Source organism: Myzus persicae, unplaced genomic scaffold, assembly GCF_001856785.1.
Source record: "Myzus persicae strain clone G006 unplaced genomic scaffold, MPER_G0061.0, whole genome shotgun sequence".
Classification (NCBI taxonomy): domain Eukaryota; kingdom Metazoa; phylum Arthropoda; class Insecta; order Hemiptera; family Aphididae; genus Myzus; species Myzus persicae.
Window position 1 is genome coordinate 483,258 of NW_019104366.1, and position 252,735 is coordinate 735,992.

General features: G+C 27.8%; 15 protein-coding genes and 1 pseudogene across 26 annotated transcripts in view; 9 read left to right on the plus strand and 7 right to left on the minus strand.

The window, feature by feature from the left end:
- The window catches only part of LOC111041532 (ras-related protein Rab-5C), an 8,703-nt gene extending 6,243 nt beyond the window's left edge, over positions 1–2,460 (minus strand). Inside the window, exon 1 of one of the 3 annotated variants that reach the window (XM_022325815.1) lies at positions 1,437–2,460. The gene's annotated coding sequence lies outside the window, so the exon portion shown is untranslated. Of the gene's footprint in view, positions 1–888; positions 1,070–1,167; positions 1,298–1,436 lie in introns of those variants that run through there. The other 2 variants (XM_022325818.1, XM_022325816.1) reach the window with 2 other exon arrangements.
- A 12,091-nt stretch (positions 2,461–14,551) lies between these two features.
- On the plus strand, positions 14,552–23,659 carry LOC111041557. Of its 2 annotated transcripts, XM_022325858.1 has the most exons (17): positions 14,554–15,064; positions 16,030–16,199; positions 17,288–17,336; positions 18,652–18,740; positions 18,946–19,022; positions 19,727–19,795; positions 20,092–20,193; positions 20,255–20,509; positions 20,618–20,701; positions 21,149–21,226; positions 21,290–21,427; positions 21,737–21,828; positions 22,141–22,205; positions 22,513–22,556; positions 22,665–23,092; positions 23,155–23,327; positions 23,392–23,659. In XM_022325858.1, exons 1-17 carry the CDS (start codon positions 14,907–14,909, stop codon positions 23,487–23,489), a joined length of 2,169 nt encoding a protein of 722 aa, XP_022181550.1. In that variant the 5' UTR covers positions 14,554–14,906; the 3' UTR covers positions 23,490–23,659. The 2 variants fall into 2 exon arrangements, with proteins under 2 accessions (XP_022181551.1, XP_022181550.1); XM_022325859.1 differs by lacking the exon at positions 23,392–23,659 and having other exon boundaries at positions 14,552–15,064; positions 23,141–23,315.
- A 1,712-nt stretch (positions 23,660–25,371) lies between these two features.
- On the plus strand, positions 25,372–31,461 carry LOC111041544 (protein tumorous imaginal discs, mitochondrial-like). 2 transcript variants are annotated; one of them, XM_022325838.1, is made up of 9 exons: positions 25,372–25,574; positions 25,648–25,870; positions 25,951–26,171; positions 27,154–27,399; positions 27,467–27,635; positions 27,698–27,829; positions 28,518–28,711; positions 28,800–29,013; positions 31,248–31,461. In XM_022325838.1, exons 2-9 carry the CDS (start codon positions 25,723–25,725, stop codon positions 31,331–31,333), a joined length of 1,410 nt encoding a protein of 469 aa, XP_022181530.1. In that variant the 5' UTR covers positions 25,372–25,574; positions 25,648–25,722; the 3' UTR covers positions 31,334–31,461. The 2 variants fall into 2 exon arrangements, with proteins under 2 accessions (XP_022181530.1, XP_022181531.1); XM_022325839.1 differs by adding an exon at positions 30,967–31,095 and having other exon boundaries at positions 25,374–25,870.
- Positions 31,462–36,006: 4,545 nt separating this feature from the next.
- LOC111041550 (zinc finger protein 717) lies at positions 36,007–40,126 on the plus strand. Its single transcript, XM_022325848.1, has 4 exons — positions 36,007–36,328; positions 37,282–37,979; positions 38,049–38,295; positions 39,486–40,126. Exons 2-4 carry the CDS (start codon positions 37,366–37,368, stop codon positions 40,086–40,088), a joined length of 1,464 nt encoding a protein of 487 aa, XP_022181540.1. The 5' UTR covers positions 36,007–36,328; positions 37,282–37,365; the 3' UTR covers positions 40,089–40,126.
- Positions 40,127–45,574: 5,448 nt separating this feature from the next.
- On the minus strand, positions 45,575–49,785 carry LOC111041558 (protein phosphatase 1L). Its single transcript, XM_022325861.1, has 4 exons — positions 49,276–49,785; positions 46,959–47,388; positions 46,369–46,499; positions 45,575–46,271 (listed from the first exon to the last, which is right to left on the minus strand). The coding sequence occupies exons 1-4, from the start codon at positions 49,729–49,731 to the stop codon at positions 45,867–45,869; spliced, it is 1,422 nt and encodes a 473-aa protein (XP_022181553.1). The 5' UTR covers positions 49,732–49,785; the 3' UTR covers positions 45,575–45,866.
- A 2,088-nt stretch (positions 49,786–51,873) lies between these two features.
- LOC111041559 lies at positions 51,874–57,072 on the plus strand (annotated as a pseudogene).
- An 8,612-nt stretch (positions 57,073–65,684) lies between these two features.
- On the plus strand, positions 65,685–86,706 carry LOC111041531 (dihydropyrimidinase). Of its 2 annotated transcripts, XM_022325813.1 has the most exons (14): positions 65,685–65,979; positions 69,414–69,469; positions 72,875–72,969; positions 77,720–77,793; positions 80,479–80,589; positions 80,652–80,779; positions 81,291–81,470; positions 81,530–81,643; positions 83,517–83,767; positions 83,856–84,081; positions 84,523–84,633; positions 84,714–84,857; positions 86,336–86,519; positions 86,598–86,706. In XM_022325813.1, exons 2-14 carry the CDS (start codon positions 69,422–69,424, stop codon positions 86,675–86,677), a joined length of 1,746 nt encoding a protein of 581 aa, XP_022181505.1. In that variant the 5' UTR covers positions 65,685–65,979; positions 69,414–69,421; the 3' UTR covers positions 86,678–86,706. The 2 variants fall into 2 exon arrangements, with proteins under 2 accessions (XP_022181505.1, XP_022181506.1); XM_022325814.1 differs by lacking the exons at positions 65,685–65,979; positions 69,414–69,469; positions 72,875–72,969; positions 77,720–77,793 and adding an exon at positions 79,275–79,396.
- Positions 86,707–89,507: 2,801 nt separating this feature from the next.
- LOC111041530 (calcium load-activated calcium channel) lies at positions 89,508–93,252 on the minus strand. The gene is made up of 5 exons (XM_022325812.1): positions 92,944–93,252; positions 90,228–90,305; positions 89,979–90,153; positions 89,768–89,912; positions 89,508–89,684 (listed from the first exon to the last, which is right to left on the minus strand). Exons 1-5 carry the CDS (start codon positions 93,002–93,004, stop codon positions 89,592–89,594), a joined length of 552 nt encoding a protein of 183 aa, XP_022181504.1. The 5' UTR covers positions 93,005–93,252; the 3' UTR covers positions 89,508–89,591.
- Positions 93,253–93,919: 667 nt separating this feature from the next.
- Positions 93,920–98,412, plus strand: LOC111041529 (mitochondrial import inner membrane translocase subunit TIM44). The gene is made up of 6 exons (XM_022325811.1): positions 93,920–94,194; positions 94,747–94,919; positions 94,978–95,111; positions 95,176–95,315; positions 95,378–95,484; positions 97,476–98,412. The coding sequence occupies exons 1-6, from the start codon at positions 94,150–94,152 to the stop codon at positions 98,101–98,103; spliced, it is 1,227 nt and encodes a 408-aa protein (XP_022181503.1). The 5' UTR covers positions 93,920–94,149; the 3' UTR covers positions 98,104–98,412.
- Positions 98,413–115,243: 16,831 nt separating this feature from the next.
- LOC111041556 (glycogen [starch] synthase) lies at positions 115,244–131,214 on the plus strand. Its single transcript, XM_022325857.1, is given in 13 exon segments — positions 115,244–115,419; positions 119,735–119,878; positions 121,345–121,529; positions 123,762–123,953; positions 124,307–124,504; positions 124,662–124,924; positions 125,603–125,723; positions 125,799–125,965; positions 126,055–126,247; positions 127,079–127,253; positions 128,727–128,938; positions 130,171–130,386; positions 131,135–131,214. Coding segments are annotated over 12 exon segments (2,094 nt in total). The 5' UTR covers positions 115,244–115,419; positions 119,735–119,739; the 3' UTR covers positions 131,168–131,214.
- Positions 131,215–131,486: 272 nt separating this feature from the next.
- On the minus strand, positions 131,487–143,026 carry LOC111041555 (low-density lipoprotein receptor-related protein 6-like). The gene is made up of 23 exons (XM_022325856.1): positions 142,687–143,026; positions 140,942–141,027; positions 140,693–140,812; positions 139,972–140,162; positions 139,722–139,899; positions 139,544–139,656; positions 139,080–139,318; positions 138,836–138,999; positions 138,592–138,765; positions 138,292–138,525; positions 137,713–138,022; positions 137,486–137,630; positions 136,242–136,372; positions 135,949–136,102; positions 135,629–135,890; positions 135,270–135,549; positions 134,908–135,059; positions 134,576–134,832; positions 134,322–134,510; positions 133,289–133,487; positions 132,670–132,988; positions 132,262–132,589; positions 131,487–132,188 (listed from the first exon to the last, which is right to left on the minus strand). Exons 1-23 carry the CDS (start codon positions 143,024–143,026, stop codon positions 131,753–131,755), a joined length of 5,001 nt encoding a protein of 1,666 aa, XP_022181548.1. The 3' UTR covers positions 131,487–131,752.
- Positions 143,027–151,856: 8,830 nt separating this feature from the next.
- LOC111041554 lies at positions 151,857–158,534 on the minus strand. 2 transcript variants are annotated; one of them, XM_022325855.1, is made up of 7 exons: positions 158,253–158,534; positions 157,802–158,120; positions 155,993–156,075; positions 154,915–155,904; positions 154,394–154,619; positions 153,286–153,511; positions 151,857–152,277 (listed from the first exon to the last, which is right to left on the minus strand). In XM_022325855.1, the coding sequence occupies exons 2-6, from the start codon at positions 157,913–157,915 to the stop codon at positions 153,320–153,322; spliced, it is 1,605 nt and encodes a 534-aa protein (XP_022181547.1). In that variant the 5' UTR covers positions 157,916–158,120; positions 158,253–158,534; the 3' UTR covers positions 151,857–152,277; positions 153,286–153,319. The 2 variants fall into 2 exon arrangements, with proteins under 2 accessions (XP_022181547.1, XP_022181546.1); XM_022325854.1 differs by having other exon boundaries at positions 157,802–158,534.
- A 7,226-nt stretch (positions 158,535–165,760) lies between these two features.
- LOC111041548 lies at positions 165,761–167,165 on the plus strand. Its single transcript, XM_022325846.1, has one exon. It carries the CDS (start codon positions 166,188–166,190, stop codon positions 167,160–167,162), a length of 975 nt encoding a protein of 324 aa, XP_022181538.1. The 5' UTR covers positions 165,761–166,187; the 3' UTR covers positions 167,163–167,165.
- A 4,306-nt stretch (positions 167,166–171,471) lies between these two features.
- Positions 171,472–180,727, minus strand: LOC111041537 (dolichyldiphosphatase 1-like). Of its 5 annotated transcripts, XM_022325829.1 has the most exons (8): positions 180,194–180,727; positions 179,942–180,069; positions 179,800–179,876; positions 176,466–176,566; positions 176,210–176,394; positions 175,472–175,570; positions 174,689–174,817; positions 171,472–171,699 (listed from the first exon to the last, which is right to left on the minus strand). In XM_022325829.1, exons 3-8 carry the CDS (start codon positions 179,849–179,851, stop codon positions 171,564–171,566), a joined length of 702 nt encoding a protein of 233 aa, XP_022181521.1. In that variant the 5' UTR covers positions 179,852–179,876; positions 179,942–180,069; positions 180,194–180,727; the 3' UTR covers positions 171,472–171,563. The 5 variants fall into 5 exon arrangements, 4 of the variants coding, with proteins under 4 accessions (XP_022181521.1, XP_022181520.1, XP_022181519.1 ...); XM_022325828.1 differs by lacking the exons at positions 179,800–179,876; positions 179,942–180,069; positions 180,194–180,727 and adding exons at positions 177,657–177,745; positions 177,811–178,230; XR_002605341.1 differs by lacking the exons at positions 179,800–179,876; positions 179,942–180,069; positions 180,194–180,727 and adding exons at positions 174,097–174,571; positions 177,657–178,231 and having other exon boundaries at positions 171,586–171,699.
- A 2,846-nt stretch (positions 180,728–183,573) lies between these two features.
- On the plus strand, positions 183,574–207,581 carry LOC111041545 (sodium/hydrogen exchanger 9B1). 2 transcript variants are annotated; one of them, XM_022325840.1, is made up of 13 exons: positions 183,574–183,689; positions 187,609–187,725; positions 187,851–188,003; positions 188,084–188,394; positions 190,927–191,005; positions 199,483–199,857; positions 200,862–201,044; positions 201,199–201,374; positions 201,838–201,944; positions 204,155–204,319; positions 206,036–206,179; positions 206,416–206,517; positions 206,834–207,581. In XM_022325840.1, exons 4-13 carry the CDS (start codon positions 188,115–188,117, stop codon positions 207,167–207,169), a joined length of 1,947 nt encoding a protein of 648 aa, XP_022181532.1. In that variant the 5' UTR covers positions 183,574–183,689; positions 187,609–187,725; positions 187,851–188,003; positions 188,084–188,114; the 3' UTR covers positions 207,170–207,581. The 2 variants fall into 2 exon arrangements, with proteins under 2 accessions (XP_022181532.1, XP_022181533.1); XM_022325841.1 differs by lacking the exons at positions 183,574–183,689; positions 187,609–187,725; positions 187,851–188,003; positions 188,084–188,394; positions 190,927–191,005 and adding an exon at positions 193,751–194,055.
- Positions 207,582–223,150: 15,569 nt separating this feature from the next.
- LOC111041539 (G-protein coupled receptor Mth2-like) lies at positions 223,151–242,476 on the minus strand. The gene is made up of 6 exons (XM_022325832.1): positions 241,813–242,476; positions 233,319–233,857; positions 227,767–227,845; positions 226,117–226,295; positions 224,217–224,391; positions 223,151–223,484 (listed from the first exon to the last, which is right to left on the minus strand). Exons 1-6 carry the CDS (start codon positions 242,430–242,432, stop codon positions 223,199–223,201), a joined length of 1,878 nt encoding a protein of 625 aa, XP_022181524.1. The 5' UTR covers positions 242,433–242,476; the 3' UTR covers positions 223,151–223,198.
- Between the last annotated feature and the right edge of the window lie 10,259 nt (positions 242,477–252,735).

Here is a 252,735-nt window from a genome sequence, read left to right on the forward strand (position 1 = left end):
GACTCCAAATTGATAAACAATATAGTTAATTAGAAATATTGTTTTTATTTTTTTGATATCACTTATACAAAAAAAAAAAATTGTATTGCTTTAAAATCGATTATTTGTGTGTTTTTCAAACATGAATAACTTTTTTTTTAGTTCCAATATTGAAAAAAATAATATATTTCACAGCTTAAATTTTCCTTTTTATGGGGGGTAATTTGTGCAACTTAGTATTAACTGCACCCTTCTCGATTCTTTTCTAAGCAAAATAGTGTTTTCTATATATTACATTTTTTAAGATTGAGACAACACATGCGTGTATAGTGTCTTCTTTCTACAATAATTAAGTTTTCTAATAAACAGTTATAATACAATAAATAATTTAAAGCTATACAGTCATATTTTTAGAATTACCTATCTACATTTAAAACTCAAATTCTCAGAGTAACAAATATTTTGAAACCTACGTTTAGGCACTTCAATAAATATTCTAACAATATTCTCAGAAATACATATTAACACCTAAAAATTTAATTTATACATTTAATGTAACCTTTCCTTATGAGACCATAATCTTTTTAGAACTCAATTTTTCCGCTAAATTTTAGGTATGTTTGAAAATATTTTCAGCGTAGTGCCCATTTCCGCCAAGCAAAATCTTGGATATGCCACTGGATTATGACTATTGAAAGTAATTTCATTAGAATATTTTATTTTATTTTAATAATACTTCTGATATAGATACTATGTATTATAAAATTGACTATGACCAACCAGATAATTGCTTGATTACTCATGTCATAATAATAGGTGGATTATTTATTTGAGCAAAACAGGACAAATGTTTGAAATATATTTAGGTTAGATAGGTAGATAATAAGTAATTTAATTAAATAAACTTGCTTGTATGACCCTCAGATACTACAGTATGATATATTTTATTGACCAACTGATAACAATATTGAAACACCACAGCGTAGTATAGACAGATGAACCGACCTTGTTTCATGTTAGTTCCACTGTTGTAACAATTACACTTTTAATTATTAATTATTATACTAACACCTCCCCGGAGAGACATGCTGTACAAAAGTAGAAAAATGTTATGTGTTAAAATAAGAAAAAATTGTAATTACAGCTGATAAGATAGGTAAAAAAAAAAACCATTTCTGGTTGGACTACCTGAAAAAAAAGTCGATTCTATACTGAAAAAATCCAACAAAGACATAAGCGTCTACAGTGTACTACGAAATTATGATTTTAACATATGCCAAAATGCGCTTTGCCTTCCATACCTACTTTATCAAATTCGCGAATGAGATCATATGAATCGATCGACCAAATCGTTTGAGATAGTAGCCAGAATTGGGTCAGTAGGTGGTAAAATAGTATCATATATAGGCATTCATATAATACATCGGTGATATTTAAGTAGGCAATGTCTTACTTACGTGATTTTGGGTTTTTCTACAAGCTGTCTCTCCGCCGGAGTCCGTCGTGAATGTAATACTGTATTAATATTATGTAATTATTATTAAGTGAGTTACGGAATTAATGTAGGAACGATAAAGTTGTGAAAAATAAATAAACTAAAAATATAAATATTTAAAGAAAAAATTTTAACGAAAATTTTATTGAAATAATTACAAAAAAAATTAATAAATTATATTTATATATATATATATGTCGTATATTAAACTCTCACTGACTACTTCCTTTCTAATCACAGTACGAATATTTTATTATATTTATCGTTATCGTGTGTGTGTGTGTGTGTGTATGTGATACGCAAAAAGCGGAACACTGGTATACAGTGTTTAACTTTGGGAAAATTCTTCGAATGTTTTACGTCGTCGATTGATTATCACATAATTAACGGCGGCGGCGGCGGCGGCGGCAGCGGTGACGCACCACAACTGATTCGGACGGGAGACGGAATGAATGTCGTAAACGGTGTACCGTAACAACAATAATGTATAATATCACTGTATAGTTGGTAGTTTTGCACCGTGTGTTGTTGTCTCCCCACCAGACGGTTCCGTAGTTTCGTGCCTACCACGGAGTCGCGTATTATTATTATTATTATTATTATTATTTTTTATTTTTTTCCTTGTCACCAGTTGGATTTGATAAAGAAGAAAAAACTTTTAAAAGTCGCGTGTCATCGATGTCGATGATACGGCGCCGCGTCGCGTATTATATTAATATTATAGACGGACGGCGCGCGCGGTGGTGGTGGTGGCGGCGGCGGCGGCGGCGGATGACGAGCGGGAGAAAGGGACAGCCTTGACGGTAGCTATAATATGGCGCTGCGGAGTGCGGACAACGAAATAAAAAAATATGTTAAACATACACGTCGCCGTGTGTCATGTATATTACAATTATTTCAATAAAAACGAAACATTGCCGTTTTCGATAATACGCCGTAATGGGCGTCCAATTCCGCACTGCGAACTGTAGTAGAACGTTTCATTACATTCGTACGTTGCGGCAGAACGGGGCGTTTTCGCTTGGCGGTGGGCTGGTGGCCAGCCCGTCCAGCCGCGGACGTGGAGGTCGTTTCGCGCAGTCGCGATGTCGTCGGCGCGTCGGCGTCGCGCGCTTATGATAAGGCGTCGACGCCGCCGTGATTGATAGTAAATAATAATAATAATAATAATAATAATACGAAAACGGAGCTGAATGGCATTGTATCTACGCGTTTTACTCGTGCACAATACACGTATGTCATGACTACGATATCATATTATAGGCATGACTGCATTAATGACGTTTCAATTTCGGTGGGGAGGGGGGGGGGGGTTCGACTACTCGAGTTCAGTCCAATAGAATCTCTAGGTCAGAGGTCTAAAAAAATTCTCATCGCTCGGATTAGCGTCACCGTAATGCTACATTTACAATTTTATTTTAGCATAGGATATGAACAAAACCTGTATGGCTGTATAGCTTGTTCATATTGTAATCATATATTTATACTGTAAAGCTGTAAAATATCTAGAATAAAATATTAATATTATTGAAGTTAAACTTCTTTTGGCGCTGTAACTTAAATCGGAAACATGGGCTCAGAAAGCCCAAAAAGCGTTACGGGCGTGGCTTATTCGACACTTAGTTACTGTGGTTATAAATAATAATCCATTTATCTTATCCTTGTATAATAATAAAATAATAAATTAATTTCAATTCAAAATTTTATTTTTTATTTTTCCAATGCAAACTTATTATTTGACCATGATGGGCGATGACCTTTTTTCATACCTTCTGTAAAGAAGTTTGACTTCATCCGTTATTGCACTCACTTTTTTATAATATTTACCCTATTATGTACCATATTATATTTACTCACACATACACAAATATATATATATTCATCAATGTATTAGGTAGGAAGTAGGAACTCAGCCACAGTAAGGTACTCAAACAATTGTAATAATTTTATTCTTCTTTCAATTTCTGAATTATAAATATGAATTATTAATGCGTATAATATTATATAATATTCATTGTACGACTTATGTGTATGAATGGAATAAAAAACGTGTAAAACGCTTAAGATGCTAACATTACTGTTTCTATAGTACTATCGAAAGGTAAATATAATATATTTTAATACCTACATAAATAATGGACATTGATCTTTGGAAGTTGGAACTCAGTAGGCATTTATTAAATTAAGTATGTAGTGAGTAGTGACTTATAAAATAAATTATAGGTAGGTATATCATAGGTAACACTGCATTATGTACTAGCGTAGTGCAATTCAAAATTAAATATAGGTAATCATTAAATAGTAGTATAGTATAATAATAATTTCATTAATTAATTTAGATGATTAGAATCTTATACACCTTTAAACTAGGGAGATTCTTCCGCATCGTTCACTAGAAAACATTTAATATTTTATAGTAATAATATAATATCGACTATAAATTATGTTAAAAAGTATTAATAATACTATAATCGTACTAAAAATAATTATAAAAAACGATTTTAAATAGCGCCCATCATTCAGATTTGGGGATCCACCCATGGTTTTTAACAAAAGTGCATACTGTTATTTAATTTTGTATTATAATGTTCAATCTCATACAAAATATCAACTAAATAACGTTTTAAAATTAGTTTTTATAGTATCAATAATTGATAAGTATTTTTTTTTACATTTTTAAATGTGCCTTCCTTAGGTTATTACTACCTACAAATGTTGTTGAAAATATAAAAACTATATACTGACTACTGACAAGTACCAGATGCATGCATTCTGACAGTGATGTAGAGTGTATTGACGTATTACTCTAAACTCGAAAGCGTTGAGAATAGCACACGAACGAATTTATAAAGCTGGCAAAAATATTATGTGTAACTTCTCCTCACTAGTATCTGTTCGTACACGGACAAATATATTCCAACAGAGAAAAAAAAAACAGTAAAAACTGATATTTATAAAAAAAAAAGTAGGTCGAAGGGCAGTTATGCAAATTGCAATATTGAAGTGCAAGCGTTTCACCTTGATTCCGTGGTTCTTAAAAAACAAAATAACTGTCAACATAATAGAATAATGGCTACCTAAAAAGTGTTAGTGAAGTAGGTGAAAAATTGAAGGGAGAAGTTTGAAAAGTATATTAATACCTATATAATATTTATATTTTATGTACCTAATTATATATCTATCTATACTAATATATAAAATGATAGCGTGTGTTTGTATGTTCGGTGTAAACTCCAAAACTACTTATTGGATAGTCTTGCAGTTTTTTTTAAATTAATGAAGACATCGCAGAGAAGGTTTTAGGCATACATTTAGTCCGATAAAGTTAGTAAATAATTAGTTATTATTAATTAAAATAAACGTGCAAATTGTATACCTATACCTATTTTAGTAGGAAATAGTCGCTGGCAGAAAATAAATAACAATCAAACTCGACAACCACAGATGCTTCTAAGCTGGTCGGTATCGACTTGGAATAATAAACAATTATTATAAGTATTTAGTTTAGCAAAAAAAAAAAACAATTTTATCTGAATATCTATTATTAGTATTCATAATCAATGGTGTTACATTAGTTTTAGTTATTGGTAAAAAATAACTAATAACTAATCGAATTTTCACAAATTGCTTGCTAAGATGATTGAGTTGCACTTATAGCCGCTCATCGGAGTAGCCACAGTCAAAATAAAAATAAAAAATATTATTCATATAGAGTATTTACCTAGCGTGGGGTACGATAATAATAGTATAAAATAATATGATATAATATCCTATACCAATGTAATAATATAATATAAATATAAAATAATATAATGTAACATAATATCCTACCAATGTTTTTCTCACGGTCGCCCCTGTCAAATTTAATTTGTATATTTTTGCCCCCGATCCAAAAAAAGTTGATAACGCCGTTTACAAAGAAATTGTTTAAGTCTTTGAATTATCAAAATACTGGCATAATTTATATCTTTTGTTCCATCCATAGTTAACCTACAAAATGTATATAGTAAACGAACTCTAATTTTAGCGCTTCGTACATTTAATCTATTGTTAAAAAAAAATTTCCAATAAGCATCAATTTTTCTATTGACACAAGCGATATAACTTTTTTTCAACATTTTGAAGAATCCTCGGTGGCGACGCTAAATTTATACGGCTACATTACTGCGGAGACGTGACTAACAATGGTCTAAAGTAAAAATAATTATTTAACATCCAGAAAATAAATAACAAATTAATATCTGTGAAATCTTGCAATAGCGAAGCATTGCCGGGTCAGCTAGTATTATATACATAGCTAGGTATAACATAATTGATTTGTTGTTGTATTATTGTGTTAAACAACATAATATAAAAAAATGGATCATAATCTGACACAACATTTTAATTATTATAATTAGGTACTATAATACCTACGATGTACGAGTATACAAAGTGACTATATATCAAATCAATAACTAACTAGGTAACATGTTTTTTATATGTATAATATTATAATTTGAATAGTACCTACCTATTTATAACCACTACAGTTTATAGAAAAAATAGTTTTTGCTACTATTATTATGATATATTTATATTTTTTATCGCTATCTTTTATAACTACCAATTTTTTTTCGCAACACATTTGTTGAGAACCACTGATTTAAATAAATGAACCTCGACGGAGTTAGTAATTAGTATCTATTTATATAGTAATGAGTGGAAACTGGAAAGTGCAATTTAGTAGTGTAAGACAACCTATGTGTCTTGTGGATATATACAGTGTGTTTATTTTTAAAGGTAACACTAAATAATTCTGTCCAGTGACATCAGATTGATATGCGGTTTTCGGGAGGAGATAGGGAATACATAAAATAAATACACATTTCTTGATTATTTTTACATTTTTAGATCTTTCAGTGTGCGCATGCGCAATACAATTTGCACTTTTTTAAACATCAACAAGTGTTTTGAATACCTTATTCAGATAGACCTTTTTATCATAGGCCATAGGCCATAGCTCCAAAATCAAAATTGACTAAATGATAACGAGTTAAAGTTTCGATTAAAATTATTGAATTTTTCAACGATCGTACAAGAAATTTATAAATTATTATGAAATTTCAAGTATTTTTTTTTGTATCCGTATAGGCTTGTAGACATTATTAAATCATTTAAATTTAATTTTGAGGAATTAATTAACATAAATTAAATTAAATGTTTAATTTACTAAGAAAAGATTAAACAAACTGACATGAATTATATCTCATAACTTCTTTCATTAAAGTTTCAATTTCAATTATTAATTTTATCATTTATTGTTATTTTCCGTGATACAAGGGGCTTATTACTTGTAATCTCTATGATTATTTTATTTGTAGCCATTCATAAAATAAACCAAATTTACTACATTACTTGAAATTTCATAATAATTAATAAAATTCTAGTATGATTGTTGAAAAATTCAATAATTTTAATCAAACGTTAACTCGTTGTCATTTAGTCAATTTTGATTTTAGAGTTATGGTAAAAAGGACCAAATCGACTAAAAAAAATTTGGTCTATCTGAATTAGGTATTTAAACACTTGTAGCCGTTTAAAAAAATGCAAGTTACATGTATTATACTCATAAATTATACAGTATATCTTTTAACCTTTAAAGGTTTAAAAATCTTTAGCTGGTTGTAGAGATTAAGAAGTCCTTCTTGAGCTCAGTGAATTGTGAAGTTAGCAATTTGAAAATTTTAGGTAGAAAAACGTATAAGAATTCTTCGATTATATTTTGAAATGTTAGTTATGAAGAGAAAAATGTATATGAATTTCTAACAGAAAAATAATTTGTGAATATTATTTGTAATATTGGTGATGTTGATAAATGTTGTTAAAATTCTATTTTCAGACAATCATGAGTACAAATTATTTTGTATTTACTATTTACACTCAACTTTCAAATTCTGATGAATGTATTGGTTTTAAAATAATGTGTGTTTTTTGTGTCTGTCAACCACTTATTGTTTGGGACAGTAAAAATGCTTTGATTTTCTTCAGCGGCATATTTTCTGATAGGAAAGTGAATTTAGTTTGAAGATCCAAATATAAAAAATTTCCAATGGTTTTCAAAAGGGTCAGAAAACACAAAAAAAAAAATAAGAAAAACTGAGATTTTTACTCAAAACTAGTTTTTAACTAAATAGATTTTATTTTTATTGTAAATAAACAAGATATTGCTAAATTCATAAAAATCACGAAAATTGGCGAATTATTTTGAGTTAGAAATGCATTAATATTTTTTCTATTTATATGTTGAATCTAAGATTTGATATTTTTATTCAAAATTATCATTAAGTTTTCCTATCATTAACAAAAAATGCAAGTTTACAGGAAAGTAACATTAATTTTTTACCAGGGCTTGAAGTTAGATATCTTATAACAAATTCCCATTCGATGATTTTCTTATTCTGTTTTGCAAAAACTATTGACCGTAGGTACTTTCATCTAATTAATGTTTATTTTATAATTTTGTATGCATAATATTTATGCAAAACATTTCGATTCACATTTAGTTATAAATAGGTATTTGAAGTTTTCAATTTTTTTAGTATTACTTTTTAATACAAGGTTCCTTAGAAATCTTAATAATAGCAATAGATTAATGTTAAATATGTATATTTTTGTTTAGTAATTATAAGCTTCGATTTTTGAAAAAATGTATCAAAATCTCTTACATTTTCTAATCATTTTGTACTTAAAAAATTATAAAATGTTCAATTTGTATAACTGTAATTTAAAAATATTATTCGTGAGCACTTGAAAGTCTCAAAAAGTACATTATTAATTTTATACAGTAGGTATACGTATTACATATACATTACACAATGATATTATCAAATTTTTTTGGCTACAATTTTTTTTGAACCTGTAGTCTGCAAGCCTAAATAGTTGTAAAATAAATTACTTTAATCACAATAATATCATAAAATTTACTTCGTAATTTTAATAGGCTGACAGACCGTCTTCGCTCAGAATCGTTTTTCGTATACAATGGTTGTTGAATTCAAATTTAATAAATGCAGTGACTCTCTATAAGACACCGAATGTACAGTATAGAGTGTTAGCCACTTACTAGCTTTTTTTTATTTAACTTATGAGAAACATTGTATTAAATGTTCAAGTTTTTTGATCAGTTGAACAGTTATTTATCGACAATAATTGAAATAAAACTAAATTAAATCTCTCTTAGTTATAACAAGTTTAATAAGAGTTAAAATACTTTGACAATTTTAGGTAATTGATTGTGATAGTCCCATCACCACATACCGTATACAATTTGGCCAAATGTAAACTCCTACACGAATAAAATAAGTTCATATCCTACCCTCCCACATTTTATTAGAATACACGATTTTGGAATTAAAAAGATCAAGAAGCTAAAAATGATAACTTGAAAATAATAAATAAAAAAATATATTTTTATGATAAAATACAAACACTGGAATAGAACGTGTTTATACACTGCTGTGTATTAGGACAGCACTATGATTATTCTCAAAAATATGTGAAACTTTAACAATAAATTGCTTTCTTTCTGCCAAAAAGGTGGAATGCTTGTCGCATGCACGTCCATATCGACACTTGCAGTTAATGTTAGATCAGCGATATTATGGTACCTATCGAATATTATCGATATTCAATATAGCATGAAAATCTCGTCCGTATCGGCAATTTCTCAACGAATTGACGTTAATTATTATTGCCGATTTCGTATTCCGCTCGTAAGTGTCTCGTCGTTAAGTGTATTGTTTGAGCTTAGTCTGTTAGCCTTTTGAATGTATCACCGTGTTGTGCCGTAAAGTTAGAGTCACTCATATAGTCGTACATTACAGACGGTGACACAATTTTTTTTAACCAACAACTAAAATGTAATTCATGTACCTACACTCAGAATAGTAAAAAGCTATTAATAGTTGATAAATACAATTTTGTTTACACTATACTGCAAAAAATGGCCAAAAAACTTGGTGTTATATTAATATAAGTGTAAAAGGAAAATTCCACGCAGTAAATAATACTGAGGACGAACCTTTTATAAAATTATTATTTTATTAACGTTTGTGGGATTTAACACTATCGTTTGTAAGAGTTAACATTATCGTTTGCATGTGGGAGTTAACACTATGTCTGTGTAGGAGATTACCTACATTTGTAGGAGTTTACCGTTCCCCTAAAATGTATCACTCCATCATCGGTTTTGTACTACATGTATTATGTATATACTACTATGAGATATTTTTTTACATACCGTTACACAACTTCTAAATAAAAGTAAATAATAATAATAAATTATATACAATTTATAGTTGAATAATTTACATTTTTATTAATATTTCATAATTACACGTAAAAGAATAAGACAGTTTTATATTCTTAAATGTCACACACATTTGTTTAAATGATACATTTTTGTTGTAAAAATTGAATGCCTGTATTAAAGACTGTGGGAAATCACTCAATAAAATTAACTGTTGACAATATTTTATGATAAATTATTGACGTTTGTACGATAGGTTCCTAACCGATAGTTGCTTAACCTATAATAGATATATGTATCATCTTCAAATTATCCATACTTATACGCAGGCTACTCAATATATCGACAAGTCGACAACATAGGTACCTACTAATAAACTAGCATGTTTAAAATGAAAGGAAATACATATTAAATTGTACACAGCTCGATGGTGGGGTGATAACAAAAATGTACCATATGGAAAATGATTAAACAAACATTTTGTGAAAATTTATAGTAGGTACCTATCTACGGATTTTCGTTTTGGAATTACAAAAAAAAAACAAATTCAACTTTTTCGACGACTGGTTTTGAGTAAAACTGACTATTTTTTTGTAATTATTTTTGATCGCCAAAGGCCAAAGTACAAACTAGATTCACTTTCTTACCAGAAAAGATGCTGAAGTAGAAAATTGAAATATTTTTACTTCCCTAAAAAGTAAAAAAGATGATGGACACAAAAAAAACAAACATTGTAAAATATATATATATTCCATAAATTATTTATATACATTGAAAAATCACTTCAGGAATACACCTATAGGCAATATCCAGAACATTAAAAGTATGCGAACTTCTTTTTCGTGTTATAGTTTACCTACCTATTAATTTTTATTATTAATATTAATTAATTTATGAAAATGACCTATATTATGATTTATGATAAATATATTTTTGGTACCCAAGTTTTTGTTGCGATAACATTTCATAAATTATTATCTAAATAAGGCTGACCTATTTGTTATTGTTGTTGTAATTGTAGAAATAAATAGGCATACCTACTTTAAAGGTATTTAAAAATATTGCGCAATTATAATCAGAAATTAAAACAAATAGATTTCACTAAGGAACGATTAACTTTCATAATATAGTTGGTACCTAATATATCTAAATATTAATATTAGAAATTACCTAATAATAGTAATAATATTACAATTAATATTTTAAATTATGACATTAAAATTAATAATATATCACCCTATATTATAGTAGGTATAACGTTAAGGACTACGAGGGACAACTGAGACCTGAGAGGCCTAATAGAGTTTATTAAATAGATATATATATAATATCATCATTATATTATAACTATAGTCTCTATAGACTATATAGGGCTTAAAAGTTGTTGCATTAGTATGTTTTTTGTGAACTATATTAAATTGTTTGTAAAGTATAACTAGTATAAGCTAAAAACCAGTTTCAAGGCACCACGAAAAAATTTACCGGAAACTGGAAAGTAATGTTCAATGCAATTTTAATAGGTCATATTTAACTAAATGCAATTTTATTCTTAATGAACCTTGAAACAGCACAAACTAATAACATAGTCAAGTAAAATGTATCATAAATCATACAAAATTATGTGTAATAATGGAAAATTATAATTGTTAATTATTATTGCTTATATTTTATAAAACTTCATTGACATAATTTGGGATGGGATCTACCATCTACCCCAGTCAAGTATTTATATATATTATATCTTCCCGCACAGAATCTAAAATGTAGGCAAGTATACTTACCTACCTACCTATAGAGATCGCTGCAACAGATGTGTTAAATTTGAATTCAATTAAATAAAGTCGGCTGCATACCTACCGACTACTTGCATCCCAAAAAATTTAAAAGGGTATATATTTTAAGTTAGCAAATTCAACAGGAGCGTAACCTGCCTCTATGTCTGATCAGATAAGCACAAAGTATTTTGCACAGTGCTATATATTTCTCAATGTGTACATGTTATATCTATCATGTTTGTTAATAGGTGTCAACGATTTAAAATGAAAAGTGCTTAGCTGAAAAACATAGGCAGCAAAAGATTTTTTTATAATTCATTTTTAAGCTTAGAACATTTTTATTTCAATCTTTTATTATTATTTACTTAATAATATCTACCTATTTTTATCTACAAAATCTGATAAAAAATTTGTATAATTTGATTTATGTAATGTAATCTAATCAAATGTATATAGTGGAATCATATTAAGTAATTAATCTACTCTGTTACATTATAATAGTCTGTACTCTGTAATACTTCACTTATGCTATTGAAAACTGAGACTTAATTATTATAGGGTGTCTTAAAAATTACTCTTGAACTGTTGTACTCAAATAGGCTAACTCTGACCGCTTTATTTCAAGATGGTGAATGGTTATGCCCTTTCAGAACCTTTTTTTGGCAGTACACAATTCACCTACTACCTATCTACTGATAATAACAATTACTACTAAGTAACGTGTTACTCTATGGTATGCACCGATAAAGTCATTGTATACGAACACGGAACAACGATTCTGAGTTATAAGAGCCTAGGTATATAGCCTATTACTAAAGTACATTTTATGATATTATTGTTATTAAAGTAATGTCTATTTTAATAATAACCAACATAAGCAATCATAGACCTAAAGACCTTATACTTAGTAGTTAGTATAAGGTCTATGCTAGCAATACAGTAGATAAAAGGCTGAATTAATTATTTCTAAAATAATTGCATTTGAGAATGTCATTGTGTGTTGCTGTATAGAAAATAACATAATAATTAATAATATAATTTAAAAGTTTTATGTACCCACGAATTTTTTTGTTAAATTGCAGCAAAATAACTAAAATCGATATTCTTTGTTGAATACAAGTGTCATGAAAAAAATTAAGGAAAAACAATGATTTAATAATTTATTCAATTATGAAAGTGGACAAGTATGTGTAATATATAGTAACACTGATAACTTCAACGGCGTTTTCGGAAATTTGTCGACATCAACTACAATGTCATACCTTACTTGAATTTTGATTATTATTACTTATTATTGCTACCTATAGTTGTCTCAACTCTCCATCGTCATTACTAGGTAAAGCAAGTTTTGTATTTATATTAAAATACCTATTAACATTATTTTATCAATAATAATTGTTAAATAAAACTATTAACTAATAATAATTGACATTTTCTCATGCCTATAAATAGCTCAAAAAAATTACGAGTATCATCTACGAGTTATTCGATTTTGAGTTACGCTAAAAAAACAAAATCAATTTTGCCTTAAACTGATTGGGTTTTTCCTAGGCTTTTAAAAACTACAGGAAATTTTAAATTTTTATCCCAAAACTTCCAACTATTGAATCACATTCCCGTCAGAAACGATACCTAGATACCTAGGCACTGGACTTCTGGACTAGTGAATAGTGACTTCTATAATAAAAAATCTAAGCATTATTTCAACTTCCTTGTTTATTGTGTACACAGCCTTATTTTAAGTTTGCATGATTAAAATGATTAAATGTATGTGACTATGAAAAATACTTTTTTAAACTTCTGTAAAAAAATTTGAGAAATCTTGTATTAAATGTTTAAACCTAAGGAATAACTTTAGTTTCTAGGAACGTATATATTGATTTTATAATGATGAGTGTTTTCATATTTTCATTTTTATGCCTGTTATTTCATTTTAGAGCAGTAAAAAAAACCTCGATTTTCAAATTTAAGGGCGGTTTACAATAGAAAATTGGATCTAGTTATTACTAGGTATGAAGGTTCAAAATAAAAAATTTCTTATACTAAAATTACAGAGGAAAACAACATTTTTGGTTAACCTATAGTTTTTGAAAATATAGATTTAATTTTGTTGTTGTAATTCAAAAATGAATAACTGTAGTCTGTAGAGACTTGGATTTTGATTGGATACCTATTCGGCTATTCATCATATACCTACATATTATACTAGCATTTACTAGAAATGAACTAATGATACCTATGAACTGATTTAGTTTACTCCAGCCAAGAAACTAAGAAAGTATTCTCCCACCACTCAGGTTTAGTTGATGCCCGTCTCTTATTCAATTTTGTTTAATATCTAGATACAGTATTTTAGAATATCGATGTTCTATTCATCATACTGTATTTAGGTATACTTAATAATATGCCTAAAAATTTAAAATTACCTATTACAATAGACAAAATTCATATAAATATTACAGTACTTATAAATACTTTAATAGGCAAGTATGAAGTAGGCGGTAGTTGAATCGATGATGAAATATTGAAATCCAACAAAATAATTAAATTAATTTTATGTATTTGTTTACCTAATAGACAATAGTCCACAGTTCCACTATAATAATCAGATTCATTATGAGTATATTATTCTAAATATAATTATAATAATAAATTTAATGAAAAATATTATTCAATTCAGCAGTAATTCGTGCAGTAATTCGTGCAGTAATTCTATCTCTATAAGTTACCTTAAATAATGTTGCCTTAAATGTTATTACCTAATTATTCGAAATTATCGAAGTAACATTAAAATTTAAGAACATAAGAATTTAGAGTTTGCTTATATTCTGACACCGACATACCACGTACAAAAAACAACTTTATATTTTGCAACTTATAAGTTACAAAATAATTATTAACATTTATCTTTATTATAGAAAATATTTAGAATATTAGGTAGGTCGTAGGTATCAATAGTCGATCATTATTAGATCGAGACTTAATCAAAATTAAAATCGTAAAGGCTAATATTATCGGAGACCTAAGATCAATGATTGCATTCAACACTTCCAAATAAAAATTGTGTGCGACTACACCGCGCGCTTGCGATTCTTTTGTTCCCGGTTCACGATTGACGAGTCTCGCCGTCAGTCGCCGACGCCATCGATCACTACTGAGAACCTCCAAAATCGGGATTTCCGTATTTTTATTTGCAAATTGCGGGTAATCGGTACTCTTCGCAGTTAGTTGTTGTTCTGCGAGCCGTGGTTTTGAGTTATCTAGTCGATAGTTGATTAGACAATTTTTTATCGACTTTTAAATATCGTTCTGTTTTGGGTTTCGTAATTTTTGTGCTATTCAGCACCTGTTCGACGTCTTATAGATCATGGATTTTTATAATAAACACTTCCACCGGCTGATCCGTAGTGTGGATCCCCACGGCATGTTGAATGTGCCACTTAACGTGTTTACTAATGAAAAATGTCTCGATAGATATTTCAAGACGAATAGTGATTTTCGGAAATTAGATGTCCCCTGGATGTGGTAAGAACTAAGAATATTATACACTATTTACCATTATGATTGACGATTGTACATTTGTATCGATCTGACTGTTTTCCTTATTCCCAAACATAATTTTTTTTTTAGTAAAATATATTCTTGCCTATAGTAGTGAGATACCTATTATTTAACCACTGTTATTGTTATATCTTTTAACTTTGACTTTTTTTATATAAATACATATTATTTTTGAATACATTTAAATCCAAGCTCTAGTCAATACATTATTAATGAAGTCCTTACTCGGGGTGGTTTCCTTCTCGAATAAAAATCAACTACCTATAAATGTATCCAGTACTTACAAATTAGTAAAGATTATGAATATAATCAATTTAGATGGTTAACATTTATGATTTAAAAATTCCAATGTACATATAATCAGTTAGTTTGTTTTATTTTCTGGTCATTAAATTAGTCTTAATTTAGTCTTCCAGTTATGTCAATTTTAATCCTTTTTCTACATATATTCAGTAGCGTATGCAGAATTTTAGTTTGGTTAGTGTTTTATTACCTAAGATTAATCAATGAGAGGGTTCAATTCATCCTCATTTACTTTATTTTTCACCAAACAATTTTTATATAATTGGTTAGAATAAATTATAGAGTTATTGTGGATTCATACCTCGTTGTGTCGTGTAGTGTCCATATATTTTATACATAGGTAACAAAATGTTGGTCACACGTTACCTACAAGATGAATGTATTCAACTCTACACCTATATATTATAAGTGTATCTCGTAAAGCCAGTTATTAAGTGTAAACAGTTTCAATTTTTTTCTTCAGTGTAGCATTAAATATGATCAATATTTTTATTTGCTTTCAACAATAAAGAATAATATAATGTCAAACTGTCAAAACTAACTGTAAATAAAAAAAAAGCTTTATAAAATGCCCCATTTAAATAAATGTTAATAATTTATGTGCCTATGTATATTTTTTGTTTCAGTGATCAATTAATTATACTTTTACTTAACTTTGATGATATAGTTGATATTGCGTCTTCCTTAAAATTTTTGCAAAATGATTTTCAACGCATTAAATATCCATTTGTTTTGATAAGTCAGGCCTTTATTGGCTTAATTGTAATACATACAAGTGCTACAAAAGCTTATTACAGTAAGTTTATATTTATAACTATACAGAGTGGTTCTTCTATTTAAACACTCATTTACTTGAAAAGATCAATGTTTTTAGAAGTATATTTCTTACATTATTTGAAGTAAGTAAAAAGCTACATTTTTGAAAAAATATATTTTTTCAGAATATTTTACTATGAATTTCAAAGAAATTGTTAATTACTCATTAGTTATTTATACTTAAAATATGTTAGTAGAGTGGATTGGAAGGGTGGTATAGGGTACGCCTCAAATTATTGGTCCATTACTCCGCTTATCTAAATTTTAAATTCCTATAACCAAATAAATACTTTAAAATTATTTATTTGTATTAAAATTCTCAGAAAAATGTTCTGCTTAGAAATATAAAATTAAAAATATATCGTATTATTAAACAAAAAAATTAGAAATTTAATCATAATGTTGAAAACAATATAAAATATTGTTTTGTAATGACTTTAATTATGTTTAAAAAATATTTCAGTGTTTACTTTTAAGAGAATATTAAACCCACATGTACTGTCTCTCTTACTAACTCATAACATGGATAATTTAATGTTCAGAATAATAAGTATTTCTCAGTTATTATAAATATTAGTGTAAATTATAAAATATAAAGGTATGAATATTATCTAGAGCTTTTGGTAAGTTTTTTTTTGTATTAAAACTTATGATAATTTAGAAATTTATAGAATGTTCATTTAAATTAACCCCCTACTATAAAATGTTTTTTTACAATATTTAAGTGCAGTAAACATACATAATGGAATCACTTGGCTAATTTTTTTATTTTTGTAAATAATTTTCCCTTATAGGAAATTAAAACATACAGTATATAGTTTATACTTGACTGTTTTAAAGAGCATTTTCTCTATCTGGACTCAAAAAACTTAGCTTTAAAACAGATAACATATTGTATTATGTCATATTTATAAATCTATATAAATTACTAGTAGATGTAGAAAAAATTATCATCTTCAGATAGGAATTGCTAACATCTTATTGAATTTCCCTATATATAATATAATAACTATATAAATATTGATATAAATATTTAAATGGATTATGATTTAAAAAAAAATTGTTTAGGTTATTGTACCAATTCAACAAATGCCTTATATAAGAACAAAATAGCTGTGTAAGTATTTATGTAATTATACTAATTAATTATGATACTAGTCAAAGTATTTAATCTGGTGTTTAATAAAATTCCTATGTATTTTATAGAATAGTTGGTGTCATTTACCTAATATGTTCTGGAAAAGAATACAATTTACATAATGTCTAATAATTTCACAGAATGTTAGTAAAATTTTAATGTATATAATACATTAGATACATGCCTATTTAGAGATAAAGTAAGTTGAGGTTATTTTCAGTGAGTGATGATGATAGTATACTGTCGAATACAAAGCACTGGGGGATACCAGTTACAATGTAAACCGTTATCCAGCAATTTGAATTGATTTTAAATTCTTATATTAAGAGGATGTTAGTGCAATATTTGTTTTCTCTCTCAAACCCACACACAACAAGATAACACTCTTTCACTTAAAATTATTTTTTTATGATTTTTGAGTAATCTTAGTGTAAAGTCATCGATTAGAATAATAATAGAGGATAATGTTATTGAGGGTTTGGCATATCGGTTTTATATTTTATTTTAATTTGACTTTTAAAGTAAAAACAAAATGTAGATAAATTGATATGTCATGCTTTCAAAAATATTATTCTCTATCATTATTGTCATGGGTTATTTTCCTCTAAGATTTATCAAAAACTCAAAAAAAAAAAAAATGATTCTGCATAAATTTGTTATGTCTATGTTTTCGGTGGGCCAGAGAGAGAAAACAAACAGTGTGCTGAAATCCTTTTAATTTATATAATTATTTTTGTTTAACTTAAATGTATATTCTAATTGTGCTATTGCCTAACATGATTATAATAACAATATAATTAATACTTAAGTGTAATAGTATAAGACAATATAAGTAATTTATACCATCACAATTCTACAGGTTACAACTTAAATAAATGATACTTATTAGACCAGAATATTTTGACCTAACCTAATCTACCTGCATAGGGCTTGTTCAAAAAGGTACATTTATAATTATTAGATGAAATAAATAAAATTTAGCTGATTAAAAACGACTTATAAAATTGTCTTTTTTATGTATATATTATTACCTATTGAAAATATTTTATTCCTCTACTGTTAGGTAGTTGTAAGCACTATGGTCTACAATCATGACTCAAGCATTCTATTAAAATATGTCCAGGCATTTCACAAATTGACTACCTACTTTCAGTAACTTAAACGAATAAAATATAATAATGCTATGTATCAGCTGTATTTCAGAATGACTAGGAATTTTAAAAGCTACCTGATTAAATACTTCTTAAATTTATAAGTGTAACTTATCTAACTATATAAATTTATTTTAACTTAGAGACAAAATGTCTAAAAAGAAAAAAAAGGGGAAAAAAATGGAATCTGATGCTGCTTCTAATGAATTGCATAACAAAGAAAATACTCAAAGTAACATTTTTTTTATTATTACTTATTCAAATAAATAGTTAACACTAAACATTATGCCATTGGGGGATTAATATTTCTTAATGAATTTAAACTGTTTGGAATTTGAGTTTTTTAAAACATTTACATACTTACCTACCAATGATTTATGTTTATTTTTATTTAATTCAAGTTAGTACCTTCATTTAATTAAAATTGTTTATTTTAGGCCAGAAAGTTCAATCATTAAATCAACACCAAGTATCTAGCTTAGAAACAAACCTCAATGAGATCGGTGTTTTTTTTGTAAGTGGCATGTTATTAAATCATCAAATTTAGTTTTGTTGCTTATTTTAGATTCTAATAGTAAAGCTATTGGTTTACCATAATATCCTAGTACCTATTTGGATGTAAAACAATAAGGACAGACAGTAGGATAACCACAAAATGTTAACATATTAAGAACAAAAAAGTGCAGGTACTTCATACACCTAACAACTTTACAAAAATGGTATTTGTATTTATGTAACAATTTAATTGTCAATTAAAAATCATATTAATTTTAAAATAATTAAACTATTCGAAAATTATAAAAAGAAAACTAATAGCCTACCTACATATTTAAGTGTTTTATTTTTATAAGTAATATATTGTAAGATTACTAGAGTTAAGGTTAATAGGTTATTTATATTTAATTTTCATTAATTAAGCTGATTTTAAAAATACATAATACAATATCAATAGTATATAAGTACTATAAAAAGGATCCAAAGTCATTTGGACGAAAATCAAAATTATTATTATCTACAATATTACTTATGTATGAAGCATAAAAAAAAAAATTAGACACTTGTAGTAACTTTTGTTTGTAAAAAGTAAACATATTCAACAAATACTAGGTTGTTATAATAAACAATACATTGTTAATTTGTTTCATGTTAAATATAATTTTGGATAAAAATTACTTACTTAATTTTGTGTTTTAATCTTTAAAATCTTAATTTCTATAGAATAATCCAAGACATGCTTTAAATGCTACAGAAATGAAACTACTTGAGACAGATGTTCCAAACCAAACAGTAAGTATATTTTAATAATTTATGAAGCAGGACATTAATACCCCAAAAATAATTATAGTTAAGAAATTAAAATTAAATGTTTAATACAGTTTGTATTATATTCAATGCATTTTTTAAATATTTGATTGAGGATTTTTGTGTACTTATAATTTTGAATTATCTATTTTAAATTTGAAAATAATAGTAAATTACTTTCTCTATCATATGCTAAGATAAGTTAAAGAGTGAGATAAGTAACTATATATTCTTTTTTGAGTACAATTCTCAATAATTAAATGTTTATTATTTTTATATAGGCTCTTAATGTGCCAATATTACATAATCAAAATATACCAAGTTTGAACATAGAAGAAAATATTGGTGATGTTTATAAAATTCCGGAGTTAGAGCAACTACAAGTTGTGAATTCAACATTTTGGTATTGTTGATTTTTTATTACAAGTATATTATATTTTCTAGTTATTCATTCAACCAATTGAAGAGTATCCAGTTATTAATCAAGATATTCTCTTGGAGAACCCTCTCTTATCTAAAAATGATTTTGAACAACAATTAATGGATTTCGATGTACAGCCTAAAAATGTAGAACCACAACAAATAATAGAACAACCACAGTATACAATGAATTTTCAAGATCAACAAATTAGAGTTGAGTCATTAATGGAGCTACCCCAGCATTCAACAAATCTCCAAGAACAACAAAATCAGTTTAAGGTACCATTGAACTATAGTGTGATTGTCAATTTATAAGTGTTAACATTGCCTTAAAATTGTATCAAAATAGATAATAGAAATCAGACTAAAAAAAAACATATTTTTTAGATACCTACTGAACATTGTTCTCCTGAAAGGTTAACAAATCAATCACTAAAAAGAAAAAAACCTAGTGTTGTTCCAAAAAAAAAAGTAAGTCACTTTTAGTTTACTGTGGGCTCTATATAGTTAATTCCTATACCCATCTTAAATTATTATACCATTTATTTTTCCAGTTGGTAGGTACCTACATGTATTTTATTTTAATGCATTTTATTAATAAATTAGATGCATATTGATCCAGTTTAAATTTACTGTCTCCTGTATCTGACATTAAATAACTTCTTGTTTATTTAAACTTCAGTAAATATAATTAATTTTTCATACCAAAATATGAATGTAATTAAAATTGGTCTATATTATAATAATATATTTATTTTATGTAGATTAACAATTTACTGCTGAGAATATTTTCAATAATGTACAAATAACCAACTGTCTATTCACAAATTCTAATAAAACATTCAATATACGCTTTAATTATAGGTTGTAATAATAAATATTATTAATATTTTTTTGATCATAACTTGCTCCATACAGCTTAAGAAACGACTCATTGAACAAAACAGTAAAGTACTTAGAAACCGGTTGAAGAAACTTCAAGGAGAGATGTTAGATGTAATATTTTTAACTATGTATATAAATCAGTTATTTTAATTCAACTATTATTTGTTTTATTAGAGACCACTTGAATATATGATGTTGAAATGTACTAATCAATCTATTGACCATTTACCTATAAGACATGCTATGTACCGTAATAAACTTATTATACCATTTGCTGCGCTTACATTAAATATGGAACTAGAAGAAGACAAAGTATTGCATATTTTTAATATATTTGAAAAATAATTTTAAGTTCTGTTTTTAAATCTCATAATATATCTATGTTTAGTATAAATTATTTTTTAATTGTTCCCAATAGTCTGTATTTGTATTTTATATTTATCATTCATGACTAATAATAGAAAGGGGGGAAGTAGGTAACCATTCTGCTGTACAGTAGGAGTCAAGTTTACCTCGTCATTGAGTAGGTCAATGTAATGAATAACATTGGATACAAAACAAATAATTCTGATCGGAGATGGTATACTTAATTAATTCTATTATCATTATTTTTTTTATTAGGATCTAGATGCTGTTTTTAATAATGAAATTACTATGGATAGTTACAAATCTAACAATGAACAATTTTATCACTGCAATACTCCAAACATTTGGTATGTCATACTTTATTTCTCCAAATTTAATATTTGAAATACTTAGGTGCATAATTAGGATGATATTTATTTCTGAATACTTATCTTTCTAAAACAAAATCTTGGAAAATATAACATTTCCAAAATATTGCCAACTATGAATATCTTTTCCATTATTTTATTCTATTCAATTTGTAAAATATAACAGCTATTAACTTTCATCATCTCAACAATATATTTAATAGGTAGTTATGGAATTGTTGTGTTTTTTATTTTTGTAATCAAATGCTTGAAATAATCTTATTTATATTAATATAATTTGTGTTTTTACAGTATTTATAACCATTGCAAAAACAATTCATTGCCTCATTTTACTCTGCTTCCTTTAGTTGAAGAATGTAAGTAACAACTATTATTCATAAATATTTTGCATACAATGTGCCGTTGTTATTAAAAAAATATTATTTATTATTCAAACAACTTACACAAAATAATGTTTTTCTGTTATGGTTGACAATGACTACAAGAACCTACTTTTATATGATATATTATTTATGTTTAGTGCAACATTTTTATATCTTGTAAATTTTGTTTTTTTATTTTTTATTCAGTTTAATGAACAATGAATAAATATAACTATTATTTAATAGAATTTTACAATAATTAAATATTTTTAAAATAATTTTCAAACAAACTGTGTTCTAGGTTTAACCAATAATAGTTTAGTGTGGCGAGACACTATTAATGAGGTAAACATCATTTTTTCTATTAACATGAATACAATTAAATTAAAGTTACATAAATGTCATTAGAATAATAAATTCAACAATTTTCAAGTCATAAGTATATTATTTCAGATAAATAATAATTTGGAAGATAGTTTAAGAGAAATTTCACCTATCTCAAAAATTGATCAGACTAAGTGGAAGAAATTTAAAGACAATATAAATTATAGAGGAAATCAAAGTTTAGTAGCCCATAAAACATTAGTTGGCCCTGAACTATCTCATATAGATATACCACCACATCTTGTGGAATTTCCATGTCTTAGTGAAGTTGATAAACTTTTAAATGGTAAAACAATAATTGAACAACACAACTCGACTGAGGGGCCTTCATATAATATGGCAAATATTTGTCCTATGCCTTATTTGTCTATAATAAAAGAATCTGAATTACTTCAATTGCCCAAAGAGTCTCTAAATGATCATGTTGAAATAAACATTGACCGAGAAAATGTTATGTTGAATCAATTAGAACCAAATATTTTGCAGGATATTGAAAAGTAAATATTTTGGTTAACATTAATTTATATTTTAAAACAAAATTATAGTATTCCAATTGCAGGATTACTGAGCAAGTTGAAGAAAGTCATCGACTATCTATTGACATTAAGGAAATAATATCTAATATTTTAAAACAATCTGCTAAAAATATTTCAAATTTTATGTTTACTGATATTTGCCCTATTCACATAACTAATAGAAGATATGCTATTACAGTTTTTGTAGAGCTACTGGGTTAGTATTTGAACAAATCAAAATGTATTTATTTCATATTAATTTTTTGCATATATTTCCTTAGGACTGCATAAAAATGGAATCCTCAAATTAAGTCAACCTTATAACGCAACTAATCCTTCATCTATTTCAATTGAAATAATTAATTACAATTTTTTTTGAACTCCCTTTTTCAATTTTGTTTTTATGATGTTTTATACTGATGTATGTACTATGATTTGCCTATACTTTTAATATTATATAATACCTAATATTTAATAATTTTTTTTTATGAAAATCAAAATATGGCTAATTTATAAATGTTAAAATGTAAACTATTAGTTTTAGTTCCAGTATTGTGATCTCTTATTTATATTTGATAGTTCTTATTATTACTATAAGTAATTTTTTTGTTTGTTTTTAAATAAACTTTTCATTTTATCATTAAGCTATTATATTTTTAATGGTAAAATAAGTTCTATGTTTCTTAAAGAAAACTATACAATATCCATTATTAAAATACTTATTTTAGAATTATTAACAAAATAAATTAAATTGCAAGTCTAAACACATTTTTTTTAAATTTCCACTAACAACATCTTACGAGGAACCTTGTATTACATTTTCAAGTTTTTTGACTGAGTGAAAAATATTTTATTGACATTATTATAAAAAAAAATAATAATAATCAAAAATGTCACATACCTATAAATAGATAAAAAAGAATCAACAATTGTATGGTGTATAAAGAGTTTAACACGATTCAAAATATTTTGAAAAATGTGTGTACCTAGGGTTTTTTTTAAGAGTCAAACAAAAAACTAAAACTAATATTAAGTAAAAATTAACTTTTTTCTTTTATTTTTTGTTCGTTTTTTCTTGCTGCTTTTGAAAACTAATGGACATTTTTTACTTTTGACCCATCAAAGGATTAACTAGATTTAAAAGATGCTGTCGAAGAAAATCAAAGCATTTTTACTACCCAACAGGGGATGCTAGACACAAAAAAAGCACACACACACATCATTGTAAAGTCAATACATTCATCGCTCCGCTCAGAATCTAAAAATTAAACTGTACCTATTATAATAAGCATTTGTTTTGAATTATATTTTATAAGTCCTGTATTTAATTTCTTTTCTATTATTAATTACTATAAATTTTATGATATAAGTACAATTACCAAAGAATACACTGTGAGATGGATTATAATTAATCTAAATTCTTAATTAGAAAAATTAACTTGGTAAAGTTAAATACATTTTTTTATTTGAAATTAATTTTTATTAATTTACTGAACGTCTGTATATTATCATGTACTATTGTACTAGTCTATAGCGTTTAATATATTATCTAATATAGCCAATGTAGGTCATGTACTTTGTAGTTAGAATTTAAAAGTTCATAACTTTACCAAATTATGACAAATACCGTTAACAAGTCATTGATTTTTTTTTTGCAAGTTTTATGCAATGATATGGCCGATAATGAATTAATTAGTAGAAAAATCTGAGACTCCTAAATAAAAATTCCAACTATCGAGGCCTGTTCTACCTGGACCCTGACCCCATTAATCCGGGCTTGAGACCGTGTATATTACAATGGCTATGGTCCTAAGATAACATTTGTAAAATTTATATTCATTTTTAGTTTACTATATATAAATGTATGGTATCTACAATAAATTATATTTTGGTAATGCAACTGTGCAATTACCGATGACACTATGCTAGTAGGCAGTTGTAGCTTTAGATCTATTATAGTGACAACCACGAAGGCTAGAGATATCACGGTGACAACTCAACAACAGCCTATAAGTCTACAACAGTGAATACAACTTAAACTGACTTGAGTACTGAAGTACTGAGTTCATGAATTAGTTGTCAAGTACTTGACAGTTGACTTCACTACTTCAGTACATAAAATAATGAAAGCACGATATAAGATAGTACTATCTATGCACTATAGTGATAAAATTCCTTATCGCTTGCTAAGACCGTGCTAAAAAATAATACCGTGCAAGTACATTATTATTTAGTTCATTCCTAACTTCATTCTATTAAATACTTCGAAGACCGCAAATAATAGACAACTTTCGATTTATCGTAATATGGTGCCCTTATATCGATCTGCGATGTAACCAGATCTTACTATATTTCATCGTAAGAGATTTTATCACAATATCACTATCGATATTATTGTTTAGTCGATATATTGTTACCTTCCCTACTTTCCAGGCCGGCATCATTATCTTACTCACTATCACGCGTATGTACTTTCGTAGTTCGTACATTTTCAATATTGTGCATTTATAAATATAATTTTGCCTTATATTTTTAAGCAATCTGTGATTTTATTAATGCATCTCGATTATATTGCTGGATAACGAAAACAGGACGATTACAATTTTATCATAATGAACAGTATGAAATTAAAACTATTGATTTCTTACAAACATTACTCTCCGTCACTGTTGTGTAATTTCCAAAAACTAAACCATCATCATATATTTTCATCGTCTCTAAGTTATTCTACATTAAATAATAAACATTTATTTGAGCACTGTAAGTATAAATTAATTGTTTAATTTTATATGAATATTACAGACATCATATTTAATATTTATAACTATCTTATGTTTTAGTTGTCGAACCACTGAATTCTTATAATTATAAAAGTATACATACCACAAGCTATTTAAGTAATAAGAAGGATTTTTATAACATATTAGGAGTACCAAAAAATGCCTCTCAAAAAGAAATTAAGAAAGCTTATTACCAACTTGCTAAAAAATTCCATCCAGACACCAACAAGGGAGATCCTAGTGCTAGTAAAAAATTTCAAGAAGTTTCTGAAGCCTATGAAGTAAGCATAATATATTTATTATTAAGTGTTACGTGTTTGATATTTATTCCAGTTACTAAGTTAAAAATAATAGGAGTTTTGTGTTAACTTTGACATTTTAAACATTTTAAACAGTATACCACTATGTATACATACGTTTGTATCATTCTTAGTTTTAATCATCTATAATATTATTTTACAGATAATATTCTGTAAAATCTACAAACTCTCATTTTCCAGACTAAATAATAAATTAATTTTTATTACACCTTTAAATATACTTTATTAAATAACACTTAAGTTCTAATGTTTTTAAGAAAAATAGCTAAGTGTTTCTACACATATATTTGACTTATGCATTTTAAAATGCTATGAATACTAACTTAAAAAAACTAATGGAAGATTTGCTATATAATATAGTTATTTTTAAATTTGTTTATAGATCATTTTACCCTAATATTAATCATAACAAAATTAAATGTATTATTCAGAATGTACAATTTGCTAGGTTATGTGTTTGACAACACATGGGAAATTAGCATCCTCTTCTTAATTTATTCTAATTTCTTTCTTGTCGAGATAATGAATTTTTTTTTGGTAGATTATAACTCATTATTTTTTAAGCAAATGAATTTTTTTTATCCTGTTGTACAAAATCTGTATATTGAAATATACTAAATATATTTTAATATCAATTTTAATTCATATTTGTATTTATACATTTTATCATGTCATTTTAAAGGTATTTGAAACTAATTTACAATAATTACTTGAACTAGTTTACAATTAATAATAGAAATGAGTTAATAAAAAATTGTAAAATTATCAGTAATCCTCTAATATTAGGATTTGTGCTATACAATGTAAATTATACAATTTATTAATGTTGTCACTTGAATATCTGTTGAATGATAAGGATTCCTATTAATTAAAATAATAGTATAAAATGTTGCTCTATTCCCATTTATTATTATAGTTTTCAATAGTTTTATATTATTTACAGGTGTTAGGAGATGAAAAAAAAAGAAGTACATATGACACATGGGGATCTACTGGTAATCCAAACCACATGGGTGGGCCTGGAGGAGGTGCAGGAAGTGATAATTTCCAAAATTCTTGGGGTTACCAATCTAATGTAGATGCTGAAGAATTATTTCGAAAAATATTCAATCAAAGTGGGTTTGGAAATAATAACTCGTTTGATGAAGATTTTGCTGATTCAAAATTTGGATTTGGAGCTGCGGAAGAAGTAATGCTTATATTTAAGTTAAAAAATGGTTTTGAACTAATTATTCTCTAAAATTAATTTTTCTTAGATTGTTGTTAAAATTACATTTGAACAAGCTGCTCGAGGCGTGAACAAAGATTTAAATTTAAATGTGGTTGATATTTGTCCCAAGTGCCGCGGTTCTCGTTGTGAACTAGGCTATAAAGCTACAACTTGTACTCATTGTAATGGAACTGGAATGGAAACTGTCTCTAGAGGTGCAGAATTTACGATATATAATTTTTTTTTAAATTCACTGTATAAAACACAAATGTTTTAGGCCCCTTTCTAATGAAGTCAACATGTAGACAGTGTCAAGGAACTAGAGTTATTATAAAAAATCCATGTATAGAATGTCACGGGAAAGGAAGCACTGTACAACGTAAAAAAGTGACAGTACCAGTTCCAGCAGGTACATGTTATATTGAAATTTGTTGAACAGTTTAATTGTACTGATATTAAATTTAATGATCTATTATTATAATACTCATAAATCATCTTGAATATTTTGTTAAAATGATATGGTATATTCAATGGTATTAGCAATTATTTATATTACTATACTTGTTTTCACAAGAGAATGATACCGGCTACCAACCAAAACTGTTCCTAACGAAACCTGAGCATGCCCCACCACAATGCCTAGCATATTTCAGTGGTAATGTGGAGGGAATTTTACAGGCCATCAATCATTTGATATGTGCAAGACGCCAAGACAGTACCTTTCTCTTGTGGAAAAGAGTATTCAATTTATTATTTATTTGTTGTATCTTAAATACTTTTTATAAAATTCAAAATTGTTTGATTTTTGATTTTATCTTTTAAAATAATTCAAGTTTGAATATCTTAAAGCCTTTTAGTTTTTATTTTACTTATTAGTTTGATTTATTTATTTAATGGATGCATTTTAAATATTTATGAATTACATGAATAAAATGTACCCAAACATTAAATGTTACTACCATTTATTAAAACTATAAGTAGCTATGTAATTTCTAGAAAATATTTACAAATATATTTGTAATAAACTTGCATATATTTTTGTATTGAACTATAGTTTTTATATAAATTGTGTTTGTTTGTTTTACTATTTTCAATAGGAATTGAAGATGGCCAATCTATTAGAATTTTGGTCAACAGAAATGAAGTATTTGTTACTTTCAAAGTGGAAAAATCTGATTATTTTAAAAGAGATGGTTCTGATATTCATACAGATGCTAAAATTTCAATATCTCAAGCAATATTAGGAGGATCTATTAGAGTTAGAGGCATTTACGAAGACCACACAGTGCAGGTAATAAATTATTTACTAATCCTAAAATACAATATGTATGCAATATTTATATAATTTAATATGTCTTTGTTTTAATTTATCTTAAAAGATTTCTCCCTATACAACAACAGACACCAAAATTAGATTAATCAAACAAGGAATGAAAAGAGTTAACTCCAATCTACTTGGAGACCATTATGTTACTATTAAAGTAGATATTCCTAAGTCATTGACAAAGAAGCAGCTAGCATTAATTAAAGCTTATGCAGAGCTTGAAGAAAAGACACCTGGAACAATAAAAGACTTAAATCATAAAAAAGATGGTACGTAACGCATTTGTATTTTTTTTTATTCATAAATATGTTGAGTTTATAAATAAATAATAAGTATACAGGGTGTAACAAAAAAAAACTGATAAATTAAATTATTTTTGTTTTGATCAATAATTTAAAATGTTTTATCTATAATATGTATACATTTATAGCTACATTTATAAGTATTTTTAACAAAATTCCAAAATACCAAATTGTTAAACTTGTTTTTTAGAAAAAATTTGATGGTATAAAGATGTATTTAAGCTAAGTAGTTTATTTTTACAATTAGTACTCAAATATGCAAATGTTGAAGTAGGCATGTATTTTATATATTTTTATTTTTCATAATATTTAAACTTGATACCTCCTACTATTGATCGAACAACACTTATATTCAATACCAGAAATGTATAAAACTATATTATTATTAATATTATCATTTATGATTTCTGTTTAAAATAATCCAATTGAAATACATTTATTTCAAAACGCAATCATCAATGATGATTTTAAGAAAAGTTAAGTATTTAATATTTGATCATCACTGTTGCCACACACTATCGTTCATAATATATATATGTATTTATGGTTATCAGTAACTCGAGATAAGTTTTCTGTTTGATAATTGCTTTTTTTTTCTGATAGATTCTTACAGGATCTCTCCTAAATTCTTTTAATAGCTATAATTTGCCAACAAAAGATGAAAAACAAAAAAATTCAATAATCAACATGCATAAATAAAAGTTTAATCATTTCTGAGTGTTTAATTAAAGGTTATTATACAAAAATCAAAAATTGATTCTAGTAAACTTAAAAAAAAAAAATAATTATCAACATTTTAATGTTAATAAATAATTTAAGATTTACTTCTCACATCTGAAATATCCCAACAAGAATAAATTTAAAAAAGTTATTACTTTTTTAATTAATTAGTATCTAACTCCACAAAAATGTTTACCTCAACATTTGTGAATAACAAACAACTTGACTTAAATAAATGTTTTTTTTCTAAAGGTCAGATTAACAAATTAGCTTAATTGAATTATTCCAAAAAAAAGTAAATTAAATTTTATATGTTTTATTTCAGTGTTCAAAAAAATTGTACATTGTAATTATTTAATTTGACAGTTTTTTTCTGTTATACTTTGTTATAAATATTATTTTTATTATTTTATCATACAAACTAGGTTTGGTGCACCTTTCGGCAGGTGTCCAGCAAGTAAGTGGGTAAATGAAGTTTGATTAAAATGGAGATGTTGAAAGTTATTTTTAAATTGCAATAATACTACTTTTGAAATTGAGTAACAAAAGTGCTTTCTAGCTATGACTATAGACTATACAGAAATGTTAATTTAGGATTTACAGTTTTTAGTAAATGGGCCATTGTTCCTAAAATTAACATGTAGTTTTTAATAATAATAATCTCACATATTATCAATATAGTTATGTTGTTCTCTTAGTTTTCATAGTCTGGGAATTTATTTATTTGAGGTAGTGGGTTTTTAACCATCTATTTTAAATTAATCAAGAATACTCCTGTCTGGTCATCAAAAATGAATTAGTATTACCTTTCTCTATTTTTGGTTCAATTTAAATCAACTCTTATTTATTAAAGTTATTATTTTTATATTGTAAATAATTTTTTTAGGGATGTTTCAATACATATTTCTAGTTTCTATTTAATTCGTTTTTGAATATGATGGAAACAAATTAAACTTTTAAAGTATATTTTGCTGAATTTTGTGTACACGTTAAAAAGTATAAACTATGTTCTAAAATTTATTTATAACGTTTTATAAAAAAAAATGTATACCTAAAACTTATAAGTTATAACTGCATTTCTACTGCTTCTAATATAATAGGATATTTTCATTAAATTTTAAGTTAAACATTTAGTTTATTTAAATTTGTTCACCTTAAAAAAAATTACGAATATTATTCAAAAATAGTTGCTTTTTTTAGGCCCATCAGCTGGTGAAACACAATCAACCCAAACAGCTGATGATGGGATTTTGACAAAAATAAAAAAAGCATTATTGGGATAATTTTCATTTTTTGGAACAAAATCCACTTAACCAATCAAAGTTCAAAGTAATTACTCTTTTTGTACATAATTACTTGTATTTTGAAAAATTGATAAAAAAACTTATATGAAATCCCAGTCTATGATAAAGAAGAGATTAATCTACTTATGAGTGTTTTTTTTTTGTGATGGTTAATAATAACATTTTATTTTTTTACAGGTAGTAAATCATTTGATCAAGAATCATCAGGAAACGAAATGTTAGATAACTTAAGATGTGTATTAGGGAAACAAAATGAAAATTAAAGCTTAAAGCTTATTTATTATTTGTGTTACACAAGAAATTACTCTATGTCATTGTGTCAAGTATAATATAGTTGTTGCATTAATGATCATGTGTAGTTTTATTTGTTCATTTACAAAAACATAAAAATGATGAATACTTGTTTATTTTATTTTTTGTCATTCTATGAAACTATACTACAATATTTTATATTTGGTTGCTTTAGCTGAATTGACTAGTTAAGTTTTCCAATTAAATGAGACATTATTTATGAACTTAAAAATCTGATAATTTAAACTTTTAACAGTCATTTTATTTCATAATTAATTCTTGTAACTTTTTTTTCGGATGTAAATATATGATAAATAAGTGTAACTATTGTTGTATTTATTATTAAATCAAATATTTAAGTTTGTATTTGTTCAAACTTAGTAGTTTAAAATATAATTCTATACATGTATTTGTTTGTTAAAATATTTGTAAGCATTGTGTGTTGTATCCTGTTACTGGATAGTATCTATTGATCATATTGATATAGGGTAACACAGAAAAATTGTCAAATATAGACCTATTTACTATAATATGATAACTACTTATTGGTTATTGGATATTGGTAGACAGCTGTTTGATATCAAAATTATATAAGCTAGATGCGAGTATTATAGTATTATGATTGGACTGGCCTATCGTGTAAACGTGCGAATGCAGGATAGGTCCTCGATTGTATAGGCCTTCCGCCTTTCTCTAAATGATAAAATTTAGGTACTTATATTTAAATGCATATTGTGCATAACTATGAATTTGCCAAGTCCGTGGCGTCCTATAATAATATTATAAGAATATAACCTCATTAACCCAACAAATTTTTGTTAACATTTATAGCAAATAAATTTGTTTACCTACATAGACATTGGTGGGTGGTACATATGTAATATGTTATATTTTATACATTTTAATTAATTATAGGTGCATTTAAAAACATGAGTAAAATTTTAAAACAACGTGATAATGGAAAAGAAAAATTATTTTTAAGAATATAAGCTGTTGATTTAAAGTCTAAAAATTACACAATTTTATATCTTTTATTCATGGCTTGTGCTCTTACATAACCTGTTATTATATTAAAACGCAAACAGTGACAATTGATGAAATCAATTGAAAACAATAATCCTAAGACTATGGAAAACAAGGACTAGGATCGTGTATTGTTTCAACAAATAAAGTGTGAACAAACCAGAAATAAGTACTTGGGAAAAAAATCCAAACTATCTTATATAGGAAAGTACTGACAAACATGAAATAATTGATATTTTTTAAAATGACAAAAATCTTGTATTTTAAATTAAGTGTACTAAAAGTTATATCAATCAATGAATTAAATTTATTATTTTATAAAAATGTTTATAATATTATACTATTTTGAAATCGGTAACAAATTGATGCGGAAACATTGCATGAAAATTAGCACTTAGCAAGTAATAACGTCCCCAATTGTTATTCAATAAGTTATGGCCAATAAGGACTATTCGCAATAATGTCCTACCCAGATAAATAGCCTGTTATGTTAACTTAGGTCTACACCAGGGGTGTCCAACCTTTTATGAAGACAGGGCCACATCATATGTATAGAAGTTGTTGTGTCCTTATGGGCCACATACTTTTATATGATAATACATTCAGATTTTATGATTAAATTATATTCCATAATACATTTTTTTTTATAATTTTAAAATTCCGAATAATAACCAGAAATTATTTTACAATTATTAATATTTAATTATAATTACACGAAAAAATATACTTATTTCTGATATAATGGACTGTTTCTTACTGTGTTTTTCATTTTTGAAAACAATTGTTCGCAAATGAAGGTACTGCCCAAAAGCAGGGACAGGAATAAGGCATGGCCAGGAGGACTGAATATGTTTTTTTGGGTAGATATAATTTATACATATCTAATAAAGATGACTGATTACATTTTTCTCTGAGTTGCATATTTAATTGTGACTTAATGCATTCCATTTGAAGTTTAGTTTCCACAGCAGTAATATCAACCGAAAATGGTGTTGTGAAAATAGCAAAGAGTTGACTATTCTTACGAAAATCTTGGAAAAAGGTTTTCAAATTCATTAATTAAAATTAAAATCAAAGAAACTTATTTCTCCCTATTCTTGGGATTGTATTAGGCCAACACAGGGGAAGACATACATTTATTTACCTTAACTTGACTTGGCAATAATTTAATATTCAGTTCAAAGACAGTTATTATTTAAAAAATATTACTAATAACCATTAAGCGAGCATAACTGAATATGTCTGTACTAGTGTACTAGATTACACATGCTTAGCAATAATTCTATATAGGTATTTTATTTTAGATTCTAAGCAAAGTGATGAATGTATTGATTTTATAATGATGTGTGTTTTTATATTTATTTAATTATCTTATTTTATTTTTTTTGTGTCCGTCGACACGGTTTCATGCAGTAAAAATGCTTCGTTTTTCTTCAACAGAAACTTTTCTGGTAGGAAAGTGAATTTAGTTGGTGCATTCGGTAGGTCAACATTTAATGTGCCTTATAGTTTTCAAAAGCTACAGGAAAAACAAAAAATTAAGGAAAAACAGGAATTTTTACTCAAAACCAGTTTTCGAAAAAATCGATTTTGACGTTTAGTGTAATAGTCGTAAAAGTCCAACAAAAATGACCTTAGATACATGAAATTTTCACTGAATATTTGTGTAAGCTTTTTTTATACACCATACAATTTTCGATTATTATTTGTTTTTTTCTTAAACTCAAGTCAATAAAAAACGTTCAATCTGTCAAAAAACTTGAAAATGTAATACAAGGTTCCTTGTAAATTGTTGTTAATGGAAATTTAAAGAAAAGTTGACGGTAAATCCACAATAATATGAGCGTTTGAAGTTGAAATTTTTACAACATGAAGTGATTTTCTTATTTTGTTGTAATTCAAAAACGAATTACCTACTGTAGACACTTGAAATGTGGACCAATTGTTATTTCATCAAGTTATATACTTGATAATATTTTGTTTTGTTTTAAGCTGTTGACGGACATTTTCAATTTTAATTTTTTTTCTATAAATGTCAATAAAATTTTAATGGTTGGGTCCAAAAGCATGAAAATTTAATACAAGACTCTTGATAACTTGTTACAATAGCAGTTGAAAACTATTAAAAATACATATCCATGTTTTTTTTTATAAGCATTTGAAGTTCAAATTTTGACAATATAATATATCAAATTGAAAATTGAAAATGATTTTGTAGTTAAAAAATTATAAATTTTTCAATTTTTATAGCTAAGGATTAAAAATTTAAAACAAGGTCTTACTTAAGCAGTTTTTTCCGCAACTAAGAAATTCAAAAAATATATGAATACAGTTATTTTTTACAGATATTTCAAGTTCAAATTTGGACAAAATTGTATATTAACACAACAAATACCTAACATATCATTTTGTTGTAATTCGACTCCCAAACAGCCCAATTTTACATAGGTATATATAATATTTTTCCAGCATCACTGATAATTAAAGAACTGGTATTAATTCAACTTACCGTCTACCATATTAATCAAAATAAATCGTAATAAACTAATAACAATATAAAATATCCTAAACTGACCTACCGTCTCCGTTCAGAATCGTTTTTTGTATACAATTATTTGATATCATTGAATTCAAATTTAATACTATCTCTATTACAGCGACCTCTTAGACACCTAATGTACAGCAGAGCGACATCCACTTACCCGCTGTTTATTTGTTGATAAATGACACGGGAAATTAATTGATGTTTAATATTTTGAAGTTTTATATTCTTAAAATACATTTTTTCTCGTAATATTATTAATATTAATAGAGTATATTATAGGTACAATTAATCATTAGTTTTTAAATTGAAGTGAGGGTCGCGGGTTGGATACCCCCGGTCTACACTCACCTAACCACTCCCCCCTCCGGTACCACGAAGAGGTCTCTCATCACTAGGCTAGCTATTTTAAGGCCCATTGGGGTGGGGTTGAGGGGGTATGAGGTCCATAAGATCTCGAGTTCGGTAACTGGAGCCGGTAGGCGTAGGAAGTAGTTGCTTGTCATACTTGGATTAAATACTCTCGATTAGGTAAACTTAATAAACAGTTTGAAAAAATACAAAAAAAATTGTCCAAAACTAGGTGCGATATCCGTGTAATAAGGTTGTATTGTTATAAATAATACCTCCACTAAGCAACAATTATTCAACTGGGTATGGATAATCGCGTATGTGTGTATCTTATATAAACAAAAATGCTATTAACTTTAACTAGCTATAACTTCAAAACTAAGTCCTAGTGCCAAATTCTCACTGCACCAATGTTTTCAGTATACCTAGTACATAAGTCACACAAATAAAATTGTAAAAAATAGGGTTTCCAGACTACCCAGTAAACTAGAAAAGTTTCATTTATTTAATTTGCATTATCATGATTATATATTTACCTATTTCTAAAATAATAAAATATAATATTTATTACTGACTTTTTTCCTTATCATCAATTTGTTTTAAATCATAAAAAATATCTACTGCAATCTAGTGGTAGACTTAGCATCGGCCTACAAAAAAACACCTGATAGATGCACCTTGCTAGTATTTTGATTATCATTTATCAGTAATTAGTTTTTAGGTATACAAAAAGTGAATATAATTATTTTTTTACCATTATTATTTTTTTTTTTCAATTTTAATGTCATAAAATAAATGTAGGCAATTACTTTTGTTTACAAATAGTTTGTATTAAATTCATTATGCGTTATAAGTCAATAGTTTTTATTCTGTTTCTGTATAACCATCACTGGACGCATTAGAATGTGCGTTCTCATTCCATTTTTTTTTTTGTTTTTGCTTAATTTATATATTTGTTGTACAATCATTACTTCTGTAATTTAAAATATAAATGTTATAGTTTTTATTCACTCCTTTTTATTGTGATCTGGATACTCTATGTGATTATTTGGTATGTCCTGTTTTATTTTACATAAAATTGACCTAGTTTCTAGGTATTTACAAGTATTCTGATATTACATTCTTGCCCAATATAATCAGTACACTAACCTACATAACTCTTACCTAACTTGCATAGTTAACATGACCTTAATGTAATCATTTTCTATATTCAAATTTTATTTTATTTTTTGAATTCAAGTCTTCTAACAAGTGTTGTGAAATTAATTTTAATAAACTTATCATATATTATAAAATATTATATATATAAAAAGCTATACATAATAATACACATAAATATTTGTATGATATGATATGTAGGTATATATTATTAACAATTTTATTCATAATAAGTAATACATTTAATTTTATCTAGGTATTCTTACTTTATTTAAGATTGGTAAAATATTTAATATTATTTTTGAATAAAACATTTATGATATTATTTAGTTTTAAATAATGAAAAAAAAAATTTTCCTTTTACTAAATTGTTTCGTGATTTCATTATGATAATATCACATAATATATAAGAACTAGATATTGTATACAGGTCTACAGATTAGTGTTTGATATGCTTGGACTGTAAATGTTTTTAATAAAATTAAAAAAAAATTATTTTTACAGTAGTGCCTTAGAGTTGAATTGTTATTAACTTTTAAGAATTTGTTTATCATAGAATATGTTTTCTTATGCCTTTTATTTTCATACATTAATATTGTTGTCAAATGTTCTGTCCTCGTATTAATTGTCCTCCTTTCAACTTTTGTTTTGCAAAGAATAAGTTTTCTTTAAAAAATAATATTATTTCAGTCAGCTTCCCATACAGCATGTATCTGGTATTCTGGTGAATAATAAATAGGTAGGGACATAAATAAAGTGAAACAGTGACTTAAATGACTAAAAGTTAAGAGTTTTGTAGTATTGAATTTAATTTTGTATTACTGATTATAATTTGTTTTGTTTTAGAACCAAATAAAACATTAATACTTATGGTAGACGTAATTGGTCTATTTGCAATTCAATCGTTAAGACAAAGATCCCTTACATACCATGTCTGAAGTAGTTTCATATACACCTGTGAAAAAGGAATTTGATGTATCATCTGGAAACAATAACGATAATTCAAATAATAATTTTGAAGAGAATGGGGACATTGAAAACGATCAATCAAATTCTAATTATGACACAGTCTCAGATTGTGGAACTTCTGTTCATCGATGTGATAGATGTGATAACTATGAAACATTAAATGAAACGAGTCTAATATCACACTTGGCATTATGTCAAGGAACAGAAAGTAACAATGAGAATGATCCACAAACAAATCGTAAATTGTTTGAATGTGATATATGCAACATGAAATTTTCAAATGGCGCTAATATGAGAAGACATAAAATGAGACAAACAGGAGTTAAACCTTATGAATGTAAGATTTGTCAAAAGCGTTTTTTTAGAAAAGATCATTTAGCTGAACATTTTACAACACATACAAAATCATTACCATTTCATTGTCCAATTTGCAATAGAGGATTTCAACGTCAAATTGCAATGAGAGCACATTTCCAAAATGAACATGTTGGTCAACATGATATGGTTAAATCATGCCCATTATGTAATTTTAGAGCTAGTTCAATGAAAAGTTTAAGAGTCCATTTTTTTAACCGGTGAAAATATTTACTAAATCTGATTATAGAAATATACTTGTCATTTTTCTAATATTTTTGTATTTACAGACATGGAATTGACCTAGATAACCCGGGAGTTAATGTGATAAATTCTACTTTAACAAACCACATACCCATTGAATATAATAGTGGAAATGTGAGTACTAGTGGAGCTTGTAGTGACAGTGGTGATTCAATTGGAGGAAGTCGTTCAGAAAGTAATGCAACACCACCAATGCATTTTCTTACACCCCATGTTGAAATATCAATGACAGAACCCAATCCTACAGAGTGCTCATCTTTTTCCTCTTCCCAAGTATGTATAACAGATAATTATGTCACTAATTAATAAACATTTTGGCTATAAAATTCAAATATATGATACAACTAGATAAAATAGTTATGAATTTACCTAATTTGCCTTATAATATTAATTTTATTATTTTACTTGGAATTTATTTTGCTTTTTTACATTAACTAAAATACTAAATACTCAAATTTAAAGAATTAACTAACTAAAAATATTAGAATATTTACAAGTTGGGTTATATACTATATGATATCATTGATATCTAATAAAAACACATTTAATACAATGTCAAAGCAATAACTTGTATGAAATAATTCATAAATAATTCTAAATTACATAACCATCTTAGATCATTAGTTAATTAAACATTTTACAATTTACATTTACCAAGTATTATTATGACCATGCTAATCTTTGCTTTTATGATAAAGTATTAATTCTTGCAGTTGCTGGTTACTAATGTATAGAACAGAGGACTTGTAGCATTTGCATACCTATTTGTTTTGTAGAATCACAATAATAGCACAGTAGGAAACAAATGCGTTTCATGTTGAACCAAGCTAGATTTTAGATTTTATTTTGCATATAATTGTATGTTTATTTTTTTGGTTTTAGGGCATATTACTTCCATTCTATACCTTTAGATGCATATTTTAAATAATTTATAATTTTATCAATATTTTTACTGTCAACATTTTATTTCATCTAAATATTTAATGTACAGCCAAAATAATGTTTAAATTTAAAATTATTTAAAATTTTGATCATATTAATATGGTTATTGACTGTTTCTAAGCGTATGTTTTTCCTAGAAACACATCTCGAGGATTGCCGATTAGATTTATTTTCCGGTCATTCATTTTATTTATTGACAGATATTGTTCACATGCGTATTTTTAAGCATATTTTGTGTATTTTAGTACATATTTGGTGAATTTTTAGAACTACAAGACCATCCAATTCAGTACACCACTTGTAACATACTATACAGCAGAGTATAATACCCACTTACCTGTTTTTTTTTTATATGATATTATTTTGTTTCTTGTAAACAATTTATACAACTCAAAATAATAGGTGATAAATAGATACTGCATTATTGGATGCACATATTTATTTTTATTTCTTAGTTTATACATTTTTTAATTCTGTTAATTGTTAGGATTGTATTTTAACTTTTATTTTGTTGTTTTTAGGTTAATGACAATAATATGAAAACAGAACCTATTCAAAATTTAAATAACGATGATGCTTCACAAGATAATGAATGTCCCAATTCTCCACAGTCAACAGATTCAAACTCTAACATGTCTACATTACCAACATTAGCAGGAAATAATCGACAAGAAGGTGAAGTAAGTACAATCACACCATCTGTTTCTCTCATTCCAATAAAACAAGAACAAGGAGATGAACATTTAAGAAAAAATAGTTCAAATAATGCCCAAAATGGAGAAACTGAGTCTGGACGTTTTCAGCCAACATCAAGTTTATCATCATTAATTAAAGTATCACCTCTAAAATCATTGTTGCGTGATGAATTTAAACGTAACATAAATATGAATACCCCTGAATTATCTCAGCCTCATAACACAGATCCTGGAATTTGGAGGTATATAGCATTTCAAAAATCATTACAATGTTCCTTTTGCGGTATTACATTTCCAGACCAAACTCTTTACTTTCTGCACAAGGGGTGTCATTCTGAAACAAACCCATGGAAATGCAATATTTGTGGAGAACAGTGTGGTAATGTTTATGAATTTAATTCTCATTTATTAAGTAAAACCCATCAATAATTTTTACATATTATTTTATTTCCAAAGAAAATGTATTCATATCATCTATAATGTAATGTAGTTTTAGTACTTTAATAAATAATGAATCTAATCAGTGTGACAATTGATGATTTAAAATAAAATACTTCTAAAAATATGCAGCAATATTAAATACGTATAACATTCATAATATTTTTGTTTGATTGGTTTTGCCGACTTAGTATTTAAAAACAATAATTTTATGCCATAAGAGTAAAAATACAATTCTGTAAATTCAATTTTAATTTACCTGCCTATTTGTTATACAAACTAAAACAAATTTTAATTCTGTATTATATATATACGACTGATAGTCTTGACCCAACTTAAAAATTGAATGGTATCTACTTATATTTGATTAACAATTTAATACAGTATTATTTACATACCTATTAAATCAAACCAAATAAAATATAACAATGTATTGAGATATTAAAATGGTTCAAGATAAAAAAAACCTATTGTTTATAGTTTCTTAATTTAATGGAGTTAATTATTTTAAAACAATTATATTTATTTAATTTCCCCCCAAGCACAATTTTTTGAATTTTATTTTATTTGTTTAAATTAAGTATTAAAAATATTAACCAAGTAATTGCTAATACAAATAAAATATTTTGATTTTATGAATGTGTTTGTATTTGAGTATTTTATTTTTGGGTACATAAGAACATAAAAAAATTTATTTACCCCTTTTTAATAATGAATACATTATTTATTCATTTTGTTAAAATACTATAACGGTAGAATATATTTACTGAAAATATTCAAATTTATTGGTATGTAAAGATTAAATAATAAGTTAACTAAATAATTAACTGCAAGTACAAAACAATAATTATTTTATTTTACAAAGTTGAAGAATTTCCGTCCAAAGAGGCAATACACTAACTGTATTCTAAAAATAAAATTACTAAAACGGTATTTACATAATACGTTTTTAGGAAAACAAATTAAAATATACTTTGAGAAAAACAGTCAAATAATATACCCTATTATTCGTAATATTACTGTGTACTGATTTTTGTATTGATGAAATTGTTTGAATTAATCTGAAAAACGAATTGGAATAAATATTTATTTTGTAATGGCTTCTAGTTAGGTCATTGGTTATAGATTGTGGTATACACTATACAAAATTTAAACATTTATTAATTTATTTTACATTTTGTTGTTAGCCAACAACATTTTCTACCTACACATCCTCTAACTCTAATATAAATTATTAAACTTATTATAATTTTTAAATTGCTGTACCGTTTTATTATTTAAAATTCAAAGTACCCATAATTCATTCATTATCTTTTGTATCAGTAAGACCACAAGTTATAAGAAGGTAAAAACAAGAAAAAAGATGATAGCATTAAAATACTAATTTATTCACCTCAGCTATTGGGCATAGGTACTATTTTTTTACCAACACAACGCCACTGACTTCTTACAAATTTCAATAATTTGATCGTTTCAGAAAAATCTGTATTATTCATAAGTATACATTCCAGATATCTATGGAAAAGGGAGATAATTCATTTTTAGTTGGATATATATTATTAAGTTTAGTGCTGTAATAGTAAAATATACCACTTGACTGGCTGCATGTAATTAATTAAAATAAACTTGAACTTCCTTAAGAAAAACCAACATTTCAATTGGGGATACTTGTTCTGTTCTATAAAATGATTTGCCAATGTTTAGTTCTATATTTTTTTGTGATATTATATCGTTAATTTTTCAATTAAAATTACTTGCAGGATGTAAGGTTCAAAATACTAACAATTGAAAAATGTATTGTACATCTTAAATTATAAGATTAGTTTAGAGAGTTGTTTGGGCCAATTACCAGTTGCTCGTGACATACTAATTGTTATTCGTTTAGTTCACATCTGATATTGAATTTCACGGAATTGAAGAAATTAATTCTGTTATGATCAAATCTATAACAGAGACCTTTTTATTTACGGATTTCATCCTGTGCTGTAGATGCTGTTATTTATGCTGCTACTCACTATGATTTACAATTCTCATTTTCAATACATACTCATGTCGTTAATATTATCATTATTATGTACAAACTATTATAGTACATTACAACAATGCATGTTGATAAGGATGTGGGTATTTTTTAACACAAAATTTTTCAATGCATCCAATGATCCACTGTATGTCAGATAAGTACTAAAGTAATAAATATCCTACCACAACTGAAGGCCTGAATTGAGACCAATGGTGCCCCTATTTAAAAAATCTCTTTGTGAAATTTTTCTTTAATATTTAATTAATGACTTGTGTTTCTAAATTTATTGTCAGGGCCGTTACAAAGGGCGGTTTGGATGTGTCCCCCCCCCCCAAACGTAGACTATGTATATGTCAATTGGCACTTTGATACTTAAAGTATTTGAGTTGGCACTCGGAAAATTATAATTTTTTTTTACAGTTTTTAAATAATTTTGTAAGTACTACCAAGTACAAATATGTCCAACACAAAAACTATAATAATATTTAAGAGTCAATGTACGTATTATATAACATTATAACAGTACACACATTTGCCTATACATTCATATAATCATTGAATTATTTTTAATAATACCATTATGGTAACTGATGAGAAACTTTTATGCACTGACGACTGTAATTTCTATTTACAGAAGTAATTTGAACATTTTATGTTGACTCGTCTCACCTAGACATCGACTAAGTGATAAGATTCTAAAATTATTTCATTTATAATATATAGTCAGTGTTGACAGTATTTTCTATTTAATTAATATTTTTATTGAATATTTGGTTATTTTGTAATTTGAGTCATTATTCATTCCGATCATTCCATAATACTATAATCAATAGGCAACAGTGTTATAAATTTTGTTATTGAAAATATTTTATCTAATATACTAGTCAAAATGTGATGAAAAAATATGTAAAAAAATATTAAAATAGAGAACATACTGAAATATTTAGTATTTTGAAATATGGTGTAAAATATGTCTACAGTTTACAATGCATGTAAGTAGGAGATATGATACGAGAAATTTTTTTTTAGTTGGCACATTAATGCATCCCCCCTCCCCTTATTATTTTGTTTGGGACGGCCCTGTTTATTGTACAATATTTTTACATTTTTTAATCAATATACATAATCTCACCATTATTAAACTTGAATAAATCATAAAATAATATTTGTAACTCTTTGAACATAGTTTTTGAACAAAAAGTAAAGCAATAAAATTAACTAAAATTACATGATATTTATTTTATTTTAAATTCGTATATATAAATTCAAAGCCATGCTATGGTTTAAATGAAGTTAGCAATTTCATTTAAATAACAGTACCACAATTACATAGTTTTAGATATGGGTGCAAAATAATCTATTAGTATAAAATGTACCACAAAATCTTGTACATAAACAAAAAAAAAACTTAAAAGAATTTGTATTTTGTATCAAAAATAATATTATTAAAAAAATAAATATAGTTGCTGGTGCCTCTAAATCTGCGTAACTAGACTTTCATAGTTTCACAATTCAATGTTGTGACTTCTTTTATTATTTTGCATATAACAATATTGTGATTGAACTCAAAGATACTATGTTTCATAAGTCGCATTGTAAATACACATTTTTACTTATAATATTTTAATAATATCTTTATTTTATCTATAATAATAAAGCATAATATTTCCTATGTACACAATTATTTATACCCTTACCTACTCTTTATGAATTTTACCTTAATTGATTTATAGTTATTTATTTGAAATATATACTGTGTTTTGTTTTTTGCAAAGAATCAATATATATAGTATTAAGCACCCACCTTTTGTTAATATTGAGTTATTGTGAACAATTCTGATTGTTATTACAATTTTTGTAAATATATTTACGAAAATGTCCATTTTCTTATTTAGACAAGAAGTTATAGAGTTATTGGTTTTATATTAATTTATTGTTCTTTATTGTTGCACCATTTTATTTTCATCCCATATCTTATGTTATTTTATTGTATTAAATGCCATTATTTTTTAGTCTAAATAGCGGAATACAGGGTTTTTGATATCTAAAATAATTAGTCTTTATTTTAATATTGTCATTATTGTGAACAATTCTGATTACAAAAATTTCAATTTTCATAATTGGATAAAACGTTTTTAAATTATGTATACTAATTTGAAAGATGTATTTATCATTAAGCATACAACCTAATTGGGTTTTAAGATAGACAAATAAACTGTTGAGTATTGCATTTTGTGATAATGAAAAAAAATCTCAAGTGTAACAATTATTTTTTTTTGTTAATGAAAATGTAACATATTATGGTATTATTTTACTGTTTATTAATATTAAATACTTTTAATTATTTTGTTTTTTTTAAATTTAAATTTAAATCATTAATTATGTTTTTATGAAATACTAAACCTGTATTATGTGATTTTCAAATTGTGACTGTAAATTCATATTCCGTCCAATCAGTATGAAATGTTAAATTTGACTAGTTATAATTATTTATACATTCTTAACTGTTATCATGTTAAATATTGTTAGTTAATAATGTTAATAATAAATAAATGGCAAGTGTTTTTAATATATTATGTATAGTCAATGTTTATTAGTATAGATTTTCGATCTAACTTATTTTTTACCTATTCCAAGAAACCGAGGATGAAATAGATATATATCTAAGAAATGTATATCTTGATGCTAGTTTTTAAAAGAGTTTGGTGATAATAAACCCAAAACTATTGACAGGTGGACAATCAAGCATTTTTGATACTTCATGCACACAACATAACAAGTCAACTGACTAGAATTATGATTTAAATCTTATCATATTTGTGGAATGTCTATTTCCTGTACATATCCTTTAATTCAATACGTATTTTTTGAAAACTCATCAGGTATGTGTTGACTAGAACAATTTGAAATGTTTATTCAATTTTATACTGTACATCATTCAAGAGTATCAAGAGTAGTTTTTTTTTATAGATTGTCACAAACATTAATAAACTGAAAATATAACTCAAATACCTGAGTTCTGTACAGACCTACAGTATACACTATACAAGTCAATTGCATTATAGGTACTAACTAATATAATAAAAAAATTCAATTATTGTACTAAATTTCGGATTTATATTTTCTTATCAAATATGTAAAAAAAAATTTGTTTGAACTCTGTTGAACGAATCATCCACATTTTTTAACTCTCATAAGACAGCATAAGCTCAATAATGACATGTAAAAACATAAAAATCCGGACTTTAGTAATAATATTTTAGATTAGGAAGTATTTTCTATCGTTTTTGCAAGGTTACCAATTCTGGCAATTGTGTGACACTTCTTATTTTTTTTTCATACATAATTATCATTTTGTTACTAAATTACTAATTTATAACCTTGTAAACTATTTAATTAAAATTATGTTCTCAAATATCTGTCATTAATAAATCGATTTAGCTTTTAATACACATTCAGGTCAGAAACGTATTTTATTGTGCTCTAAAGCCTTAGAACTAATAATTTTCCATCGTTATTCATTGAAATACAACATTTATTTATTAAATTATAAAAAAAAAACAGTGAACATAACCACAAACATAACGATTATATTGAAAAAACCAAAGATTAACTTTTAAATAAATGTCACTAAAATAGGTGGGTACTGGGTACTTAATTTTAATACAGGTTAAGTATTAGCTTTAGAGGTAAAAAAAATTACAAAATGTTCCTATTGTGTTAAATATGCCTATAATGTTTAACAATTAATATTTACTACCACCATGATCAACTACTTGTGATTCTTTACTCCATATAGGTGGAAATTTAATGACTAGTACAGTAATGTTGTCTAGAGATCCTCTATTAAATGATTGAATGGTTAAGTATTGGGCTCCGTAAAATGAATCATCTATATGTTTTTTAATACACTCGATAGCTTCTTCGTTTGTAAATGTATCCCATAAGCCATCTGATGCTAGTATTATAAACTGTGGATCATGATGCGATAAATCAAATGTCAAAACGTCTGGATTGGCAATAACAAATTGTTTCTCTTTTAATGGATAGTCTCCAAGTGCTCTAGAAGTAGCTAATACACCAGCAACCCTCCAAACACCATTAAATGATATGAAACCTCCAGCTTCAGCAATACGTTTCTTTTCTCGCATCTAATGAACGCAAAATGAATAAATATTTTTTTTTTTCATCTCACACACATCATATTATTTCAATTTAAATAAATGTATGAATTATAAAAATAATTACCTGTTGAGGTTTATGATCAAATGATAATGGTATAGCATTCCCTTTCTTATCGCACATAACACCTCTTGAATCTCCAACATTTGCAACAAATAATGTAGTGCCTTCAACTAAAACAATGAGTGCTGTGCTACCTAAAATAGATTGTTTTTAATATTAAATATAATATTAAAACTATTATTAGTGAAAATATTTATATGTGTTACATTTATAACAAAAATGGGACATTCACATTGTTACCTAGCCTAACCCATACCGTATGGTAATAAAAACGTTAGAAATATTATAGAATTGACTTAATTTTTATGAAGTGACCAGTAGTTTATAAACCATTTTTTAAAAAAATTGAAAGAAAGGATAGTTTGAATGCAAGTATATTTTTTTTGTAATAAAAATAAAAAAAAGGTTTTTTTAAATATTGTATGTTCTCAAATTTAATAGATAACTTTATTAAAGTAGTGCAAAAATGTGTAACTTGTTTAGATTTACATGGGTTCAAAAGCTTATGAATAAAGTTTTTTTAAGACACTAAGGTACCTACCAGTTTATAGAAATTTTAAGATTATACAAATATAATTAAAACAAAATATTACCGGCAATATCATAAGTTAATTTTGCTGCTTCAATTAATAGTTTGTCAGCAGCTAAAACTTCATCAATCAATATTTTTGAAAAATTAATATTTCCATCTTTTTGTAAATATGAAGAAGGATTTATCAACTCATCATCAATATTTTTCAATGTAGTTATGTCTTTTTTTAAATTTAGAGGATCTTGTTTAAGTTTATTGTGATTAATAACGCTATCATCTGCAGAACTTGTTGGTTTCATTTTTGTAGGTGTATGTTCTTCAACTTTAGCAAGTTTTGTTTTCATTTTTGGAGTTAAATTATCAGGTGTATTTGAATTAAATATTTTCAGTTCTTCAGTTGTATCAGTTTTTTCATCGAGCAATTTTTTTACTTCAATAATTTTATTTGTAAGATTCTTCATTAAATGTGTAGTTGCATATTCTGCAGCAAACTGAAAATATTTTTTAAATGGTCATTTTACAAGAATTCTATTCATTCTACATGAACTATTATTAACCTTCTATCAGTCACGCAGGGTAAATAATCTCCAGCTTTAATTATAGACATCATTGCAAATTTTCCAAGATAATATACCTTTCTAAAACTTTGTATAGCTGTTAATTACATGTTAATCTAAATGTATGAATAATCAGAACTTCTTTTGTTGAAATAGTAAGCCTGAACTGTCAGCCAAAGGCTTAGAAAATATTCACACCATGCAATCAAGTATTGTTATAACTACCCTTATTGACACAATTGACCTTAGCATACTGTTCATGCCTACTGATTGAATATAACAAGTTCTGATTGACTTATAAATATAGATAAACATGTAATCAACAGCTGTGAAAAATATAAAAATATTAAGTGAATACGAAATTTGAGAAATTTGTAATGACATCTATATTTAGGGTAATTTGGTGATATATTTAGGCTCAGTGATTATTCACCCTGCACAGCCATTATAACTTATACAGATAAGGATAACTATGATATACAGTGGAACCTTGATCATCCAGACTAACGGTGAGGAGGGGGTCACAAGGATAAATGAAAAGTACGATTAATCGAAACTATGTATGCACATACCTTAGATATACATGGTTATATTGTTATTGTCAAAAATGTGTAAAAATGTCATTAAGAGGACATTATACCCGTGTGTGTTATCTCCGTCTTACAAATGAGTAACAGCAAATTTTACGCTCAACAGACCACGTTTATTTTCGTTTGCTTAAAATGTAGAGTGAATTGACTTCTTATAAAAATTAAAGGTGAGATTATTATGTGGGGTAACTCTTGGGCTTTTTATTTTAATTTAATTTTAAAGCAAGTTATGATTTTGTCTTTAAATTGTAAATTGTTTGAACATCTTAAAATACTCATAACGTCCTTTTAATATGTTTGTCAATAATTTATGTGTAATATAAAATGTTCACCTGTCCCTAATTAAACTATTTATAATATGACTTACAGTCTACACAATATTAATTTTATTATTATTACTTATTTTTAAATTTTTGGAAGAATTAGCACAGTTAATCAAGGTTCCACTAAATATATATTTTTGATTTAAACCCTAAAATACAGTTTTGTATGAAAAACATTTTAACGCACTTAAAAAATTATAAATGAATTAAGTTGAGTAAAAAAATATACACTGAAAATGTTATATCCCGCACGAAAATGTGTATAAAGAATAAGTGACCATTAAAAGGTACACTTTTTATATATTAAATTATATTTTATAATATTTTTATAAATTCTTAAATTCAGATTTTTTTATCTTAATGCATTTCTTCCTCTTTAAACTGTTATATATAATATAAATATAAATTTAATGATTGTAAAACTTTGAAACCAAATAAATAATAAAGTTGAAATTCTAATACTTCTTATACTTAGCTTTAAATGTATATTAATTACAAAATAAAAATTGTTTTAGGTAATAAAAATTACTTTCAAAACAGATAAAAATCGTCTAATTTATTTATAATATGCCAGTACAAATATTTAACACATATGGCTACACCTTAAATTTAAATAATTAGTGCAATCTAGAAGATGATTCAGTTTATTATATTTATAGCTCTTATATTCCTTGTATTTAATAAGGAATGTAAATTCAGTGAATGACATTGTATTTTTGTTATAATAAACTTAATTTATAAATTTTATGGGAATGATATATATAAATAACAGACACATTAAAATGTTACTTTAAATTGATTGTAATTAAAATTAATAATAATAGCTTAATAAACGTAAGGAATTTCTTGTAAGTAACATAATTTTTTTTTAGAACAAGGTAATGTAAAATTATATTGTTATTACTTACTTCACCGCCATGTCCATCAAAAATAGCAAATAATGATATACCAGTGTTCATAATATTAGTTTTAATAACATATCTATCTTCCATTTGTGACCTTCGACCTTTGATAGCATAAAGAGCAACATTTTTACCATCAAATTTCCAATTCCTACTAAGAGCATCTTTTTCATCAACAATTAATTGTTGAAAATCATTAAAACCAATGAATGACAGACTTCGATTTATTTTTTTTAAAAATCCATTTGTGCTTTGAAATAAATTACCAGAGAAAAACAATAAACAGAGTATTAATGCCAAAAAAAATATTACTTCTGGTTTGGTAAAATAAAATTGCATATATTTCCACATGTTGTAAAAAGAATTAACTTTGTTCTTAGCTGATGTCAGTTTTGATGATAGTAACTTCATGTGTGTCAAATAAACTTGGTATATTATTTTGTCTTCAACACTATCATCCATTACAACTTACAAGATAATTTTTGACCATGAATAAATTATGTTATTTCAAAAATCCTGGAAAAATATTTTCAATCAGAAATTACTTTTATAGGAATGTAAAACAATATTACTTACAATGTATTATACAAGTTATAACTTATTAAAACTTCCAAAGTTGTTATAGCTTTTCTACACTTATTTATATATTTTATACTCAACTATAACACTTTTTTTTAAAGATTTGTGCAAAGAAACAAAGCGCCAATTTACTATAACTTTTAGTCTACAACATAACTTTTTGATGATACTATGTTTTACGGCACATGTCACATTGAGTTATTTTTTTCCCCTACTATTAATACCAGCTAATTTAAATTTAAAAAATATATATTTGATATAATTTTATACAATTGGTTAATTTTTTTTTGTTTATTTCTCTTATTTTAGATTGTTTTTATTTATAATATTTATATTCACATTTTATTGATTGTAACGTTTATTACTTCCTAGCCATAGTTATCACCAAATTTGTTATTTTATGAACATTTGAATACCTATTGTTTTTAATAAAATGTTATGACTGTTAAAACAAATTTTGTTTTTTATAATATAAAAGTGAATTAGTGAATCATTTGTATACAAATGGTAATGGTCTAAATACTTGAAAGGATAATCTTAAGGAATATTTTAAACTAAATATTTCAACATTTTCTTTCACAGTAAATTGACTACTTTTATGAAATTTTCAAGTTTTTATAGTTTCAAATAAACGAATAATGTAGACGTATATTAAATAATGACATAATATTAGTAGCTAAGTACATGCAGGGGCGTCATTTTAGTTTTTTTTCTGGGAGTGCAAACTTTTAGATAGTCCAATTTTGACATTTCACCAGGCCATAAAAAAAAATCTATTAATTTATATAAATGTAGGTAACCTATGTAAATATTCTTTCCTTCCCGTTTATAATTCTAATTGAAACTCATAATGACTAACATAACTTTTAAATAGCTAGTAATTTAAAGAATTAAAAGCTTATAAGCGACAAAAGCAACCAGCTAAAGCCATTTTACTGTTATTTGAAAAAAAAAAGCAAATAAGGTATAATCAATAAACCGGATAAACCAAAAATATATAAAAATTTGAAAAACATATAAATTTTATTTATATTACTTATAACTGAAATCATAATGTATAAGTTAATTATGATGGTGTATTTGGAGTATTAATGCCTGGCCAATTGTTAACATTTTTTAAGTCAGTGGTGCCATTGCACACCCTGCTCCCCTCTCCCCCAAATGACGCCACTGAGTACATGTGATAAACATTTACAAACATCCGATTTTCTCTGATTGACCTTTATTTATTTATTGCAATACATCATAGATATTAATAACATAAAACAATGAGTAAATAAAATAATAAATATGTTTAATCAAACTAAGGTTCCTTTTTAGTAAATATTATGTATTTCTACATTTCTATACTTATTTCATTGATGACAACAAAGAATAAAATAAAAGCAAATTTGGATGGAGAATATATTTTATCGAGGGCTTTTACACATTTGTTGTATACTTGGTAATTAATGTCGTTGACTATTGTGATTTGTGAAAAATGTATTACATTCTTCCTACATAAATGTATTAATGTTAGAATGTGTTTATAATAGTTATAATTTTAATGTCCTTTGTTTTTATTTTTCATACAGTGGCCAATTGGCACTTAAGATAAAAACAATTCCAAGTAGATTATGAATGACTGTCATGAAATGTGTATAATTTGTTGAAATAACAATTTAATATTAACAGTAACAAGAACGAATTAAGATATTATTTTCTCGCCTAGATTTCATTTCATTGATATGTTTCAGCATAATAATAAATAATTTGGTTATCCAGAAATAACAATATTTCTTCCTAAATACGCAAAAAAAAAATAATACTTACAAGTGTAGATACAAATACTAACAATAATGTTATTAATATTATTATCTCTTTTTAATCTGCCGTTGTTTAATAGTTAATTTAAATATTTAAATAGTACGTCAAGTGTTTTTTAATGATATGTAAACAAATTATTATTTATTATACTTCAATAATAAATAGCTAAACGAATAATAATTATAATCAGTAATCACCATTATAATAATGATAATAGGCGAGTGTGGTACTGTGGTGTTATCGTGGATGACGGAAGATCACAGTACCCGTTGTTCCCAACAATATCGTTTGGATCATGTATCCGAGCATATTCTAACTATCGACATTCAACATGGACACCAGAGACTCCATCCGTATAAATATCAGATATCCATAAACATTATAATCGGGAGCGGAGCTATAGGAGTTAAGGACAAATTTAATTTTATTAAAAAAATAATTATCCAACTATAAAAAATATCTGTGGTGGCTGTGTCGGGTGAAGGGAGGGAGTACGGCTTGATACGGTGATGGACCCGCGGCGGCCGTTTATCAGATATTCAGCCCGCTGCCGGGTCGCTACGAGCATGGACCTTTTACTCATTGACCGCCGACCGGCCCAATTGCCCAAACACCAAATACATAATAATCTATTGATAGTCTCGTGTTGACATGTAGCAGTGATGCAGCCCTTTTGGTACATTATATATATTTTTGTAGAGCATCGGAGTAACTCGGTAACCAAAAAGCGCAACCCATCTTGATATGGTAGAAACATCATGATTAATTATGCGAGTGGGTGACTCGTATCTCGCGGCCTGTAGAGAATATACTAGGATAACAAGCACCGCGGTTAATAGTTATTTATTAACCGCGAACTAGCACAACCAATCCTATATTATCTATTCTATAGCACTGATAATATGGACCCTCTCTAGTATCAGTCAATAATTCATTATTGCTGTCGCCGCGCTCCCTCTTCCCCATTGTCACATTACATTCGGTCTCGGTCGGCGTCGTGGTGTGCGCGCTGGACAGCGTTCTCAGAACGGCGTACTTGCCGTTCGAGCCAACTGGCTGGACCATGATAGAAATCATTTCTATCATGGGCCGGACGGCAGGACGTGCCGATGAACGACCCGGTGCGTGTATATGCGATAACAGCAGTGGGTCTTTGTAATCTCCGGCGCCCCGCAGACCGCTGCAGCCTGCAGTCGGTACTCAGTGCCCCGGTGTGTTGTCTCCTTGACGGCCACTGGCTGGTTTCGCGTCGGCCGTAGAGTGCGCACGTTTCAGATCTCCGTCGCCATACTTCGTTGATAGTTAAAACCAAATACCACATATGTAGTGTTTGTTTACATGCCGTCGTCCGTCGAACTCCAGATGATACTCACTAGGCATCGACTGGTCGATCATCAGTCTCGTCAGAGAATGCGCTTTTGAAGTTTAGAAATCAAAGCCGCCTACGTCCATTATCTTTTATTCCAAAGAAGCCAGTTTCTGTGAGCCACCGTCACGGCTTTAAGGTAATGCACCAACGCGAGCGCACCATTCTTGTAAACAACTGTTACAACTGAGAGTACCGTCTTGAACATGGCAGTGGCCTGTTGTTTACGCGTTTCTTTGTTGGATCGTTCTTGTGGTTTTTCTAACAGCGTTTCTCGGGCCACCCGTAACGAGTATCGTTAATAATACTGGAATGTATTTGCTTGGTTGGTCCAAACCCCTCGACGTGCGATTTTCTTTGTGATCTGATTTCTGAATTTCTTACTAATATTAAAGAAATAGTTATTCGATTTTTCTATCACGTCTATTATTTTAAAAGGTACCTAGGCTTATATATAATTTTAATAGCTGTATTTACAGGTATTAGGGGTCAATTTTAGTCCCCATTTTTCTTCGAGTACTTGTGATTCTTGTGGCCAATTACTGCTATAATCCAAAATCCAAATGCCCTTATATTTTAAACCAATTTCAAAACGGTTTCCTACATTTTGGTCTCAGGAGAGAAAGGTACCATGTCTCTACGAAGTCCGGTCATTATTGCTCAACCCCCCCCCCCCATACCTTCCATCACTTTGTCATCACCACTACCTGGTACACATGAGCAGCCGCTAGCACCGCGATTAGTGAGTAAACACATGCCTGTTTATATATGTGTATGCATGTACTCGAAGCTCGGTCTGCATGCTGAAAATTGTATCTTTCTCTCGTGAGACAGACTATAGGTACTCAACTTTTCCAATTTGTGCATTTCTGTTGGTTTTTACTCTTTTTGTTTTATCAATACAGTACAATAAATAATATTTATATTGAGTAATTTTGATATAAATGGTTCATGACACTAGGCAGGCACTCAGCAGTGCCACCTGACCTGGTACTTTTTAGGCATTATCATGTATTTATTCTTTTGAATCTTCTACCGAGAAGTGAGATATAGAATAGTTGTTGTTTAATTAATCGGTTAATGTAAGAGTTTAAGTCAGTATTAAATCTAAAGTAATATAATTTTGTTAGGTAATTGATAAAAGTTAGACATTTCTAAGTCTTGGTGAAGTTTTTTTTTCTGAAATTCGAGTTAGTAGTAACTCTTATACTCTTATGATGAAGCCGTCAATACAATGAATTTGTATTCATCATTAAAATAGATTTCAGTTCCAATATTTTATGTCGTTGTGTATTATATTATTTAAGGAATAATAATGAGTCAAACAAAATCAAATATCATGGTCTTTAGGCCAACGTGGGCCGAGTTTCAAAATTTTAGCAGTTATATTGAATACATGGAGTCTCGGGGAGCGCATAAAGCAGGAATTGCAAAAGTATGTAATCTTACAAATGTATTATACATAGTTGCACTGTTTATTTTTGTAAATTTTCAAATTTTATGTTTTAATAACATTTTTCTTTAGGTTATTCCACCTCCAGAATGGATTCCAAGGAAAACTAGTTATTATAGTGAAGATATTATGAATATGATTATTCCTGCTCCCATCTGCCAAGTAATTAATTTAAATACTTAGCTTTTTTCAAATTTAAACTGTTTTTTATACAATTCTGTTATTTCAACTACCACTATATCTACTCAATTACAATTTATATTTACTTGTAAAAGAAATGTCTTATAAGTTTTCTATCAAATATCTCAAAATATCAACTATGGTGTATTGTTGTCTACTATTATTTTTTCTTTTTAAAATCATAGTCCCATCAATTCCAACTATTTTTTGATTATTAATTTTTTATTCAGCTAACAAACAACTATTATTGGTATTGTATTTTCTGCATCAGTTGGTAATCAAAATAACATGTGAATTGAGACTGGAGGTCTTCAAGGTATCGAAAAATCAATTTTCTTAATTATATTATTTTAGGATGTACGAGGTAAACAAGGAATATATCAACAATTTAACATAGAAAAGAAACCCATGACAGTTGCGGAATATAAAACAATTGCTGAGTCTCGAGAATATATTACACCATCTCATTTTGATTATTCTGATCTCGAAAGAAAATATTGGAAAAATATAATTTACAAATGTCCAATATATGGTGCAGATGTATCAGGATCCATTACAGATAAGGATGTAAAAGTAAGTGTTCCATACATAGGAATTTTTTTTTAATGTATATCAACTATCTAATGTTGAAAACTACATATTTTTTTTAAATTTAGGTATGGAATATTAACAAACTGGGTACAATTTTGGACTTTGTGAACCTGGATTATGGAATAAGAATTGATGGAGTTAATACTGCTTATCTCTATTTTGGTATGTGGAAAACATCATTTACTTGGCACACAGAAGACATGGATTTATATAGTATAAACTACATTCATGAAGGAAGTCCAAAATCATGGTAGCTTTTTTTTTTATTTTATTATATGTGATTTTGTTGCATACGTTAATTATTTTTAGGTATGCAATACCACCAGAACATGGGCGACGCTTTGAAAGATTAGCTAGTGGTTTTTTCCCTGGAGATTTTTCAATTTGCAAAATCATTTTTCAGACATTAAATTTCTCTTATATCTCCTCAAATATTATCTAAATATTCTATTCCATACAACAAAGTAAAATATTGTTAATATGAGATTTTGTTAAAATATTCTATTTATTTCTACGTATTTGTTTTAGAAAACACAAAAGCAAGGAGAATTTATAATTACTTTTCCATTTGGATACCACGCTGGTTTTAATCATGGGTTTAATATGGCTGAGTCCACAAACTTTGCCTCGCCACGATGAGTAGAATATGGTAAAAGGGCGTCACTGTGTCGTTGTCGGACGGACAATGTGAAAATCAATATGGCAACCTTTATAAAGCGAATACAACCAGACAAATATGGTCTGTGGATCAAAGGAATTGATGTTGGTTGCCATCCAGAAGATCCTACTCGTATGTTAGCAGCACCTCTACGTTTTTAACGCTACTAATTTTATTATGTAGCTTAAAATTCTCTTAGGCTAATTAGTTTTGGATTTTAGTATTTAAGTGTAAATAACTAATTGATTAATATTAAGAGCATTAAACCTAAAAAGCCTTATTTAAATATGATAGTGCAAATTAAAATAAACCTGAATCAAAATCATGTTTTTATTATTATTAAATTTTATTTTCCCTTAACCAAAGGATCATGTAGTACATTCTCAATAATATATTCAGTATAATATAAATGTAAAAGATGCCTTATGTCTTATGCATTATTAACATTTAAATTAAAATCAAATTATTTTATAATTTTTTTATTCTGCACTTTTGTTAATGCACCCATATTATTTGAGTGATTTGAAATTAGTGACCATAATATTCATGGACTTATGCTTAAGGAAGTGCACCAATTAAATAAACCAAACGAGCGATACAATTCCTGAATGAATTATCTTACAGTTTTAAAAATTCCGTCATATTAATTCTTGGCTACATTTATACACTTAAAATACTGCTTACTCCAGTACCCTTAGAATTTGACATTAACTTAAAAATTAGTGATCTTAAAAAGTGAAGTTAAAAATATCAATAAACTAAATGGTTATTATTATAATCATGTACCTACTTCAGGTTAAAATGCTTTTTAATCCAAATGTATAACATATCTGATTTATTAATTAAAGAAGTGAATCACTTTATGTCAATTAATAATGTATGATTTAAACTTAAATTAGAATTGTCCTATCAAACTTATTTTTACCTTAATTTATACTCATAAAAATGTATATGTATTATCTTATATATAAAATTATATATTGGTATACTTTCAGAATTGTATATGTCCTCGGATTGATGAATATGTAATGCATAATGTTATATTTCATGTCTAGGCTGTGATTCTAATTACTAATTTATTACAATTATTTTTAATGCTCAAAATTAGGTCTTTTTTATAAATACAAAATTAGGTGTTTGATCTCTAAATAAAGAACAAGACTGTATTAATTGTTTTAGTTTTATATCAGTATTTTTAAGTGCCTTGTGATTATAGACCTTATACTAATAAACAGAGCATTACAGTTGTTCTCGCTGTCACTATGGTATGAACAAATGACAACCAAGCATACAATGTAGTTACACCAAATTTCACCATTCACCTAAATGCTCTGTATATTAGTGTAAGTTCAGTTTTTTCTATTTCTGTATTTAAATTTATATACACTTAACATTAAAGATTAATCTCATTTGATAAATAAATGTTGGAGGCATGAGTGATTTTATATGTTCTTGGTGTGCCTTGTTATTTATTGTCTTTAATTTTTGTAAACGTCATTAGAAATTTATTAAATTCGTTCTTCAACTAGTTGAGTTAATGTAAATATATTTATTTGTAATCAATATATTATTATTTTTTTTAAATATTTAACATAGTGAGAGGTAAAGATATAAAATACTATTAATATTCAATAATTTATTTTTGTGTGATTTAATTTTTTTATTTTAGCTTGTAGTTGATTGTGTTATATTCAATTCAGTACTCAGTATCAAAAATTTAAGATTTTGAGTATCAAATTTGATTATGTATAATATTTATTAATTATTTTATATGTTATATGGGGTGATTTGAATAATCCAATTTTAATATTTGTATTTACTTTAACATATAGATAGATAAAAATGTTAATGATAAGTAAGCAACAGGAACGCTGCTTGTATTTTTGTTATTTTACTATAGTTGAATTTTACTACACAAATTATTGTTCTTAGGTTTAAATTTGATTGACCTATTAAAAATATGTTTGCATAATTAAATAAAATTATGTTGAAATGAAATGAAATTATGAATTGTAATTGTATTATATATGTATGTTATTTTCATTGTAATTTCATTAAATGGATATCAGCATACTCTGTTGTATCTCTTTGGCCCACCCATTGTGTAGGAAATTTTGCATTTGGCAAAACCAATCTTATGCTAGTTTTATTATTTAAGTGTATAACAAACATAAGTGTAAAAATATTTTATAGATACTCTAATTTTAAAATAAGTTATTTCTGTGTTAAATATGATTTTAACCTGTTAAAAGATAAAAATAAAACAAAAACAAAAACATAAGAGTTTCCCTAGATGATATTCTTACCGTCAACTTTAAAGTTTGGTAGAAGACTAATTCAATTTAATATTCAAGTGAACAACATTTTTAATTGGTTCTTCAACAAAATCCAAATTGTCCGTGTTGGACTGAGAGAGGAAACAAAAAGTGTGCTTTTCTCTTAAATTACTATATACCCCCAACCAAATCTTTTTTGCTAATAACTATTTTAGTTACACGTGTCATACATTGTAAATTTTTTATTTCACAAGCTTTCCCTAGTAAAATATATTAAGCTTAAGTGTATACCAGCAATGTTCAAAAATGTGTGTTTAAACAGAAGTGACACTGAATTTGTACTAAAAACATACTATAGTGGTTTATTTGGTTTTGTTTTCCAACTATTATTGAACTATTTTATATGTAATTTATAGATATATTATTTTATTAATTTGTGTGAACATTTAATAAAATACTTCTTTATGCACATAGTAAATATACAGAATTATAAATTTTCAAATGACTATCGATTTATACACAACAAATTGTAGATTTTTGAGCTTTCTCTATAAAAGTTTTCTATTTGGCACACTATGTATTACAAAACTGTTAGGATTGCGATATAATCGACTATTGTTCTAAAATAATGCTATCATACTTTATGAATATTATTTTAAGATAGTAACCTCTTAGATAAAAATATAAATAATAAATAAAGCTATTCAGCATTGTTATTTAGATTATTGTATAAGGTCCCATCCAACTCTAGCCACAGGAAATTAAATATTCGTAACTCTTAAATCATAATGACAAGTTTTTTACTAGAGGTATTCGTATTCCTCACCTATTTAATATTTGTTAAATTATTAATTTAAATGTATATTACAAGTATAGTTAACAATCATGTAAAGTAAAATAGGTATATACACTACATTACAATAAAGTCAATATTATTTTCTTAATTTTGTAAATCAGGAAGAATGTAGCAACTTTTTTTTTAAATCTGCAGTCCGTATACTAATTTAAAAAAGTAGCTTAACTCTCTTTTAAAGAGAGTTAATATTTCTTCCTTATTGTCTTATTGATTGTGTGTTCTCTTAACTTAACTTAAGTTAATTATTTTCATTACCTAGCCCACCATTGTATTTATGTATATGTTACGGGCAATGTAAACCACAAATTTATTTTTAACAAACTAATATTATTTTTTTTATTATTATTACCTATTTATAGTATTGATTTTTTTTTTCAAACAATCATTATTAATTTTATTCTTGTATCATAATACAATAAACTATGAATTTTTTGAAACACTGTGTATAAACTTATTTTTGTTACTTATCGTGCTGCCTATTTACAAACCAAATGTAGAAAAGCAGACAGACTATGTAATTCCAAGTGCTTCTAAATCTTATTTAAATAAATAGGTAATATTAAAATTATAATTTATTATAAAAATAAAATGATGATACTTATTAATTTTTTTTTTTTTTGATATTCCATCAAAATATTCGTAATATTATGGTACATGAATAAAATTAATAATGATTGTTTAAAAAAAAAATCTATTCTATAAATAGTTAATGATTATAATTTATTAAGTCAAATAATTAGTCAATTTTCAATTTTAAGTTACCTTATTACGTTTGTTTTTATTTTGGCCATATCTGATTTTAAATTAAAAAAGCGAATTCTATTATCCTAAAGAGCATAGTCTAGAAGCTTATAAGTTTCTTATAAGCTTATAAATTCAACCAATTTTTCGAAATTCCTTTTTCAGGAAGTATGTTTAATTTAGTACCGCTTTTAGTAGTTTTTATAGTTATTTAAAGTTTAAACAAGAATATATTTCATTTTTTGCGATGTATTAACATGGGCATGAGCTTCCTAGAATAATTGCATCCGTTGGAGATAGTCCGACGCGGCCTAACAGCGATTCTCAGAAACACACTACTGATCATTTACTACTCACACATAAGACATAAACATAGGCCATTGAAATGTACATGTCATATGAACCGCCTAAATATTACTCCTTAAATAATACGCTTGTCTCTCACGATCATAATAAATAACAATAATTTACATTTGAACATAATTCCTATTCATCATCACATTTGAAAATGATTAATTATCTATAACAGTTATGTTGGTTGTATCCATCTGAAATTGATAATGAAGTAGATGTGTGAATTGAATAATAGGTACCTATAATTGACTAGTAAATGTTATACATTGTTATTTGACATTTGTTATCCTAGTTTATCAGTAAGCTCTTTTTTATTAACTTTAACAAATAAACATAAATATAATTCTTGTGAATATATTCCATGCTTTACATACAGCTATCACCATTCCCCGATTAAGGACATATTTCGACTAGTGTTTTTTTACGAATGGCGTTTTATATTTGACACACGCTCGTCAAACGCGTGTTATTAGCATTTCGTTTACGACTATTAATTTTGAAACAACAACATGAACTCTGAGAAGGAATATGCATTACCTCTTGTTTAAATAAAAATAAAAAAACATTGATCTTGGGTACACGCATACTTCAAGCATGGCTTCAAACCGGGTAGTTTTATACTACACTCTACAATGACTTGATACCGAATGAAAACAATTGTTGTTAATTTACGTATGTTTTGACAATCCTTCTACGAATTATTGAATGTAATGATGAATAAGTAATCACAAATGATATAAGTAGTTAGGACTTAGGACCGAGGATACTATGTGACGATGTATTCCAGCGATTGAGAGACTATAGTCTATAGCTATTACATTATGATGAGCTCGTTCATACATGATAATATATTTTTAATTTTTAATTAATAAAACAAACATAAGTACAATTTTCTTTATACATTTTAATATCTAAAAAACAAAGTCAAACGTAATATTATTAATGTTACACCCGTAAAATAACATGATTATCCAAATATATTATAAGAAAAGTAATTAATTTTTAATATTTTACTTTTAAGAAAAATATTTAAAAATTTATGTTTATTTGTCAACTGAAAAAATATGCTGTAAAAAAAATATAAAAAAATATTGATTTATGAGTATAAATTAATAATAGAGGATTTAGAAATTTCATTAGTGTTTGATGGAGATGAAACATTAGTAGGTATTTAGTGATAGAGATGTCGGTGAATTATAATTTCTAATATTATTAATAGACTCCAGAAAAGTTGTTGGTGTGTTTTATTGACTTAAAGATAACAAGGAATGATTTGATTAGTGTAAATAACCAGTAGGAAAGTTAAAAAAATATATTTTCATTTACACTGATTGAATAAATGAATGATAAAATATGTAGGTACCCATAATATTAAAGTAATATTACAGTTATCAACATTGCATATTTATAACATAGGTACCTATCTTATATTATAATTTTGTAATTATATTTAAATTTCTTCTTTTGCTGTCTTATTCTTATCAAATTAAATTAATAATCTTTTTACATCAATATCTCACTCAATTTTTAAGATTCTGAGAGGAGCGATGAATGTATTGATTTTACAATGGTGTGTTTTTTGTCTGTACTTTTATGAAGTCTAAATTTCAAACATTGACAAAACATGTAAAAATCACGAAAATTTGCAAAATGTTCTTTTAATATCTAAGATTTGAAAATTGAATTTAAGATTTCTCATGAGTTTTCTATAGGTATAGAATCAAAGTCTACAGGAAAGTCAAATTCAATTTTTATGTGAGTTTTAAGTTCAAATTTTTACTACATATTCTTCTCTATTTTTCGTGGAACAATTTTCTTATTTTATTGTAATTCAAAAACGAATAACCGTAGATACTTGAAAATTGCATAAAATGTTGGTTTAATCGTTTTCTATACTTGAAAACAGTTTCAAAATATTTATTATTGTTTTGAGCTGTTGACTACATTTTCAGTTTTCAATTTTATTGGCTTTTTTTACTGTAAATGTCAATAAAATTTTATTCATTGAGTCAAAAAGCTTGAAAATTGAATACCTACAAGATTTTCGATGTATATCATTACAATAGCCGTTAAAAGATATTTAAAATTCATAAGTAGGCCCTTTTTTTTTTACAGGCATTTAAAGTTCAAATTTCGATAATTTTTATCAAATTTAAAATTAATTTGTAGTTAAAAATTTATAAATGTATAAATTCAACTTTTATAATTAAGGATTGAAAATTTGAAACGAGGTTCCACGTAACTACGTAAGTAAATTATTCTGTACATAGGCGCAAATAGTGTATGCGATTTGGGGGGGCTGAAACTCAGATTTATATTGAACACTTTATCGACATTTATATTACAAAAAAATTTTCCTCGCTACGCTCATATTAAATGTACCAATCAACATAATCAATTTACAATACTTAAATATATATGTATTTTAATCACAACAAATTATTAAAAAGTAAATTACATTAGATTGATTCTTCTTCCTGTTTTAGAAAATTTGTTTAAAATAACATCAACATTTACAACAATAATATCTTTTTTTATATTAAGTATACCTAATTCATTGAATCGGTTTTGAGACACAGTATACCTTAAATACGTATATTGATCCTTCGCATTGCCGAAAATGATCTCTCACAAGTGGATGAACTGACTGGTAATGTGATTGCTACTTGAACGAGTTTAAATAGATTTGGAAAAACTTGTTGTGTTCCTTATAATATTCATATTCTGTTTTTCCATTTACAATATTTTTAAATACAGTTATTTCACTCTTTAAATCTTCAGTATTTATTTTTAAAACATCCTAAATAAAGTAATAGTCAATAATTATAAATACTAAATTCGAAATATTTTGAACCTTATAATGGTCAATTAAAAATGAGCTTCCTTCAAAATCCATTTTCATTAAATTGTCAATAGATGTAGCAATCTGAAAACTTTCAACTGAAAATCTTTTTTTCATATTAATAATAATTGCATCCTGGATAGGGAAAAAATACATTTATTTTCCAATATGATCTTTAAACATTAACCACTAACCAGTAACCCGAGTAATCACGGTATAAAATATATTTTACTAATTTTAAATAAAATAAAATACTTCAATATTTGCATTATTCTTCAATGTGTATGAGCTAAAATATATATAAAATTTGTTTCATATAATCATATACCATAATTTGGTATATGTATGACATAAGTATTTTTTTTTTTTTTGGAGGGGGGGGTCAATACAAAGTTTAAGGGAGCTTAAGCCCTTCACTATTTGCACCTATGATTCTGTAACCAAAAAAGTTTATAATAGTTGTTTTATATTCAAATTTGGAAGGAGTTAAATGTTAAACAACCAAGTATCCATTCAAAATCGGTTTTCGTACACAATGACATAAATTGATCCAAGTTTAACACTTCCATTACAGTGATCTATATACTCAATCTCAATGACGAGGGACACTCAAAATCTACTATAAGTAGGACAACAGACAGATTTCCAAGGTTTTTAATAATTACGATAAATGAATACGTCTAACCGTCTCAGAAGAGTATTAAGAACTTAAAAAATGTCTTCTTTATATTAATTAAGACTATCACTGAAAAAAATATGATAAAATAATTAACAGTAATGTTCAGTTAGGTGAGAAATTGTAGGCATAACGATAACCAGAATATTGCAAAAATTATAACAGAAATACAATTTGTACACCTTCTATTGTTTGTTTGTAGAGATAACAGATCGAAACAACAATGTTAACTAAATTGCATTTTTGACTGTTGTATTAATTATTGAGTGTGTATAGGTACTAAGGCACTTACTACAAAAGGGTTCTGTATTGGTAACAAAATAACTTGTAGTTGTAGACCACCTAGAATATCTATTGTCAATTGTCATAGTAACTAATATCGAACAAATTTTACTAATTTATTGTTCTCTGACACCTATAACTTATAAGGCTATAACATATAATCCTGCACACCTACAAATTAATTTGTAATCCTTAATTTTTAAATATGAATTTTGTTAGCAAATCTTAATTAAGTTTTGTATTTGAAACGAACTAATTTGTGGCCATGACAATAAATAATAATTAATTTTTTACAAAAATACATTTTTTACTATAACTTAAGACATTGTTGTCTCTGAGCCAATCGGTAAGCTTAGTTGTCACTACTGAATTTCAGTTCTCCTAACAGATCATTTTTTCATAGTAATAGATTGCTATAGTATATTAGTATATATATATATTTTTTAAGTAGGTAAGTACACATTTTTTAAATAATTTCTTTTTATGGTACAGTGTTTACTCCTGGGAGTCACTCAGCGGTGATTCTTTTAAGCTCGATATCTATAATATTAAGCTACATAATCATTTTTAATTTTAAAAATTATACAATTATGCCACCAAGGGTAGGTATTAAATTATTAATAGGCTCTAAGTGGCTAAGTACTTGTGCCTTATTTGTTATTCACAATATCAAGACATTCATATTGGAAAAGTTACAAATGTAAATAGTATCTATAATTTTAAAATGATAAATTGTATTGAGTGGCCGAGTACCGCAGTGTAGTCACAGACCACTGTGTCTAAAAAATAAAATCGTTAAATATATTGGTAATTTATAAATTAGCAACAGTCAATAATTAAAATGTCAAGGTCCAATTAACAAGACACTCCGTTGTTCAAGTACCACTGTTCGACTGCTCACTAGAAATCACCGCAAAATACAGGTGTTTCTGGGCGGTGGCGTGAATAACGACGGAGGGTAAGTACTCCGCCACAAAACCCTCCCCTCCAAAATAAAAATCTTTACACTTCTCTTTCAGAGGTCAAACGATCCTAGAGGACGGTTTTTATAAATAATAACATAACGCACTCGGCCTATACGAATTATTTACAGTTCACATAACTGCAATGAGTATTTTTTTACGCGACGTCGGTGTACCGTACACTCGTCAATAATAAGTAGGTCAGTAGTAGGTATAATAGGTAGACCATAGACATATCATATTTTATTATAGCAGGTTATTGACTGTTTTGTAATATGAACACACATGATACAATATCACAATGACATGATAGGTACATCGGTAGCAGTAGGTAACTCAATATATTTTAGTATTTTACTCTTTTGCAGTGCACACTATTTGCGTATATTATTCTTTACATTGCCAAATACGAAAGGGGGACGATTTTATTTTCCGAACCCACGAAGCAACAGCCGCGTTTCGAGCGGCATCTGCCCGCTTGCGACTTGCCGTCCAGATGCGCCGCTGCGCCGTCGCGTTAAAATCGATGATCGTAACAAGTAGGACGCGCGGCGTGCACACACACACACACACACACACACACAACACACAGACGCACATACGACTACGCACGCACGCACACGCCGCATCACAACCACACACACACACACGCGAACACACACACACACACACACAAGCGCAAGCACTTCCGTGGAGCGCATGTTCCGCTGATATCCGCCGCGGCTTATCAGCGGCGGCGTACGGTTGTATTATAGTACTATAGTAGGTATACCGAACGGCGAACACCAAAACCGAAGTAGTAATTGATCGTGTACGTCTCCGGTGAGTCGTGTCTCGTTGTCGTCGCGCCGCACAAGCTACATTTATGTTATTTTAGCATAAATACGTAATAATATTTTTAAGTCGGTTAATTTTTCATATTATCTGTTGCTGTTATTATTATTATTATTTATAATAACTAATAATATATTATATAACACTGCCTACCGATCTGTCGTTTTTAGAACATACCTACATCCACATTTGCTCGACTTTCATATTAATCAATTTACATATCAATAGTACGTCCACGTATAATTTTATCTCTGGTGAGTTATTTTTAAATTACCGATAGTTGTTATTTCAATCTTATAGGTAGACGGTTTCCTAGAACTGACGCATAATAAATAAATAATACTAATAAAGTCGTTTAAATTTGTTACTCGACGTAGGCGTGTCTGTTATTGTTTAGGGGCGGTAGGGTAGTCGTCCGACATCCTACTCCCTATAAATTGTCGAGTTCAAGTACAATGTTGATCAACATTTACTATTGTATTCAATTGAATTTCGGTTTCTTTCAAGTTGGTAAGACGCCGTCGACGATATATCGACGTTAAACGACATTTTAAATACCAAAGCAAATGCAAATAAAGTTAACGTACTTAATTAGGGTTGTATCATTATGTGCTCACTATAAATAATTGTTAGGTACTTATTTATTTTCTGTCCTCTTGCCAATAACTTTATTTGAACATGCCACATGGTGTGGATGTACAGTGTACTGCTTGAGATAACCTATTGATTCTTGATTATTGTTGTCTATTATTTCTATTACAGATTGCCGGAGAATAAATAAAAGAGTATAATTATAATTTTAATATTATAAATTTAATAAATAATTATAATATAGGTTATAGGTGTCAGTAAATGCCTGTACAATAACTTGTATGTACTTCATGGTTTTATAGAAATTACTAACTATTTTGTATTTACTTATGGATTCATGATATATTTTTATATAATAATTTACTAATAAAATAATATAAAATATTGAGGTATACAAGGTACCCATCAAAAAAAGGTAAAAGCTATTGTCTAATATGATTCACATTCCTATGAGTAAAAATATGATAATTTAGATTTTTTTTATTTATTAGCTTTTAATATTTAAATTATTACCTACAGCTCAACCATTACAATAATATCTACATTTAAAGAAAAAAATAAATTAATAAATTAACAAAGAAAATAAGAAGCATATAATAAAAATTGTGGCTAAACCTTAAGTACAATTGAATAATTTGTTGCATTGTAATTAAATTAAGAATCCAGCATTCTCAAAAACATTTTTATACATTAATAATATTGGATTTTGAAAAGGCATTTAAAATAATTTGTGTGCCTACTGAAATAATAATTTTTCTATGCAAGTTATTGAAATAATTATAAATGGGGACTAGTGAGTGATGGGCAATTGGCGAGAATGTGACTGAAGTCATAGATAACTTCCTTGACATGCCGTGTATACAAAGGACGGTCATTTAAAAAGGGAAAAGACACGCGCGGGAAGCAAATTGTGTCCTAATCTTAGCATGGAAAATCAGATGATGTGAGACCTGGCTAGGGGCTGTTATGGATGAGATGATATTATTGGAGTTAAAAACCTATACCTAGTCGCAAAACATAATTTAGACTATAGGATATAATTTATTGAAAATTATCTATTAACACTACTGTCTAATAATATACCACGGACTTAACAATAATTTGTTGTATGTTGACAAAAATACTTTAAGCATGCAGTATATTATAGTTTGTTTGCTATTCCCGAAGTGTACAACATTCATTTTCTATATGAATTTCTGGTCATTGCTATAAAATGAACAAGAATTAGTACCAATACATTAAGAGAGAGGAGTTTTGCCACTTGTTAGAGCATATTAAAATAATAATGAAGCCATACTATTTTAAACCTTATGCACAATGTAGAAAGATTATAGAAATCAATAAAGTGGCACAAAAAAGTCCTCGGAGGTACCGGACAACACCACCTTTATTCATATTTACATAATTTATGTGGAGCCAAATCCCATTAATGAACCAATTTGAGTCTATTTTTAGAAATACTAATACAAAATTGTTTTCTTTAAAAACAATAAGTAGGTACTACTTTTGTATTATTTCATTTTATTTTTCTTATATTTTATATGCATTTGAATAATGTAATGTAAAAATAGTGGTAGTCCAAACTCTTGTCCAAACATTATATATGCACGTACCTATACGGTAGTCCGGTGAATTCTAAATCACTGCAGGTTGTCCGGATGATACATAAGTTATTCTGTATTTAGCTACTGCCAAATATCAATATTTAAGTAGGGTTGTAAGTATTTTAATATATGATAGAAGGAACAAGTAGGTATTGATTACTTAACTATAAGGTTCCATCATGATTTAAAAATACCTTCTCAACTCAAAGTTAAAAAATTTAAATATGCTTCATCAAAATACAACAAATATTAAAACTTAGTTCCCTCCAAATTTTGATTTAATCATTGTTTTCAGTTCTAAAAATTACATTTGTTTGCAGAAAAATAATTGAAAAAAGAGTTGCCCGATAAAGTAGTTTAATAGGTACCATTATTTTTTTTTAACATAATTTATGAATTGCTTTTGTTACATAATATGTTGATGAATTTAGAAGGTAGGTTTCAAATTAGTAGCTCAGTACAATAGGTAGTTGTACCTATAGCCTAACCTATGTACTACTACAATAGGTATCTAGTCAAAAGCTTGAATATTAGTTACTTTTGACAGTGTAGCTACATTCAATGTACCTAATGTCTCATTTGGCCTTGGCTGTTTTATGCAAACATAGTATATTTTATTAGTTTATTGATTTTTATTGCTATTATAATACTTATTTATTCATAAAAAGTAAGTGTTTCAAAAATGTTTTTGAATAAGATTAAGACTATACAGTAATAAAAATAAAATAATAATTTATGCAAAATATAGTGATAACATACTTTTTTATTATACCTAATTTATAAATTATTAGTTATAAAACTGGAAAACTAGTTACGCTGTATAGCAGGTTTTAGGTTAACCTGATGTAGGTCACTGGATGTTTTGAAATATTTTTGTTTGTTTCCCTAATTATTAATAAAAAGTACTAGTATTTTCTGCTTTTGACTTCTCAGAGTACCAACTAGGTCCCATTTGCTAAAAAAAACCACCATCATATAATTTGAAGGTTGAAGAACATAAATCTCCATCCTGACATTGTAATACCAAATATTCTTCGGAGCGTTCTGTAAAATCTAAAATATTAGTAAAATAAAATTTTCTTTATTATGCAGTTCATGAATTTTGAAATTATTAATTGATAAATGTTGGATGATCAATATTAAATAGTTAAATATTTAATATATACCTAAAATAAAGGATGTGACTAGTATATCATATGTATACATAAAACTATGTAATATTAATTATACTTAGTTTTCTCTAATTGGTATTGCTTATATTTTTATTTTCATATGAAACAACAAACATAATTTTCCCAAAGTTGATGGGAATATAATTAATTTGTTATGAATTAACATAATAACTAAATTAAGACATCTAATAAAATATCTTCTGCTTTATTAGCAGTTGTAAATAATCGCTCTGATATGTATACAAAGTATTCTCAGCACTTCCTGTGCGTGTGAAACTGGAATGGTAAAATATTATTATTCACATATTTAAATTTTTTCAGATTAAAATATGGCCAACCAATCGAATCCTGTGAAAAAAGTTCCTATTCATTTACAGGTAATAAAAATATGTTACTTTTAATTTTAAGTACATAGTGGATATGAATATGTCTATGTGGTACCTGCTTAAGTTTTAATATTTATTAGCATTTATTAATTAATTAACTTTATAAGTAAAAATGTATATTTTTAATAGCTACATAGTAATTTCTCACTGTACCATCTAATTTTATGTGAGATGAATTAACACTTCATTGTGCTTAAGATATAATAAAAGTACCTACTTCATTGTAGGTATAAATTATATATTATTATATTATTCAATCTGCAGGACATACCCTTTAATATAATAACCCCTATAATAACTATAATATACTAGGTAAACAATTTAATTATGAATTTTAATAATGGAAAATCATTTTTAAAAATTATACATTTTAATCATATTAATAATTTAATCCAAGCATTTTTATAATATTACTTAATAATATAAAAATTCCTATATTATTTTACTTACAAACTTAAATTTACAAAAATGTTTCAACTTAGAGATTTACCAATTTACCATTTTGGTATTCAAATAATTATTTTTCAAAAATGTTTATAATTAAATAATTATTGATAAGTATTAAATTCGACTTTCATACTAAACAAACTAAAAGTTGAATGTTAAAATATTTGTTTTTTTGCAAAAAAAAAGGTTCCGTCAATTTACGTTAATTTTTTTATATTGTTTGGGGTAAGCAAAATTTAATGAATTGCGTTTTTTTGTGTTTGTCGACTAAAGGAACTTTAAAGAAGAATTTATGTTCAACTATGAGAGTGTTTCTGGTAGCTATTTGAATTTATGGAGAGTGTGGGCTAAAAGTATTCCTAATATTTAAAAAAAAAATCATGAACAATTATGGAAAAATCTGGAATGTGAACAAGATACTAGTTTTTGACAAATTTAATTTTATTTTTTCTTGTGTTATTTAAAAATGTATTGTATTCAAAATCATTTGCTTCTTATTAAACTATTTATAAACATTTAAAATTGTCGACATTTTTAGTTTCTTTCTTCAAATGTTGAAAACAATTGTAGCTTGGTAATAATGTTTGAAAATTAATTAAAAAGTTCCTCATAAGTTGTTCTTACTAAAATTAAAAATATTAGCTCTTAATGTTAACATTTTGATAAAGTTAAATATTTAAACAAAAAATAAAATTTGGGCTTTATAATTAAAACTAAGAAAATATTTATAAAAAGAATCTTGTTGGCAGTCTATGATGAGGATTATGTTGCAGCTAAGTTAAGGACCTGGATGATTCTCTATAATCTCACTGCTGGAGAATAATCAAATTCATATATTAAAATTACGCTATTAACCCTTCCATCAGATGTTTTGGGGTCGCTCATGGTCATGGATTCTTGAATTTGAACAAATACAACGTATACAACGCAATTTTATGTAATATATATGTAATGTAGGCTTATAATTATCGTATAATTATTATATATTAGGTATGTGTCTTTCGCTTACCTATTACCTGGCTCACAGCAACCTGCCTATTTACCTATAAAATAATCGGTGCTGTAGTAGTACCTATTAGACGACACACAGTAATTACTCCAAATAAAAAGCTGTGCAGTAACTAGTTAAAAAGTTAAAAGTTAAGTTAGGTATACGTTACTTTTTTTGATAACTTTTAACTTGACTTAAGTTAAAAAATTGAATATTAGGTAATAACTTAGCTATAAATAAGTTATTTCATAAATAAATAATTATAATTAGATATTTTGTTAAATAACATTTTCACGTAGTATAATTTTAACATATTAAGATGGGTTCTATGAATAGTGAATCCCCGCATGGCTTTATGAGTCTCGTATGGTAAGTCTAAAACTCTAAAATTTTGAGGAACCCCCACGGCCCACCTTGACGGATACCACGGTGATATCTGCCGATGACTGTACTAAATAGCAAATACGTTACGAATATAGTGACCACTATTGCTTCTTTGAAATATAATTAGAAAATGTAGGTATTTATATTTTCTCCGAAATTACAATATCTTTTAATTTTTAATGTTGTTAATTGATAAATGATAATAATAAAATCGTCACAACAACGGACCTTATTTGTTACGAACCCGCATACAGTATGTTTCCTACAAACTACACTCTACAATGATATATTGATATACAACAAAATCTCCTTTTAATAGTTAATGGATACCCTATAAGATGGAAATCACCTTATAACGGAAAATAACGACAGGTCGACAGCAGTGTATATTTAAGTCTCCCTATAACGGAAAAATTTGTTAGTACCGAGCGATTCAAAATAATAAAACACACTGCATTACCTTGCGCTTCAGTAGGATAAAATCCCATCCAGGGCAGGATAAAAATTAATTTTAATCTAATATTAGAGTAACTACACGGACATGCAGTTAAAGTTCCCAGGCGAGCGCCCTTGCTGATAACTGCTTGTTAAAATAGAAGTTCAGTTGTCGTCCGCTGGATAGAGAGTAGTTGTTGCTGAGATGGCTGATGTACATGAATTGTCTAAAAGGACGACATGGTTATGCTGACCACAGAGTGGTTGTCAAAGGTTTTTTTTCAAGCATTAGTTTTCCCTTCGGAAGGGGAAGAAAGAGGTTTTTCGTTCATCATTTTTTTCTGGCATATGTGAAAGCCACTCGTCTTACGTTTTAACGTTACAAATACGCCATGATTATATGATGCGGATCGTCCCCATCGTCAGTGATAATCCCATAAAGCAGGCTTGAGTTAAAAACTTATACAAAATGTTAGGAATAAATACTCGAATAGTCGGATACGTATGAAAAATAGTATTCCAAATAAAGCATTTCAATTTTAAAATATTTTTTAATTTTAAATAATATACCAATGCTAATTTTTTTCACGAAAAATTGTAATTAGCACCTACATTTAATATATGCACCAACATATATAATTTAATATACTCTAAATTTCTAAATATAACATAATTTAAGTTGATACTTGATTTAAAATGTGTATAATATTTTAAAAATCTCCAGAAAATAAAGGAAAATAATTACTATAAATAAAAAGTATGTTTTTTGGAATAAAATATTTAAAAAAAAATATTCTAAATAGTTATTAAAAATACTTTTTGGAACACTTTGTTTAGCAATACCTTATTCGGAATACTAAACTAGACTGCCGTAAAAAATGTATTAGATTTGTACGTTTTCTGCGCACGATAATCTGGCTGTTATTTATTAGTCTGTTGCATTTAATTAATTAAGTTTGCTTGTTATTATATGTATATTATCATAACAATTGTAATTACTGAACGTAAGTTTTGTATGTTTTGCGTTTGTAAGAGTGTAAAAAGTAGGCAAACATGTGGGTACAACATCCTCTTAATTTAAGTTTTTGGTTATTAGGTACCTATAATATTTATGTAATAAATATTCAATTTTGTTTTAGAGCTCGCAAAACCGTATTTTGATCAAAAATGGCAAAATTGTTAATGCAGACAAAATGGTTGACAGCGATGTTTATATTGAAGATGGCGTCATTAAGTATGATAATTTTTACACTTTAATCAAAATAAAAAAGATGGTAAGTGGGTGACTCTGCTGTACAGTATGTTACAAATGGGACACTGTAATGGATCATTGTATACGAAAAACGATTCTGAGCGGAAACAGTTTTTCGGCCTAGGATATTTTATATTATATTTATACTATTATTATTAATAAGGGCTTAATTAATGCAAATTGCATACTATCATATTTTTTATAGAATAATATACCTTAGAAGTTTTAAGGACTCATGAATAATATTTTTGAATTTCAACAATATAACTAAAGTCGTTTATTCTTTGATATATAAGATGTAATTTAGTCCAAATACCTAAAATAATTATTAAAAAAAAACTGTGATTATAAATTTTAGACTTTTTATTTACAGAATTAACTTCTTACATGAAACCTTGTTTTGTTTACAATCCTTACCTATAAAAGTTGAACGTTTGTACAAAAATTTGTACATTTTCAATTTGATTCATTTTGATAACATTTTTACTATAAATGCCGTAAATATGTATTTTTAATATTTTTCCACTACTGTTGTAACAATATATCAGACACCTTGTGATACATTTTCAAGCTTTTTGATCCAACAAATACAATTGTAATGATTTTTATAGAAAAAAGACTAAACAAAATTGAAAATTGAATGAAAATATCCGTGAACAGCTGAAAACTTATCAAAATATTTTGAAAATTTCATCAATCATATGAATTAATAATATAAACATATGATGTAAATTTAAAGTATCTTAAATTATTCGAATTATAAGAAAATAAGAAAATCGATGCATGATAAATCAAATGATGAATATCTAATGTTCTAAAAATTTCAACTTCAAACACTCATAAAAATTTAATTTAATTTTCCAGTTGACACCTTTTTTTGATAAAGATAGACCAACTTATGAGGAATCTTGTATTTATTTTTCAAATCTTAGATTTTAAAAGAAAAATGTTTAAGAATTCCTTACTCAAAATAATTTAAACAATTTCGTAATTTTTACGTATTTTATCAAAATTCAAAATTCAGATGCTCATAAATAATTATTGTAGATTTACCCTCAACTTTTTTTTTAAATTTTCTTTAACTACGACTTAAAAGAAACCTTGTGTTATATTTTTTGGACAATTTTTTATTGTTATTAATTTTTAAAAAACTAGGAAAAATGGAAAATTTCATAGGCCTATAAATAATTCAACTTGATAGTCAAAATATTTTGAAAATTGTGTGGTGTATAGAAAATGTTAATATAAACATTCAGTGAAAGTGTAATGTATCTAGGATATTTTTTCTATGAATTACACCAAAAAACAAAATCAATTTTGAATAAAAACTCCCGTTTCCCAAAAAAAATTGTGTTTTTCCCAGTGCTTTTAAAAATTACCGAAAATGTTATATTGATCTCCCGAATGCTCCAACTATATTTACTTTCCCACCGGAAAAGACACTGAAATTGAAAATCGAAGCATTATATCGACTGCTTAACGAGAACACAGACACATAATAAAAAAATAAAAATAAAACATTCGCATTGTAAAATCAAAACATTCATCTCCCTTCTCTGCAGAATCTAAAAGTTTATTGGAAAGTCACGTACTTTTTTTTACAAGAGTTTGAAGTTCAAATTTTTATGTCATTGGATATTAACCAGTATATTATCGATTTCTCATCGAACGATTTTCTTATTTTCTTGTAGATCAAAAATAAATAACTGCTGATGCATGAAATGGATATTCAACAAATTAATGTTTATTCTATAATTTTCTATATGTCATGATGCAATTTCCAAAATATTTTGGCTCTTATTAAGCTGTTATTTAATATTTATAGGCATGAGAAATTTTCGATTTTTTTCGTTTTTTTTCAACTATTGTCAATAAATAATTTTTCTTGAATTGACTTGAAAATGTAATACAAGGTTCATCATAAGCTGTTATCATATCATACTGTAACCAAAAATCTATAACACATAAACACAGTTTTTTTTATAGATTTAGACTAAACTAGCTATTTAAACTGAGAAATAACAATTTTAGTTTTTTGCCGTAATTTTAAAATATTATTCGTGGGTACTTGAAAGTTTGAAAGTATATTATTATATTTAACTCAATAACACTTTCATAGCAGTGTTCAGAAAAAATTGATTCAACATACAGTAGTAACTATTATTAATAGTAAAATAAATTATTTTAATAGCAATAATATCATAAAATTATAATACATATAATGAGTAGGGAATGTATACGCTGATTGACTTCTTTCGCTCAGAATCGTTTTTCTTTTATTCGAAGATTTTATATCATTTAATTCAAATTGAACACTTATTACATTACAGTAATAGTGATCCACAGTCCACACAACGTTAGTACTAATGTACAGCAGAGCCACCTGTTTGCTCATCTTTTTTAATCCGTATATTTTTTCATAGTTTAAATATAAATGTTCAATGCATATTATTGTAGATAGTAGATTTAAACTTGTTATAAACACAAAACATTCAGGTTTTAGGGTAAATTCATCAGAATTAGTGAACCTGAAATCTATATTAAAGGGCTAAGATAGTAAAATGCTAAAGATGGTTATTTACCTACTACGGCTTTACATTTTAATTTCATAAAATCATCGAATTTGTCGTCGATGAAAAAAAATTTTAAAATTTATTAAAAATGGTTTAAATATATATTTTTGAAGTAAAACTTATAGGTAATATAAGAATACAAATTTAGCTTATGAAAGTAAAAAGTTACTTTATTCAATCTATTTTAAAATTATAAGATGTTATTTGATTTATTTCACAAATAGTATAGGTATATTGCTTGTGAATTGTTAGTAAATGAATTGTACTTACCTTTATTTTATTATATGTCTTAGCATATTATTCGTACTAAATAAAATGCAAATTTTACTTTTGTACTCGTATATTGCGTACAAATCCTAGCCCCAGTAATAATAACTACTCTTATTCGATAGAACCCTTCCACTGTAATTACGGTGTTACTCCATTGGCCTATCTAATGTTCAAAGGATATCCGCTATTTTTTAAATTGGATACAATCTATTTTACTAGTATTCCAAATAATAGTATATGTATAAAATTATACAGTTAAATTCATTGCATTTTTTTTTAGATTTTGACGTTACCCTTTGGATCAGTAAAATTTATTAAATCTTTAATTTTGATAGAAAATTGAATCTAATAGAACATTGAGAGGGGAAGGATTAAAGTAAAATATTTGCTGTAATCATTAAAATAATCCAGAAAAACTAAAAAAAAAAATAATCGAAAAACGAGTATTTACGCAAAATCAGTTTTCGACAAAATAGGTCTAACTATTTTTAACTAACAAAATTAATTTATATTTTATTGTAATTTAAAAATGTATAGCTGTAGGACATTTGTATCAAATGTATGTAAAGGAATATTGAGGGAGGGAAGGAGAAAAGTAAAATATTCGTTGTACATGTACTTTTTAAAATAATCAGATAATCTAGAACAACTAAAAAATAATAATCGATAAACGAGAATCAATTTTCTACAAAATAGACTTGGTTTATATTTTATTGTTATTTAAAAATGTGGAAATGTAAAAACTGCCGCTCATTTGCACGAAATATTGAAATATTATTATAACTGTTTATGTATGATAAAATTTTCTAAAAATTTTAGATGTCGTAAGCTATTTATACATTATACCTATACGTTGATAAAATTTAGTAAATATCACGACAGTTTAATACATTTACTAAATAAGTTATTCATGCTATACAAACATTTTAATTTATCGATAATGTACGGTCACCTTTTTTATATACGTATATGTATGTATAGAATTTCAAATTTTGACAACATTTAACAAAATCACAAACATTTTAAAATTATTTTGCTATTTAAAATTTATAAAAACTAATTATTTAATACCGGAGGTTTGAAAGTTGAACACAAGATGTCAAGATTCTTCATATATTGTTAACAATAGAATTAAAAAAAATAACGATTTTTCGCTTCATGCGTTTGTGCAGGTATTGGATTAATTAAAAGGATTAACATGACCTAAAAATCTTAATCAATTTGATTGATTTTAAACTAATTTAATGAATGGACAGTCGCTAGCTTATTATAATTATTTATAATATTATGTAATATTTAACGTTTACCGATAATTAAAAAAAAAATACGCGTAAATTTGGCTAATAAAAACGTTTAATGACGTAACGATTTTAAGAAAAATTTTTAAAAAAACATCCAGACCAGTATAGATAGTATATACCACTATAGATGTGTTGAATCTGATTGACTAATCTAAAAAAAAATATTTTACGTTTTCATGAAAGCGTGTATGCATATCGCGGCCGTCTTGTATAAGCGAATATAATATGTAGATGGATTGTACTGACTACTGACACAAAAATCGCACCAGTGCACACGAAATAAAAATAGTACGGTTAAAAAACACTACGATGTAAATGTTTACGATTGGATATTTTATGACTGGAATGATTAAAGATAAACTATATGTTTATATACATGAAATATATACAGTGTCAAGGAACTAAAAAATATAACCATTATATGTAAATACGTCCTTAAAATCGTAAAAAAGTCAGATAAATTTAATTTCATTAAAATTTCTTCGTGAAACATTTTTTAAAATCCTACAATAATCGTGCTTTACTTAAATCTAATGTTTGTTCATTTTCAGTTGTGAGTACTAATATTTTTTTTTATTATTATATTAGAATGGTTGGTTGCAATCTTATTATACCAGGAGGTACAAGAGTTATTGATGCAACATCAATGTTGGTTATGCCAGGTAATATTTTAAAGAAATTATTTAAACGTAATTCATATTATCTTGCTGTAAATAGCCTCTATATATCAATATATGTATATAACCTATTAGTATATGATTTACCATTGCTTTTGGACTTTGGTGTTAAAGTTTTAAAATGCGATCTTATAAATGTCAAAAAATATTGAGAGCTTTAAATTAGGTACTCAGTTTGGAAATGTGTTTGTTAATTGAACAAAAATATTATTAAGTACAGAACTATTAACATCTGTATATTATCTTAATAAAGGTAAATAATGTTATTAAATATCAATATGTTATACTAGTATACTTAAGTAACTAGTAGACTATATAACAAGTATGGTGTAGATATTATATATTAACTATTAACATTATCCATGAATATTGTTAGTATTACTATAATAGATAATGTTTTAGTCCTTACATAATATTATTAAAGTCATCTCATTATTATTAATGGTCTTTGCCCGTGGACTAAATATTTAGAGATTCATGGGTAGATAATTTTTTGACTATAAATTATTACACCTATTAAAGAATATTCATGATATAAATAAAACTAGTTACCTTATTATGGTTTTGCACTGTTTTTCATGACAATACTTGACAAACAAATTTCAAGATTTCTTGCAAATATATAGTACAATTATTGAAGTTCATATTATGAATAATTTTTAGTTGTTGATACATCAATGGACCCCTAAAATAAAAATCAATTGCATTGTATTATTCAAAAAAAAAAAAAAATTATAACTATAGGTACAGTTTTAAATAAAAATAAAAGTATAGTTAGGTACAATCTGAACATTCTATAAACTTTAAAAAAAATGGGTTTGATCGGTTTGGTATCCCTGAAATAATCTTGAATCTTTCAAAACTAAATATACGCTTGGTGCTATTTAAATAACTTCTTATATTATATTATTAAATTTCAGATTCTAAATGGAATATAGGTATTTGATTAACAATGATAATTGCTTAAATTGTTTTGTACCTTTCATCATATAACAAAAATCGACTGTTTTATGTATGGAAAATAAACTGCTAATAGTAAATAGTAGTATAAATTAATTATAAAATATCCTCAGAACTAAAGGCTTAATTGGAATTAGTTTATGCTCAGAACCGCTTTTCGCGTACAATGATTTAATTTAGAACTAAAATTTGACTCATTCACAGGCTCCTACTCAATAACAAGGTACACAGAATGCAATCAAAATTTACCATCTAGTATAGTAGATTTCCCATTTATACATTTTTATTAGTGTAATTAGTAATTACTAATTTTTAATTAAAAATAACATAATTATAATAATAGTAAAAACTATATCATCTAGTTAGTTTTTCAATAATACTGGTGGGACATGCTTTGCACGTTTAAAGATAATATTTATAAGATGTTAATTCTGCTTTTAGCTTCAAATTAAAGTTTTTACATTACCAATGACAAAGAATTATCTTATTACAGCAATGTTTATATACTGTGTAAATTATTTTGACGTCATCATCATCTCTCGGAGCGCCAAGCACAACTTCTCTGCTGGGTAAAATACAATATCGAGACCTGCATTAATTGTTTGAAATGATATCCAGACAAGTTGAGGTATAAGATTAGTTCAAAATGAACATGAATACATTAACAGACCTAATAAATGGCGGGATGAAACATATATTATACTAAAATCATATTTTAAATACATATGTAATGTATAAAAGTATTAAGCTGATATTATTTATACAAAATAATTGTTATACATAGTCATATGGAATATAAATTTAATATTTAATATTTCTTTAAAAGCCATTTCATTTAATAAATATAATTTTACATATTATCTTGTAAGTTATTTGTCAGTTACTTATTAATAATTGGATCATTTTCTATACAATCTCACTGTGTAATATTTGAAATGTCAAAACTATTTACACATATTTTAAACCAACAAAATATTTAAAAACATTCTTTAATATATTTTTAAAAATTGTTTTAAGTTTTATTACTTAGATTATAGCTTAACTCTCAAAAGATTATTAGTAACAAACATTTCATTTTTTGGGCAGTTTATCTTTAATAAAAATGGTTATATAAAATTACATTCATAGAAACATCTACTATTACAATTTTTACATATTTTAAAGAAATAAAAGTCAACAAAAATATCAAACTTTTGAACATTATATTTAGTTTTTTCTCCAATCAAATATTTATGTCCAGGTTTTAAATAATATTTTTCAATTGAATAAAATAATAATGGTGCCATTATAATATAAAAACAATAGACCACTTAATAATTAATGATTATTTTTGATATTGCTATTGGTTTTCAAAATACATTGGAAAATCATGTAATATAATGTATTAAAAACATATATATACATATACATATTTGCTGCGTTTTAATTTGAATGCAATGTTGTAGTCTCATTTACTTTTGCCACAATACACTGATGTATATTAGGAAATGTAAGTAGTGTCACAATCATAGTTTGTATTTAATTGGTAGCTATGATTAGGTATGGAAATTACTTTATTGTAGTCCAAAAATTCTAACAGTATATATTATGCATTTATAATACATTTTAAGTAAGTACAATGTATTTAGGTTGTTATTTTATGTCGGTCAGTATTTTAATAGTTATTGATATTTGCAAAACAAAAAATGTATATCAAGTGCAAAATTACAGGTGGTATAGACCCTCACACACATTTGGAATTAGAATTTATGGGAGCAGTGTCTGTTGATGATTTTTATCAAGGAACTAAAGCTGCAATAGCTGGTGGAACAACAATGATAAGTATGATTTATTTTAATTAATGTAAATTTAAGTAATTTAAATAACCATAATGTTTGTTATAGTTGATTTTGCGTTGCCTAGTAAGGGCGAGTCTTTATTAGATGCTTATCATAAGTGGAGAACACGTGCAACAAATAAAGTCTGTTGTGACTATGCTTTACATATTGGTGTTACTTCATGGTCAGATGAGGTTTGTTATTAACCAGAATTCTGAAAATAAAATGACAAGTTAACATTTTTTAGTTTATTTTTTTATTTATTTTTTTATTGAACTTAAGCCCGGCGACTAAGGCCATTAGCTGTTGTAGGGGTTATGAACTGTGTTAGGGGTAAGGTTGGTACGGTAAGTTTTGGAAATGTAGGGGTTAGGGAACATGTGTGTGTTTGTTTTGCCAGAATTTCTAGTGGGCACCCGTAGGTTTCTAGTATGCCCGGGTGGGGTTTGGCGGCCACTCTCTCCAGACACTGTGACTACCCGGAGAGAATTGCCGCCCGTGAGTGAGGTTCGAACCGGCGACGGTGCGCGTTGCAACTGACGCTTTATCCACTTTGTCCCCCACTTAGTTTATTTGTTCTATTATGTATTGTCAATTGTTATGTACTCAATGGTACAATGCAAAATGCTTAACTTGTAATTAATTTTATTAGGTATATATAACTATGCCTATATTTTATTATTAAATGTGAATTATAATATTCAGGTGAAAAGAGACATGGAAGAACTTTGTAAATTGCATGGAGTGAACTCTTTTAAGATGTTTATGGCATATAAAGGAGTTTTTATGGTGACTGATTCCGAATTATACAATAGTTTTGAGGCATGTAAAGAGCTCGGTGCAATTCCAATGGTACATGCTGAAAATGGGGATATAGTGTTTGAAGTAAGCAGTATATTCAACTATAAATCTTCTAATAAATTCTAAACTTATTTCTGTTTAAGAACACAAAACGGTTGTTAAAGTCTGGTATTAATGGGCCTGATGGACATGGATTATCTCGACCTGAAGAAGTCGAAGCTGAAGCCGTTAATAGAGCTTGTATATTATCAAATCAGGTATTATTTTTCTCAGATAAAAAATAATTGTGTAAAGTCTAGATAGGTCCCCAACTAATTTTTTTCTTTCATACCTCCTAAGCTTAATATTTTGTTAGATTGTACTCCTCATTTTTATTTTTTATTTTTTTCCACATAAGTGCTCTTAACATGTAGAAATAAAAAATAACAATAATATAACATATTATTGTAATACAAAAAAAAAAATTTATACTAAGCAACCACTCATAAAAAATTTAAAAACAATGAAAATATTGTGTTATATAATATAAATATAAAAATTATAAATTAACACACAATAATCACAATTTGAAATCAATCAATAACTGATAAGATACCAATATTAAATTCAGTTTTGCGTGGGTATACAAATGTGTGACAATAAATATTGATATTACCATGTCGCATGACCAATACACACCATCATCGAGATCTACCAGATTATATTATTATACACATAGTATTCTATACACCATATTTTTAGAACTAGTTGTTAGAATAGATAAGTAAGTTTCATTTGTGTGACACTATTTTTAATTTTTAATAATATATATCGCATGTTATATAAAATAAATTAAACATTTTTCTGCCATTACCTGCCCAATTTTTTTCCGTGTACCTTTTGAAATAATCTTGCACATCCCGAGTTGGGAATCGCAAGTGTAAATAATGAGTAACTGCAAACATGGACTCTTCCCTTGTCCCCTTGTGACCTCCTTAATACCTAGCCTGTTATAGTGTTTAAGTTAACTAATATTTCTAGAGTTAGGCTAACCTTCTAAATATACTAAATTGTAAAAAGTTCACCAATCAATGGCATATGAATTAATTCAAATGGGTATTTATTTTTGAATTAGTTTGGTATAGACTACTACAGTATTCCATCTATTTCTTTCAATCTTCGACTCTAAGTAATAATAAAATAAACCCAAAAATATTTTTAACTTTAAATGACATACATTTTTAAATAATAGTTATGAACTGCTACAAACTGTTAGATTCTTAGCGAGACCAAAAGAAAAAAAAATTAAATTTATATTTATTCAAATTGACAAGTAATGAATAATGAAATTATAGTGATACCCCGATTAACCGTATCACAATTATCCATGCTCACTTTTCCAAAAATTTTAAAATATGTATGGACTGTAGATATATGTGTAGTTATAATCGTAAAATGTTTAACTTCCATGACGTTATAGGTTTAAGAAAAATAAGAAGTGAAGTAAGGAAAATTATTTCAAACCAAAAAAAACAAATACTGATAACTTCATATTTTAAGCCCTGATAACTTGTTTTATATAATATTATGGATGTATAACATTATTGTATATATTTCTAATTATAATTAAATTATCATTTTTATAAAAAGTCTCAATTAACTGTGGTTTGCATTTATCTGTGTGACCCCCTCCCTACCATTACCCCGGATAATTGAGGTTCCACTGTATGTTTGAAAACTGTAAAAATTAATCAAGTTAAATAATATTGATATATATTTAGATATCACCAGGTATCTAGACACAGCAAAAAAAATCACTAAGGTTAATGTAGAGCATGTGTTACACTTGTACCTCATGCTCTAATATTAAAACATCCTATTTATAATTTATATTTATATATTATGCTTAATTATTTGTTATTTTGTTCCATTTTTATCCACATATGTTTAAAAACTCTTATATTCTAATTTTACTTTAGTTAAATTTAATTACAAACATCTATTTGAAAAAAAAAATGAAATCAATTTTTTTTTTAAATGACTGTTAGCAGACACATCATGTATATATCATACATCATATATATTTCTGTATATTCTAGTTAATTTATGAATGTGCTTTGATATTTTAATAAAATACTTATATGATCTTAGGTAGGATCACCGTTGTATGTTGTACATGTGATGAGTAAGTCGGCTGCTGAAGTTTTAGCAAAACATCGCGCCGAACAAATCAAACAAAATGGGAATACTAAAATTTATGGTGAGACATTAGCTGCTGCAGTTGGAACACATTGGGATGAAAATAAATTAACATGTTGGCATGATGCTGCGGCTCATGTCTTAAGTCCGCCATTAAGAGCTGACCCTGACACTCCAAATTTTTTACTTAACATGTTAGCCAGGTAATTTGACCTTATTACAAATATTTAATCATACTAACTAATTTTTTTTGCCATTGATACTTTATGTTAAAATATTTTAATATTTTAGTGATAAATTACAAACAACTGGAAGTGATAATGCAACATTTAACAAAGATCAAAAATCCTTGGGTAAAGGTGATTTTACTAAAATACCTAATGGCGTTAATGGAGTTGAGGATCGTATGTCTGTTATTTGGGAAAAAGGTGTGGTATCAGAACTTTTTGACCCGTGTCGTTTTGTTGCAATTACCAGTACAAATGCTGCAAAAATTTTTAATATTTATCCAAGAAAAGTAAGTTTTATTATTATGGCATAATATATATTTACTTATGAATATAAATCGTCGTTGAAATAAATCAATTTTACATTATTATTGTTATTTAATTAATTTTGATAAAATATTACTAGTTCATTTAGGCTTAATTTATTATTCTAAATATATTAAAATATTTGATTGTGAAGTTATTTTATTATAAGTTTCACAATATGTCAATTCACTCTTATTTTTAAAATAACGGAGCTGAATGTGATCTGCTGAGCTTAAATTTGCACTTGTAAGAAACAGACAACAAATATCTGTGTAGCTGCATCTCAAATAGTTTTGAATTGTTTGGCTTATCAGTTGAATATTATTTTACATTATGGCCAAATTATATAATTAGCACTGACAATAATTTTTTTTGTGATTATAATATAGTAATAATATAAATCTTTTTTATTTGATAATTGTTAGGGTTGTATAGATGTTGGGTCAGATGCTGACATAGTTGTATGGAATCCCAAAGGAAAGCGCATTATTTCTGCAAAAACTCATCACCAAGCTGTTGATTATAATATTTTTGAAGTAAATATATTGTCATTTGTCACTACTATAAACTTATACCAATTTAAAAAACATACATTTTACTAACTTTTTTCATTTAGGGAATGGAATGTCATGGAATTCCCGAGTATGTATTAGTTGGTGGTCGTGTTTGTGTTGATGAAGGACAATTAAAAGTTGTCCAAGGTCATGGAAAATTTGTCCCCACCCCTACGCATTCAGAATTTGTGTACAACAATGAAAAGGTATATACTTTTTAAAATATATATTTAACCAATATTAGTAATTTTAATTAATGAACCCAAATAGTCAAATAATAAAAAAACATTAAATAAATCAGGATTTTTTTACAGTTTTATAATTTGTAACTCTCAGCTATAATTTAATTTATTTGTTTAAGAATGAATCGTTAAATTGTATAATATTAGTATATTATTGTGTAGTAGAATCTTGGTATCTGATAGATATCAGACCAGAGAACAAAGTCACTGGATTATTGAATGTTCATTTAAAATAGCATTTTTCCCTATTGCAAGACCTGCAACATTTTAATTTAACACATATAATACAAAATAATAACTAACCGATACACAATACACATGTCAACATAACTGAATAAACATTAAATATCTAATCTGTTCGTGCAGACTTTCTCGTCTAAACAGTTGGTTTTATCGTTTATGATAATAATTTTATGATTATTGTAGAGAAAAAAAATAGCTGGATTATCGCAAGGCTAGATTATCACAAGTCTACTGTCTCATTTATATTATAATAGTTTTACCTTTGAAGTTTTATGAGAATACTTTATCATTATAAAACTTTTTTATTTTTATATACAGAGTGATTTACCAACCATGCTGATCCCTATTTTTCCTTTAGTAATGAATTTATTCAAATTCTGATTTTTGAAATTTTTTAATATACTCAAAGACCATATTTTTAATTGTTTTGATTTTTTTTGTTCTACTTAATGAGTGTCCTGTGGAGATGCAAACTTCTGTTTTTAAAATGAGAACCCCCTTCTTTACTGTAAATTAAGTAGTGGATAATTTTTTTGAAAATATTTGAAGTACCACCTTCAAAATTTGTACTAGTAAATTCATTACTCTGGACGTTTTATCCTTAGAAAGTTAAAACTCAAACTTAAATAACTTAAAAACTACTTGTACAAATTTTGATTTTGATACTTCAACAATTTCAGAAAAGTTATCTACTGTGTAATTTATTGTTGAATAGGGGTGTTCTCATTTGAAGAACAAAAGTTTGTATCTTCACAGGACAATCCTTAAGTTGTACACAAAATTTCAAAAATTTGAAAATTTGGTCTTAAGAGGCTAGTATTTGGTAGCAAAATTTGTTCGTAAAACATGCTTTTGTACTTCCCATTTTCCTCAGATCTTGTTTGTCGTAGAAACATGATATTTTCACCTAAATAAACTTCAGAAGTTCTTCTAGATAACTACTTGCATTTTCTGGTTATATTTGCATTTGAAATTTTCAAAAATTCTTCAATATTTAAAAAAATCTATATATTTAAAAATTATAAAAATCATTTTGAATAACTGCATCATTGAAGAAACTAGGGGGTAAGCACGCTTGATGAATCACCTGGTATGCAGCAGTGCTTAATTTTTAATGACAAAGATATTTTAATTTATATTATTGTTTTAAATATGCACTCTTATTTTAACACTCATCTATTTTTCTTTTGAATATTAAGGTAACTGAACAAGAAATTATTGATGAAAGGAAAGAAATCAAGTCTTTGAAATTGCAAATTTCTCCACCATCGAGTGTTACAAGTGATGTGTCAATCTGTACAAAATCTCCCATGATTCATACAGGGAAAGGAATGCGTATGGAAGGACAGCGAGATCTCCAGAGCTCTACGTTTTCAATCAGTTGTAAGTAAAATTATCGATAAAAAATGAATTCATCTTAAATAAGTATTAAGTGAATAATGAGAAAAATGTTGATTTCAGCCGAGTTTAATGATCCTGTTAAGAAGTCGAGTATTCGTGTAAGAAATCCTCCAGGTGGTCAGTCTTTGGGTTTTTGGTAATAAACTTATGCTATTAAATTATATTCTACTCCTAGTCCAGCATTTAGAAAATCGAACATTATGTTGTCTTTAAGATTAATCCTTAGATTTTATTGATACTGCTTAAATTGCAACTCACAAATAATATATTATTCTGTACATTATTTGAAAATAAGTCATGTTTATTTTATCACAATTTTTAGTTTAATTGTACATTTTTATTTCTAAAAACCTATTAATAAACGGCATAGAATTTTTTTTAACTATTGATGTGCAATTAATTATAATCTATAACAATTAATATAAGTTAAAATTGATTGTTACTTTAGCTATGAATTTAAAGTTATTAATAATATGTTGTGTTTTGCTTGTTATCAGTATATGCATTTTATATGACTTACATACATTTATTATTAATTATACTCAATTGACTTATAATTAACATTTGTTTTTACTTTTTATTATATTATCTTCAAGTTACAATTGTAGTATTATGTATGACGAAATTAAATATATTTTTAAAAAATTCATAAAAAATTTAATTAAATAATTTTGATTTACAATTGTCGAGTTTATGTAGTAAGAATAATTTTAGGAAGTTGTTATACATTATGCAAGGCGTGCCTGCTAAGGAGAGCATGAGTATGACATTTGCCAAAAAAGTTAAATAAAAGTGAATACAAACAACATTGTTTAATATTGGCAAACTACTGAACAGAAATTGATAATTATTAATTAGTACTGAGAAGTGAGCAGTTATTCTTGAACGTATGAGTAGTAACTACCCAATAAAAAAAAGTTATTCATGTATAACGTATTATATGTCAAGCTAGGTTAGGACTGTTATTCTAGGTCTGAATAATAAAAATAATAAAATTCAAAAAATAAATTGTTTCTACCAAAGAAAGAAAAATCTAAAAAACGAATGGCTGTGTATGAATGATCACAGTATTAAAGTTAAATGTTTTTGGCAGGCCAGTTTTTCTCTACCCTGTTATAATCTATCAAAGTTATTTATTTATATTTATCATATTATACATTACATTATTAGGTTACCAATTTCAGCTATTTGTAATTAATTACATTCGTTACGTTGCATATTATATATTTCCAAAATTGATACCTAGAAAAGTTCCTTAGTGTTCCTATTGTTTATAATTTATATTAGCATCATGGATAGATTTTGGATATTTGGATTTAAATAACAAGTATTTTAGAAAAATATCAAATTATTTAGGTTTATTGTAAATAGACTATTAATTATTATGTTTGGTCTTTGAAGTTCTAGTATTATATTATATATTATAGCTGTGGACATACCTATTCTCACTAAACATTAACATCAAGTCACAGAATATATTATATTACTTATATATATATATTTACAGACAAGTTTAGACATTATCGAGAGAACAAAAATATTACAATGTTAGACCATGATACTTATCCCATATACGTTTACATACTTATAAGTTTGGAACAGATTTATATACAAATGCATTTACGTATTGGAATAAGCTATTTTACATTTGACGAGAATTGTCCCCTATTTAGAACATTCTTATTAAATTTTAGGTGGTCCCCAGAAAAATTTGAATATTATTTGCAATATTATTTTATTAACTTTCCAACAATCGCGTGTCGTATAATCACTATGTAACAGATTATAATTGTATTACGTTGCTGTGTAGATTCTGTATAGGCAGATAAGGTATTTATGTAAAAAAAAATTTAAAGCTTAAAGTGGTGACTATAATTGAGAATATGTTATAAGTGACCCGCAAGGTATAAAGGCGACCACTGAAATAAAGTATTGATGATAGGTCTATCGATTTACAGCATTTATAACAATAAATGTAAGACCGGCCATCAAATATAAAGATAAGGCAACTTTTGATCATCCAGTGCAATAAGGTAAGAAATGAATTAAATTTATCTTCACTTTTTATTAAGACTGCTTGAGAATATTATTGATGAATAAGATGGTTTCAATTAAATTTTAAGTACACATTTTATGGCATATTACAGTATTTTTAAAAGCAGTTTTGAGGATTTTTTCGCATATGAATCCATTTTCTACTCATTAGTCATTATAAATTAATAGATATTACTTATTACTATATTTTCATTTATTCAATTGAAGTATTAAAGTTTATAAGTATATACAGCAATACATTTTAGTACATACATTTATTTAAAAATTTAAGACCCTTTAAAATGACTAATTTATTGCCCATAAATAAGATGTAACTGATTTTTAACTAAGTTAATTTACTTTTATTTTTTAATTAACTTGTAACTTTTACAAGTTTATGAAATAGAAAAACAACATTTAACTAAAATTTAAAACAACTTTCATGTTTCTATTAACTTAATTTACAAAAAATAGTTACTATTCCAGTCAGTGCGATTATGAGTTACCATAATGTTCAATTAGTTCTAATATTATACATAACAGAGTTAAATGAATAATTCAGAAGTTAAAATTTGTTATATTTTGAGTTAGCAAGACAGAAATTATAGTAATAATATTGACAAAATCACTAATTCATTGTAGTATGTTACAAACAAGGTAGGAAATCCAACACTGGTTAACTTTGAAACAAAATATTAAGTTGCACAAATATTTTATTTTGTTATAAATTTCATTATTTTCACCACAAACAAAGGATTCTAGCCACTCAATGGTCAATAGAATATTACCATATAATAGTGAATAGAGTATGGTAAGTAATGCATATTTTAATTTTTGACATTTAAACATCCAATATGAAATTTCCCATAATTTAGGGTTGCATTTAACTAATAATAATATCATGAAATATCTTACAAAAACTTATAAAAGTATAAATATAATTTCATTTTTTTTTGTATTACAAAAAAAAACATAAATTGGTCTTTTATATTATTACTAATTTGTTATTTCCAATTGAAATTATTTGAACTGTTGAGGTTGAGGTCCAAATAAGCCACCACTTTGTTTATTAGCCATTCTTGATGGAGCAAATCCTAATAGTTTTTGAATATTCTATTAAACAAAAAAAAATAACCATCAATTAATTTTTTATACAGTAATTTGTATTACGCGGTTAAAAGTATTTTGAATCTTACTTGACGTATTGACATGGTACACAATATATACAAGAAAATAAATGAACATTCTGTGTAATTATCACCAGGTAGATTTCTATGTGATAAGCCCTGAACCCAGGGAATTGGTGTAAAAGGTAATCTTGCTACAACACGTCCATCAAAGCTACGTATATGAAATATAATTTAAATATTTAAAATATAATTTGGGAAATGTACAAATAAAACTCACATGCTGTTGAACATGCTTAATAATGCAGTAAATGCAAAACCAATGGCAAACATGGACTTCATTTTTACCATTGACAAATCACGATTGTTAATTTTAAGTTTTTCTTCAACACGTTCAATTTTTTTCTTTTGTTGTTTGTCTACAGAGTCTCCATGAGCTTCCTTACGTTTTTCAACTGAAATAATAATGATAATTTATTAATAAATTATAAATAGATATGTAATGTTTTGCAAATGTTTAAAAACTTACGCTTTTTACTAGATTTTTCAATTTCCACTTTCAATTTTTGATATTTTTCGGTTCGATATACTAATAACCATGTTAACCCTGCAAAATATTTATTTTTTACAATTTTTAATATTTTTGAGTATAAAATATTAATGCAATGAATTACAATTTGCAATCATCATATTCAGTAAAAAAATTAGACTATTACACTTCAGTTCAGATTTATAAAAACACAAATAATAACATTATCCAGAAAATTAAATTTATATACTTATATATATGTATATATATATATATATATGTAATATATTGTAAGAACATGATAGTATATGATACAAACGATGATTTGCTTAACATTCCAGTTGCGTATTGTAATGATTATTCCACTAAATAGTGAGTATGTTAAAGGAGGCTGCAGTCTGTACAAATAATCATTTAAAACGGGCCAAAAAGCTAGGCAAAACTGTGGCCCTTGGATTTGATGGACTTAAATTTTGAAAATATTCAACACTTCTAAAGCATGACAGAGGCAATTTATCATTATTACAAATTTGAATAGCATAATAAAATTAAAATTCTTGTTTTAGAATTGTTAATAAAATCCTTTCCGTCATTCCCTAACCAACATAATGATTAACTAATATCCATTTTCAAGATTAAAATCTATGTCCCTCAATTTAATCTAGCATTTTGGTCTAGCAGCCATTTTTTAAAATTGAAAATAAGTTATTTAATTTAGTACCATTGTCAGTGCGTACACAAGTTAATTGACATCAATTAAAAGTAACAACCGACCTACCTAGAGGTATTATGCGACCCTACTGTTATATCTTATAATTCAAGGTAATTTCTAGGAAATATTAACCGAGAACGATTACAGAATAGTCACACACAATTATGTGAGTTTACTTTGCATATACTTACAAGTTACTTCAATATTATCATGTAAAATTGGCTATATTAATTTCTTTAAAACACAGCCGGCCAATTGCATTCCCCATAATTTATTATATTGTAACATTAATTTGAATTTTATGATTTTCAGATATTATTAACTACAAAGACTTGTTGGTTGTAATTACGGTACTTGTTTGTTATCGCCCCGCCAGTACAACGTTAAAAATTTATCTCCCCGCCACTATTGTTTGCTATCGCCCCGCCATATAGTTATTTATGCGTAGTAAAAATAATGCTGGACGTATTCTGCCACAGCAATGGATTTTGGGTGGGATATGTCAGGAAACCAAAGCGTGTTTTATAGTGAGTGTACCTGATCGATCGGAGAAAACATTGCTACCTATAATACAAAAATATATAAGACCAGGCTCAATAATTATGTCGGATTGTTGGAAAGTTTACAATAATTTGCAGCAAGCAGGATTCAAACATAATACTGTTAACCACACGTATAATTTTGTTGATCCGGACACAGGGGCACACCCAAAACATTGAGAGGTAGTGGGGATCTGCTAAAGGGGGAAATAAAAAGCGTCGTGGAACTAATAGAAATTTTCTGGAATCATATTTGGCAGAATTTAGTGGAGAACACGTCTTGGAAAATATGATGCATTTGAAACAATATCAAAAGATATTTCTGAGTTCTGGCCTCCTTTGTAAATTTAAAGTTTTTTTTTTAAATTTATAATTATAGTACATTTTTATATTAATTTTTTTATTGTTTATTTTATTATACTATAATATATTTTATTTATGGAGGGGCGATAGCAAACAAGAGTGGCGGGGAGATAAATTTTTAACGTTGTACTGGCGGGGCAATAACAAATAAGTACCGTAATTACCATTTTAATTTCATTTACACCAGTCATATTATTGTGTACCAAATATTTATAACTAATGTTAAAATACCATTTGATTTTCAAGTTACTAATAGAAATTCAACGAGTGCCTAAAATATTAAATTTTCAATATAAAAAAGGAATGAATTAACCTAATTGTATTCAAGTATACTTGATTACCTGAGTTAATTTCAAAATTAAAATATTTGATAAAATGTACTAATATTAATATTACATGCCAATAAAAAGGCAAGGAAAATGAATTTTTTGAAATGTGTACATATTAGGCTATTTTTTTCCCACCTGAGTTTCTATAGTTGACTATTAATGTGTTTATTGTTATTTTTTATTTGATAATTATTAGATTGCTAAACAAAAATCTGTTTATCAGTGTATTTAAAAATGTTTTGATTTCTAAATAAAATGTATGCACAAGTTGAAAAAGAGATCCTTTCCTTTATTAATTGTAGACCAACTCTCTGTAAGCAAGAATTTTTGTTTGATTTTACACTACATAAGCAAAATAACCAAAATAAGCACATGATAAGAAAACACTAATGATAGCATAACACTTGATGAGTTGTTTTCATCTAGATCATTATTTAGAATGCTCTACATCTACGGTTCATTTGGTGGAATTAACTTTCTTAATCCCCTACCACTGGAAAAATTTGAGTGTGGGACACCATGCATATTTGTTGTTTCAGTATATTTGATATCAACACATAGAACATACACAGTGACCATTAATTTTAAAGTCTGTCTATCTAGAGACACATTCTAAACCACACCTACCCTATATCAAAAAAAATTAAAAATTGCACAAAAGCCCATTCATGTAAAATCATATTTATCTAAAACGCAAATGCAATCAGTTTAATTTTAAAACAAAACACAAACACTATAATCAATATACCCACAGTTGATAAAGCTAAATTTACCTTCTCCTAATAGAGCCGTACAAATTGAAATAAATACGATGAGAAATGTATCGGACCACATTGTTCAGCGTTCTAATGCATTGAGTGTTGAATAGGTGGTAGGTATTTTCGAGTTAAATGTTGTTATATTGATGGCGTTTAGACGATAACCAATACGGAAATCATCAAAACACGGTTCGAAGTATTTTTACTACAGAGTACAAAACGGTCGAAGCCGTTTCTGAATGATTCTCTCAATAAGAATAATTCCACAAACTCGAATTTCTGTTGTCGTTATCATCGTGATTTAGTGATAACTTGTTATCACGGCAGTCGTGTCGCCGCGTTGTAAGACATTGATTAAACACGTCTTCAGTCTGTCGTCAATTGGAACAACCGTTCATGCCATGAAATGTTCTGTCAGCCGATCGGAATCCCATGTTTTGAGTTCGTCAAAATTGAGAATTGTAGTTTTGCAAAATGTAATAGGAATGCCGTACTGGGTCCTTACGTTCGGTACGATTGTAATTCGCATTTACGACATTATCAAAATTTTAATTGTTATTACCATAGAGTATATAGACTATAAACTAGTTACAAATTTATAATTTGTATTTGACTTTTTTATAATCAACGTCCAAAGTCATGGAACAAACGGTTCGTATTGCCGAAGTGTGAGTGTGTGACTATCCGACAATCGGGCAAACGCGGTTACCGTCTGATTTTGGCCGCCCGGTACGACCGGTGACCGTGAGGGTTGCAGCAGTTTAGTAGGCGACAGTTGTAGTTGTAGCGGACGTTTCGATCGTTCGCACAATTGGAAGGTGGATCAAATTGTTGCAACCTATTTTTGATTCCGTTTACACAATTTTTCAATTTTTGAAAATTTCCTATACATTTTTTGCAATAAAACTCAAAAATTATTGAAATCGATTAAGTTAAAATTATTTTTACACGCTTTACGCGGGCGACATATTCGATGTTTTCTCGAATACGCGACGAAACCTTACATAGACAGTGTCGCGCCCCATTCGTAATCGTCTGGAAATCATGTTTTAATGTTCCTTATCATTTTTGTTTCATTATCACCTCGCTCCGATTCACTTCACCGTCGTCCATCCGGTCCGGCGATCCATGTTTCTTAAATTATTAAACATTTTTTTTCTTCTCAAATGTGTGACTTTTAAAAGTTTATATTAATAAATACAAACACCAAAAACACCAACCATGTATTCTGTTTGGCGACAGTATCAATATGTCTATAGAAATACAGTAAGTACATTAGATATATAGTATATTTGTATAGTTAGATAAAGAAATACAAATATCGGAAAATAAATCAATGTAAATGAGGTATTCTCTGAAAATTATTATATTTTATTGTATATATTTCCTAATATTATAACTAAACAAAATTCACTTTCACATATGTAAATATTAACATGTCATTGATTTGATAGTGTATGATACAAAGTGTAGGTATTGATTTAAACTCATGGGTCAATACATTAACCAAAATTTTGTCTTAAAAATAATCTTCATGGTCTAAGTTATGCCTCTGAGTATTGTACTTGCTTAATTTATTCGATATCTCATATAATATTTTATGTTAATATATATTTTAGATGTTTCTTTAGATATTCTTAAGGGGTTTAATGTTATTTATTTCATAATCTAGTTTCATATTAGTTGTTAAATTTAATATTCCTTTTTGTGTTCTTTTTTGGCGTGAAAAACTAATTATACCTAATTTTATTTTTACCAATAACTTAATTAAATTGTTTTTTGTGTTATATGTATATTTCATTAAACTTGGTATTCCAGCATTGCCTGAAGTATTATTCAACTTCACCTCCTCAGAAACCAAATTTTGTCATGCAACTGATCTATAATATTAGAGATGAGATTTCTAAAAGCAAAGAGATGAAAAAAAATTTGGAACAATTTCGTGCTGAAAAAAAGAAATTGGAAGAATCTGATAACTTAATTAAAGCTAGGTAATATGATTATAACTGTTCTGTTAATATCTTGGTGATTAATTTATAAACATTTTAGACAGAAATTAAACACAATAGAATCAGAAACATTCAAAGTGACTCAACAAGCTAAAAATGTTGTTAATGTTGTTATGACTTCAGTTAAGAAAAAAGTAAATGAAGCTAGTGAATCTGATTTGGCAAAAAAAGCAGGTAAAATTTTCACTGATTTAATATAGTAAAATGTATTTAAACGTCTGAATTATTGTGAATTAAGGACTATTAAGTGGAAGTATAAGCAAAACAGTACTGGAAAGTGGAACAAAAATTGGTCAGTCTGGTCCTGTCAAGACTTTTTCTAGTACTGCTGAAGCTATTTCAGCACAAATAGAAAGTGATACTTCATTAAATTCACATGTAAGTGTTTATATTTTTAATATTTAGTATTTATGTAACAATATTGATTTCCCAACTTTTAGGTTTATAAAGCACCAAAAACTTTAAGAAAACGGTCAGACTTGGGTCACCAGGGAACAGTTGTTCCTAATGAAACAGAGACTGGTATTACTGTTCATAAAGACTCAATGTAAATACATTTTATTTAAGTATTCTAGTTATATGGTTATTATTTAATTTATTTAGTTATATTATAATATATCTGAGATAGGGCTGCCATTACTATTTGTATGTTATTAGATAATTCCTAAGTTACAAGTTCTTATAGTTGTAGAATTTTAACCAATATTTATCTTATAATATTTTATATTTCCTGTCAATAATACTATGAAAAGCAAAAAGGTAGATAGCATTTAAGATTTAATGAACTCAGGCTTTCAAATTAACTTGGACTGTATACCAGTGGTGGTTTTGACAAATATTTTTACATGAGGCAACCAAATATTTAATGTACCATGATTCTTCTGTGATGTATAATATGTTTAGGTATTTTTTTAAATTTAATACCATTTAATGGTATGGGTTATGCAGTTATGCTATGGATAATAGATGAAAGATTAGCCTGTACCCAGTTATTAACAATTAATTAATTAAATCCCTATCAATATGTCCTACATAAATTCTATAAGCTATAACATTGTTGAGTAGTTGATTTTAATAACCTCAGGCTTTGTTCTGCGCATTCTCTATTCACACTATTTTACAAGCTTACGTGTGTGCGTAACTACCACCTCAGTCAACCCTAGCGCAATAGCGGTGGCAGCGTCGAGTGAATTATTAAATGGAAATGGCTATAGCTAATAAGTTACATTACAGCGACGCACAGCCATTCCCTTGTTTGTGCAAGTTCAGAGTTCTATACAATGTTTAATATACAAAATGTTGACATTTATTTATTTAACTTAAATTCTTAAGCAAAATGCGTTACTCAAATTCAGTAGAATTAAATTCAGTTGATTTGCAATATTATAGAAATTTAAATGATAAAATAATGCTTATAAGCACATTTTTATTGGTAAAAAACCTATTAAAATTATTTAAAATAACAGTACTAAAATTTCAAACTTGTTTTTCAATAAAGTGTGACAAATAACCTTGCCTTTTACTATTAAGTATAATTTACGATTGATTTTCAAACACTATTACCTTTAATTATGTAATTATATTCATATTAACTTTTAATACTATCCACATACGTACATCTATACTTGTGCAGTTGTCGGTCTCATTAGTTTTCTTGTATAGTTTTACCAAAAATAATATTTTAGGTGCTGCACTAAATTTAAATTATACTAATACTAATACCCAATCTAAATTAAAACTCAATAGCATAATATTTTGCTTCATAGAAATGAACAGTGTATAATCATTTGATTATTTGATTTAAAATAATAGTATGATACAAAAAATTACATAATTACACATAACACATTATAATTTTTAATAATATTTTACTCTAAAACATAATTGCAACTGCTAGGCCCCTAAAAGCTTAAAGCTCTATGAAATTTCTTGCGCTGCTTACCGTTAACACCTTCCCGGAATTTTAAGATGGCCAACTTAAGGGTAATTTTTCTATAATCTAATTATTTTTTGTTCCGTATTCATTTATTTTTTGATGAAAATTGATGAAGTCTATATTGTATTAGTTGTGAAATCATAAAAGTTATTTGTATATAAATATATTTATTTATTTTATGTAAGAATATATTAAATAAATGTAACTACCAACTTCACCCTTACTTTTATATTATGAAGCCTTAAAGTCAACAAAAAAAATTCTTGTTAATGATAAATGTATTAAATAGAATAACATTGATATGTGTTGTATAAATATATAATACTCACCTGTATATTCATTTGGCTCACAAAAAAATGTTGTATGGAAATGTCGTTGAATTTAAGTATTAAATGAAATGCTTGAGCAAATCATATTATTAATTGTATAAAAATCTATTGAATAAAACTAATAACCTAAATAGTTGGCTGTCCCTATGTTTATTTATAGATATACTATTTTAGATGCGTTACGATAAAAATTTATACTAAATTAAAATTTAGAATACATTTAAAGCTTTAAAGTTTAATATTGCTGATATTGAAATATTGTTTTGATTATAGGATATATGAAAGTTGGAAAAAATTCAAATCTGAAAATGTATTTATGCAAAAATTATCAGACCTAAAAGAACGGTTTGATGACAGTGATCATGTTTTAGCAAGAGCTACACGTTCAGTAACTGACACTTTATCATCAGTATTTCATAATGCTGAAATGTCAGATGTAGTAACAGAATTGTGTCGTGTTGAACCTGATTTCAGTTTAGTAAACTTTATCCGTCAGTGTGAAACTGATATCATACCAAATGTGCTAGAAGCTATAGCACGGGAAGATCTAATCATTTTGAAAGACTGGTGTTTTGAAGCGCCTTATAGAGTACTATCACATCCTGTTACTGAGCATCGACAAAAAGGTCATCAAACATACTGCAAAGTACTAGATGTACATAATGTAGATGTTGTTACTGGAAAATTAATGGAACACGGACCTGTATTAATAATATCATTTAGTGCCCAACAAATCATGTATATTAAAGATGTGAATGGGTTAATCATTGAAGGAGATCCTCATACTGTTATCAGAGTGATGTATACTTGGGCAATGTGTAGAGATGTTAATGAAGTAAATCCAAGAGCTGCATGGAAATTATTAGACATAGCAGCAAATTCCAGTGCACAGTTGTTGTAAACTGTAATTATAAGTTTAAGATTATTTGTGACAAAATATTTTATTTCTCAAATATTCTTACTGTTTAAGTAAATTTCTGTTTAATATTTGATCAATTATTGTTCAAAGTTAACAAAGAACTGTATTATATTAAGGTCATACCTTAATGTGTTGTTACTTATTTAGTAAAATTCTAGTTGGTTTTTATTATTTCAACGTGAATTTGAAAGAAATCCTTTTTTCCATACAATTTGTCTTTCAACAGCTATTTATAAAGAAGTAATCCAGGAAAATTGTATGTACTTAATGTCTTTATTGGAAGATCAAAAAGTAAAAGAGATCTACAAATCAAACATCAATCACCAATCAGACACCCTATACAGTCTTTAAATCTATTAAGTATTATACACTAGCTATTAATTTGACTCTATGCCATGTAGTACTTTTTCCAAATTTAACTAGAACAAGCTTTTTTGAAGTCTGACCAATGGATTGTGAATTTAATGGTGCATTATAATTTATTTTATTTATAACAACAAATAAAATTATTATTTGATAGGTACCCTACTTCTATAACAACTAAAAATGTACAACTTAACTGTTTTGTAATTTTCCTCCAGTTAATAATTATAATGTTTTGTAACAATAAAACCACTTAAATATGTATCAAATACTTTAAATTATACAAAATAAATTCTTAATTCTGTATATGACTTGAAATATCCCATTAAATGATTAAATTTTCAAATGTTCTTATATATTTTAGATTGTTTATTTTAAAAATATGAATAAATAGATATGCTTCATTAAAAATGATTTCTTAGATGAATTTATGAAAAATAAAACTTTATTTATTAAAATAATAAAATATCATATTCAATTTTGGTATGATTGGATAAAATGCTTAGTAAATCACATTTTCCAATGCAATAAAAAATAACATTTATATGCATGTATACGCATTACTTTCATAAATATGTAATAATATTATGTAGTATTTAGGTCTGTTGGAATGTTAATGTACTTATATCTGTAATCTAATTTGTATGTATATTGAATGTATTGTAAAATATGCCGTCAATAATGTTTGATAGTAAGTATAATAGTACTTACCTACTCGCAATTAGGGGGGCTTAGCCTCATCCATTGTTTTTTAATCATATTTTAGTTCAAAATATCAATTATTATGGTCTATGCTACACTACTGCAGCTGCTGATACAACACTAGCCCCCCAGAAAAATGTCCCTATTTGAGCCTATGAACACCTACCTAATTCCTAAAATCATTAAGCCCAGAGACTCCTAGTTGGAATTCATAACACCACAGACAAAGTAACGAACGGCTTTGTATGGCGAAGGGACGAGTGTGTTGTGGGTAAGACATCCAAACGTGCTCCATATACATTTAATAGAGGTAAAATTGTAGTCGTCAAAAATGTGTAAAATGCTTTTTCTCAACATTCCGTCGGCTAAGCAGTCATTAAATCGTTACAGACGAATGGCGCACGTATGGAAAGCGAATGCATCGTAAACATAATTTAACTTTATACCTAGTTCTGTGTATGTATATATAAAAATGTATTAACGTTGTACCCCTTTGCTTGCAGTTTGCAGTAATCGCGTAAAAATATACTTAGTAGGTACTTACATTAGGTATATTATGTTAACTGATGGTAGATAACGACGGAGAGCATTATAGAGCTGCAGTACGTTGCCCTCGCTGACTGCGGTTATCACGATTTCGTCTATGAGCTGGCGGGATGGGCGGAAAGTAAGTTTCCACAAGCTCGCGATAATACGTACTATTATAGCACAATAATTATTATTATATTTTAATAGCCACTCGCACAATTTCATCGTCCAGAGAATATTATTCTGTGTGCATGCCTCGTTATCGAGTGTTATTTTTGTACTGAGTGATAAAATTATATAAATAATATGAACTTACATTATGCATTTAAGAGTCAACAGGTACAATTTAATGTTATAATATTACATTGAATGGTTGTGAATAGTATGATTGTATTGATGTATATAGCCGTATAGTTATTTAATTATATTATTAATAAAAAAAAAAAATATATTAAATAATTTATGATTAGGTACCTATTATTATTGCTGTAAAATCAATACAATCACCACTCCGATCAGAACTAAAATAAATAAATAATACTAATGATAGGAAAAATGTATTAAAAGGTTAAAAAAAGGTCCTTTAAAAATTAATATTTTAGAATGTTGAACAAAATTCAGTTTTAAAAGTTATAAAATATTTGTTATAATTAGATTATTGGAAAGGATTACATTTTATAATCTACCTAAGTCTTCCCTGATTTACAATATTGATGGACTTCGTGTTAAATCAATCAGTTTTATTTTGGAAATTTGCGTTTTAAATTATCCGCGTAGATATTTATTTGATTAAAATTTGTTTTTTATTGTACCAACACTACCAACCTATGTCAATTTAAAAACGATTGATGAAATTAAAATCTTTTATTTCCCTTTATACTTTCTTTAGTAATTCATGATTAGCAAATCAGCTCGGTATGAAAATCAGTAACGACCTATACATAGCTCAACTTCGAGTTACTTACACTTACAACTTCAAATTAGCGAATTCAACGGTCCAAACTCCAAACTATCTGCTCCCGTTTGTGGCGGGATAAATGAGTTTTAGTTTTGATTCTGCATGTTATTTAAATTAAAACAAATTATATTTTTTTATGCGTTTTTTGATGTTCTTAATTTTTTTGGTAATTTTAACTTTTAAACATTGCCCTATATCTATTTGTGATCTGCAATATTATATTAGATCGGTGCAACATTGTTCATTTATTAATAAGTAATACACTAATACCATCATTCATCATTGATTATAAATGTAGACTACCCAGCACCTAGCTATTCTGCTCTAGTATTTATAATCTGTGGTAATACGTTGGTATAGTCCCTACACAAAACAATTTTGTCAATCTACTTAACTATTTTGATTATTTTTTTAGTATAATTTTTGTAATTTGTTAAGGCATAAAATAACTACTTACATAACTGATCCATCGACAAAAAACCAAAATCCAAATATTTTTACAAATTCGATATTTTTCCTATGTATTAATATGTATAAGTGCCCCGCCCGTGTTAAGGGGTAATGCCGCCCCAGCCCTCACATATTTTGCAGTCTCATATAAGCTTATAACCTATATAGTTTTATATAAAGTTAAATTAATTTTTGTCGAAAAAATTGCATTTGAAAATGTTATTGTCTGTATAAAATATAAAAATATACTTCTTGTAAAATTTTCAAGTACCCACGAATAATATTTTTAAATTACAACAAAATAATAAGTACATTTTTAATTTGAGAAATTTTGTCAAAATTTGAACTCTAAATGCTTCTAAAAGAAATCTTGCCAATGAATTTTTTATAATTTAAACTGATATTGTATAAAAATGTGTGAGGAGCCTTGTATTAATTTTTCAAGCTTTTGCATCCAACAAATAAAATTTTATTGATATTTAAATTTTAAAATACTAAAACATTGAAAAATTTGAAAATGTCCGTGGCATAAATAAGACTTATGAAGCTTGTCTAATGTAAAAACAGGGTATTTGACGCTTAGCAAGGAACGAATCGTTTTCAAACTTTAAAGGCAGTGTAGTGGAATAACGACGGAGACTAACAATGATTTTTGAAGCATTGACTTGACTTTTATTTTACAACTTTTACACCATTTTGATAGTAGGTATAGCTTATTAGATCTCATTATAATTAAAAACATATTTCATATAGGTACTTAATACTTAAATATTTTTACATTTATACATTTTATATCACTGATGGAAAGATTAATTTATAACGAAAAATCCCTAAAAACGTTATGAAGAATTTATATGTATACTGCCTTTAAGATATTTAAAACATATTCTAAAGACTGATATTACTATGTTACGTTTTATTTTAATAAAATAGAAAAGTAATACTTATAAGTTGATATAAGAAGAATTTATACAAGTAAGATTTTATTCTTATACTCAATTTTCAAACTTCATTACCTTGTAAGTTATAAACAAAAATTGTATCATAGGTACTGCATAAATAAAAAAAATAATTAAAAGCCTATAAATGTTCTTTTAAATGCTAAAAATTAGTATAAATATTTTTAAAACTTAATTGCTTGTAGTACTGAGTATAACAATATAAAAAATAAACATTGACGATATTTGGAGGGGGCAGAGCGTGATTGGCATCACCAATTTTTTAAAATTAATATCCTCATAATTTATACTATTTGTGGACCACCTAAAAAATGAAGGGGTTTTAGCACACATAAATTTCATTAAAACGCTACTGACAATACAAGTGGAATATTTCAATTTTCTATAATTAATATTTTTTTCACACATTAAAGGTAGGTACAATAAAATAATAAAACTGAAAAAAAATTTTTAATTCACATTTAATTCAGTTAATTTATTTTAACTTTAAACTCTCGTGAAATATTAATAAGGCTTTATGTTAAAATTGTATTTTAATTACAGTTAGAAGTGAGAACCAATTTTGAGAAGTATAGTATTACATTTTCAGTTTTATGTTTAAAAAAAAAATTAATAATCGTACAAATTTTCATATTGTTGTGATTCTACTGAATTTGAACTTAAAATGGTTTAAAAAAAATTGTGACTGGCCTGATTATTTGAACTCGTAGCATATTCAAATGTGAGTTGTGTTTAAAAGCAATCAATCTTCATCCTAAAATTTCACCTCAACATTTCGGCTGGTGTTGGGCGGGAGGAGGAGGAGGAAGAGGATATACACTAACCCTAGGCATAGTTTATGAAGAAAAAAAATGGAGGCCCCACAGGAAAACTGCAACCGAGGCCTTTTACAAGTCAGGCCCCTACTCTGGTANTTTAAAAAAAATTGTGACTGGCCTGATTATTTGAACTCGTAGCATATTCAAATGTGAGTTGTGTTTAAAAGCAATCAATCTTCATCCTAAAATTTGACTCATTCACAATCTATGAAAATAATTACTTAATTTAATAAAATTTAAAAAGGGGCGAGGTAATATAAGTGGGCGACGCTCTGCTGCTCCTAAACTACTACTCCTAACCCAGTATAGGTTACACGTGGGTCACTGTAGTGGATAGTGTTAAATTTGATTTCAGTGATATAAATTAAATATTATCTATGTACACGGAAAATGATTCTGAGCGTTTCTAAATTTAAACTTAAAACAACTATACAAAAAAGTGTGCTTTTATTTTTTTTTAGATTTTTTGGTTGCAGAATGAACTACTTACGTGGAACCTTGTTTTAAATTTTCAATTCTTAACTATAAAAGTTGAGCGTTATATTTAACTTCTATATGATTGGTATTGAATTAAATTTTCGAGCCTTTTAACGAAACGAGTAATAACACTTTATTGACGTTTATAGAAAAAAAAACAGAAAATGTCCACAAACAGCTTAAAACGGGTCAAAATAATTTGAAAATGTTTTCAAATATAGAAAATTATAAAATAAACATATGATGGAAATTTAAAGTATCCACTGTTAATCGATTTTGAATTACAACAAAATAAGAAAATCACTCCACGAAAAATCAAGTGAACATCCAATGTTGTGAAAATCCAAACTACAGACTCTTAGAAAAATTAGCTCAACTTTTTTTTTTAATTTCCACTTATAACGACTTATGAGGAATCTCATGTTTTTTTTTGTTCTTCCCGGCACTTTTGAAAACTTCTGGGAATTTTAAATTTTGACCTCGAACGCACTAACTATAAAAGATATTGAAATTTAAAATCGAATCATTATTTCAACTACTTATTGTGTACATAGACGCAAAAATAAAAAAAACACATCATTGTAAAATCAATAATTCATTGCTCCGCTCAGAATCTAAAATTGTAGTTCTAGTTTAAAATAAAACAAAATTTGGGTAACATTGTCTTTCTCATATTTGCAGACTTTAGGACTTTTGTTAAACCTTAGAAACCTTAGGACTGGCAGTGACAACTCATCATTTTTAACTTAGTTATTGTTTAATCTAATACAATGGCACAATACTAAACAAAATAAATAAAAATTATGGTCAATATATGTGTATTTTATATAATATGATATAAATATATTACAATATAGGTTACAGTATCCACCTACACGTAGGTATAAACAATGCTACATAATATATTATATACTTATTTACTTATAATGCGGATGCACAGTTTCAAAAATGCGTTATTCTCAACTTCTCATATTTATATTTTTCAAAAAAGTGCTACATACCAATGCATAAATACTTATGTCTTTACTCTCTAACACGTGCTCGAATTAGGGGAGGGACGTGGGGGTACTGAGTACCTTTACTATTTTTTTAGAATATTAGCACACCTCTACTATTTTTTTTCGTTACGACGAGGCATAAAAAGCGACGGGGACGCTAATGTTGTATAAGTAAACAGAGTACCCCTTCTTAAATTTTCTGAATTCTATCACTGTCTCCAACAGTATCTAAAATATTTTTTATGTTTTTACGATTTATATATTTTTTTTAAATTACGAGTAGGTTCTATAAGAATAAGATGTATCTATTTAATTAAACAGTGACTTAGAGGGCAAAGTGGTTATGCTGTGTATTTATTATTTACTAGTTATAAAGTTGTGTATTTTTTATAGCCTTATAAGTACGTTTATGTTACAATATGTATATGTTACGTTTATGTTTAAATCTTCGATAAGAACTGATCCGAACTCTCAAGCATACCAACTAACTAAGCATATTTTATTATATAAGAGGCAAGTACTGCAGCAGCCAGCAATTTGGAGTGTCGTCGTCATTGACGTTTAGCAAAGGTCCATTTTCATTGAGTAGTGTCGGCCTGATCAGGGCCTCGGGGCAGCTAAAGCGGCCTGGCCCTGATCATTTTTATGTTGTTGTTAGTTTATAAGCCCCCACGAAGCGAGGTCAAAAAGTGTTACATGCACGGTCACGAGATTTTTTATTTCAATCGTATTTGAGTTTTCACTCATTACAAACGCGTTTAATCAACTTTGAATTCTTACACAATATACCATTAGTCGGCTTACAAAATATAACTCGTTAACATTTCGGCTGGTGTTGGGCGGGAGGAGGAGGAGGAAGAGGATATACACTAACCCTAGGCATAGTTTATGAAGAAAAAAAATGGAGGCCCCACAGGAAAACTGCAACCGAGGCCTTTTACAAGTCAGGCCCCTACTCTGGTAGTGGGTATTGAGTAGTAAGTAATAAGTATTAATAATAATAACATAATTATGTAATATATAGTATATGGTTATTGCCTTATTCATTTTATTTTCGTTTTTATCTCGAGTCAAGTACCGGTACTCGGGTCGCGCTGTTATCGCGACGTCTGCGCGTGTGCCATACTGCCATGTGCGATGTGCGGCGACGACGACGACAACGACCGGTTTCTGACGTCCCGTCCGTCCGCCGGGGGAGAAGGAAACGAGGAAAAAATAGAAACCATCGCCTGTGACCGTAATGCGATATAAGGCCTCCCGGGCGGCAGTGGCGGTGGTTATTGCCCGATTAAAAGTGTAACAATAATAATATAACGACGACCGTGCTATAATATTTTACGTTTCAAACCGACGCATTATGATATTATACGAGTTACGACGATTTCGGGTCGTCACTCGTCTCTAGTCCATGTCGTCGCCGCCACCGCCGCCGCCGACCGAGTACCACGCTCTTATTACAATATTAATATTATTTCTATTTACATAATTGTATTATATTATTGTTGAACTCACGCCCGTCAGTGTGAAAAACGGTGAACGAAATAGTATTATTTTTAAACCGTCGCCGTCACTCGTGATTATTTTCTTAAAATTTTTCTCGCCGTCTCGTTCGCTCGCCGTCCGTCGTTTACCGTGCACTACGATTATTCAACAACTCAACATATTGCATAACTTTTAACTATAATAAAAACTATACATACACACCGTTTCACAGTACGGTTCCGTTTCGTTTTTTTGATTTTTGTTTTCGATTCCCAGTCGCGTTTACACACAAGCTTATGTTTGTTTGTTTTTACGCGTCAACTTTACTACCAGCTACGCGGCGGCGTCCGCCTGTAACATTATTGTTACTGGACCATAGCATCATTTAACACGCACACTTCTGCGGCTTTTTGCTGCGAAATCGGTAAGTGTCTCAGTGGTTGGAGTTGTTTTTGTAACGCCCGGCAATATAATATATTAATTATTATAATAAAACCAGCCACCGCTCTCACATAAGATTATTTTGAATAACCATTAAAATATATAGGTCAGCGACGTAACCATGCAGGGTCCCGGGTCTGGAACTCTGAACAGTCTGAACTACAGAGCCCTCCTCTTGAGCTGTATTTAGCGAATTGACCCAAAAATAATATGGTTTGTTTGGGCGAGTGTTCATACAAATACTGTTTGAACGAATAAGTAAAAATATGTTTATAAAAGTAAATTAATTTATGTATATTGTATAGTATAGTTATGTACATTGTACGTACACTGTCAATTTAAAAAATAAAATCGTATAGGTATAAATATATAAGTAGTTAATAAGGAATTAAAATTTTAAAAATATATAATTGGTGTTATAGTCGTATAGTAGTATTGTAATTTTAGATTCCGAGCGGAGCGATGAATGTATTAATTTTACAATGTGTGTTTTTATATGCATTATTTTTTTTTGGGTCTGTAATCACGGTTTCTTGCAGTAAAAGTGCTTCGATTTTCTTCAACAGCAACTTTTCTGGTAGGAAAGTGAATCTTGTTGGTGCGTTTAGGAGATCAAAATTCAAAATTCCTAATAGTTTTCAAAAGCAACAGCAAAAACAAACAAATAATTAAGGAAAAACTGGAATTTTTACGCAAAACCATTTACCGAAAAAATCGATTTTGGTTTTTATAGTGTAACTCTAACAAAAATGACCGCAGATACATGAAATGTTCACTTATTTGTGTGACCATTTTCTATACAGCATAACTTTTGGTTAGTATTGAATTATTTATGGGTATATGACATTTTCGATAATTCTTCGTTTTTTTTTAAACTCAAGTCGATAAAAATTTTTTGCTCGGTGAAATTAGTTAGAAATTCATAAAAAAATTTTTTTTATATCTAAGATGTAAACATTTAAAACAATATTCCTTACAAGTTTGTCTACCTTTATCAAAAAAAAAATTTCTACCGGAAAATCAAATTAAATTTTTATGAGCATTTGAAGTTGAAATTTTTATAACATTGGATATTCACTTGATTTTTCTTGCAGCGATTTTCTTTATTTGTTATAATTCAAAAGCAAATTTCTGAAGACACTTGAAATTTACAAAATATGTTTATTCCATCAATTTGTATACTCTATCCAATTTTCAAAATATTTTGTATCGTTTTAAGCTGTTCATGGACATTTTTAGTTTTCATTTTTTTTCTATAAATAACAATAACATTTTATTGGTTTTGTCAAAAAGCATGAAAATTTAATACAAAAATTTTGATACCTTGTTACAATAGTAGTTGAAAAATATAAAAAATAAATGGTCATTATTTTTTTTTATAAGTATTTAAAGTTCAAATTTCGACAATAATTATCAAATTGGAAATTGGAAATGATTTTGTAGTTTTAAAAATGTATAACATTTTCAATTTTTATAGCTAAGGATTGAAAATTTAAAACAAGGTTCCACTTAAGTAGTTTTTTCCATAACTAAGAAATCCAAAAAATATATGAATACAGTTATTTTTTACAGACATTTTAAGTTCAAATTTGGACGAAATTGCATATTAACATAAAGAATAACGTTTATCATTTTGTTGTAATTTGGTTCCAAAACAGCTCAATTTTACATAGGAATATTTAATATTTTTCCAGCATCATCGATAATTTAAGAATAATATTAATTCAACTTACTTGCTATCATATTAGTAATAAGTAATAACGATATAAAATATCCAAAACTGTCATACCGTCTCTGCTCAGAATCGTTTTTTGTATATAATGATTTGATATCATTGAATTCAAATTTAATACCATCCATTACGCCGACCTCTTAGACACCTAATGTACAGCAGAGTGACATCCACTTATCCGCTTTTTAAATTTGTAATGTGCAGCCAAAAAATTAATAAAATAAAATCACATATTAAGTATTAACATTACGCGAAGATGCCATACCCGCATGCTTTACATGTTTTTTTATACCTACTTCAATTTTAAAGCGAGTTATGAGCATTTTAAAATAGTAAATTGTTTGTACATCTTAAAACTCACATAATTTGCTTTAAAATTAAAGTATAAAAAAATCCTATGTCATTTAACTAGATAATATTCTTACTACTAAATTTGATTATAGGTCAATTCACTCCAAGATTAAACATAACTAAGTTTAATTAATTATTCAGAACATACAATGTGCTATGTTATGTATTTGTAAGACTGAGACAAAGCATGAGGTTATGGCGTCCTCAGATCCTCTTAATATATTATATTATATAATCAATAATTAATAATGAAGTATCTGGAGTCTATTGACTATTACTCTAATTTTTAAAAAAAAGATACTGGTACAGTTATATAGTCTATAGGTAGAAACGTCGTCCACATCAAAGTCCATTTATCACTCACATAGGTAAAAATAATTTCAGTCTCGCAAACGGTATAAATGATGGTCGCCCAAACCAACTACACATTTTTTGGTCAAAATGATTACACTCGCCCAAAACGACCACCGACGATATTAAATTTAAATTTTTTAGTAGGTACTATAGTACCTCCTACTTCCTGCTATCACCATTTATATTATCTAATGATAGATACATGTTTTATTCGGTACCTACTTATGTAAATTAAAATAATAATATAATTTAGGCACAAAAAACAAATAATATTATGTTGAGCTCACCCACCCCTACCCGGCTACCCACACTCAAAATTTCTGTTTAAGGCTATCAATAGGTAAAAATTAATAATTATAATCCTTGGACCTCGATCCACATTACCGTTTATCGAGTGTGTGCTCGCACGCGCGTGTGTGTTTACGGTATACCTACCTATATATATATATATATATATATATAGCCATATAGGTATAAGTAGAATATTATATTATACCTACCTATACGGTTTACAAACACTACACGCAGAGAATAAGCATAATATACGCGACATGCGTTCCTAACTCCTATTTACGAGCATCTATCGACGCACTGTCTTATCTAATCTCGTATTATTGTTTTCTGATTAAATGACTTTGGTAATTTGGTACGTACAGCCGTATAGGTATTAGCAGTATCAGCTCGTATATCGGCATTCATACGTAATAGTGTTTTCAGACTGGTCGAGCACGCGCTTTCGATATTTATTTAGATTTGTTTTTTTTTCTTAACAGAAATGCGTCCAATAAAGGACATTTTTACATCTTAAAACTATAACGTGATACTTGCTAGTTTTATGAATTTTTATTTAACTTTTTTCAAGAAATATAATATATAAACCTATTAGTTCTTATATTATATACCTCCGCATTTTTTTAGAAAATTGGTAAGTGTTTTTTTTCTTAAAATAATATAATGTTGCTATCTAATTGTAGCATCCTTTATAGTGGTGTATTTATTACCTATTATTAAACCATTAATGCATATACCATATGTATTATGTGTACCTACATCCTACAGATATAGGTATAATAGGGTATTATGGTTGTAATTTTATGACTTAAAATACCTTAAAATCAACCAGGTGCAGCTAGATTAAAATAATGATTTTTTTGTTTGTAATGATGTATAATAATGTCTATTGTGGAATATTGCTCACAAATCATGTTACTAACACGTTAGCCGTCATGTGTAGTGTAGGCGACCATTTAAATCCCGCCACACAAGATGTATTGACATATTATAATAATATTATTTAAATTCAAGTAATCTATGTGCTACCTATTTTTAGTTCGAATGAATACAATTTTTTTTTTTTGGTTTTCCTGTGTTACATAACTATTTTTGTAAAACTTCCAATAAATACATCATTTGTCATTCCTTTGAAAATAGTATGCTTACAGTTCAATAATGTATTTATTAAATTAATATATTATACCTATGCATCAATATGTTTTAAGTTTATTAAAATCTTAAAACGTAATTGAACATATTAATGTATAAAATGGGTTCAATTTAGTCAAAATAATAAGATTCAAATGAAGTTTGATTATTTGATACGTTAAATAGATGTTTTTCTATACTTAATATTTTAAGCAAAACAACTGCCAACATTTTTGTATTAAATTCAAAATAGACGGTGATCAGGCAATGTCTGCCTTCCACGTGGCCTAGTAAAACCCGTGGCAACTAACGTTTTAATATTATGTTAGGTATCGGTATAGGTATTCATTGATTCACGAATCATGTTCATGTCATTCATTTACATCAGCTATTTAGTACTTTTTAAGGACATTAAATTCCGAGCCCTACTTACGTTTCATTCATTATTGAAAACGAAGACGCATCTACAGGGAAACATATTAGAATATTGGCCCCTGGGTGATGTACATTGGAACAACTAAGAATAATTATCACTTATTTATGTATTGTTTAAAACTATTCATAGCAGTTATTGACTGAATCATATTAAGTTAAACTAAAAATTTAGTCTAAAGTCATATGAGTGTATAATGTTAATTCTGTTTGATCTATTTCACATAGATCTACTTAAAGTATTACTAATACGTATTAATCATTAAGTTAATACGTACCTAAATTTAATTTTTGTAGTCAAATTATAATTGATAGCCAATAGGTAATAAAAAGAAATTGTTTTCATTAATATCCATTTTTCCTTTATATCTATATAACTGTTAAAATGTATTTTACAAAATTAAACAAATGATTAAAAGAACGCCTTAACTGGTTAGTGGTTATTCTTAACTTGAAATAATGACTTTTGTTGTTTGTACCTATTTGCATTAAATAAATAATATATATGTTAATACACTGATTAATAGGCAATATGTGCCTAACTGATGTTTAGCTTTAATATTACGTAGTTATTAACTTTCAATGTTAATTTAGAGCTTAATAATATTATATTGCTTTGCTGAGTTTATTAATTAATAAAATTCTTTACAAATATCAATAAGTTATAAACTTATGTTTATTTTGGTACCTATGCCGATGGACGTATTAGTGTTACGTTGATTTTTTTGTATTCTGAGCAAAGCAATGAATTGATTTCACAATGTGGTTTTTTGTGTTGAGTATACACCATAATGAGTCAAAACTCGAAAATTATAAGCATTAGCTTTGGTTTTCAGCTTAAAGGGTGGTTTCTGATAGAAAATATATCTAGATAGTACTTTTGAGAAGTCATATCTCATAATTAAAAATTTCTCAATGCTTTGTAAAAGCGTCGGAAAAAACAAAACAATTAAGAAAAACTAGACATTTTAGGCAAAACTAGTTATAGACCAAATCGATTAAATTTTTTTTGGCGTAACTCTTATACCTAAAAATTGAAAGTTGAAAACAAGATTTCTAATAAGTAGTCTATACTGTTACTAAGAAATCTGAAAAATATATAAATACAGTATTTTTACACATTTTAATTTAAAATTTTGACGAAAATGTATACTTTATCGAAGAATATCAATTTTAGTTATATTGTTGTAGTTTAAAAATATTATTCATGGGTACTTTAAATTTGAAAGTATATATCATCATATTTTATACACATATAATGACATTTTGAAATTCAACGTTTTCGGCGATAAATTACTTCAATAACAAAAATGTTTAGTAATAGGGTTAATTCATGGTAACCTTCACAATGATAATTTCAAAACAAAATGCAAGCTACCCATCTTCCCATGGGCTCAGCTGGGGTTAAAATTCTGGGAGAGCTACAGATCACCTAACAAAACTGTTAATTTAAAATAACCCATAGGGGGTTTATATCTAAATCAGTAAGGAATATTTTTTGGGGGCTAAATCGTAGTCAGGGGACAACGCCTCTCTAGGCCCCTGTAGGTGCGTCACTGAACCCTACGCACTACTACTAATGGAAAATATATAAAATATACAATATCTTTGAAAATATACTTTGTATTAGCTCAAACTGTTTTTCGTATGCAATGACTTCAATTATCATTAAATTTAAATCTAATATATCCATAATAGTGACCTACTCAATGACGAGTTACACTCTTCATACAATACAGCAGATCGAGTGACTATATCTACCGGTTTTATATGTTTTTCAAACTAAGTAATAAAGGAATTAATATTTTATATACAAAGTTATAGTCTTACGCTCAGGTTTTATTAAAAACTTAGCTAAAAATTGCATGCTTAAGCTGACCTATTAAGGAATTTTATTTTATTAAAAATAAAGATGTTATAAAAATGAGGATACTATTATAGATACAATTAATTTTTAAACGACTATAATCTAGAAGTAAGAAGGTATTGCCTACATATATCTCCTTAGAATCTAAGCAATTTTCTTAAATGTTTATTTAAAAACAAAAAAATAAACATAAAAATAGGAACATGACGTATTGTGCGTATACATAATAATATTATACAACTTGTATAAAGGGTTTATTATCATTCAGTGACGTAGCCAGGATTTTTTTTTTGGGGGGGGGGCTGCAGCCCCCTCAGCCTCCCCTCTGGCTACGCCACTGTTATCAATAAATACGTATTCTTAATTTATCTATCATATTCAAGGGATAGAATAGAAAGTTAAGTAAAGTATTTTCAACACAATTATAGCCAAAAAACTGATAAGTGTGCAAAAATAAAAATACTCGTACACCACTAAATGTGATCATCTAGATTCTTCGTAAACCCAATTTTTTTGGTATGACTATAGGAAATAAGAATATTTATTTACGTGTTCAATTTGAATGATTATAAATAATTTATACTTATATTTTAATTGGTAATAAATAATTATCGTGAAATATTTTATATTAATTCTTAAGTTATTTTTGTTAAAATCAAGTATTCATAAATTTAACCAACATTTTTGCTGATGTTTAAATAACATCTTAGGGGTATTGTCAGTGTTTTCTAACTATAGTCCATAATATTAACTATAGCTATAAACAAATTACGTCTTATAGGTCATGGTCTATATTATATCTATAAATTTATAGATAAACTTATATCATCATATAACACATTATGACAGTGAATATTATAAATTTTGTGAATGTTAATTCTTAACGATAACATAGTCGGTACTTAGTCCCCGTATTATATATCCATATGAAAGAAACTACATTTAAAATAAACACAATTTGTTTACGTTACATGCTGTCTTGGTTCCTGACATCCTTTTCGGTTGTATGATATAGCATTATTTGCTTTCAGGAGAACCGATTTTGTATTCAAAACCAATTATAAGTATTACCATTACCACAATTTTGAAATACATCAAAATATCATAAAAGACTGAGTTTAAAATAAAAATAAACCGGATATATATTTTTGTAAGCCGACAATTAAGTTATACCCTTAAGTTGTATCAATCATATTAAATTCCATCAAGTGGCGTTTTAATTGATTTGAAGTACCTATATAATTATATATTTATTGGATATTATTATTATTGTATAAGTCTCTTGTTTCTATAAATAAAAAATTAAAAAAAATTCATGTGATTTAGATTATCAGTTTATATTTTTATCGTTTGAACATTGGTCTATTGTACTCTGCAGTTACCTACGTCATAATGTTGTAGATTTGTACCTCACACACGAAACATTGAAACACTTTTATGCAATTTTGTTTTACCAGTTTGAATATTTGTGCGTCAAAGTAATTCATAGTTTAAAATTAAAATACGCATTGTTATTTGATTAAAATATATCGTAACACAATTTCTACTTAAATATTGGTACATGCAAGTTTATTTAGTTGATATTTCATACTTACTATAGATATTTTATTAATTTGTTGTACATTTTATAAGTTTTTATCATTCTAATACAATTTTAAAATAAAATATATAATTTATCAAAACAAACCAGACAAGTTTTTAAAGTCAATAATCATATGCATATATTAAAGCTTAAATTATTAATCTTGAATAAACATCTGTTTATTTATGGATATTTTTGAATAGATAAACATGCCAAAATTATTCTTTATATAACTTTAGATTTGACATAAAAGATTAGAACAGTTCATAGGTTATAACTTCGAACTAAAAATTGTATTATATATATATATATATATATATATGTTATATATGTATTTAGTAACTTTTGGTTGAAGCTATTAAAAATGAATAAAATATGTACATATATTATGTTATATACTTAGCTAACATAAATAATAATTTTAATATAATTTTTGTCGTAGAAAAATAATATTTACACAACATATCAGTGTTTGTGTATTTCCCGAAATAAAATATTTTTGTTAGATGACTTAGGTACGCCACTGTTAGAATTAGGTACCCAACAAATTAGATAAAAAGTACCATATTCTATTTACTATCAGTAGTTGTTCTCTATACCTACATTTATTTAACATAACGTACTTATGGGCCATGGACTATGAGTATGAATGTATAATCCAAGATTGATCTAAGTAGTGAGAACCGATCCTAATTTCCTACTAACCAAATTCCTATTTTAGGCAGTGGTGTAAACACGAGCCTTTGGGTTTTTGCCCCCCGGTGTTTTAAATATAAAAACGTGAACATTTTTTCATTAAGTATTTATGTATATAAATATTTCAATAAGTTATAAGATAATTAATTTAAGTAGGTGTCGTAGAAGAATTCATACCAAAAATTGTAATTAGTAATTTATACCTATACTAAATGGCAATATTCACCATACGGAACATTGTATCGGTCCATTTAGTATATCGCTGTGAGTTTGTGACGTGTGCTTGTTTAACTATACAAAGTTCAAGACTGTATCTCTATTTAAAAAAAATCTCCATAAATATACATAAATAGCAATACAGATGTAATGTTTACGCCGTTAAACGTTACAGCGTGTCCGATAGTTCATGTTTTTAGTGGTCATTGGTTATTACATTTTATCAGCATATTGTATAGGCCTGGTTTGTTTCTAGTTCTCAGCTGTAGACGGCACTTTAGTTATTTTATGTTAGTGATTACTGATTATTGATTAGTGCACGGTGTTCGTGTTTCCTTGTACAGTTGTTAGTTGTAGCTTACTACAGTCTTTCCGTGCTGCGTTTTTTTAGCGTGTATAACGTAAAAAAATATATTGAACATAATTTATTGAATTTAATACATATATCATTTATTGATGAAAACACATTAGTAAGTACCTACCAACTTAGTATGGATTTATTATCAAAAATAAAATACATTGTTTATGATATTATAATTAAATTACATTAAACACACATTTTAAGTTTGAATCAAAATTGGAATGCCCATATTTAGTTTACGTTAAAATAGATAAATATACACGTACAATTTAATTTAATTATTAGTCGGATTAGCCACGAGTTTAAAATTTAGGTTTAAGTTATTTTTACCACAACTTTTAACTTAGTAGAAACACCCAAGTATTTTTTTGTCACTATCTTAAAAGTGCGTAACTCAGAAAATTTAAGTTCAGCAGTTTACGTTTATAGATTTGTGTGTTTTTATATTAGTTTGGTATGAATTATTGACTTATTATACAACGTTAAGGTAGGAACATAATCTGTGTTTGCACTTAGATTTCTTACGATATTTTAATTGTTAAGCAAGTTATAGGACATTTTATACAGCAATATTTTATGTACCCACAACTTCTTTAATAATTTGAATATCGAAAAAAACCGATCACAGAAAATGTTACTTTTAAGTTTGAAAACAAGACGATTTCATTTTTATATTAAAGCTAATTGTCAAGAGAAGAATGTGAATTTGCTCTTAAGTAAATATAAGGTACGTACCCACCTACTGACTAATAAATCTAGCTAAGTTGCTTATACCTATATGGCTAAATGTAATGAGTTAATTTATATTTAAATGTAACGTTAAACAATTGTTTTCCAATATGACAAAGTTAATTAAAAACAATTTTTTTTTTTATTAATTTATTATCTTGTACCTACAGTATAATATTTCTATATTAGGTATGGAAATTGAAAAAAATAAATTTTCATAATTTGTGATAAAATGTTGAATACCTACTTACATATTTTATATTGTGAAACACCTAATTATTTTTATATAGGTACAATACTTTTTATATAACACTGATCAATTAAATGCATACTCTCATTATTTCGATAAGTTTTTACTTTTTAAAAATATTATTTGTACTTACATAATTTGATGTCATAGCAAAACCATTATATTGTTTAAACTAATTTTTATCGTCATAATTTTTTTAAAAACTTTTTTAAGTATCGTTTTTTTAATTCATATCCCCGAGGAGAATATTTTTTGTCTACTTCGATACAAATTGAATTTCGATCGAATAGTTATAAGAATTTAAAGTTCATAAGAGCGAAGTCTAGTGGATCAACATTTATGGATGGATACCGCTATGCCACATATAGGTACTAGTCTCATATAGATATGTGTATACGTTTGATACTTCTAACTAGTTGACTACTTGTTCAAAATTATGTAAAATTGAAAATTATTGTATTTATTTAAATACCTACTCGGCTACTCCAAAAAATGGGAATATAAGATTTAAAATCAAGAAAGTAATAACGATTAAAATTTGTAAAAATATACTAAATTTCTTCAAAAATGAATTTCAGTTAAATTCTATAAAAACAATATTAATTTCAAAAAAATTTGTAGCACATAATTGAATCACCTTGCGTATGAAAACAAAATTATATATGTTTTAATATTATATTATTATGTAATTGGACTATCTTTAAATCAACTGTGATGGGTTTAAACAATTATTAACTTTTATCTAATAACCATGACTGTGAATTAAATGGTTCTTCATCAATTTATAATTAATAATTTATGACTATTTAAATTGATTTAATGTGAGTCACAACAATACTCTAAATATATTACATATTCGGGTTAGATCATATAATATTACGTATAGAATTAAAAAAGGTTTTTGTTTTTTGTATAAAATAATAAGTTCAATAAATATAATATTATTATCCTCATTCCCATATTATGTACTGTATTGTTTTAAATACCTACCTAAAGGCTAAAACATTTTAAATAAGTCATATTATTTAAATTTTTTTTCAATTTTAAGTAAATAATTAACTATGTATGATTTGTTTTCAAATCATATAATTTACTATGTTACTGACAATGCGATCTGATGCAGATCGTCATCATGTAAATAAATACATTTTAAATGATACAAATTTCAAAGATTTTGCTTGTCATTAAGTGACCGAAACCTGAATAGTCAGATGATAGTCATGTAACCTGAAGCTGCATTCAGTAGGTATGTAACTTTTATGGTTTTTTTAATAAAACTGATAAAAGTTAAAATAGTTAAAATAATTTATTTCAATTATTTGATTGAATCATAATATAAATTTCCATTTTATATATAATTTCTTATTTTTAAATTTTCATTTCACTTAAAGCAACAATTATTAAAACAATAGTCAAAAAATTAGTTGTTTAACCTGATTTGTTTATTTCTAATATGCTGCAGATCACGACATTTGCCACATCGCTTTTTGACGTCAGTTTTCTTCAATTGATAAAAAAAATGCGTATATTTCATGTATAGTTGAATTTCCGGTCTATGTGCAACAACACATTTGCGTTTAACAGAATCAATATTGTGTTGTTACTTGTTAATTTTAATATTAGAGTGAATTCGTTTATTATCAAACTTAAAGGTTAGGTGGCATTTATTTATATTTTAATTTTAAATCGAGTCATGAAAATTTTGAAATAGTGATATGTTACATAATTATACATTTGTAACTCACTTTAAGATTAAACTATGAGTCTATAAGGTTCCCAGGATAAAGTTCTTACCTTTAAGTTTGATAGTTGGTCAATTCACTATAAAATTAAGAGGATGTCTGCTCAATATTTGTTTTTATCTCTCAGACTCATAAACCAAAGAAAAAACGCTTTCACCTAAAATCGTTTTTATGATTATTGGGTACCTAACCTTAGAGTAAATTCGTCCATTACAAAATTTAGAAAGGAGGTTATTTTTGAGGATATGCATATCGGTATTATATTATAATATTATTTGACTCAGTATTCGACTTTCAAAATAAATAAAAAAATATGTTATTTTAAATTATGTTTATATTGTTTTGAGACTATATATAGACAAATCGTTATGTCATTCCCTCAAAAATATAATTCTCTATCGATTTTGTGATGAGCGATTTTATTTTATAATTATTCAAAAACATAAAAAAATTATTCTGCTTAAATGTGTTTTGTCTATATGGGCATATGACCGAAGGCCAGAGAGTGAAAACAAATAGTGCGCTAACACCTTCATAAAGATATTTTACAACACAAAATTGGTTCTGTTGAACGCAAATTTACTGTGTTGTACGTTTGGAGACAGGGAAAACTCACCAGGATCATGTGTGGCCCTATAATAATACTCATTTGATTCCCAAAAACATGAACTATTGTTCATAATACAAATAGTCTTCAAATGTCATCACTGGAAACTAACATGCGTTTATTTATTTTTACTTTTATAATATAATATGTATTGAGATTTTTGGTAGGTAGGTGTACGAGTTTGATACAACTTTTAAAAAGCCTTCCAAAAATTCTAAATATTATTAGTGAGACATGACTACGTGAGTATCCGTATTTAAATTTCTTGGTGTACATTAATTTTTATCAGGTGTTGTGGTAAAATGTAATTAATTTAAAATGTTTTATATCATTCAGTATGTCATTCAGTTATGAAACTTAAACGTTACCTAATTTGTGCCATTGAAAAGGTTAATTTTGAAAGTATTTAAAATGTCTTGTCCCCGGACTTTAGACTGTTTTAACTGTTGATTTTTAACCCGTGGATTGATATAAATGTATTTATGTACCTGCAATGTATATTCTTGATAATACATTTTGTTATAAATAATTACATTATGTAATATTATCAGAAAATTATCTATCGTGTATCTGAATTCTAAGATTAAACATGTAGGCTTTTAATATTGTGTAATAACTATTATTATAAATATTAATTCAGTTTGAAATGCATTAAATTAATTAACTTTTATTAATTCGTGAAATTTAACATTAATTAGGTAATACTCCAAACACGTTTTATAGTTATATGAGTGTAAAATAGGTAGGTATCAGGTGTATTGTTTTTAGGGAAGACAATTTCATATAATTATATGAAGTTTGCATTATATTTATTGTACCTATTATAAATTATTTATAATATATCATTAATTTATTAGTTTGGTAATTCTATTTTTTTTTTACTTAAAATTGGAAATTTTTAATTTTGGAAGTCCTGGTTTACTGGCAACATAAATGTTTATGCATGGTTGTTTGCCAAATTCAGTATGTTGCCAAAGGCTTGTCCTTGAACTAGGTTTTACTGACAGTACTTACTCACAATAAACGATATTGAAAATCATTTTCATCATTACAAGCGTTTAAACTTATTTTTCGTGTTCAAAACAATTTTTTCCAGGTACCATGACTAAGGACCAAGCAAGTAAACGTTTTTATCGCGTGGACAGTAATTATGATTTTACTGCATTTATGGATCGCGGCCAAACAGCTGCTTATGAAAACCGATGGGTTTTTGAAACAGCTTGGGAAGTCTGCAATAAAGGTTTGTTTAAAATATATCAGTAACGTTACACGTCTATGCATAATAATTATAATGTACAATTTTAATACATATATTTTCAGTAAATAATTTAATTTATTCATAATAAGCAATCTAAAGCTTGCAAATAATAATAATAAGAAGAACTATTAATTATTGTAATGATATAGGTACCTACTCGTATTACATATTCGCCTATACTATTTTATTTAAATGGGTATCTTTTGCTGCCTACGTTATTTTACTGTTAATTGAATTAAATTTTACTTTTGCAATTACTCATGAGTGGGTTGATAAGTTGGTAATAGGGTGATAAGTGATAACCATATACATAATAACAACAATAACATAATATATATACATGATCAATACAATTATTATTTATTTGAAAAATTACCCTATCGAAATTTTAGTAGTACACTGTTTACATAATAAATAACGAAAACAACTAAAATAAAAATTATTTCACAGAATGTAGAATGTTTAAATGTACTATATTTCAGATGGTTTTAAGACATTTTTGTTCGGTAAACTTAAATATTAAGTTATAAAAAAAAAAACCTACAAACATAGTTTCTTAGTTTAAATAAATTACTCAAATGGTGGATGTAACTTTTTTTTTTAGTGAACACAAATAATTCAGTTTATACCGTGACTATTACATATTTCGTTCATATTAATATATATGTGCTACAGTCAATAATTAGTTATTATAGGTACAAAAATGCGTTTGTTAACAAATTGCGCAAGAACAACACTAAAATGCTTTCATACCAGTCGTACTTTTTTTGAAACTAATGATAACCAGATAGATATACAATTTTAAATTTCCATTACAACTGCTATACTTAGCCCCTTAAAATGTTATGATGCGTTTCATAACATAATAAAGGTATTTCATAAATACGTTCATTTTAGCTAAACTTATTATTAATAAATATTGGCATTTTACTAAAATATTTCGACACTATTTGTTTTTAATGTACCTACGTAGTTGTAAAAAAAAATAAGAATAATTAATAATAACATTTTCGAATATTGTGTAAGTAAATACTAATGCTTATACAATAATATTAAAATTTACAAAATATATAAAATACCTATGTAAAATATTTTACTAATATGCACTTAACTGTTTTAATTTTTTATACTAAATTTTTCCTCAAATTATATTACATTACGTTTCTTCAACAATTTCAAGAGAATACATAGTGAAAAGTAAACTAAAATTAGAGATATAAATACCTAGATACCTTATAAACAATAATGTACTTATATGTATAAGTTTAAGCTATAAAGTAAAATCGTATTTTTTAATGAATAACAATGAAATTATTATAGGTCTTTTAATTAAATTATCAAGTATTAATTTATGCATTAGTAAATAGGTAGTAATGCTCTCACGTTAGAAAAATACTTAATATTATTAATTTATACTTAATGTTTGAACACGGTTTTTGTTATTTCAGTTGGTGGTATTTACACAGTTATAAGATCTAAAGCATTCGTCTCAACTGAAGAAATGGGAGAACAATATTGTCTATTGGGTCCTTATAAAGAAAACTATGCTCGGACAGCTGTTGAAGAACTAGAATTTGAAGGAGGGTCTCCTTATCACACAGCAGTAAATAAAATGAGAGATCAAGGATTTAAGGTAAAACTTTCCTAAAGAGATAAATGATTTTGATGTCTATACTTAGTTGTTTGAATATATAAAGCTATATATCCATATCTACATTTTCTATTTCTATTTGATATTTTGATTACATTGATATCAACCATTTTATCTTTTGGGCAGAGCGAATAATATGTGTGATGACACTTTCAATAGCAGAATATTTAAAACCAAATTAAGTAGTTCCTGGTAGAAAATTTAATTTAATTTCAAATTTGTTTGTACTCTGGGGGAAGCAAAAGTAAAAAGTTCCCAGTTCTTTACAAAATAATTGGAAGAAAAGAGCCAGTGGGTGACACTCTACAAAATCATTGTACACGAAAAACGATTCTGAGCGAAGATGTTTTGTCAGCTTATAATACTATTATTTATTAAAAATACTAAGTATAGTGCATATTTTATGATTTAATTATATGATCGAAATATTTTATGTTACTATTATAGGCATTAGTTCTACAGCTGGTAAATACTTTTTTGTCGAAAAAATTACATTCGAAAATGTTATTGTTTGTCTAAAAGATAATCATATACTTTAAAAGTTTCAAGTATCCACGAACAATATTTTAAAATTACAACAAAATAACGTCCACATTTGAACTTAAAAATGTCTATAAAAACTGTATTTACTTATTTATTTTTTATATTTTTTGGTCGCAGTATAGACTATTTGTGAGAATCTTTGTTTAAAATTGTCAATCCTTAACTATAAAAATTTAACATTTTATAAATGTTTAACTACAAACTCATTTGCAAATGTTCTGCATTTTGATGAATTTTGTCTGATGAAAAAAAATCATATCTAGGTATTTAATATTTATCAACTGCTATTATAAATACTTATAAGGAACCTTGAATTTAATTTTCAAGCACTTCAACCAAATGAAAATTGTTTTGCTGACTTTTATAGAACAAAAAAAATTTAAATTTTAAAAGCATGTATTAGTGTTACAAAACGAGTCAAAATATTTTGAAAACTTTGGAAATTGTATGTAATAAACGTTTGGTAAAAATTGCAAGTACCTATGGGTATTAGTTTCTGAATTACAACAAAATAAGAAAATCGTTCTATGGTAATCTGTTAATTTACGGGTGAATATCCAATATCTAACTTCAAACGCTCTTTAAAAATTAATTTAATTTCTGGTTAACTTTTTTTGTTGTTGTTAAATTTCAGAAAACTTTTGCTGGAGAATCTTGTATCCAATTTTCTTACAGAAACATAGGGAAATTCTCACTTAAAATAATTATTTTCTATGCAATATGCATAATGACATTTTCAAAATATTTTGATTAATTTGTAGCTAATAATAAACGTTGAACCTATTTACACCTTACATCACCATTCTGGGGTACGTATAGGTATATCTATTGACTTATTAATTATAAGTTAGTAACAAAATTATTTTATAATAATTAATGATATAATATATTATGCGATGAGTAAAAATTAGTTCTAGTTACTTACTGTATACTAAAAGAAAAATAAATAAATTATAAAATATCCTTAGAAGTAGAGTCTGACAATCAGGCTCCGCTAAGAGTCATTGATTTTGAATTTATCACATCCTCAAGGAATGCCCTGACACACTCGAAACGAATATTGTATGCACTATGTTTATATATATATATATTTGATGACAAACCAATTTTCCGTTTATTTTGTTTTCAAATGTTTATTTTTAGTATAGGTACTAGGTACTTGTTAACTATTTACGATAATTTAAAAATAGCTTTTTATTTTAATTTAATATAATTCTTAACAGGGATAATTATTATCATACAGCGTTTGCACAATACTTACTAACATTGTGTTAATTAAATGTCAACCAACAATCAACATGATATAATACTATATTATATTAGTCAATATCTATATATTACATATGTATAGGTATATTTATATGCCTATAAATAAATAAATTATATTCAGGAATTTGCGAAAAAATATTTTGAATTTGAATAAATTTAATAAAAAGTTTTAAATTATTATACCTACGTACTCTGATAAATGTCCTAACTCCTAATCACCTATGGTTTAGAGTAAAGGCCGAAGAGCAAGAAAAATAATATGCGTAGTAAAATTGTATTAATTTAGTTCTATTTGCTAGTGAGTACTGATATGCAATTTTTTAAATGATATAGTTTCTTTTTAAAGAATAAATTTAGTATTTAAATTGAGTATTGTTATCCTAATAAAATGAATAAAAACAGTTGTTGACAGGTCGATGGTTAGTCGATGGTAGTCCACAAGTCATATTGTTTGACATTGGTTCAGCTGCTTGGAAATTAGACGAATATAAGCAAACATTATGGGATACGTGCAACATAGGAATTCCACATTTAGACGTAGAAGCTAATGATGCCGTAATTTTGGGATATTTAATATCCGAATTTCTTTCAGAAGTAAGTATTTACCTGTTCGTTAAAATAATAAAATGTAATATAGGTTTTATGCTAATTTTTACGTCTTATATAATATATAAGAGCCTCCAGCCTTTAGTACTTATCTGGAAACATAGATTAAGTGTTTCTAGAATCTAAAAACTTTACTTAGAGTTCACTCTAATGTTGTAGATCATTTCTGATGCATTACAACCCCTCCCCCCAAAGTCTCAAACGCATTTTTCGCCTATGCATATAAATGCATAATATGTTTACGCTTTTGTGCATATTTTCTGCACTTAGAAAAAGGACAAAACGTTCAGAGTCATATCAAGTACACATATAAATATTTAAATACATAATTGCATTTTCAGTTCCGTGTGGCAGCAGCAGCATACATTGATTCAACGCCGTTGGTTGTTGCTCATTTCCACGAATGGCAGGCTGGCATAGGGTTGATTGCATTACGCACAAAAAAAGAACCAATTGCTACAGTATTTACAACTCACGCCACTTTATTAGGCCGATATCTCTGTGCTGGAAATACTGACTTCTACAATAATTTAGAAAAAGTATGTTTCATTTTCTTATATTATTATGTTTAGTGTTTGAAACTTGCTCTGAAAAAACCACTACCTATATTATGTTGTGATTGGTGATTGCAATATATTGGTAGCTTTGATAAATCAAAAAAAAAAACTGTATTTACACTAATATTTTATTTTTTAGTTTAACCTCGATGAAGAAGCTGGTAAAAGACAAATTTATCACCGTTATTGTATGGAACGAGCTGCAGCACACGTGGCACACGTTTTTACCACAGTATCTGATATTACTGGAAAAGAATCCGAGTATTTACTCTCCCGGAAGCCTGATATTATAACTCCCAATGGGTTAAATGTTGTCAAATTTTCAGCATTACACGAATTTCAAAATCTTCATTCGCTATCCAAAGAGAAGATTCACGATTTTGTCCGCGGCCATTTCCATGGGTAAACCTATTATAAGCATGATATATTTACAATTAATACAAGCTATAAATTAGAGAATCCAGATTAATTTTTTTTTAAATAAGGGTCATTTTAAATTATGCTTATACTAGTTATACTTGTAGTTCACATGGATTTTAATTAATTGGAGGAGGGGAGGCATAGTCCCTTAAAATTAAAAGGTTATAATCCGGCCATATAAATGTTTATTTTTACTTTTTAAAAAGGTTGCAGATTTTTTTTACCTGAAAAAATATGTTAATGAAATATTTGATACCTATAAGAACCTATATTTACAATTAATATACTATAAATTTACAAAATTAAATATGTGATATTTTTATACACACAAATTCTTAATAAACATTTGGTAACAAAAATTACATTTTACCTCGATGTAACATTTCATTTCCCTCATTTTAAAATAAATACATTCTTCAATACCTATTTACAACTAGTAGGTTGGTTAAAACAAACACCGAGGATTTGTGATTTAGATATTATTGTCATTTGTCATTCACCATTTAAATTTTAAAATTATAATAAAACATTAGACTTAAACAAATTTTAAATAAGGTACATACACGACGGATTATCCAAATCACCATTTGTATTCGATTTCATTATACGTTTGGTTTTCATGTGCTAAATAGTAAATACACTGATTTATCTTTATAACAGACATTATAATTTCGATCTGGAGAAGACGTTATATTTCTTTACGGCTGGAAGATATGAATTTTCTAACAAAGGAGCAGACATATTCATCGAAGCGTTAGCTCGTTTAAATCATTACTTGAAAGTAAGTCAATAAATAATAGTCCATATATCTGATCTTATTTTACTAACGAGGAACAAAAATGATTTTCAATTGCAGAATGCCAATTCAGACATGACTGTCGTAGCCTTCCTAATTTTTCCCGCACGAACGGATAACTTCAACGTGGAAAGTCTCCGTGGCCACGCAGTTACCAAAAGCTTAAGAGACACTATACTAGAAATACAAACAAAAATCGGCCGGAGGATTTACGAAATTTGTCTAAGGTTAGTATCTAAGCCGATATCATTTATGTTCAAAATGCGATTATATATATTAGATAACTCATAATATTCTGTCCGGACTTGTCTTACAGGGGTCGAATGCCTGTCGAAGAAGAGTTGTTGAACAAAGAAGACACCGTCAGGTTGAAACGATGTCTGTACGCTTTACAGAGGGACGACCTGCCGCCGGTAACTACTCATAACGTAGTAAATGATTGGTGCGATCCTGTATTGAACACGATACGGAGATGTAAACTGTTCAACACCACATCCGACAAAGTTAAAGTAAGCTGATGATATACTTGATGACCATTGCCGCATTAAGCCAAATGACCGCCCGAGGCAATGTACAATTTGCTTACATATTTTTAAAAAATATCATATGATTTTCACCCCATTTTTTTCGCTATCACAAACACAGCAGAACTATAATCCTAACCCTCCGTTAGTTTTAAAATGTTAGAGTATATTATTGTACTATTTTAAAAATTTAAAACGAAATTCGTGACGGAGAACGTATAATATGATATATTTTATAAAAATTTGCCGCCTCTCTAATCGCCTTAAAATTGCCACCCTGGGGCAATTCCCCCCCCCCCCTTGCCACCCGTTAAATGCGGCTCTGTTGATGACTGCAGATGACTGTTTACCCATTTCTTAAAAATAATGTTGAGTTCTATCATATATAACCTTGCAGTTAGACCTACTACCTTAAATTATCGGAAATTAAAGACAGGTGATAAAACCATTGTATAATATACATTATACAACCCAGTTTTAAAACGGCTTAATAATTTTAGAAAACATTTTAAAAACTATAATAATACAGAATTATTTTAGAACAATATTTAAAGTCATGCTACCAATCCTGATACACCTATAGTGACTAGACATAATGTTTATTTAAAATATTGTAGTTACAATTCATAGTAAATTATATTCTTAAATATCAAATTAATTTTCTAATAATATCAAAGTATGCACTATATGTGAACACTATTGACGTCCATTGTACGTACATAGACATATTACATTGCCATAACCACCTCTATTCACATTCTGTACCACAGGAATAAAAAGGAAGCTTATGTTATATTCGTTTGCATGGTTTTATAGATTGTGTTCCATCCGGAATTTTTGTCCTCGACTAACCCACTGTTTGGATTGGACTAAGAAGAATTCGTGCGTGGTTGTCACTTGGGAGTATTCCCCAGTTACTACGAACCCTGGGGATACACCCCCGCCGAATGCACGGTCATGGGAATTCCGTCAATAACTACAAACTTGTCAGGTAACTACTATTTACTATTATTATTGTTACTACCTATGAGTGTACGACATGCCGTTTTAAATATAACATAATAAAAATAAATTGTGTGAATATCACATTATCACCGATTATTTACCTTTTGATTCTTGGGGGACCAATGAATGTTTTTACCATTAATTTTACAATAAGTGTTTTTTTTTATTTTTTGTGTCTGTATACACTATAAGTCGTCGTCAAAGGAATGCTTCGATTTTCAACTTCAGTATCTTTTCTGCAGGGAAAGTTAATGTACTTGGTGTATGTAGGTAGTCACCCTAAATTCCCAGTTATTTTTATAAGCACCGGAAAAATAAAAAAACTGAAATTCTTACCCAAAATCGTTTTTGACAAAATTGATTTTTTAGCTTTAGTGTAACTTAAAAAAAATTAACTTATAGATACATTACATTTTCACTGAATGTTGTATGAGAGTTTTCTATACACCACAAAATTCCCAAAATATTTTGACTCATGTTGAGCTATTTAGAGGTATTTTTGATTTTCGATTGTAAAAATTGGCTTGGTCAAAAAATTTGAAAATATATTATAAGTTTTCTCATTATAAATTGTTTGTGGAAATTAAAAAAAAAGTTGGGAGTAAATCCAGTATAATTTTTTTACGACCGTCTGAATGTCAAAATTGACAAATTTTGGCGATACTGAATACTTACTCGAATTTTCACGGAACAATTTTCTTACTTTGTTGTAATTTGAAAATCGAATAATCATAAATACTTGAAATTTTCATCAAATGTTTACTTGGTATTGCATATCTACTACGTACGCCACTGTTTTGGCTAATTAGTGAAAATAATTAATTTAAACCAAGTGTTTAGCCACCGATCGGTTGGCAGAACAATTTACAATAGCTTTAGAATACCTATAGGTAATTCAGTTATTATTAAATAAAACAATAAAATACATTTCAAATTTTAAATAAAAATTAAATTTGCTTACATACCATTACACATTTTCTTCGGTATTGTAGGTATAAGCAATCTTCCTACCGACTAAGTCAATAAGACTGTCTATATAGACTTAATATTTATCATACACATCGTAAATGTGTGGGACTTTATTTTTACGAAGTATTTATTTGTTATAATTTACATTTATTTTAATCTACTTTTTATAACGTTGTCTATCTGCAGACCTGCAGTAGGCACCTATAGTTAATTTTTGCTTTTGAGTGAAATGGCGAATAATTATGTATCGATGTCTCATTATAACCATAATACCTAAAGCTTATTAAGTTTTAATTTATGTTGATATTTGAATAATAATATCTGTGAAATTTGGTATTTACATAATATTATTATTTATTATAAATCCAACCTACAAGTGTTGGTAGATTATAGTAATCTATGAAATTTACATGTGCCTCAGTATATTATATACCAATATACATGTGCCTCATTAAAAATGAATTACAATTTTGTGATCTCGCATTTTCAGGTTTCGGTTGTTTTATGGCCCAGCACATCGCTGATCCTTTGAGTTACGGAATTTATATCGTGGACCGCCAAAACATCAGCATCGAAGAATCTGTCAGACAACTCGCGCAGTACATGTACGATTTTGCTAGAATGAGCCGTAGACAACGGGTGATACAGCGAAACCGTACAGAACGGTTAAGTGATTTGCTCGATTGGCGTAATTTGGGTATTGTAAGTGTACATTTTAAAACTTATATTTTATCTTATAGTAATCGGATAAAAATTCTGAAATCATAATTGTTATAATAATCATATAAAGTTAAACAGGTAGGTACCTTGTGAACGGGTTTTCTACTTTTTTGAACTTAACTTAATCCTTCAAAATTAGATATTTAAATTGTAAGTACTTATTAACAATATTTTTAAATATTTACAATATTGAAATGGAAAAGTCAATTTAAAAATGAAAAAAAGTCGTTTTCGAGTACATTTCACGACGAATTCAATTATGTACCTACCTGTTATGTTTTCAGACATTTTATCGGATTAATAGGCTGATTAATACGATTAGCAAAAAGTCTATACTTTTGACCAAAGCAAACAAAATAACTAATATTCGTGTAGTGCGTCATTGACTTGTACGTGCATTTGAGGGAGAGTCGCTATTTATTGTACACACTACACACTGTCACACTAATGATCACTTCGCAGTTCGCACACATAAAGGCCCCTGGTGCCGGCTATTTATTGAGGAGCAAATTATTGGCAACTTAATTCACACATCATCTCATTATGTAGTATACTCGTTTCCAAATAATTTTGCGCAGCCTCGGAACAGTAGGACCACTGATCGGCCAGTACACGGCCGCGCATAGATGGCACTCAACGGGATTACTTTTCGCCATAATTTTTCCCAAACTTATTTGGAATAGAGTAAAGTTTAAATGGTTATTAGTGTGGGTAAATCTGTGATCGGGGATATATGAACGCGGTGTATGCAATTCCAGGTGAATGACATAAACTAAAAAATAACGAAATATTATGTTGTTTTACGAAAATGACGTCAGGAATATAGGTAACTCATTGACTACTGAATATTTTAAAATAATTAATTTTGTTTATTTGATAAACAACAACATTATACAGGCATACAGCCCGCATTGAACTAAGATTTTTTTATTTGATTCTAAATAATGGTATAAAACAATTTGTAAAAAAAGCTAAAAATTGTCTTTTTAAAAGACTTATTATTAAATATGAAATCAAAATATTGAAAAACAAAGTTCGATGTGTGCCGTTAAATATTCTCCTCTATCAATTAAAAAAAAAAATCAAATTGGTTGATTCTACGGAGCAGGATCATTATTCCCGTAGTGTGTTTTTGACTTTTGTGGATAAACCGGGCGCCTTAACGCAACCCACAATACTTATAACTTGACGGTAACAATTACATTGCTTTTCAGTATTATCGTCAAGCCAGGTTGAAGGCGTTATGCCAAGTGTTCCCGGATATGTTTGACAAAGAAACAGAAACGTTATGCATCACAGAAGCATCGAGACGTCGATACAACTATCCTCGTCCTTATTCTGAACCACCATCACCATCAAGTAGCCGGCCGACCACACCAGGCGCTTCACTGCACGGTTCCGATGACGAAGATATTGATGATGAGCGTGAGGTAATGCAAAATATAGTTATTCAAGATGAATTGATTGAATGATATTTTTATCATTTTGCAATCAAATTACATTAGAATATAATATGTTTAGTGAAAAACAAAAGTAATCCATTATTATAAGTAGGACCCGGATGTTGATGCGCTAAAACACTATAAATACGCTCTAAAAAATAATAAAAATATGGATTTAACATAGAAAACATAACGATTCCCCTAACATTTATATTTTAATTAAAACTATTACTGTCAATATTGAATATTGCAGTCAACAGCACGACATATCGACATATATTGATAAAGATTGACAAAATATGTATTAGAATTGAAATTGATGACGATATATTATAAATAATTGGTTCTTGTTTGTTATTATAACCGTCATTCTCGGCATATTATAGATATAAAAATAATAAAATATTGGTTTCTTTTCAATTTATAGAAAATATAATAATGGAAAATAACTAACTTAATATTTTTCAATCAATTGTTAAAATAATGCCCTTTAACTTCAAAAAATAACATAAAGTAGTAACAAAAATTATCTGTAAACAAAAAATATATTACAATATGCAAAAAAAAATTAGTTATAAAGATTTGTATGTCACTGACCAACAGATTTTAAGCTAGAAAAGCTATGGTATTAAAAAAAGGTTCAAAAGCCATCAAAATGTGGGCCCTAATAATAAAATTTCCATTGTTTGTGGCAGTTGAACTGTATTCTAATCTATGCATTTTATTATTTTTTCAGCTTGCGGAGCTTTCGGAACATATAAGTCATTAACTATACCTTCATAGTTTGTTGCTGTAATAAATATTAAATATTATATTGAACACATAATATAGTACTTCTGAAAAATGTATTTTAAATTTTCTAAGTGTAAAAAAAATGTGTTGTTTTTACTAAAAATACATATATTTTAATGAGAGTTTACGTCACAATATTCTTTTTCTTTTATGAAAAAACATACAAAAATATAATTAATTGAACCATTGTATATATATATATATATATATATAAAATAATAGTAAAATAGTTTTTTCTTCTGATCTGAAAATCAGAAATAATGTATAAGTACATTCATACAACAAGTCTTCAATAATGTATCTTAAATAATTATCATTAGTTGTAATGGCAATGCTCAGGTCACAAAATATAAATACACATATACAAATAAACTTAGTTATTTAAAAACGCTTACAATAATATTTTAAAAACTTAACCTAAGTAGGACATCAATTTACCATAGCATGATAGCTATGATAAATAGAACAAAAATATTGTATTCTAAAAATTGTTACAAACAATGAATAAAACAACAATTCACAAAATTATAATAAAATTCAATTATTATCAAAAAATAAATATTCAACAAAGCCTTTTACAGCTATTAGGTGATGGGGGTGGTGCATTTGGGCTAAAATAAGTGCTCGAGGATGGCGAATGTGATCGAGGAGTAGGGGGAGGAGGGCATGGTTCAAGAGGTAATGCAAAATCTGAATCATCATAAATATCGGTGGGCAAATCATTTTGTGAACACAATGTGGGGCAAGGAGGTTCATAACGCTCATCATATCGCAAGTATTGATTTGATCTGATGTAATCATTTGTTTGCATTGTTAGTGTAGTTGTAGGACTTGGTGGTGGATTAAGGGGGCTACAGTTTGATGGGGAGATCAAGTCAATGTGTGTTCCATTATGCATAGCCGTATAAGCGGACGTTGAAGAATATTGTCTGGGAATAGGCATAGCAGTGTATGTAACTACATTATTGCTAGTCAGACTTGGAGCATGGTCTAGATCACTGAAAACAAATTAGAAATAGAAAATGTATAAATCAATATAATTGCACAATGAGAACATTTTATTTTACATACCTTTTAGCACAACGATATATAATGATCAACAACAGACTGAATACTGTCACAAAGAAAATTATTGTGAAAAACAATGTGCCTTTGAATGATTTGTCGCTATTGGGGCTTGTGGTATGGCCCACATTTCTGATCAACGAGCAAGCCAAATAAGTTTCATCAGACCCATCAATGCAATGTTTCCAACCATCACATACTTCCTTAACTGGTATGCATGCACCATTAGAAACGCATTGATATCTATCGTTTGAAAGCAATCCAGATTCACAGCAACGATATTCGTCTGAACCATCAGAACATTGTTTAGTACCATCACACACCCAGCTTCTCTCTGAAAACAATCAAACATAAAACAATGTTAACATATTTTTGCTTTCTGAATTGATTTTTTTTTTTTGTTCATGTACACACCAATGCAATGGCCATCTAAACATTTGAATTGATGTCTACTGCACTCTGAACAGTTGACTTCATCTGAACCATCATGACAGTCTGTTTGGCCATCACAGCGCCATATCAACGGCATACATTCTGCACTCAGCGAATTGCATATAAATTGTTCAGGGCCACAAACTGGTACATTCACACATTGGCGGTCACTCATTATGAGACCTAAGGGACAAGAGCATTGATGGCTGCTGGACGTACTCTCATTGACTCCAGTGACAATGCACAAATGTGAACACTGACCATGCTTGTTCATTGCACTGCAAGGATGTGATGCTAAATTCTAAAATATTAAGTTATAAATGTTTAATACATATAATATGAAATGCCAATTTAAATTATGATGAATAATTTAAGAAAATTAGCAGAAGGATTGATCAATTTAATTTTCAATGTTATTAAAATAGAAAAATTAACATTTTGATAAAAATTACTTTGGTCAAATCAAGTTGTATAGACAATTTTTAAGGGAAAATTTAAAGCAAGTGAATTGAAAAGCGAGATTAGAAAAAGTTTACTTCAATTTTTGGGAAAATACTATGAACGAATGCTTAAAGATATAACAATATAAATATTTTATTACCTCTGGAGTAGGAATATATATAGCAATGATGTCTATTAAATGAGGAGTTTGATTCATGACAGTACCGCCATCAGTAACGAAACCAGTGGATTTATTAACTCTTTCTATTGCCTGCTTTTCTTTATCAATCCAATACAAATATGGGCCAAGAACAGCTATATTAGTGATTAGTGCACCATCAAATGAAATCAATGTTTTCCTAAAATTACAAATAAGAAATAAAAATTAAATAAAAATATAATATTCACTTAAATATTCTATAGTAATATATACATGCATTTGGAAAGATAACTGTAATAAATTATAAACATCGATTTTTAAAAAAACATTTTTTAATTAATAACAAAAAATAAATGCTAAGTATTTACCATGTTGTATTACAACAAAATCTAGATGGAAGTAAAGAGGGGATTATGTTATACTGGACGAGATTTTATCCACTCCTTTAAACTTATTAGTATAACACTAGTGACAAGTTATTATAATAATACTTTGATGATAAATACTAGATTGCTCACTATAGTACAAAAAGTGTTGTGATGAATTTACAAGCAATCCTGGTGTTGTTATCCAGAACTAACTAGTTGGTGTATCTTATAATTTGGCTGAATTCATAGAGCTGAAGTTACCAAATCAAAATCCGATCTGTAGTTTACAGGTCTGGTAAGTGATAGTTTACAGTCATTGACACTGTAGGGATTTCTAGCAATACCCAGTTTTATTTACAGAACCGTTCAAGGTTCAGTAAATCGCTTCAGGACATTTATGCAACCCACCCATACAAGATTGATGAGGTATTATATTTTTTTTGGTTGATAGGTAGAAGTGTGTTTAAATTACCAAATAAGCAATTATAATGGAATATACAGTCAATGTATGGATTATTGGGATGTATGGATTATTATGGATCTTGTATGGATTATTTATGTAAGTTATTTCGATGAATTTAGTTTACTATTAATAAATGTAATTTAAAATAAACACAATAGTCATTCCAACTATGAAGTATGCAATATATATATTGTTTGTTTACCTTTGATAACCATGAAGATCACAAACATCTACTTTACTTGAATACGAAAAATAAACCATATTTTGTACCCTGTCAACAGTAAGTGCTTCGAGAGATAATAAATCAGAGGCAATGATAACTCTATTATGGCCATCAATACGAGATCTTATTACTCTGTGTTGACTTCCCAAATCAGTCCAATAAATATAACTAGAATTTTGAAATAAATTAATCTTATTAGATAACTATAAATCATAAAAAATACAAATGTTTACCCTTTCTCGGGATGTATCGCCAAATTTCTTGGTTTTTCCCCATCAAAACTTTTAAATACAGATCCTTGGAAGCTGCTATTTGTTAAACGAGTAACATTTATAGTATCCGTTACAGTACAAGTCCAAAACAATAATCTATTATATGGATCCAAAGCGAGATCATATAAATTATATGTATTGCCATTGTTTCCAATAAACATATTTGGATTTGAACCATTCTCGTGACAACGTTTAATCATCTGTGTCCTGCCATCAATCTAAAAAATATATAATTGTACAAACATAAGCTAAGGTTCTTAGGAAATTAATAATATAATATTAAATCATTTTACCCAATAAATCATGTGTGATATTGGATCATATTCAACTGCTTTTACATGTTTCAGTCCTATAACGGGGAGTGAAGAATCAGAAGAATCATCTATATCCATTACCACCCTATAAAATGTTGTTTTCTGTGCCACAATCAAAAAACTATTTGGTGCTAAAAAATAAATATTAGTGATTGAGATTGAGATTCTAATTTTATTAAGTTAAAATGTAGTTTGTAAAATTTAAAGGAGCTGTGAAACTGCGATTAAAATATTTGAGTAGTTTTTTGTTAATTTGTATATTAATACATTTATTTCTTTAAAAAAAATGTTAAGCCAAAAGGATTTAATTAGTTGAATATTTTTCCAAAAATTGTATTTACCTGAGCAAGTGTTATTTTTAAATAATGTGAAATGTGTTTCGCATGAACAGTGATATGGCAATGGTTCATAATCTTTTGTTGATCCTTTTACAAGACACAATTGTTGGCATCCTCCATTATTTATAGCACATGGATTTGTTCCGGTTTGACTTAATTTATCAAAGGTTATCAAGTCCGTAACATGATCTAAATTTATCTTAGTTTGCTTTAAAATTATACCACTTTGAATATCGACTTGGAAATAAGTTCCATTTGTCCAATCCAACCAGTATAAAGAACCCTAAATTGTTTCAAATAATTAATACAAAAATTGACAGTAAACTACAGCTATTTAAAAACAGATATGTAACTTCTTTTACCCTGAAATATGTTATTGCAGACGGGTAACTACCATAAGGTATAGAGACAATTTTACTTTGACGTCTTCCGTTCAAATCAATACTTTCAATGGATCCACTATTTGGTGTCAATGTTGTCCAATAAATCAAACCACTGTCATAATCTGAAGTAATACTTATGACTCTACCAATTTTATTTATTAAACAATGTTTCCCTTCACCGTTCATAGATGATTTATGAATTGAACCAGTAATTCCATCAAATTCACTCCAATACATAAATCTAATAAATAAGGAAAATATTATAAGAATGAAATCTATGTATATTATATTACACTAACCCTTTTTTAGGATCTAGTAATAAATTTTTCGGGTTTTTGATGTCATTCCAAAGTAAAACTTTACGCATAGTTCCATCTAATCTAGACACTTCAATTCGCTTAGTGCCAGAATCACACCAATATAAGTTACCACCAATCCAATCAACAGCTAATCCTATTTAAGATAAAAAATATTTATTTGAACAATCTGTACACAATAATTTATGAATTATAATACATAAAGTTAAGCTTATAATAAAGTTGAAAATATTTTGTTATACTGTAAATTCTACAACAAATGGTTAAAAAATTACCTTCTGGAGTTTGTAGGCCAAATGTAATAATTCTTTCAGCCATTGACCCATTTAAGTAAACTCGATTGATTGTTTTTAATCTGAGATCAGTCCAATAAACACGTTTATTCTTGATATCAACATCAACAGCACTAAAAGTTCATAAAATAAGTAATTAATACTTAACAATACAAACATATATAATTTCAATACCTAATAGCTTAAAAATAAACAAAAATAGATTTCTAAACTTAATAATAAAATATATTGAATATATTTAAGCAAATCATACTTGTAATAGTTATATGTTAAAATTAAATTGATGATTCATGGTGATAATGGATAGAATAAATCTATGTATCAGAATTCGAAAGTGTAAGATAATATACAGTCGCCTCTCGGTCTCTCAATAATTCAAGTTAATGGGACTTAGGAAACATTTTGAATAGTTGAAAGGTTTGAAATATTTAGAGGGTAAACAGGCAATTTGAATTACGAAGTTATGAAGAAAAATGTTTCACCTACAATAATAATTTGATAGTTATCGGAAATAATAAACTAAATTAATACACAATTTTAAAGAAAATTATTAGCTATAAGATTATAAGAAATACATTTTGGCATAAGCGCCAAGATATAAAAGAAAAAACCATTGGATGCTTTAAGTGAAAAGCCACTAACATTTGTATTTTAGCCAGGATTACGGGGGAACCGGGATCATGTTCCTCGGATTCAATACAGATATCGAATTACGGGGAGTCTCTAACGGGTAATACATTTTTTATAATGCTCAGCCCCTCAAACAAATTTCAATGGGTGCTTGGGCACATCAGTGCAATTATGAATTTATGTGAATACACTTTGAATCGCCGTGTTAAACTTCAAATTGTCATGTGTTAATGGCCAGATTTCTCTAAAATTTTACTACAATTTACTGATCGTGCTGTATTGTATTTATTTGAATTAATGCTAGGTTTTTAAAAGAACGAACAATTACTACAAATTACTGAAAGTTTTGAATTATTGAGAATTGACTGTAAATGTACGAACCAATTTTATCATGTAAACCTTATACGAAAATAAATTGCAAGATACTATAGAAAGTTATGATATACATTTGCAGTTTCTAGCTCATTGAATACATTTAAACTATATTCCAATGAGCCCTATGGCCTGTTTATACAAAGGTATTTTTTTAATCAACTCTATAACCAACTTAAATTCAACTAAATACTAAAACTAAATATTATTTATAAAAAAATTACCTCGCTTCTTTCAATCCAGCTACAGGAATGACATCTGAATAATGACTATTTTCAGTACTTAATATTCCAATATGTTCGAATCGGGTAAATAGTAGAAATGATTCAGACAGTATGCAAGTTTTTCCATCCATAGCCAATTCATAACCTAATCAACAAAATAAAATTAATTAATATCTTTTCTTTAAATTGATAATGCACTGTAAATTTCATAATCATACAATAATTACCTATTTCACAAGCACAAATGTAGTAGCCTTTAGGTTTATAAAAACAAAACTGACTACAATTTCCATTATTATCACCACAAGGGTTGCCATTAAGGGGCTCTTTTAAGTTCACAGCTTTTACACCCATTAAATTTGGTAATTGATCTATAATAATTTTTCGATCAGATCCAGTATTTTTATTAACTCTGTCAATTGTACGACGCTGCCAATCTGTCCAATAAAGGTAATCACCCAATTGAGTCAAACCAAATACATGGGGCAAATTTTCACTCACAAGTTCTTTACGGTCTTCTCCGTTCATACCAACAACCTATAAAATAAAATATAATTTAAATAAATACCAATCAAATACATGGAGATACTTGGTACCAGTGTTAGGTAAGTTCATTTTTAATAATTTGAATATTTTGAAATCTTTAACGATAGATTGGAAGTCAACAGAATATTTATTTCATTCAAGTTTGATATAATAATTTGAATAAACACATACAAAACTATTAAGTATTTAATCAACTATTTTGTGTGAAAATTATTTTATTTTTAACTTAAACTATTACAATAAAAAATGTGTTAACTTACTTCTATTCTATCAGTTTTTGCGTCACAAAAATAAACGTTTCTTGACTTTATATCCAATGTTATTCCATTTGGCCATCCTAAATCATCTCTAAGTAAAATTATTCTATCATTTCCATCTAAATTGGAACGCTCAATTTTTGGTCGTTTGTCATACCAATCAGACCAAAATAGCCAACCTAATTCAGGTGCTACAGCAACACCTCGAGGTTCGATTAAATCATTAGCAACTATAACCTAAAGTACAGAAAAAACATGTTATGCTTTAGGATATGATTTTTACAGATAAATATTTAAAATTACTCTTCGGTGTTTCCCATTTAATCTAGCAACTTCAATCCTATCTGTTCCTGTATCTGTCCAGTATATGTTTCTTGCAACCCAGTCAACAGCTACTCCATCTGGATGGTAAACCTCATTTGAAATAACAACTCCTTGATTACTTCCATTCATTTTTGCTCGTTGTATCATTTTAATCTATATTAAAAGATAATTTATTATTATTTAAATTATTAGTACAAGCATTAAATTTAAAACAAATAAGTACTTCATCATCAGTCCAATAAATATACCCATCAACAGGGTCATAATCGATAGCAATAGCATGAGCTAAACCAGTTAGAGGTATAGACATAATGGTATGATCTGGAGAATCTAATGATATTTGATAAATATCAGTTTTCTGTACAAGGAATAAAACTTCTTGGACACCTACAAAAAGTAATGATTGCAAAATAATATATACAAACATCAAAGTAATATTTTTAATTAACTAATATAGTTTAACAAACCTTCAGCACAATTATGATGGTCTATCAGCTTTATTCCAGTTGAACAAGCACATGAATATCCAGGAGAATTTGGAGAAAGAAGACATAAATCTGAACAACCTCCATTATTTTTATCACAAAGGGTAATTTTTTCTGGTTGTCGAGCAGCATTCCATACACGAATATCCATTGGTACATTATTACTATGTATAATTTCGCGGCTATTTCCACCTCCTCTGCGATCTACAACATGAATCGACCTATCGATAAAAGAAAAAATGATTAGTACAGTTAAAAGTTTTGTGAAAGTTTCAAATTTGAAGCATATATATAAATCATAAGGTAAAAAAAAAGTAATATAATCATTCTATAGATAACTGTGTTTGAAATAAAGTTTTTTTTATCTCTTAACAATAAAACTATACTTTTTACAAGGTAGCTACTGATATATTTTGTTAAAAATAAATAAAAATATTTTAACAAACCATGTCTTCCAATCAGTCCAATATAGTCTATCTTGATATAAAGCTATACCATATGGATATGGTATTCCTTTTTCAAGAATAGTTTTTCTATTTCTCCCATCATAATCCATTATCTAGATAGAACATATAAATATAAGTGTTTATTCAAGAACAGAAAATTTTTTTTTAAAATACTCACATCAATAAAACCAAGTTTTCCATCAACCCAGTAGATGTGTTTGGTATGAAAATCTATAGTTAATCCATTTGGCCAAAATATGTTATCACTAACTATGACTTTTCGTGTAGACAAATCTCCATTCATTCCTGCGCGTTCAATTTTTGGAACTTCACCCCAATCCGTCCAAAACATTATGCTAGAATAAAAAATAATAATAACAATACAATACACTTAGGATTAATGAAATATGTGTTAACATGAAACATACCCATCCATAGGAACTAAAGCTATAGCACGTGGTTGATCAATATCTTCCCAATAGAGCACTTTTCTATATCTACCATCTAATGATGCCACTTCAATTCTATTAGTATCGCCGTCAGTCCAATATATTTTTTTAGTAAGCCAGTCACAAGCTAAACCATCTGGTGTAATAATACCAGTATTCAATATTGCCACCTATTTTATTTAAATGATAAAATACGGTATTATAACTATACAATATTACAGTCAATAAAGTAAGATTATGCAAAAATTCAAAAATATAAACATATTATAATATAATATAAATAGTAATACTCTATCATATAATAAGAGTAACCTCAGCTGCGATAATGGGTGTGGCTAACAAGGGATCGAGTGCGAAGCTCCTGGGAACTATTTAAGTATTCCAACGACTGCTTACCTAGCATTTTGCTTAAATTAACACAACAAAATAAATGTTTGGCATAACAAACAAAAGCTGACAACAGAAATGGATTTACTGATGAGTACGATCTAACGACCAAACCAGATGAAAACATTCACTGCTCGAGGTTACTTTTATATGAGACAAACTACACTACTACAGAGTATAATATATTTATTTATTTTTTTAGATATATATTTAATGGTATTACTTATTAAAATAATAAGTAAATAGTTTGAATGTAAAAATTAATAATGCACATGATTAAGAATTACCAATTGAATGAAATAAATATTTTTACCTTGTTACTAGCGTGAGTTCCATTGTAAGAAACACATTGAATAGATTCTTGACCATGATCAGCCCAGCATATCAACGATCCTTTATAATAGAAATCAAGTGCACTTCCTTCAATAAGATCCTGAATACATAAGAAACAGTTAACATACTAGTTGTTCGTTTTAATAAAATGGTATCTAACCATTAAGGTTATACTGATCATAATTACAAATTTAAACAAATACAATTGTAAGTTTAACTTGGAACTTACTTTAACAATAACATTAATCCTGGTCGATTTTGACATATTAGCCATTCGGATATCTTTAGATGTTGTATATATCAAATTTGGATAAGCTAAACAAAAAAATTAACATTAGATAAATACAAAATTAATTTTATAATATTTTTGATAGAACTATAGTTAGAGCAGTAAAAATCAAGTGTTCGGATAAACTTAATCAGTATGTATGTATTATTTTGTTTTTAGACAATAATTTCATTTTGGAAAATTTATTATCTAAATTATTAAATGTACCTACAAAACAAAATGTTTCAACTGATTTATATTAATAATAAATATGATATTAAATACATAAGTATGCACTATACTAGATTAGTTATTAATAAATTTCAGTGCTTTAAAAATAATCTTATTCTTGTTTTTAATAAAATTTAAAAGAAAATATTGAATTATGATACAAATATTAGTTATGTTTTATTAGTCTGAGCTTATGCATACACTGTGAACAATACATTGTGGTCTTGTTTATGAAACCTTAGCTGTAATAGTTTTTTAGTATTCACTTGAAAATTTAACAAAAATCAACAAATTAAGTTGAAAGGCCTCAAAAACATCATGACCACATTTGCAATCTAATCGACTTCATCATGTATACAACTTAGGTATTATGTAGCTATGATATTTTAATTTATTTTTATACTTCAATATTATATTAAATTAATGCCAAAATGTTACAGTGAAGATAATTTTATTTATATCATTAATATAATATTTGAAATAATTTTATATACAAATAAATGTAAATCTCGTGTAAATACTTGTTTACCTATGTCTATTTTTATTATTTTATCAACAGATACACAAAGTAAATACAGAGGTGAACATATAGCCAAAGTAAATAATAATGCAAAGAATCAGTACCTATGTTAAATTAAATATAATAGTTTTGATTGTCATGCATATAATACTCAATATAATATATTTAAATTACAACAGGTGGGTGTTATTTTAATAAGTTGTATCTGGTTTCTCAAACCCTTAGAGCCTCTATGTTACTTAATAATTCTAATACAAAATACACCAAAACAACTAAAATACTTAATAGTTAAGTATTAATCATTAACACTAGAATAAAAATATTTATTCTTATGAATTTTTCCTTTCAAAGGCAATCAATTAGATAAACTGAAAATCAAACTTATATTAAATTCAATTTATTAATTGACACAATGGTACCAAAGTAAAAAAATGTAATTAAGTGCCTTGATCATAACTCATAAAATATAATGTTATAACGTCAAACAACATTATACAACATCGAAACATTTGACGATTGACATGTAGCAGGATTATTCAGCCGTTACTGAGAACGCTTAGTAGGACCGCCTGCAGTCAACATTCTAAATGATATCCGAGCAAATATTTGTGCATATCGCTATTGGTGTACTCTTTGGTTCAATGCGATATGTGTAACGACAGGTATCACCATGTATACTGGGAATTCGAACAAAATATAAAAGCGAGGAGTGTCATAGGAATTTTGCGTGAAAAAAACCAACTACAGGAAACAAAACATGACAGTATGTGACGAAGGCGTTTAGTAAAGCATTCAAACGCTAGTAAAATCATGAAAAAAAGCTTTTAAAAGGCCGTGACGATGACGATGACATGACAATAGCAATAACAAAGGCGGCAACGATGGCGGTACGCCGCGACGAAAACGTTGAGATAATTTTACCGAAAACCTAGTCGGTAACCTGACCGGTACTCACCATTCACGAGCGACATCATCGCGGTACAGCACAACGCAACACAAATCCATGACGACGTCATCTTGGCGCATTTCATGGAGACTGGTGTCCGGGTCGTCGCAGGTAAAACGGCAGTGATCGTGCTCGGAGCGCCCGCAGTGGTGTTATGATCGGCAGTGACGGCAACGGCGGTGGCAGCAGCAGCAGCACCAGCACCAGCGTCAACGGCACAAGGTTCACGACGGGCGGTCGTCCGGCGGGACAATGGTCGAGCAGCGCATCGTCTTCGCTGTGGAGGCGGCGGCGGATCAGCAACTCGGCCGACGGATTGTCGTAGCGCGTCCGGCGTCGTCGTCGGCATCGGCGTGTTGGTGCTGTATTATTGTCGTTGTCGTTGTAGTTGTCGTTGTCGCCGTCGTCGCCAATATCATATTTTCGGCGAACGCAGCGTTAGAAAAGCGGCGGGTAAAAACGCGCGCGCTCAGTGTGCTCGTGCGCGTGCGTGTGATCGGGCGCCTGCGCGTGCGTGCCCGCGCTACGGGGAGAAAAGCAAATATTTGCGCCCGAAGGGACCGGCGGTGGGAGCAGGGTGGGGTGGGACACCCAGCGGGAGTGGAGAGAAAAGAAAACAAACCTCCACCTGAACTGCTGAACGAAACCGGCTGCTCGGACAACTCGAGTCGAACACTGGTCCGGTTTACCTATGGTTATACTTATAATATGTGATTGTTATTCGTTGTAAAATTATTTTAATATTGTCGTAATATTATTATTATGGTCAGCGTACGTACGCGTTATCACCACTGTAAACAAACGAGCATGTTGTGGGTGATGGCCGGTGACGATAACGCGGCGCACTCGGCCGCCGCCGTCACGAGGAACGCTAGAAATGTTTTGCTTTCACCGGGTCGGTTCGCAACGGGGCGCCTAGCCGGTGCGCTGCGTTGCGTGTCACGTCCGCCTGCCTGCCCACCCACCTGTCGCACATCTCCTCCCTATCCTTTGTGCCCACGTACAACACACGGCTGTCACACAACCGAAGGGCGCAGGTGATTTTTATTTTTCTATGGACAACGATGTAATATTATGACCGCATGATCTTTCAAAACGATTTCAGACCTGGTTGGGGGGGGGGGGCGGTTCCACTGCAGATTTACTGGTCAGTCGTACCTGCCCGTATATGGCAGTAATAACGTAAGGCATTATGCCATTTACGTTAGGCATTTTCCTAAACTATCAGACATATTAATTAATAGATAATAGATTAACTGCATTGGTTCTACACTCCTACCTATTACCTTCAACCGAGGGCTGATGTCTGCTGGTCAAGCCATCTACAGTTGTAGTACTGCACAATAATATAAAAGCCTCATTCTATATTATTTAACCTTTTAAATGTTCAACATTTATTATAATAATGTATATTATGTATATTATGGCTGTAATATATTTTCGTTTCCTAAACACTTTTTTTAAATGTCCTTATTTGTTATAGTCCAAGTAAAAGAAATATGCCAATTGATTTGGTAGAGGCTTAAATTTGGCACGAATGGCCTATACCCAAAAACAAATTTTTTTTGTCTGTCATTGAGTACATAAGTCACTAAAACGGATGTGCTAAATTTGAAATGAATAATAAATCATTGCAAACAAAAAATGAATGTAAACGGAGAAGTGGAGTCAGCCTATGATTCTCATAGAAATACCTAATTATATAAATATAAAATATTGTTATTAATTATTATAGTAATTTATTTTACTATTATAGTGTTGGAGGTCGACGGGTCCTCGATCTGACCGCTAATTCACTATAGGTAGTAGGTACTAATCGGTACCTAAATGATAAATGTTGAATATGCATATAGAATGTATATTTTTAACTTTTAAAGTACTGGTGTCTAGTAGGTAATATTTATGAATATATCTATACAACTATAATATTATATACATTAATGATAAATATCAAATGTGCGTATAGGTACATTACTAAACTATATATAAGTATACTATATTTGCGTATGTTTGTTTTAATGTTTCCTGTTTACATCGTTTTTAAATTATTTTAATATCTACAAACGTAGCCCTACGCGATTAATGATTACAATGAAACTAATGTGGCTTTTATCACCGACTCTCGTTTTAGCTGTCGAGATACACCAATATTTATGCCAGGAGAAGCAATATTAATAGGCCTCCAGGACCACGGAGGTTGAAGATCAGTGCCATTGTCACCGGAATCTGATAATTAATAGAAAATTAATTTATTGTAACTTTTTAATTATTGAATAACTCTATCAGTATGGACTATTGATGACATGTGCCACAGTAAAAAATATTACATATTTGAAGGTACAATTAATACTTATCAAATAAGAACACGTCATGTTATGATAATTGTGCGACCTTTGATACACACTCGCATGTACAGATAAAGACATAAGGCTTAACAAATAAACGGATGCTGAGATGCCTGTTATTATAAATTCATCTTAGTAATTAAGTAAATATTTAGTATAATAATATATTATTTACTCTACCATTATTTATTTTAATTTTATTTATTACTATTTAAATAAATAATTAAGATGGAAAATAATTAAATGTTAATAATTTATGATTAAACAACATATTCTTGTTTCATAAGTTACATTTTTTTAAACTATGGTTTAAAATGAACATAAAACAAATTGTCTGAATATTAAATAAATATTCTTATTTTAGTTTTACGTAAAATATGCTGTGCAGTGTGTGTGCTCCTGCAATCAATAAGACATAATAATTATATATTTGTACATAGCTATACTTAAATATTTAATGAACAATATCGTCAGACGCTGGACCCATAACTCGGTTAGGTATATTATTTTTATAAAAGATAACCTTCTGGCCCAACCTACATCTTTGACCTTAAGTTATAAAATATACATAAAATGTGTAACTAATAATATACACAAAATATAATAGCTGGTATATGTACCGGGATATTAAGTCATTAAAATAAAAAGTCCGAAAAAAAATATTTTTTATGATATATAAGTACCCAAGTATTAATATTAATTATGTATTACCATTATCGTAATTCATAGCAATCTTTAGACAATTGTATTATTCTGTTAGGATTATAGCTCGTAAAAACTATTAAAAACATTATTTTTATTAATTATTAATTTTTTCCAATAAGTTTTAATCGCTCTGTATACTATAAAATATGTTTATCGTGCATTAATAAAGAACATTAATATAATAGTAACTAATTTACTTTAAGTTTAAATTAATTAAACATAGTATTCATTTTTTACCAGACATGAATAATGTGCCTAGTTATTATTTATTTTAGATTCTGAGCGCAGTGAGAATGTACTGATCTTACAAATTACAATGAATGGGTTTTTATATTCTTCGTATCTGTCATCGTCTTTTAGGGCAGCTAAAATGCTCCAATTTTCTATTTCAGCATTTTTTTTTTTTTGTAGGAAAGTGAAACTAGACGGTATTTTGAGGTCTTGAGGGATCAAAAGTAAATAAACGAAAAACAATTAAGGAAATAAAGAGATTTTTATGCAAAATCAGTTTTTGACAAAATCGTTTTAGTTTTTCTTAGTGTAATTCAAACACGAATAACCATAGATATTTGAAATTTTCATCGAATATTTATTTTATAATTTATTATAGATAATAACATTTGCAAAATATTTTGACTTTTTTGGAGCTATTTAGTACACCTGAAATTTTCAATGAGTCATAGAACTTGAAAATTTAATATAAGGTTCCTCAAAAGTTGCTATAACAGAATAACAGTTCTAAAATATTTAAGGTGCAAAGACATTAGGTTCAGATTTTTTTACAAGCATTAATCTCTATGTGTTTAAGTATATTTAAAAATTGTAAAAATCAGATTTTGAATAACTGCGTTGTTGAACAAAAAGTTGGAGCTTAGTGAATCACCCTGTATATTTCTTCTAGATGGATGTATTGATTTTACAATGATGTGTGTTGTTTTTATGTCTGCCATCACCTTTTGGGGCAGTAAAAGTGCATAAGTTTTCTTCAACATCATCTTTTCTGATAGGAAAGTGAATCTAGTTATTACTTTGGGGGGTCAAAACCAAAAAAATTCTCAATGGTTTTCAAAAGTGCAAGGAAAAACCAGAACTTTTACTCACAGTTGGTTTCTTCCAAATTGTCACTGAATGTTTATATCCTCATTTCTATACAGCATAAAATTTTCAAAATATGTCGTGTGTTGCAATATTTATAGGCAAATGAAATTTTCGATTATTATTAGTTTTTTTTAAAACAAATGTCAATAAAAATAAATGTTCGATCGGTCAAAAAAAATTGAAAATGTAATACAAAGTTCCTCGTACGTTGTTATTAGTGTAAATTTTAAAAAAAATGAGCCTAAATCCACAATTGTAAGCGTTTGAATTTAGATTTTTGACAAAATTCGTAAAAATCACGAAAATAGGCATTTAAAGTTCAAATGTTGACACATTTTTTCACTCGGGTAACATATCTTATCTGTAGGCATTTAATTTATTAGAAATGAATCACTATAAGTTTTTATATTACCGTAACGGGACATTTTGATTCTTAGAGACTTTTTGATCCGTTGTATCAAAAAGTGTTTTAAAAATGTGTTCAAAATATCCCCACCGGATTAAATCGTACCATCATAGTACTTTATAGGTGATCTTTGGATGAAAAGTATATCTTTAAGTATTTTATTCTTCGTTGATTCATTTAAGTTTTCAAAAAATAATTTAATCGAATAGTAACATACATGAATGATACAAACAATGATAGCTTACATTAATTGATTCTATAGAATATATGCTGAATGTACGCAAGTAATGACAAATATAAAGTATAATGCCTGAAATTTAATATATTTCAATATTTGTCTACATGAGAGTCTTGCAATAAAAAAGAAGTAATGTAAGGTTGCTTGGGGAGAATATCAGCACTGATGATATCAGGTGATGAATACCAATAAGTTAATGGCTACGGCAGGGTTTTATGCATTTACGATATGTTTGGCATCTTGAATAAGTACATTTTCACTGTCAATAGAGACAATTTAGTTATGTAGTAGACAGTAGGTATATGTACACCATCTTCAAATGTATTAACTATTGTAAATTGTAATAAATATAGTATTTAGGTATATTAAAATAATATATAACATATTATATTATTACGTACAGGATATACGAGGGGTTTGGTATAGGCAATTTATACGACATTTTCTAAAAATTCAAATTTAACGATTAAAAAATATTCAAAAGTATTCTGAAAGTAATTAACCCATGGTCTCATGGTATTACCACAAGTTATTATTCTGCAAATAGTGAAATTTTATTTTATTAGTAACTTGGAAGTTTACTACATTTCTATAATTGTAATTATTTAGTCAAAAATGCCAGTGTTGAAACAAAAATAAATGTGTTTAGTGCCCCCACGATGTGGTTTTAGGTTTCTAAACATACGTTTTAGAATTTTAGATTTCACGTACTGTTATATTGCATTGTTTTGTCACGTTTTTCCATTCCAACACTTTTTACTTGAGTAATATATATATATTGAATAAAGATGAATTAAAACAATTAAAACACTAGGTATGCTTGAGGTTTCTTAAAGGAGCACACAACACAAATAAAATAATTCTTTACATTTTTTTTTTAATGTTAAATTATTGTAGTTGTGGTTATATGAAATGATTTTGTGAAGATACGATGTAAAAAAAAATATTACTTTAAGAGATTAATACGAATATTAATAGAGGTTAAAAGAGACATTTTGGTTAAACCGCACGTCATGGCGAGCGGCGCGCGGAGTTCGAAAAACGGGTCCGCCGTTTAACCAAAATGTCTGTTTTAAGATTTTTAATACTTAAAAAACTAAACGTCATATTGAAATTCTGATTCTTGCATCGTCTTAAACATATAAAACCACACATTTATACGTCAATTAAATTTTAAAAAGAAAATGTATAGGTTGATAAATCGTTGTGTGAAGCGAGGAACTTTTACACGTATAAGATAGGCAATTACGATGACTCCGGCCCAGTGACGTCACACGTCTTTTTTCAATTGCTCATAACTTTTTGAATAATGTGAGTAGAAACGTAAAACCCATACCATTATCCTTAGAATTGAACATTCTTTCAAATAAAAAAAACTTATTTTTTGTGTTATGTGCTCCTTTAATATTATTATTATAAGGTTTAGCTATTTAATAGGTAAATAATACAGTAGACAGTAGTACATGTATTATTTTAACGACAAAGTATGTCCTAAGCAACTAGCTACGTAAGATAAAAGTGATTGCCAAACCTAGTATTTAGTAACCAATGTTCACATACAAAATTTAAAATTGCTATAATTATAAATATAGTTTATAATTTGGACAAATATGACAATATGCTATTATCGAATTATCCTGACAATATTTGATTATTTTTATTCATAGACCTTATACGATGTATATTCAGGCCTATGTTGTTATATTACCCTTTATGTTTTCGGATGTGTCTATGAACACATGATTATTCTGTTATTTGTAGTAAAATGATTAAATAAATATAGATACACTTCAGAGATAGAAATCCTTAACAAATAATTTTTTTTTTTAATTCAAACCCAAATGCATATTATAATATAATATTTTGTGTAGGTACTTTTTCATTATCGTACTCTGGTGGCGGAAATATCGATTCTGTTATCATAACTGTATATATTTTTACCATATACTTTTGACGTGCTCAAAATATTATAGGTTTATAGCAATCGGCTTAAGAGGGGCTTAAAAAGTCACTGGAACTCATCGATGTATGTTTACACTTTTGACATTAATTGTGGACACAATTTTATTTCAGTAAATACTAAATGCCATTCACTTCTTACATTACAATTCCTTCTAAATATAACATGAAAAAGTATTTTTAAATCCAAGTCTTTTTCAGTATTCTGGGAAACTTTTCAATTTTCCTTTCTGTAAAAACCACATTCAGACCATGACAAACATTAAAAATAAATGACAAATCAGTCCAAGCGTTCTCATGTGATGCGGTTACCAGAGGACTGCATTTCATTTTTATTGTATATCGATCATATTATAACTTCCTATTTGCTACGAGTATAGTATTTTTAACTACGTATAATAGACTGACTGTTGCTGTGATAGCTTATTCACAGCAATTCTACGGAACCAACTAACCAACTACATTATTTTCGAAATCATCTTTTTGAAACACTTTATGGAAACACAGGTTCCGAATATTATACTCGAATTTTCTCGGAGACGGGAGTATGAGTCCCTGACAAATTAATTCTTTAAATATCTTTGTTTTTGAGAAAAAATATACACAGACCTAAAGCACGCAATTAATGCTTTGTTAAAGTAAGTAAAGGAATAGGATATTCATCATAATATGTAATGAACAAATAAAAACCTAAAATACCCATGTATACTAAAAAGTTTTGATAAGGTGCAAACATGGAATCAAGACTTTCACGCTGAAGTACAGGCGTACAACTATGTTAACCAAAAAGTACTAAATTTCGTAAACCAAAAACCAAATACCTCACTTAAAAAAAAAATTGAATTATCTTTTAAAAGTATTTTTATTATAAGCATACAGGTGAATAAGTGTGTTTAGATTGTGTTCATATATATTTAATGTCACATCAATAAACTATACTTAATTATAACTAGTATAATTAAAAAAGTCCAAATATTATACTTCTGAATTTCTGATGTTCTTAAAAAAAATTTCTATGAACATTTTTAATACCTATGAGTTAAATACCTAATTTAATTTTACTCATATTTTTTGGTGGACTTACAATATGTTGGAGAGTACTCATTAGAGGTAGTGTAAAAAATATATTCCCTTACATTTGACATTTTTAATTTGAAATAAAGAAATATAATGACTTATAAACAAAATATAAAAAGTATTTGGAATATTTTCTTCATGAAGTATTCAAAATTTAAATACATATTCTGAATACTATTTTTCATAAGCATTTGAGGATTTATTCCAAATACTTTTTAAAAGTATTTTACCCTAGTCTGGATAGTCTTATACTGATATCCACGATTCAAGATATTTGATCTGTTGACTTGAGGTAGCAAATGTATTCTAACTGGTACTTTTGGGACCAAAAATATTTGAAACTGTCTAATTTTCTTAGTTTTTTTTTCAATTATGCATAATCTTACATATTGGCTTAATACAATTTTTGTATTGGGAGGAAACACTAGAACATTTTATACAAGGTTAGTCAAAAATTACTCTTGTCACAATTTAAAAAAATTAAGAATACTCATTTTTAAAAATATTTGTTTAAATTTCAAATTTTTATAAAAATTATTTAAATATTTGAATTAATTAGTGGTAAAGTTTTTTTTAATTTTAATTTTAATAGCTAAGACTTAAAAATGAAATACAACTTACAAGGTTCCTAACAAGTGTTTTGATGGAATAACAAAAAAAAATTAGCGTTAAGTCACATACATTTTATACAAGTGATTGAAGTTCAAATGTTGACACAACATTGGATATTCATATTTAAAATAAATGACATTAAATTTTTCACCAAACAATTTTCATTATTTAAACTAAAAAATTATTTACATACATCGGTTTGACTTAAACTCATTTCTTAAGATTTTCATATTAAATAATCTTAGAGTAAAATCATCTATTACAAATATAATAGATGATAATATTTGTGAGGGTATGATATTGGTTAAATTTGTGTTAATTATTATATGACTTTCAAAATAAAAAAAATTGTTTGTAAATTTAAATGATGTTAAAATTGTTTTGAGACAATATTTAGAGAAATTGATATTTCATAACTCATAGCCTCAAAAACATAAGAATAATGATTCTGAGTAAATGTGTTTCATCGACGTTGCGCGTGGGCCAGAGAGAAAACAAATATCTGTGCTGATATCCTTCAAAGTTCAAAAAAAAAACAATTGAAATAACATACTGATTTTAACAACATTACAATCAAAAATAATTTAGTTTTAATCAAGGACTAAGATATATCTTAGTCCGTGGTTTTAATATAAGGATTTAGGTATTCACAAATGAGGAAAATATACACTTTTATCATTATTCTTAATTATTTTTGTTTTATTGTCAAATAAAATAATTTAAAAAAAAAAACACAATATTTTTGTAATTCTAACTTATATCTGTTTGTAATTAATTAACAATTTCATATTGATCATATGTTGTCCAGCAATTAATCAATACCAACATATTTATTAATTAGCTAGTAACATGTAGGTCCTAATGTTTGAATATATTTTTATGAGGTACAATGCTTACCAAAAATTAAATCATCACCTATTTATTATAATTATCAAAACAACTAAATTTCATACAGAAGTAACAGTTCAAAAAATTAAAAAAAATTATGTTTCTAAAACAAATATTACAAAATCTATTACATCAAATATGAATGTTAAAATTGAAAAAAAAAATAACATACCAAAATAATAATTAATTTAATTAACATAATATATGTAATTGGTTGTGTAAATAAAATAAAATCAGTCGTAGAATAGTGAAAACCCAGTTGACAGCACAAACTGTAAAACATATTTCAAAAAATGATACCTTATTAAAATCAATTAGTCAGTTTAAATTATTTACATTGAAATTAGATGATGTTAAAATGCAATTTGTAGGTAAAAGGTAGGGTACTAAATGGTCTGAAATTTTAATATTATTAAATTTATATAAAATAACAAAATATTGACATACAATTGATATTATAATTTATAATCTATAATTATAATAAGATGCTTTGACTAAAATGTATGTAAGATAATATCAGTGTTATAGCGTGTTCACAGCTACTAAGGAATTTAATGCCTAAAGAGCTTTATGTATGAGTTGTAATAAATACTATTACCTATAATTCTAAATTTAATTTTAGTTGTTGTAAAGTAATTCATTTTTTATTTTTTATTTTTCATTTTTAAATCATTTACAGACACTCGTACACTATAACATTTTTATATTTATTTTTAATACTGAAATTAAAATATTTTGAACCCGAAAAATTAAAAGTAGCCAATTTATAAATCTGGTTATTGTAAAAATGTTGATCGTAGAAAATGTATGTTAGTCATGAAAATAATTTGTAATCTCATTATTTTTGTTAAGTAAAGTTGAAAAAACTGTAAACAAAATTTTAATTTCAAAAAGTATAAAATTTTTAAAAATATTTTATGAGAATTTTTAAATAGACACTTGTTAGAGGTAAATATTTTTTTTTAAATATTACTTTTCAAATTAATGAGCCTTATATCAAAGAATTTGATATTTTAAAAAACCATAAAAATAAATCACTTGACTTAGATAGATGTTTTTAAAAAAAAAAGATTTACAAAATGGAGATTTTTAAATTTTTTATTTTCAGTTATAAAAAATAAAAATAGAAATAAAAAATGTTTAATGACCATAGTATAAGAATAATCTGTCCTGAATAAATGAGAAGCATACAATATTATGTGCTAGCATTCTTAAGAAATGAGATAAAAATATTTGTTCATAGTATAATATATTATAATAATGTCTTACAAATGTCTTACATTAGTACATTACTGAGGTAAACTAATTCAATCATTAGTAACGTAAATTACGGACAACACCTTCCCGAAACAAGCTTTTGTTTGGACGTTTGTATGTATCAATAACTCCATATGACCGTGTTGTTTTCTCAGACTTTGATTGAGTTTTAGTAAAAACTGGAGTTCTGACAGTAGATGTAATGTTATGTACTTGTTTTTCAAATTCCAGTTCTAATGATTTAATTTCCTTTAAACAACGAAATTTTATTGTTCAGTCTCAATTATTTTTTATATTTAGTTATTTTGTCTGTACAACAAATATCTTTCGAGCAAAGTGCTGTTAACAAGCACCAATTAAAATCTTTACTATAAATTGTTTTTATCAACATTTTGAACATTCTGAACTAATTCTAATCATACTCTATCATCACTTTTCAAAAGGACAATTAAAATTAATATCAATTGAGCAAAATGTACAAAAAAAAAACAGAACAGAATTATGAAGTATATAATTATTTTAAATCAAAAAAGAAAAATCCCTATCCATGATTAAATATTTGAAAATTAAATTTCTTTATTCATGAAATATATTTTCACAAAGTTAACATAATTTAGGTTTGAGAGTACACTTCGATTTTTTTAAAGAAAAATAAAGATAAAATGAAATACCTATTCTATATATTTCACAGATTTACATGTTAGATACCTATGCCAGTTCTGTCGTTGGTATTGCAAAATTATACAAATAATTCATTCTATCACATTGATGCAGATTGCCTATCACCGTTCGACTTTAATTATAAGATCAAAATGGGATAATTTTTGGAAGAATAGAAGTTAAATATTATAATACTTATTGTTTTTAAATATTTAAAAATTAATATTCATTTTACTTTTTCAAGCAACTGTAAATTCATTGTCATACCTACATTATGTATTTTAAAATTTCCAAAATATTGTATACATCAAATTGCAATATTTATTCTAAAATAATTATAAAACAAGTAACTACGGTTCTCCATAAGTAGGTATATTTTGAGACTAAAAATATTTGGGGGGTAGAATTTTTTTAATTTTGTATACAACAATTTGTTTATATTTTAGCATTAAATATAACAATATTAATTACATGAGTTATGGAATCTATGTCTTTAATAAGCCTCCCTGTGTATTTGATCTTTTGTTTATCATTGTAATGTCCCCAATATTTGGCGTATGCTTCTAAAATGTCAATTTTCTCATTTTCAATTTGTTTGTTTTCAATTTCCATTTGCTTACATTTGAGCTGATACTCTGCCAATTCATTTTCAAGATGACACAAATCTGTTTTCAATTGCCTGTTATCTTTGTCGTGACTGGAGAAACAAAAATCAAAATAATATATTATAAAAAATCAATAAAATAAAACAAATTTAACTCATAAGAAAAGTTAAAATTCTTTATAACTCAAAGAAAAAGTTAGTAAAGACCTTATATAAATCCTGATTTAAGCCATTAAATACAAGTAAATTTAAATATATTTGAATCAATTTTTTATATTTCAAATTATTCAATACTACATTGTTAGCATACAATTTTTAGTTGTATACTTAGTACCAACTGTCAATTTATTATAAAGATTATCTAAATACAACAACAAAATCAATTTACCTGTGGTATTCTATTTGAAGATCTTCTAATTCTTGATCAATATCTTGAGCTCTTTGAGTTTGCATTACTATTTCTTGACTAGTATCCATTACATCCCAATGTTGTTGAATCATTGATTCATTTTGATTTAATAATTCTTCTTTTTTCTCCACAACTTCGATTTCTGTCATTGCCTTTAGTTCGAGCTCCTTCCTATTATTTTCCATTTCATCAAGTTGTAACTTCAAACCAATTTTTTGCATGTTGAGTGAAATGATTTTATTGGTCAGATATTGATGTTTCTGGAATAAATTCTTCACTAACTCCAATAGGCCAATCATATTCTCTAAATTATGTTCACCATCCTGAGTGATTTTCAACAAACCGATCTTTTCAATGGCAGAATTACAGTCAAGTGGTACGTTGAATTGGAAATTTTGTAGATTATAAATGGTGTGTTTTATTGTGTCATTAAAGTCTTTCTCGTTCATTAATGCGTATGACAACTCTCTGATAGTAGCTTTCTCAATGACACTAATACATTTGTCACAACCAGATTTCAGCTGTTTGACCGCTTCAACTAAAGGACAATTGTCTTCCAAATTGGTTAAGCATGAATGTAGTTTATCCTGATTAGATTTAAAAACAGATATTTTATCCAAAACACAACTGACTAACAACATACTTTTATAAAGTACATTTGGCGCATGTTCTTCACAAAACTGTTGCATAGTGTCACGCTTCCATTTGGTTTCATTAAGTGCTACTGTAAGCGAGTTGATAATTTTTAATTTCTCTGAGTTATACAGTTGCAAGTTTTCGATTTTGATTGTTTTTAAGTCAATATTTTTTTCTAGCTGTACCACTTGGCTTAATAAACTGTCAACAACATCTTGGAAATATTTTCTTTCTACTAATATGTTTTCACTAATGAGATCCATGTTTTCTTCCAATGTAATTTCTTTGTTTTTCAAATACTGGAAGCCATTTAAACGAATAAATCTTGAATCGCTAAAAAACAACAATAGTAAGTGAAAATGGCTTGCTAGCAAAACCATTTAATGATTTCTAAAAATATAATTATATAAACTCAACAAACCTAAAAGAACACTGTGTCTTTATGAAATCAAATGATAGTTGTTTTAGTTCTGGTGTTAAGGTTAGCTTTTTTCTTCCAGAAAACTAAAAAAATTGAACAGTTATAATGTATTGATGATTATAAAATTTTTTAACATGCCTCAGCATTAATAATAATTACTAGTTATACTGTTATATATTTTTGTATTTTTAAATACACAGGTAGGTACCTATTAAAAATATATATAACTATATTGCATTGCCTTATTATTAGTTATTAACTTTAGTATTACTGCTCAAACATTTTAGTAAACAATATTTTTAGATTAAGTAATATTAAATATGTTTCACATGAAGTAGTTAATCCGATTATTTTTTGTTTTACACATTTTAATATTTTATGTTCTATGTTTTTATATTATGTATATGAAGTTATTATAATCTGGATATTATGTATTTACAGATATTTAGTTATGATAACATGTTATTATTTATCAATATAATTATTAAATAGAATAAAATTGAGTTCAAAGTATTAATTTGATTAATTAATATTTACAAAAGTAAGTTGATTAATTACCTAATACCCACTAATAAAGTGAATCATCTATCAATATCTTTATAATTTTATTTTTGTTATAACAAAAAAATATTATTATAATTAAAATAGAAGTCAATTGTACCTATATTGGAAAATAAATATATACTTATGACCTTTATATGAAAGTTTTTGAAAATTTGGTAAATCACTAGAACTTAAATATCAACTTTAATACTTAAAGCTACAGGTACCTATTATAGACAATTGGGGCTAGTGGGAGCAAAGTATATAAATTCAAAGTCTTTCTACCCAATTAGGTACTATTTGCAACTGTATAGCATATGGTATTTTTTTTTGGAAATTATGATATGGTATAAAATAATAAATGAACAAATACATATTATTTAACTCTGGGTGTAATTTGTTTTACATTAATTTAATCTTAACAAAATAATTTTTTTTTTTAAATATGTACATTTAATTAAAAAATGTTTTGAAATATATAGGTACATATTTAAAAAAAAATTGTAATTAGTCACTATTACCTAGTACCTAACTAATAATTGTTTTATTTATTTATTTTATGTTTATACATTTTGTAATTTACATTAATATGTATAAATTATATATTTATCTAGTTAAAAAATGTGTACCTATTTATTTTTTTTTTATAACCACCATCACCGTGTCTGTGTATGCTGTCCATATCAATATTTTTTCTATTCAATCATGGAAATAAATTGTAAATTTAATAAATATAAAATATTTAGAAATAGAATAATTATATTCCTATAGAAGTTTATGTTAATTTACATACCTACATCACGTGATATTCAATTATTAAGTTACTTAGGCATCTATTTGTAAAGTTATCATAGTTCAAGTTTGATAGTGAATATGAGGCTGTAATTCGATTGTTGTTGTGAATCACAAGTTTAAATACGAATATCGACGAATGATTTATATAATATGTGTGACACAATATTATTAAACATAAATGTCTAATGATTACACTAAATGTGAGATTTTTAAACACAAAGTTAAGTCTTGTTTTTATCAGGCATTTATCTCCACCTTACAAGTGTGGAATTTGGATTTCTTTTTAAATTATAGTTCAGGTATTGCGTTGTCTAAAATACGTTTAGAAACCGGGAATTTTTCACGCTGGAAGTGTGAGCTTTCCTAACTTGTTAATTTTTATAATAGCACGTGTAACAGAATTTTTTTTCATTTCCAAAAAATAGGTATTGAATTATTTTGATTCCAGGAACTGGAACGACGTTTTTTTACCTGGTTGTGTTTGCCGGACGCCCGACACGAATAATCGTTCTCGATCGCCATCATCGAGGCAGTATTGCTGCAATCGCCGTAAACCGCCGCCGAGGGCTTATCCAGAGTAGACATTGATTATATGGATGCTATTAATTCGTATCGCGAATTTTTCTCAACAATTTGCAGAAATCGAAAAAATAAAACGGATTTACCAGAATAATATTAACAATAACGAGCGTATTACGATAAATCGATTTTATTCCGTCAGAAACGTATTATAAAACATATTGTATTGTCTGATTAAGTAAGAGAGGATTATTTTTCAACAGGTGAACTACTGCGAATAATAGATAATTATCAATACAATAAAATGTATACAATATATTATATATGTATATAATATAATATTATTATGTATATATATATATATAATACATATGCGTGGTTGAATAATATGTTTTTGACGAACCTCAAATCGGCGAACTAGTTTACACTGCAATTTTCGGTCAATCACTGTCGACTGTGGTCGTAGAAAGGTTACGCGACAAAAGTAATATTTATAATAATCGGTAATACACGGTTGTTTTCTGTTGCGGTTGGTGTGCGGAGGAGACTGGAGACAACGATATTCTATAATAATTTATAATAATAAAATGTGATGGGAACCCCACACGGCATCACGCAATCACCTAATAATAGGCACGACTATACTACAAGACTGACTAGTACGAGTGCAGGTATGGGACAGATAATGAGATTACCAGCGACGGCGGAGGCAATAATATTGATACGTATTCACGAGCATAGACTTCAACATACAACTAGAACTGTGTATGACACACTAAACTATAACTTGTAATTAGTTTATAGTAAAATATTATAGTGTATAATAAATAATATTATACCTGTGGTATAACAACAGTCAACAGCATGCGGGCTGCGTAACGTTACCTAGCAGTGATATCTATATATCTTGCCCGGCCGATTGCTATCCCCGATCTCGCACTACCTCGTACACGAGTAATCGAAAAGCTCGCTTTATGTTGTCACTCGTTCCATATCCATACACTCGTTGCTTGTCTAGTAGTATAATTAGGACGAAAACACTGTTCGGGTTGAGGATATTTCTTTTACTATGAATTATGATCACAAGTAATTGTCTGTGAATATGTCCCGTACATTTACCACTTGTCAATTCTCATTACTACTGCATAACTGATTGCTTATACATATCTTACAAGGAGTTCTAGTAGAAATATTTATTTTTCATTTTGTATAGTATAAGATTCAAGAATCAAGATGGATAGATAAATAATAATTATTATTATTCATATTATAATGTAAAATATTACTTATATCAATACAATTAAAACAATAAGTATCTATTATGCACATTATGTACCTACCTACCTAATTTCAAAAACAATGTAGGTAGGTACTATAAATATTGATTATAATGGGAATAAAAGTTTACAAAATCATCAATTATACAGATTACTTTCAGACATGATCCGATTTCTTTCTAATATATAATATAGCATTAATTAACTTTTTAGGTTCAAAATGTTTTTATTTAAGATTTTATCATAATCATTATTACATTTTTTGAGTAATATAATAACACTTAATAATGTCAGTTTAGGCATCAATAGGGTGCAATAAAAACGAGGTGATCAAAATATTATACAAATTTGATATTTGAAAATGATACAAAAAATAAAAATATTAAACCATCATTAAGAAATGTGTTTGGACCTTCAAAAGGTGCATTACAGACAGTTAATTCAATTTAACTATTGAAACAGTTTGTATTATCTGGCAATAAACCACCAACGATCAATCATGTCATTCTATAAAATTAAATTTACATTTTCGTTCAAGGGGGTAAATATTGGGAATTAATGTATTCGATGAACTTTTATAAAATACAATTATAGTATAAATAACAATATACTTGTTTTTATTTTATATGTTAAGACCTCGCATTATTATCTCAAATTATTATAGTTTTCCAGATCATTTAAAGAACTTTATGCGACTCTATTTGGATGATAAGATTTTTTTGTAGTATGGATTCATAATCTGGAGACTATATTATAGGTACTAATCATCTAAAGAGTACAAAAGCGTTGTTTTGAACAAATAGCTTTTAAATTACATTTATGTCCATTGGAACCACACAATTGCAAAACCTATTTGATTACAATAATTGTACTTGCCTATCCTGCCATCAGATTTGAAGTGGTAGATATATGATTAATATTGATCATCATTTCATTAATGACCATTACAAATTACGACTCTCATTAATTATTAAAACACACCCGACCTAACACCCCACTCCATAACCCAGATAAATTTTAAAATACTCATAACTCACTTTAAAATTAAAATATAATAAAAAGTCTTTGAGATGCCCTAGGGCCTAGACAATAATCTTACCTTATCATTTTATAAGAGGTTAATTCGCTTTAAGTCATAAGCTTCTGGAACTGAACTTGATTCCATGAGCATACAATTTGCTACCTTACGCACTTCTAAGACTGAGACAATACATTTCTGTGTAACGTCCTCTTAAGTACTAATTAAAAATATTAAAAGTTTGAAATTTCTAAATGGGGAGTACCGTTGACTCAGGCACCAAAAAACTAATATAGCATTGAGTAAAGTGTCACGTGCAACGTAGTATGTCGGGGCGATGCTGCCACGCGTTGTACCTAGGACAACTTAGAAGACGATTCGATTGTAAAGTAGATTTTTAACGACCGTTTAGGCATAAACTCCTAAATGTGTGTTTTCTCGACCATTTTTAACCGAAAGGACAATCAACGGTGATTCGTCAGGCCGAGGCCGAAAATGTTGAATTTTAGGGAATGTTTATTTTTTTTTTTTTAACAAATTTTACATTAAAAAATATTTAAACAAATTCACACACCTCCCAGTTCACAGCAGCTATGTTTAAAATAGTTACTTTCCTTATTAAGACATTAAGTTATAGGTGTTGCGAAATGTGAAATGACATAAATGATAACATATTATTAATTATATCTATTTTAGAAACTAAACATTTTTAATTAACATAATGACAATACAAGTCTATGAAGTCTAGCGGGGCACTCTACAGCTGTTGTTCGTTGCTACCTGCAAACACAAATCTTTTATTTTATATTATACATTTATACATATTATAAATAATGGGCAATTATTATAATATTATTTAATATTTAATAATATATTAGATATTAATATCCATTAAGCTAAAATAGTCATTATCGTCGTACTGCGTACCGTAGAACTGTTTATTTAGAATAATAGTTAGTAGTAGGTATTAAATAGCTTAAAATTAAATAAAATATTTTTAAAATGTCATTAAGTGTGTATATTCCTCGTCGTCCATTTTCTCTCTGTATAATAAATAATAATATTATACCATTTATACTCAGGTGACGTCTTAAGACTTAAAGGCTACGTAATAAAGACAACATTGAGATTTTTAGATTGCTTTAATAATTACTTATGATTTTATGACGAACCTGTAAACTGTTGTCTATAGCCGAAGCCTATAACCTAATCAAATTGAAAATCATATATTCGTATACATTAAATATAATTTTAAATTTTCGTGATTTGTCAGAAATATGAAATTTAAACTCTTACAAAATAAAATTGTACCAATGAGTTTCAATACTTGAGATTTCTAGAGAGTACAACTTTTGAGGAACTTGTATGCATTTTTCAAACGGTGTTGTCACCAATACTTCCGTCTTCCGAATTCCGATACGATTTTCCGACGTTCGGTGATTTTTTTTGTCACTCATCTAGTCGTAGTCATCAGCTGTATAATATTTCCCATGACTTAAATATTCTTCGTAAATCGTTTGACATCTTGACAATAAATAATTATTTCTCACACTTTATTATTTTAACCTTTTTATTTTTATATATTAAAATGTCTAATTACGTAAAAAATCTATTAATAAGTGTAACTAATTTTAACTTAACGTACTATTTTTTTCATTTTTATAAACGTTGAAGCTAGTTTTCAATAAGTCAAAACCAAAAGACAAATTAATTTATACCAATAATTAGTAGGTACGAGGTAGGTACCTGCATCGTATATTCTTATTATATGCGGTTTGATAATCCGAGGCAATGGCCAACGACCATACCACGTTGAATACACCAGTTCTCGTCCGATCACTGAAGTTAAGCAACGTCGGGCGTAGTTAGTACTTGGATGGGTGACCGCTTGGGAACACTACGTGCCGTTGGCATATGTATTTTTATATAATGTCAGTATCAATCATACTTTTAAGCATCAATACTTGATAATATTTTGTATATTTTGCTTCAGGAATGTAATTTTATTGTGTCTAAAAAATTATGGTATTAATTTATATTTTTTTAAATTTTTTTAATTACATAGGTATGGGATGGTGATAACTGATAAGTTTCAAGTATTTTAAGAAAATAACTAATACCTTAAGATAAAAAATATTGTTTTTTGTTGAAACATTCAACAGTGAACACTTTAACTTCAATTTTCTGAACAAAATTGTTCTCAAGTATTTAATACTATAGATTCTGAGCTAACTGAGCGGAGTAATGATTATATTGTTGTAAAAATAACATGTGTTAATTATTTATTTATTTTTTGTGTCTGCCAACACCTTTAGGAGTATGGTAAATTACTAACAAAATGCAGCTTCAATCCAGAACTTCATTACCTTCTTAATTTTAGATCAACCAAATAAGCCATTTGTCAGCTCAATATCGGTTATCAATTTTATTATTACAATAATAATATATGATCATCGGCTTATTATTACATTCTGCGATACTGTGATAGATGTAATGTTATTAATTGTTTTGAATAATACATAAACAACATAATACTACATAATAATTTGATATTATCTAGTAACTATATAACCAATCACAAATTACATATTTTAATATTTAATGGTTTCCGTTAACACATGATCACATAGGTAATTTGTGTATAACTACTAACTACTAACTAGTATAACTAGTATAAACTAGGTACCCGTTTACATTACTACTATTAGTACTATTACTAGGTAGGTAGGTGCCTACTCTTATTATTTGAAACATTAAACATTTAAATAGAATATTAATACTACCTAATAATAAATTGTACAATATAACTATAAATGAAATTATTACAGATTCAAAACGCTACATGCACAGTGTTATGGACATTATTTTGCTCAGACGACAGACGCTCAGTACCTAACATACTGCATTATTTAATATACAATTATTTTATAAATTATAATACTGTTCATTTAATATTCCGTTAGAATTTGATACGAACGTATTTAAATCCGATGGAACGATCAAATTTTTGTATTTTATGTGAAGTAAAAAAATCATCTTAATCATAAATTAAATATAACTAATAAGCATAGGCGTGTTTACCGTCTCCCCAGCGACTTATTGGAAAATTGGATAAGGCGGTTGGCTTCTTTTGGGAGATATACTATATACTTAAAAATATACATCAAGTTTTAAAAGAATTTGTAACTATCCCAGTTACAAGTTGTTCAAGGGAGAGACATTTTTCGAAATTGAGTTTCATCAAAACCATATCTTAGAAACACAATGCTTCAAACTTGGAAGCATTGTTAGCTATAAGTATTTAACATGAATCTGCCAACAAATCTACAATATTAATATTGATGACATAATTGAAAATTTCAAAATATTAATAGTAACCTAGAATCTAGGAAAAAACTTCAAGTAAAATATGTGGATAGGTAATAGGTATTATAGGTAGTATTTTTGTTACATAGAAATGTTCTTAAGGGCCCACCAAACGGAAAATAATTATTTATTCAATATAACAACATTATGACTTCCAAGTAAAAAGTTATTACAATATTATTAAAACTATACAAATCGTCTTTAATTAATCATTATTCACTTTATTATAATAATTTTTTTATTAATTTATTTTTAGAAGCGCTACTTAATAAAATTTTACCCATATAAATATACATTTTTATACTTTCTATATTTTAATTTTAAAAAACCACGTTTATAGCTTACTTAAGTGACGGACAGAGTAAAAAATCATTAGTAAAAACTATATAAAGACCAGCCACCGGGATAGACGTTAGTGAATGAATTATTTATTTTGCCAAGAAATTTAAAAAACAAACCATACAGACACACAGTTGGTACTTCTCATTAACTGTAGAGACATTTGGATATTGAATACCCAATAATAATTTCGGACAAATTTACATTTCGTATCGGGATATGAGTATAATTATGACTGTGCGATACCGGTACGTGTTCCGGTGTTCGCAGTCGGGTATTTGGGTCTTCGGTTAAGATGACTTCACACCCGCATATTGCATATATGTGTTATATCCGTCTTACGAAAGTCTAAACATAGCAAAAACTGTTTTTTTAGCGAGATAGGACCACTCATTTTGTAGTCTAAGCTAAGCAACCAAATTTACATACTATTAGGAGGTGAACATTTACTGTTCAACATAGTTTTTCGGTATAACAAATACAAGAAAAGTTTTTGTTGTTTCAAAATTCATTATTTATAACTCGAATAACTTTTTTTGAACTTATGATATCAAAAAAATAAAAATAATAATACACAGTAAATATTCTGCTCTAAATAGTATGAAAATTTGATTGCTTGGCTTAGACTACAGCCTGATTCGTTCTATCTCGCGCAAAACAGTTTTTGTCATGTTTAACATTTGTAAGGGACAACACATGAGAGTAGCGTGGAATGGAAGGAATGGAAAACTGTATGAAATGAATACGATCTAACATCATCAGTCATCAGAACATTTGTAACAGGGACTTATGCAGTGATCGTGATGTCCAGTGAGGCGTCTCCGTGGACGATCGCCGCCGCCGACGACGTGAAAACTGACAAACGAATGTATATCGAGAAGCTGCTAGTATATGCATACGACCCTGGTCGACGGGAGTCCAAAATTCACCGCTGATGTCAATATATTATTATTATATCACTGCGGCGCGAGACACGATTAGTTTTGTTACAATTTAAAAATATTATTCATGGACCATGCAAGTTACTTGAAATTTATATATTATTATAATTTACAATTCATACACACATTATGCAATTTTTTTGCAAAAATTAATTTGTCTACTGTTTTACTAATGTCTAACGGTAATATAAATTACAATAATATCATATAAAATATACATGTATACATATATTGATATAGGCTGACAGACTCGCTCAGAGTCGTATTGCGTATACCTGTCATTTAATTATTTTAATTCAAATTTAACACATCTATTACAGTGAACATAGTAATAATCTTATACTAAACATATACTAGCCACTAGACAAACAATGAGTGTATGGAATGTGTCAGAACGAATAGGGCGTTTTTAGATTACTCGTATGCATGGCAGTGCGGGGTGGTCGGGTAAGATATATACGTAGATTATAGATTATTGTATTTTCTAGTAAAGACATGCTACATCACTGCTAGATGTTGTTACTCCGTTCATTATGCTGTTGTTACATACAGACACACAGTTCTTTTCTAGTGGTAAAATGTCTCTGACTGTGACCCACTTGACACCTATTATGCAGCAAAGCAATCCCCACTTGCCTGCCTTTTTAACTTCGGAGGAAAATTTTAAAATCTTTAATAGATGGGTGTATTTTATTTTATTATCTACATAAGTGCCTAGTAGCTAGTCCTCCCCCCCTTCCCAACATTAATGGTACCCAGTCTTAAATCGGATTAGACTATATAATGGAATATAAAGCCATTATAATATTATTACATATACCTATACTTATTACAACAATGCGCACATAATATTAATGCGTTTCATTGGTATACCTAATGGACGTGTGTCGAAGACAATATAATGTACTGCCACTTTATTGTATCGACTAAATATATTTTAGGTAGTATCATTTAACTATGTTGACGAATTAATATTACCAATTTATTGACTATTAGCAGCCAATTGCCGTTCGCTACTGCCCACTAAATTACCTATTATTTCTATAATTATTGTTTGTTTGCACAGAAATCGATAAACACATCAACTATGATTTTTAATTTTTAGTTTGCTTCGCTTCGACAGTCCTCGATAATCTTCAGTACCTATAGTGCAGCCGCTGATGTTCGTATGATATTATAATTTTCAGTTAAAATTGTTTACGTTTGCGCGTACCTTTATGATAATTATAATAATAGTAAGATTATTATATACAAATTCAGATTTCTTACGAATGTTATTTCTACCTAGCAAATAATAATTTATTTGTGTACCTAGTTGAGTTTTCGTTTTGATATTGAACATCTATTCGTCAGGTATTGTAATATAATTTATACTTTTGTCTACCGTTACGAGAAACATGTCCGTACAAGAAGTACTAGAGATTGCAGTAAACACTACACCCAAACCATCTGAGCCCACCTCTGGAAGATCTATGGAAGAACTATTCGCTGAGGCGAGCTTATTGTCCGATGATGAACTAAAAACAAAATTGAATGAAATGTACAAGCCCAGGACTCTTAATTTTTTAATGGCCAAGGAATTCAGTGAGTCTGCTAAATATGTACCATCGTGGTTACTGAAAAAAAATTGCGAACAAGAATTTGACCCTAAACTTATTCTATCTTATATGACTGCGATAAATTCCGATAAAAAAGTCATGTATACAGATATAAAAACGTTGGTTAAGTTAGCTATTGAGAAAGGAAACAATTTGGAGAAAATGATTCTAAAATCATCACCAGAATTTAAACATGAACTCAAAAGACTTATAAAAAAATATAACTTAGTCTCAAAAGCTAAAAATTCAAAATCTGCCATGACTTTATCCAGAATTTCTGAGAGCGTCCCAATATTTACATGCACTATCCTTAAAAATGAAGCTGAAAATCCTATTGTATCTTTTGAATTGATGGAGACTATTTGTAAGAATTATCCTAGAGTGATGATGACGCCTGCTTTCGCTTATTTAATACCAAATAAAGAAGACGAATTTTGCCTATTTTTAAAAAAAGCCCACTTGCTTCATCGATACCAGTTTTTTGCTAAAATGTCGAAAGAGACTCATCCGAGTTCCTCAATTGATGTTGAAAATGAATTCATTTCTAAGGTTTACGCGAATACTCAAGCTGCCATCAATGGATCACACGAGGAATACGATGTTCAAATTAAGTTTTTAAAAGAAAATAATCTAATTGAGGAAGTTGAAAATGAAATAACTGTTACAGAAGTAGTTCTGGAAGCAGTGAAGTTGTGGGACGAAAAAGAAAGACAACACGAATTAGAACAAAAGTTTTCTGGTGTCGAACTTGACAATTACCACAGTTTTATATAATTTTATGGGACATGTACAAAATATATAGCATTAAGTTTAATTTTTAATTTTATTTAAACTTATTAACACTTAAAGAAAAACGATTTCATATTTGTATGTTACCTAATTTTATAAAATGTAAATGGTGTAGAGCGTGGATAATATTTTACTTTAGTATTTAACAATATTTAGTTCAGAACTATAACTTAACTCTGATGTTGAAAATTATATACAATTGTTTAAAGTAACTCATGTAATCGATCATAATATTAGGCAGTTAATTATTAATGTACAATATCAAAACTGAAATTAACTGTTTCACGAGCATAATCATCACACAAAAATAATAATACAATTAATCTTATACATTTTATTTTCAAAGCTGGTACCTATAATCATTAATTTATTGTTTTACTATTCACTACTAAACAGTAATATATTTTAGTTTACTTATAATATTGTTATTTTTTTTAAATTAAGTTTTAAAAAAAAAATTTATCATAATATATGGAAACATTTGGAATGAAATCAAAAATATTATAATTTATTCGAAAAACTTTTAAATAGAAGTAAGCACTTGCTTAAATGTACCTACTACTCGTTAATAAAAAAAATCTTATACATCTACATTGAACTAAATGTAATTGTAACGTAATCTACGAACTTATGCTTAATAATTTAGATTTTAGAGTTCAGACCTAGACAACGCTATTATAACCTGATGCGTATTTATGTATATTATTATATAAAAAAAAAGATATTTATTCTTCTTATTATTAATAATATAATCTACTATTATTAGGTATAAAGGAATATTTTAGTGTTATGTATGGACTGGCATATCTGACTACTGGTGAAGAATCTATTTGAAAAAAGATAAATTTATGATCAAGCTCAAAGCAAATAATTCTGCAATTATATTTTGAATTTTGTGGTAAGTTGTTTATTATTAAACACAATATGATGCGAAAATAAAGTTATTATTAGATTATAATTATTAATATCAATAATATCTATTAGATTATAAGTAGTAAATGATTTTTAGAGGAATCAGCTTGTCAACCAATATTATTACTGTAAGAATATTGTATCATATTATTCATATTATATTATTCTGCTTAGAATATTTTACATCATATATTTATAATACCTTTAAAAATGTATTTTACTTTTAGTATTATGGTAGATTTATTTAAATATTTAGACTCGTGCTAAGCAATTTACACGTCTATGAAATTTTTGATTTTTATTAGTTTTTTTAAAATTAAGATCAATAAACATTTTTTTGTTCAGTCAAACAACTTAAAAATGTATTTCTAGGTCTTCATAAATTTATTGTTGCTAGGGAAAATATAAAAAAAGTTGACTGTAAACCCACAGTAATTTTTTATGAGCCTCCGAAGTTAGAATTATGATAAAATGCGTGAATTTTTTTTGTTAGAATGTTAGAAATATTCATATAAAATTGTGTTTTTTTATCTGCGATTTGAAAATGTAATACAAGATTCATCATAAGTTTGTCTACCTTTATCAAAAAATAACAAAATTTTCAACAAGGGTGTCCTCAGGGGGGTCAAGCAGAGGCAGTTGCCTCTCCCTTGGCATTTGTTTTGGTTAATTATCATAATCATTATGTACTTAATATAAAATAACATAAATTTGTTTTCTTCAATTTTTTATAGTAAAGCTGTTGGCTGTTAAATGCAGAAATAATTATTAATATTAAGTTACTGGAACTGACTGATCTTCACCGATTAATAAAAAAAAACTAATTTTATTTTATAAATCACTAAAAATTATCAAATCAACAGTGACATTTTATTTATAAAAAAATGCATTTTTTAATTGAAAGTTGCATTTTAATTTTTAATTAATAAAAATGAATTGAGTAAGATTAAGTTTTAAATAGGTAGGTACTTATCTATATATTACATATAAAAACCAAGAATAAAGATTTTAGTTATTTTGTTGTAATTTAAAAATATTATTCATGGGTAGGTAATTGAAACGTTTAGAGAATATTATCATATTTTGTACACACAATGACATTTGAATACAATTTTTTCGTCAAAAATGAATTTAAGCTACCCACTATCTTCTGTAGTCAGTGGTTGAAGTGTCTCAACATAAGTTTTGGGATGCTTTTCATAACATATAGATATCACAAATTCACAACAATGTATAGAACTATACATAGATTTTTTTATTATTTACATTAAGCCTCAGCAGCAAAGGCCTTAGGCCATTTAGGATTTACAAAAAATACAATATATAACATAAATTAAGAGATTATAAGACTAGTACAATAATCAGTTTTAGAATTTATTTATTAAATTGCATTGTTATTATTTTATACAAGACAACACCGGGAGTTTTGTCATAAGATCAGTCTAGGAATGCTCGAGAATAATCAAGTTCACCAAAGATATTGTCACAGCAGCAGTGCTTACGGTAAATCAATTGAAATCAACTTTTCACGGTTATTTAACTAAGCACTCAGTGAGGACCTTATTACTTAAATATGCCAACCCATTTATACTTTTGTTTCAAAGCCAAAAAGGCAAAAACATTCCAGGACTTTCGTGTTAAAAATATATAATATATGTATATTATTTATACTAGATATCTATGTCTTCGGTTATCAACTAGTTTAAATTGTTATTCTGATATTTATTTTACACACTATCATTGTCAAATTGTAAAAATTGATAATCTTCATTGAATAAAACAAATGGGTACCCATAATTTGTTACTAAAAAATTAAATGGTGACTGTAAACATATTTTACTCAACTACAGAATTAGAAACATCTGGTTGTAAAGGGAACATAAAACAAATTAAACCGATTAAGTATTAAATAATGGAAAGTGAAAATTAATTTCAAACATTGTACACTAATAAATGCTCTTTAAAATATTATATTGTATTTAGAATATATATTAATATTAAATATTTTAGTAATTACAAAAGTAAAGGGTGATTTACCTAAACAACTATCGACTGAATGAACAATAACCTCTAGCCTAAATATATTTTTATAATCAATATAAATATTCGTTACCAAAAGAAATAATAAACAATTTTATACCAATTGATCATAGAAGCACTCTAGTAAAATAATATTTAAAATAAAATAAACATATATTCGTGTATAATATATGCGAATTGGATTAGGTATATGCATGGTTAGGGATATTAGATAAATTGTTTTATAAGTTTCTCATACCCAATAAATTGATGTAAGCATAATAAAATTGTATTGGAAATAAATCAGGTACTCTTGATCACTTAATTTATCAGTAATTCAACTTATCTTTAATACATCTATTAGTTCTTTTTTTTTAACTGATGACAATAGAGTACCTGTCTTACAGTTCTTTCCTAATATAATTATATATCTACAATTAGTACTAGGTATGATACATATTATTGCACAATTATACATCAACAGCTTTATTATTAAATGCAATAAAATACAACATAGATCAGGCACAACAAAATAGTATATAATAATAATTATATTATGCTACTATACTCAATAAGTTATCAATTTATTTAATAATTAAATTTAAAAACACGATAATATGTACATTAAAAAAAAAAATATTTTACTTAATCATATACGTATAGATATATAAATAATATGTATGAAATGTACATAGACACATAATACATTTATAACCATTATTTGATTATCCCCTACTATCTGAATTACAAAATATAGTGTGGACAATCAATGCTCTACTTTAACATTTCTAATTTCATTGCTCTAAAATGATATCGCATGTACAAATACATTCCAATTAGTAAACAAACGCAAACATATTTTATATGTATATTATAATTCACATCATCATTGGAATTTATGTTATTCAATATATTTTTAAATTATTCAGTATAGAAATGTGAATTTAACCTAATTTAAAAATGTTTGCAATAAACAGTTGAATTCATTATTAAAATGAAAGTTTAACTCCCTTTTACAAAATAGAATAAAATAAATTAGTTACTAATTTAGTGTAATCAAACATTTTGTAATGAAATTGAAATAAATTATTGTACTACTGGAAATTATATTTATGTTTAAACTTTAAATTAATAATATTGTATTTATAGTGTGCTTACTATTCAAAATTAACTTTAATATACTGAAAATTAAAAAAAAATAATTACATTTTTGTGATATTTATAAACAGTAGGTACCTTTAGTAGGTACCTATATTAGTCATTAGATATTATCAAATATAAATTATCAATTATTTAGTTATTATAAATACATTGACATGTCAAAAACAATGGTAAACTATTATAAATTTATAATATAAAAATAATAGTATACTGTGCATTGATTATTTCACATAATTACAAATGCTTGAACAGGTTAGTCATATTATTATCATTCTTATACTATCAAAATATTAGTCATTGAGATTTTGCAGAAATCGATTTTCTACGTCTGGCTCTAGCTCCTGCTTCATGACGAATATTTGTGTATTCAAACCATAAGACATTGGGAATTAACGTAGTGTCTCTCAACAAAAATAGTTCTGATATTTTCCTAAATAAAGAAAAACAAAACATTATTTTAACAAATACTTAAATACTCAACTAAAAACACACTAAAGCATAGTTTTACCCATATTACCAGAAGGAGAAAAAAAATCAATCAATACAATTAAAAATGTTCATTCAATGTTGCACACACATTTTATATAATGTATTAAAAAAGATAGGAAACTTTTAAATATAGATTTCATTCTTTTTAGACCACTAGTACAAGCCACAACTGAGCGCCAATTATCTAACCTAATTGAAACTGATGGGATATTTTGTATTTATTTATCATAATTTAATTATAATATCTAATTTTTAATACAATATATAACATTTAGCTAAGTCTTATAGATAATAGACGCTCTATTATATACAATAAAATAATAAGGCAAGTTAAAAAAAGAAAAGAAATGTTTTATTTATTTAAATTATTTAAAAAAGAAAAAATATTTTAGATTTAAAAATATTATCATTCGTTGAAGTTTATGTGATACAAATAGTTTAATATAAGTAATATTGTACATTAATGAACAATTTATTGAATTACAAAATAAGACGATTATTACAGTTTAAACATTTAATTGAAATGAGTTGTATATACTATAATAATACTAGTTATTTGAACAACAATAACAATATTTCAATTAAATTATAGATAAGAATTATTAGTATTAAGTAATATTTGTACTCAAGTATAAATATATTTGTTTGCTTGATTATTTTAAATAAATTTCAATTATTGTTAATATTATAGTAGTTTGACATACAGAGAACATATCAGAGATTTGTCACTATTTTAAAATGTTATGATATTTAAGTTGATTTTTGCAAATATAATGAAAAATACATATTTTTATTGTTTTATCTTTATTTGAACTTATTCTTTGGTAATGTTCTAAATAAATGGATCTTCGAATTGCATGCACTAAAAAATTATGAAATATGTTCTAAAAAATATGAGTTTATGTACAAAAAATGGCCTAATATTTCATAAAATATATGCTTTTCTAAAAATTATGATTTTAATTTTAAATAAATTTAAAAAAGTTATAGCAATATTCATCTATTGATTTATTATCGTAGACTTTATTATAATTAAAAAAAAATTTAAGTGAAATGTAGAAAAAAAATAATAATTGGGTAGGTAGACTTTGAGTTCATCATTTTAACTTATACTAAATTAGCTGTCTTCAAATCTTTATTTTTATTTTCTATAAATTGTACGTTATTTATACTAAAGATACAAAATAGAGCAATATACAATAAAAAGGCCAAAGATGATCTTAAAATACAGTGGAATATGCTCTTACAACTGTTAAACGTTAATATAATATACTCTAAAGGATTTATTATTTTTTGTCATACTTTCATGTCACATATTTTATGTTAACTTAGCATACAGTACAATTGAACCACCGAGCTCAATAAATAAAATAATATAATCATAAATTGTTATTTTTTTTTCAATATTCTTAACGTACCTATATTATAAAACTCAATATTCACAACAAAATTATTTATCTAATACCTTGATCTATATATTTTTAAATTAATGGAATGGACATTTTTTTTTATTATTCCAGTTAATTAAAAAAAGTATAATTATGGTAGAAACCGTTTATGATGACACCGGTTGTAGTGGCTATTGGGTGTAATGACCTTAGATTGGAGGTCCTGGTAAAACTTTTACATTGTATGTACTGATTTGTATCGATTATTACAACACCTCTATAATGACTATGTTATGACAGGTAATTTTAGTTATATTAGAAAAATCTAATATAATTATAATTCTATAATTACCGTTTTAAACTTTTATTAAAGGTAAGATATCAACCACTAATACTAAACATCAATTCTAAAGAAATTGAAAAAATTATACTGCCTGATTTTTATACAGATAACAGAATTAAAAATACAATGTAAATTTAATTTTAAAATAATGAATCACTTTTTTTTATTTTTTTTTATTCTATACCCGCTGAAGTCATGATTTAGCGATAAAAATATTACACATTGATTGTAATACAATATTATGTTCATATAAATATTTAATTAATTTAATGATTCACCTAGTGAATTGAATGCCATTATAAAGGTTTCTACTGTATTATAATTTTATTATTCCGGATATTTTCTTTTGTTTTTGGATTAAATAAAAACACCTATATTACTTTACATTTTATAGTTGATATAAATCTTAAACGATTATAATATTATTTACAAATCACAATTTAATTTATTAAAATTATTTTACTGTAAGGCTTCAATGTTTAATGTAATAAATATTATTTTTTTATTTAGCTTTGTTATAACTTAAAATAATTTAATGAATAAGCTTTTACACTCAGTTCTAAATAAGAGCGCACTGGGCAGCAGACGAAAACTGGTCGAAACTCACGCATCTCTCCCCACTACACTTGGTGATTCCCTGTTTACCACAGCGTCGTCGGCAGCGACAACCAATAGCAGAGCAAATAGACTCAGCCTGTAGGTCCGGACGTCGCTCCGCGATTCATTTGGAGGCGCCAAGGTGGTGCGCTCTTATATGGAACGGAGTATAGTATGCATTATGTTTATATTATTTAACAGTAAAATTAGGCGACAAAATAATTAGACATTAGACACATTTTTGAATGGTAGATTATGGTACATTTAATTTTTAAACGTATCATTGAAATAAATATGATATCACAATATGTGCTGATGAAGATGTAAATACGTGAAGTATTTCAAAGCAAAACAAACAAAAATTATTTTAGCACTTTATAGAACTCAAGTCTCAAGGCCAAAGCAAATTAATAATTATAATAAATTAAACTAATGTTGGACACAGTAGTAGAATCCATACTCCAGATTGAACATACTGAGGATGTCTATAATTTTTACAAAAAAAATCAGTAGTGTTATTTTGTATAAAACATTAAATAAATAAATATATTATTATAAATTTATAAAATTATATAATAAGGAAAATATATAATTCAACATACCAAGAAATAACTGTTGGAAAATATGGAGTCAATACCACATTAATTATGGTAAACCAAATAGTTCCTATAATAATACCAAATAGTGCACCATATATTACTTGCTTCCATGTATGATATTGTAGAAAGATTCTAAAAAAAAAAAACCATTATAAAGTTGGTAATAATAAAATGACGTTAAAATGTTATTAAACAAAAATGTTATATGTTTAACATTCATATTTCACTACACCAATCATGAACTTGATTGTTATTTAAAATCTATAATTGTTATTTAGATTATCAAAAAAAAAACCTTGAAGGATCTTTTAAAGCATTTAAAAAAACTACAATAGAAATATTGAAAATTCAATAAGTACAATACTACATGTTATGTACGGTACATAAAGGAAAAAGAAAATGGGCATATGAACCACTTTAACAATATTACTAAAGTAGAATGTCATTGTTACAAATATTGATATATATTATACAAAATTATTAATATTGTATTCCTGAGATTATTTGTTATACTATGATGAGGTCAGTCAACATCTAGGACCATGGTCAGTTCAAGGTCAGTTGGAAGAAAATGTTTATATTGGTCCTAATATTGGATAAATGAAATATGACTAATGATATAATTTTTATTCAATATTTATTCTAATGATAATATTATCAAATAAGTTACATAGGCATCAAATTTATTATACTTATTTTTTTACAAACCTAAAACATTATTTATTTTTTTGTGTATTACAAAATATAAAATAATTATGTTATAATAAAATACAGTAGTCTAAATACCTGCTATAAGAAACTATACAGGCAATAGCAATGCATGATGCTGCTCCAGCAACTTTCCAGAAAAACTCTTTAAATGCCTTGTTGTTAGCATACTGTAACCTAAATAATAAACATTCATAATAACTACACTATAAATAACATAGTGATAAGATATTAATGACCTAAATAACACACAAAAAATGTCTAAAAACTCAAAAAAGTTAACTTAAAAAATGACCAAAAAACATACTAAAATTTAATTTAAAAATAATTATAATTATTAGAGTTATGGGCGAGGTAATGAGTGTCAGAGTAATTTAAAACATGAATCGCAAAATTAGAGATAATATTATAGATAATAGTAAACATTTAAATGTCAAGTTTAATTTACAGTAAAAAAAATGTATTGAAAATATTTGAGTTGATACGAATTAGCAATAAAATGAATCACAACAAGAACCCAAAAATTTAAAATCTGAGAAAAATTCCCCTCATTATACAAGAACTATGAAAAATGTCTCATAATATGCAAAATATAAGAATATGACATATAAATAAACAATAAACAAAAAAATGCATGTATAGCTAAAAATGCTTAACAATACAAAATAAAATTAGTATATTCTGAATTAAAGGAGCATGAAACAAACTTTTAACTAAGATGGCATTTTATGGGACAAAAGAAGAAAAAAATTCTAAAGTTATCAACATTCTATCTTTATGAATAAGTCTTACTTTTTATATTTATTGGAAATATACCTTATAAATGTGAAGTATAACATGTATGATGCAAAAAACCACATAAATTGAGAATGAGATGAAGGCATGCCATATTCAGAGTACAACAAATTTGTATTTCTAGCTAAGGGTCTAGGTTCACGTAATATATGTTTAAGAACTGTATTGCATATTTCATTGAGTAATACTCCAATGAAAAAAGTGATCTAAAAAAAAAAAAATTCTATAGACAAAATATAGGTAAGTAATGATTGTTTTAATTTGAATGTTTACTTACTGTATGTAAATCTCGACGAAATAGAATCAAAGAAATAAAACCAGACAGAATCACGAAAGGTGTCAAACTAAACAACGCCAATAATTTTCCAAATATATTCCCTTAAACACAAGAAGAAAATTATTAGATAGATAGGTATGTAACATAATATGCAAATCAACAAGTGTAAAAGTATATTGAAAAATAATAGTTATAGTCATATTTTGTTTTTACTTATTTTGTTGTAAACTAAAGTAAACTGTCATTGGCGCATCAGGAATTTTCCCAATGGCCTGCCCTTTAAGCAAAAAGCTGTTTTTTCTTTTGCTTTTTTTTGTGATTATTGTTAAATATATTTAATGGCTCAAGATAAAGAAACATAAAATAAAAAAGAAGATTATCTTGAGAAACTATTTTAATGTTTGAACTCAACTTACCAATTAATTATAAATTTGAATGCATGAGTATAGTATGCATTTAAAATGCATATGTTTATGCTGCATATATCCTACTCATGTCATTGAATTGATTAATAAATTATAATATTAATATTAATAATTTGTAAATTATTATATTATATTTGTATGTGATATAATGCGGTAATTATTGTCGGAACACTAATTGAATTGAAAACTTATATTATTAATTACGGCTGCCCTACATCGGTACCATTAACATTTAACATAATATTATTATATTTTAATTTTAATTTGCTATTTTTATTATTTCTAGAATATGTTTTTTGTAAAGTGTTCCAGCAGTTTTTGTAAGGCAATCTTTAATCAAACTTTTATAATAACAATATATTTAATATTATTATGTAAAACACTTAACTCAGTCTTTTTCAAAAAATACTAGATCAGTTAATTTCAAAATGATGTTGCTTATTAAATATATAAAACTATACTAGGTTTTAAAACCATTACTTTAATAAAAGATCTACAACTGTTAAGAAGTTCAAATTATGTTTGCAGTTTTATTTATACTTTTGTGACTTGGCTTCCTCGTAATTATGACTCAGAGTATGACAACTTCTAAAAGACAAACAAACTAAATAATTGGAGTAACAGTTTATTGCGTTAAAATTAATAATTCTGTAACACCAATTGGGTGTTAGAAACATTTTCTGGAGTCAGTTTAAACATGTGTTATGAATTATGATCTGTTACATAGCAGTGTATGTAGTGCATAACTGCTATTTAATTCACTCACCCTTTGGATATTCAACAAACGTCAGAGACAATGGTACCCAGTCAACGGATTGATCATACCCGCTACTGTTAGAGACGATCGAGTCCATACTTAAAAAGAAAAAAAGGACTACTGTAGAGTGGCGTTTTCTACATGATAACTACTAAGTACTAACAATATAATATTATGTTGTCAGTGGAATGTTGACAAACTGTTAAGCAATCAGAGTAGGTAATTCAAATTTTTCGTCGATAAATGATAAGGCGTATAAAAAAAATGTACTGTTTTTACAAATAAAAATAATCAAACAATGACTTTAAGATTGAGCGGAAAAAGATAAATTTAATAGGCACGATTGGTGAATGATCCACTTATCGTCCGAAAGCACTTAACTTAAAAACTTGGTACAGCAACTCGTCGTTCGCTCATAAACGTTTGTATCGCAAGTAATATTATTAGATTATAAACACGAATTCACTGAAGTCGCCAGCTTAATGTCCAAAGTTAAATAATTTAATTATTAGAGTAAACTTAAGAAGTAACTATTTATTTATCAACAAATTATGTCACATATTTTGAACGACTCAAAGGTGATAACAAAACACCAGCCGTATGAATGATAAGTGCAGACGTAAAGATAATATACATAATAAAATGTTTATGATGATAACACCTTCGAGTGAATGTGTGATACTCCGATGAGTTATTTTGTCAAAAGATTATAAGAAATTTAGAATTGGAGTGAAATTAGTTAAACCTAACACCATAACTCCATTCTCGAGATTTTAAGCTGGTTACACACTACTACACTAGGCGGATACCTAGTTCGTGCGCGGACGCGATTTTAATCGTTCGACTAAGTTAGACAAAGTATAATTCAGGTGTGGAGTGGTGTAGAATAATATGCAATCGATTAAATATCAATAGTAATATAATAAGTGTTAAAATATTATTTCTCATACAGCCATACCTACATTTTATTTGATATTAATTATTAATATAAATTGTAATAATGGACAATATTGTCTTAATAAATATATAATTGCTATACAAGTACAACCTAGCCCAGGGTGAAAAAACAAAAACACATACTGCCCCCTCCCTTTCCACCAAGTAACTCAACAGTAACTTAACCATATGAACATTTCTGGAACATTGCTTCCAGAACTCCTCTCGACGGACTTAAACGTTATCGTAGTCAGAAAAGTTTGAACAAATATAGTAAATCTAATACAAGTCGTAAGACCTACCGGCTACCACTTACCAGTGATACAAAAATTACAAAACGATATTCCTTATTAGCTGCCTTCATTTATGGTCGGACAGTCGACAGGTACCATAGTCAGCATGTATTTTATTCAGTTTTAACTTCATAATTCATAAATATACTGGATGTTAGTGGTTCAGTTAGTAGCATAGTACCTATAAAAGGTTAGGTACCTATGAATTTATAACTGTGGTTGATAATTGATATTCTCACAAATATCACTTATTAGTTTATACCTACCTATTACTGAGTTATTACAAACTCTAGCAATGGTAAACTCTACGGTAAGTACTACACTACTAGGTACCTAAGTGGTGTAGGTACCTACCTTTTTTTATTTCTCCAGAGTCTCAAAAACGCACATTATGACTGTTGAGAAAATACTAATGATTATGAAATGTGAGTGGTTATGTTTTTTTTATTAGGTAGGTATGGAATTTCGTAATTCGTACGGTGCCTTCACTTTGCGGCTGGTTGACAAATAATTGTATCTGTCCCGCGGATAAGAAATTATTTTTTTTAATTTTAATGTTTTATCCTGAATTAAATGAAGGTTTTTTATTTTTTATTTTCTTTGTGTGGTTGAATTCCAATTACTTTAAACTACTTTACTAACTAGTGAGACAATGAGCAAGTACTTGCATTTTGATGACCTCTAAAATGTCCTAAATTCCTAGTATGGCCCTCCACTCTCCAAAAATATTCAAAACTATTAATAAAATAATTATTACATTAAATTATTCACAAATTATTAAATAAAAAAAAAACAACTGTAAAACCTATAGATAGGTACCCACAATATATTTTTATATACAATTATTAAGTCCGTATAAGTGTCTAACAATAAAATTATGGTAACATTCAATAACACCTATCACAATAATATTGTATACTTACTATTCGATAGATCGTGTTTCTGGTTGTTCGACGACATCGAATAAGTCACCATAATGTCGATAGTAATTTGTCAATTTCTAAAAAACAAGTACAACTTAAAAAATAAATAAAATTATGTATCACCACCCATGATGCGATTTACCGATTTACACTAGCTATATAATAGGTTCCTATAATTCTATATATTATGACGTCCAAATGGTAGTTCCCACGATCTCGTATAGACTGCTTTATATCTGCCAACTGATATAATGATTTTTCTTAAATCAACTGCGGGTTAAAAAAAAAATGATTAGTTTGGTACCTACATCCAGTGGGAATTATTATAAAAATGAATAAACAAAATGTATATTACAAATTGAAATAATAAAATACAGGTAGGTAATATACTCACCAGTACATATTTAATACAGATTATTTAAGTCAAACCACATTTGTCGACGTGTAAAATCCAAATACGTCTCTGCGACTTAACAAACTGTTGGCTACAATTCATTTCAATCCACCTCCGTTCCGTTGTGAAAAAACAAATTAGTTTTCCCATATAGTTCCGAATAACTGTGGGAAAGTAGCTATACGCCTATACTTAGGTATTGTATTAATTTTACGCGCGTTGCAAATCGATAGGTAGATAAAATAATTATAGAAAACTTACTTCAACATTGTATGGCCTTGTTATATAGGTACATATATTATACATTGTTAAGCGTCCTATATAACGATAATTGGCAAATAAGTTTTGATTTGTACTTAATCACGATGTACGGGTATATTTCAGGTTACATATTTATAATAACGCCCACTGTGCATAATAACTACAAATATTTTATACAATTTTGTGGCAGTATAAACTTACAACTATTCATAATATCATTATTTAGAGTATAAGCAACACAAGTACATATAGAGATTACAGGCAATACGTACATAAATATGAATGTTTATCCCAATAAAGTACTAGGAAAAAAATAAGACGTTACGTTACAACAGAATATTGTATTGAAAATATACTATATGAGAATTAACTGTGAGGTAGGTTGTAAATCAGTTGACGTTATATAATATAATAATATGTACAATAAACCAACTAGGTATATTAAATTATATAAATCCACAAATCATTCACTTGACAGTTATATTTGTGAATTGTCAGATTAACTGCTGATAGATATTAATAGGGTGTTTTATCTGAGAGGAATTATTTATATTATTGAAATTACCTACCTAACTTATTTACAAGACTAGGTAATAAAAATGTTTCTGATAAAAGGGCTATAGTGCTATACTAATAATTTATTTTAACTTTTTTATTAGTTAACAATTCCCTATAATATGCTTTTGCTACTCGTTCCCTCATTAGATAGTAGTTAAGTGAACCTCGATTTGTTGAAAGTACCCTAGGTTTGGAAGACGGGAATATCTTATTATCTAGGTAGGTAGAGAGATCCTATAGATAGGTAGTTGAAAGTCTTCTGAAGAGCAAAGTGGTCTAATTCATGTCTGATGTATTTTTTTTTTGATGAGTGCAGTTGTTGAAAGCTCTTTTTAAGGGTATAGTTATTAACCACTAAAGAGATCACCTGAGTGTGCCAGTGAAGTGTATATCGATGCATGGGTAAATCGGTAATCTATATTAAAACAATTAAATATGTTTGTGGGTGTACCTATATGTTATACCAATTTTAGTGCTATCCAAATTCTAAGTCATAACAAATTGGTAATATTACCTTATATTATAATTTATAACACAGATTATATACACATACAAAACAGACAAAAAATCTTAATACAAACAATCGTTTTGGACTTCATATAAGACGACCATAAAAATTATTGTGGATTTACTCACAATTTTTTTTTTAATTTCTACTAGTAACAACTTATAAGAGAGCTTGTACATTGCATTTTCAATTTTTTTGTTCAATTGCTGGTTTTGTGTAAAAATTCCAGTTTATCATAATTTTTTTTTTTTGACGCATCTGTGTAAAGTCAATACCTACATCCGTCACAATATTCTCAGAATTAAAAAACGTTAAAATGGGAAAATAGTAACAAAGGTATACTGATAAAGGAAAGTTCGGGAATAATGGGTGGGTCACAAGCATAGGTACATCATGGACCGGTGGAGTGTTCCAGATCGGCGATGGTTAACTTTAAATGAGGGAGTGGTGAGAAGGGGACGTCAACAGCGGTTTGACCTAGTAGCTTAGTGTTCATGGATAACAGGCCATGCATTATAGTGATCCAGCTATATGTTGCTCTCCCCGTGGACTGAAAATCAGCTACAATTCGTTTTAATAAATTGTTTTATTTTATTTTATTATATCGTACTTACTATTTTACTAAATATGTAGGAATTCATTTTTACTTTTTATTATAAATCAAGAATTTGGTTTTGATTTTGACAATAACAAAATAGTTACATAATATGTGGACATTTCCAATGATAATGTCTGTAACAAATTGTTTTAAATAGGAAGGAACTACACCTACACACATTACGTACCTACTACCTAGGTATAAATATATAATATGCCTATATTCATTTATGAATGTAAATCGTACGCAGGTTATAGCAGCCCTTGAGGCTTGAAGTATATCGATAACCGAATAGAATCAATTTTTGAAACAGTAGTTGTTTAATATTTGTATTAAACACATTTATGAAAAAGTAAAAACGTTTACCTATCTACCTATATAATTTATACTTAATGCATAAACACAATAGGTATTAAAGTATAAGTAGGTACCTAATTTTTGAAATGTATTTTATTATATAGATTTTAGCAAGTTTATAGATGCCTGAAATTATTTATTATGTAAAATTAGATTTAAATATTACTGTTTTATTGAAAATGTAATTTTGAATAATTCACATATCCATCTATATAACACTTAAGTTGACTCTGCATTCTCTGGTAAGTACCTATATAGTAGGTATACACTAAATATCTAAATATTATCGAATTTTTATAATAATTTTAATACCTAATACGTATACAAAGTTTTGGCTTTCTTATTTTCTTCACCGATTTTTCATTAAAAATTATTTTCCACTTACACAAAATATTATTGTGTACAATTCTTAATCTACAGAAGTGAAATTAATTTTACAGCACCTGAAAACGTGTTTCAAAAAAAGCACTAATTTTTTTAAAACCTATAATTCTGTCCATTTCATTACGTTTAAAATATAAAATTGTGTGAAAATAACTTACCCACAGTGATAAAACGTAATCAATAATATCTAGCAATTAATTGGAAATATAATATACGTTTCTGTACTTACTAATAATTTCAACTGTAAATAGACGTAACTACATGCTCAGGTATGTACCCAATACACTATATATTGCTAAACTACTATAAATTACTTATTTGGAGTTACTTGTGAATATAACGATGACAATACTACAATGAATACAATAATACTAAACGTTTTGTAAAAATAAGTTTTCTTTTAATATTTAAAGAATATTTTGTATAGTATATTATTATAGAACCTGATATACCTATTATATTCAATGAACAATGCACCAACAATACTATATAATATGCGTATTAAAAGAATATTGCACACGTTTCATGGAAATATCGAGATACAAATCTGAAAGAAGTAGAATATTATAATATATTATTTATCAGCATTTAATTTTTGAATAATACATTCAAGAATACATTTTGTAAATCTCCATATTTTTTTATGGGTATCTATTTTTAAATCTGTGTTTATAGTTTCATACTAAGTAGGCCTGATGCGTTATTCGCAATAGGTCCATCATAGCTAAAAGTTTTAAGTATTATAATTGTATTATATTATTGTTGGATATTTGCAAATTAAATTTGATTTACCTATTTTTTTTCGTATACTACAGGTCATGAACAGCTAGGTGAGTGCGCATAAAATATTATAATTTCGTAGTAGATGTAATACATTTAAATATTTTTAAAACATAATCAAATGTTTGTAGAAGCTATCTTGGAAGGGTGTTTAGTTTTTTACTTTTGATATTTTCAGCAGTACATGCCATGTTAGGGGCTTATTAAAACTTAAGCAAACATAAAATATATTCTACCTATATTGTCGAAAAATTATTGGTACAAATATGCTAAATAAAAATTAATAGGTAATGATTAGTATTTATTGTAATATATTATAAGCTGTGACAGTTGTGTATACAAATATACAATTATATAGGTAGTATACTAAATAAAAAAATAAAGATAAGAAATTGAAAAATTGAAAAATCAAACATTTTAAGTACCTAATGTATCAAAATAATATATATTACATATTTTTATTGGGTCCATCATTCCAGCATCTCAAGTTCTAAATTTGTGTGCCAACATTTCACATGGTTATGTATTATCAATGTTTATACATTTGTTACAAGACTTGGAATAGGGTTTTTTTTCAGAAAACTTTTATAAATGTGCATAATGCATATATAGGTATACAATATACTATTAATATAACTTCATATGTATAATATTGTAATATATTATCATTATTACAACACAATATAATTGATCCATGGAAAATTAAATAAACAAGATTATATTTTGAGTTACTTAAAATTACTAATTTTGTTACCTTTATAAAAAAGTGGAAATTGAGTTTTTGCAAACTAAAACAAAAAAAAACAATAGTCAGTGGCGTGGCGAACTTTAGAATTTTCAGAGGCGAGTATATTTTTCGATGACCACCCACCTACGAGCCCATGACCTATTATTGAACATTGAACACTAGGTTCTTATCTCTCTCTTAAAAACTGTACTATAAAAAAACATGACATTTATGGGGTGTGGGAAATTGCCTCTCTCTGACAATTTTAAAACTATATTATAAGATTAATCCTAAAAAAACCGAGAGGCGGCTGCGTCTCCATTACCCCCTACGTGGCTACGCCACACCACTGACAATAGTTATTCATATCCAAATTAAATATCCATTTAATTCCAAACAATTTAATTTTTTTCAACGTGAATGAAGTGACAGTGACTCTCGCTGTGAGCCGATTGTACAAAATTAGCATTTAGCAATGAATTTAAGCCTTAAATTATAACCGAACCTTAAATTTTAAGGTCTAATAATTGTTATATGAAACGTGAGATTGCAATTCGTATATAGTATACATATATAGGTATATACCTATAATCAAGGGTGGCTCCAGGAGAAGGGGGATTGGGGCCAAGGCCCCCCCAAGCCCGTACTTAAAAAATCGTATATTGTTAAAAACAAAATTACATTAAATATATATAATAATACTGAAAGTTTTCTGAAAATTATGACTTAAGTGTCCAGCCCGGCGTTCGTTTTTGTAGGTTCACGAAAATGTTGTATCCAATATTATTTAAATAAATATGTGTAAATAGCACAAAATTGATTAATACTCTTATTTAATTTTCTGATATAGTCATATAGATGTATGTTTTGCATAATTTGCCGAGAGATACTAAGCTTAAATTATATTTCATGTACTTCCTATGCAATATGCCTACTTAATATAAATTTCATTTTTTTTAAATTTATCATAAATATATTAAATAGTTAAATATTAGTACATTTCATTTATTTAAAATGTATTTTATGAGTATACTACTTATTTATGTGGTATTATAATTTACAATTTTTATAAAATTATGTAATATAATTATTTTAAACATTAAACTCATTATAATTAATTAAACATAAAATCATTAAAACTAGGTACTCTAAAAAATGGATGGAATAAATAGTTTTGTAGGTAAGAATAGTAATAGTTTTAATTTGTAATACCATTAGTTATGTACTTATGACCTGTACATTGTATTTCATTGTAATTTGTAATATTAATACTGCAATTGAAAATCAGGTTGAACATTTTTTTATATTAATCATTAGAAAAATTAGAGTAGTGTACCTATTAGGCACGGGTGCTTTCCAGAATTTGAGGAGTGGGACATTTGAGCGTGTTCAGATATTATCGTAGGTCATATGAGTGCAATTTCAATGACCATTTTGAGCACGCCACGTCATTAAATAGTGGTTTTATTTAGGTAGATAAATAAGTTATGGCATTTATCTATCTATACACAGCCCAAATGAACATGATTAAAAATTATTTTAATAAGATTATATTTATAAATTTTAATCATCAGTAGGTATTTACCTATGTTTTTCGATTCTCATATTGTTTATATTGTACAATGTATTCATATTATGCGAACCTATAAGTCGTTTAGCTTAAACGTCATGTCTAAACTATAGGATGTTTACACTTTCGGTACCTACAGCTTATTATGTTCTTATAAGTACTGATTAAGTTCGTTATAGAAGTGTAAAAAGTAATATTTAGGAACAACAGGAAAGTGTGTTTAGTTGATGGATAATGGGTAAAAGTATCGATCTGGTAATTAGAATTTTAAGAGGACGTCACAACCACATATTGCGTTGTTTTCTTGAAAAGTTACAAACATACGATATATAAGTTCCAATTTTGTTTAATAAGTAACCTTTAATAACAGAGCCAATTGACCTGTTATTAGACTTAAAGTTAACAACATTAATCATACTTTCTCATAGCTTTCTACAATATTTGACATTTTAAAGAAATTATTGGTAGGTATTCAAGTAAAATATTACAATTTAAAAATTATCTTAAATACATGTCTTACATTTTTAAGACATAGACAACACATGTGGGCGTAGTTAAATAAATTATAATAACAATTTCAAGTTTTATTGAAAAATTTGAGTAACATTAATAAATACAAATAAATATTTTTTTATGATTTAAGGCACAAGATTTATGGCTTAGGCCTTAATTCAATTCGTTACACTTTAACATCGTTAAATTTTTTTTATTTTGAAAGCCATGTTATTAATCTTAAACACTTTTGTTGAATTGGTGATATGTTACTATAAGTAAACATTTTTGCATTTTTACATTTAATAGTCTATAAAATACAACTAGATGGAGAGAAAAAATAATACAAAATTATAAAAATAATGTTAATTTTTTTAAAATAATAATGGTATTAAATATTATACAGTTATTGTTAGAAAGTATTTCTAAAGGATTTCTATAATTCGTGCCATTTTTGATTCTCCTGTTAGCTTCAATGAAGGTTTTTATACATTAATTTATTGTCATATATTGGCAGGTTTGACTGCAATTGTGAGGTCGAGTAATACAATATATTATAGTCTGAATTGTAATTTTACTTTTGACCAAGATTACAATTAGGTGGTTATAAAAGGTACAGTTTTAAAAATAGACAATATAGGTAGTTGTAATAATTATTGTATATAATATGGAATACAAATTATTTTAAAGATGCAATATGTTTTTCATGAAAAAAGCTACTATATAGATATTGGCATTCAACAGTAACTGATTTTGGTAGGCATTGTACTCAAACAAATCGGAATTAAGACATATATTTTACTGTCACACATTTTTAAGCGTGTTAATTCATTCGGCCGTCACGCCTGTATATACCTAGGTATACAGGGTGATCTATTTACAATGCTAAGCCAGCTTATTATTATTATTTTTTTTTAAATTATTAATTCCAACCTACATTTATATATTCATTATACTCTCCTAAAACGTTTTTTGTCAAAATATCGAATGTTGTAATATATTATGTTATTATATTTATAAAATAGTTTTAATAATAAGCATTTTTATCTGAGTGAAGAAAAATAAAAAGAGGTCCTTCACAATAGTTGTGACTAGTGGATCAACAACTCTAAATCTTGTTTGTAGAAGATGATTTTGATTCTAATAATTAGGAAACTAATATTATATTTTTTTTGGAAAGATGCATGGATAGTGTTATACATACTTCAAATTTCACACAAAAATATTCAATTGACTTAGAAAATGAACACGGACAGTTGAATTGATCACCCTGTTGGTATGCTCATTACGACCGACGGTAAGTATAGTCTAATAATTTCAATTCTTATATTCTTATATAATGTAATACTTGAGCTTCGTTACATAATAATATATTATGTATAAAAACTCAGCATGTTATTGGTCTGTGTATTTTAACTATAGGTATTTACTCATACACCGATTATGGTAATATTTTGCGAACCGTGCGACAGCCGGATCCAATATCAAGTCGAATCGCTGTCATTGTTGCAGAATCGGTGTCGAAAAACCAAAAAAACCGTCTCCGAAATACTCGTCGGTCGTTACCTTTCATAGGTACAACTGCCGTTCCGATTCCGGTGGCTGCGTAAGTCTGCTGCTATATTTCCGCTTATTCTCGTCGTCTCACATTGCAGCTATCTATTCATTACATTCGTGTATATTTAAATGGCCGGCGTGTACATCCGGAGACACGGAAGTGTCGTCGTCGACCCGTCGTCACCGCGGTCGGCGATACAACCGCGTAATCTTCAGACTCCTCCAGCGGCGACGAATTTGCGATGGCGGTCCGACTCGTACCAAGTGAACGGTCCTTGCAAAAGCGTCGATCCACTTGGCAACAATCCACGGCCGGATGAGACCGGGGTGGTCGTCGAGCTGACCAAGCTCCCTTACAGCTGCGGCGCGCACGACGACGACCTGCAGCAATCCCACCATAACCAGCAAGGTAAATATTTATAATACCCAATGTTTATAGATCTGTATATAGAGCGTATTTATAACACACAATGACTACATTATAATAGCCATTGACTATACAACACGATTTCAATAAATGACGGCGTCATTGATTTCCACGATAAATAGTGTTATAGTGAAATAAGTGCTACACTATTGATCAATCTACATTTTGTTTTACCTTGCCTGTGCCTCAATTGTAAATGTACAGACCGAAAACCAATTAAAATGATTATAACATTTTCATCATCTTTCTTAAATTATGGTATGTAATCTAGTTATTCAGAAGGTAATAATAATAAGGTAGGTAATTAATTTTTAACAATCTATACTATAATATTTATATTTTTTTAATGTTATTTTTGTATGAGAAAATATGTTTATTCCCCCAAAGACCACAGAAAAAAAGTCTGGTACTACCACCGACCATAACCTAGAAAAAAAGACGATAAATTTAAGACTATTTATATTGAATAGGTAATTTAAATCGAATATTATTCTCAGAGCGAGTATTTTTGTCGGGCTGTTAAGTTTAAATCGTCATTTAATAAAGAAAACCTTGCTTCTAAACACCTACAGCGGGTGAAAAGTGGTATAATTGTCTGGCTGTTGTCTATAAGTCTATACTACACACTAAACAAGGAATATGTATAGGAATTTTTAATATTCTTAATAGTCCTGGCTTACCGATCAATCGATGCAATAAAGATTGCTGAAACAGCATATTTGAAAATATAATGTGAAATTAATTTTTATGTCATCAACTTTTTGAAAGAATTGAAAGTTATTATAAGTAACTATTTATTTCAATATACTTATTCTTGGTTGTCGCCATTAGAGAAATAAAAATAATTACATAGGAAGTCGATTTCGAGTAGACTTTATGACAAATTAAAATCCTTTTTTTCAGAATACCTAGGTATTGTATCATTATTGGAATGAATTGCACAGTACATGTAATGAATAATGATATGAATATAGGTATCTATCTATAAAACCACTTGTAAAAGTTAATGCATGCTTGGCGTTTATACCTACTGCGGTTGTAATTTTCTTTCATTATTTTTTATTGGTATAAAAATGGGAGATATTTAAAAAAACGGGACGATTTTAAGTGTGCCGAAAGCTTTTGTCTCGACACCGGAACAGCCATTTTAAATACGAAACTTTCTAGACAAAATTGATAATTTTTATTTTATTGTAATTTAAAAATGAATAATCGCGATACATGAAAAGTCTATCAAATATTTAAATTAACACTTTTCTAAACATTTTGCGATTTTAAACATTTTTTTTTCATTTTGAGCTTTAAATTTTCATTTTTTTTTTTCAACAATGATGGTAAAAATATGAAAAGTGATCAAATTTTAAAAATTGTGAATTTTTTTGTACTTGGAAATGATATAAATTTTAATTTAAATAAAAAAATACTAAATACATTATAACTCATATTTTTTATCTCAAAATAATGTCATAATTTATTATTAAATAACCAAAATACACGTGTTTGATAGAAACATAACATTTAATTAGTAAGAGACGTTAATACTCTCAGTAATATTAGAAACGGTAAGTGGATGTTGTTCTGCTGTACACTAGGGACGTCTAGAAGGTCGCTGTAATGGAAGGTTTTAAATTTGAATTTAATGATATCAAATCATTGTATACGAAAAACGATTCTGAGCGGAGACGGTATGTCGGTTTGGATACTTATATCGTTATTACTTATTATTAATATGGTTCAATTAGTATAATTTTTAAATTATCAATGATGCTAGAAAAATATTAAATATACCTATGTGAAATTGGGCTGTTTTGGAACCGAATTACAATAAAATGATAAACGTTATTCTTTGTGTTAATATACAATTTTGTCCAAATTTGAACTTAAAATGTCTGTAAAAAATAACAAATTTATTCATAAATTTTTTTGATTTCTTAGTTACTGAAAAAACTGCTTATGTAGAATCTTGTCTTAAATTTTCAATCCTTAGCTATAAAAATTGAACATTTTATACATTTTTAACTACAAAATCATTTTCAATTTTCAATTTTATAAATTTGAACTTTAAATGCTTATAAAAAAAAATCATTCCAATGTATTTTTAATATTTTTTAACTGCCATTGTAATAAGTATCAAGAGTCAATTTTCGTGATGCTTATGAATTTTGTCAAAATAATAGGTTTCGTATGTACCTCATCACTCAGTAAGTTACTATAACGTAAGCGACTTACTGTAATATGGAACTAGGATAACTCCCGAAATTCGTCACTAACTACAATTTGACAATTGAAATTACTTTAAAACAATATTTTTGAAATGCTATTTTATGTTTAAAATCATAATTTTATATGCGACATATTTTGAATACAAATTTTTCAAATGTCCAAATCAGGATTATAGATATAGTTGCACTTTCATTACTTTTAAGAATTAAATAACTCTATTGTGCATACATAAATATTATTTTTTAACTGTAGTGATGAGTATCTTATTCATTTATGATTTTAATATTGCAGGATTTATCTCTATAATCAGTGAAAATAGAAAATCATTAACATTTCAAAATAGTAACGAGCCGACAGCAAGTATAGAGCTGTAAGTATACAACTATATAAGATATATTTTTAAGTCGACATGGCTGATATAAAAATTTAAAATTTTTGGTTTTTTTTAAAGTTAAGCTTGTGTTAAAAATACAGTAGCTAGATGCATGTATTGGTATTGGTTATGCATTTATGAGTTATGGCTACTAAAAACTTTACTACAAATAGTTTAGTTACCTACCTATAATATATTTCAAAACTAGGTCAACCATTTAAAATGAAAATTACTTATACCTAAATATGTATGAAATGTTTTAATTACAAAATATTGCATTGTATAATATAAAGTAATAGTACCTACCTTTACAAATTGAATACTCGGTCATATAATTGACTATAACAATATAATAATATAATATTTATAGTTGTTTTAGATTCTGAGCGTAGCAATTACAGTGATGTGTGTTTTTTGTATCCTGCGTCAGCTATAGGAGTATTAGCATAAAAATATTATGAGCTCTATTCTGAGCATGGTTTCTAGTAGGAAATTAGATCTGGTATAGAGGTACTTGTGGAAGTCAAAAGTGAAAAAGTGTCTGATATTTCTTATTATGATAATCGGTAAAAAAAATGTCCACAACACCAATTTTCGACAAAATTAATTTGGTTTTTGTTTGTAATTCAAAAATAAGTAACCTTAGAAACTTGACATTTTCACTAAATATTTATAAAAATATTTTCTAGACATGAATAGACGAATAATTTAGCTCTTTTTTTTTTTTGATATTTAAAGACTTGAATTTTTTGACAAGCTTAAGTTTATAAGTTTGAAAATGTTGTACGAAGTTTTTCCTAAATCAAATTTTAAATACTAATTATCTCCATTTTTTTTATAAGTATTTGGAGTTTAAATTTTGACAAAATCATGAATAATTTCTAACTATTTAGTAGACTTGTAGCTATAAATGTGTACATTTATACAATTTTATTTGTAATACCTATTATGATTAATACAGCAATACCTAGATCAAAAATGCAGATGCATTATTTTTCTTCTAATTTTCTAAAGATATTTAAAGTATTTACAAATTTTGACAAAATTGGATATTTCGACGATAGTTAACGGTTTTCATCAAAAGATTTTGGTTAGTTTGTTGTATTTAACAATTTTATTCGTGGGTTCTTGAAACTTTGAATTTATATTATTATATTATGACTTATGACTTATGAGTACACAATGCCATTTTCAAATTCAACGTTTCAAATACAGTTTATTTATATCATAAAATATACTTAGTAATATATGTTGATAGATTGTTTTCGTTCAGAATCGTTTTTCCGTATACAATGAATTCAAATTTATCAGTTACCACATACATTACAGTTATTTAATGACGAGGTATACTCAACACATACTGTACATCTAAACGGTTACCTACTTTCCCCCTTTTTTACAATTATAAATTATAATTCTACAGCGCAAACATTATATTATATAACTTGTATTGTGTACATAACGTAGATTTGTACACCTATAGTGTACCTATTTGCAGAAAAAAAATCCACTGACAAAAATTTAACTAAATAATTTATGTAAACAAAATATGAGTTGTTACTAATATGTGTTTAAATAAAAACTGAGAGTGCTAATGGCCACAGTTGCCGGGCTCAGGATCAATAAAAAAAAAAAAAAAAACTGAGAGGTACCTACTATGTGGCCCGCTATCTATTATCTAATATATATATATATATATAAATGTAATACCAGAATTCGGGAAAGTGATGTGAACAAGTGATAATTTACTATTATACAAACATATTGATGAAATAATGTTCTATCCACCTCGAAGATCGAAAAAGGCTAAAACTAAGTCTGAGTGAGCACCTTAATGTTACGACTTATGCTGTACCTACTTATGTACATAATGAATTCATAAATATACAGCAATATTTGATAAATCATAAACTATTATATTTAGGATGAAGTAACTCGTAAATTTTTAGTTTAAGCTGGAACTGACTCAGTTATTTTAACTAAATAAAGCTAATATGACGGTTGTTAGATAATTATTAATTGACTCCCCGGCTAAAGACACCAAAAACTATAATAGGTTCTAAATCAACACAATGAACACATTTTTTTATTTAATATAGGTACCTACCTAGTGATCTAAAAAGAACCTTTCTATTTTGAACTACCTATAGTGTTAAAATCAATGTGTTCTATTCTGAAGTCTGGTAATGTTTAATATGTATACACTATACATCATAGGCATTATTTATATTTATCAGTTCTAAACCAACAGTATAATGGTTTATGACTTATTTCAAGTGAGAATGTTTCTATTATTCGTCGATATAATATGTATTATATGGTTTATGACGAATAATATGTTATTTTTAATAGTTGTTATTTAAACGTGCAGTGGTTTTACATTTGTAGTGTATCGATTATTCATGAAGCTATATGCCTATATCGTTTAATTAGAGTTAGTTAAATGCTTAACACTAAAAACTGCTAAAATAGAAAATTTACTCAGATACGGTAGTAATAATAATGTGAAAACGAAAAATTCACTAAACGAATGCCAAAAATGTGTTAGACTGTAACAGTAGTGCGTTCATGACAAGAAACAGGTAATATTTTATGATAATTACAAACACCCATTTGTTATTTTTTCGCTCTACACGAGGCAATTTCAATAAAACAAACAGGTGTTTTGTTGTATAATTTATTTAGAAAAAAAAATACTACAAAAATAAAGTCAGTTGACTGGAATAAAAAAAAATATGAAATGATTGGTTTATTACACTTACACACGGTATGAGTAATGTGTGCGTTTGACGCAAAACAGTGTTACACCCGTTTTTCAGTTCGTATAGTATATTATTACACTAACGCTGCTTTTTAGTTTAATGCTATTATTACAAAGATACGTTTAATAATTCTATTTGTTTACTTTTATAATTAAATAAAATAAGATTGTTTTTTTAAATGAATTCCCCTAAACATAGTTCGGAATACATATCTGCTATTAATGTAAAACAATCCAGCGACGAAGTCTACAAATTCAATTTCGGCACGAACGACAGAGAAAAAAAGTAATCTTCTGCATTTTATTCCACATATTTTCTTATGTCCGAGTACCTACAAATAATAAACATTCAACAGTGACATTTTAATGAAGAGTATAACTGTATTAGCATACAAAGGTATTTTGTTTTTTAAACTTGTAAAATGTAACTTATAATTTGTACAAGACGTAGATGTATAATATTTTGAAATTTAGAGAAATATAAATGTATAGTATAATATATAATACAATATTTTATATAAATATAATTTTATTATTTCGTACAAAATTGAATTTTACCTACAATTTTATTTTTATCATAGAAAGTTTTTGAAATTTAATTTTGTACTTATAATATAATATAATATTACATTACATAGTAGTAAATAAGTACTTCTTTTAATTTCTATGAGCTTACCAAAATATTTTTGGATTTTTGTTTTGTTTGACACTTAGTTTTTGGTTTAAATATTATTTTAATTATTGATGATTATTAATCATTTCTTATTAGATATATGTGCGAGAAAGAAAAATTGCAGTAATTTTAATGCAATTTTCTGTGTGGGTAAAAATACGAATCTTCGCAATCAAGATTTTAAGTAATTATTAGCTTCAAAATAATATATACCTACCTATGTTCAGTGTTAGCATATTAAATATCTAATTTATAGGATAAATCATAGTATTTTGATCATATTAATGTTTTAAGTCGTTGTACACATGGAGTTTTGATGATTACCAACTGACATATCGATAAAATGGAATTGAAATTAATTAAATGTATTTGGTTCTTTATTTTTAATGATAGTTGACATTTTTTATGTACTCAGGTGCCAACAAAAAATTCAACTTAATTGTTTTAATGTTCACAACTATTTTTAATAGATCCTGATTGTAACTTTTTTTCTGAAAATCTTTATACGTTTTGAATCATAATTATAGTTCACTAAAATTAATTATTAAATAAAAATATAATCTAAATATATATTTATATTTATATATTTAATAATAATTTAATATAACTCATCACATATTTATATAAATATTAATTAAAAATCTAATGAAGCACACTCGCAAAAAAGTAAAAATGTATTAACTTTTGGGATAGCTACATTTTATGTTTTCGAGTACTTATTACAATTATTTTGATTAAAACTATCAATTGGTACAAATAGGTCCTCAGTTCAAAAAAAAAAAAAAATAAAGATCACATTATTTTTTAAATTTATTTGGTTATTTTATTTTATCAGTCTATATGATAATCATTAAAAAAACCATTAGTACAAAAACGTATAAGATGCACCCTATATAATATAGGTACCTACCTACATTTCGTGTAATGACTAATGAGTATACTTGTAGACGTATACACGATATGGTTATTATAACAATATTATATTAAAATTATAATTAATGAATTATACGAAAAGCGTTGAGTCCTCATTAATTATCTGATATTATAGTTCTAGCTAACTGATATAAACACATATTTATTTTGAAAATGAAATGAAACGTCCTAGCCGTCATTTGCATTGCGTTTATAAATTAATGAATTAATCCTGTAATAGTTACATTATAATATATTAATGACAATTTTATGATAAATAAAACACCATTATACTTGTAGGTACAAACGTTTTTGTTAAATGCTTATAGTATAATATACATTTTAGCAAATTATTTTTTATATCATTATTACGACGAAATTCTAATAAACTCGTTTTAATAATAATAAAATATAAAAAGTTATATAATGTATTATATTAAAATATAGTACATGGGAATAGCTAGTCATTTTAGACCTAAAAATGAACCTAAAATATATCTTAAAATTATAATATAAGATATCAATAGTATAATAATACACATTTTCCATCCACAGAACTGAGGAGGAATATCGATTTTTTATGGCAATCAAAAAAAATTTTTTTTAATGTTAACATAATATTGGTCAATAATATTTTTTCTTATTTAGCTGATTTTAACTGAGAAATGCCACATTTAAATAGCATCTCTAAAGAAATGACTATATAATTAAATATTTTATGTTCATACGATTATTAAAATAAAATTTAATAGGTAGGTATATTTATGTTTGTTTTTAGCAGAAATGGCTAATAAATAAAACACTATCTGGTACATTCAGTTAGGCACATACTACAAAAATAAGCTAGTTATTAATTTTCTTTTAATTTATGGTGCCCACCTATATTTTATTTAATTATTTTATATTTAAGTACATATTATAGGTAGGTAATGATTTGTGATTACATGATTGGTACTTGTGATTTGAGGACTGAATATGAGCTGTATAAGAGTGGGTACCTATTGTTAAATTGTTATCAAAGCTGTTCCTACAAGGATGTAGTTTAAAATTCACCTAGTAAAACAGTTTTTTATTTTTTTTATTTGTATTGTTCGTTACAGCTTCGGCACCATAGGCCATTAGCTTATGAGTTTTATACAATTATATACTTATAAATATATACTTAGAATAGGAGAGATAAAAAAAAAAGAACAGTTTATACAAAATTAGTGACTTATTCTATTTAATTATTATATGCTTTTATCTTATTTTAATGCCTTGAGGAACGATATGATGTTTTCCGGTAGGCAGTCGGGACCGATAATCTCGTACAGGTTCAATGGTATGTTATGCTTTATCGTTCTTCCTCGTTGGATCTACACTCGGTCAGCAAGTGTTTAACAGTGAGGGTCGTTCCGCACTAGGGGCATTCCGTTGGTATTTGGTTGTTCATAAGGTGTCTATGAGTGAGGAGGGTGTGACCGCGCGATTCTTAGTCGGGTTATTATTATTCTGTTTTTTTGGTTGTTTTTGTTCGTGACCAGGGATTTATATTTTGTTTTATTTCTCGTAGTTTGTTTTTTTAGTTTATCCAGTGGTTTTGCCATATGTTCCGTGTTAAAATATTTATATGATTTTTTGTGTCTATTATTAAGTTTTTTATTTTTTTTTTTATTTCTTAAATTAAATGTATTTATAGTTGTTCTATATAATTGGTGTGTATACAAAAAATACCCAGGTGTATGTGATTTTTTTTGATAGTTTATATTGGGAGACATGTTATATACCTTAAATTAAAAACAAAATAAATGAACTTATCCTAAAAATTCTTACAGATATTACCCAAAATAACCTCTGAAATCGAGCTAAACTGCTCAATTTTATATAGGTGGCCTAGGCAATTAGTGTAATTTTGCCTACATTGTCCATCAAAATTTGGCAGTAGTTAGAATGCCTGGGCAATGTGTACATTGCCAGATGTTCAACTTTACCCGTAACATGCATAATATGTATTTATTAGTAAGTAATCATAGTTGTGAGCCGACGTGACAAGGTAGTCATCAAAAAAATAAGTAGATTCAAGTTTAAACTTAAACTCTGTTTCAAGTATTATATCGAAGACCTGGAAGTTCAGATAAGATAACTTTTTTTTACCATTATTCACTAACCAATCTTTCTATCAAAGGCATATAATTATATTAATCACATAAGATAATCACTGCAAATTGCACAATATCACATAAAAAAAAAGTAAATATGAATTCAGATAGTATGAGATGACAGTAAAATGATTAGAATCTATGTAAAGTAACTATTATAAGTTGTGTGTAGATATATTTTTCCATATCTAAAAATATATATTACTAAATAATATTATATTTATATTTTATACTATCCAAGTTTAGGTATAGGTAGTCGATAATACAAAGATTCAAACGTTATTAAATGTATCATGTATCTATTAATAATTCATATTTACTTTTGAACTATTTGAACTTATGTTTATATGTGATAGTATATAGACTTATTTAACTTTGTAACAAAACTTAGGTATAAAGTCATGTCTAGAAAATGCTAATATTGGTGAAAATTTCTATAATCTACGTTTATTCATTCTAGTAATAATTACAATGTCTTTACAAATTCATGTTTACATCATATGACCTTTGACTATGACAGAATCGAATTGTATTTGAAGTAAGGTTGAAAACCTGGTTTGGTTTGGTGATTGAATAGCTACCACTTAATATTTTTTATTAATATTACAAATTTATTAGACATTCAATCATATTTATTTTTAATTATATATTTTAAAATAATTTGGGTATTAATGCGTGCATGCAAATGTATTAATCACATCATCAATATTAAGGTGTTTGATCTCAATTTTTTTAATTAATAAAATGCTTTAATTTGATCTATAGAGTATAAATTTATATAAAGTGATAGAGAGTCTAAAACTGTTTTCCAAAAATATTTTTTGATAAGTTTCAAGTTTTAACAAGAAAAGATATTTTTACAGTTTCACATTTAGTAGAGGACTCTGGAATTTTAATTTAAATTGTACATTTCAACCATCAATATTTTTACTATTGACATGTATAATATAATAGTTGTATAATATATGATAAAACATTTATTTAATTTAATACATAATATATACATCTATAAATCTATAAAATTTGTAGATACAGTTATGTAATAATTTGTATTACTAACCCGTGAGTTATTATACGTTATTTAACCATATAGTTTATTTATATTATTTAAAAATTAAATTTTACTGGTGGAAATTATATTGTAGGTAGTATTATATTTTATAATATTTTATCAACATAAATTATACTGACATTTCCGTTATATACAAAGGATTGAAATTTTAAATTAAAAAAAAAATAGCTATACAAATTTAGTAATTTAAAATACAAGAGGACGTTTGGTCCTATATTAATAATTGAGCCGGAAAAAATGTCTGTGGACTGATTTTTTCGACGGGGATGAATTGTCTGCGAATCGTTAGCACGATGGATGATAATATTATGGATTTATGTTCTATATTATTGTACCGCCTTTATATTTATGTTTAGAATTGATTTTGAGTATAATAAAACATTAATATTACTTTTGACAATAGAGAGATGATCATATGTTCTTAAAATATGCACATAAATGTATCATTATATTGTACCTAACGTTCATAGTTTGATTGCCATATATTTTATTTTTAATAGATAAGTTACTGTCATTTATTGAAAAAATATTTTGTGAAAATTGATACACATGTATACTGATATGCACTAGCTCTAACGAAAGCAAACAAGCTTCTACGTTACCTTTTTTTCCCTTTATTTTATACACTTAATATTTTTTTTTAAATATTGCAATATTACAACTATTCGGCGCACGGCGTTTTGGATAGGCAATTTAGCTATACCACATCATTTTTCAATTTTTCCAATGTTTTTTCACCACATAAAAAAATCATCATAAAATAATGTAATTATTTTATTATATTTCAAAAGGATTTTTTTGTCGGCAATCATTGCGGAGCGTGAAGTCACCTTTGTACTTTATTAAGTCTCTCGATGACGTGCAACCCATTGTAATCACGTGGTATGATATGGTATAATGGTCACGTTGTCGTTTCAGCTCCTGGTGGTATATATTCTGTCTGAAATGCCGTCAGAAGGAAGTAGGACCCGGATGGGAGCCGGGGTGCTGGTCGAAGACGTGCCCACATCCATACTGCCCTTCGTTTCGGCACGTGGCCCGGATCCTTGCACTACTCGTCACTGTCACGCTGTTCTGGGGTGTGGTGCTGGCCGTGATGGGTGCGGACGCCAAGCCGGGTGGGCAGCTGTTCAACATCGCCGTGCTAGTGGTGTTTGCGTATCTAGGTGGATGGGTGTTCCGCATGCTCACCTTGCCCGCACTTGTTGGAATGCTTCTGGTCGGGATCGTCTACAAGAACGTCGGTCTCATCCACATAGAAGGCCACTATGCGGAATTCGTTTCCATTTTGAGGTAATAGTCTAAAAGAACGTTTCAGTCAAAATTGACTCAGGTTTGGATCCGCGAATCTCTCTACATTGATTTGTTGTTGTTGCTGTTATGGGCGATGAGTTAGTAATGAAATGTAATGGGTAATAACATTTCACAAAATTATTTGAAACATGCCAAAAAGTTTAAGTACAATATTACTTCGAACCAAATTACTAAGAAAAAAGGTTGTACATACTAAAAAAAAATGAAGTTACATATTATTTTATACTTATTAATCATTACTAAATCCCATCGTAAAGGTTTTTACTTCAAAACAAGTATTCGTTAATAAGTTTTTCAGTATAAAAATTATCATGTAATACAAACTTCTTTTACCTACTGCAAAACGTTAAGATTTAAGGAGATGATTGTTTGTACTATTTCTAAATATAATTATAGTTCATTAATATAATGATAGTACATTTATAAGTTAGCGGTTAGGGGATGATCGTTTGAAAAAAAAACATTTTATCAATTTTACTTTATATTGTCCCCGTGTGTGTGTAGGTACGGTACCAATACGGTATCAATGGTTTATTTTAGATAGGTACTAGAATATGCGATTTATCAACTGCCAAACGATGGGCAATATAACCAGCAAGTCGCAACGCGTACACCGGCATATTAAGTTCACACAGGGTACAGTTTAATGTCCTTACCGTCGACAGAAGAATACGTATCAGGATCAGTTATTTGTGTAATGTTGAATGTATTTAATAATATGGCTATATGGGGTATCGAAGAGCGGAGTTCCCGCGGGCACACTTGTTTAGTATTACGGTTGGACTCAAGCCACCTCCTTCCCCTCCACAAAGACTTGTGAGCCAATTACATCAATATCTGTTGGATTGTGATGATTTTTTTTTGTTCGCCACCCAATCTCACCGTTGAATCTATAAGTCTTACGTATTCCTTGATAAATTATACTTAACCATCATTTAAATAAATAACCATACGTGTACATTGAAAGTTGGCATTTTTTTCAGAAAAATAGCTTTAGTGGTAATATTCACGAGGGCGGGATTGGACTTGGACCCAGTAGCGTTGAAAAAACTATACTGTAGAGTGTTGTTCCTTGCTCTCGTCCCGTGGTGTACCGAAGCAGCCGTAATCGCCGTGACGGTTCACTATTTTTTGAGTTTACCATGGTCGTTCGCTATACTTTGCGGGTGAGTATCGTATAATATTATAATGAGTTATTATTCGACTAAATATTTCTGTTCTATGCATACCTAACGATTTCGATGTAATAACACAGTAATCGTATACCAATCGTAATACCTATATTGTAACACGACTTTTGGCACCTACCCACTGTCGTAGATCGATCATCGCCGCCGTGGCTCCGGCTGTAGTAGTCCCTTGCCTATTTCGTCTGAGGACGAAGGGTTACGGTGTGGCCAAAGGGATCCCGACGTTGATCATAGCAGTCGCTGGGATTGATGACGCCGCATCCGTCATAGCTTTTGGAGTGGGCACCAGCATGCTTTTTGGAACAAGTACGTACGCCTATAAAATGTTTGTAATAAACATAGTAATAAACTAAATTAACTGCAATATTTTTCTTTAATGCAAGTAGGCGCCAAATTTGAATTATAATATAGTTAAATAAAATATAATAATTTTTTTGCTGCGGGTACCTACTTGGATAATATTTCTTAGGTCATATTTTATAACCGTGTAATTTTTATACATATTTTTGTAGTGAAAACGTAAAATATTATCATTTGAATGTTAAATTTAATCAAGCCATTGCTAATGTTATGTCGTATGTGTATACTGTATATCTGAACCTATTTTGTTTATAGTTCCACATTCCGTGCTATTTAAAGTAAACTCATAATTTATGTTTTGCTATTTAAAATTATATTTTTATGCAAAAACAAAACAGTTCTTATGTTTTTTTATCGTTATTTTTATATGCTATTGCAGTATTACCTAATAAATATTTATGTATTTCAGATTCAATTACTTATGATTTATTGTTAAGTCCAGTATCAATAGCAGTTGGGATATTGTACGGTTTAGTTTGGGGTTTTATTGTTAAATACGTTCCAGAACGAACTGATGTAAGTATTAAAAAATAAATTATTAAAAATACATCAAATTTTATTTATATCCGTTAAGTTCTAGAGCTCTAGAAACTATAAATGGAGTATAATTAATTTTAAATGATTTTGTTCTTGTAATATTTCTAACTCTGAAGTATTTAAATGTAATTACTTATATTAATGTAAATATAAGATATTAAGACATGTATATATGTTAGGGACAAGTGACTAGGATCTAGGATAGAACTTGTTAGATACTTACTCAGGGGCGCCATTTGAGTTTTATAATAGGGGTGCCAACATTTAAGCAGGCCAATTTTTTTTTTTTGTCAGGCCACATTTTTAAAAATAGTAAATGCAGATATCGTTTAATATCATTTAGGTTAGGCTATTGAAGAATATATTTTAATGAATTCAAATTATTCATTAATAATTTGTTTGCCTTTTGGTACATATGTACAGCCGTACAGGTATAGGTATCTACATTTAATCAATGCAATTTATTCCAAATAAAATGAATAAATTATATTTATTTACTTAATATAATAAATAATTTAATAATAATACAATATTCCATACAGTTACAGACGTACAGTATTCATAAGTTTTTTAAATTAATTATACTATTCTAGCTTATACCTTCTACTTTTTAGTTTCGAAAATCTATCTACTGCCTCATCTAAATCTATTTTGTTAGCATCTTCTTTTTCTACCGCTATGACCAATTAGTCACTCAAACGCTCGTCACCCATTGAAGATCTTAGATAAGATTTTACTCTTTTGAGTGAAGAAAAAAACCTTTCATTTGATGCAGTACTCACTGGAAGAGTGTTTATAATTTGAAGTATCTTCAATGTTTCTGAAAATGCTGCTGGTAGTTTTTTGAGTGTATCAATAATTGAATTTAAATCTGGTTGAACAATATTTTTTTGTTGAAGCAACGATTTTGCAGAAGTAAATTCAGATGGAATTTTTAATACATTAATTTTAAAATATTTGTAATGATTTAAAAAATTTTGTAAATGTAAACATTCTTCATTGAAATAGTTGTTATTTGATTCTAAAACTGTATTATCTGTGGTTGGTAAAATAACAGGAACGTTGGCAATCTATAAATTAGTATATTAAAAATTATTATAAATACTAATTAACATGATAAATATATTACAACTGCTAATACAATTGTTATTTGTTTGTAATTACCAGCAAGTAAAAACACACTTTTTCATCGACTACTTTTTTAATGAAATTTAAAAATATACTTACTGGTCTTACTATAATTGTTGACTGCTTATTTTTTGTAAAAATTTGCTCTATATTGTAGCATTTGGATGATATTTCAATCATTTTTTTTTTTGTTTTTGTCGCGCAAACGAGCAGCTCCGCCTTTTCTCTTATTTTCATTTTCAACATTCATGATGACAAAATTAAAAAAACAATTAAATAGTCGATAACTAAATAACAACACTTTACGTTTTTACGTAAATTACGTTAACATGTGAAAACTTCACTCTTCACTGTTCAATCTTAAATCGGTATCATTAATATCAATAAGCTTTCATTTCATTTTCGATCTATTTTAAGAATGTATTTTCCAGTAATCAGTGATTACTAATCACTAATCCGTCAGTCGTCCGTCGACCGTATACCCCCACCAACAACCACCGGTGTGGGACGTGCGTACAGTGCCGTCAGTCCTTTGTGAACCATAATATACAGCCAGTTCCAATTGGCACCACTATAATATACATGTTTACATACAATTTATTTGAAATCGCCAATCGGTGTATGCTTATACAAAAATACTTATACTTATACTTAGACTTATTGAAAGTTTTGATCGGCGACCGTCGTGCACGATTGAGTGCGAGAGCAGGAGAATTAGGGCTCGGGACGGCCGTCGGCGCATTCTAAATTTTAATCCAGGCCAATAAGACACAGAAAATAATAGGGGAGCCAAAGTATACCCTGCTCCCCCCCAAATGGCGCCCCTGTACTTACTTATTTTGTAAGAAATGTTATAGTTGTTAAAAATAATATACGGTAGGGAGTATTTTTATAATACTTTAATAATGTACACTATGTTTTGTTTTGAATCAATCAATCAATAATATTATTTTAATAATTTAATAATTTATCATATTATTATTAATAATACATGAGTTTTAAGTTAAGTTTTTCCTTGACGAATTAATTTATCGTTTGTGATTATTGTTTTGTTTATATAGCCTTACGTGGTGCCACTTCGAATTTTAATGTTATCTGGAGGTGGATTATTAGCTGTATTGGGTTTTGAACGTACAAGTTTAGAAGGCGCAGGTCCATTAGCAGTGATCATCTCATCGTTCACTTCAATTTATTTTTGGACTAAACAAGGGTGGAATATTGAAGATGTATGTTAATGGTTAAGTACAAATAATAGTTTTGAAATGACATACATTTAAAAGTTAATGTTTTTTTAAAACAATATAATATAACAATTGGGTAATGGTTTAGTACAATTATAATAATGAAGATAATGGTAAAATTATTTCTAGTAACAAAGCACAAGGTATGTTATTGTATTGATAATGTATAGGAAATATGGAGTTACCTTTTTAGAATATTAAACAAAAAATAGAAAAGCATTATTATTAATAATTACAAATTAATTGATTATTATCGACATAGTATAAACTTTAAAAGTCAAGTGCTCTTCCTACTAGATAGGTAAAAGGGTACCTATACCTAATTATTGCTATTATCAGATTATTTTAAAATAAGTTGTACAATTATGTGTACTTTTAAAGTTGTTCTTACAGCAATTTTAAAATATCAATAATATGAAAAAATGAATTTACTAATTTAAATGGGTTTTTGAGTACTAACCGAAGTAACTATTCACTTACATGCAGTTATGTTATTAATATCACATTTACAATATAAAAATATTGAATCACTTCAATCAACAACAAGTATACAGATTTATCTACCATTTTATTAAAAAGTTGAAATATTTACACAGTATAACAATAAAAGCCAATAAACACATACGATGCTGTGTAATTTTTACAAGTATGTCTATACTGCCACTCTGTATCTTCATAGTGAATGGTTTAATGGTAGTGCATAAATGCACATTAAAATATAATGTTTGTAAATTATAAACAATTTTGTAATAATACATTATAATTTCCCTCTTTATCGTCCAAAATACACATAACATTTTTTAAATATTTTTTTTATTCGTCTACTATAAATATTATGTTATTTATAAAAGTTGACAGCATGAAGTTTTTTCCGTCAAACAAACAATTTAAAATTAATTTCCAGTTATTTGGCACAACCAACACAGTACATTGACAAAATTATTGATTAAATCACTTCAGTATTATATAACTATAGAACTATTATTAATTCACAATATAGTCGAATAAAGTTCAATATTAGATATGATAAACATAAGGACAAATTGTATTTATCGAATGCATATATATGGCATATGTCAACTAAGCTATAATATTGCATAAAAAAAGTCCTTAAGCATGAAAGCTGACGCTACCTTGATTAGAATTTTTTTTCATAATATGTAATGATTTAGCTTTGAATTCAAATTGAATGCATCCAATATCCAAATCACTCAAGAACTATGAAACAGAAAAAGTTTCTTAATGTTTTAAAAAATGTTAATGTATCGTTCATTGTAAGTCTATATGTATAGATTACGTACATTAAATGTATAATGTATGAAGTATGAATGTTTTTTAAACATTTCACAAATTTACCATTATTTTATGTAAAATTTTTGTAACATAAACTTTTTTTTATAAATCAAAGTTACACACGGGTAATTTTAGTCAAGTACTCGACGTAGTACGTACTTAGGTCATGTTTTTCACGTATCTATGTTTACAAAAACTAATAGCCCGAAATAACTAAACTTAAATTGTTCAATTGCTTCAAACATATAATGTCAAGTAGGTAGTTACTTTAATGACTTAATATTGGTGACATGCAAATTATCTGTTTGAGATTTTTATAAGTTAAGCGAGTTACATCTTACATCATTATCATACTCATTACTCATAAAATATTTAACGTGATAATATTGTCGATTGATTTTATGCTAGAACCCAGTGGCAACAGCTTTTGAAATATTTTGGATGATTTGCGAACCAATACTGTTTGGATTGACAGGCACACAAATTGTACTCAAAGAACTTGACCTGAAATTCGTAACGGCAACTGTTATGTGTGTCGCCATCGCTTTTGTGGTACGTAAAAATAAAAGTGACAGTCGACCATGTATTTATATTGGTTGTTGCAACCAATATTAATACCTAAATTATATTCAAAAATTAAAATTGAATGTGACACATGAGTTTTTATCTTGCCATTCAATGTAATAAATAACAATAATACTATTATTTTTTTTTTTTATTCTATATTATTCACAATATACGAAATCGGGCCTAATAAATAATTCATTGCATTTAATTATTCGTTTCAGACACGGATTTTTATAACGATCATAGTAGCTTCCGGGAGCTCTCTGAATTTTAAAGAAAAACTGTTTATTGCGTTGTCGTGGATGGCCAAAGCATCTGTTCAAGTAAATAATGACTTTATTTTATTTTTATAATTTTATACAGTATAGTGTTGATCTAATATTAGCCCACCAAATTAAGAGATTTGCAATTAAAAAACTAAATAAATTATTGCTGACAGCGCAAAGGTGATTTCATTTTAATTATTAAAACAAATTTCATTTGAAAAGAAGTAAAAACATCCTCAAACCATAGTATTGTATCAACTATATTTTTATTCACTGGTTATCTTGTCGTTATCGAGTTTAATTATTCAATCGCACCCACTATAATTCACCATCTCTTATTTTTCTCAAAAAATTCTCGTGGTATCGTTATTAGGCCGCTCTAGGGCCGGCCGTACTGGAGGTTGCTTCCAACAACAAAAATGATGAACACATCGGATACTCCCGGACGATCGTGATGGTGTGCATTATCTCCATCCTGTTGACCGCCCCAGCGGGTGCTATCATCGTCTCACTGTCAGGCCCCAAGCTGCTGACCAAGGCCAAGCCCAGCAACGAACAGTGGCGACGAGGGCCCAGACCGTCAATCCGTGATATCACGTTGAACAGTGAGGACGAGGATAATGGCACCAGTGTGAGCAATGATCAGGTACAGGAGTGCGACGTGGCGAAAGCGGATAGCACGACCGAGGACCAGAGCGATAAGATTTGAGTACCACGGTTACAGGAATAACATTGAATAAAATTCATCATCGCGTTATGTTATACAACACAATATTGTACTATAATATAATATATGGGGTGATTCACCAAGCACACTCAATAATAAATTTCAAGTTCTGATTTTTGGAATTTTTAAATAAACCGATATTTTCTAGCTTAAGGAGTCTCTTGTGGCAAAACAAAGTTCTATTTTCCAAATATGATTTTTGAGTATACTTAAGATTTCCGAAACTCAGAATTTAAATATCTGCATTATTGAAGAAAAAAGGGCTGAGTATGTTTGGTGAATTATCCTACTGTATAATATGCGGCTGTAGGTGAATCTCGATTTCCGATTTCCTGATCGGAAAATTTTGTTTTTGTTTTAATTTTTATAATTCCCTTACATACATTATACAGTCAATATTATAATTCTGTTACGATGTTCATATTTTATAGACGGGTTAATGGTTATAGACTATAGTTGTATTAATTATGAGATGGTTTTAAATTTAAATAATTTATATTTTTTAAGTGATAATAGTTATTTATGTTCATTATAATATTACACTCCGCTACGCCAGAGCCAAGCGGTTCAATTCACGTAATACTGGACAATATAAAGTACCAACCTCCCATTTCGTGAAATACTGAATTTGTTCACTACTTCGTTATTTGTTTTTAAAATTTTAAATGTGTTAAATAATACTTTTAAGTTAATAGGAGGTACTTAATTAATAACTACCTAGTGTTTGTTCATTTATTTATTTCACTAGAATAAAAAAAAAATCGTGTTGTAAAAATTATTATTATATTACGCGTATCCTATACTTTTGATTGTGTTAGTTAGGTATATAATAAACATTTCCAGTATAAAATATTATATATACCTATTACCTGTGTTATGACAAACTACATTAATAGGAAAATAAATACATAGGTAATTATAGTTATAAACAATATTCACTGCTCCAAGAGACCAATTTATTTGAAGTTTATATTTTACTGTTTAAGTGAATCACTAAAATGTTAAAAAGCATTACTCACAAAAATTACGCCCTTGGAAAATTGGGGAGTGCTCCAATAATAAGCAATAAATAGAGTTTGAAATTTGTACTTAAGAAAAAATTAGCAACTAAACAGTTGTGATGGCGTGATAAAATTTCTAAAGAAAAAAGTTACTTTCGAGTAGACACCTTTACAAAATTATGTATGAAACCAGGCGCGGCGTTTAGGGGGGGGGCATAGGGGCCATGACCCCTCCCTAGACATCAAACTACGTATAAATAATAATTTTTTTCAGAAATCTGTATAGAAGTTCTAAGAATTATAATCATGGCCTCTGTAGGATGTAAATAGTTTTATAATATATATAAATTTGTATATGTTAATTAACCATTTAAATTTTTTAATATAAATATTTATTTTACATTTTTACCTTCATACCAACCTATTACATGTTTCTTCCTCTGTAGGTTAAAAAGTAGTATCATTTTTGGACAAAATGGATATTCCCCCCCTCCCCCCTAGAAGACGAATCAAATCCACCACTGTATGAAACTGAAATATTCTTAAGAGGACGCCACACCCGCATGCGTTGTCTCCGTCTTACAAACGAGTAACATACCAAATTTACGCTCAGCAGTTCAAGTTTTATGCCGTTAGCTTAAAAATTAGAGTGAATTAACCTATTATGAAACTTGATGGTAAGAACTTTATCCGTGTTTTGTTGGAAGCTTTTTTTACGATACTTCAGTTTTTAAGCGAGGTATGCTTGTATAATAAATGTAAATTAAAAATGCTCATAACTCACTTAAAAACTGAATTATTGTAAAAAAACTTCCAACAAAACACAGATAAAGTTCTCACCATCAAGTTTCATAATAGGTTAATTCACTCTAATTTATAAGATAACGGCATAAAACTTGAACTGCTGAGCGTAAATTTGGTATGTTACTCGTTTGTAAGACGGAGACAACGCATGCGGGTGTGGCGTCCTCTTAATACAATATGTGGCAATAATCAATCAATCAATACCAATTTTTTTTAAATATTTTATTACTATTTATGTGTAGGTCGGAAAATATGAAAACAATAAAGACATTTTGTGTTTTTGATACTCACAAGAAATATAATCTTTCTATCTTGATCTTTTTTAATCACTTGTCGTTCTGTATCATCAGAGTTAAAATGTTTTTTTCACAAATTATCTTTATGTTTTATCCCAACATTTTGTAATTACATTTTTCCATTGGGCATTAAGTACAACATTTTTGGGACAACAAAACACAGATCATTTTGAATTTTTATTGCAACCAAAAAAACAAAATAAGTTGGACATATTTTAGTTGAAAGAAATAATTCCTAAAATAGTACAACAATTCAACATGATATGATATGATATTAACAACTAGCAGATATGTCTGTGAAAACAAAATTCTAAATTTAGGAACTATTTATTGTGATATTAATATAATTTCTATTTTCGTGTATCTATGTATATTGTATACAAATGAATATCTATATTTATACCTCTATAGTCTATATTCTTATACATGTATATTGTATATGATATTTCAGATTTCAATTACAATAATAATTATTTATTTTGACATTTAATTTTCGTTTGACTCTAAAATATTTTAAATTTTATACGTACCTAGCCTTAATAAAGCTCTGTTTGTGCGAATGTGCTATCCACTAAAACTCGATGATCCAAGTCACCAAATGTATAGCCAAATAAAGTTACTGTTCGGCTAATAACGTTATATTCCAATTTGAGTTATGACGTGATTTGCCGAACATATTAATATAATATTGTATGTACAGTATCACAATATTATAATAACAACGAAGAGCTATTGCGTTAACGCCATTTCTTGTTGGACTACATCTGTTGCCTGTCAACCGTAAAATATAGCGTTATGAAACATACTATTTTACAGTACTATTATATCAGTTCAATTTCACTCGAGATGGTGCTATTTGTTTCTAAACATATCATTATACACCTAATGGTACCAAAGTAGTTGATAATAATTTCTCTCTATGCTATTGATATTATTGATACTATAGTATTTATACTACACTTGACGAAACGCATTTCGTAATCTTTGATGATGGAGTGGGGAGGAAATAGGAGTAGTTGTCCCCCTGAAATTGTATAGTGGGGTCAGAGATATTATATCGTTTTGGCCCGCTTTTCTAAGCTCTAATTTTTAAGTTTCTACATATTGCAAAAATTGCAACAAGTTTTTTTTTAAAAAGTATTGTGCTTGAATATTATCTTTCTGTGTGTTACCAATTTAGGTACCTAATTACTAGACAGTCATTGAAATATTTATAAAAAGCCAGCAATTAATTTGATTCGGCTTATTTATGTTAAAGTTCGACGAAAGTAGGTACGTCGAGTTATTCGACTGTTTTTTTTCTCATTACACAATTTGTAATAGTTTATATAGGCAATTATAAGTTTGTGTCTACTAAAATATCGAACAAGAGTTTTTTTTAAAATTATCATTTAAAAGAATATCTACAAACTGTACACAAAAAAAAAAAATACAATAGGTAATTTGTATTCGAATTTTACAAGGCTTGACGGCTTGATTGAAGGGGCGTCCAATAACGCTACGTCTTCAGCTTGAAAGGAGTGCACAAGAGTTATGTATTTATTTTTTGTAGTTTTGACCACAGTTATAGATTTTATTAATACATTTTTGATTTAACGTGCGTATAGTCAAGTAGGAAGGTAGGAATCTATTATCTTTCAAATTAATTGAAAAGTGCTAAGTAATTACAATGTACAATAGTTCTATTGTATCATAAGGCATTCATTGTCAACTTTTACATCATAAAATTGCAATAATACCTAGTACCTATATGGCTGTATGCAAGTTAAATAAAAAATGCACTGCAAGAAAAACTGAGTTCGATCATTCTGACCGTATTGAGATCAGGGGCGGTTCCAGGGGGGGGGGCCCTAGGGGCCAGGCCCCCCAAGGCTCAAAACCCGTATTTCTAAAAAATTGTACATTGCTAACAAAAAATTACTAACAAAAAAACATATTATAGTATCGACTATTATAGACCCGCGTAAAAGTATGTTATTATTGGAGGTACGTCGGTATATGAGTTGTAACATGCATCTACTATCTGTGTGGACTACGAGAATACTAAATAACTTGGGGAAATACTAAGAATATTGTCTTGATAAGAATTGTACTGTTATTATTCTAAAAATAAATAATAAAAGTTGTAAAAATTGTTGTTTTATATTTGTTGTTATAAGTTTTGTGAAAATTACAACTATTAGGTCCCCCCAACCAAGTCTCTAGAACCGCCCCTAATTGAGATCTACAGTCTACCCGCTTGTTCAAATCGTTTGTCACATTATTTGTTAGTTATTAAATTTCAATTATATTTTAAGCAAATTGAACATAATATATATAAATATATATATATATACACAATATATTATATTTATGGCTGGTAATTAGTCACTATAATTGTGTAAAAAAACAATATACATTCCTGAAATGATGACAATTTGACAATATTTTCGCAAAATTTACCTCATCTCGGTGTTATATGATATAAAATAATATAATAATATTATTATAAATGATGTATATGTAACTTAAATAATATATTATATAATATTTAATAACTTTCCTGGTTTTAATATTATAAGGAGCACAAAATAAAAAAATAATTGTCATGAAAATGTTATTGATGATTTTTATAATATACGTATAATGTTTACCTTTACTCGTAGATTATTATTCAATGGAAACCATTTTAAGATAAAAAGACAGACATAATAAAGAGCCAAGTATTTTCAACTTATCTCGGACTTTGGTGTATGTATCTGTTACTTTTATAAATTCCAATTTGAAGATTGAAAGTATTTCATTTGAAAAACAAAATGCTAGTTAAGTAGCTAAGAATGTTTCAAATGCATTAATTTATCACAAAATTAGTAATTTTTCAGAAGAGTTGTACATATTTGTGCTTATGGTTTAAGCCTTTATAGTAAATTATTTTTAAGTAAAAATAACTGCTAAGAAGGTTTTGTGTGTACCAGGTACTTACCTATTAAATGCATTGAAGATTTTTATATTATTATATTACCAAGAATAAATAATAATATTGGTTTCTGTCAAAAACGAAGTTTTTAAATATTACGATGAATAAAAAAATATATTACATACAAAAAAGTATCCAATCATTCCAATTCATTATTCATTTGAAATTATTGGATTGAACAAAAAATAAATTAACCAGGAAAATATCGGTGGATCAGTCGAAGGCTTTTTATTTAATTTAATACTTTTATGTATTATGTCAGGAAATTATTCGGTTTATTAATATATTAATATTTTTTAGCGTTTAATGTTATATACCAGGAGTAGCCAAACCACGACAAGTGTTTTATTAAAACTTAAACATTTTTTCTAATATAAATTAACTAACCTAAGGTTGGTTATTATACTGTTTTGCATTCTACAAATTTTATTACATTTGATGTGTTTTTTTTATTTACGATAACGAACTTATTTTTTCTGATCTTGTCTCTTACATATTTTCCATCAATCATTATGCTGCGCTGTTCTCGAATCTGTTATCACTGGCCACCCAGAGGCGTGATCAATAAGATGAAAATGTAGGACGGGCCCGGTTATAATTATTTCAATTTATATAGGTACAGTTAATGAAGTAAAAAATATGAATAATAACTATTTGAAAACAGGTTAGGCCCAGGCCTACCCACTGGGCCACCCCTAATTCCTATATACATTATACTTAGGCAAGTAATAAAAAAATTACAACTGCTAAATTGTGATTCTAAAATAATTAGGTTTCAATCATTTTTATCGTCTAAAATAATTAGGATCACTCTGCGTGACAGTTTTATTGGTTATGATATATGGTATTTTCGTTGGCTGTGTTTACTAAATAACATTTTAATGTGCAGTAACTCAAGCACCACACCCAACGGTCTTGTGACAAACGTCTGGTTGAAACACTACTACGTTAGTTTTTGTTATTTGGGTAATTCATTGTTGTTACTATTATTTCTTTATTCTTTTAATAATTCAACTACAGTAAGTACGTTTATACATAAAACATTGCAGCATAAACATTTGCAAAGTTATACTTTTTATATAAAAACTTAATGCTGGACGCGCGTGTTTAGAATTTTGGCGCCAACGTGCATTTATTTTTTATATCACCTATAATTATTAATAGGTCTCTACGACACAAATTTTACACACGATGAGATCTTTAACATTTTATAGACATCTTCGTAATATTTGAATATTCTAATTTATTAATCAACAATTAATTAATTGAAACCAAATTATAATTATACAACTAGTGTGACTTTGATGATGATATTTTTGTGGAAAACGTGTAAGATACTTTATATATTAGAAAAATGCAAGGAAAAACAAGCGGACGTACTAAGTTACCTACATACCTACGATAATTAATAAGATAATATGCACACAATAAATAGATACCCAATGATTATTCAATCTACACACAGCTGAAGCTCTAGCCATTTTAAAAGCCATATAGATCAATGAGGATAATAGTAAGTATATTATTCTTAATGACATCTCAAATGCAATAAATAAGATAAAAAACCAAAACAAACCCAAGTTATATCTCAATCCTCATACAAAATAAACTTGACGAAGAAAAAATTAAAAAAAAAAACAAACAAATATCACTCATATGGATACCCTGCCAAACCGGCATCAAGGGAACCGAAACCTTTGACAAACATTCCAAAATAGCTGTGCCCAACACAAACGCAACAATATTAGAATAAGGTTTTTATGATTTTTTTTACAAATAACCATTCTGACACAAACAATAGCATATCCTCTTTAATAATCAAAACATAAAACGAAATAAAATAATCGATTAAGAATTGAACGCACAAAACTAACCCATGGGTTTCTCATGGCAAAAGAACCTCTATATGCGAAGCTGGTGGCATTAATATATTCTCACAATAAAACATATACTAATGGAATGCCAAGGATATGAACAGGACCGAAAGTCTTGACGCTTCACTTGGACCAAACCTTGAAAAAACAATAAAATTCTTAATTTTTTTAAATTTGCTGCCGAGTAATTCGAAAGACTAATAAAAAAATAATAATATACAAGGAAATGATATACTGAGACTATAAAACCTCTTCATATGTAGGTACGTGATTCTAGAAACAAGGAAAAAATATTGGGTATAGAACAAAATAATGTAATTTTTAAAATTATAGTAACTGAATGTCTGAATATATCGATTCTTCTAAGGCTCCTCAAAGAGACGAACCTAAAGAAGACAAAAAACATATACTCATAGATTAATTATATTGTAATTAAATTAACATGCTCGTAAGTCTTTCAGGTATTATACTTAAAACATTTAGTATAAATCTTTAAAATGCAATGTATTTCAAAAACGCCAATAATCTATAAATTTTTTTTAAAAAAGTGGGTAAGTGGATGTCGTTCTGCTGTACATTAGGGGGTGTCTAGAAGGTCACTGTAATGGATGGTATTAAATTTGAATTCAATGATATAATATCATTGTATAGGAAAAACGATTCTGAGCGGAGACTGCATGTCAGTCTAGGCTATTTTATATTGTTATTACTTATTATGAATACTGTAGCCAGTAAGTTTGATTAATATTATTTGATAATATTATTCTTAAATTATCAGTGATGCTGAAAAAATATTATCTATACTTATGTGAAATCGGGCTGTTTTGGAACCAAATTACAACAAAATGATAAATACAAATTACAACAGTATGTAATTTTGTCTAAATTTGAACTTAAAATAACTATAAAAAAGCTATGTTTATGTTCATTTTTATATTTTTTGCTTACAGAATTGAATACTTACTTAAACCTTGTTTTAAATTTTCAATCCTTAGCTATAAAATTTAATACATTTATAACTACAAAATAATTTTTAAATATGATAAATGTAGTCAAAATTTGAACCTTTAATGATTATATAACAAAAACATGCTTATATATTTTTAATATTTTTCAACTGATATTAAAACAATATACTAGGAGCTTTGTATTACATTTTCACGATTTTTGACGCAAAAAATAAAATTGTATTGACATTTATAGAAAAAAACTAAAAAAATTGAAAATTGGAAATGTCTACAACAGCTGAAAACGTGTCAAAATATTATCAAGTTTATGAATCGATGAATAAACATATAGAGTAAATTTTAAGTGTCTACAGTTATATGTTTTTGAATTAGAACAAAAAAAGAAAATCGCTACATGAGAAAGTGAGTAACTGGAATAAATCATATGCCTGTATACGAATAAAAAATAAATAAATTGGTTTATCTGAACATAAATATATATATATATATATTATTAAAAATAAATTTAAATAATATGTAAAAATTAATGAACATCAAGTAATTTTGGTGACAAATAATTTACACTGAAATGTTAATGAAGGATGGGTGCATACTATAAGTACAGTAGTGCTACCTGGCAGGTTACAATAAGGCAAGATTACTTTAGTATTTAGAGTAGATAAGCGTCTAGAGTCTAGGACATAATATCACATTTGTCAGTCTGTTTTTTGATGTTTGGAGATAGTGCTAGGAGGAAAGTAGTTTAATTGTAGGACTTTGGGGGATTTTGAACTCATAACTCATAAGTGGTGTGACTTTTTGCTACTTAGCTGATTGAGCATTTAAATTTTGAGGCGTTTATCGGGATTATAATATTTCTTGTGATTGCAGTTTGAATAGGTATATAGAAACGAACGTATTAGATATATATCCACATAAATCCACCTCTCGTGACAATATAGTCGATATTGTCCACGTAAATATTATATTGGTACTTTGAAAATTAATATTTTTATTTTTGTACTAGACCATTGTCCGTTAAACGTGTTAAATGAACAAATAAATATTGTATAACATATTACGAAGGAAATTCAATGAAATTGAAACTTTTTCAAAATATCTTGCATTTCGTCATGGCCTTGTCAACAATGGCGTGATAAAATGGTTTAAATGTTTTTAACACGGCCGTAAACATAAAATATGTTATCAATTATCATTATTAAATTATACATAGTAATATGGGCATATATAATTGTACGTACTTACATTTCCTATCGAGGGTGCAATTATATTAGGGTCTCTGTAATATCATACTAACACACTAATGAATAGTTAGCATGAACATTAATATATTAAAAACAAAAAGGTACCTATTTATATAAGTGTTTTGATGATGAAAGGGCGATGGATTATAATCGTTATACACTCGTTGTAGGTCATTGGGTATGGTACCGATGGTCGACACAAAATATGTTCATCGTTTTTAGTTTTTTTTCGAGCCAAGTGAGCAAACACCTGTGTTTTTAAAAAGTGTTCAGTGAAATAAGACTTTGAGTTTATAAATAGTTTTTCTTGCGTCGATTATAAACAAATTGGAAGTAGGCTTCGCGTTCAGCAAATAATATAATATAATCAATTATAGTATATTATAATAATATATAATATCGTTTACGTGTGACTAGTCTATTCAAGGTCTAATAATAATATTTTTTATTTATTTTAGCTCAGAACCTAGGCATTTGTTTGACTAAACCTCCAACGTCTGGATGTCCGTCAATCGACTAATGACATCGAGATCCAAGTCCTAAACGAATGCATTGTGAAAATATTAAAATGTGGTATGTTGATCGTCAAGTCGTGTGCAATTATTGTAAACCGTGGATTTATGACCACTACACATGACCCACTGTGACGATAATATCCACTTTCGAGACGAAGCTGAGTGACATCGAAGACAGGAGTCGTGCAGGGTATCGAGTGGCCACAGATAAGATACTAAAATTTAGTCTATTATTATTATACTATTTTTGATTTACTAAACTATGAATAAAGTGGGTAATAGAATATTTAGAAAGTAAGAAATTAAATTACATATAGTGTACTAAAACATTGAAACATTCAGAATAATTTCTATACATATGGGTACTATACTACTGTTAAATGAATTATTTCTTGAGATTGATAATAATTTGAATGCCATTAATTTGACTCAATTAGAATTAATATAACTAATATATATTTATTATTATATCATATGAAGAAAAAAATCAAATCAGGCGCACTTATAGATATTACAAATTTGTTAATTATAAACATGCAAACAGCTATCTAGTATCTAGTACATATCTATGTTCTAGGCTGGTATAAATATTACACATATTTCTTGTTATTGTGAAATTATTGTTATTTATTCTTACAGCACGCACTGTCAAACCACTAAACTATGGCGTTTGTTTAATATTTATCATAAATTGTGTCTTTACAAATTTGAATTCTGTAAACCTTTTTTTTCCATTTAACAACATTTTTTTAATTTAAAATCTATGATTACATGGTTATAAAATGAGTAAATTGGATGGCGATTATGGGCGTGAAGCGGAAGTAACCCTTAGACGACACCCTGCTAACCTGTCAAACTTAAAATTTATTTTCATACTGCCGACATTTTTTGATTTTTCATAGCTTGATATTTCCGTTAATATATAGGTACATATCTATATTAGTAAAAATTATGTTTATACAATTTTGTTGAATTTTTATTTTAATTTTTTGAAATTTATCATTTAACACTTGCATTCTATAAGATGTCTAGATTGTTGACTATCGTATAAGATAAATATAAAGTGTAAACACGTTCAAGGTTAAAATGAAAATTTAGTCCCATCCACTAGCATAAAAATATTATGTTAAATGTTAATGGATGTATAACAGATGTTGAGTCAATATATGGACATATGATGGTACTATGGTATTATTATTGGTATAATAATTGACCGAAATCTCAAATAGGTAGCTAAACGTATCGATACACAAATACATGTTTTATAAACAATTGTCAAGTGATTTGATTATAAACATTTAGCAAGAGTACCTAATTATTGAAATTATTAAAGTAAACATTTAAAATAAAGTATGATAATAGGTATCACATGGATAAAATTGTAAATCATTACTTTATAGTTATACGACTAAATTCAATGCCATTATATCAGTAGCCAACAGGTCAATCTTGTTGAATCTGGAATTAGATAACTTACTTGGAAATAGTTCGTTAATTTAGCGTAAAGTATACCTATTAACTACGGATGATATGCAAAGCCATACACTCGATGGTATAGATTACATAAATTTTATTGGGATAAGAGACGGATCCAGGAGGACCTAGGAATCCAGCCCCCCTATATAATCAATGTATATTGCATTTGTGTTGTTTGCCCCTTCCCCCAGAACTATAATTTGGATCCGTGCCTGATTGGAATAGGTATACCTACCTATTATCATAATGATTAAATGATAATAAATAGATATTATTGTGTTTTGATTTACTATATTTAAAGCCTATAGGTAATATTATTATGTCATAGCCAATTCGGAAATCTATCTTTTGGTGGAAAGTTAACCATTTCATGAAATGGAAACTTAATTTTTAGTTTTTACACTTCACGAAGTATGAGAAAACATTCAGCAGTGACATGTAAAACAGTCACTTTTTCATGAAACGGTCACTCCATTACGACTAAGTTCAATTTTTTTTTAATGATGTGGTCATTCATTTTGTGAAATAAAACTTTTACAACACAAAATTAATCTTTTCATTTATTTATCTCATATATTTGATGCCATACAAGATTATTTAGGTAGTATTAGTTGCATTTATATAAAGATATATTAGAACTTACGCAGCAATAACTATACATATTTAAATCATATTAAAAAATACTTATTTAAAAAAAGGAAAAATATGTAAGTATGTAGACTTTGTAAAAAAAATGTATATTAAATAAAATAGATAAATAGGTACTTGCTAACTACACATCGTACTAGGATATACAATTACAATAACTAAAATCACTGATACGTAGTGAATTTCAATTCTTCATTGGGCAATATACAGTGAAACCTTTGAATGGTGGACAATCGTTCGCCGAAATTTTGTCTGTTATTCGGAGGTGTCCGTTATTCAGAGGGGATTCATTTAAAAAAAAAATATTTTTACAAATTATTATTATTTAAAGTATATTTTTATAATCAAAATCGAAACTATGTACATGCACTAGTATTTTTTAAATTGTTTTTGTTTTAAAAAATCTGTGAGCTTTGTTTGTTTATACTTTATAATTACACCGTCTCTCTGCAATCTCATTAGAGTAATTTCATTCTCTAATGTTACAGCAGAAGTGAAAATAGAACTGCTATTTACCTCAATTGATGAAATAAAATGACTTACGTTCTTTACAGCTGACAAAGCGTCATTTTCTGACATACTTTAGTCATAATACTCATAAACGTTTCACAAATAACCGAATTTGTCTTAATCTTATCGTCCCAAAACGAGTTTGTTATAGTAATTACATTATTACGAGAGTATATACGAATGTGAATACGTATTATTTTCAAATAAAGATTAAAATAATGTCCGCTATTCGGAGGTTTTCCCATTGAAAAGTAGTAAAAATGTCCCCGTTCCCAAAAAAAGTCCGCTGTTAGTGGAGATTTCACTATATACATAATCATTACAATCAGGATTTTAATAAATATAATAAGTGTCTAATCGTAAAATGAGTTACGAAAATAATTCTTAATCGATAACTAATATAATTATCCAAAAATAAAATAAAATATTCCAATGTAATAAAAAATTTTCAAATATGCACTTCTACCAAAATATGTGAAGATATACAAACCATACAAAGTCGAACTAAATTTAATTGTTCACAAAGCGAATGTTATATCTTACTTAGAATAATTTACACGAGCCCCAAAACCACGCAAATGCAAGAAGTCCTGAACTTAATATAATAACGAACACCTAATAATAATAATAGGTAAAATATTTTATTTCCCAAAAGGAATGACCCCACTTTGTGAATTAAATTTTATCATTTTAGTTATAAAAAGGATATTTTTAAGGAATTTACAACTGAAAAATAATTTTGCAAATTTTCGGGATTTTGACGAAACTTCATAAAAATTCTAACTTCAGACAATCATAAACAATTTTGTAGGTTTACTCTTAACTTTTTTTTAAAATCACACTACTTATTAAAAACTTATCTGGAACCTTGTATTAATTTTTCAAGTAATTTGAAATAGCAAACAATTACTTAACGACAATAATTAAAAAAAAACTTTAAAAAAATAGAAAATTCTCATTGCTATAAATAGCTCATAAAGAGGTTTCATGTAAGTAGAAAGTACAAAGTTTGGTATCAAACTGGTAAATAAATAATTAGCAATTTGAATAAGATTAAATTACAACAAGGGGCCCCACATTGACCTAGTATTTAAGAATGAGGGTATTAAATAGTTCTAGGACAGTTTTATTAAACCAGATGTCTGCCTCCGTCTAAAGTCATCTTTCAGTATTTCACACAGGTACCCATGTAAGTAGAAATTTGTTGAAATTGTGGAGGGGGCGGTGGCTGAGATTTTAATGGTTATTATACCCGTAGGACCTACAGTGTAGGTTCTAGTGCAGCTCGCTTTATTCGCAATTATTAATTCCAACCAGGCAACTTACAACGTCTTACATACAAAATATTTTAAGAAAAAAAAATACAAAAAGGTGCTATTAGGTGCCTATACTTTTGAAAATTTTAAAGGTATTCTTAACAAAAATTATTAAGCCATTTAATCAATTGAATTATAACAAATTTAATAACTACTAAAATATTCGTTAATAAAAATAATTAGTTAAATACCTATATGTATAGTATATTATTAGGTATTTTCATAGAAATCGAGAGGCGCTATGTGATTATGACTGATGATAAAATGGTTGAAGGTTAGGTTTTTGTTCAATTTAAAATCGTTCTTCTACAGTTACCTATTGTAGATACAATTTAAAATCATGACAATTGTTAGATATTTAGACACTTTGTAATTGGAAGTGCCAGGCGGGGATCTGTACTTAAAACTTTTTTTTGGAGGAAGACTTAATTAAATGTATTATGTAACAATAGTTTAATTAAAAAGAAATTCGTTTAAATGTTCTACCTATTGTTTTTTAAACACTTTTTATTGAATTATTGGAAACTCCTAAAAAATCGATGCCCTGTTATTAAGCTTTCAAATTATAATAATAGTGAATGTCTTACAGTTATAGTAGCGTGTTGTATGTAAGTTGAAGATGTTGTTTTGTGCCTATTTTGATATCTGATTGCATAGGTGCATAACATTTGAACTGAACACTTAAGTTTGTTGTTATAAGTCACATAAATATTAATACCGTAATAATGTAAATATAATATCTCCATAATTCATATATTCATATTCATATTTTATTGTTTTTTTTTTCAACATCGTGTAATAACATTTTTGCTTGCGGGCGTGTGGCTACAACCACTACCGCGTTATGACTCAGACGCTCAATGAGTACGCACAGCTTTTGCCTGCAGGTGATGGGTATCTACTGTATGTCTAGGAACATCGTAAATAATATTCATTCGAAGAGTAGATAATAAGGTAAAACACAATTCTTTTTAGAGGTAATTATTCATTACACATTATGTTTTAATTGGTTTTCGATTTACCCCTATGTGTGTGTTGAATTAATCGACACATTAGTTGGCACGTTTGTACCTACAGTTATCTACTCGCTATCATCAATAGCAATCAAACAATTACAAATGATTATTATTTTTTGTTTTGCCTTTTAAATAATAGCTTTGGTAAATACAAGTATTTATTACCAATGGCAAAAATGTACGTGCTTACAACGATCAATGTGTATGTTTGAAGCGCAACCAGTTGTACCTAAATGTACCTATACAATACCATACTATATACAATTTAAAATATACAAGTATACAACATATATTATACCTATTGTGTAAGTACATAGCCATATAGATAATATATATATTCTAATTTTTATTTCTGAAATAGTATCAATAATATAGCCAACTTTTTTATCATACGGTTTAAATTGTATTTGCAATGAATATCGAATCCACTGTGAACTTGGTTTTCCTAAATCTTTATACAATTATTTATGTAAAAAAATACTATTAGAGAAAAATACAGAATGTAATAATAAATATGTAAAATATAATATATTAATATAATAATATATATTAGGTAATATTGCTGCTATAACAAATTGTGCTCTATAAACGTCAAAACATTTAAAATGTAAAGTAAACACACATTCTATAAATACAATTTTCATATGACACTGTATTATTAGGTATTATTACGTAACAAATGCATTTTTTAAAAGGATATGGTTAATTTTGTTCTCAATTTTATTACGTCGTAAATCTTAAGACGACGGTTCAGCTGAATAGTGATTTAACACCATGCGGTATTAGCAATGTTATTTATACTACAGATACATACCATAAATGTAACAATATTATTGTGGTTCAAAATGTGTTTGTGTAAAAATTAAATTTAAATTTATAAAAAATAATAAAAAGTTAACAGTTCTAAATTATGCATATGTTAATAAAAAATAAGTACACATAAAAGGTAGTTAGTTAATTAATTAATTATGGTATAACTTTGCGTAACTACTTAATGAATTATGGAATTGCAGGTTGCACAAAACTTGATGCTTATATTTTCTTTACAAAATATTTTTTTGTAGTTTATTGGAAATGAATAAAAGTGAACTTTAAAAATCAGGAAAAAGATTAATTGAATTGAATTTTTTATTTAATTATATATGATTTATCTATTTAATATAATCAAATATCTATTAATTTAGATTTTAGGTCTGAGATAAATTATTTGATTAAAATATAAAATAATATAAAATTGGACAAATCACATATTATGATTATTATTTTATTTTTATGATAACCACAAAAAAACCAAAACTTAATATTTATAGGCATAAATTTAATGATCTTTTTTTATGCCCTAGGGCCTTGAGGCTTAATACTACCTACATAATATAATACATTGAATTTAGAAATCATTATGACTTTTATGAGCACTGCCGCTTTGTGACGACCCAGAGATAGTGTTCATTTTTGTCGACTCACTGTGATCCATTGAACCTCTAAACTTTTTCCGTAAATTCATAATAACTTTGCGTTTGGCCACAAATATAATAAATATCATCACGCCTTGTAGTGCGTTAACTTCATCTAAAATGTCCCATATGATCCAATCATTGTGGAAGAATTTTGATAGTATCTCAAATGACCATGGGATTCCCATAACCAGAAATAGTTTAATGCTCATTACAAATCTGTCAAAAAAAATATAAATTAAAAGTTATTTTACGTCGAATGAAAAGTTAAAATTGACTTATTGGTCGACAATTTAGAAGAATTGTATTAACTAGTGGAAAAGACTGAAACTATTAACTTTAAATTTATCAAACTTTTTAATTAGGTAATGCGTAATATTGTAATAACATATAAGATATAACCTACTGTTTTGCACTATAGTCTATAGCTTAAGTTAAAATATAGGTTTTTTCATTATCTTTATATTTTATAGGCCATTATTACTTATATTTTGACTTCCTTCGAACAGATTAACGTTTATACCATAGTAAATTAATTTAAGCGACCTTAAAATAAGTATTAAATGACACAGTTAGGCACATACTGTTAACAAATTATAAAGTAAAGTAGGTAGTTTATTATAGATAGGTAGGTAGGCGGTAGCCAGGTAGGTACTACAATAAATAAAATAAAAACTTGAAGTAAGTAAGACCGATTTTAACTATATTTATATTTTATAACTAAGGAGTTTTACATAATGAATACGTACAAAAAGTAGTTGGACCATACGGTATAGTCTATACCTGGGGTCTCGAAACTAAGTAACGTGAACAAGTTTTAAGAGCTATATTTATAAATTTTATGTGGCCCTTAAATAAAAGTTTGAAGACCTCTAATCTATAATCTATACCTTATGTACCTAGGTATGTGTTATGTGTGTATGGGTAATGGGTACCGTACTGAATACTTACTTCTCTTTGTCAACAAGAAATCTTTGTGTTTTTGAATCGGTTCGTTTGAATTTGTTTAGTTCAGATTTGATTCTTGAACAATGAATAGCAGTTAGCATGAACAAAATTAAATTGGCAGTCAACATAACAGACACTGGTAGTATGAAAAAAATTAAAGTTCCGTAGTTAGCGTGGTCTGGAAAAATATTAGATATAAATTAATTATTATACACTCATAACCATACGATATACAAATTTAAGACGACAAACAGTGGACAAACTTGTTCATTCAAAGTTATATCGCAAATGTTAAACTTTATAAAAATACCTATACCGTTGATTATTATTTTTCGCCCCTATATGAATCCAACAAAAACTTTTTTTTACAACCATAAAAATAAATAAATTATGTAATAATAACAACTTAATAGTAGAAAGTACGTAAGTAAATATAAGTAAGAAATATTTTTAGACAAAATTAAATAAATATTTTGAGCTTTTAGGTAATATTGTAGATTGTAGGTAGATACTTGCCTACTTTTTTTTTGAAAGAAATCTGTTAAACTACCTATCATGGGTGTATGTATTTGTGTTTTGTATAAGTGTATAGATAATAACTATTAATATTACACTTATAACCATACCAAAAGTTATTATCTTCAAGTCCAGTATTTAAAACAATCTATTAGTACTAACTTATAGGTACCACTCACTCAAAACATGTATTGCATCCTCTGTAGTTAGGGTTAGGCATCACTACATTTAGAGAACGAAGCGAACGATTACGGTAACAAAGGTTCGTTTGAATAAAATAACTAGATACCGCATGATTTTTTTCAAGTTGATCAGTTTCAATATTGAAAATCAATTTAAACTATTATTTTTATTTCTAGTATAAAAGTTAAGTTACTACAGTTGTAATCTCATTACATTACCTTGTAGTAGTGTAGTATTTAAAATTGTTCACTCTTACAAATAAACTGATACAAAATAATATTTTAAAACAAAATTTTATTTTTAAAACTTTGATTCAATACAGAGAACACTTAAAAATACTTGTATGGTGGCATTTAAATTTTGATCACTGCGTGCAATAATTCAACTCTTATCCAAACTGATTAGAGTATAATATTATTTAGAAAGAGCTGAATTATATTCTAAACAATTTTGTATTTAAAACAATAGGTATTGGTAAAATAATAGTTGCTAAATTTTCAAAATGATAATTTCTATTCATAAAATGTTTTTTAATAATATACTTTGTATGATAAAAATATAAAGTACAGATTTCTTTAATAGTTATAGTAATTAATTATCTATCAATTAAGCCAAAATCATTTTTTTGTTTCATGGTCTTTTAATGTAAAAGTTTAAAATTTTAGTTGGCATAATATTCATGCAGTAAGACATATTGGTATAAAAATAAATTATCTTAAATAAACTCTTAAGAACATATTATTATTATTGTATATATTTTTTAAACTTATATTTGATTTATATTATGATGATTTTTTCTGGACACAGTCCAATTACTTCATTGACAGTATTACTGGTATAAATGTATAATTCATTGGCCAATAAATAAAAATAATATACCGTATAAATACAATTTTCACAAATATTTTCAGACGATTCGCCAGCGCAATATACTGCAATCAGTTTGTTAAATGCAAATAAACCAGTCCACCCGATTTTATATAACATGATGGTTAACAGATGTAGGTATACTAAATCAAAATTATGCGTTAAACGTTAACCATTTGCATGTTTTTGGTGTAGAAATATCTTATGGTTTTAATTAAATATACAATATTCCAATATGATTACATTATATTGTTGATATGATATTGTAACATGGTAGGTACCTACACCTAAATAAATGTTGAAATGTATTAATTATAAAATAATTATGTAAGCTTACCGGAAAACCAGCAATTACGGTTTCCTATATCAGGTGCTAATTTCTGTAGCGTTTCGTGTTGTGAATATTGAAATAAATAACCAGTTGATACGCAAACGCTTGAAAATCCCCAACAGTAAATATGGTATATAATGGTACGTACTGATATTGATGTATGTCTGTTTATTGAATTGTTGTACCTAAATTGAAAATGTGTTGAAAATATTACATGCAGTTTATGAACTATTATATTTTGTACTTTTAAATTTTAGAAACGGCACCTTAAATTATATGGTACACTGGTATAATGCATTAGGTTTAGGTTTAGGATTAAAGTAATCCAGAGGTTGAAATCGAAATAAAATATTTTGATTTCAATTTCGCTTTTTGATATTATTTATTTTGATTTCAATACGTTGATAAGGATGAACATTTTTATTCAGATTTCCGACAAGGAATTTCAGAATATTTATTAAAAACAATATTTTGTTTTTATAACTGGATGAATTTTATCCTTTTTATTTTCTTTTTTCTTTTGTTGCACAATATCGATTAGTTATTTTCTGATTTATAATTAGATTTCTATTTTTTTTTAAATTTAAAATTTCATTTTAAAATTTTTATTATTGAAATTTTGATTTATACACTTGCAAGATTGCCGTTTGCGTGTTTCAAATATGCTTGGTTGTTAGACGGATCAAAGAAAACTAAATTATTTACCAATGAACAATATTATTTAACCTGTTAGCTATTGTTGAATTTTAATGTTGAATTTAACTTTTATTTCATACTTAATTGATTTTTTTATAACAATTATAAATTTACATGGATTTTAATTTCAATATAAATTTATCATTTTATATAACTATTGGTTTTTAGAGGATTATTAGCAATATCTTTAATCTAATAATTAACTATATAGCAATAATACCTATGCTATACGTATAATTATTAATAATATTTAATAACATACATTAATATACTCCATACTATACATAGGTACTATATAAAAAAAAGGTATACCTATTTAATTATAATATTATTCATGACCCACCATATCTTTTGTTATTACATTATTGATGTGTAGGAGTTTCATAAGCGGCTTTAATAATATAATAATTGTTATTGATTTACCTTTTCCTGATTACTATTTATTCCAAATGATTACATACCTATACGACTAGAAGCGGTTTTTAACAAGTCTAGGGGGGAGCCTAAAATAATTTGAATACATACATACATATATCAATTTTCTTTTACTGTTGATAGGTGATTCCTGGTGATCAGTAAAACCGCCACTGGTTATAACAGTAAAACTAGTCCAAGGTATAATAAATATTATATTTTTTTTATGAAAAGGTTTTGGTACACTACTATAGCGCAATAATATTATGTAAGTATCGCACAAATAGGTACCCAGTAAGTGGGACCATTTATCTCACCAATCCACATTCTTAAACTTAAATAATTGGAGATATTGTGATATCAAACGATTTGTAAGTCTTACAAAACTAATTATAATAGAAAATCACAAGTTATAGTAAGTTATTAACTATAAGTTAATTTATAATTACCTGCCTACTTATTTGTAGTTTAGAAGTTTATATACATGAAATTATTTTGCACGTTTTTTTAACATATTTTGTAAGAATATGAATATAACTTACATACCTTAACATCCAGTAAATATCGAAGCATATTACGTTTAACCAGCAAAATGTTGTCAGAAATGCAAATAATGTGAAATAACCTAAAATTACACTTCAAATTAATTTAGAACACATAAACAAATATAATATTAATCAATAGTAAATATGATTTAGAATCCATAAGAAGCTACAACATGTATGCTGGTAAGACAAATAATAACTGTGATATTTCAATTTATTGTTGTTTAGCTTTTAGATTCATTGACAATTAACACATTTTAATAATAATAATTTACTAAGTTTCAACTCTATTGGCATAGTCTAACCTTGGAGTCTCCACTATCCAACTTTTACCAGGAGGGTCGAATCTGAAATACCCTTCGGCATCGTGGGCCAATACTTTTTATAGGGCGATAGAACGTAAAAAAATTTAAGATGGATAAGAATAATAATTGAATTGATGTGAAAACATCTATAGGTGCACCATATATACGTTCCTCCTATCAGAAAATGTATGGCTGTAGTAATTTTGAGTAAACGAACGAAACAAACGAAACGTTGTGAACGCATGTTCTGTCCATGTCTGCAGGAAGCTGAAATTAACCAATAAACAGCTGGACAAACTAAAAATTAAGACGAAAATATTAAAATTTAGATAAACTATTAAACGAATTTGTGACAGGGTAATATGGTATAAGTAAATAACTAATAAAGACAAATATATTGAATTTATTGGAAATAATTTGATATTATACTTCAAAGTATAAATAATATTTTATTATTATTTTTTTTTTTACATTTTAAAATGATTAATTTAAAAATGTATTTTAATACTTAGGTATCAATACATTATTTCGTAATTTTTAATATAGTGCATTATGATAATTGTATTTAATATTTATTTATGCATGTTATTTAAATAATTTTTTATTATATGTATTTTTGAACAATACTTATAAGTGTTACATTATTTTGGAAAATTTAAAACTAATTAGTTAAAAGTTATTTACAGATATAATATATAAAATGTATTTGTTAAAAAAAAATGCTAGATTATATTTAGTCGGCGATACTTATTACATATTATAACCGGAATATTTTGACGTGTCAACCCCAAGTAAGCATTAAAATAATTATACTCCTAATAAAATGAGTGCTTCCAACCCTATTGGGCTTTCTGGCACATCGTAACATTTTAATACATATTCGCACGCGAGGACCTACAGGTACTTTAATCTTAATGTATAAAAGGCAATAGCTCTAGAATGGGGACGGTCACGGTGTGCATATAATTACTATCACGGATTCTGATGACTTTTTAGTCTTAGTTGATACTTTAACATCTAATACGTAATACGAATTCAATGAAACAAATTTAAATTTAAATATTGTAGGTGACTTTTTTATGACCATTTTCTGCTATTTGCATGAATAAATTAACTAGAGGAACGTACTTGGTTTTTTTTAGGTGTTCGATAAGTTAAATTGAATAATTTTGGCTCATATATAGGACAAAAGGCAAATACAATTTTGTGTTCAAATTGTGCCAAAAATATTATGCTTTTTTAGGACACCAAAAATGCCAACATATTGGACAAAAACTCAGACAAAAAAAAAATATGGACAATTATTTGTTAAAAAAAAAATAATAATAATGATTAGATTATCTGAAAATGACCTTGTCGAATGTTTATATTATTATTTTATAAAAAAACTATTCCCTATGCGCATTATAATTTATAATTTATTATTGGCACTTGGCAATGAATCGAAAACAAAAGAAATATTTTTACAAAAATGTATGTTTTTAGTTTGAAAAATAAATTATACAATTTATTTTTCATAATCATCTATACTAATAATTTATAAAAATAACCATATAATCATTTATTTATTTAAAATTAATAGTAGGCGTTAGCCCAGTTTACAGTCAATTAATTACAATGATAATATGTTATGCAAGCATAGCATAAAATATGACATTAAAATAATATACGTAGTTATAATACAATAATTTAATAATAAATAGTAGATCATAAATGGATGGTACTTTAATTATGATAGTTAAGATGATAAGAAAAAAGGAATAAACTTATAGGTATATAATATTAAAATAAAAATAGAATAGGTACGATATTTTGCAATAGATAAACATTACAGAAATAAATTATCATTATTATTATATTCCCTGTGACAGACATACACTATGAACTAGGGTGAATAATGAAAAAAAAGTAAAAACTCAAAAAAAAGTATCAGGAACACTAAAGGGGCGGTCATCGTTTCCGCCAAAAAACTCGATTTTCGTTTCCGCCAATTATTGTTTCCGCCAAAACGAAAAAGGTTTGATTTTCATTTCCGCCAAATCTATTTCTACCTATATTATTGAGCTGGAGTTTGAGAACCCCTAGTCTGTCTGTAGTGCTATCGACCATCGATGTACATAATGTACCATGTCGATAATCCATTGTATATTGAAGATATCATAAAGAGATAATTGATTTTAAACGTAGAAATACCTATATAACATTAAAAATAAATATAAATCGATTTAATCTATATCACGTGTAGATATATCAGCAGTGTCCGTGTTATCGAGATCAGATAGTTCTGTGATCAGATCTGTGAGTACTGTAGTAACAACGACGAAATTAGGAGTCCACGTGAACCGTGAATATTATATACGTCTATTAATTATTGAATAATATATTGGAATATTATGGAATTCATAACGAGTAAACGTGGTAAAAAAATGATTGTGATTGATGGGTTCAAATTTAATTTTTCGTATAAATCTGTCCAAACAAATATTTCACGGTATCGCTGTTTTATCAAAACTTGTACCGCAACTGTTTATGTTGATGATGACAATGTTTTAATCAGTACAACAGGTATGTTAAAAAATGTATTTATTTTAATTTTACTTTTTATTCAATATTTTAAAACTAATTAGGCACGTATTAATTACTTGTACTGTAGATCACATATGCAACGGTCCATGTTCTAATATCGATAGGCAAAAAGTGACGAATGCTTGTAAGCGAAAAGCAATAAATGATATTAGTGAAAGACCTCAAAAAATAATTTTGAATGAAATTCAAACAAATAACAGTGTTTCAACCTTTACGGTCAATGATGTTTCAGCTATTCGACAATCTATATATAGAGCACGAAAAAATGTATTTCCAATTAATCCTTCGTCATTAAATGAGTTACATTCTGCAATAGATAATACGAACAAATCTACCTCGAATGGCGAAGAATTTCTATTAATTAACGACCAAGAAACAAATATCATTATATTTTCTTGTGAAACAAAATTAATTTTTCTATGCGAATCACATACAATTTTTGTCGACGGAACATTTGAATATTGTCTAAAATATTTTACTCAGTTATTTACCATTCACGGCTTAAAGAACAATTTTTACGTACCTCTTGTTTTTTGTTTATTGAAGAATAAAAACTCTGAAACTTATACACAAGCTTTTAAATATATTCAAACTAAATGTTATGAAAAAAATTTGAATTTTGACCCTAAAAATGTAACTGTCGATTTCGAGATTAGTATTCATAATGCTGTATTATCTATTTGGCCTTCAACTAATCTTATTGGGTGCCGTTTTCATTTAACACAAGCGTAGTATCGTAAAATTCAAGAGTTAGGGCTTAGTACAGAATATAAAGAAAACGGGTGGTTAAGGACTACATTCGGATTAACATTTTTAGATCCTCAAGAAGTTACAGATTCATTTGTCGACGATTTTATGTCTATAATACCAGAAGAGTCAGCATATTATAAATACGCTGATTATTTAACTGACAATTATATTTCTGAAAATAGTGTGTTTCCGCCAACAATATGGTCCAATTTTAGTGCAAGTATATCCAGAACAACAAATAATTGTGAATCTTTCCACGCTCATTTTAATGAACAATTTTATAAATCACATCCAAATATTAATACATTTTTAAAAATTTTAATCTCGAATGTTCAAAACAATGTATACATTAAAATTAACAGTTGCAACTTAGGTATGCAAAAACCTGTAAGATGTAATATAAAAGAACGAGTGAAAAGAACAACAAACGCAATAGACGAATACAAAAGTAAAACAATTTCAAGAATGACATTTTTAAAAAAGGTATGCAATCATTATTCAAAATAATAATTAATAATTAATTATAGAAGTATAGAACTACTACTAGATATATACATAGACTTAATTAATAATAAATTGACTTAATTTAATTCAAATTCAAATGTTTAACTTAAATCCAAAAATTAAGTCAAATAATTTTTGGGGGTCAATGAGAACCACCTCCTCGTGGTGGCCCCTGGGTAACTCTAAATGGTTCTCAAACTATAATTTAGACAGGTAGGCAGAAATGAATTTGGCGGAAATGAAAATCAAACCTTTTTCGTTTTGGCGGAAACAATAATTGGCGGAAACGAAAATCGAGTTTTTTGGCGGAAACGACTGACGCCCTACTAAAGTGTTAACAGTTTCTTTTGATCGAGCAAAAAAAAACAGATAGTGGTTATTTTTAATTTCAAACACATGGAAGTTAAATAATAGTTTCGAATCAAAAATTACACTAAAAGGTCTTACTACGTGTTCGATTGAATAAGTGATTAGGTTACTTATAATCAATAATGGGGTTACGATTTTTTTAAAAAATAAATAGAGTGACAATTAATTAAGTTAATAGCCATTCCATCAAAATTACACCAATTATTAGATATTTTCAGCATCCAAATTTTTTTATAATAGAATTTAACTTTTTTGTGTATTGCAGTTTTAAAAAATTTTGCATCAACAGCAAATATAAAAATATAAAAATGATCTAAAGCTAAAACGGTATCATTGATGAATAAATTAAAGAAAAAATGTGAAAAGTAGTCACGTTGGATACCTAAAATTACAGGAATAGGATCCGAAATAAAATCCGTATGTATTAAACAAACTGCGAATTACTAATTAAAAAAGAGTTTAGCTTGCTGGATATAAAAAGATAAACAATTTGATTTTTTGAGATTTAAAATTAGAAGCAAGTGGCAAATTAAATCAAATGCTTTTTCAAAATCGGCATTAATAATTACATTTGTCTCCCAGCTATTTGTAAATTAATTTAAATGAAAATTGTATAAGTGATCACTGATGAAGTTGGTATTTGTAGTATTATTTTACAAAATCAATGTTGCTAAGATATCTATTAGGTATGGTATTATTAAAAAGAGAAGACTGGTGTGGAATTAATAATACTAGAGAATATGTAAGATAGTAATGGTGATATATAATAATTATAGATTTATTTATTAATATTTTTTTAAATACAATTTATTTTCTGGTAGTTATCTGTTGATTTTTTAACACTGAAATGTTATCCTCTGGATACTTTGACTTGGGTTTATTGGTACAGCTTGAATTTTTCTTAGATATTATTTTTCAAAACCATTTATTACAAATTGTACAGCTAGAGTCTATGCGCATATATTACTATATTATTTTGTATTAAATATTATCTGGTAGGAATTAATCAAATAATTATAACAATGTAGGTAAGACATACCGAATAAAACGCATGGCTGGCCATCGATGGAGTCCTGCGTCCACTGGATGGTCATTAGGCAGCTGAAGGACAGGAGCAAGCAGGCCACGTAGCACATGACGTAGTAGCCGTGAACGTTCCGGAGGCTGGACAGCGTGGCGTACACGAGCAGCGTGAGCGCCAGGCACAGGACAGAGGGTACAAAACCTGCCAGGGTGACGAAGTACTTCCAGCTGCCACGTGTGTCCACGGCCGTGGCCGGCGGTGGGTCGTCCGAGATGCACACGAACGCCTGCAGGACAGCGGCCACTGGTGGTCCGGCTGCTGCGTAATACTCCACGCAATACCCGGTATCCGGTACGTGCTGGCCGTTGTCGGTGCGGTAAAGTCGGCCGTCTGTGGTCAATGTGAACCCACCGTCCACCTTGTCTCTCTTGTAACAAGCGAGCCGGACGTAGTACGGCAGCACCGTGCTGTTCGACCGGTCCACCGGACGGCCGCTGATGTCCGTTTCATAGGCGGACAAGTTGAAAGGCGTCTCGCCCTTCTTGCACCCCACGCTGAAGGGTAGATTATACTCGTTAGTGCAATTAGAGGAGAGAATGCTTACCGGTACTCACCAGTGCTAAGTACCGGTAACATTTACTACACTAATGGTATTTAAAGCATCAAAGGAGCAATTTCAATTTTTTTGTTTTTTTGACATGCATGTGTCTTATGGCTGGAAGTCATTCTGATTTTCGTGCTACACGAAGAATGCTACCATTGGTAACCATTGCTATCATCAATAGTCACAAGATATATTATGCATGGGCTCCTCTAAGGTAGTCGTTAGTAACCGATGATTTATAAAACTTTGTTACCGTATCAACCTATTTATATTACATACGTACACACCTACAATTTTTTATTAATAATACAAATGAAAAACAAACATTTTATGTCACGCTGACAATGCTTGGATTTAAATAATAACAAAAAAAGACACTGGTTTGTCTATTTAATAATAAGTAAGATAGTATAATCAAAAGTATACCGCACGATGGGGAAATAAAACCTACCGAGAGGATGACAGCCGGTGGAATGCCAGAATACTCTGATTATTTTTTTTGGGAGGGAGAGGGTGAATTGTTGCTTGAAAAAATTTATTCCATTTTTTTTTTCATTTTACAAGTTTTTTAAGCCACATTTTATTGAAATGTTGTCATTAATACTTAGGACAGTCACGGAAGGGGATGTAAGCGTACCACTAGTCCACCCCACACACGCCTTCTTTTAATCAATCGTGTACAGTTTTATAAATAAGTAAATATAAATAATTTATAACCACAATATGTTAAGTTTACTGCAGCTATGGCTGAAGTTGGTTTAGTGATGTCTTATTATTAAAAATGTTTTATCAATTTAAAAAATTCATGTGAGAAATTGTATTAAAAAAATCACTTGATAATATATAGACAATTATATTTGAAATGCGAAAAAACCTGCGGAAGTACTTGTTTGAAGGTATAGACGTGTCTAATGAAGGTGCCTCGTTATTGATCAGTTTACTGAAATGGATGTGTTAAATTTGACTTCAGTGATAAATTGTTGATTACAAAAACGATTCTGAGCAAGGACAGCCTGTCAGCCAATATTTTAAAAGATATTTTATATTTTTATATTAGTAATATGATAGGTTGCGCCAATATTCTAAAAATATTAAAAATATTATTGATATCGGAATGAAGTAAAATTTCTATGGAAGAAAATATTTCTCATGTGTGTTCTTTCTAATGTACCTAAGAGAATGTTAAGTTTAGTGTAAACTGTAAAGCCATATTATTTTATGGAGTGTTTGAAATTCAAAAACATACAATAATAATTTTCATCAAATAATTTTAGTTATTTTGTTGTAATTCAAAAACTAATAATTGTAAATTGTATATATATATTTATTAATTGTATATTATTATTTACTACAAACAATATGATTTTCAATGAATATAATATTTAAATTAATTTTAAACAATTTACGCCATGAACCAATTCACACCATGCTAAAGGTATTTATTAACGTTGGTATTGACGTAAGTTAATGATAGATACGTATGGTAATAATATTTTTAATAACTATTATATAAGACGAGGAATTTGTTTTTTTTTAAATTAGTTCAACTTATTACCGACTCGCATAAAAATGAATTACTCATAGCAATAATAATGCTTGAAATAAAATTCATATACTTTTTTTTTTTATTTGAATTAAGCCTCGGCAACTATGGCCATGGGCAACAAAGAGTTTATTCATATACTTATATTAACATTTAATAGGCAAACAGACTGCTGTTTCCGAGAAACATTTTCCCTCGAAGACAACGATCATTGAATTAAAATATTTTTGAAATTGAATCTCTTATAGAAAATAATGATTTAAGTAAAAGTTGAATGTTTCGAGTGCCATTTATTAAATTGTTTGTGGAGAAATCATTATTATTATTATATTATCATAATTTGAACTTCAACACCCACAAAAAATGCATGTGTATTTAAGTTAAATTTTGTTCTAATAATTACAGTAATTATATGAAGTAAAATTTATGAGAAACTTTATATTAAACTTCCAAGATTTTTTACAGTGGCATATATTTTTATTTATTCATTTTTTATTGGTTTTGAAATCATAAATTTCTGCTTCGACGACTAAGCCCATTAGCATTGCATTTGTATATATTTACATTTTAATAGTAACTTATTCAATTAAAAATCGAGAAAAAAATACGGATAGTTTTTATTTATTATGTAAGTAATAAACACACACACACACACACACACACACACCCACACCCACATATATATATATAACATATGTTATCAACATTTATTGAAAAAAAAAACGAAAAAGAGTGGAAAATCATGCAACCACTTTGCTGTTCAGTAGGTGTGGGGTTATTAAATATATGAATTCAATGATAAATCATTGCATGCCTACGAAAAACGGTTCTGAGCGAAGACGGCCTGTAAGCCTGTATATTATACTCTAAGAATATTTCATATTACTGCTATTAAAGTAATTTATTTTACTATTATTATTACGGTGATGGATTTAGTTTTGTCCAAAAACATTGCATTCATTTTATTATTTATATTATACTATTATAGTATTATAGTATTATTCATCGTACAATATAATTTATTATTGATATTAAATTTTGAGTCAAACCGCCTTATCGTAAAAAGGTGTGAATGGTTTCGTGATATTTTTGTAATTAATAAGCAGGGCTAGGATTTGTATGCAATACAAAATTGTAAGATATGCATTACATTTTTTATACGATAAATACAAAAATATAGATAGTCACAAAAAAAATATTTATTTATTGAAATACATCAGTGGTTGGCTGTTTGTCTTAATACGAGTATAATTTTCACTATGTGTGTTACATGCTATGACCACATATTTTTTTTAATTTACGAAAATGAATGATCTTTCTCCTTCAAACTATTCAATCTTTAATCGCATACCTATTGTACCATAGGGTTGTATTTATAAAAAGAAAATTTGTGTTTGACATTAAACCAAGTTTTATACTTTAATCAGTAGAGCTAGAATTAAATACTAAATATTAACATTAAATTTTAAATATTAATTACGAAATATACTATAAAACATGCATTTTTTGAATTATTATAATCGAAATATGCAATAATATTCATTTTATTCAATATATGCATTAATATTATGCATTTTTCCAATATATGCAAGAACATGCAAAATAAAAGCACCACCATTTATCTCATCATGAGGTGATTCATGGACATAATTGACAAAATCAATAATCAGACGTCGCAAAAAAAAACAAGCTGTTGCATACAAATCATAGCCCTGTTAATAAGTTATAGTTTAATATTAATCTATTGCCGGGCTGCATGAATAATTACTAAATATTTATTGAATCAATACTGATCTAATGGTCCCTTATAAATTATTTTCTGGCCCATGATTAGTCTATTAAATTATATTGAACTATTCATTAATTGTTCATACTACAACCTGGTATAAATATTTAAAAATTCCCCATGAATAATATTTTTAAATCACAAAAAAAAAAATTAAACCACTCTTCTTCGTTATAATATAGAAATTCATTCAAATTGTATCTTCATATAAGAACAAATAAAAATATGTGTGTTCTTTGTGTCTTTAATATTTTTAAATAACTCTTAAAACAACTTATGAAAATTATGAACCTTACAGTACATTTACACGCCTTCTGGAGGAACGAAAATTATTTTATTGGCATTTATATGTATAAAAAATAATTTAAAAATAGCCAACATTTTTTGAAAATTATAGGTAGTAGGCATGTCTTGATAACAATACTATCGATTTTTGGTAAAAAACTAAAATTTTTGCAATTATTTATTTTTGAATTACCTATATTATTATAATTGATTTTGTTAAAATCTAGTTTTGATTAAAATTTCCAGTTATTTATTAATTATTTCGTTTTTCCCATTTTGTATCACAGTTCGTAAAACATGATAATATTTTTTTTTTGGCCTGTGTCAAAAACTTAGGAATGCTTAAGTAAATGTTTACCGATAACTTATATTTCTGCACATAATGCAATTAGTAGTTAGGTACTAGAGTCTAAAATACTAGATACCTACTAGATACTACATATACTAAGGTTACCAACCAACAGTAAAATTAGTAAACAAAAAACATTTATTCAATTTTCTTTAACAATATTATTTCCTGCGAATCTTATAATTTTTCTTATTCAAGTTGGCTAACCCTAGGACACACATAGAGAAATTTAAAATAGTAAGTTTATATCGAACGCGGAATGATCATTATAGTTCTATGTTTTACAATAGTTATAAAGTAAATCTTATAGTCTATAGAATATACAAACAATGGTGGTAAAAGTAGTCCGAGCTCTATTATTATTTCGATCAAGAAAATAGGTTTGATACGGGTTCAATAATTTTACAAACACAATCGGATAACACCGCATCCAAAACAACAACTATGTTCAAAATGTTATTGTGTTATGAATAAAATCAAAACATTGGGTACAATACTACTATAATATTATAATTCTGTCTGAATTCGACTATTCTAAAATATAAAATGTTTCTAAACATTTTGCGTCCTCATATCATCGTTACTTAAATGTTACACGTATAATCATATTGCGTGTTTAGTAATATTTACATATGTACAAGGTACCTACGGTAGTCACGTATAATAGCTGAGTCGCTGGCCAACACTTGCGAAAGCATTGCTCGTGATCAAACCATGTTCATTTTTAAAGGTGACTATTTACTGCATTTTAGATTATATTTCTATATAATAATGGCACAGCTCTCTATGCCTAAATAGTTGTAATAGATCATTAAAAATACCTCCATTAGATACCAAACTACCTAGTACTACGTTAGATACCAAACTACCTAGTACCTATACTATCAATGAGTATTTATTATATAATATGTATCGTTGTTTTTCAATAATAACTGATACTGATAAGACATAACAATTATACACCCACATTTTGTTAAATACTTTACATTTGAATCTAGCACGTACTATCAACATGTCATAATTAAAAATATCATAATATTATACTTTGATACTCACCGTATGTCCACTTTAACTCCAAACAAACCATGAACATTTTCAGTATAACTACACTTGTATATAATGTTTAAAAAGCGAATTTAAGCTTATCATCGGCAGTAGTAATATTAGTATTATAATATTGAAAAATATTGTAGATAATGACCCGAAGAGAATACTTTTTTTATCGCACAGAAACCACTAAACCGCATAATATATACATTATAAATTATGATCTCATTGTGTCATAATATCGGTGTGCAATAACAGAACCCAGCACACTATGTACGTATTCTAATATTTTATACTCAAGGGACCCAGTGGTATATATTAAATAAGTACTCCGGTACTCCGGTATTACATTATGTAATATGTTGTTAGGCAAACCTGCAGTCGGTTACTATCAAACCATCCTTTTATCCTGTAAATTAATATTTATTATAATCAAGACGTGGTGCGGACAAGTAGGGGCGTAAGTAGCAAGTATTTTGCAGGATACGTAATTCTGTTTTAGTTCCGATCCAGACTCCCTCATTTAAATAAACGAATATTAAAGAGAAGAGCTATATTTGTATTCATAAAAACTAATATTAAGTTACCGTTAAATTACAAAATCCGTTATCTTATAATTTAACGAACTGCTTTAGTTTAAGTACCTATTTTAGAATAATTAAATTAATACTCAACTATAAAAAAGTTAGGTTTGGTTGTAAAAACTAACCAACTAGCTATTTTATACTAACAATCTCCGATTGACTTGAAGTATACACGTAATTAACTTGTTAAATAGTTGTAGATATACAATTATTATATCAATATTAAAACATATTAAATACCTGCAGGCTGCAACAATTTCTAGGTATAATATAATAAAATTTGCTCACTATATTTTAAAAACTAATTTTGTTTATTAATTACATACATTTGAAGTTTGGAATAGTGGAGTATGTATATACCTAATTATCATTACTTCTTCCATTGTATACAATAGGTACTTATGGGCTATGACTGACAATCACGAACAATTTATAAGATATCTAATTATAATAATTTATATACTAGAGTTTATCGTCTTTATTTGGTTAGTATATAAAGTATCTACCTATACTACGTAGATATTTCACGAAATAACTCCATTTCATACTTTAAAACGATAATAAATTATAAAGGTATTAATACTCGACTAATATATGTATATTATATATACATATATATGTAGCTAACTAAATAGATTTAAATATTCCTGTGTTTCAGTAGTCGTACTTATACATTGCTTATGACATATTATATTTAATAGATATTTAAAGACTTAAAACGAACATTAATAATTACATACTACGATGGATTATAATATTATAATGTTCAGTTTAAGTACTCTATAATAAATACAATTCATGAACACAAAGTTTTTTCATGAATATAACAACTTTGATCTATAAAATATTATAGACGGTTTTATTATTTTCTAGAGTCAGTTGTTTGGAGTGAAGTGGTCACTGAGTAGTATGATTACAGCTTGTGGTGGTAAAATAGTTCACGGGCATCTTTGTTTTATTACACTGCATTCCAGACACGTATCATTTTGAAAACTATATAGGTATTGACTATTCTTTACAAATCATATATGACTATTGCAAGTATACATCATTATTATATATGCAAATAAAAGTATACGAAATAAGAGAAGTCAATAATTCACCATTTTTCCTCAACTGTTATTATGTACTTATTATGGCTTGTATTTCCAATAATATGTGCCTGTAGCCACTACCAATCTACATTATGGACCTATCATTCAAATACGTATACAAAACATAAGTGTACACGAATCTTACTGTCGAGTGTCGATACAGACAAGTCTATGATAATTAATATTAGGTACTAATACGTTGGCCATGTACATGTTCTTTGAGATTATCGTTGTCAAAAAATCAAAACTAAAAAAAAATTGTAAATCAAACTAATCAACAAAACTACGGCCTGGATTTTGTTTCAAGTTCGAGCCAGTCCTTACTCCTCAATCTGTATAATATCGTCCATCCGAGAGATATAATATTTTATTATAAGTCTACAGAAGTCAGATATGTTTTAAAAATATTATGTAGTAACCCACACCGTATAATCTATGTGTGTAGGATAATTGCATCCAAATTGCTTTCAATTTATGGCCATGTTATTTATTTATTTATACCAATCTTAATTTGATAAAAGCAAGCGGAATAACTGAAATATAAACAAAGATACCAAAATCACAAAAGCTGAAGCTTTGACATTTTTTGTGTTATCAAAAAAATTGACCAATAATATATTATACCAGTGTAAGGAACCAAGATTTAAAAAATCATTGGGTGTTCTAAGTGAAAAGCCTCCCGCTCACATTAAAAAATAGTGTGTAAAGGCTTTAACCATCTGTTCTTAATATTATTGATATTTAGCCAATTAGATACATTTGCATTACCGCTATGACATACAATGGCAGTGAGACATACGCTTATGCTTATGTATGCATTATGCGAGTGGAGTGCAGGGGTACATTTTATGTTGCCACCCTTTAATATTAGATAATATTCTTTTGCCTAACTCAAAAAAATAACTATGTAGGTACAAGGTTACAAATTAATTAATTAAAAACCATTGTAGTTAAAAACTGTAATAAGTTTTAATTGATAGAATTTGTAAATCTGTTTTGTAAATTCTATAATAATTCTATATTTTGTAATAAATGTCACTGATATCTATCCTACTCCTACTAAAAATATACACACACATTCGAAATTTTGCCAATCGGGGCAACTCCTAACCTCTCCCATCCCCTTCCCAACCATAAACATGGCACCAGCTGCTGTAGATACGCTCGGTTTTAGCATGTACTACTTAATACTTATACATAGACCACCGTTGACTTACTCGGCGACGATCATCCGGTCGCCCTTGCAGCACTTGTTGACGCACGTGTAACGGCCACGGCCGCAGTACTGGTCGCGTGGCCGGCACGTCCGGGCCACCAGCTCATCAGACGGCGTCAGATCGAAGCAGTAGCCCGGCGGCAGCTCGACGGGCGACGGGTTCGCCGCTTCCATCAGCCCACGCACCTCCAAGACGGACAAGTCGACTAGCACGTGCGCCGTGTCGCACTTTGGCGGCTCATAATTGTAACCCACCATGACCGCTGCGGCCGCCGCCGGGAACCCGTCACGCAGTCGTTGCATCATCCGCCGCTGGTACTCGTCGCCGTCCGCCCCGGCCGGTCCGCAAAACCGCACTTCCGGATCGTACGGGCGGTCCGGTGGACAGCATTTCCGGACCGGCACGGCCGTCCGGTTGTCGTCGCACGTGCCGTCGCCGATCGTCTCGACCGTGTGGAACGTACGGTTTTCGTTCCGGCAAGACGCGACGGCCACACCGCCGCCGCCCGCGACTGAACTACTGTTGCAACAGACCGCGGCGTCGGCGGCAGACCAGCCGATTGCGACAACGAGCAACAAGACGGCAGCGGCGGCGGCGAAACACGATCGGACGGTATTCATCGCGTGCGCACACTGTTTGACGGCGTCGGCACATTCGGTATCGCGACCGTCGGCCGCCGCGAATGTCGGCCGCCACGACCGTTCGACTCGCCGCCGCCGCCGCCGCCGCCGCCGACAGCCGCGCTCGTATGTAATATTATATTGGTTTTTGTCAACTAAATAATATTATTATGTTGTGTAATGATTTGAGATTATTAATTTTATCATGTTTTTTAGGTTTTAAGAATTTCCAATATTATTCCAAGGTACATTAGATCCGGGGGGAGTAGTTGTTTACTTAATCAAATCATTAAAATTGTTAAAAACATGTATAATTCTTCCTAAATCAATAAATACTTTTTCACAGTCGAAAATAGAATAACTTCTAAAATATAACTTAATGGTTAAAATAAAAAAAACTTATTTCATATTTAAATTAAAATTGTTTCATCAAAGATTCCATTTTTCTTAATCCAATAATTATAATGTGTATGTAGATAAAAGGTTTACAAACCATGATCCACGATGGTAGAAATAAGAGAAAGAGGATTAAAACATTGTTTGTTTGTAGATACCAAGATTTCCCACAAAGCAGTATTATATTAATATTTGTGGCCTACTCATATCCCCTTAAGGCTTAAACCATTAAATAGACATTTTATATGCGTGACTGCGGATTGCGGTGAATCCTGGAAGTAGACACGATCTTATGATGACCAAACCACCATCATGGCTCAAAGTCCCAATTTTCCCATAAGGTATGATGAATGATGATTATATATCTTTTTCCCCTTGTGTCCTCCTGTTTTGTATATTGTTTGCAAATATTTCCCTTGACATCACCGCATATTTCTTAATCCTTTGAATACTTGCTGCGTTCATTTTTAAGTATAATAATTCAAATATCTACATACTATGCACCCTTTAATCAAGACTGGACACTAATGTGTTAATAAAAGTTAAGTTAATTTTAACTTATTCATTTAACTTATTAGCTAGTTCATTGTTCTAGTTAACTTAACTTTAACTTAACTAATTTGCATCTACGTTAACTTAGATTCAACTCATATTATTTTTATACTTCCAAATAAGTTGATTTTGAATTTTCGTATTATCAAGAAAAATATTAAAAGTATATACATAATAATAATTATATGCATATCTTATGCAATGCATATATTACGTTGTAAAAATTTAAAAATGTTACCAATTGTTTGCTTTTGCTAGCAACGAAAATATAATAAATGATTTTAGACTTCTAAACTCATGAAATATATATACATTTAAATAGAAACACAGATATACAGAAGCTAAATATCCATAATAATGTGATCGGATATATTGTATAATATAATAAGAAGTATAATGATACGAAACGAATATACGATGTACAATAATGTTATGTGGCGTAATATAAATCAGCGACTAATTGTGTATACCGACTACTACACAAGACATATATGTTATAGTATTATGAAAATGCATATACTCAGCATCTGCTGTACTATACAGTGTGAATAAATTACTTATAAACTACATGACATAGGGAGTTTTGTTTATAACTCCAACAATAATTGTTACTAGTAGTAATTATTACTCTTAAACAATAATATGCCCTTATACATATATATATATATAACTCCTAGAAAAATATATATTAAACCTTGTCGATAATGATACCCATAAACAACCAAATAGCAAAAATCGGTATATCCAATAATAATACACTTTTAAACTCCCCAGTAGTCCAGTACACACTACGACTACACGGTAACACATTTTTATAATAAATATATTACATACAGTATAGCATCAATTTAGTATATAATATATAAATACCTACAATTTTATATTCGAGTGGATAGAAATAAACTGACCGCAAACGGCACTCCACTCAATTGATGGATATCTTATCTCCATATGATGGGCGTATCACGTATTCACGACTAAGAGTCATGAATGTACCACCCACATTAGTAATTACATAACTACGTGATTCTTTACAAATTATTAATATACCTAATGCGATGTGGTCGCTTGGCTACAGTTGTCGTTATTATACACAAGACACGCAAGATAAATGCTACAAATCTAAAAACATATTTTTAAAGATCAAGAAAAAATCATAAATTACGATAAAAAGTTTCAGAGTAACAACAAAAACACGATATGACGTGCGCGGCAGATAAGCTGTATCAATTGGAGTTCGTGGTGAAGACAATGACACGATGTGGCCGACCGGAAGACGAGGCCTGCGGCACGGCCGTCGGCATCCGGTTTCTGGGCAACCAAGAACAGATGGTGTGCGAAATCCCGGCGTCGGTGGACTGTTCATCGTCTACGGTGACCACCGTGAACTCCGGCATTAAGTATACGTTTCCCATGATCGGCGTCGGCAAGTGCGATCCGCGGTCGATGCGAGTGAATGTCCGTCTACACCGGATGTTGGGCGCGGACACGTTGCCCGGCCGCATAGAACTGGCATCCGGAGAAATGGAAGTGCCGGTGACCACGAAACCAGACGAACGACGTCGTCGCCGGCCACCATCCAGCGCGGGGGGTGCATGCGCCACTGATTGCGATGACAACGTTTCCGATGACGGTTGCGAGATGACCGTACCGATGACCAGTTGTCATGACGGGCGGACGGTGGCTGTGCTGGTTATCAGGGCACGGGTGTGGTGCATCGGTCAGATGATGGCTGCGCCGATTGAGTGCCCTGCCCCGTGTCCTGTTGCATGCCCGGCTCCCTGCCCAGCTCCCTGCCCAGCCCCCTGTCCTATACCCTGCCCAGCTCCTTGTGGCATCCGGCCAGCCAAGTGTCCAACCCCCTGCCCCGGCAAGTGTCCAACACCCTGCCCCGGCAAGTGTCCAACACCCTGCCCCGGCAAGTGTCCAACACCTTGCTCGGGAAAGTGTCCGATACCTTGCCCGGTCAAATGTCCGACACCCTGCCCAGTGAAATGTCCGACCCCCTGCCCAGCCAAATGTCCTACCCCCTGCCCGGCCAAATGTCCTACCCCCTGCCCGGCTAAATGTCCAATACCCTGCCCGGGCAAGTGTCCGATACCCTGCCCGGCCAAGTGTCCGGTACCCTGTCCTGCCAAGTGTCCGATACCCTGTCCGGCCAAGTGTCCTATACCCTGCCCGGGAAAATGTTCAATACCCTGCCCGGTCAAGTGCCCAATCCCTTGCCCGACCAAGTGTCCGGTTCGTTGCTCGCCACCACCCGATCCCTGCTGCTTGAAGAAACCAGGATGTGCCTGCGACCCTTGCCGGAAGAAGATTACTATCCCGTGTTGTCCGACAGGTTGTCCACAACCGCGGCCGTGTCGCCGGCCGTGCTGTACCCCCGCTGTGTCTTGCCCTCAGCAACAGTACGAGACGGTGTCGTGCGAGATCGACGGCCACAAGATGGATTTGCGTGTGCGCAAAAAGAACTTTGAGACGTGCTCGGTGCAGCGGCGGATCGCTAATGAAGCCGAGGCATTCGCTTGCCGGGTCATGGGAGTTGTAAAAGACATGCACGGTCTCATCATGGACTCGTCCAATAATGGAGGAGGTGGAAATTGACGAATTAATTTCAATGAACACATCGACATTTTACTACTGTAATTTTTTTTTAACGTGTACATATTTTAGTAAATAAAACCAATAAATCTGTTTACAAGATGTATTTTTTTCAAATTGATAAAAGTGTAAATCGAATGAATAACTTAAGTTATCAAAAAAAATCGTCAAAGGTCACGATCGGCGGTTATTTACTTATGGGTTATTTGCCATTTGTAAATACTAAAATAGTATTCTATAGGTGGTTCAAGGCGCTAATCTGCAGTGAAAAGGGAGACCACTTCCCAGACCAAAACAGCCCAGCTAAATGCGCCCTCTGTGCCGCTGATCATACGGCCAATTACAAAGGCTGCCCAGTTTTAAATTCACTTTCAAAGCGTCTTAAAAACCATCAGAACAAAAAACGAACGCAGACTCAAAATAAATAAATCGGTCGAATTATCTCTTCCAAACACTTCTACTAGGTACCACTCAGTCCAAACCGTCTTATGCATCTGTTGTTTCCAAGCCCAATGATATCAATGCTACTATAAATAACAATAGGTTAGATTCATTTAATGACCTTTCCACATTATTTAATTTTCTGACCGAGCTATCCTCACTAAATGACCCCCTCCTATCTTTGCTTACAGCTGTTCTACACAAACTTAATACACCATAAATATTATTGTATTCAATGTTATATGCTATATTCTATTTGTGCTAACATGCAATCTTGTTATATTAATTTATACTACTTCTTATAATCTTTATATTTATATTATTATGTAATCTTGTCTGCTGTATTATATATTAATAGTAATTGTTGAGCTATAATGGTTTTATACCGAAAGCTAATAAAAAAAAAAAAAAAATACCTACGTTATAAACTATTATCACTGTCAATAGTTCATTCGACAATGAATTATACTAATTTAGTAATGTGTACTAATATTGTCGTCTATCAGGCACATTATTTTATTTGAATTAAGCAGGCAACCCTCTGCTTCGAGATAATATTCTCTGTTGTGACACTGTTATCCTATGTTTTTGTTACTTAGGCCACACTACGACTGTGGCGTGTAATATTAATTATATCATACAATGTATAATTGTTATTCATTTTTAAATCAATAAATCTTATAGAAAGGTGTGGATTTAATTTGTAACTAATAACTTGGTAAGTATACAATAACAATTTTAAATTGTATTGCTACAATATTATACTATAGATACTAGATAGGTACTAATCATAAACACAAGGTAAGAATCTAAAGTTAAAAATTGTGAATGCATTTGGCCATAATAATTTGAATACATATTTTAAATATTTTGTATAAAAAAAAATGTAAATACTGAAATATATATACCTAGTTTAAAAGTGTTTATAACAGAATATTTTATACAAATTACATAATAAATATGTTTTGGACGTTTTGATAGTTTAAAACTTAGTACGAGGAACAGAAAAGTACAAAGAAAGACGTGACCAACGACGGGTTAATCAACATGCAAAATAGAGGGGCATTCAAATAAATATGCCAGAAAATATGCACAATTTCAGAATTCATTTTTAGATCATTTCAACACAAACTTTACACATAAAAAACTTCGTAATATTTTTAACAATAAAATCAATTTTAAATGCTTGCATGACATATTTATTAAGTCTTCTGTAATGCCCCTCTATCTTTTATGTTGATTAATCCATCGTTGGTCGCATCTTTTTTGGTACTCCTTTGGTCGAGTAGAGGCTTAAGAATAATTTATAACATTTTTTTATAATTTTTTTTATATTTTTCAAAATTTTCATTTCTATTTTTAGATTAAATGTATCTGATAAGGTACATCATATTAACTACTAGGCAATAAACCGATATAAAAGACAGTGTTAATCAACATAATATGGTGATGAGAGAATCTCTCACCACACGACCAATGATGGGTTAATGATGAATGTCTGGTAAGCTGAGCCCAGCGTATCATGTTTTAAGGAGTAATATTTAGGCAATCCATATGACATGTACATTTAGGCAATGTCTATGAAGTGTGAGTTGTAAATGGAACATTAGTGTGGATTTCCAAGAATCACTGTCACGGAGCGTCGGGCAACTGCCACCATATTCAGCTCTCGCATTCTCACGATCATTTTAATTGGTACATCACAAAAAATGAAATGTATTCTTATTTGCATAACTATAAAAACTACTAGCGGTAGTAAATATTAAACATACTTCTTGAAATCCATTTGTAATTTCGAAAAAGTGTTTGAATTTATAAGGTTCTAGACAGTGGCACAGAATTTTTTCTAATGTGATCGGGCTATTTCAAAACTTTACTGCCTCAATATCTTAATTATTTAATATAGAAGTAATTGATATAATATATTTACTCATAATTATGGTGACATGGATAAAAATATACTTATGCTCATTCAATTAAGTTATGGTGTAAATAAAATGTAGCCAACTGGCCAAATTTTTGAAAAAGAGGTAGGGCCATGGCTCGACGTCATTATAGACTTCATAGTATAAAACCTATGCTTTTTTAGGAATTTCTTTTTTGATTTAAAATCAGATGTGTCTAAAATAAATACAAATTTAATTGTATTATATCATGGGATTACTGAAAAAAATTTCTCAGTTTCAAGATCCTTTAAAATTGAAAATCGACTTCCTAAAAAGCCTAGATATTTTTTCAAAGAATTCATACATAATATTATATACAAAATAAAAATAGGACATTCCGAAGTATGAATAATTTACAACCACTTATTGGTCTAAACTATATGAAAAATATGTGTGGTTCGATTCCCTAAATGCTGAAACACAAATGCTACATTTAATTACTTTTATAACTTTTTTAGTTACAACCTAGCCTATGAACTCAATGAAATCATTAATATATTTATCATTGCATAAATTATCAAATCTATTTAAGAACTCGCTAACATTATCTATTTTATCAAAATTAAATATGTTTTTAAAATTATTACAAATTCCATTTGCTCCGTTAGTAATTGAAACATGTAAAATTGAAGTGAAATTTTGTGTTGTACAATTAGTTCCTGAGTTTATATAGCTATTTGTCTTAATTCTGTATACTGTATGCATAATCAATCTTTTATATTATGCTGCTTGAAATTGTGAGGCTGAAAAAACTTCCAAGTGAAGTCTTGTACATAAGCAAAAATCAATTTCAGCTATTTTTATATTTTCTTTAAAAACATTGTTCTGACTGATTAAACAAATTATTAGTCTTAAAAATTCAGTTTCTTTTTGATTCAATTACAGGAGTATAATTAAATCTTTTTTTCTTTTTTGGTTTTATGTTTTAATTTCAAAGATTTTAAGTATTCAATTGTTGTACTGACCAACTCATCCACAAAAGTCTGTTTGTCTAATTTAATTGGTTTGTTGTATTCAGTTTTTCTCAAAAAGTTTTTTGTATTCAAAAATAAAAAAATATTAATTATCATCTTAGTAATGCTTTCTTTCCTGTTTTTGATGATATTTTGATAAATCTGGAAAAAATATTTTCTACTGAAGCCCTCCAAATGGCTACCTACAGCTGTTGATCAATTTTTTAACTAAACTTCGATGAAAGTCTTTTCTTTGTAGATCATTATAAAGTAAGTATTTTATTGGTTTCTAAAAATTAATTTATACCTAATACTTATGCACTTGTTTTCTAGTTTTATTAAAAGTAAACCTGTATTTTGTATATTTTTTAGTATTTGATGAATGTATGTAAAGAGGTATTGCAGTCAGAAATAGAAGTGACAAAGAATTTTATATTGCAGTCTACTAATGAAAAGTATATAACATTAAATGATGTGAAAAATGTTTTAATAAAACAGACTTTCCCTAATTTATATAAACTATTTCAAGTTGTTTTACAATACCTCAAGGTTTCTCCACTTGTCAAAGGAATTTTTCTGCTATGCATTGAATAAAAACTTGACTATGAACCTCTATGTTGCAGGAAAGGTTCAACAACACCTCAATATTATATATTGAAAAACAAATATCTAAATATATTGATACTGAAACGATTATTAATATATTTACACAAAACAATAGATATATAATGTATATATATACAATTAAAATTTTAAAAAAATTAGTAGCTATTCAATATTTTATTTTTTTAAGTTCCTTCCTATTACCTAAATATACTTGGTGCCTCATAAAGTAAGAGTAGTAGGTACTAGAGTTAATAGGCGAAAGCGACAAAAAATGTCTGTTTCCGCTAATGGTTAATGGATAAGAAAAAAATTTTAAGCCCCCCACGGATGTGACCAAATATCCGCCAATGCATCTTACAAAAAAATGTGGTTGACTCTCTATTAGAAAATTCTTTTAGCCCAATATTTTTTAAAACGATGAATAGCAATCAGCTACTCTGCTACTCAATATACCTGACCACCTGGGTCGCTAATTTGAATTTCATTTTTTCTTTATGGTAACTAATGTGGCTGTTCCTGATTGCTAAGTGAAGATATTTTTCACGTGGTAATTTTACTAATGACTTAAAAAATTGCCACTTAATTTCATTGTTATTCTTGTCAAAAAATACTTTCCAGTCACCTTGTGTTTTTCGAAAAAGTTTAAGAATGTAACAGGCATCATAAAATATGTGACTATTTTCTTTTGCAAATAAATGTTAAAAATAAAGTTGTAAATTTGAAATATTTAAATTTGATCCTTATTTAGTAGCCATTTTAATAATTGAACTTGCTCCGTCCAAATGCTATTGTAATACCAAAAATAAGCATCTACTAATAATAATTATAAAGTTAAAATGTTGATAATTCAGAATAAAAACAAGGAAGGACCTTGCACCTATGTCAAACTTCATTCTATTCAATGTAGTAATATATTTATTATTATTTTTATTAATAACAATTATCATTTTTATATTTCATTAAATATTTTTGAAATTTCATAATATGCATCTTTTATTTATTAATGATTCAAAAGCAATTGCACATTTTATGAGTACCTACCTACATTCTATGTCTTGATTCCATCTTACATAAATATTATACTTAATATAATTAAATAGGTAAAGTAATATTTTTGAAATTACAACATAAAAAAATGGAAATCATGGAATCATAAATATTGTTTTGAAAACTTGCTTCAGAATAAGTGATTCATAATTAATATTTAAAAATGTAATCACAATAATTTATTTATGTATGGAAATCTTTGTAACGGGTTGGTTCCAAAACTACTTATTCGATCGTCATACTTACAAAGTTAGTTTTTAAATTAAAGAGGAAATCACAGAGCAAGTTTCAGGCATACATTTTACTAAAAAAGTACAATAGTGGTGCCATCTGACTAACAAAAAAAAACCAAACATTAATATATTTTTGTTTATTGTAATATTGCTATTGGTTGCAGATTAAAATAGTAATAATTTTATAAATTAGGTTTTTTTCCGTTTGCTGGTTGTCACTGAGTTGCACTTAAAACGAGTTCACCAAAAAGCAGTTGAACAGTCACAGTTTTTTTAAGTTGTCATTTTTTATAGGCAATAAAGTGCTCAGGACTACCTAGTACTATGCTATATCTGAAAAAATATGTTTATTAGATCCCCTTTTAAAATGTATATAGGCAATATATTATTCAGTATTGGCAGTGTTGCCATGTTAGCTGATTTAAGGCCAAATCTAGCCTTTTTTGATCTGATCTAGCTGATGAATTATTTGATCTAGCTCCTGGCCTTTTTCCTAGCTATTTATCATTTTTAACTAGCTTATTTCTGGCTTTTTTTTTTTATACTTTTTACTAGATTTTATTTACTATATTATTATACTACTACGTCTACAACTATTATAGTATAATATCCTAACCCGTGTGTTAAAAACTGGTTGTGATTCGAACAATAAAAATAAGTACCTGGATCTATTGTATCCATTGTATATAGGTGAACAAATAACAGTAATGCCATTAACACAGTCCACAGATCATGTAAGGTCCTAGTAGACTCGCTTAAATGGACTTGTTTTATTTTATCTGTGCCATTAAGATAAAGAGTATAAGACTAGAGAATATGTAGTATTCTAACGCTATTAAATATGTTACCATATTATAGTATAGAACTCTAGTACTATAGTAGGTACATGTAAAATATAAGAATATAAAAATATAAATAATTGTTGGAAAACTGGTATTTTATATTTTCCTAATAAATTGACAAGAAAAATTATTTCTTGAATTGCAGTTTAGTACTCAACAAATCATTGAGTTATCATTTGAGTATTATATCCAAATTGTTTGAGATTAACAAATTACAAATATTACAAATATTACAAGATTATTTTGTTACTGATTTTTGTATATAAATAATTATATTTTGTTTTATATATAAAATACAACTTAAAATATTTCACGTAAGTGGCATGACATGTTCACACATTAGTGTACATTCTTATTAGAAATTTATTTAATTTTCTTTTTAGTATGGGAAAACCGCAATATTCTCAAAAATTTCGACAAGCCTGGCTACAAGACAAATTATTTAAAGAGTGGCTTCAAGAATACGTAAAAGATTCAACAAAAGCATTTTGTAAAACTTGTTGTGTAACTATCCGAGCAAAGCGATGTGATTTGGTGAATCACGGAGAAAGCCAAAAACATAAATCGTCAGTAGGAGCCATCAATATTCATCAACAAAACAGTATTAAATTTAAACCAATAAGCTTAGAAACAAATCGATCCGAAGCTGCCTTATCGCTTTTTGTGAGTAATCATTGTGCAATATT

What these genes read in the sequence shown, in the direction of transcription:
- LOC111041530 (XM_022325812.1), bottom strand. Translation starts at nt 93,004, where the DNA reads ATGTGGTCCGATACATTTCTCATCGTATTTATTTCAATTTGTACGGCT. An exon ending in TTAAGCATGTTCAACAGCAT is followed by an intron (nt 89,913 to 89,978) that starts GTGAGTTTTATT and finishes TCATATACGTAG; the next exon opens with CTTTGATGGACGTGTTGTAG. An exon ending in GTACCATGTCAATACGTCAA is followed by an intron (nt 89,685 to 89,767) that starts GTAAGATTCAAA and finishes TTTGTTTAATAG; the next exon opens with AATATTCAAAAACTATTAGG.
- LOC111041545 (XM_022325840.1), top strand. Translation starts at nt 188,115, where the DNA reads ATGGCCGGCGTGTACATCCGGAGACACGGAAGTGTCGTCGTCGACCCG. An exon ending in ATCCCACCATAACCAGCAAG is followed by an intron (nt 188,395 to 190,926) that starts GTAAATATTTAT and finishes TTAATATTGCAG; the next exon opens with GATTTATCTCTATAATCAGT. An exon ending in ACGTTCCAGAACGAACTGAT is followed by an intron (nt 201,945 to 204,154) that starts GTAAGTATTAAA and finishes TTGTTTATATAG; the next exon opens with CCTTACGTGGTGCCACTTCG.
- LOC111041554 (XM_022325855.1), bottom strand. Translation starts at nt 157,915, where the DNA reads ATGTCTACTCTGGATAAGCCCTCGGCGGCGGTTTACGGCGATTGCAGC. An exon ending in AAGACACAGTGTTCTTTTAG is followed by an intron (nt 155,905 to 155,992) that starts GTTTGTTGAGTT and finishes GTTGTTTTTTAG; the next exon opens with CGATTCAAGATTTATTCGTT. An exon ending in CTTCAAATAGAATACCACAG is followed by an intron (nt 154,620 to 154,914) that starts GTAAATTGATTT and finishes TTGTTTCTCCAG; the next exon opens with TCACGACAAAGATAACAGGC.
- LOC111041529 (XM_022325811.1), top strand. Translation starts at nt 94,150, where the DNA reads ATGTATTCTGTTTGGCGACAGTATCAATATGTCTATAGAAATACA. An exon ending in AATATGTCTATAGAAATACA is followed by an intron (nt 94,195 to 94,746) that starts GTAAGTACATTA and finishes TTGGTATTCCAG; the next exon opens with CATTGCCTGAAGTATTATTC. An exon ending in ATACTTCATTAAATTCACAT is followed by an intron (nt 95,316 to 95,377) that starts GTAAGTGTTTAT and finishes CCCAACTTTTAG; the next exon opens with GTTTATAAAGCACCAAAAAC.
- LOC111041555 (XM_022325856.1), bottom strand. Translation starts at nt 143,026, where the DNA reads ATGCCGACGACGACGCCGGACGCGCTACGACAATCCGTCGGCCGAGTT. An exon ending in GCTGGATTGAAAGAAGCGAG is followed by an intron (nt 136,373 to 137,485) that starts GTAATTTTTTTA and finishes ATGAACTTTTAG; the next exon opens with TGCTGTTGATGTTGATATCA. An exon ending in TGGCCTACAAACTCCAGAAG is followed by an intron (nt 136,103 to 136,241) that starts GTAATTTTTTAA and finishes TATCTTAAATAG; the next exon opens with GATTAGCTGTTGATTGGATT.
- LOC111041558 (XM_022325861.1), bottom strand. Translation starts at nt 49,731, where the DNA reads ATGGATGATAGTGTTGAAGACAAAATAATATACCAAGTTTATTTGACA. An exon ending in ATTAACTTATGATATTGCCG is followed by an intron (nt 46,500 to 46,958) that starts GTAATATTTTGT and finishes AATCTATTTTAG; the next exon opens with GTAGCACAGCACTCATTGTT. An exon ending in TTGATCATAAACCTCAACAG is followed by an intron (nt 46,272 to 46,368) that starts GTAATTATTTTT and finishes TGCGTTCATTAG; the next exon opens with ATGCGAGAAAAGAAACGTAT.
- LOC111041544 (XM_022325838.1), top strand. Translation starts at nt 25,723, where the DNA reads ATGAACAGTATGAAATTAAAACTATTGATTTCTTACAAACATTACTCT. An exon ending in TAAACATTTATTTGAGCACT is followed by an intron (nt 25,871 to 25,950) that starts GTAAGTATAAAT and finishes CTTATGTTTTAG; the next exon opens with TTGTCGAACCACTGAATTCT. An exon ending in CTTAAATCATAAAAAAGATG is followed by an intron (nt 29,014 to 31,247) that starts GTACGTAACGCA and finishes ATTTTTTTACAG; the next exon opens with GTAGTAAATCATTTGATCAA.
- LOC111041550 (XM_022325848.1), top strand. Translation starts at nt 37,366, where the DNA reads ATGTCTGAAGTAGTTTCATATACACCTGTGAAAAAGGAATTTGATGTA. An exon ending in AGAGTCCATTTTTTTAACCG is followed by an intron (nt 37,980 to 38,048) that starts GTGAAAATATTT and finishes TTGTATTTACAG; the next exon opens with ACATGGAATTGACCTAGATA. An exon ending in CATCTTTTTCCTCTTCCCAA is followed by an intron (nt 38,296 to 39,485) that starts GTATGTATAACA and finishes TGTTGTTTTTAG; the next exon opens with GTTAATGACAATAATATGAA.
- LOC111041537 (XM_022325828.1), bottom strand. Translation starts at nt 177,744, where the DNA reads ATGGACTCGATCGTCTCTAACAGTAGCGGGTATGATCAATCCGTTGAC. An exon ending in TGTATAGTTTCTTATAGCAG is followed by an intron (nt 174,818 to 175,471) that starts GTATTTAGACTA and finishes TTTTTTTTTTAG; the next exon opens with AATCTTTCTACAATATCATA. An exon ending in TTTCCAACAGTTATTTCTTG is followed by an intron (nt 171,700 to 174,688) that starts GTATGTTGAATT and finishes TTCTTTATTTAG; the next exon opens with GAAAATATCAGAACTATTTT.
- LOC111041548 (XM_022325846.1), top strand. Translation starts at nt 166,188, where the DNA reads ATGTCCGTACAAGAAGTACTAGAGATTGCAGTAAACACTACACCCAAA.
- LOC111041531 (XM_022325813.1), top strand. Translation starts at nt 69,422, where the DNA reads ATGGCCAACCAATCGAATCCTGTGAAAAAAGTTCCTATTCATTTACAG. An exon ending in ATTGAAGATGGCGTCATTAA is followed by an intron (nt 72,970 to 77,719) that starts GTATGATAATTT and finishes TTATTATATTAG; the next exon opens with AATGGTTGGTTGCAATCTTA. An exon ending in CTTGTATATTATCAAATCAG is followed by an intron (nt 81,644 to 83,516) that starts GTATTATTTTTC and finishes ATATGATCTTAG; the next exon opens with GTAGGATCACCGTTGTATGT.
- LOC111041557 (XM_022325858.1), top strand. Translation starts at nt 14,907, where the DNA reads ATGGATTTTTATAATAAACACTTCCACCGGCTGATCCGTAGTGTGGAT. An exon ending in GTGTTGTTCCAAAAAAAAAA is followed by an intron (nt 20,702 to 21,148) that starts GTAAGTCACTTT and finishes TGCTCCATACAG; the next exon opens with CTTAAGAAACGACTCATTGA. An exon ending in AGTTTTTGTAGAGCTACTGG is followed by an intron (nt 23,328 to 23,391) that starts GTTAGTATTTGA and finishes ATATTTCCTTAG; the next exon opens with GACTGCATAAAAATGGAATC.
- LOC111041539 (XM_022325832.1), bottom strand. Translation starts at nt 242,432, where the DNA reads ATGAATACCGTCCGATCGTGTTTCGCCGCCGCCGCTGCCGTCTTGTTG. An exon ending in GACCGGATGATCGTCGCCGA is followed by an intron (nt 233,858 to 241,812) that starts GTAAGTCAACGG and finishes TCTACCCTTCAG; the next exon opens with CGTGGGGTGCAAGAAGGGCG. An exon ending in CCAGCCATGCGTTTTATTCG is followed by an intron (nt 227,846 to 233,318) that starts GTATGTCTTACC and finishes GTGTAATTTTAG; the next exon opens with GTTATTTCACATTATTTGCA.